The following is a 286,636-nucleotide window of genomic DNA, read 5'->3' on the forward strand; positions in this document are numbered from 1 at the left end:
CAATAGGGTACGAGCTCCTGGAAACCCCATAAAGGAAGGGGGAGCAGTTTTTCTTATAATAGGTGGTAGCTGCGGCGGCTGTGAAGGAGCATTCTATTGCCTCCATGGCTGCTGTTGCTGGCCTGCTCCCTTGGACAGCTTGCTGCACCTGTTGAAGAACAGGAGAGGAGGAGGAAAGGCTGCTGGCGCCCAGCCTCGCAAGACGTGCTGGCTCTGAAAGACAGTAATATCCAAGGCAACCCAATGACCAAGTACAGCGGTTGTTATGTACAGAAGTTCTCACCCTGGGCCAGCAGGGGGATACTGTAGATAGTTTTCACTCAGGTCCACATATGCAAATAGGGGATTGAAAGTGACGTTCAGTGATTGGATAGTTACAAAAAGTGGTTACAGTTGCATTGTAGTGGAGCTCTATATAAGCAGGCTGGCTGAACCCTTCAGTTCAGTTCTGTTCTGGCCTGTGAATAAACAAGAGCTGTTTGAAGAATCGCTATGATATATTCACCCACAACTTAACAGTGGTACCTCGGGTTAAGTACTTAATTCGTTCCGGAGGTCTGTTCTTAACCTGAAACTGTTCTTAACGTGAAGCACCACTTTAGCTAATGGGGCCTCCTGCTGCCGCCACACCGCCGCAGCACTATTTCTGTTCTCATCCTGAAGCAAAGTTCTTAACCTGAGGTACTATTTCTGGGTTAGCGGAGTATGTAACCTGAAGCGTCTGTAACCTGAAGTGTTTGTTACCTGAGGTACCACTGTACAACAATGCAATATCAATATAAACTCTTTATATAATCTATACAGAACATTGAACAATTTGAAATATACGAAATATGCACTCTCTGCAAAACCTAATAAACAGAGATCTGATAAATCTCTGAAAGTCACAAAATGTGCACTCTTGATGGATTCTCTTGAAAACATAGAACCAAACATACATAAATCTTATAAGTCTCCGATAGTCTTTGTGGACTTTGCAAGTCTCTGAAAGAAGCAATGAGTCAGATTATTATCTGGTGAAAACAAGCCATAAAGTTTTGTTTTATGACGTCCAACACTGCCGAAGTGGTCTGCAAACAGAAGTATGTTTCTCTTTTTGCAAATCTACCAAAGATAAAATAAAATTGGGATTAAGGAGTTTTCTAAGGATGGCAGTGTGTGTGTGTATATATGTGCTGTGTCCTGTGGATATAGTGGTGGAGGATGCGGGTGGCGCTGTGGTCTAAACCACTGAGCCTCTTGGGCTTGCCGATCAGAAGGTCGCCGGTTCGAATCCCCATGGCGGAGTGTGCTCCCGTTGCCCTGTTCCAGTTCCTGCCAACCTAGCAGTTCAAAAGCATGCCAGTGCAAGTAGATAAATAGCTACTGCTATGGCGGGAAGGTAAACAGAGTTTCCGTGTGCTCTGGTTTCCATCACGGTGTCCTGCTGCACCAGAAGTGGTTTAGTCATGCTGGCCACATGACCCGGAAAGCTGTCTGTGGACAAACGCCGGCTCCCTCGGCCTGAAAGTGAGATGAGCACCACAACCCCATTGTCACCTTTGACTAGACTTAACCATCTAGAGGTCCTTGACCTTTACATTTTAGTGGTGGAGGAAAAAATTGGGGGTCAAAGAAGGTCAATTGGGGTAGTGAGAAATGTCCTTCTTTTCACCCGAGGAATTTTGGAGGGTATGAGTTCATGGATGACACAAAATAATTCAGCCGGGTGAAAACCCACGTGGAACTGTGAAGAATTCAAAAAGAACATTTCCAAACAGGGTGAGTGGCGGGTATGCAAATTAGGTTCCATGTTACTGTAAAGTGAGACATGTGGAAGGAAAAAAATAAATCCTAACTTTCACCGCACAGACGCTAACAGTGACTAACCAGGAAAGGGTGGATTACTCGATAAAAATGTCACCTCAAGTGTGGTGCATCAGTGAAGAAGGAAAATTCCATGCTGAGGATTTTGAGGGAAGAGGCTGGCAATAAATCAGTCAGTATAATAATGCACTCCTATAAATTCATGGCACGTCAACATCTGGAGTGGTGTTTACTTCCAGATGAGCTGTTTAGTGAGGATTCATCCTGATTTGTTTGCAAGGAGAGTGAGGCCGTGTTGCATCAATGCAAGTGCTACCCCATACAGTAGTACCTTGGTTGTCAAACGCCTTGGGACTCATCCGTTTTGGCTCCCGAACGCCGCAAACCCCGGAAGTGAGTGTTCCGGTTTGCAAACTTTCTTTGGAACATGAACGTCCAATGCAGCTTCCGTGGCTTCCAATTGAGTGCAGGAAGCTCCTGCAGCCAATCAGAAGCTGCGCCTTGGTTTTGGATGTTTTTGGAAGTTGAACGGACTTATACAGTACCTTGCCAAGTGCCTAGGGACATTACGCCTCTGAATCTAGAACCTGTCATCCATAAGAATGGGTGTGCTTACTCAATGTGCATTTGAAAAACCTCCCCTTGATATCCATGCCTCCGCTCGCCTGCCCAAGCCCCTGATGAATGAAGGAGGAAGAAGAAGTGGATATTGCAATCTTGGTGTATATCCACTCAGAACATCATTGGGCAGCTGAGGATACCGTCTACATCCGATTTCAAGTGGACACACTATGAGATACAGTGGTGCCCCACAAGACGAATGCCTTGCAAGACGAAAAACTCGCTAGACGAAAGGGTTTTGCGGTTTTTGAGCTGCTTCGCAAGACGAATTTCCCTATGGGCTTGCTTCACAAGACGAAAACATCTTGCGTTTTTTGCAAGTTTGTTTCCTTTTTCTTAACACCGTTAATACAGTTGCGACTTGACTTCGAGGAGCAATGCAGTGTGGTAGCCTTTTTTGAGGTTTTTGGTGATTTTGGAAGCTTTTCCAAAACTTCCGACACCGTGCTTTGCAAGACGAAAAATTCGCTAGACGAAAAAACTCTCGGAACGAATTAATTTCGTCTTGCGAGGCACCACTGTATTGCAGAATCAATCTGCAGGGAACTTCTAGTTCAATTTCTCATCAAGCACTTTTAAGGGGCCAAAATAGTAATAACAATGCAACAGATCTAGATCGTGTGGGGACTACGCAGAAAGCAACAACAGCAAGTTGAGCATATACAACCATGGCCTCCCGCAAAGAATCCTGGGAACTGAAGTTTGTTAAGGCTGATGTGCGCTACTAGGGGACCCTTCCAGAGCTACAGTTCTCAGCACCCTTAACAAACCATACTTCTCAGGATTATTTGCGGAAAGCTATGCCGCAACCCCAGTGTCGGCCACGACTGGACCTAATGGTCAGGGGTCCCTTTACCTTTACCTATGACTGGACATGGGTGGCACTGTGGGTTAAACCACAGAGCCTAGGACTTGCCGATCAGAAGGTCGGTGGTTCAAATCCCTGCGACGGGGTGAGCTCCCGTTGTTGGGTCCCTGCTCCTCAAAAGCACATCAAAGTGCAAGTAGATAAATAGGTACCACTACGGCAGGAAGGTAAACGGCGTTTCCGTGCACTGCTCTGATTCGCCAGAACCAGCTTAGTCATGCTGGCCACACGACCCGGAAGCTTTATGCCGGCTCCCTCGGCCAATAAAGTGAGATGAGCGCCGCAACCCCAGAGTCAGCCACAACTGGACCTAATGGTCCGGGGTCCCTTTATCTTTACCTATGGCTGTTTACCTGGCGCAAGAGTGCTTGAAACAGACAGTGTAGGTGTGATAACTTCAAAAAATTGTGGTAAGCTAGAGCTGCTGCATCAAGCAGTCCTCCTGCTCAGTGGATTCCTGATCCACTGATCCAGCAGTGTGTATATTAGTCCAGATGACATACACAATATGAATATCAGGATATATTACCACTAAAACACTGATGATTTCCCTGAGGACTTTTTTTAATGTGGGAAGAAGAACTGAAAGAAACTGAACTCAAACCATCCATCCATCCTGAGGGATCATTGCTAAAGTTAACACATTTGTGTTGGGGAACAAAATTTAGAGAAGTGCACTTTTCAAAGGACAGCTATGTACAGGTTGGTGAAATGTGAATTAGGTCATTTCGCACTGAAATGTGAAATGAATGACTTCCAACACCCCATCCAAAATTTCTTGTTCTTCCGGCAAGCTTTTATCTTGCAGGGCAAATATGGTTTTAGACACTGAACCCTGTTCTAGGTTCATTTGTCTGTTGAGGATCCAGCAGTGGATTTTTGCTGAGTAGATTCCTGGACTACCCTGATGGTGCTAAGAAACATCTTTTTTTCCTATCAGGAGGTTGATGGAGCCAAGAGGCAGGTACTGAAGCTTAAAGTTCAGCCAGATACCATAAGCACACTGATCAGTCAATGTCCTATTATAAATATTTTATTTTTAAAAAATTAAGGCCAAAGTAGTTTGTGCATCTCTGGGTTCCACTTTGCAAGACAGGCCCAGAACCATTTGTCTTATAATAATAAACCTCCTACAAAACATGCCTTAAATTGGTCAAACTGCAGGGTGGGGGGGAAATAACTTTCCCAGCCCACACACTGTGGCCTGGAAGGACGATGGCAGCTCCTGAACGGCTCCATCTGGGACCAATGAAATTAATTTGTTGTGGCTTCACTTATCACTTTGCAAAAAAAAAAAAAACCAAGGCGGCTCTGAGCACGATACGGTCATGATTTCCTGTTGCTATTTCGGCTTGGCTCCATCCGAACAGGACAAATGACTGCGGCAAAAACAACAACAACAACACAACAACTGGGTGGGGGGGGGGAGAGAGAGAGGAGAGGCATGATAATCGTAGCTCAGGACCACTTCAATCATTGGACTGAGACAGGTTGAGGGCTGCAGAGGAGATTTGCAGGCAAGGCCAGTGCTGAGAGCACCAGTGGCTTTTTCCTGGCTGCGCATCATGTGTGCACCTGTGGCAAAACAGGTGTGTGCACAAAGATCTGTGCATGCTTTCCTCTAAAGAGATGGACTACCCAGGTGAGGGGTGAGGGAATTGCATCTAAATAAATTGTGAGCTGTCTGGCACTGCCCTTCCTTCACTCCCCCCCCCCTTCCTTTTTTCCACTCCAGGTGCACAGCAGGTGAGGTCGGCAGGTGAACTAAATCATACTCTGCTGTGTCGATTGCAGTAAGGGCCAGATGTATTCTAGTTTTCTGGATGAGGAGCTGAACTTGGGAGAACAGAGAGTTCTTGGCCAAGGAGACCACCCAGGGAGCCTGCTATGGCAGAGGTGCCAATTTTGCTTTTAGGCACGGCACAAAATATTTAGAGGTGGCGGCTGTTTAGTTTCTTCAAAAGAGAGCTCAAAAAGCCCTAAATAGCACGCTGACCTGAGTGCTGCTGCCACAATTTCCTAGTGGAGTTGCCAACATTTTTACCAGCCCCTGCTCCTCCGCTGTCAGCAACCAGCGTGTTCTGCAGCTATTTACAATACTTTATATGCTTGGGAAGCGGGTGGCGCTGTGGGGGACGCGGGTGGCGCTGTGGGTAAAACCTCAGTGCCTAGGACTTGCCGATCGCATGGTCGGCGGTTCGAATCCCCGAGGTGGGGTGAGCTCCCATCGTTCGGTCCCAGCTCCTGCTCACCTAGCAGTTCGAAAGCACCCCTAAAACTGCAAGTACAGTGGTACCTCGCAAGACGAATGCCTCGCAAGACAAAAAATGCACAAGACGAAAGAGTTTTCTATTTTTTGAGTCGTTCCGCAAGACGAATTTCCCTATGGGCTTGCTTCGCAAGACGAAACGTCTTGCGAGTTCTTGCGAGTTTGTTTCCTTTTTCTTAAAGCCGCTAAGCCATTAATAGCCGCTAAGCCGCTAATAGCCGTGCTTCGCAAGATGAAAAAACCGCAAGACGAAGAGACTCGCGGAACGGATTAATTTTGTCTTGCGAGGCACCACTGTAGATAAATAGGTGCCGCTTTATAGCGGGAAGGTAAACGGCGTTTCCGTGCGCTGCGCTGGTGCTGGCTCGCCAGGGCAGCTTCGTCACGCTGGCCACGTGACCCGGAAGTGTCTTTGGACAGCGCTGGCTCCTGGCCTCTTAAGTGAGATGAGCGCACAACCCTAGAGTCGGACACGACTGGCCCGTACGGGCAGGGGTACCTTTACCTTTATATGCTTGTTCTGCAGATATTTGCATAGATTATCTCTGTGCTCCCCAAGAAGCATCACTGGCAGAATGTTTTTCTCCCTCTCCATTTTGAGCAGTTGCATACCCTCCAACATTTCTCTGATGAAAATAGGGACGTCCTATTCCACAATAATAATAATTTTATTATTTATATTCTACCCATCTGACTGGGCTGCCCCAGCCACTCTGGCCAGCTTCCAGCACCTATAAAAACATATTAAAACATTAAACATTTAAAAACTTCCCTATACAGGGCTGCCTTCAGATAACTTCTAAAGGTTACAATCTTTACTTATCACCTTGGCTTGGGGGGGGGGGCGGGTCGCATAACTCCATACCCTCCAACATTTCTCTGATGAAAATAGGAACGTCCTACGGAAAAGCCGGACATTCTGGGATCAAATCAGAAACTGGGATGGCTTCTGTAAATCCGGGACTGTCTGTGGAAAATCGGATGGCCTGCAGTTGCTAAAAGCACAGGAGCACAACTGCGCAGGTTCTCGCGGTCATTTGGCAACCCTAGTACAGCCCAAAGCACCTCACAGGTTTGTTGTGGGGATAAAACAAGAAGAGGGAGACCCATGCAATGCCATGTGGAGCTCCATGGAAAACAGGTGGGTATAAATGTAATAAATGCAACAACATCTACATGCATATATCCCATTTTGCCCTGCTTACTTTTTAAACGGTCTTCGTTGTTTTTAAATGTCTTTCCAAAAAATAATAATTCATTGTATTGTTTATACTAGTTTGGTGTTTACTACCCTTTGGGAGGAAGGATGGCGGGATAGAAGCTTGATAAGATAATACATTGGTACCTCGGGTTAAGTACTTAATTCATTCCGGAAGTCCGGTCTTAACCTGAAACTGTTCTTAACCTTACATCTGGTTAAGAGAGGCTTCTGCCTCCTCTTGCTCTCTGACACCCCTTCACCACACTTTTGTCATGCGATGGGCTGAAAACAGCAGAACTGGAACTCCCAGGACGCCTGTCGAGAGACCCACCTTGTCTTCCACCGTCTTAACCTTCCTTCCCCGTGAATCTGCATGCTCCGTAAAGACCCCAGACCATTCCCCACATCCTGCGTCGAAGGGGCTTTCAGGAAGACTCCCTTGCCAATGCTCTCGGCCAATGCTACCTCATCCACTCCATGTTATGCTTGGCTTGAGAGGCGCTGCTTCCATGACTGGTTCCTCGCGAGGCCTGCGTGTGAGGTCTTCCCCCCTCGCCTTCCCCTCTCCCCAAAAGGCAACTCTAAATGTGTTTTCAGTAGAATCCCTCTTGCCACCCACTGCCTCCCCAATTTTCTCTTCCAATGTACTGACTCTTGACCCGGCTTCATCTCTCCCGTATGTCCCCCCCACACTTGGGATGGGGGCCGCATTCAAAATCTGCAAACAATTTAGACACAGCATCAACATCTCCTCGTCTTCCAGAAAGTGACACAGATGAGTTATTACGAACGGGCAACTCTCCCTTGCTCGCCGTGTTCTTTCTTCCCCACAAAATGCTAGTGCGGTTCATCACCCGTTAACAAAAAGGCTAGGGATGTGGGTGGTGCTGTGGGTTAAACCACAGAGCCTAGGACTTGCCGATCAGAAGGTCGGCGGTTTGAATCCCTGCGATGGGGTGAGGTCCCGTTGCTCAGTCCCTGCTCCTGCCCACCTAGCGGTTCGAAAGCACATCAAAGTGCAAGTAGATAAATAGGTACCACTCCGGCGGGAAGGTAAACGGCGTTTCCGTGCGCTGCTCTGGTTCGCCAGAAGCGGCTTAGTCATGCTGGCCACGTGACCCAGAAGCTGTACGCCGGCTCCTTCGGCCAGTAAAGCGAGATGAGTGCCACAACCCCAGAGTCAGTCACAACTGGACCTAATGGTCAGGGGTCCCTTTACCTTTACTAACAATAAGGCTACATAGAAAAACCATGCATTTAAAGCACATGGCTCCCCCTCACAATGGATTCTGGGAACTGTAGTTCGACCCTCACCGAGCTACAGTTCCCAGCACCCTTAACCAGCTACAATTTGCAGGATTTTCTGGGATGGGAGTGTGCTTTAAATGCAGTGGGGGAGACCCACCTGCTGCAGTTCACTTGCTGAACCTCAAAGACTAAAATACTGGAGGGAATCGGGAGTAAAAGGAAAGAAGATTTATAGGAGTAAAGAGATAGAGAACCAATTAATTGCTAATCATGGAAAGCAATGCAATTAGTCTGGGGGCAGAAGAGGGGAAGGTGGGGTGATGCATTTCTGGAGCATAAAGTAATATTAATCATGGAAGGCAGTGAAAGTAATTTGAGGAGTTAAGGTGGATGTGACTTCTTGATAGATCAGAAAAGAATAAAGTCGCTGCTCTTAATTACAGGGTAAACGTAGATTTATTTTTTTGGCAATGCCTGCTTCCATGCTTCAGCCATGCTCGCTTGGCATGCAGTCTCTGGAAAGTTGGCCAGGGTTAGTGTGGCCTTCCATTAGCCTTGCATCCACAAGGTCGCAGGTTCAAAACCCAGCTTCTCCAGGAAGGACTGGGAGAAAATCCTGCCTGAAACTCTGTTGAGCCAGAGTGTAGCCACCATCTCCAAATCCTCGAAAGACTCCATCAACAGCGTCTCCAAAAAAATTTACACATCACTTGGGAAGACACTAATGCCAGTGTACTGGAAGAAGTAAAGATCACCAGTGTCAAAGCAATGATTCTTCAACATCAACTTCATTGGACTGGTCATGTTGTGTGGGTGCCAGATTATCGTCTTCCAAAGCAACTACAGTGGTACCTCGGGTTACATACACTTCAGGTTACATACGTTTCAGGTTACAGACTCCGCTAACCCAGAAATATTACCTCGGGTTAAGAACTTTGCTTCAGGATGAGAAGAGAACTCGTGCTCTAGCGGTGTGGCAGCAGCAGGAGGCCCCATTAGCTAAAGTGGTGCTTCAGGTTAAGAACAGTTTCAGGTTAGGAACAGACCTCCAGTACGAATTAAGTTCTTAACCCGAGGTACCACTGTACTCTATTCTGAACTTAAATATGGAAAGCGTAATGCTGGTGGTCAACAAAAGAGGTTCAAATACTTCCTCAAGGCAAATCTTTAAAAATGTAGTATAAACGTCAACAACTGGAAAACACTGGCCTGCGAGCGCTCCAATTGGAGAACAGCCTTTACCAAAGGTGTCACGGGCTTTGAAGATGCTCAGACTCAGGAAGAAACGTGCTAAGAGGAAGGCACGCTTGGCAAACCCTCACAGTGATTAACTCCCACCTGGAAACCAATGTCCCCACTGTGGAAGGACGTGTGGATCCAGAATTGGCCTCCACGGTCACTTATGGACCCACTGTTAAAACCGTGTTTATGGAAGACACTCTTACTCGGCTACGAGTGATCGCCAAAGAAGAAGTCAGTACTGATCAAAAAGCATCAATAGCCTGATTCAGATATTGCTGCTTTTTATGTTCCTTGGCTCAACGAGGATTGGTGACTGGGAACGGCCGCCAGGACCATATAACACCAGTCCTTAAAGGATCTGGATTAGCTCGCAGTACGTTTCTGAGCACAATTCAAAGTGCTGGTGCTGGCCTTTAAAGCCCTAAATTGCCTCGGTCCAGTATACCTGAATATCAGGGACTAGGCAGATGAGGAGGAGTGGTGGAGACCACCACCCCAAGAAGCTTCCAGGGACGGGGCAGATGAAGAGAGTATGGAGACCCAGATTCGTGGTGGTGGGAAAACACATAATAATAATAATAATAATAATAATAATAATAATAATAATAATTTATTATTTATACCCCGCCCATCTGGCTGGGTTTCCCCAGCCACTCTGGGTGGCTTCCAACAGAATATTAAAATACAATAACCTATTAAACATTAAAAGCTTCCGTAAACAGGGCTGCCTTTAGATTTCTTCTAAAAGTAGTTGTTTTTCTCTTTGACGTCTGATGGGAGGGCGTTCCACAGGGCGGGCACCACTACCGAGAAGGCCCGCTGCCTGGTTCCCTGTAACTTGGCTTCTCGCAGCGAGGGAACCGCCTTAAGGCCCTCGGCACTGGACCTCAGTGTCCGGGCAGAACGATGGGGGTGGAGACGCTCCTTCAGGTATAGAAGAAAAGAGCTGGGAAATATTGGAGGGTGAGGAACAGGGGCAAGCTAACAGATGCACCAGCCCTGAGCAGAGGCAGGAGTAGAGACAGTACCTCAGCCAGTTGATACTATGTTCCTTGAGAGCCTGATAGATCCCTGCTCCTCCCCATAAAACCAGGAGTTTCATCCCCATCACAGAGCAGAAAACCAAACAGAAGCAGAACGGGTCCCTTGGCAGCCATCGTTGGCAGCAGGAGGGGTGAGATACATAGGAAGTAAACTGCTGTGAGAAGGAGCAGGCATTCTGGGCAGCAGCCCAAGCCTCCAGGAAGTACACTTTATGGATCTCCTTGTATTTCTGTTTAATACTAATAAATGAACTATCAAAGAATCTCACTGCATGCCTGGTTTCTCTCGGCTGTTCGCCAGTGTGCCGCCTGACAGCTCCCTCATGAAACTGAAGGAGCGTCTCCCAGGAGCGGAGGAAAGGGGGGCAGTGGGGGCGGGCCACTCCGGGTGTCACCACTGAGGGGGGTGACAAAATGCCAGGCTGCGCCTGCAGTGTGCCTAAGCCACGCGTCTCTCCTGGGAGTGATGCGGTGGCTTGGGAGCTCACAGGCTCCGCCCTGCCCCAAACGGTGCGCCCGCCGCCTCCCCCTCAGCTGTAGGGCGGCTGAGTGGGAGGAGGCAGGCAGATTCCTTGGAGGCCCCGCGGAGCGTCCTGCCCCAGCTGGCCCCGCCTCTGGCTGCAGGGCACATGCGCCGCCCCAGGAGCCCAATCAGCTTTCTCCGCCGCTGGCGTCTCCACTACCATTGTCCAGCCCGGACACTGAGGTCCAGCTCCGAGGGCCTTCTGGCAGTTCCTTCACTGTGAGAAGTGAAGTTACTGGGAACCAGGCAGAGGGCCTTCTTGGTAGTGGCACCTGCCCTGTGGAATGCCCTCCCACCAGATGTCAAAGAAATAAACAACTATCTTGACTTTTAGAAGACAACAGAGGGTAGCCCTGTATAGGGACGTTTTTAATGTTTGAAGTTATGCTGTTTTATATTCTGTTTTATGCTGTTTTATATTTGTTGGAAGCCACCCAGAGTGGCTGGGGCTGGGGCAAACTAAGGGCCGGGGGCCGGATACGGCCCAATTGCCTTCTCAATCCGGCCCACGGACGGTCTGGGAATCAGTAGAATGTGTGTTTTTATTTAAAATGCATCTCTGGGTTATTTGTGGGGTCTGCCTGGTGTTTTTACATGAGTAGAATGTGTGTTTTTATTTAAAATGCACCTCTGGGTTATTTGTGGGGCATAGGAATTTGTTCATTTCCCCCCCCCAAAAAAAAAATATATAGTCCGGCCCACCACATGGTCTGAGGGAAGGTAGACTGGCCCCCAGCTGAAAAAGGTTGCTGACCCCTGGGCTGGGGCAACCCAGCCAGATGGGTAGGGTATAATAATAATTATTGTTGTTATTATTGTTATTATTATTATTAATCCAGCACAACAGGACTCCCCCACCTGTCAAACCGAAACGTTCGTGCTGATGGAATGACTGCCCTAGTTTGATGCTGAATTCCGCTCTTTGTGAACAACCAAGCACAAATAGCCACCAGAAACTGCTCAAAACCAGTTGCATGTGTCCCTGACGCACTCTGAGGGGGCTGCCACCAAGCAATGCCCTGGCCCCTTCTTGAAAAGTGCTTTTCATCACGTCCTCTCCACCCCCACCACCACCACCCCAATGACAAGCCTGTCATGCAGCAGTCATTAAGCGGGAAATTCCAGTCCTTGTTCTCGTAATGTTTGGAGAAGTGAGCTGTGGTTGCAGCCAGATTGGTTTCCCCTGTCGTGCAGTGGTGCTGGTGCTGTCGAGCCCCTTCATGTGAAGGAGAAATTTGGAGACCCATCACAGAACTACAGTTCCAAGCACTCTTAACAAACTACAGTTCCCATGATTCTTTTTTTTTGGGGGGGGAGCCATAAGTGGTATATGAAGACTTTAAAAACATACTGTGCAGATGTGACCCAGGTCTGCACAGGTGGATCTGCGGTACTGGCCACTGTTTCTACTTTGAGACTACAGATGGTTCTAAGAAACAAAACGAAAAACCCTTTCTGCGTTAAAGATCTGGGCAAATTTCCCATTCCAGCCTCCAGTTTGAAAAGCGAGGAGGAGCTGTCCCTCGTCTAAAATGGAGCGCCATGTATAGCTTGCAGAAATCCTCCGCGTTAGCTAGCCGATAATTTAGAACGAATGTGTTTCCTGTGTGGTATATAGATGCCTGCCGGACCACAGGAGTTGAGGTTGTGTGCTTGTGTGGTCGGCAGGGCTTAATTTGTGCAAGGGCCTAGTAGCTACGAAACCTGATTTCAATGTGCGATGTGTCAGCTGTAGACCGGACCATAATTTATTTATATATATATATTGATGCACACATACCACAAGGAACAGGACCTTTGAATATGTGCAGAGAATTCATCACATGCAGTCACAATTAGACTTCAGGGGCATGAGGCTCCGAACTGGTTTTCAGTGCTCAGAGAATCAGTGCATCCCTGAGAAAGTGGAATGATAACCTCGGAGCATGAACAAAGTATATTCCACTTAAAGGTGTCTCGGCCAGACCAGACCATGCCCCACATCTCAGCTTGTGAAGAAGGAATTCTTCAGTGCACAGGTGCACACCATATGACCATTTGAGGGAAGGAATTTTTGCTTAAGAGGAGCAAAACTTCTCTTACGAAGCTCTTTGATGCTGAATTCCACCATTACCTCCCCAAGCGAATGTTCCCAGGCTGTAGAACGATGATACTTGCCTTTAAGGATGGACATTATCTCTCATTTTTGTTCCTCTCCATTTCTCACCTGCCTCCAATTGCGTTCCCCACATTTCTGCAGAAAGTTGCAAAAAAACAGAATTGTTTTAAAACTGCCATGGAAATTTCTACTGCAAATTTATCCCATTGAATAAATCTTGGTGTGCAGTTTTGACTAATACCCACATTTTCGCAAGCATTTTCCTCTGATATAAGTGCATTTTGTATGTTATATGCACATTTCTCGTACCCATGGGTACGTTGAAGAACTACACTGCAAAACATGGAGAAATGCAAATGTCAAAGAATAGTTGTGCCTATTGATGATTACTGTATTTTTCGCTCCATAAGACACACTTTTTTCCTCCTAAAAAGTAAGGGGAAATGTCTGTGTGTCTTATGGAGCGAACGTGTGATCAGTCGCTGGCTCCCTTTCTGGCCCCGCCCCCTTGCCCAGGCCTCCATTGTTGAATGTTCTGCAGATGGAGGCTGTTTGTTTCCCCAGAGACAAGTGACTGGCTGATTAGATTATCTGTCTGGAAACGGTAGAAATGGCTCCCTTTCCTTTCCTAAAGAAGCTGCAGAACTGTGAGCTGAACCCCATAAAAACAGGATTTCCCCCCCCCCTTTGCAAAGTAAGCTCAACAACATTGAGCTGATCCTCAAAAAAGGGGCTTTTCCCCTTTGCAAAAGAAGCTGCTCAACTGTGAGCTGATCGCCCAAAAAACAGGGCTTTCCCCCTTTCCTCCTCTAAAAACTAGGTGCATCTTATGTCAGGTGCGTCTTATGGAGCGAAAAATATGTTATGTATCATTCTGAGAAGTGCAATTGAGGTAGCGTCTCCTTAAACAGTGGACAAAATCCAATTCGTCCCCGCACCCTTTTTGCACTTAAGGCAAGCGTGTAGACTTAATCCAAACAGGGTGGAGTGGAGGACACTTTTTCAGGATGGAAGGGCAGAAGGAAGATCAAGGTTTGTTTGTTTGTTTGTTTGTTTGTTTGTTTGTTTGTTTGTTTGTTTGTTTACTTCTTTCTTAAGTCTTCTCAACAGGTCTGGGCACATTTAATTAACAGACGCCTGCATCTCATCATGCTGATGGGAGCTGATGGGAGTCGCAGGCCATAACATCTGAAGGATACGGCTTAGTGAAGGCTTCTTTATGGCAATGCTCGACCAGAGTCTTGGACTCTGCAAAGGACTACAGTGGCATAGTGTGGTTTGTTAGCACCTAGGACCACGCAGAGGGGGTGGGGTGGGAGGAAAACGGAGTAGGCATGCGCATTCAACTGCCTAATGACATCTGCGTCACCCAGGAGATCTCCGCTGCAGAGATAAGAAAAGACGAGTCATTCCGTGTTCTGGAGAGGTCACTTCCTGGTTCACATGGATAAGCTGTTTTCAGCTGAGACCAGCAACGGAAATGAGCAGCTGTACAGTGGTACCTCAGGTTAAGTACTTAATTCGTTCTGGAGGTCCGTTCTTAACCTGAAACTGTTCTTAACCTGAAGCACCACTTCAGCTAATGGGGCCTCCTGCTGCTGCTGCTGTGCGCCACCAGAGCACGATTTCTGTTTTCATCCTGAAGCAAAGTTCTTAACCTGAGGTACTATTTCTGGGTTAGCGGAGTCTGTAACCTGAAGCGCATGTAACCCGAGGTACCACTGTACTGAGACAGCACCAGGTGTTTACATTTCTCCCTGTTGAACCTGTTGAAGACTCTATCAACTATCTATCTATCGATCTATCTATCTATCTATCATCTCTCATATATTATCTATCCTATTTTTCTTCTCTCTTGGAACTCCAAGCAGTTTATGTGGAGTTCCCAGGCTGTCTCCCATCCAAGTCCGGATGCGAACCAGACCTGCTTAGCGTAGCTTCAATGAGGTGGCTGTATCATGTGCCTGCAGACCAAGGGCTTGGGTTTTGCACCCGGAACCCGAAGCATTATTTCCCATCATTCTTAAGCCTGGCTCGCACACCAACATGAAATCCACGGACTTGGCTGGCTGCTGTGTATTGTTATTGCCTAGAGATTATTACTCAAGACAGCATCTCCTGTCCTCAGCAACACTTCCCATTTGCGTACCAGAAAACAATTTGTCGACCACAGCCCGGCATCTTCTCTACTTGTTAAGCCACAGGAAGGAATTTATAGCGACTTCTCGTGCCTGCGGTTGGAATTACAGAGGATGTGGGCAGGTTAGGCTGTGTATCAACAACGGGGAAAGAGTTTTAGTTCTGTTGTCTTCTTGCAGAAATCTGTTTGAACTCGCTGGCTTGGTTCACACACACACACACAATTATTTTCCAGTGTTTCGGCCATGTGGTTTGGAGATGTCTCGGTCTGTAGCTTTCCAGGGAGAACCTAAGGAGTTCTTCTCTGGGGATCACGAGGCTCTTCTGCGGCCAGTGCACGTCAGCAGCACCAGAGCATGAAAAGCAAAAGGGCGCTATGCTTGGACGAGAGATCCGGGCATGGGGTCAAACCACACTTGATGGCAAGTAGGTCTCAGCATCAAGGGTGCGAGGGTTTTTAAAAATGCAAACTGCATCTGCTGATGAAGAGGGCTGACAATTACCGTATTTTTCGCTCTATAACACGCACCCGACCATAACACGCACATAGTTTTTAGAGGAGGAAAACAAGAAAAAAATATTCTAAACAAAACAGTGGATGTATGTTCTTTGTGGTTCATGCTGTGGTCACAGACATGTGATCTGACGGTGAGTTTGGGGTAGCTCAATGCAAAAATCCTGAGGATCCATGTGGATCCATGCTTTGTAACCACGTTTTTGCACCACTGCGGCCCCAGGCAACAGTGGGTGCGTTATTTTTTTGGTGCAAGCTGTAGCCATGGATATGCTATGTGATCTGATGGTGAATTTGGGGTGACCCAGTGCAAAAATCGTGAGGATCCATGTGGATCCGTGCTTTGTAACCATGTTTTAAGTGGGGAGGGAAGGAAAAGCACTCAAGGGATAAGGAACACGCGTGGGGTGGGTGGAGAAGGATGCTGTTAATAATGCAGAAGAGGGGTATAAGAGGAGAAGGCTCCTCTCCTCTCTCGCTTTGCTCCTTTAAAGGCTCTGCTTCTCTCCCTCCTCCCCGGCTTGCTGGGAAAAAAACAGCTCCGGACTCGTGTAAGCGGCTCCTCTCCTCTCCGGCTTTGCTCCTTTAAAGAAGCAGGCTCTCTGTCCCTCTCTCCTCCCCACTCCGCGGCTCTTCTCCCGCTTTGCTGTTTCAAAGCAAGCCACGGAGGAGGGAAGGAAGGGGAACCATGGATCCTCTGCTCACGACTGCATTCGCTCCATAACACGCACAGACATTTCCCCTTACTTTCTCGGAGGAAAAAAGTGAGTGTTATGGTGCAAAAAAAACGGTAATTCTGCATACACAACAGACAATTAAAGTTCACCCTTCCCCACCGCCAAAGAATCCTGGGAACTGTAGTTTGCCCCCTCACAGCGCTACAGTTCCCAGCATCCTTAACAAACGACACTTCCCAAGATTCTTGCAAAGGCGTGTATGCATTAAATATATGGTGGATGTTTTGGATCAGTTAGCCATATTGATTTGTATGCTGTTGGTGGTTTATTGTCATTGTCTTGTTGGGCTGTGTATGCGATAAAGGGGAGCCATACCAGGGTGAAGGCGTCTTCTTCTGTTTGTCCCCGTGTCAGTTAACCCACCCCACTCACACATGAAAACAAAGATCACCACAGCCAATCACAAACAAACAATCACACCCTAGGCCAACCCCAACCTCTCTCACCACCAAAGGAACACAAGTGAACAGCAGAGAACCGGCACAAGTAACGCTGACACCAAACCCTACATACATTAAGCAAAATAGAAACACCGCTACCCGAGGCCACTGGACCGAGGCCATTTAGGGCTTTAAAGGTCAGCACCAATATTTTGAATTGTGCTCAGAGACATACTGGGAGCCAAAGTAGGTCTTTCAAGACCGGTGTTATGTGGTCTCGGCGGCCGCTCCCAATCACCAGTCTAGATCCCATAGAAATCCTGCAAGGCAACCCTTTGCCCTTCTACTGTGGTCCTGAGGAAAACCCCTCTTCTGAAGATGCTATTTGCTGGCCGGGGATTCACCTATTGGCCTCTCGGACCATTGATTACATTCCTCCTCCACGTTTACTCTGATCCCAAAAATTATCAGTCCTCCCAACACACAAGCTGATAAAATGTGCATTTTAAAAATCCTGCATGTGAGATACTATGATGCATTTAACATCAATTATAAATAAAAAGGATAAAAAGAAGCTTGCCTCCGGGCTGCCAGCATTTTGCAGGAGAGATTCAAGGGCATCCTAGAAATTTAGGTTTGCGAGTTTAGAAGGGATTGAAGATGTAGGGGCAATTAGAGTTGTGAAGGCCTGGAAAAAAATAGGGTGGGGTGGGAAAAACTACCTTTTCCCATTCCCTCCCCCCCCCAAAAAAAAACCACCAAGGGGGAGTAGGGCATTTTCTCTGGGGGTTTTCCTGGACCTTCACATCTCTAAGTGCAACAAATACACTTTTTAAAAAAGCAGCCTTGGGTGTTTGGGAGAGGAATAAGGAAATGCATTGAAAAGTGTGGAATGAACAAATGATTAATGGGGAGATGTATGAACACCTTGCAAGTGAATCAGAAAGGATAATCACTGTAATATAACCACCCTATAAACATACAGTGGACACTCAGGTTGTGATCGTGATCCGTGCTGGAAGCACATTCGCAACCCGTAGCATTTGCAACCCGCAGCGCCACTTCTGCGCATGTGCGGGTTGCGATTCGGCGCTTCTGCGCATGCGCAAAACATGATTTAGTGCTTCTGTGCATGCACATGCACCGACACCTGGAAGTAACCCGTTCTAGTACAGTGGTACCTCGGGTTAAGTACTTAATTCGTTCCAGAGGTCCGTTCTTAACCTGAAGCACTACTTTAGCTAATGGGGCCTCCTGCTGCCACCGCCCCGCCGGAGCATGATTTCTGTTCTCAACCTGAAGCAAAGTTCTTAACCCGAGGTACTATTTCTAGGTTAGCGGAGTCTGTAACCTGAAGCGTATGTAACCTGAAGTGTATATAACTCGAGGTACCACTGTACTTCCAGTTTCGGCGCAGTTTGCAACCCGAAATTGCACAACCCGAAGCATCTGTAACCCGAGGTATGACTGTATCAGAATAAATGTGGTACAAAGCCCGAGCATAGTCTAACCTTAGCATAAGCTGTGTGCCAGCAAATCAGGATGAGTGCTGAATAAACAGATCATTTGGAGAAGCCCTGAATAAATACTTTATGCCAACCAGGAAGGCTAGAAACACAGGGCTGTTTCCATACCATCCAAAGGCACCAATTAGCTTGGCACACCCTGAGTTCTCATGCCACGTCTAGTGATGGGCTGTGAAGTCTCAATGCAGGCTGTAAGGTCACTAATTCACACCATGCATTTGAAGCCCTCTTCTGGCTTTCCCTGAAGAATCCCAGGAACTGTAGTTTCTTAAAGGTGCTGGGAATTGCAGCTCAGCGAAGGGGCTCTCCTAGGAAATCTGAGCACATTTCACAAGAATACTTTGGGGGAAGTTATGACTGTTATAGTGGCATTTCAATGCTGGAACGGAATATAAAATATTCACCCATCTAGAGGATTTTCAGGAAATACAGTGGTACCTCGGGTTACATACGCGTCAGGTTACATACGCTTCAGGTTACAGACTCCGCTAACCCAGAAATAGTGCTTCAGGTTAAGAACTTTGCTTCAGGATGAGAACAGAAATCGTGCTCCGGCGGCACGGGAGCAGCAGGAGGCCCCATTAGCTAAAGTGGTGCTTCAGGTTAAGAACAGTTTCAGGTTAAGAACAGACCTCCGGAATGAATTAAGTACTTAACCCGAGGTACCACTGTACACACCATGGGAGAGTTTTGAGGAATTTTAGAGGGTGAGAGAAAGTATATGTCATTCCCATTCACAGAATTCCTGACTCCTTCCAGACCTTTAAATGACTCCCATTTTGATTGGCCAGGAGCTCCAGTGGGGAAGTGGATTGGGCCAAAGAGCCAGACTACGGGTGACTTCCCTACCCACCTGTCAGTCACCTGAAATCACAATGAGCATCAGCTGATTGCCGGAACTTGTGAAGCTCCATGCACAGTTTTTCACAAGCGCAGATCATAGGCTTGTCATGTCCTGGTTTTCGGGTGTAAAAATGGTGTCAGGCGGAATTTTGCCAAATTGGTATGGTATGGACCAGGGGTAGACAAACTAAGGCCCGGGGGCCGGATCCGGCCCAATCGCCTTCTCAATCCAGCCCATGGACGGTCCAGGAATCAGAGTGTTTTTACATGAGTAGAATGTGTGCTTTTATTTAAAATGCATCTCTGGGTTATTTGTGGGGCATAGGAATTTGTTCATATTTTTTCCCCAAAAATGTAGTCTGGCCCCCACAAGGTCTGAGGGACAGTGGACCGGCCCTCTGCTGAAAAAGTTTGCTGACCCCTGGTATGGATGTACGGTAATGCGATGGAAAAGCTTAAAATCACCATTTTATTTGGAGGTTTCCCAAAAAAAGCGTAACAATTTAGGGGTCTGCCTTAAAAAAAAAAGCCCAACAACTTTGCAGGTGTCAGGAATATGGCAACCCTAGCAGACAGGGCCATCTTACCCATAGACGCTAGGGGTGCTGGGCGCTGGGCTCTCAGGGGCGCCAGGCCGAAAGGCTGGGGAAGAGCGCGCCCGTCGGTCGGTGCACCATAGCGGGATCTTCTGCTGCTGGCAGCTCTGTGCTGCAAGTTCAGGGGCATCCGAGCCAGCGAGACACTGAGGCGGGCAGGCGGGCGGCTCTGCCCTCCTGCGTACCTGGGACTGGGCAACCGGAGGGGAGCCCTGGACGGATCTTTGCCCCCAGCGCCGCATATGCTTTTGTCAGCCCTGCTAGCAGATCAGCTGATTTTAGTTCGCTGCGCACCTTTCTAAACATTCCTATCTCACTCGAAACACACCCTCCAAGGAAGAACGGTTGATGGAAATCTTGGAACAGGCAGAGATGGCAAAACTGACAGCCCTGATAGAAGATACAAATTTAGAATCTTTTAAAAAAGACTGGAAAGCTGTTCTAGCCTATATAAAAAGATATTATCCATATGGACACCTTGCAAGCGAATCAGAAAGGATTATCCATATGCAAAGTCCACAGCAGAGTTTGACGTGTAGGAAAACAGCAGAATATGTTAAGAAACACGTTAGAGAGGATGAAATCATGTAAGATGGAACCTTAAAACGCAATTGCATGTAATTTGAGTTATAAACTTTGCTGGTGGGTAAGCGGGAATTCACTTGTCGAATTGGAATATAATTGTTGAGTAACAAATGTGGTTTTCTATATGGGAAAAAAGAATAAAATATTATTACAAAAAGGGAAAGAAGTGCACATTTCATCTTTAAAAGAATGTTTTCCTGAGCCCAAAACTGCATTGTTAAGAGAGCTGTAAATGATATTTACACTATTCCTCTCCACGCATTTGTTTAAGAAGTGTCGGTCAGGCCGATTCGTATCACAGTTGGTACAGACTGAATTCCTCAAGCATCCTTACCTGCCACTCCACCTCCTCCCAGTCCTAGGAGCATGGGAGCTGCTTTCATCCATTCGACAATGAAGGGAGGAATTCTGTACATGCTCATGGAGCGTTGCTTTACAGCAGAGCATTTCATGTTGGCGACCCACTTTTTAGACATTTCGCGACACAGTAATTCCGTTTTACGAGCAAAACCGGAGGTTAAACTAATCTCTTTCCAGCCCCAGGAGGAGCACCTGGGAGCATTTGCACAACACAACTACACACTGCAGCCCGCACACTGGCGTATCACGACACACAGTTAGGAAGCTCTGCTTTGTAGAATCCAGGGTGCAGCTGAAAGATGTCACAGGGGCCAAAATGGAGCTGGAACTGTCCGCACTGCACTTTTCCAGGCACATGCCCCAACTCACCCCCCTCCCCAAAAGCAGGTCCCTGTGTTTCTGCCTCCAATCAACCCCACAGACATATGGCTGGTTTATTTCACAGCTGTTTACAGGAGAGCAGAGACTGCGCGGTTGCCAAGGTTGATTGAGAAAATGGGTCCCGGCAGCAGAGGATAATGGCTGAAAAGCTAAGCAAGGGGAGAAACCAAAAACAAAGCAGTGCACGCTTCTATTTGGTCTCTATCAAGGAGGAAGCCAGGAGGCCACATCTTGTTCCAGAGAAGGAATGAAATGTACAAACGGCCTTCGAGGAATGGAGAGTTCCCCTGTGAGCAAGCATCCATAGCAAACTCGCTACCCTCTGCTAAGCAACTGTCTGGCCTCATCCAAGCTTGTCCGTTTCATTATCCCTGACGCAGGAGCATCGTTACTGACTATCAACTGTTAATAATAATAATAATAATAATAATAATAATAATAATAATAATAATTTATTTAAACCCCACCCATCTGGCTGGGTTTCCCCAGCTACTCTGGGCAGCTTCCAACAAAATATTAGAATACAATAGTCTGTTAAACATTAAAAGCTTCCCTAAACAGGGCTGCCTTCAGATGTCTTCTAAAAGTCTGGTAGTTGTTGTTCTCTTTGACATCTGATGGGAGGGCGTTCCACAGGGCGGGCGCCACTACCGAGAAGGCCCTCTGCCTGGTTCCCTGTAACTTGGTTTCTTGCAGCGAGGGAACCACCAGAAGGCCCTCGGCGCTGGACCTCAGTCTCATCCAGCATCTCAAAAACTGCCAGAAGGGGCATAGGTCAGTGACGGAGTACCAGAAATGCCACGGGTTCCATCCCTGGCATCTCCAGGTAGAATTGGGAAAGACCCCTTCCCGAAATCCTGTAGAGTTGCCTCTGCTTCTGCCACTGATTCTGGACTTCTGTCTGCTACAGACTCTCCCTGCTCACGAAGCCCTGTTACCTCTTCGGCTTCCAACACCTCCTCTTCCGAGTCTTCTCCTCCTTCTTCCTCTGACCACACATGGTCATCTTACCACCTATCCCCAGGCTCTAAACCTTCTTCCCTTAGGGGGGTTCCCTAGCTGGTGCCTCCCATTACTGCTTGCTAACTTCCCATAAGAATGTGGTTGAGCGCTGTTGGAACAGGATCCTAGACAAGACTGGCTTAATCCAGCAGGTTCATCTCATGTTATCATCATCTTCATCTTCATCATCATTTACAGATAGGTAGCCGTGTTGGTCTGCCATAGTCAAAATAAAAAAATTCCTTCCAGTAGCACCTTAAAGACCAACTAAGTTAGTTCTTGGTATGAGCTTTCGTGTGCATGTGTGTATCTGAAGAAGTGTGCATGCACACGAAAGCTCATACCAAGAACTAACTTAGTTGGTCTTTAAGGTGCTACTGGAAGGAATTTTTTTATTTTCATCATCATTGTTCCTTCCCCATCACTAGTGGGAGGAATTCTAGTGCTCTCAGGTCATGCTGGCTAGCTTTCCGTAAGCATCTATTTGACCACCGTGAGAATAAGCTAGACTAGATGGCCTTTGGTCTATTCCAGCAGGACTCTACTTCTCCTTCTGCAATGTAAGTGTTCTTCTTGCGTTCTTCTGCTCACTTTCCTGGCCCCCAATTCCTCGCGTTCATCCCCCCCCCCCACCGCCTCCCACCACTTGCCAGAGCAGAAGTAAAGAGGAAACAGACCTTAAGTCCCTACAAATAGCTCTCACCCCTCAAAATGAGGGTGTAATTATGTCAAATTGGAGACTTATTTCAGGCTTAAGGAGGTTGGGGGGGGGAATAAACCACGAAAGCCTGGGCTCTTTTTTTTTCCCCTCCCTGAAAGCTGGATTTATTACACACGAGCGTGAAATGGGCTGTGTTTTATAGCAGAGGGGAGGAAGGAAGCAGAGAAAAGGAAGGAAGGGAAAGGAGGAAGAAAAAAAGATCAGATACAAATAGTCTCTCAGGAGCCAGGCTGTCCCAAGGCCGTTCCCGCAGGGGGTGTTCTGCACAGAAAGAATCCGAATGAAGGATGAGCTCATTGTGTGTGTTTGTCTGGCCAGGCGTGAGCTGTTTTCTTAAGTCATGGAAATAACCTCACGCCACAAGCACTACAGAAATTGGCAAAGCGATAAAGGCGCGCACTGTTTCGCCTGGGGGCCCGATAACCCGCCATGTAAACAAAACTGGCCGGCCCCTGCTTGGCGGGAGGAGGTCGGAAAGGACAGAGAGGATGGACAGAAGGACTGATTTAGCTGAAAAATACCTCGAGAGAAAGAGAGAGAGAGAGAAGGCTGGTTAGGCCAAAACTTGTAAAGGACAGCGCAGAGGGGAGAGGGGTGTCCTGCCTGTGTTTTCTCCCCACAATAACACAAAACAAAAAGCCTTGTTTGGCCTAACCCAGCAATACCAGGCCAGTGTGGAGTAGTGGTTAGAGCGTGAGACTAGGACCTGGGAGCCCAGGGTTCAAATCTCCCCTTGGCCATGAAAATCACTGGGCGGCCTTGGGCCAGTCACTGCCTCTCAGCCTGAGCCACCTGTTGTTGTGGGGATTAACCAAGGAAGGAAAGGAACCATGTATGCCACCTCAGGTCCTTGGGGCATCAAAACAATGCAATGCAACCAATAAAAGGTCCAATAAGACAGAGAGCCTTGTGGCCTTGCTTTCGTGGGAGATTAGCGGCCAAACCTAACATATGCATATTCTTCTGTTGTAAACAAAACCTGCCCTTTTCCCCTTATGGGGTATCCAAGAGCCCATATAGAGTCCTTACATAGGTTCCCTATTGGTAGGAGAAAATAACAGAGGCCAACCAGAGAATATTGAGAAGCAAAGTAGCAAGTAAGTCTGATCTTTATTGATCTGTTGCTACGGGGTGCTCCCCTCACACGCAGGAAAGGAGGAGGAACCCATATGACACGCAAGGTCTTATATAGACAATTTAAATTCCCTGCCCTGGAGCTCAAGACCACCCCTCCATACATCATACATACATCACAGAAGGGGTGTAACCTAAGAACACCCCCCAGATACATCATACCTACATCACAGAAAAGGTGGTCTAAAACAGAAATCTGAGTGACTTGTTTATCTCGTCTGACAGGTTACCTGTTTAATGGTCACTTGATTGGATTGCCTTCTTACTTGATTGGATACGCTGGGGAGCCTGGCCAGTCTTTTGTAATGATAAATACTTAGTAATGATAAATACTTAGTTCCTGAGTCAGGTCACAGGCTCACCCTATTCAAACAGAGACATACCCTTAAGACAGGATTTGTGAAGGAAAAGACAATGGGGAGGCTTTTCCATTTTCCTTTGACCTTGCAGAGAAAACATTTGCTCAGTTTGGGAATCAAAATGGTTTCAGGTCGGTCTTCCTGTGCGTGCTTCTATGTACGTGCTTGGTTGGTACACTTAAGAACACTTAACATATATCTAAGACCTCAAAATTCCTATCACACTTGTTAGTTGGCATGAGAAGGGGTTAACACCACAGAGCTGTACAGGCAGATACTCAGACCATAGAAATGTGATTGGTAGAGAGGGTTCTATGCCGTGTCATTTCCCCTCCTCTCCTGTTTCTCCCTCTCCCTTCCTGTTTCTCCCTCTCTTCCTTGGACTGGCATGGGCTGCAGACATGCCTCCACTTGCTAAGCTGGTCATACTGTAAATATAAGCATGGCTCCCCCCCCCCAGCCGGAGCTCACTGAAGCTCATCTCCAGCACCTCTCAGGTGGGTGCCATTGCCATTCTGAGAGAACAAGGGAGATGTTTGTGGTGAGCTCCAGCACGTATTTTTCTAGAAAAATAGCGCTGAATATAAGTATTTTGCCTGCATAGCTTTTACTGCTACTGTTGCTGACAACCAATGCATGGTTATAAAGTAAGTAAATCTTGTCTTTAAACTTACTTTGCAAGTTCCTGCCTGGTTCTTTGTTAAGTATGAGGAGGAAAGCCAGCTTATTTCATTGCTCAAAAGGAGGCTTTGCAACCTAATTCCTATGCTTTTGGTTTTGCTGCTGCCAAGGATGGGCTTTGTGAAACTCTATTCAGCTCATACCTATGGGCACTTGGAGGGATAAACTGCAATTAATAAATCCACGCCTAACTGTTAAAACCTTTGACTGCCAGGGAGGGTTTCCTGCGCACCTTTGCAGTGAGGTAGCAGCTGACTCAGAGTACTGCATGTCAGCAGGGCTAAGCATGAGTCTGTGGACTATCACTTCCGGCCATGTGCTGAGGTCGCCACAGCTCAGTTGGTTAGAGCATGGTGCTGATAACGCCAAGGTTGCAGGTTCGATCCCCATATGGAACAGCTGCATATCCCTGCATTGCAGGGGGGTGGAGCCTTTTCAGTCTTCCCTTCATATGCACAAGGATGTCACAAACTAACACGAACCCCAACTTTCTCTGGCCAAATTCAGACCATACATTTAAAGCACTGTAATACACCTTGCCAACAAAGGTCCATATAGTTAAAGCTACGGTTTTCCCTGTAGTGATGTATGGAAATGAGAGCTGGACCATAAAGAAGGCTGATCACCAAAGAATTGATGCTTTTGAATTCTGGTGCTGGAGGAGACTCTTGAGAGTCGCATGGACTGCAAGAAGATCAAACGTATCCATTCTGAAGGAAATCAGCCTTGAGTGCTCCCTGGAAGGACAGATCCTGAAGCTGAGGCTCCAATACTTTGGCCACCTCATGAGAAGAGAAGACTCCCTGGAAAAGACCCTGATGCTGGGAAAGATGGAGGGCACAAGGAGAAGGGGAGGACAGAGGACAAGATGGTTGGATAGTGATCTCGAAGCTACCAGCATGAGTTTGACCAAAATGCGGGAGGCAGTGGAAGACAGGAGTGCCTGGCATGCTCTGGTCCATGGGGTCACGAAGAGTCGGACACGACTAAATGACTAAACAACAACTGCAAATACACTTTGATGAAGCCCCCAGTGCTTTTTTCTTAAAAAATTATGTTTAAGGGTACTCTCATTTTCCTACTCCTATTGAAATACTGCCCCTCAATGAGGCCAAACTTAGATTCACAAAATGTTTAGGGGTATGCGTACCCCTGTGTCCCCCCAGAAAAAAGGACTGCTTCCCCCCAAAGAATTCTGCCAGGAAGTGAGATCATTTGTTAAAGCATTCTGAAATTGTAGCTCTATGAGAGGAATAGAGGTCTCCTAGCAACTCACAGCACCCTTTAGAAACTACACTTCCCAAGATCCTTTGAGGTAAAGGCTTTACACTCCCTCTGGAGGAGCAAGTACGTAGCTTCGGGGTGTTCCTGGATCTGCTGCTGTCTGTTGAGGTTCAGGTGGCCTCAGTGGCCCAGAGTGCCTTCCATCAGCTTCGGCTGCTGGCCCCACTACTCCCCTATCTGGACTGGGATAGCCTGACTACTGTTGTCTATGCTCTGGTAACCTCTAGGTTACATTACTGCAATGCAATATATGTAGGGCTGCCTCTGAATTCAGCAGCCAGGTTGCTCACTGGAACAAGACAGTTTGAGCATATTACCCCGATCCTGGTCCGACTGCACTGTCTGCCAATTCAAAATGCTGCTTTTGACCTAAATGCCTTAAACGGTTCAGGATACCTTAAGGATTGCCTCTCCCCATATAAATCTTCCCAGACTCTGTGTTCAGTATCTAAGGCCCTCCAGGTGAGGTCCAGAGGGTGGCAACACGAGAACGGGCCTTTTCTGTGGTGGCTCCCCATTTGTAGAATTCTTTCCCTAGGGAGGCTCGCCTGGGGCCTTCATTGTTTATTTGTAGGCACCAGGTGAAAACGTTTCTCTTCAACCAGGCCTTTGGCAGATTAATATCCTACGGCCTTTTAAATGTGTCTGTGGGAACGGGGGTGGGTTATTGTTTTGCTGATTTGCTTTACTTATTTACTTGTTCTTTTATCCTGTACATTACATTACATTATAGAGCTGAGTGGGGTGTGCTCGTGTAATCTCACTGTATACAAGTTGTACAAGTGACAATAAAGTATTTCAATTTCAATTTCAATTATTCTGTGAACTGTCTTATAGTGAAGGGTGGCATAAAGGTAAAGGTAAAGGTAAAGGTACCCCTGCCCGTATGGGCCTGTCTTGACAAACTCTAGGGTTGTGCGCTCATCTCACTCTATAGGCCAGGAGCCAGCGCTGTCCGCAGACACTTCCAGGTCACGTGGCCAGCGTGACAAGCTGCATCTGGCGAGCCAGCGCAGCACACGGAACGCCGTTTACCTTCCCACTGGTAAGCGGTCCCTATTTATCTACTTGCACCCAGGGGTGCTTTCGAACTGCTAGGTTGGCAGGCGCTGGGACCGAACGACGGGAGCGCACCCTGCCGTGGGGATTTGAACTGCTGACCATGCGATCGGCAAGTCCTAGGCGCTGAGGTTTTACCCGCAGCGCCACCCGCGTCCCGGAAGGGTGGCATACGAATCTAATAAATAAAATAAACATAATTAGGGTGTGGCTGTAGTCCCAGGAAATGCCCCTTCACAAACCTCCAGTCAGGAAGTGAGGTTTTGCTCTGTTTCGTCTTCCTTGGAAGTGAATTTACAGCTATAGTGGTGCCCTGCAAGACGAATGCCTCGCAAGACGAAAAACTCGCTAGACAAAAGGGTTTTGCGGTTTTTGAGCTGCTTCGCAAGACGAATTTCCCTATGGGCTTGCTTCGCAAGACGAAAATGTCTTGCGTTTTTTGCAAGTTTGTTTCCTTTTTCTTAACACCGTTAATACACTTGCGACTTGACTTCGAGGAGCAACTCATAGAACGTGGTGTGGTAGCCTTTTTTGAGGTTTTTGGTGATTTTTGAAGCTTTTCCAAAACTTTTCCGACACCGTGCTTCGCAAGACGAAAAATTCGCTAGACGAAAAAACTCGCGGAACGAATTAATTTCGTCTTGCAAGGCACCACTGTATAGGATGCTGCCTTACACTGAGTCAGACCTTTGGTTTGACTTTCTGTACTGACAGCTCTACAGGACGTGGGTGGTGCTGTGGTCTAAACCACTGAACCTCTTGGGCTTGCCGATCAGAAGGTCGGCGGTTTGAATCCCCTTGACGGAGTGAGCGCCCGTTGCTCTATCCCAGCTCCTGCCAACCTAGCAGTTCGAAGCACACCAGCGCAAGTAAATAGGAACCTCTGCAGTGGGAAGGTAAACGGCATTTATGTGCGCTCTGGCTTCCATCATGGTGTTATGTTGCGCCAGAAGCGGTTTAGTCCTGCTGGCCACATGCTCTGGAAAGCTGTCTGTGGACAAACACCGGCTCCCTCGGCCTGAAAGTGAGATGAGCGCCACACCTCATAGTCACCTTTGACTGGACTTAACCGTCCAGGGGTCCTTTACCTTTTTACCTTTTACCTTACTGTCTGTACTGACAGCTCTCCTGGATTTCAGACTGGTGTCTCTCCCAGCCCTACCTGGAGATGAATTTGTGGCCTTCTATGTGCAGGGCAAGGGATGCAGGTGGCTCTGTGAGTTAAACCACAAAGCCTAGGACTTGCCGATCTGAAGGTCGGTGGTTCGAATCCCCATGACAGGATGAGCTCCCATTGCTCGGTCCCTGCTCCTGCCAAGCTAGCAGTTCGAAAGCACATCAAAGTGCAAGTAGATAAATAGGTACCACTCCGGCGAGAAGGTAAACTGCATTTCCGTGCGCTGCTCTGGTTCGCCAGAAGCGGCTTAGTCATGCTGGCCACATGACCCGGAAGCTGTACGCCGGCTCCCTCAGCCAATAAAGTGAGATGAGCGCCGCAACCCCAGAGTCGGCCACGACTGGATGTAATGGTCTTGGGTCCCTTTACCTTTACCTTATGTGCAGGGCAGGTGCTGATATTTTGCTGCTATTTAATTTTACCATTTACTATTCTGTTGAATACTGGATTATTGAACACTGCTTTGTTTGATATAAGCTGACTGTTTTAAAGTTATTGTGACCTTTTTTTGTATTTTATCAGATTGTTATTACGCGTGTGAACTTCCCCGTCTATTTTGTTGCTTCTTCAACTTGTAAATCACTTTGTGTATAGTAAACAGAAAGGCAACATACAAATTCAAAGTGAAACAAAATGAAAATATGCCTGCTTAGGCAGCAGCTGGAGAGGTACTGATGGGACGGGGGCAACCGTCTGGCTTCCTCCAACTTTCCTGTCCTGCGAACAGTGGTGTAGCATGGATTGCCAGTGCCCAGGGTAGGTGGGAGGTAAATGGATGGAGTACACATGCACATTCAATTGCCTAACAATGTCTACATCACCCTGGAGATTGCAGCTGCAGAGATAAGAAAAGAAGAGTTGTTCCGTTGTCTGGAAAGGTCACCTCCTGGTTCGCACAGGAGAAGCCATTTTCAACGGAATTTTGTGCCAATTTTGAGCCCAGGGCAACTACCCCCACCGCCACCCCCACCCGCTACACAATGGCCTGCAATATTTGCATTACACCAACGAGGTGGGAGACCTCAGGCTCAGGTGTGAAATACAAGTCCAGTTTATCCAGCCCTCAGACTTCCCCCCAGGCCACACACTCTCCTGAGCCAAACACTCTCTTCCCAGGCTACACCCTTCAAAGCAAATCAGTCTCTTGAGCTTAAGCCAAGAAAGAGTATTCTCTATAAGACTGAATATCAAATATACGTATCAAGACTTTGAGATTAGACCACTGAAGAAGCCCAGAAAACTATCTTGGGAGTGTGCTACTTGCAAGCCCCAGTAAAAGGGCACCATCGGGGGCAAACAGCGGCCTCTTGATTACTTGGACTGCCAGGGCAAAACAGGTGCAAAAAGCCAGCACCCTGTCATCCAAAACTTCATTAACATCTATCTACAACTCCACTAGCATCTCTCGGTATTGTGAATAACACCAAACTTACCTTTTGTTGGTATATTAATGAACTTATCTGAGTTAAGCATTTGAAAAACCTATTGAAACCAGACATTATAAGTTCATCTTCGGTTGGGTAGTACACAAGTCTCTGTGGCTTTGTTTAATGATTTGTATTTTTCTCAGAAGGTTGATAAAGAATGGACAATTTATTATTCTGTGTATATTAATCGCCAACGTGTTGCATGAGTCACACTACACCCTTCAAAAGTTTTATTTCATAGGCTCCTTGTATGGGGGGGGGAATGTTTTGGTTTGGGGGGTTTTTTGCCTCAGGACGGTGTCCTTGTCAGAACTGGCAGGATTAGGAAGGGCGGTGGGAGTTGCCTGCCCAAGAGCCCCCAGGGAGGGCACAGAAGATGACGATTTAGATCCCGGATCCTGGTGGTGGAATACCAGCCAGAGCAGGGGACCCACTGGGAGAGACGAGTAGCAGGAAGTGTGAGAGATCACGGAGAGGCAGGTGGGCCGAGCACAGGACAGAGAGATGAGGTTTCCAGTTTGCATGCTGACTCCGACAGAGGGGAGCCAGACCCTGCAGCTTTTGAGAGAGGGATTTTTAACTGTGAGAGCAGCAGATGTTGTTTTATGCTGCTATGTGCCTCAGAATCAGTTCTGCAAATATTAGTCAGCCTCGTATATAAATTCATGTAAATATGTTCCAGTATACCAAGTAAAGCAATGTGTTATTTTAAACTTTTAAACCACGAGTTTTGCGCAGTCTTTTCTAGGAGGGGAAAAGGAGAACTGTTTAAAAAGGGCCAAACGACTCGGGGAAACTTCCGCATAATTAAAGCATAATTGCCACAGAGCTCTCCTGTGCCACCAACAGCACAGTATCTCCAGCCCCCTGACCCCCAGAATGCAAAGGATGTTGCTGAGGAACAGGCCAGACAGGCACAGAAAGTAGGTTTCTGCCATAGCGGAAGATTACAGCGGTGAAGACCTGACTCAGAGGGCTAGAGAGCAAAGGAGAGGCGTTTTCATCCCCCAAAAAGTTTTTGATTTGTGTTCCTACTGAAATGAGGCTGCATTTTAATGTTGTATTTTAATCTTGTTTTTAAGTTGTATTTCAATCAATTCTTTTTATATCTGGTGTTAGCCGCCCTGAGCTCGGTCTTGGCTGGGGAGGGCGGGGTATAAATAAAATTTATTATTACTATTATTATTACAGTGGTAATAATATTAATAATACAGTGGTACCTCAGGTTAAGTACTTAATTCATTCCGGAGCTCCGTACTTAACCTGAAACTGTTCTTAACCTGAAGCACCACTTTAGCTAATGGGGCCTCCTGCTGCTGCCGTGCCGCCGGAGCACGATTTCTATTCTCATCCTGAAGCAAGGTTCTTAACCTGAAGCACTATTTCTGGGTTAGCGGAGTCTGTAACCTGAAGCGTATGTAACCTGAAGCATATGTAACCTGAGGTACCACTGTATTATTATTATTAAAGAAGCTACGGTAATTGCATATTAGCCTCGTATCTCCCTCTTTGGCCTGTGAGTGACCTGCTTGCCCTGTCAGCCCCTTGACAGTCCTTGAGCTCCGATAATGCCTCTTCGTTGTCTGGGCAGAGGATAGAGAGGGTGTAAAATTCATGTCTGTGGCTCCACCCACTTTTGCCTCTGACCCCGTCCACCGCAGCTATGTAGCCCCAAGATGGCTGTCAAGAGGAGCCATATGGCCCTCAGGTTAACAACCCCTGCATTGCACATTTAAAAAAACAAAAAAAAAGCACCAGTCATCATTTTCCATGGACATGACTTTATTCATTTAATACTTTTTAGGAATATATCTGTATAACTCTGAAACGTCAAGCTAAATATCTCAGGAGCAGGGTTGCCCAGTTGCTACATGATGAAGAGCAGAGAAGAAAGAAAGTCGTCGCATAAATACTTTTTACAGGGAAATAATAAATATGCCATTTTAATCTTGGGAAATGCAGTTTTTCCGTTGCCAAGTCGACCAGTGGAAACAAATCCTAAAGGCCACACACACATCTTACAAGTTGATGAAGCAGGAACAACTGGGGGAAGGGATATACGCAGGTGCTGAATTTTGTCTTGTTTAAAGCAGGTTTGAAGTCCAGCAACATCTGGAAGGGCTGCCGATTCCGTATGGGCTGTCCAGATGTTGATGCCCGGAGGATGCTAAACGAATGGGAAGGGAGCACTAAACCAAGCGCAGCTGAGTTCATGCGCAGCACATGTTTCCCACTGCCGAATAACCGAGACGCGCACATCTGGATTTAGGGGGGAAGGTGTCCAAGTCGAGGGAATGAACTCCAAGGAGGCTTGAGGCCTGGGTGCTGCTCGTTTCAGAAATGGAAAATTACTTTAATTCCTGTTTCAGTGACGGCAGAATTGGCAGCACGTTCAAAGTTCTCTGGATCAGCCATGAGGCATCTAGAAATAGGTCTCCAGTGGACAGAATATCGGTCTTTGTTGGGCTTCAAATCCTAGTTTGGCCATAAGTCTATTGGGTGCCTTCTGGCAGGTCACAGTCTCTAAATATACCCACTTACTTAGAACTCAGGGGTCATCTTTTAACTTTCTCCCCTTCTCTTTCTAGGCACAGGTCTGTGGTTTAAACTCAGATCTGAACGTGTGTGTGTGTGTGTGTGTGTTTGCCCTGGTGCTTTCTTTGCAAAAACCCGCTTTTTGGTGCTCTGTCGGAGCAAATGTCAATTTGGGTTTTCTGCAGATTGCCATTTGCTCCGATTCAGCTTTAAAGAGCTGGTTTCCGTGGAAAATCTCTGGAGAGAAAGAAAAAAAAGGTGCTCAGACACAGAGCATTAAAGCATGGAGCATGCCTGGAAAGAGCAGAGGAAAGTTAATCATCCCTAAGCCTTGCTGAAATCAGTGGGAATTACTTCTGAGAAGGCATGGATAGGATTGTAATGGACGCAAAACTAACACATATGGAGGAAGCCCCTTTTGACTGCAGTGAGACTTGCACCCATAGGCTTGGACTGCAAAGCTCGCTGGAGCAAAATGGGAATATCTATGACTTCCTGCACAAAAGGTTTGTATCAGGATATCACTCACAGCACTATGAGTGCAATGGTAATTCTTTATCCTTGGTTATTATTGTTGCTGCTGCAGAGAAAAGGTATTCTTCTATGTTTTAAAAGAAGGTTTCTAGCCCTCATTGTTGCAGAGAACAGCTTTTAAGCATCAGCTGTGTGTTGGCATTGTAGAAACAACATTCTAGTTCTACTCCAGATCAAAGGCGGGGGGGGGGGAGTGGCAAATGCCTAAACCGACAAGCCACATTATACTGAGTTGGACCAGATCAACGGCAGCCTAAGAATCAGCGAATGGTCAAGACAAACAAGGGAACACCAGGATGGCTCCACGTGTGCCGAGGCTGAGGCACCTGTTGATGAACACATCACAAATGAAAGGAGTAACTCCATGGTGCAGACTTCTAACTTCTGCACAGCTAGCATATCTGGTCCATGTTTAGAAACCTATTTCCACAAACAGATTGAATTCACTTGACTGGAGAAAATGAATCTGGATCCCCTCTGAATTGCCCATGTGTTCCAAAAAAACACCCCCTGCCCAAAAAGAAATATTTTTTCTGCCACTTTGAGGACTAGAAACTTGTTTTGCCTTTCCCTTTTTTAAAAAAAATTGGGACTCCCAGAATACTAGTAAAAGGCTGCTGCATGGTATATACTTTCTGACCCTAAAATAGCAAGCCACATTCAGCCTTCAAGCACCCTATATTTATGTACAAGTCAGGCTCTGTACAATACTGCATGGTTTTAAAATCTGCCCCCCCCCCCCGGTTCTTTTGGGTTTCCTGGTCCAACTTGCCCCTGCAAAGTAAGCTGTCTGCAAAGACATGTGTGCATTTGGCACTGTACAATAAGGCGTGATTTCATTTTTAATTTTGTAAGTGTCCCATTTCTCCTGGTGAATGGAGGGGCAACCCAACAGATCACAGGACAGGAAGCAAATACGTCCCGCTGACCAAGACCTTAGCGCATAGTTCAGGCAATGCTGCGGCACAACAAGGAGCGACGCATTAATGTGCGACGTGTGAAGAAGCAAGGATAGCAGAGAAGGCGTGCAGGTGAGCACACACCTGGAGAGATGTCACCTGGTTCTAAACTGATGTTTGCTTTCGCAGAGAGGCGCCAGTCCTTTGTCAAACAGAGTCAGGGCAAGGAAAGGGAGGCAGCGGAACAAGTAGGCCCTGCTCACACACTTTGGCCTTTCGAATCACACCACCCCTTGCGGACCCTCTGAGTGACTCATCTCTCAGGCCTCCTCCAGCTCAGTTTCGCTCTGTCCATTCCCCCCACCCCACCCTTCACCTCTCTCGTCCGACCACCTTGAGGAGAGTCGGATAGCTTTTGGGCTGCATGAGCTCTGAACCTCCAACCGGGGCGGCGGCCATGGAGACCCCTCGACACCATCCCCCGCTCACTCCGTTCCATGTTTATCCATTCGCCATCAACAACAATGAAAAGAGAGGGTGGGCCATGCAGAAAACAAAAATCTGGGCTGGGCCTCGCCAACGGCCCCTCCGCTTAGTAGGAGTTCTCCAGCTCCGGCTGGTTGGCCTTACTGCCCCTGGCCCTGGAGAGACGTGGCTTTTTGTTCTTCTGTGGCCGGGCAGCCTCTTTGCTGAAATCCTTGAGCTGGGAACGGTTGTGGTAGCGGGTGTAGCGCTTGCACTTGCAAGCGGTGACTGCTCTGATCTTGATAGTCCGCAGCTCCTCGTCGGGGCAGGCCAGCTGGATGCGCTGGGAGCGGCTGTGCGCCGGGATGCAGCGGTAATCCAAGGCGTTCTGCCGCCACCATTTCCCCTTGCCAATGGAGTTGGGGAGCAGGTGGGAGGGGAGGCACTGGCCGGAACAGACCAGCTCCCTTAGCGGCTTGATGCTGCGGCACAGACCGTCGGTGATGTAGCGGGTCGAGTATGTTTCCCGGCAGCTGAACTCCAGGGGTTCTAAGACAGAAAGAAGGATGGGTTGTTTTTTGTGGAATAGCCAGCATGCTGAAGTCGAATTACTGCATGAAGGGGTTAATACCATAGAGTTAGCTGCCCTATCAGGCTCAGCTAGGTCGCTTCCCCTCACCTTGGGAGGAGGGTAATCAAACCTATTGTTTCCCCTGAGTAGCCCCACCAACTACTAGGATCTTTGGGCCTGCACACTTTTGGATTTTGTCCCACCTACCACCAGTATGCAACATCCACCACCTCCCCCGGAAGAAATGCAAGCTTCGATCCTGAAAATACTCCACATCCGTCCAGACGGCACTAGATGCTCTGAATGAGCACAAAACCAGCCATCAGTCTTCAGTGGATTCTATCTGATTTGCTATTTGGCAGGAGTCAAGTAGAGATTTCTACGCACTACTAAAATTCTGGCCAGTCAGTGAGCTCACCTGACAGGGCATTAGTTAGCCTGTTCCAAATTCAGAAAAACAACAGCTGTACCACTGGGATGTTCCACTTCAGACCAATGGAGGGCGCTCACACGGCTGAACACGCTTTCATTTAAAAAAGCCTTAATACATAAAAAATATGTGGAGTGGGGGGAGTAGTGAGAGTTTACCTGGAACACGCTACAGACTAACTGTAAACCACTGGAGGTTTCCCCCCCCCTCTTGCAATTAGCAATATATACATTTTATTAAACCCACCGGCAGGCTGAAGTGGTACAACCCAGAAACAGGTTTGCTACCTCCTTACCTGCTATGTCAGAACTAGGCCTTAGGCAGATTCTACAGGACCTTGGAGAGCTCCTGGGGGGGAGCAGGTGTGGCTCCTACAATGACCAGATGTCAACAGGGAAATTTAGTAGCAGAATAGTTTTGCTGGGTATCTGTCGGCTCCCGCTTCTTAGCGGGCACAAATTTAAAAGGACAGGGCCCTTCCTTGAAGCTGGCCACTTTGGCATGGTTAGATGTCTCCAAGACTTGCCTTCTTGATCAGGAGATTGCAGGGGAGTCACAGAGACCTTGGTGACTGTGAGTGAGGGTTGTGGATTCACATTCCTTGCTTCTGGAATATGAACCCCCGTTCTCCAGGGCAGAACAAAACATCAGAGTGAAACTTGGATGGCCGTAAATGGAGTTTAGACAAATCCCTGGAAGATAAGGCTATGAATGGCTACTAGCGATGATTTTCCAACATTATAAGTGGTGTGCTTCTGAATACTAGTTACTGGGGAGAGTGCTGTCACACACAGGACCTGCTTGTGGGTTTCCTATAGTTATTTGGCTGGCCCCTGTGAGAACAGGAAGCTGCCTAGGGAACCAGGCAGAGGGCCTTCTCGGTAGTGGCACTCTCCTACCAGATGTCAAAGAAATAAACAACTATCTGACTTTTAGAAGACATCTGAATGCAGCCCTGTTTAGGGAAGCTTTTAATATTTGATGAATTATTGTACTTTAATATTTTGCTGGAAGCCGCCCAGAGCGGTTGGGGAAACCCAGCTAGATAGGCGAGGCATCATCATCATCATCATCATCTTTAATAATAATAATAATTTATTATTTATACCCCGCCCATCTGGCTGAGTCTCCCCAGCCACTCTGGGCAGCTTCCAATAGAGTGTTAAAAACAATACAGCATTAAATATTAAAAACTTCCCTAAACAGGGCTGCCTTCAGATGTCTTTTAAAAAGATAGCTACTTATTTCCTTCACATCTGAAGGCAGGGCGTTCCACAGGGCGGGCGCCACTACCGAGAAGGCCCTCTGCCTGGTTCCCTGTAACCTCACTTCTTGCAGTGAGGGAACCACCAGAAGGCCCTCGGAGGTGGACCTCAGTGTCTGGGCTGAACGATGGGGGTGGAACCTTCTTTGGCCTGATCCAGTAGGGCTCTTCTTATGTTCTTAGATTCTCTTCGTCAAGAGGACCCCATAGATTGTTCTCCCTTAGACTGGCCCTCCAGGTAATTTGGAAAATGTGGGGTCTCAGGAGGCAGTCTCTGGCTTGCATTTTTGCAGGCCTCTGGGTAACAGGACAGCACAATGCCCATCCAGAAATTGGACTCAGCCAAAAACTTTGATGTAGCTTGCCAAAAAAAGAGGAAGGAGATCATTCAATGGGAATGTGAAGGCATTGGGGCTGTGAAAAATCCCAAAGCAACTCACAACCCCTTTAACAACCACAACAACAACAACAATCAGTAAGGAGTGATATGCAGATAGGCTACACAAAGGATTTGTTTCTAAAAGGGGAGGTGTTCTGATAATGGAGAGGAACAGGTATGGTTGTGACCCAGAGGAAGAACATTCTAGAATTGCTTGCTCAGCCTAATTTCAGGAAGGTGACTGTTTCCTAAGCAAAGTATGAGCTTCCCCCATGCGGACAGAAGCAGGAAGTGGGCTGATAATCCGAGACAGAACACGGGAAGGAGCTTGCGAGTGTGCCAACTTCTCATGCGGTTGTTGGTGACAAGATCCCACAGACACACATTGTCAGAAGGCTGTCACTTACGCCTCGAAACAGCCGCACGCTCCGGGCCAAGCGAGGAGTCACTTTCATTGCACGAATAGCAACGGCACTTGCTTGTTTTTTTATTTTATTTTTTAATTTAGCAATTGGCATTGTGGGGAGGGCAGGGTTTTCATCAGGACCACAGGGCGTGGGGATGAGGAGGTTTGAGCCTTCCCTCCCCAGCTGCAGTCCTGACAGGGACCTCCTCTGCACACACACAAGTGAAAAACAGAACAAGGCTTCTGCACCTCCATGAAGCTACAAGCTTGTCATGCAAAGCCTAACCAAGTATATGGTTCTGTTCTATGGTACAAGATAGCTCAGACCTTGATCCCCAGGGCTCCTTCCAATTCTGTGATTCCAACCCTTGTCCTCTTGTGATTGAGGGAAGGACAGGATCCTGTGGGTTGCTGCCAATACTGGTCCTACTCAGAGTAAGCCCATTAAAGGACATGGCTCACTTCGGTTCATTAATTGCAACGGGTTTGCTCCTAGTTGGATACAACCCTGTGCAGCAGAATTTTTGCAAGGATATTGAAGTTAGGGTTTACACACACACACACACACACACACACACACACACACATGTTTTTAGAAGGGGCTCGATCCCACCGCCCTGAGATTAAGAGTCTCATGGTCTACAGGCTGAGCTATTCCAGATCCAATCCCCATTTCTGGGTACATTTCTGGGTGCTTCAGTCCAGGTCGTGGAGAAAAGGGGAACTTTCATACATCAGCAACCTCAAAATGGAATGAGTTACATCTAGGGTGCACCCAAAAGGCTTTGTTTGCATCAGTTCTCCCTCTCATATTTTATAATGGGACCAAAATAAAGGGGAAACAAACAGTAGTTTTGTTTTCCCTATCTGCAAACTGTTGGAGTCAGAATTACTCTATGAGTAAGACCCCCTTCTCTCACCCTGTCATGGCAAGGCACATGCTGGGTGCTTATCCATACACAGATCTGTTTTTCAGGCAAAGTAGCTCAGTCAGTCAGTCCTTCCCTCCCAGCCTGCCATTTCTAGCAAGTTTGTGGGGAGCAGCCTTCTAGTTTGGCACGGGACATTGCAAAGAGCACCACGATGTAGTTCGTAAGGATTGGGAAATAGGCTGGTTTCAGTTTTTCCAATCTCCAGATCTCCACATCAGTTAGCAATTTTTTTCTCATGAAAATTCACCAGCATTTTTAGTGCAAATATCTTCTAATGCTTTTTTGTTGTTTTTGCAAAATCAGTTTTCCCTAATACAAAGCATTTTTGTATCTTATTTTCAGCAACATATGCCTTTCTATGCACATTTATTTTTTAAAAATTGTCATTTTTTCCACTTACAAAAATGGACATTTACCCTAGTATGTGCCCTTTTGCACACATTACTTAGTTGAAGAGCAGCACTGCAAAATTCAGAGCAGTGCAAATTTTTAAAACTTCCTATATTTTGCATATTGTTTCAGAGAATGTGAATTAAGTAGGTGTGCGTTTAAATGCAAATTGAAATCAATTTCTCCTCCACCCCAGAGGTGGAGAACATCATACTGTCTCATTGCAAAACCTGTAAATAGAACCCTAATAAAAGATATTATCCCACAATACTCCACAGTGTTCGTGGGTCATATTTCAGGACAAATTGCTACCTTCTTAAGAGCATTTTCACACAAGTCCTTTGGCGAGCGTTCCTGTTACGATCTAATCATTGCAGGACAGGAAGCAGAGGAGACATTCTTGCAATGCCAACAAACATTCTGGCCGAATAGGTTTTATGTTTAACAAAATCTGGTCGAAACAAAAGCCACTTTTAAGTCTCACCGATGAAAACGGCTACTGGGGGACCAAATGGCTGTAAAAAATTATTGGCCCATGAAGTGTGAAAGCTTTCATGATACACAGAGCTCCTTTGCCAGGGGACAGTTCTTGGCTGTGTGCAACAAGCAAGGCAGGTTACAAGAGGCAGAAGGTGTGGTCTTGAAGGCACGTTGTGTTGCAGGGACCTTCCTGAAACAAAGTGGGTCAGGATCTAGTCCTGGGAGAACACGTGGGGCTGTCCTAGTCCCAAAGAATGGTCTGAAGGCAGGTTGTGCTGCAGCCTTCATGAAGGCAAGCAGATAGCTCAATTAGTGGAGCATGAGACTCTTAATCTCAGGGCCCTAGGTTCGAGATGCATGCTGGGCAAAAGATTCTTGCATTACAGGGGGTTGGACTAGATGTACCTTCCAACTCTTCTATGATTCTGTACGGATCTGTGTCTGAGCAGTGCCTGGGCTGGAGACCACCTGCGAAGACTGCACAATGCTGCCCTTCGTAGGGTAAATCAATGTAATTCCTGAAAAGTCATTTCAGGAGCCTAATCACTAAATCTTTAGCACCTGTGGTGGGGTGAGACCATAGCTCAGGGGAGAAAGCACAGGCTCTTCATGCCAAGCACTCCAGGTTCAATTCCCAGCTCCTCCAGGGAAAGGATCTCAGGTTGCAGGGGAAAGGTCCGTTGCTTAGAAGCAGAGTAATTGCTTTCCTCCTGAGTGAGAGTCCCAGCATCCCTGGACAGCTGCTACTGGTCCATATGAACAATGCTGAGCCAATGGTCTGACTCCATAGAGGGCACCTTCTGCTGTTCCTCCTCTGATCCCAGCTAATGGGAAATTCCTCTGCCTTCACCTAGAGACCCTGGAGAGCTCCTGCGAGGCAAAGCTCACAGATAGCTCAGCTGGTAAGAGCATGAGACTCTTGATCTCAGGGTTGGGGGTTCGAACCCCACATTGGGCAAAAGTTTCCTGCATTGCATGGGGGGGTGGACTTAGATGACCTTGGGGTCCCTTCCAACTCAATGGTTCTATAAAAATGAAAACCAGGGATGGTGGCACCTGTCAGGTTCCAGATCTTGATGGACTCCAACTGCTATCATCCTGGACCACTGGGATTGATGTGAGTTGGAGTCTGTCCACATCTGTGTGACCATAGGTTTTCCCTTATCCGTGGAACAACATCAAATGTGTGCACTAACCTGCAGCAAACGGTACCTGCTTGCTCTGCTACAACAGCCAGCTAGAGATGCTCACACACCTGAGAATTAGAAGAGGTTGCTTTCTCTCCCTTTCTCTGTATATATATTGTTTTCCTTACCCGTCCTGCCCAGGGCAACTTGCAGGTGCCTCTCTCCTTGCTGCGCCCGGTTGTTCATGGTGTCGTTGTCACTCTGGACGTACGGTTGCTCGGCCGGCGGCTCGGTATTCTCCGGGAAGTCGGGCACGATCTCCGTGGCATCGTTTTTAAGGACTTGCCAGCCTCGCCCCGAAGGGAGGAAGACTTGGAAGAAGATGCAGAAAGAGCAGAGAGCCTGAGACGTCTGCATGTTCAGGCCAGGCAGCAGTGGGGAAGGCTATGGGAGAGATGCCTTTCGGTCTTCTTGTCCTCTTGGAGCCTAAGCGATGCAAAACCAAGGCCTCCTTTTTAAATTCCTTCTTAGAAACCGGCTGGCCAATGGCAAGGGAGTGGGAGGGGCCAGGGGTGTGTAGGGGTGTTGAGTGGGGTGTTTGAAGATTCATTCATGCCAATTTGTCTGTGCAGAGAGAGAGAGAAAGACAGAGAGGAATTTGAGGGAGGGGGAGTTGCGGTTGCAGCATCTACAAACTCTGTTTACCCTCACCCAAGCGTCTCTTGCTTGCTTCTTTCAAGGAAAGAAAAACTGGCAAGGCTCGGACTATGAGTGGGTTGTCATGGTCTGTAAAGATCTGCCAGACATTTCTCCCGCCACTTGGACAAAAAAAAAAAGTGAAATAAAACTTTTTTCTTCTTTTTTTGGCTGCCTGGACTCCAGCGAGTTTTCTGAACAGTTCAGAGCTTAGATTGCAGAGTCTCCCGATCATAATCCTAGAACTGAGAAGGATGAAGGGATGGGGAAACTGTGTTGGGAAAACTGCACACAAGCCCAGATTGGGAAACTGATACACCTACGATTTTCAAGCAGTTATCATGTGCTCGACATAGCTCTCTGGAGACAAAATGCAGCCCAAACTTAATCCTCTTGGGCCAATCTGACAGGCAATTCTCCTATTTAAACAAAAGTCTCCTTCTGACCCGAGGATCCTGATGGAAGATCATTTTTAGCAGAAATTCCACTTGATGTCAGAGGAGAGAAATTCCCAAGGGATTAAGAATATAAAACAATGGTAAGAATACTGGAAGGGACGCGGATGGCGCTGTGGGTTAAACCACAGAGCCTAGGGCTTGCCGATCAGAAGGTTGGCGGTTCGAATCCCCGCAACGGGGTGAGCTCCCGTTGCTCGGTCCCTGCTCCTGCCCACCTAGCAGTTCGAAAGCACATCAAAGTGCAAGTAGATAAATAGGTACTGCTCCGGCAGGAAGGTAAACGGCATTTTCGTGCACTGCTCTGGTTCGCCAGAAGCAGCTTAGTCATGCTGGTCACATGAAGTGGAAGCTGTCCGTTGGCTCCCTCGGCCAGTAAAGCGAGATGAGCGCCACAACCCCAGAGTTGGCTATGACTGGACCTAATGGTCAGGGGCCCCTTTACCTTTAACAATACTGGAAGCGGCCTTATATTCATAGAATCATAGAACTGCAGAGTTGGAAGGGACCCAGGGGTCATCTAGACCAACCCCATGCAATGGAAGAATCTCAGCTAAAGCATCCACAACAGATGGCCACCCAACCTCCGCTTAAAAAACCCTCCAAGGAAGGAGAGCCCACCACTTCTCTGTTCTACTCAGCTCTTACTGTCAGAAAGTTCTTCCCGGTGTTTAGTCAGAATCGACTTTCTTGTAATTTGAAGTGATGGGTTCGAGTCCTGTCCATATTGAGTCTATCTGTCTGCCCTGATCGGCAGCAGTTCTCCAGGGTTTCAGAAAAGGACTTTCCCCCGATCCTACTTAGAACCGCCAGGGAAGCAGATGTTCTACCGCTGAGCAACTTCTCCAAAGTTCTACTGGACCAGACACACGGTTTAGCTCCTTTAGCCTCCTATTTCTCACAATGACCAAGCGGATGTGCTTCTGGGAATCCTGCAAACTACATATATTCTCTCCTGCCCCCATATCGCCTCTGAACGTGGTAGCCCCAGAGCATCTCAGCCCCCAGGAGCTGGCGCCCCTGTTCTATCGTTTCCATATTGGCTGCCTTTTCTGTAAACTAATGTATGCAAAGATGAATCCAGGTCTCTGTCTGGGTACTGATTTCATTCATTTCCAGTGCATACGTTCTTCTTGTTCCTAAAGTGCTGAGCTTTGCAGAGTGTGTGTGTGCATCATTTTATATCAAAAAAGACATAATTTCAATTCAAATTCAAGTACCCCATTTTGTTTTTTTTTTTTTATAATAATTTTTATTACATTTTTTACAGAAATAACAAAGAGATCAAAAAGTAAGAAGAAAAAAAAAGACCAGAAAAAAAGGGAAAAGAAAAACACAACCATTTCGATAACTCATTTCAAATTTCCATTGGACTTCCCCCATCTCTCGCAGAATGCATTTCTTAACAATAAATTTATCAGCAAATTATATCCTTATTTCATATGTTTCTTTCTATTTTCAATTACAGTTTAAATTTAAATCTCTTGATCAATATATACTCTGAGCAATATACCATAATATCATTTTTACCCATTTAAACCTTAATTCTTTCATAAATCTTGTCAAATTTCATAAATAATTAAGTTTTGTTACTGGGGCTAGATTCCCAATCACACGACATCTTATGTTTCATATAACTTATAATACTTTTGCAAATAGTTTTTAAATTTTTTCCAGTCCTCCTCCATTGCTTCTTCTCCCAAGTCTCGAATCCTTGCAGTCATCTCGGCTAATTCCATGTAGTTCATCAGTTGCGTGTGCCAGTCCTCCAGTGTGGGCAAATCTTGGGTCTTCCAATGCTTAGCGATAAGAATTCTTGCTGCTGTTGTAGCGTACATAAAAAAAGTTCTATCCTTTTTAGACACCTTCTGGCCGACAATGCCCAGAAGGAAGGCCTCTGGTTTCTTGGGAAAGGTGTACTTAAACACCTTTTTTAACTCATTATAGATCATTTCCCAGAAGGCCTTCAGTCTTGGGCAGGTCCACCAGAGGTGAAAGAATGTTCCCTCAGCTTCCTTGCATTTCCAACATTTGTTATCGGACAAATGGTAAATCTTAGCTAACTTAACCGGGGTCATGTACCACCTGTATACCATTTTCATAATGTTTTCTTTCAAAGCATTACATGCAGTAAACTTCATACCGGTGGTCCATAACCTTTCCCAGTCATCAGACATAATATTATAACCAATGTCCTGAGCCCATTTTATCATTGCTGATTTAACTGTCTCATCTTGGGTGTTCCATTTAAGCAGCAAGTTATACATTCTCGATAATAACTTGGTCTTTGGTTCAAGCAACTCTGTCTCAAGTTTTGATTTTTCCACCTGGAAACCTGTTTTTTTGTCTAGCTTAAAAACCTCATTAATTTGGGCATAATGCAGCCAATTTTGCACCTTATCCTTTAGTTTTTCAAAGCTCTGCAATCTCCAGTTACCTTCAATATTTTCTATTATTTCCCAATATTTCGGCCAATAAGCCTCCATATTGGTTGTTTTCCGAGCTTTGGCCTCTATTGGTGAGATCCACCTCGGAGTTTTGCTTTCCAATAAGTCTTTGTATTTTTTCCAGACCATATATATTGCTTTTCTGACAATATGGTTTTTAAACATTCCATATGATTTACCCTTGTCATACCACAAATACGCATGCCAACCTAACGAATTGTTGAAGCCTTCCAGATCTAGGACATCAGTGTTTTCTAATAGAATCCAATCTTTCATCCAGCAGAAGGCTGCCGCTTCATAGTATAGCCTTAGGTCCGGCAGGGCAAACCCCCCTCTCTCTTTTGCATCAGTTAATATCTTAAACTTTATTCGGGGCTTTTTGCCCTGCCAGACAAACCTAGAAATGTCCTTCTGCCACTTTCCAAAGCATTCCACTCTGTCCACAATCTGCAAGGCTTGAAACAAAAACAACATCTTTGGCAAAACGTTCATCTTTATAGCTGCAATTCGGCCTAACAAGGATAATTTCAGTCTTGACCAAATTTCTAAATCTTTTTTAACTTCTAACCAACATTTCTCATAATTATCTTTAAATAGATTCAAATTCTTGGAAGACAGATTGACCCCCAGGTATTTCACTTTCTTAACAATATTTAGTTCTGTCTCTTTCTGAAACCCTTCTGTTTCCATGGCCGTCAAGTTTTTCCCTAAGACTTTAGTTTTTTGCTTGTTCAACTTAAAACCCGCCACCCGACCAAATTTCTGGATCAGTTCTAAAACTCTTTTTGTACTGGGTTCTGGCTCCTGTAGTGTTAAAACCAGGTCATCTGCAAATGCTTTCAGTTTATATTGTTTCGCTCCGACCCGTATTCCTTGTACCTGCCGATCCTCCCTTATCATGTTCAGCAAAACCTCCAGGACTGAAATAAACAATAAGGGGGATAGGGGGCACCCCTGTCGTGTTCCTTTTTCAATATGAAGTTCTTCTGTCACCACATTGTTCACTATCAACTTAGCTTTTTGTTCTGAATAGATTGCTTCTATTCCATTCTCAAACCCCCTTCCCACTCCCATCCCTTCCAAATTTTTCTTCATAAATTTCCAGGAAATGTTATCAAAGGCCTTCTCCGCATCAATAAAGATCAATACTGCTTTGGTGTTAATATTTGTTTGTAAAAGTTCCAAGATATCAATAATGTTCCTGGTATTGTCAAACAAATGTCTACCTGGGAGAAAGCCGGCCTGGTCTTTATGGATTATCTCATTTAATACTTTTTTAAATCTGTTGGCCAGAATATCCGCAAATATTTTATAATCCACATTTAGGAGTGAGATGGGACGGTAGTTCTTGAGTTGAGTCTTTTCAGTTTCCACTTTAGGTATCAATGTGATGAATGCTTCTTTCCACGTATCTGGTGCCTTCCCTCCCCCCATAATCTGGTTACAAACCTCCTCTAGTGGTTGTATCAAATAGTCTTTTAACGTCCTATAATACTTGGAGGTAAGTCCATCAGGTCCTGGAGATTTGCCCAGCTGCATATTCTGAATGGCATCCTCGATTTCTTGTTGTGTTATTTTACAATTCAAGGTTGATCTCTTCTCTTGAGATATTTCTGGAAGACCATTTTCTTTCAAAAATTGTTCTATCTCGGTTACATCCTCGGGTCCTTGTGTATACAGCTTTTTAAAGTATTTCTGGAAACACTTTCTAATTTCTCCCGGTTTCTGAATGTTCTTTCCTTCAACTTCTAGATTGGTAACATAGTTTAATTTTTGTCTCTTTTTCAACTGCCAAGCTAGCAGTTTCCCACATTTATTCGCCGATTCAAATGATCTTTGTTTCATTTGTTTAATTCTCCATTCCACTTCTTGGTTAATCAGTTGCGCATATTGTGACTGGTGGAATTTAATTTCTCTTAAGGTCTCTTTGGATTTTGGGTTTAATCTTAATTTTTTCTCGCCGTCTCTTATCTTCTCCAATATCTTGTCTTTTTTACCATTCCAGAGTTTTTTCTTAATCGTATTCTGTTGTATCAGAAACCCTCTCATAACAGCTTTGCTCGCGTCCCAGATTGTTCTTTTTTCCACCGAGGTGTTCAAGTTGATTTCAAAATAGTCCTTTAAAGCTTTTTGGGCCTTCTTTACAATCTCTTGATCTCTTAGCAGGTTGTCATTCATTTTCCATCTGAAGGAGTCGGCAGTAGTAAATCTCATTTCCATTTTCAGAGCGTTATGGTCGGAGCAAGTCTTTGGGCAGATTTCTATTTTTGTGGTCTTAGGTGCCAGCCCTCTAGTTGTCCAAATTTGGTCGATCCTTGTCCATGACAGGTGGGCCTCCGAAAAGAAAGTTCCTTCTTTACCTAGGGGGTTTCTCGTCCTCCATGAGTCAATTAAATCCATATTGTCAGTTAGTTCAAAGAAAGTTTTTGGTAGTCTTCCATCTTTAGTCAAATTCTGGTTCTGTGACTTATCCATAAAAGTAGAGACAACCCCATTCATGTCTCCCATCATAATGATGTTAGAATAGTCCAGATAGTCCAATAATGTCTCATGCAGCTTCTTATAAAATTCTGATTTCCCCTCGTTTGGTGCATAAATTCCTAATATCAAAATTTTCTCTCCTTGGGTCGAAATCTCAATAGCCAGGATTCTTCCTTGTTCATCTTTAAACAAAAGTTTCGGTGAAAGAGTCTCTTTGGCGTAAATCACCACGCCTCTCTTCTTGACTCTGTCTGATGAGATGAATTCTTGGCCTAATCTTTTATTTGTTAACACCTTCCTGTGTACCCTTGTCACATGGGTTTCTTGCAAACAAATTATATCCAAATTCTCTTTCTTTAGGATATGGAAGATCCGTTTGCGTTTTTCTGGGGAATTCGCGCCATTAATGTTCCAACTATACAGCTGCAGAGACATCTTGTATCAATCTGTTGTTACTCTTGTGGGGTGTCCTCTTTTTTGTCCGAGTCCGAAGGTGGTAACTCTTTCCCTAACTCTGGTGGTGGCCAAATAGCTGCTCCTTTCTGTAGGTCTTCTCCGTGATCGTGTAGGAACTTCTGGCAATCCTCTTTCGTTTTGATTTTTATCTTCTTTCCTTTGTATTTAAATAAGACACCTTGTGGGAACTCCCACCTGTAAGGTATTCCGTTACCTCTCAAAAGTCCAGTTAGGTCAGTGTAGTTGGCTCTTAGATCCAGTAATTGTTTAGGGATATCTTTGTAAATTTGTGCTCTTCTATCCTGGATCACAAGTGCTTTATTGAAGTGTAGATCAAGTAGCTTGTCTCTCTCCTGTTTAGTCCTTAAAATAATCAAACAGTCTCTAGGCCTGTCCTTCCCAACGACTCTTCCCAATCTAAATGCAGTCGTTATTTTGAAATCTGTGTCTTGGTTTATACCCCAGAATTTGGAAAATTCTGCCGTTAAAAAGCCGGTCAAATCCTCTTTCTCAATCTCTGGGATAGAGCGTAATCTCAGGTTATTTTCCCTGTTTCGCAGTTCCACCAAAGACAGGTAGGCCTGCTGGTCTGTAATATGTTTGTGGAGCGGTCTTACCTCTCCTTTCAGTTCCTCCACTCCTTTAGCTGCAGCCTCTGCTTTTCCAATCGCAGCCTCCGCCAATTTTCGATTTTCAGATGTTGCGTCGTTTAAGTTTCCAATATCTTGTGAATGCTTGGCCACCTGTTCCGAAAGTTTGGTAATTGAAGATGTGGCTAAGTCAATTTTTGCAGTTTGATCATCCACTTTTTTGTTCAAAATTGCGAATTGTTGTAACATTTCCTCTAAAAGAGTGTTAGATCCTCCAGATGCCATATCCTCACCTATTGGTTGTTCAGCTTCTTCAGCTGGTGTTGTTGGCGAGGGTGCAGTCTGTAAAACAGCAGGGACTGAAGATCTACGTCCCTGAGAAAACAGGGTTGTTTGTGTCAGTTTGCCTTTCCCTGCCTTCGACGCAGCTCTTGTTTTTACCCTGTCGCTCATTCCACACCTGTCTTTGGATTCAAGGTCAGACTGTCAAAAGTTTCATGAGAAAGGCAGGCACAAGCGTAAACAATCTAACCATTTGACCTCCCTCCGCTCCCCTTTCTGCAGTTGCTTATGTTCATAATGTCTTAGCTGCATCTACTAATTTAAGCCTAATTAATATCCCATACATTCAAGATTACTATATTCTCACTGTGTGTCTTTGTGTTAACCCTGCTAATGATTGTATCATTTTTAAATCATTTTTAAAATACCCAATAAACGATTTCCACTCTAAATTAAAAGTCTTGAATCTTCTTGACTTCTTAGCCTTCCAGCAAGTTTCGCCATTTCTGCATATTCCAATAGTTTTTGCTGCCATTCTTCTTTGGTCAAGACATTGTCTTCTTTACATTTTGGGAGGCAAATATCATGCGAGCTGCTGTGGTCGCACACGTAAATAAGTTTTTATAATTTTCAGATATCTCTAATCCCAATATCCCGAAAAGAAAAGCCTCTGGTTTCTTAGAAAAGGTTACGAGCTTTGAGGGATTTTGTGGATTTTGCCGCCGCCGCTGTTTCTCAGTAGACATGCAGCTTGCAAAATGGCATCAATGAGTAGATTGACACACGGGGGAGATCTTAAAATGATATTGTCACCGGAAGAAATTAGACAACTGGTGAATGTTCTGCCACAAATGCGAGAGCGGAGAAGGATTTGATCAGGATAATGGGGGGGGGGGGAGAGAGATCTCAGTCCAGAATTTCAGAGCAGCCTTCTGCCTCTTTAATGGAGGCCGAGCCTATTTGGGGAGGACGACCCCCCAAGTGGTGAACAATGGGCCAAACTAAATGTTATGTTAATTTTGTGGCTTGCCCTTTTTTCTTTCAAAGGCTGTGGGTGGAAGGCTAATCCAGATCTGGACTCTGGCGTAGGGCTCGGAGGAGGAGGGGGAGAGTGACTTTCTGAAATAATGTTTTGGAAGATAATTGGCCGGGGGCCCCAAACTATCCATGCTTTACATGTGAATTGGCTCTGTCGCGTCCTGGTCTTTTTTCATACTTTGAGAGCTACGCGACCGTTCAGGAGTCAGATTTTCTCCGTGACCACGCAGGGATATCTGTATTCTCTTTCCCCACAGTTTAGGTGAAATTTTTTTCCGTTTGCGCTGCGTGCGAATCATCAGGATCAAGCAAAGGAATGTGAAAGCTTTTCTAGTCACACAGAACGCTTCATCGGAAGACCCCACAGAAAGGCTATGTTGTTAGTGAAAGGAAACAGCAACCCCAGCTATGGATAGGCAGTTATGTTCCGATTTCATGCTCATCGTTGGGTAGCCTCAGGCAAGCCACTAATCTCTAAAGTTAAAACCATCCCATCTGTAATATGGGGGCAACATTACCCTACCTTATAGGTTTCTTGTAAGGCTTACTGAGATAAAGAGCTGTGGATGCTCAGGAACATACTACATTATTATAATTATTGTTTTCACTGCTAACGGGAGGAAAGGGAGCATAAGCCTCAGCGCCTAGGGCTTGCCGATCGAAAGGTCGGCGGTTCGAATCCCCGCGGCGGGGTGCGCTCCCGTTGCTCGGTCCCAGCGCCTGCCCACCTAGCAGTTCGAAAGCACCCCCGGGGGCAAGTAGATAAATAGGTACCGCTTACCAGCGGGAAGGTAAACGGCGTTCCGTGTGCGGCTCTGGCTCGCCAGAGCAGCGTTGTCACGCTGGCCACATGACCCGGAAGTGTCTTCGGACAGCGCTGGCCCCCGGCCAATAGATGTGAGATGGGCGCACAAACCCCAGAGTCTGTCAAGACTGGCCCGTTCGGGCAGGGGTACCTTTACCTTTACCTTTAAGCAGGGCTGGATTTAGGTTTGATGAGGCCCTAAGCTACTGAAGGTAATGGGGCCCTTTACATGTCCAGCTGTCCTTTGTCAACAACTAATTGTCGCTGTTTCTTGTCTTGAATATATGCTATATGGTAATTTATGGACCTAATAAGGTATCTAAAGCCATTTGCACATAACAAATAGGAGCCTACACAACACAAAACACTGTTGCTGTATGTAGGGTTTATTTTATTTGTTTTTTATCCTATATTTTGGAAATGTACATCCAGGTTTTTTTCCTTTAAATTTTTTTGGGGGCCCCAAGAGAGTGGGGCCCTAAGCTATAGCTTGTTTAGCTTATACATAAATCTGGCACTGGTTGGAAGGGATCACAGGTCATACCCACTTCAATGGGACCCTGACATTAAAAACCTGGATAGCTCAGTTGGCTAGAGTGTGGTGCTGATAATGCCAAAGTTGCGGGTTCGATTCCTGCATTGCAGGGGGTTGGACTAGATGATCCTCAGGGTCCCTTCCCGCTCTACAGTTCTATGCTTCTAAGAGGCTCATGCTCCACCAATGGAGCTCATCTAGGGTTTCAAAAACAAACTTGATTTCATTGTCCATTTGCAAAGTTGAAACCAGATTTGGATAATCTAGTGCACTTACTGGGGAAGATTCATGATGTGTCTAGTTACAGCACAAAACTCTTAAATGTGCAAAGAAAGAGTTAAAAATAACTTTTGTTTTTTAAAAAAACTAGAAGCTTTTCTTATGGGAATTATAGGGACAGAGCTACCTAAATTGTATAGAAATTTATTTATGTATGCTACTGCAGCAGCAAGAATGCTACTTGCCCAAAAGTGGAAAGAAGCAGAAGTCCCAGCAAAGGAAGAATGGATGCAAAAACTTACGGAATATGCAGAAATGGCGAAACTTCCCGGAAGAATCAGAAATCAAGATGTTATAAAAAGATAACAAACTTTTTACATAAAGGAATGGAAATGGTACATAAAGGAATGGAAATGGTTTGTTGAATATTTACAGATAAATTGCAAACAGATAAAAACATTGGCAGGATTATTGTAACAACCTGCAGTTTCGTAAAAGTATATATTTAAAGTGGATAATTCAATCAGCAAATTAAATGAATTTGGATATGCAGAAGATATTTTAAAAATACATTTAAAGTACCACAGAAAGAGGGGGAAGGAAGTCAAATTTTGAAATGTTAAATTGATTGTAAAACTAATGAAATGTATAAACTTGAAAAGTATAAATAAAAACATTAAAGAACAGGCTGTCATCTTCGAAACTCTCACAGCTACGGATTGTCAGAGCGCTGGCTTCAGCATGTGGACATGAGCTCTCCCTAGGCATTGGCTTAGCTGCTGATTGAGACGTCTTGGAATGTTTGCAAACATCTTGACTGGTCCGGGATTTAAAAGGCCAGCACAAAAGCCCCCGGGGGCAAATAGGATTGTGGAGAGATGGTAAAGGTAAAGGTAAAGGTACCCCTGCCCGAACGGGCCAGTCTTGACAGACTGTGGGGTTTGTGCGCCCATCTCACATTTATTGGCCGGGGGCCAGCGCTGTCCGGGGACACTTCCGGGTCACGTGGCCAGCGTGACATCGCTGCTCTGGCGAGCCAGAGCCGCACACGGAACGCCGTTTACCTTCCCGCTGGTAAGCGGTACCTATTTATCTACTTGCACCCGGGGGTGCTTTCGAACTGCTAGGTGGGCAGGCGCTGGGACCGAACAGCGGGAGCGCACCCCGCCGCGGGGATTCGAACTGCCGACCTTTCGATCGGCAAGCCCTAGGCGTTGAGGCTTTAGCCCACAGCGCCACCCGCGAGATGGTAGGAAAGGGTTAATCAGAGATGCGCAAGAGCACACCATGCGAATGACATGTGTGTTTGCATTAACATTGCATGTGACTGTCGGATGGCAGGGACACAGGAATGGGAGATATTACACTCAAAGCAATATTACTATAGACTCAATAATTCAGGTGGAGGTCAGGTGGAGGTCAGGTGGAGTGAAGATTTACTGTGCTCAGCAAAGGACTGGTGCGTATTTTATTTTTCCCTGATCAGAGCTTGAAAAGTCATTGAAAAACAAACTATGTTATACAGCTGTCCAGGATCACATCTACACCATACTTGTCAGGAGCGAGCCAGCAATAAATCACACCATGCAAATTGGAGTTGACCCTTTATTAACAGGAATACGATCCGCACTATAGACTTAGTGAGCACAGCAGCTCATCACCGGTGGTCTTCCTCCATGAAAATGCTCAGTTGGTACAGCATGAGACCTCGGGGTTGTGGGTTCAAGCCCAGGTGGGGGGTTAGACTTGATGACCCTCATGGTCCCTTCCAACTCTACAGTTCTATGATTCTGTGTGACTCGAGGGTGATGAGCACCTCTAAACATGTGCAGAGAGCTTTCATTGAATAAATTCGCCTCCACTCATTTTCCGATGGCTGATAGGTAGCTAAAACAACACCTCCAGAAACAAGAGCACGATATTGTTTAATCCACAAGTGTCCCATGGGGTCCCATCCAATTCTACTATTCACCTGGGGCTGAAAGAAGAGTTTCCCACTCAGGATATGGTTTTAAGTCTAGGGAACCAGTGGCCCTCCAGGTGGTGTTGGACTCCTGAACCCTCATCAGCCACAGCTAAGCTGGATAATGGTCAGGGATGGAAGCTAGTCCTAAAAGACTGGAAGGCCCATCGAATCATAGAATAGTAGAGTTTGAAGGGACCCAAGGGTCATCTAGTCCAACCCATTGCAATGTAGGAATGCATAGATCTCTAATAACAATAACAATAATAAATTTATACCTTGCCCATCTGGCTGGGTTTCCCCAGCCACTCTGGGTGGCTTCCAACAAATTATAAAACCACAACATAACTTCAAAAATTAAAAACGTCCCTATACAGGGCTACCCTCGGTTGTCTTCTAAAAGTCAAGATAGTGGTTTATTTCTTTGACATCTGATGGGAGGGCGTTCCACATGGCGGGTGCCACTACCGAGAAGGCCCTCTGCCTGGTTCCCTGTAACTTGGCTTCTCGCAGGGAGGGAACGGCCAGAAGGCCGTCAGAGCTGGACCTCAGTGTCCGGGCTGAACGATGGGGGTGGAGACTTTTCTTCAGGTATACTGGGTTGAGGCCGTTTAGGGCTTTAAAGGTCAGCAGCAACACTTTGAAGGGTGCTCGAAATTCCCTGCATTAGACCTAAAACCACATCTGGATAACTCAAAAGGCTTTTTTACCATCTCTTGTCCTTCTCTCAAGTGGTGTTATCAGGCCAGGAATTGCAGGGCAGAAATCCAGGTCACCATTCAGGGGTGGTCCTCAAGGTGGTCCTCAAACGCAACGAGGCCTGCTTACCATATTGTGGTGGCAAATAAAACAGTCTTCATTACCATCTAAAGCAGCGTTGGGGAACCAGTGGCCCTACAGAGGTTGTTGGACTCCCAAAACCTAGCATGGCCAATGGGCAGGAATAACAGAAATCATAATAATTCAGTGACACCTGGAAGCAGCGGCGTAGCGTGGGTTATCAGGACCCAGGGCAAGGCAAGTAATTTGCGCCCCCTAACCCGGGGCAAGGCAAGTAATTTGCGCCGCCTAACACCTAACCATGGTCATTAATACGCCAAGATGCGCGTCTTTGGGCGTCGCGGCGCAGCCTTCTCGGTCTCCCTCCCCGGCCCGGCTAGTCCCGACGCGGCTTCTTTCTGGCGCGGGGAGGGGGCGGCTCTGGGGCCAGTGCGTCGGCCGGCCTCCGGCGCGGGTGGGGGTGCCCCGTCGGGGCGGGTGGGCTGTCTTGGTGCGCAGGCACTAGAGCGCCGCCGATGGCGCGTTTGGTGGGCTGCGCGCGTCCAGACAGCGACCCGAGCCTGGGCGGCGTGGCGCTTGGTGCCGGAGCCTCCGCCCGCAGCGCCCCGTCAGGAGACCCGGCCGGAAGGAGCCTCGAGCCGGCTGTCGGACGCGGTTGAAGCAGCCAGGGCGGCATGGCAGGCGGCTCCTCGGTGACTCCACGCGGCCAGCCCAGCGCGCTGGCCGAGCCCCGCAGGCAAACGCTGCCCGTCGGTGAGGAGGGGCTGCCTGGCGCGCCCTCCGTGGCCCTGATGTGCGGGGACCGCGGCGAGCGCTGAGAGCCGCTGCCAGCTACAGCCTGCGCCCGAGGCTCTTCGGCGACTCCGGAGGCAGCGAGCGCGCCCCCCCAGAAGTTGCGCCCGGTGCGGCTGGCACCCCTGGCACCCCCCACGCTACGCCACTGCCTGGAAGACACCCCACTCCGTTTCAGTAGAGTGGTACCTCGGGTTACAGACGCTTCAGGTTACAGACTCCGCTAACCCAGAAATAGTACTTCGGGTTAAGAACTTTGCTTCAGGATGAGAACAGAAATCGCACGGCGGCAGCGGGAGGCCCCATTAGCTAAAGTGGTGCTTCAGGTTAAGAACAGTTTCAGGTTAAGAACGGACCTCCAGAACGAATTAAGTTCTTAACCAGAGGTACCACTGTAAACACATTTGTGTGCAATATATAGTCCTAGCTTAGCCCTCGGGAGCAGCTGCTTCGGACGTCCTCCTTTCAAAATATAGGCTGGCTCCCCCTCCTCCATCTTTGCTGGAACCTGTCCTGATGTTTTGCATTATAGCTGCACTATATTCCCAGCTGAGATCCTAAAAGCAGATGTTTAGTTTGTTCCGTTTCCCCCTCACTGTCTCCTCTGTCCACCTTGCCCCAGACAGCTTCCCCTAGCGTTTATTTATCTGGGATTGTTCTCTCTACCCTCCCCGTTCCCAACGCACGCCCCCCCACCCCCGTTTCCTGTTTTCTTCATGAATGGGGCTCCCTGTTTGTGCAACACTTCTCCGGAAACTGTCCCCTGATAGGACGCATTGTGGTGGCCAGCTTGGACATTTAAGCAAGCATTCCATCCCCATTGTTTCTTTTCCCCTATAAGACTCTGGTCTGCGAAGCTCTGACAATAAGAACATAATTGCAGAAATCTAGAGTGTCAGGGGTCCCTTTACCTTTAAGGGACGAGGTGGCACTGTGGTCTAAACCACAGAGCCTAGGGCTTGCAGATCGGAAGGTCGGCAGTTCAAATCCCCGCAACAGGGTGAGTTCCTGTTGCTCGGTCCCTGCTCCTGCCAACCTAGCAGTTCGAAAGCACATCAAAGTGCAAGTAGATAAATAGGTACCACTCCGGCGGGAAGGTAAACAGTGTTTCCATGCGCTGCTCTGGTTCGCCAGAAGCGGCTTAGTCATGCTGGCCACATGACCCGGAAGCTGTCTGCGGACAAACGCCGGCTCCCTTGGCCTGAAAGCGAGATGAGCGCTGCAACCCCAGAGTTGTCCGCAACTGGACTTAACAGTCAGGGGTCCCTTTACCTTTAGTGTGGGGGTCTGAGTCACCAAACAGAAGGTGTCTTATTTCGCACACACAACATGCAAACCCTTAAGGAAGTTTAACGTTCCCTATGATTCTTTTATTAACTGTGCCTCCTGAGGGGAGAGTACTTATAACACACACACACACCTCCAGAGATGGAGGCAGAGGCGCTTGGTTCTTGCCTTAATATTATTCCACATCTTCCAAGGCTGAGTATTAAAAGCAGGGGCCGAACCTCACCTTTAAAGATACAACCTGTTGCTTCACCCTGAGGCATGCCTAGGCAACTTTGCATCTCCTTGTAATTTAGCGTGGAGCCTGTTTTCCTTTCTCCAGGGCATTTGTGAGAGGAAAGTTAGCTACATTCCTAAATCCACCCGTGAAGCATTTTTTTTAAAAAAAAGAAATGGGAAAGTGCAGTGCAGCACCCTTGAGCGTCGTTCAATTAACTCTACTGCAGTGCGAAAGCATTTTAAATGGATGCCCATTTAAATGGAATTCCTGGGGCATCCCAGTAAATATGTGGGGTATTATTATTATTATTATTATTATTATTATTGACATCCCTATTTTCATCGGAGAAATGTTCAACAGTATGAAATACAGTAGTACATAAAAATATATAATATAATAAATGTAATTGTGCAACAGCCTGGAATCTCCCCCAGAAACCTGATCCCATGAAGGTGTGAGCAGGGGCTCAACAGCCTAGGTAGTGACAGGTAATCTGAAGGCCTGTTTGCACCCATGAGCACTGTCCCTAGATCGGCATCACGGGCGAGGAGGGCTAGCTCTCTGGTCCTTTGAGAAGGTCCCTGGAACCTGCCAGCCTTCTAGATAGCGGCTCCGCAGTTTTGAAATTTCCTCCTGAAATCTCAGGCAGGCCTCTTGAGCCCCTTCTCTCAGCCACTCCAAAGTGTACGGTACCTATTTGACCGAAGCCACCTCAGTTTCTGATTTGATCCCAGAATGCCCCGCTTTTCCTTAGGATGTTCCTAATTTGATCCAAGACACGTTGGAGGGTATAGAGTTATCCGGCCCCCGAGTCATTTGAAGCCAGCCATGTATAGGGATGTTCTTAAAATGTTTAATGTTTTATTGTGGTTTAATATATGTTGGAAGCTGCCTAGAGTGGCTAAGGAAAGCCAGTCAAATGGGTGGGGTATAAATAGTCAAAATTGTTGTTGTTGTTGAATAGGATGTCCCAATTTTAATCAGAGGAATGTTGCACTGTATGTTCTCTGCCTCCTCTTCTTCTGTCAGAAACTTTTGTATTCTACAACGCTTTTTACAACTGATTCTGTGCTGGCTCTTAAGTGCACTGCAAAAATACCCGTTGGGTTGTGTTTTTCCTATCTTCCATCCAATTTTAAAATGTGAGCCATATTCACCTTTGCAGTTCGGCTGTGGTCTGTGCATTGGAGGCAGCCCTTTGCACATGCACAGGGGACAGCCCATGTGCAGACGACGGCCTCATGAATAGGAGTGGGAGGGGGGGTATATTAGTTATTCAATTTCTACCCCAGCTTCACTCCACGGGGCTCGAGGCGGCAGCATATGTGGTTGTCTCCCTCTTCCCATTTTAACCTCACAAAAAGCCTGTGAGGTAAAGGTAAAAGGTAAAGGACCTGTGAACAGTTAAATCCAGTCAAAGGTGACTATGGGGTTGCGGCGCTCATCTTGCTTTCAGGCCGAGGGAGCAGGTTTGTCCACAGACAAACTTTGCTTTCTGGGACATGTGGCCATCAGGACTAAACCGCTTCTGGTGCAATGGAACACCGTGACAGAAACCAGAGCGCACGGAAACGCCGTTTACCTTCCCACCTGAGCCGTACCTATTTATCTACTTGCACTGGTGTGCTTTCAAACTGCTAGGTTGGCAGGAGCTGGGACAGAGCAATGGGAGCTCACTCTGTCACGAAGATTCGAACTGCTGACCTTCCGATCGGCAAGCCCAAGAGGCTCAGTGGTTTAGACCATAGCACCACCCGCGTCCCTTCTGAGGTAGGTTAGGCAGTGTAGCACATCAGTAGTTTTCTACAGAGGCAGATCAGTGGCACAACTAGGGGCTGATCCACACACCTCTCCTTGTCCTGCCACCTTCCCCCAGGGAAAATGCACTTTCTACCGCCGAATCGGAGCAAACACCAACCAGGTGTTCTGCAAATTGACGTTTGCTCTGATGCAACTGTAAAGAGCAGGTTTTCCCAGGGGAATCAGCAGGCCCACGGGAAATTGCTTTAGCCATGCCTAGAAATCAGGGGACAAACGGAAAATTGCATGCAGTTGTTTTTTCTAGCCACATGTACTGACCAGCATCAGTCAGCCCTAGAAAGCAAAGGATTGTAGCAAAGACGCTGAACGCATGGCCATGCACACACCCAACAGGGAATGAAACCGCTATGCCTGATTGGCTTTGTGGGCCCAACACACCTTTGATGCTGAGAGCAGCACGCTCCATCCCTGTAAGATGGGAAGGGAGCACAGGAATGCCATCGAGCGGCACAGCTGAAGGTGGAAGTTGCAGCACCTCCTGCCCAGAACGAAGGCGTCAGGGCACCACCTGGCGTCAACGAATGGTAAGTGCGAAAGAGAGCACACATTCCATCCAACAAGCTTTGATGAACTGCTACCCTGTTTTTCCACAGGGTAAATGGAACCCGCCCTCAAAAGCCCTTTAGATGACAGTAAGAGCTGTTGAACAGTGGAAGGGGCTCCCTTGGGAGGTGGTGGACTCTCCCTCCTTGGAGGCTTTTAAGCAGAGGTTGGATGGCCATCTGTCATGGATGCTTTAGCTGAGATCCCTGCTGTGCTCGGCCTGGGGGTAACCTGAGTAACACGGTCCAGGTCTGGTCCCAAATCCAAGGGTTCCACGAGGAGCCAGTCCGACAGGGCCAAGGCAGGACACGAGGCAGCAAACCAGGCAAGGTCAGGCACAGGATCTCAGGCAGCTTATGGCAAACAGCAATGTTGCTCCCACAACCTGGGGCGGGGTCCGACAGCCTTTTATCTCTGACAGGGTAACGGCCGGTCCTGATCCCCCGGTGACTCACCTCCCTGTCTCGCCCGAAGGCGAGCACTCCTCCTGCGAGTACTCAGGTCTCTCATTCTCTCAGACCTTAGTCTCTGCAGCTTGGGAGACGTCGGTGGGTTACTAGACCCAGGGGCCGCCTCAGCCTCCCCTGACCAAACCGGTAGTGGAGCAGCTGTAAGCGATGGCCCAGCTGAAGGCAACGAGGTCATCCCCGCATCTGGAGCCAGGGCAGGCTCAGGCCCCTGACTTGGCCCAGCTGGAGTTTGTTGCAGGGGAACCTGTGCAGACTGGGACTCTTCAGGATCAGGCCCCAGACTTGGTTCAGATGCCACCTGAGGCAAAGTGCAGACTGAGACTCCTCTGGTTCCGAGTCCGAGCCCAAGTCCCAGGCCATCACACCTACATTGGACTAGAAGACCCTTGGCGTTTCTTTCAACCCTACAATTTTATGATTCTATGAAGCAGGGTCAACCAGCCTTGCCATGCATTCAGGCAGAGAGCGATCCTGCCATTTTCATCTCTCCATCTCTGAAGGAAGAGTGGGCTACAATCTGTAGACAACGCTAATCGTCGTCTGCCGGGTCTGGACGGTGCCCATAGCATTCGCTGTGGCCTCATAGACCAAAAATCCCTGGACATTTGAGAAATAAGGAGTGTTTGGAACTGGCCTCAGAGGCTAAAGTTATTACAGCATCCTTCCTGGAGTCGACGGATAAAGAGAAACCGTCCCAGTGTCCTGATTTACCAGGGACAGTCCCAGAATTACAGAAGCTGTCCCTGTTTCTGATTTGATCCCAGATTTGTCCCACTTGCCCTTTCTGAAGGATGTCCTTATTTACAGCTGAGAAATATGTGGTGGGATTTTCCGTTAGTTAATGAATTTTGGAAACAGTTTAGTATAGAAATATCAGAAATTGTGGCTAGGAAGGTGGAAATATCTAAATTAATGGTTCTTATTAGCCTGAGTAGCACCGAGTTAAAAACAAAAGAGGAATGTAAATGGGTAAAATTGATGGTAACTGCAGCCAGACAGGTTATAGCGAGTAATTGAAAAAATGCAGAAGTGCTGGGGTGAACCAATGGAGGAAAAAATTGAATATTATAATTTTAGAATATATAACTGTGAAGATACACAGAATGAAAGGGTTTAAGGTCAGTGAGAAGAGGAGGATTGGTTTGAGAAGATATTGAATTATTTGGGTAGATTTGAACAATTTGGGGCAATTAAAATGTTGAAAGTTAAATAAACCTTGTGGAGAGAGGAGTGTTAATGTATATGGAACTGTACATATGGTCGATTTGAATATGTTATTATTGATTAGGTATACTCAATGTATCAGCTGCCTGGGGGGTTTCACTGTTGGGTTTTGGTTGTTGGTAAAAAATAATATATATAAAAAAATTACAGCTGAGAAATGTTGGAGGGGATGCAATAAGGTGTCCCTCTTTTCATCCCCCCTTTTGGGGGGAGAGAGGGTCCCGGGCAAACCCCACATTCCCCCTACACACCCACAAAAGACACACATCAGTGGAGTGTAATGCCACACAAATACTTTATTGGACACTGGTGGGTCATCTCTCCTCCCACAAGAGACAACAATCAAACTTATAAAAGATGGCAACACACATCATTCTGGTAACTTATTTCCCCCCCCCCAATTCCATCACCCGAGGTGGGCACTACCCAATGGCTGCTCAGCCCCTTCCACTTTTTCTCACTGAAGTAGCCCCTTCCCCAAATACATTAATTCTGAATCGCTCATTCCCGGCGAACGCTACACCCTCCAACATCCAGGCACTTGGAGCTTCGGCAGACAGGAGTCAACACAGTCTGCAGGGAAGCCATCGCCAAGCCCCAAGGTGCAGCGTGCTGACAGAACCGGGCTTGCTCAGAGCATGTCCCGTGGATTTAAAAAAGGGACTTGCTTGCACATAAAGGGGCCTCAGCTGCACAACCCTCTCCTGATGCGCGTTTGCTCAGATTTCACTTGGTTCAGGCAACCGGGCTGACTCCTGAATAAACTGCATACCGTATTTTTCACTCTATAAGACGCACCAGACCACAAGACGCACCTAGTTTTTGGAGGAGGAAAACAAGAAAAAAAAATATTCTGAATCTCAGAAGCCAGAACAGCAAGAGGGAACGCTGTGCAGTGAAAGCAGCAATTCCTCTTGCTGTTCTGGTTTTGGGATAGCTGCACAGCCTGCATTCGCTCCATAAGACGCACACACATTTCCCCTTACTTTTTAGGAGGGAAAAAGTGAGTCTTATAGAGCAAAAAATACGGTATATACTGTAGAATGGCGGCCCTCCATCCAAACTCGGCGTAGGCAAGTTTGCAAGCGATCCAGAGACAGCACTCCACCCTGACAAGCGCTTGAAAACTACCTTACACCAAACTGAAGATCCACCTTGCCCAGTGCTGTCTGTTCTGACTGGCAACAGCTCTCCGCAGACAGAGACTTTTAAGTGGAGATGCTTGGGGGGGGGGGCGTGTTGAACCTGAGACTTTCAGCATGCAAAGCATGTGCTTTGTCACCAACCCAAAGCTCCTCTTCCTCCTCCCAGGTTGAAAAAGGAAAGACTTGACTCCTCGCTAAAAAGGCTGGCAAGAAACAAGGCCATGAGAGTTGGCAGTGGGGCGTTTTTTGTCATTGTTTAAGTGTGCAGGGCTCCAGACTACGGGGAAGATGCGCTTTCGAACCTAGTAGCTCCGACTTCTAACAAATCCCATGGACCCCAAGGTCAGGTGTTCATAAACGCACTCTGCACGTGCTTCTGAGGGCCTTCCCACATTCCAGGCCTCCGAGTGAAATCTTGAAGGCAAGGGTGTCACAACAGGATTTTTTTGGGGGGGGGCAGTGCACTGTATATAGATGGGGCTGGCTGCCCCACTTGCAGCGAAAATAAATAATTAAATAAAGCAAGACCACACGTTCTCATAAAAGTTGCACGGAATCTAACCTGAGTTCAAAAGAGAGCGTGAACCTCTCTCTTTGCCCACAAACTATTGCTTTTGAGCGGGTGCGCCACTACAGCCCAGTTGCAGCTACAAGGGCAAAACAAAAAACAAAAAAACACCTGGGTTACTCAGGTATCTATCCAGAGTAATGAATCACTTCTCTACCAAGAAGGGTAAGAAGTCCCTTCGCCCCTAAGTCTGAACCCTGAGAGAAAATCTAAAGAAGCACACATACCGAGTGAAAGTCCAAAACCAGCTTAAAAATGAACCAGCGAGTACCTTCTCCATTGACTTCCTGTGCCAGCTTGAAGCTGGTTTTGGCCTCCCTTTAGTCTCGTGCAACTTGAAAACTTACCCCTGGCACTCATAACAGCTAGGACTTGTTGGCCATAAACACACGCCGAAAGGTACTGTTTTGAAATTGGCTGTTTTTAGAACATTCCTCCCGAGACCCAGACAACCAGATTTATTTCCTACTTCAGCCTAAAGCTGCACTGGGCCCTAAAGCAGCCTTCCTTGAGCTTGGGTCCCCAGATGTTGTTGGACTACAACTCCCATCATCGCTAGCTAACAGGACAAGTGGTCAGGGATGATGGGAGTTGTAGTCCAACAACATCTGGGGGCCCAAGCTCGAGAAAGGCTGCCATAAGGGGAAGAACAGGTACTATAAATATTTATGAGTGCAAAGGATGCTCTGGGGAAGCCACACAGGAGAAAAGGGTATTTTGTTAGATTGAGCTTTTTGGAGGAAATAAGGAATAGCAAAGCAGGCACTCCCATCTTTTTTTAACCGTTACAATATCCAGATTGAGCAACAGCGACTTTGCTTCAGTGGGGGTGGTGAACGGCGGTTTGCGCCTGGGTCTCCCCAGTCCAAATTTCCAGGGCTCTGGACCTCGGGGGGTAAACACGAGGCCACATTGGCTCGACAGAAGCTAAGGGATGCCTTCAAAATGAAGCAATCCCTGCGGTTCAAATCACCCCCAGCCAGCATGGTCAGTGGTCAGGGATGATGGGAATTATAGTACAATAACAGGACTCCCAGCCTCGGTCGTGTAGCTGATAGCAGCCTGGTAACCCACACAAGGCAAAGAGTGGCGAGATCAAGGATTTGAAGTCATGCTTCCCATTCCCAAACAGACTTGCTGTCTTGTTCGCTGATCTAACCTACTGACCCCTGGAAAGACTTAGGTCTGGACCTCCTACAACGCTGGGCCCTAAAGCGAGATCTCTTTTTCTTAGCCTCTGCTGCCCCTTGCCCTGCTTCCTGCTCTTTAAGGTGGTCTTCAGATGACAACAGGGGAGTCCGGCTATGGTCATTTCACTGCAAAGCTATCTGAGTCTCATTTCCCCCCCCCCCAAAAAAAAACCCCAAATATGCAGCAGCTATCCTTCAAAAAATCCGCACCTCTCTGGTTTTCTGCAGTGCTGTTTTCTGGCTGAAAAATGCATACAGGAATATATGCCCTGCAGGTTAAAATAACACCCAAACAAACGTATATTATATTAGTGTTGGGGTGGGGCGGGAAAATGCACACCAAAATACTGGTGAATTTTGGCGAGGGCTTTCGGTGTGATGAATTGAGGATTGGGAAAATGAGAAACTGAAATGCACGAATTCATCCACCCTTGCTACAGCGAGAGGTCGAAGCCTTTGACCTCCCTCTACCCTGTTCCGAGACCCAAACGGAAGAGAAATGAACTGGGGAAAGCGATCCCAATAGAGCTGGTTAGGAACACTGGAAGCCATCTTAAAAATGGTTAAACCTCTGGCCCACTCAGCTCAGTACTGGCTGGCAGCAGCTCTTTCTAAAGGGGAGGTCCTTTTCAGCTCTACCTAGAGACACCGAGGACTGATATGGGGGCCTTTTTAGACACAGGTCACGTGCTCTGCTGTTGAAGGGGCTCCAACCCCGTTCCCAACACCCCAAGCACAGTTGCTGTCTGCCTTTCTGCATCCTGCACAATGTCTCCGACCTAGTGGTGATCTGGGGTATTGCAGTTGTAGGATACCTACAAAAGGAAGCACCCTCTGTTTCTATGGCAGAGGAGAAGAAAAAGAGCTCAGAAAAACCCATCCAGCGAAATATCAGCTCAGCTCTACCACATGGAGCAAACACCATGTATTTCCCGTGTGTAAGAAGACTGTTTTTCCAAACCCAAAATTAATAAATCAATATTTTTGGGTTGCCAAAGCTCTTGAGCTTTTGTGGGGCAATCGCCCTCCAAGTTGTTGATCTCCATGCTGAAAACTGTGCACAAGACAGCCCCCCCATGTAAAAGAAGGCCCCGCCCCCCATTTTTTACTCAAAAAAGTTAAGAAAAGAAAACATTGTCTTCCACATGGGAAAATACGGTGCGTAGCCAAAATCAAACAGAATCAAGGAAAATTCCTAAACTCAAAACAAGGTTGTGCGTACTTGAGGCCAAGGGAGAGAGCACATCTTTACAGATCAGCTTATTTGAGCTCATTCGTTTCACTTCCACAATGGAAGATTTCAAAATTGCCATCACTAGAGGAGACCAGGCAAAAAAAAAGCCGATTGCCAATAACCCCGATTGCAGGGATGACCCTCTGGATGCTGTCGGGACTACAATTCCCATCATCCCTTCTCACTGGCCCTGCTGGATCACATGATTCCCCATCACTGCCTTATCGGACCAGCAGACGCCATCTTTTGAATATAGCTAAGCACTGACACACACACCCCTTCACGCCAAACACATTTAGGCAGAGGCAACAACCTGGTGACTTTGTCCTACGACTCCCCAAGACGTCAGTGGCCACATGCGGCTGGTGCGCCACCCGACACATTCCTGGGCATAGGATCCCAAACCGCTACCGCATTGGCCTTCAAATAACAAGCATAGTAAATCTGCTTTGGACACACAAAAAACGTGAGTACAGCTATTATCAATGACCTATATACAAAAGGCTACTTGCCTCGATAGCGTGTTCTCAAATGGCTTTTCTTCATTGCTTGTGTGCATATTTTATATATATTATATCAGTGTATTATGTGTGTGTGTGTGTGTGTGTGTGTGTATATATATATATATATATATGCAGGTTTTGGTGTCTTCGGGTGTCTTCCCGTGTAAGAGTCGGGGTGTCTGTGCGACGTTTCGACGAGGTCTCACTCGTCATCTTCAGGCTGGTGCTTTCGGCTTCTTGTTACTGGAACAGAGCAGAGTCTGGTGTTTGAGTTCCTATAAATACTGTTGAGGGGTGTGGTGTATAGCCTCCAACGTTCTGGGCAGAGAGGAAGTTCCTAGATTAGTGTGCCTTTTCTTCTTTGTTCCTTAATTACTTGAGGGATATCTTGGGTGATTTCATGAGTGATATTCTGAATATCACTGGGTGGGTCATTAATTACTTGAGGGATATCTTGGGTGATTTCATGAGTGATATTCTGAATATCACTGGGTGGGTCATTAAGTGTAGATTAGAGAGCTTTAGCAACTAAAGGGTGGGTGGGTCATTAAGTGTAGATTAGAGAGCTTTAGCAACTAATCTACACTTAATGACCCACCCAGTGATATTCAGAATATCACTCATGAAATCACCCAAGATATCCCTCAAGTAATTAATGACCCACCCAGTGATATTCAGAATATCACTCATGAAATCACCCAAGATATCCCTCAAGTAATTAAGGAACAAAGAAGAAAAGGCACACTAATCTAGGAACTTCCTCTCTGCCCAGAACGTTGGAGGCTATACACCACACCCCTCAACAGTATTTATAGGAACTCAAACACCAGACTCTGCTCTGTTCCAGTAACAAGAAGCCGAAAGCACCAGCCTGAAGATGACGAGTGAGACCTCGTCGAAACGTCGCACAGACACCCCGACTCTTACACGGGAAGACACCCGAAGACACCAAAACCTGCATATATATATATATATATATATATATATATATATATATATATATCCAGATACTCATATGAAACACAGCGAATATACAAAAAGATTACATGGTTAGCGGAGAGTGTGTTTCTATCTATTTACAGTAATGCGACTTCCCCATCTCGTAATGCTCCGAGAGGTCAGACCAAGCGTGAGTGGGGGAGATATGGGGCAGCCGGTGCTTCTCTAAAAGAAAAAGGTGGGGAAAGTGGGGGGGGGAGGCAACTGGCTCTGCGCTCCTGCCTGCTCCCCATCTGCTCCGGGTTTGCTCCCATTAGGAGCCTATTTCTCTGCTTCCTGCAGCCTCATTTGGATGAGAAAAACACAACCCAAGAGTGAGGGTGCATAGAATCACAGCTAAGCAGTGGAACATGGGTAGAAGCCGAGTGGAGGTGAAATGGCAAGCTGGGCTCAACCAGGTGGGACTCCTGGCTCCGAAAAACCTCGCAAGGTCCAAGCGTTCGAGCCAGGAGCCCAACATCTAACCAGCTTGCTTGCCCAAGGTCAGGAGCCCAGGTGGACCCTGCACAGAGACCATATGGACTAGGAACCTGACTCTGTTAAGTTACCACCCTTTGGCACATGCTGTTAGCAAGGGATGAAAGTGGTAGGTTTGGACCAGGGGGTGGGATAGCCCTTGGCCCCTTGACATGTAAATGAAAAAAGGCCCTCCAGATTTAACCCCCAGAGGAGGAGGGAGGGCGGGCACTGGGTCTGCAAGGTGGCACAGCGCAAGAGAGGGTGGCAAGCGAGGACCAACTGCGCTCGCAGTGATCTGGCAACGTGAACACTCGACTTTATCAAAGGCCTTCACAGCTGTGGTGAAAAAAAGGGACTCCGAACAAAATCACACACACAAAAATCACACGCGTTATATCGGGCAGATTCCAAACTTAAAAAAAAGAAAAGACACAAGAGACAAGCTGGCGCCTGGGCGCTGGGCGTTTCAATATTGCAGCAGCGCCCTCCGGCGCCACCCAGGGCAGCAGGAGAAACCAGAAGGGGACCCCTGCCTCCCTCGCGCGGCCTGGCAGTTGGAGCTGGCAACCGAAAGCAACGAACGGGAGTTCCGGCAAGAGAGGGCAAGCGGCGGCGGCCGTTACGGCTTCTTCAGCTTGCCTTCCTTCACCAATCGGTCGTTGAGCTGGCACAGCTGCCGGAGGAAGCCATCGTTGGGGCCGATCTCCCGCTTCTGCCGGACAATGCTGACGGCACTCTTGACATCCATGTTCTGCCGTAGCATGAGGTAAGCGATGACCAGCGTCGGCGAGCGGCTGTAGCCTTCGCGGCAGTGGACAAACACCCGGCCTAAGAGGGGAAGAAGAAGAGTTTGGATTTGATACCCCGCTTTATCACTACCCGAAGGAGTCTCAAAGCGGCTAACATTCTCCTTTCCCTTCCTCCCCCACAACAAACACTCTGTGAGGTGAGTGAGGCTGAGAGACTTCAGAGAAGTGTGACTGGCCCAAGGTCACCCAGCAGCTGAATGTAGAGGAGCGGAGACGCGAACCCAGTTCACCAGATTACAAATCTGCAGTGGTACCTCAGGTTAAGTACTTAATTCGTTCCAGAGGTCCGTTCTTAACCTGAAACTGTTCTTAACCTGAAGCACCACTTTAGCTATTGGGGCCTCCTGCTGCTGCCGTGTCGCCGGAGCCCGATTTCTGTTCTTATCCTGAAGCAAAGTTCTTAACCTGAAGCACTATTTCTGGGTTAGAGGAGTCTGTAACCTGAAGCATATGTAACCTGAGGTACCACTGTATTGCTCTTAACCACTACATCACACTGGCAGGGAAGAAGAGAAAAGCCTGTGTAGTCGCGATATGTGACAACTGGGGGCTCATGGAAGCTATATGCAAGTTTGTGTGTGTGTGTGTGTGTGTGTGTGTGTGTGAGAGAGAGAGAGAGAGAGAGAGAGTATGTAAGTATGTGTAAAATGGAGTCCTTCCTAAGATTAGCAGGCTGCAAAAGAAAATGGGGTCAGAAGAGACAGAAGAGAGATTCTGAAGGGAGAAGGTGACAATCTGCCACCCACCATTTTGATAGGGTATCAGAGGAAGCTGTCTTACTCCAAGTCCTACCATTGGTCCATAGAGTGCAGTATTGTCTATCTCCATTGGCTGCTGTGGGCAGGTTGGACACAGAGGAAACACCTGAGAAACCCCCAAGGGAAGAAGGCTCAGAGCCCGGGGTGTGGTGGTGGGATGACCATGAGTGGTCAGAGGGAGCAGGCTGGGAGGAGGAGGTGTCAGAAGCTGGAGAGGAAACAGGGCTTAGGGAGAAGGGAGAGTTTGTGGCAGAGAGAAGCCCAGAAGCAGAAGGAGAGTGGGATGAGGGAGGCCAAGAGGCAGAGATGAGTCAGGCTGGTGGAGAGTCATGGGGGTCTCAACCCCTCACTTTTCATTAATTCAGACAGGATTTAGGACGTCTTAAACAGGGACATTCATAAATGATGTGTAACCTCCAGGACAGGAATAAAGGTGAAGGGACCCCTGACCGTTAGGTCCAGTCGTGGCCGACTCTGGGGTTGCGGCGCTCATCTCACTTTATTGGCTGAGGGAGCCGGTGTACAGCTTCCGGGTCATGTGGCCAGCATGACTAAGCCGCTTCTGGCGAACCAGAGTAGCCCACGGAAACGCCGTTTACCTTCCCGCCAGAGCGGTACCTATTTATCTACTTGCACATTGACGTGCTCTTGAACTGCTAGGTTGGCAGGAGCAGGGACCGAGCAACGGGAGCTCACCCCGTTGCGGGGATTCGAACCGCCAACCTTCTGATTGGCAAGTCCTAGGCTCTGTGGTTTAACCCACAGCGCCACCCGCGTCCCTTTCAGGACAGGAATACATCCCTATAAAACCCGATGATGAACTGAGACTGGGATAGGTTTTCCTCATTACAAGAAGGTGTTAGGACTGTTTGGCTTTGGGGGAAGAAAGAAAAAAAAGCAGCCGCGCTTGGCCAGGTTCGTGCATTTACATATTAACTTTTCTATTTATACTTTTTCTTTTCTTTTTTGCAAGCTGCTCTGGGTTCTCGCTGCGGATGAGCAGAATAGCAACGCTTAAATAGCAAGAACAAATGACAAGAATTCCAACACTCCAGGGAACTCTCACTCGCCCACAGAGTCCAACTGGCTTTCTTTGTTCGGGAAACAAAATCTCCTTCGAGGTGCGGGAAAAGGACAAACTGTCCAGGCTGTCGCTATTTTCGGGTGGGATCCAGTTACGAAATTGCCCGAAGAGGAGGGCTTGAGAAGCTTTGCCTCCGGGGGAACGAGAGCAAACCACATGTGGGCCGCACAGGAACACGTTAAGTCACAAAAAGGGGGTTGGACTAGATGACCGTCGGGTTCCCTTCCAACTCTACAATTATGAGATTCTATGAGTCTTGTGTCTCCTTGAAGACTACGATGGCATAAATCTTTCCTGGAAACTAGCTCACAAAAGCTTATGCCACAAGCCAGCCCCCCCCCCCCCAATTCTGGTTCCCTCCAGATTCTCACATTGTTTCAGAAGGCAAAAAGGTTGTTAGATTCGCTTTAAAATGTGAACACAATCAAATTTCTAACCCAGGGGCCAGCAAACGTTTTCAGCAGGGGGCCGGTTCACTGTCCTTCAGACCTTGCGGGGGGCGGGACTATATTTTGGGGGGGGAAATGAACGAATTCCTATGCCCCACAAATAACCCAGTGATGCATTTTAAATAAAAGGACACATTCTGATCATGTAAAAACACCAGGCAGGTCCCACAAATAATCCAGAGATGCATTTAAAATAAAAGGGCATATTCTACTCATGTAAAAACACGCTGATTCCCGGACCATCCGTAGGCCGGATTTAGAAGGCAATTTGGCCGGATTCGGCCCCCAGGCCTTAGTTTGCCTACCCCTGTTCTAACCCAAACCTAACAGGGAGAAAGGAATGCTGAAGGTTAGCAGATGCCAGTGCCAGTTTGGAAGAACTCTGTACGTAGAGGAGGTACCCACTGAGCTGCCCGGGGACTTGAAAACAGCTGCGCCGCGGATTCAAAATATGAATGAATCAGCAACAGCAGATTTAAACAGGCTGTCAAACTGCAAGCAGTTGAAAGCCAAGACCCGACTCTTCACTTCGTAAGAACCTAAGTGGGCCTTCTTGGTGGTGGCACCCGCCCTGTGGAACACCCTCCCATCAGATGTCAAAGAAATAAACAACTACCTGACTTATAGAAGACATCTGAAGGCAGCTCTGTTTAGGGAAGTTTTTAATGTTTGATGTTTTAAATATTCTGTTAGGACCTGGCTAGAGTGGCTGGGGAAACCCAGCCAGATGCGCAGGATATAAATAATAAATTATTAATTGATGATGAAGATGATGATGATCAAGCAGCCAATGGCCCATTGAGTCCAGCGTACTGGTATAAGCCAGATACTTATATGGGAAGCCTTGAAGCAGGATTTGAGCAGAAGAGTTGTCTCCCCTCCTGTGGTTTCCAGCGATTGTCATTCAGAAGCAGCGTTGCTGCTCCCGCCTGCACAACCCAGCTCAAATATATAAAAGCACAGAATCCACCATCAATCTGAAAGCGATCCTCAGCCAGCAGACAAAAGCTGTACTCTCGGTGAGAATAATGGGGTATACTTTACATGTTTCTCCTGCTAATCCTCCCACGCTACCGCTGATTCCCTTCAATTCATGTCCCTTAAATTCCGCACAAATACACACATACCGTATTTTGTGCTCTATAAGACTCACTTTTTCCCTCCTAAAAAGTAAGAGGAAATGTGTGTGCGTCTTATGGAGCGAATGCAGGCTGCATAGCTATCCCAGAAGCCAGAACAGCAAGAGGGATTGCTGCACAGCGATCCCTCTTGCTGTTCTGGCTTCTGAGATTCAGAATATTTTTTTTCTTGTTTTCCTCCTCCAAAAACTAGGTGCGTCTTATGGTCTGGTGCACCTTATGGAGCGAAAAATACGGTACATCCTGGAGATGAGAATGATCACAAAAATCCAAATTGACAAGGGACTAAGAGGCCACTGATCCGGACCAGCCATTCGCAAACTGGTGTCCTCCTGTTTTTAGACTTACAACTCCCTGATGCAGCAAGCAGGACACCGGATTGGTTCAGACTCTCCAGCCTGCCCTCCTTTGCGCTCAAGGCTACCATGCAACGCAAAGAGCAACCAAACGCATCTGTAAGCAGGGGACAGGGAAATAGCAAGGGAGGGCCATGGTGTAGCTTGGCCCGCAGAACGCAGCAGAATGCAGTTCAGCAGGACAAGCAGTCCATTCCCATAGCGGAGGAACAGGTTCTTGCAGCTGCGACAGGTGACACTCTCACCATCTTTCTGTGCCAACGCCTTCTCGATGAAATCGGCAGCTTCCTCAAAGTAGCGGCTGAGGTTGAACTCCTGGGTGTCGTTGGCCTTGATGCCGTGATAAGTGATGCCTGTGCCTTCGTAGAACTCGGCATTGGTGTTCACGTGCATGAAAGACTTGCCTTCCGCCGCGTTCAGGATGTGGGTGATGCCCAGGCGTTGCAGGCGCATAACATTCTTGGCTATGAACCTGTAATGGGAAGATTGAGTCATGTCATGTGTGTGTGTGATTTTTATTACATTTTCTGTTTTACATTTTAGAACATTCACTTAAAGAACCTTAAAATATCAATGACTTCCCTTCCTCTCTTTCCACAGTTCATTTTGCACAACATAAATACCTGCATATTTTATACAAGCTAACCAGTCAGTATTCCATTATTACACCCATCAAAACTTATTGACACTGTTGAATTTATCTTAATGCTGCCAGTGTTTTCAAACAAACAAAATTGTCCTTCATATATTCAAATAAACATTTCCCAATCTTCTGTAAACGTATGCTCTTCTTGTTCTTTTATCTATATATGTTAGGCCCGCAAGCTGCATATGTTCCATCAGTTTAAGTTGCCAATACTCTTTAGTCGGGACTTCTCTCGTTTTTCATTTTTGGGCTAACGAAACATGAGCTGCAGTAGTGGCATACATAAATAACCTTTTCTGACACCTGGGAATTTCCATCTGAGTTACCCCCAACAAAAAGGACTCTGGGGTTTTCGGGAGGTTGTTTTTTTTTAAAAAAAGTATTTTTTATAAAGTATGCAGGGATTTATGATATGTAAAGGGATACGGGTGGCACTGTGCGTTAAACCACAGAGCCTAGGACTTGCCGATCAGAAGGTCGGCGGTTCGAATCCCCGCGACGGGGTGAGCTCCCGGTGCTCGGTCCCTGCTCCTGCCAACCTAGCAGTTCGAAAGCACATCAAAGCGCAAGTAGATAAATAGGTACCACTCCAGAGGGAAGGTAAACAGCGTTTCGTGTGCTACTCTGGTTCGCCAGAAGCGGCTTAGTCATGCTGGCCACATGACCCGGAAGCTGTACGCCGGCTCCCTCGGCCAATATAGCAAGATGAGCACCGCAACCCCAGAGTCGGCCACGACTGGACCTAATGGTCAGGGGTCCCTTTACCGTTACCAACCGTTTGAACTGAGCCATTGGCCTAAAAGGTCTTAATCCACAAACCCCATAGAGGACAACACACAATTTTTGTGCTGAAAGCAACAGTTCTGGAGGGCAGCCGGGGGGAGGGGAGAGAGAAGAGACTTTCTTGCCCATCCCCAGAGAGGGCCATAAACTCCTGCCTGCTTTAAATCTGGAGCTCATCCTAGCAAGTCTTGTAACATTACTCCAGCCGCCGGATCAACATTACCCTCTGCAGAATATTGCACTAGCAGAGAGAGAGAGAGACTGCTTGTTACCAGTGAGAGAAATGTCAGAAACCTCTTGGTGTAAAAGACTGGCTTAAGGGACAGAAGATTTGCCAGAGTGTAGAAAATTCAGATCTGTGGCTGAGGAGAATAGGTTCCTCAACCAATACATTGTGAATACACACAAAAAGCCAAGGTAGCCCATGAATTATAGAAATCTATTACACAAACAAAACTTTGAAACGTTTTTTTAAAAAAATTGATCAGAGCCCAGTGGCCAATAGATTCATCTTCATATGCAAAGGCCCTGAACAAAGTGGATATAAAAATCAATTAAAATAAAATAACATGTGCAGTTGCATGAAACAAATATTTCCCCAAAGCCAATTATCTGCAGCCAGATGAGTTTCGACTAATCCATCTTCTTTAGTGGCAGATAAAGAATGCCAAACACCAGCAAGAGGAGGAACCCAGAAGGTATAATCATATTTAGGATAGGCCACGATTGCAACAGCAAAAATCCAAAGCATTAGATGTAATAATAATAATAATAATAATAATAATAATAATAATAATTTGTTATTTGTACCCCGCCCATCTGGCTGGGTTTCCCCAGCCACTCTGGGCGGCTTCCACAGAGACCAAAAATACACTAAAATGTCACACATTAAAAACTTCCCTGAACAGGGCTGCCTTCAGATGTCTTCTGAATGTCAGGTAGTTGTTTATCGCTTTGACATCTGATGGGAGGGCGTTCCACAGGGCGGGTGCCACTACCGAGAAGGCCCTCTGCCTGGTTCCCTGTAGCCTCACTTCTCGCAATGAGGGAACTGCCAGAAGGCCCTCGGCGCTGGACCTCAGTGTATCCGGGCAGAACGATGGGGGTGGAGACGCTCCTTCAGGTATACTGGGCCGAGGCCGTTTTGGGCTTTAAAGGTCAGCACCAACACTTTGAATTGTGCTCGGAAACATACTGGGAGCCGATGTAGGTCTTTCAAGACCGGTGTTATATGGTCTCGGTGGCCGCCCCCAGTCACCAGTCTAGCTGCCACATTCTGGATTAGTTGTAGTTTCCTGGTCACCTTCAAAGGTAGCCCGACGTAGAGCGCATTGCAGTAGTCCAAGCGGGAGATAACCAGAGCATGCCCCACTCTGGCAAGACAGTCCGCGGGCAGGTAGGGTCTCAGCCTGCGTAGACGTTGTAGTCTTCAAAAAGAAGCATTGGTCCACCCCCAGAATCCCAAAAGCTTGTTTTCACACAGAATCATATAATTTGGAAGGGAACACGAGGGTTGTGTAGTCCACTCCCCCTGCAATGCAGGGATCTTTCACCCAACATGGGGTTTGAACCCACAACCCTGAGATTAAGAGCCTCAAGCTCTACTGACTGTGCTATCTCCCAGGTGTAAAACATCATTGTGTGGTTTACAGCAGCCCTGAGATGTAGCGTGGTATTAAACCTCTACTGCAGGACTCAGTTACGTTAGTATTTTTTAATGCATTATAACACTGTGACATCAGACGGGGCTGTAGAGTTTGATCCTTCGGCAACATGAATTCCTGTTATAAGCTTTACAACGCCTTTCCCTGAAATGTTTTTTTTTTATGTGTCTAGATCCAGCCACAGGCTCAGCTGAAGCTGAGAGAATGAAGTAACACTGCAATGTTGTCCCTTGAGCTTATCTCTCAACATTGTAGGTTGGGCTGAGAGTCTACAGTGGTACCTCAGGTTAAGAACTTAATTCGTTCCGGAGGTCTGTTCTTAACCTGAAACTGTTCTTAACCTGAAGCACCACTTTAGCTAATGGGGCCTCCTGCTGCTGCGCCGCCGGAGCATGATTTCTGTTCTCATCCTGAAGCAAAGTTCTCAACCCGAGGTAATATTTCTGGGTTAGCGGAGTCTGTAACCTGAAGCGTATGTAACCTGAAGCGTATGTAACCCGAGGTACCAGTGTAACAATTGTAATTTCTGACTTATTTATAGCATTTTTGTTTCCTTTGTGTAGATTCAACCATAGTTTGTACATCATTATTATTTTAGCAAAGGGACAGATGAGGTTCATCAACCTGGGAAGGTAGCCCATCTAGGAGGAGGAAAACTCTGATCCTAAACCTCTGCTGCTTTGTGGGATGTTTTCAGGAACAGAAAAGGATAAGGTGTAAACCCTACACAAATCTGGAGAAGAAGAAGAGGAAGAAGAGGAAGAAGAGGAGGAGGAGGAGGAAGAAGAAGAAGAAGAAGAAGAAGAAGAAGAAGAAGAAGAAGAAGAGGAGGAGGAGGAGGAGGAGTAGTAGTAGTAGTTTGGATTTGATATCCCGCCTTATCACTACCCTAAGGAGTCTCAAAACGGCTAATATTCTCCTTTCCCTTCCTTCCCCACAACAAACACTCTGTGAGGTGAGTGGGGCTGAGAGACTTCAGTGAAGTATGACTAGCCCAAGGTCACCCAGCAGCTGCATGTGGAGGAGCGGAGACGCGAACCCGGTTCCCCAGATTACGAGACTACCGCTCTTAACCATTACACCACACTGGCTCTTTAGAGTCTTTAAGATGGTTGGATGGCGCCTTGTACGCCTCATTCCAGCAACTCCTGCAGGCAAACATATTGCTCTGCTTTCCTTTGGACCACATCAGCGAGGCTGATAGGGGGGTGTCTTATCATCTGGGCAGGCCAGGCTTGTGCCCCAGAGGCACACTCCATGGTCTCTCGAGACAGACGGATGCCAACAATTTTAAGGGGGAGTTCCACAACAGAGGTGGGGAGCCTGAAGTTTTCGGAAGATGCTCCCCACTCCAATCTACGGAGGGGGGAACTGCTGGAGGATGTGGCCCTCTTTACAAACAGGATTTGCAAATGTTCCCCTGAACGAGTTAATAATTTTCAATAGTTCACGACATGGCGTGGGGGGGGGGGAGACGAAGAGGAGGGGTTGTGTTGCCCAAGATTAATGACATCTCAGGTCCTCGATATCCTCACCCCACCCCACACGTAGCAATGGGTCAGCAGCAGGAGAAGGAAACAGCATTCTCCAAGCATGCTGGGAAATTGCAATATCCCTGCAAAAGAAAAGAACTTGCATATTGCAGGAACAAGGATCAGAACCAAAAGAATTCTTATTTGCATCAGCCACTGGCCATAGCAATAAAGGAAAAGAAAATGTACTGAAGATAGAGGTAAAAACTTAACTATACAAAATACATTTGGGAGGTTTACGTCAATAATCAAGTAACAATGCACGAACAAGTGTGTGGCAGCAGTGCATCTACTGCACAAAAACAAAAGGGCCTGAGAAGAAATATACATTTTTTAAAAAAACCAGAAGCATTTTTACTTGGTATTATAGGTCAGGACATTAATAGGCAAGATGTTAAATTGTTTTTATATGCAACAACTGCGGCAAGGGTATTGTTAGCCCAGAAATGGAAACAAGAAGAAATTCTGACGAAAGAAGAATGGCAGACGAAATTAATGGACTATGCAGAATTGGGCAAAATGACAGGAAAGATTCGAAACCTGCAGGACCAGAGATTCACAGAAGATTGGAAGAATTATTTGAAGAGCAACTGTAATCAACAAATTACGCTAGTAAGACTACAATAAGTTTTGTAAGGAGAAATATACGAAGTGTTACAAAGTAGAAAAAAATAGAGATATTGGTTATGAGATTGAAATGTAATAGGGAAGATAAGAAATGCATACTGAGAGATTAGATTGGAAAATTTTCAGACAGGATTGATGGAAGTAAAAAATTTGAATAAGATGTAAAAGTACAGTGGTGCCTCGCAAGACGAAATTAATTCGTTCCGCAAGTTTTTTCTTCTTACGAGTTTTTCGTCTTGCGAAGCACGGTTTCCCATAGGAATGCATTGAAAATCAATCAATGCGTTCCTATGGAGACCGTCCAGGGACAGAGGGGAAGCGCCGCGTGCCTTCCCCTCTGTCCCCGGACCTGTTTAAAGCAAGGGGCAGCGGGGAGAAGATCGCTTCTCCCCGTTGCCGCCCCTTGGTTCAAAAGGGGTCCGGGGAGAGAGGGGAAGGCGCGTGCACCTTCCCCTCTGTCCCCGGAGATTGCGGGGCTGGCAACAGGGAGAAGCGATCTTCTCCCCGCCGCCCCTTGCTTCAAAAGAGGTCCGGGGACAGCGGGGAAGACGCGCTGCGCTTCCCCGCTATTTCCGGAGCTTGCGGGGCAAGCTTCGTTTTGCGAAGCAAGCCCATAGGGAAATGCATCTTGCGAAGCGGCTAAGAAAACGAAAAACTCCTTCATCTAGCGAGTTTTTCGTCTTCCGAGGCGTTCGTCTTGCGGGGCACCACTGTATGTTTAATTACTGTTGAAAATTATATGTTAAAAAAAACTAATAACAATTATATTAAAAAAAAAGAGAAGACCCTTTGGGTTGTTCCTTAGGACCATACATAGGAACAAAAGTTTTGAGGCATCCTCAATTACACCTTCATCTAACCTTCAGATTTTAATTAACACTCCTTGCTCCCGTCTTCCCTGGACCGTTTACCTATTTTTTCTTTCCTTTTTCTTTTTGCAGACGCTGCAATTCTGCATCCTGAATTTCTAGTTCAGAGCAGCCTGACCTTTTACTTCGACTTGTATTAAAATGCACAGAGTTCATTGGTGCCCTGCTTAGTTAGCACTCCTGTATCAATGACCTTGTCAGCATTTGTACCAATCAATGTCTTCTCCAAACATCTTCTTCAATGACTTAAAAAACAACAACAAACATTTCTTCCGGATTTAAAATATATAAAGATAGAGGAAACTGGATCTGCACTACCAAGAATCGCCAATGTATTTCATCAAATTCTCTCTTCTCTTAACTGAGAGAAAGTGGTCCACCACTGTGCTGAAAGGCCTGGGTTCAAGTTCCCTCCTCTGCCAAATACTCACTGTGTGAGCTTAGGAAAATCAACATGGTCACCTCAAATGTGAATCTAACTCACAGACATCATGCCAAAGAATAGTTAACCATGGTTTGGAGCAATGTTTGACTTGACAAACCACGGTTTTCAACCTACCAGCAAACCACAATCAGAAACCATGGTCTGGAGTGAGTTTGCAAACCACTGCATTGTGTTGTTGTTGTTATCATCATTATTTTTATTAATAAAATTTCTATACAGTGGTACCTTGGAAGTCGAACGGAATCCGTTCCGGAAGTCCGTTCGACTTCCAAAATGTTCAGGAACCAAGGCACGGCTTCCAATTGGCTGTAGGAAGCTCCTGCAGCCAATCGGAAGCCGCAGAAGTTGCGTTGGATGTTCAGGTTCCAAAGAACGTTCAGAAACCGGAACAATCACTTCCGGTTTTCAATCGTTCGGGAGCCGAAACACACACATACCAAGGCGTACGAGTTCTGAGGTATGACTGTACTGCCCTTCATCTAAGGATCGCATAGCAGTTTACAATATAAAAACACAAAAATGCATACCACCATAACAAACAAAACCACCTCCCTCCAGTTTAAAATGCCATAGATTGCTTAATTAGCCAAAGGCCTGGAAAATGAGGAACAAAGATGCCAATCGTGTTTTGCATGTTGTCAGACTCAACAAACCAAAGGGCCGTTGATCTGCCTTGAGGCTGATGCAACAAGAAACTGGAATACTGATCAAGATGATCACGGAAAACAGGCAAGTAGTCTAAAAATGGTCTGCCTGTACATTTCCATGCTCAAACCAGGGTTTGGGCTATTACGGTAACTACAGTTAGCGGTATGCAAACCACGGTCGGGCATGGTGTCGGGTTATTGTTAGAAAGACACAGAACATTTTGAAGTGCTTTGGAAATTAAAAGAGCAATGTAAAATCCTAAGTGGCAACTATGTCTTGAGGGTACCAGGATTTAAGAGCACGTGAACGTAAAAGCATCTGCCTACCCACGGCTTCCAACACTGCGCACATAAGACCAGACCTTGTGCAGCGATTATGACCTCTGGGTCTTTGATGGGGTGGGGAGCCTGTGACCCCAAAATATTGTTTGACTCCAGCTGGACCCCATCTGGAGGGCCTCTCACCCTATGTGCTCACAGACAAGGATTAATATCCCCATTCGCATAAAGGTACACAGCGCCAGCAGAGGAAGACTTTCCTTCTTTTCCAGCCACAACCGCCAACGCCTCAAGGTAATTACAGGATCTTAAGGGATAATCAATCCCTATTCAAGTAGAAGCTTGGCAAGTAGAAGCCTGAAGGGGGCCAGCTGGTGCCAAGGGCAATTTCCCAAATCGGGCACCTAGTGACGTTAATCATTCCCCCTTGGACACTGCATGGGCTGGCGCTGCCAGAGTTAAGTGGACGAAGGCCCATTGACATCGATGGGCTTAGAAATGCTGACTCTGCAAAGGAGAGGTATGCTGTCTCACAATAGGGACAGGTCTTCCTTCTGGTCAGTTACAGTTATGCTTCCTACAGCTGGCATAAATGGCAATGGCCGGAGTGTTAGAAACTCATATATAAGCTTGCAAAAACGGAACTCCACAGCGTCACCTGGTGTCACAGTGTTATAATGCATATATACGACGCACATAAAGTGCTTTTTCTTTGCTGATGTAAGCTGAGTCCCATGTCTGAAATAACGATGGAGCTGTGTAGAGGCATTGGCTGGCTTCACAGTTTTTCCCACATTGTGATTTTTACATAGCACACACACACACACACACACACACACACACACACACACACACCATGATTTGCGATATATTGCCAGGTCAAAAATTATGAAACCCGTATCGCAATATGGACTTCAAACCGGTTTTGCACAATATATTGATATATCTCCCAACCTGAAACGTATAAATCCATATGTACAAATCCTGTCTTCATATAAATATTGCCTGACATTTCTGGATGACAAATCTAGGGCTAGGTTAGAGTTGATCTGTGGCTAAACCTGTGGCCTACGAGCTTCAGCAGCTCAGTCCAAAAGGTCTGCTTAATGTTTGGTGGTTCTTTATTTGAAATTCCTGCATTGCAGGGAATTGGGTGACCCTCAGGGTCCCTTCCAACGCCACAAATCTACGATTCTATGACATTTGCCTCTGGTTGAACTGGTTGAACTGGTTGAACTGGAATAGGGCTACACATGGCCTTTTCACAAAGGTGATCAGGCGCCATTCACAGGGCACCCCAGCAAGTACCATAAATGGAGGGCTAAACTGAGGCCTGCGCCTGCAGCGGAAACGAGGCGGGAAAGCTCTGAGGTGATGGAATGAGCAGGGGGGCTAGCCATTTTGAAATGCAACCCCCTGCAATGCAAAACGCTCCCTGACAGCAGAAGGATGGACGAGCAGAGCAAAGTTCTAGTCAGCCCCTTATCTGCTCTGCTGATTTTCTTCTTGTAATAAGTTTTTGTTTGGTTTAAAATAAAATAAAAATGTACGCGAGCATTCATATCCCTTTGCAATCTGAAGAATTACATTCCATCTTGTCACTTCAGGATTTTTCATCCCGCTGTATGGATAGATCCAGGCCTCAACTCATACCCTCCAACATTTCTCCAATGGAAATAGGGACGTCCAATAATAATAATATCAATAATGATGATGATTTATAGCCCACCCATCTGACTGGGTTGCCCCAGCCACTCTGGGTGGCTTCCAACCTAAATTAAAATGAAATTTAAAAAGCGAAACATAAAAAAAACCCCAACCTTATAAAGGTTGTATCCACTTGGCTGGGGGGGGGGTCGCATAACTCCATACCCTCCAACATTTCTCCGATAGAAATAGGGACGTCCTAAGGAAAATCGGGACATTCCAGGGTCAAATCAGAAACTGGGGTGGCTTTTGTAAATCTGGGGCTGTCCCTGGAAAATAGGGACACCTGGAAGGTCTGCTAAACTTACAAGGGAGACCATGAGTCGTTTTCAGACTCTGGATTGCAAATATATAAAACCTGCCTTCTTACTACAGTAAGCCAGCTGGCCTAGAAAATGCCACGGTGCTGTTTTGGTATTTACAGGTGACTTTATGGGGAAAGGCCAAAGCTCAGCACTTAGAGCGCACAAATGCAGCAGGTTCCAAAGACCAGCCCAAATTTTAAAAATCCCAAGAAGGAAGAATGAACAGCGAGTGGCTTCTCTTCCTGTAGCCACTGCCAGAGCACTTTCAGAACATCACTGTTTTTGAGCGGGATTCAATCAGATGCCAGCAAATTTGGGCTGTGCAATTATGGTGGATCGGGAGGCCCTTGCACAGCAAACCCGCTTTCCCAAAGGATTGGACCTTTTGCAAATAATGAGAGGGGAAACGTACTTGTTTGACGCAACGCCAGCTAACCTTCCCACAAATAAATCAGAGGTCATTTGGAAGTGGCCCCAGTCAGTGAGAGAGAAAATACTGAGCTGCGCAGCCTAATTTTATGGCTGTGCCTTGCATATAAGCTCATGCGTTTCCAAATACGTAAGGCGGTGACACACCCAAACCTACTTGCTTTCCGGAAAAATCCAGGCCGCAAGGAAGGAAGATGGTGCTGGCAGAGGGTGAAAAGGGGGCTTATTTTAGGGCAGAAACGAGAAACCAACTCCCATCAGCCCCAGCCATCATTGCCAATGGTTAGGGATAATGTAAATTGAAGTCCAATTACAGCTGAGTTATTGACTTGACTTGAAAGGTTGGGAGGCAGCATAGCTGAGTTGGTTACAGCATGGTGCTGATAACACCAAGGTTGTAGGTTCGATTCCTGTATGGGACAGCTGCGTTTTCCTACATTGCAGGGGGTTGAACTAAATGATCCTCAGGGTCCCTCTCAACTCTACAATTCTGTGATAGTTACATCTTACCAGTTTCTGCAGCCACAGCAGGTGCTGTGATTTTCCAGCAGTTTGGTTTCTCCCCCCGAAAGGCATACTTCATTGTCTCTCGAAACAGACAGATGCCCTAAAGTTTCCTCTCCAGATACGTGCACAGAAAGACTGGGGCCAATTCCTACCCTATTAAAAGTGTTTAATGGGACCTGCAAATCTTTACCATCTTCCAAAAGTTAAGAGCAAAGAGCAGGTTGCAAAGCCCTGACGGAAGCCAAGGTACACGCCAGCCAACAAAGCTTTCTCATACAATTTACAGATACGAGGAAGGCAGAAGTCAGGGTTTTTGAAACATCACTTGTAGAAACATCCCAGTGCTTAGTCCTAAGGAGATGCGGAGGCAGCCGCTAGTGCAACAAACAGAGTTTAACTTCCTGGAACAAGATGTCAAAATGGTTTACCAGCCACCAAGACTATCACTGAAGTTTGGTTACTTGCACTCGACCTGTTCCAAAGATCTCTCCCTCCCTCTTCTCTCACGAAATGGAAGTATACCTGTTTTTATTTGGCAGATTGTGGACTTGATTTTACCCACCAGTTAAAGTACAGGGCTTCCCCCAAAGAATACTGGGAATTATTGTTTCTTAAGGATACTGGGAATTATGGCTCTGTGAGGGAGGAGCTACAGTTACCAGGATTCTTGGCAGGGGTGTTTTAAATGTGTGGTGTGTACACAGCCACAGAATACATTTCTCTCAACATGACATGATCAAATCTCAGGGTTGAGCACATTGGCGCAACCAGGATTTATGTCAGGGGTTCAGGATTTATGTTGGGGGGGGGGGGCAGACGGGCCAGAGCCAAGCTATCTGTGACGTGATGGGTCAGTTAGTTCAGTATTTTTATTTATTTATTTGATGGCAGGGGGGAGCTGCCCCCTTGCGTTGAATGGAAGGTCCCATCTTCGATTCCTGGCATTTTGAGTATCTGAAGGATTGCGGGAGATGGAAAAGGCTGAACCTGAAACCCTGGAGAGCTGCTGCTAGTCCGAGTAGACAATATGGGTGCAGGTAAGACCAAGTGCATATCAAATCAGCTTCATATATTTGTACATAGCAAATTTAGCGTCCCAGAGTCTCTCGCCTCTCCTTTGCCCTCCATCGGTTTGGCAGGGGGCCTGGGTTCCAATCACCTGCAGGCATTTGGACAAGCGTCAATCAATTGCCTTCCGTCCCCCAAACTTTAACATGGGAGCAGCAGCAGCCCTCCAACCCGGAGGGCAATGAACACTTAGCTGCCCCACAGCCCTAAGAGGAGGTTCAACTATACGCACGATGACGGCAACCAAACCTGTCAACTGTAATAAACACCACGCAGGGGGGGTGGGGGGGTGGAGGTCCCTAGCCCTGTCACTGGAATTAGGGACCTTCCCCTCCCCGCGGTGGTAGAAGGACTCATTCTCTGCCCCCCACCCCTTGCATCCCACCCCCACCAGCAACGTCCTCCCCGTTTTCCAGCCCACCCCGCCGTCCTCAACCTGACCCCCCCCCCTCGCCCCAGTTTTCATCTGTCGCTCTTTCCCAGGCCTACAGACAGCCTCATGGATTGGGGTAGGGTGTTCTTGCTCCCCACCCCCCCACCCCACAACCGAGGAGGGGAGAGCGGTGGGGGTGGGGGGTTGAGGTTTGGGGGAGAAACTCACGCGTTGCCCACGTGGATCCGGGGCGCCACCTCGTTGCTGTGCGCGCTGGGGAGGCTGTAGCAGCCGCTGCCGTTGGCCAGCAGGTCGTTGAGCTCTTCCACCGAAATCTGGAACTCTGACATGGCTCGCTCGCCCCGCCGCTATGGGCAGGGCTGCCTCCCCGCTCCTTTCCCCGGGCCCGGCCTGATAGGAGGGGCCGCGATCAGCTGGTGCGCGCCGGGCAACTCCCAGCGCCAGGCCGGGAGGAAGCGGACGAGTCCGTGCGCCCTGGGCGCACCGCCAGCAAAGCGCGGCCGCCCCCAGGACCCGTTTCCACCCGCCACCTCCCTCCCTTAGGCCATCGAGAGCGCGCCCAGTTGCTCCATTCGGGAGTCACCGATTTGCACCGGCAATCACACACACGGGCCAAAATAGCTTTCCTCCCGTTTTTGTTTTTTTACTCCGGATCCGTTAAATCTTGGTGTTTATAGTTTAAAGCTACAGGTGCCCTCCTGAATTCGAGGTTTGCGGGAGAGGGATGGGTTCTCTCTCTCTCGGCGGGAGCGAAAAAACCCCAACTCTTCCGCCTTGAGACAGCTTCTCATGCTCCGGAGGCGACTTGGGCCTCCTGCTGGCCCGGCTCCGAATCAAAGCTTAGCTATATGACGACCTTCCCCTGCTCCGGATCTCTTTGGTGCGGGTAAGGTGGGGGAAATCCCGCTTTTGAGCCCCTTCTCTGCGCCAACGCGTGGCTGTTAGTCCCAAGAGAATCCTTGCCTTCTCGATTTCTACAGGAGCAATCAGTACGAAATTCAGTCTGGGTTTTTAGCCGCCGTGGAAGCCAGGCAATGGATCTCAGTGGTTTAAAATACGTTTAGGATCTCAGCCTGAAGATGGGATCCTGTGCACTCATACTTGGGTGCAAATCCTGTAGGAATCAGTGCTATTTCTGCGAAAACTCCATCTGGTGCATAAAAAAAAATCAGACACAGCACTTCTTAGATCCCCTATAGAGGAGCCGGGGAACCTGTGGCCTTACCGATGCTGTTGGACTCCAACTCCCATCAGCCTTCGCCAGCAACGTGGCCAATTGTCAGGGGATGATGGGAGTTGCAGTCCCGCAATATCTAGAGGTCCCCGGGTCTGGGCACACTGCGCTATACGTCGCAGGGCAGACAGACTTCACAGATATATTTGAAGGTTAAACCGTGATGCTGAACGTGGGCTTGGGAACTGAGTCTAGTATCTACCTTCAAGCAGAAGAAGGAGAACATTGCCAAATTGCTGTTCCACCGTTTTGCAAGCGCAGGTTTGCTGAGGCTCGTAGAATTGTAGAGTTGGAAGGGATCCTGTGGATCTTCTAGTCTAGTGTAACCCCATGTAATACAGGAATATGCAGGTGTTCCTTATGGGGATTGAACCTGCAACTTTGGCATTATCAGCACCACGCTCTAACCCAGTGGTCAGCAACCTTTTTCAGCAAGGGGCCGGTCCACTGCCCCTCAGACCTTGTGGGGGGCCAGACTATATTTTTTTGGGGAAACGAATGAATTCCTATGCCCCACAAATAACCCAGAGATGCATTTTAAATAAAAGTCCACATTCTACTCATGTAAAAACATGCTGATTCCCGGACCATCTGCGGACCAGATTCAGAAGGCGATTGGGCCAGATCTGGCCCCCGGGCCTTACTTTGCCTACCCATGCTCTAACCAACTGAGCTACCCTGTCTGGGAAGCCTGAGTGTTGTGCCCTTTTCCCCCTTACCACTGATCAAGCAGAGCGCAGTTTTCAGATATGGAGGCAAGACTTGAGACCCCTATTTTTAGAAACTAGTCGCTGCCACAAACTAACCTCATGCAGCTCTCTAGTGCATAATGTGCACCTTGCCTAAGGAAGGGGTGGTGGTGGCGACCTATATTTATTCTGACTCCTCCTCCTCTCTCCTTCCAGTGTTTCTGGCTCAGATGTTGGGCGGGCCGCCCTTGTTTTGCTCCTGCCAAATTCCTTGCTCCGTCTGGCAACAGAGCTGGCCATGGCGCGAGAAGACGCTGGGTCACTGCCCATCCTGAAGCTACTCTTGGTCGGAGACTGCGGAGTAGGAAAATCCAGGTGCATGGGAAGTGGGGGAGGGGAGGCACACTGAGGGGGCTGGGGAGAAACTGCTCCAGCTGGAGAGAGAGAGAGAGAGAGAGAGAGAGAGAGAAGCAAGTCCCAGATTGTCTCTGCAACTCACCTCTTTCTCCTTGTCTCCACCCACAGCCTTCTGCTGAGATTCACTGAGGATCAGTTTGAGCCCTACTTGAACCCAACCATTGGTGAGCATCACCTGGCTGCCCCTGTTCTCTGGAAAGAGAGGGGGGTGGAACTTGCCCTCTGTTGTGGGCATTTGGGTTCCCCTCCATTCCTCCTTGGAAGCCCGGGATTCAAATGTCACCATCTCTTAACACAGGTCCTGTCCGCAGTTCCTGGCTTCCCTGCCCCCAAAGAACCCTGGGAACTATAGTTGCAATTCTCAGCACCCTTCACAAACTAGCATTCCCAGGATATTATTTTTTTCCAGAGGAAGACAGACGTGGGGTGCGGCTGTGCTTGACAGTCTCAATGCACTGGCTCCCGGTGGAGTACAGGATCAGGTTTAAGCTTCTGGCTTTAACCTTTAAAGCCCTATACGGCCTAGGACCCTCGTACCTATGGGACCGCCTCTCCTGGCATGTCCCAAAGAGGAACTTACAGTCTTCAAACAAAAACATCTTGGAGGTCCCAGGCCACAGAGAGGTTAGGCTGGCCTCAACTGGAGCCAGGGCTTTTTCGGCTGTGGCTCCAATCTGGTGGAACGCTCTGCCACAAGAGACTAGGGCGCTGCGGGACTTGACATCTTTCCGCAGGGCCTGCAAGACAGAGCTGTTCCACCAGGCCTTTGGCCAGGGCGCAGCCTGACTCCCTCCTTTGGCAATCTTCACAGAACTCTAGCCCAATGGTTGCCATCAAGTCGATTTGAATTAATTTTATAATGAAATAATTTTAGAATGTTGTATTATTTTATTGTTGTTAGCCGCCCTGAGCCCGGCTTCGGCTGGGGAGGGCGGGATATAAATAAAAAAATATTATTATTATTTATTAATGAGTGGCCTTAGCCAAGCTGCTGTGAGCTCAGCTCCAGCCTTCTATCTTCTGTACAGAATCATAGTGTTGGAAGGGGCACCCAGGGTCATCTAGTCCAACCCCCGCAATGCAGGAATCCTGCCCCTAGCTGTCCCTGGGTGCAGGTGTAAAAATAGTGTCCTGCTTTAACAGAGATGTTGCGGGTTATTCATTCATTCATGCATAATGTTTATTTATTCATAATATTTATAATTTTTCAAAGGGTTGTGGCTCAGTTGCCAGAGCATCTGTGTGCAGAAAGGTCCCCGGATTCAATTTTTGGTACCTCTTGGTAGGGCGGGAAAAAACTCCTGCCTGAAATCCTGGAGAGCTGCTGCCAATCTGTGTAGACATTACTGCGCTAGACTGACCAAGTCTGTGACTCGATATAAGGCAGCTTCCTAGAGCCAGCGTGGTGTAGTGGTTAAGAGCGGTGGACTCGTAATCTGGTGAACCAGGTTCGATTCCCCGCTCCTCCACATGCAGCTGCTGGGTGACCTTGGGCCAGTCACACTTCTCTGAAGTCTCTCAGCCTCACTCACCTCACCTTGTTGTGGGGAGGGAAGGGAAAGGAGAATGTTAGCCGCTTTGAGACTCTTTAGGGTAGTGATAAAGCGGGATATCAAATCCAAACTCCTCCTCCTCCTACTTCTATGTTTAAGTGTATATTTATTATGTTTCTGTTCTGCCCTTTCTCCAAGGAGTTCAAGCGGCCTACGTGGAGCTCCCCCCACACAAAGCACACCTCCTTTCATCCTCACAACAACCCTGCGAGGTGGAGAGGAAGTGGCCCAGAGGCACCCGGCAACAGCTTCCAGGGGCTGGGAGGGGATTTGAACCCTGGGTTCCCCAAACCACATCCCGCAACTTGAGTTGCTGCAACATGCTGGCAAATGTAGGAAGGCCAGGTGAAAATCAAGTGCGAGCTTCTAGCCTATGCATGCTGCAACACTAAATGTACAGTGGTACCTTGGGTTAAGTACTTAATTCGTTCCGGAGGTCCGTTCTTAACCTGAAACTGTTCTTAACTTGAGGTACCACTTTAGCTAATGGGGCCTCCTGCTGCCGCCATGCGATTTCTGTTCTCATCCTGAGATAAAGTTCTTAACCTGAGGTACTATTTCTGGGTTAGCGGAGTCTGTAACCTGACGCGTATGTAACCCGAGGTACCACTGTAAAGGCAAACTGTTTAGAAACAGAGATATTGGAACAACCACTGTTTTGGAAGCTCCTCTTTCTTTCATTTTTTATAATAATATTTTATTATTTTTCTCCAAATAAAAAGTTACATTTTCTACTCAACAAATAACTTTTTATACAGACTAGAAATGGTTTCCAGCCTCCTTTAAAAGATTCTGAATTTGTGTCTTATCAGTGCTGTCTATTCTGCCATCTCTGCAGTCACCATATTCCAACTGTTCTTCCTTGAAGGGTGTTCTCTCCTCCTTCCATTTCTGCGCATAGAGAACCACATATTACATAAATACCGTTGAGGCATCTCTTTCTGAAAGTGAAGCCTCGTTTACTAATCTGGCGTGCACAGAGTTTGAATGCGGTCGTGCGGCGCTGGGGACAATTTGTGCGTGTTCAGAGACACTTTTCCGATCGGCTGCTGCATACAGTGGTACCTTCAGGTTACAGACTCCGCTAACCCAGAAATAGTGCTTCAGGATAAGAACAGAAATTGTGCTACGGCGGCAGCGGGAGGCCCCTTTAGCTAAAGTGCTGCTTCAGGTTAAGAACAGTTTCAGGTTAAGAACGGACCTCCGGAACGAATTAAATACTTAACCTGAGGTACCACTGTACTTCGTTCCAGTCCTGGCCCTGGATCAGCGCGATCCATTTTGCCACTCATTTTGCTCCTCAGCGATGGCAAAGGGCACTCTGGGATTGTACGCTGCCTTACTGGCGCCCGAAATGCTCTCCTGCCCCAGGCCACCACCTGACTTGCAAGTCCAGGCAGGGAGACTCAAATAGAGCTATGCCTACCAGCATTAACCAGCCTCTCTGTGTGGATCATGCAAGGACAGGGAATCTCCTCCTCTGGGCCTCTTTCCTTCATAGGCCATCTTCCAGGGGCCGCATATCAGTGGAGCAGGGGCAGGGGGGTTGGAAAAGTAGGTCTGAAGAGAAACACACCACTTCTCCATCCAAACAAGCAAGAGGCCCCCTCACATTTTATTTCGATTTCCTCCTGTTGGAATTGCTATGCCTGCCACGCAGCATTCGATAAGCCCTCTCCAAAAACAGGTGGGTCTGCTCTGACGCCTCTCTTTCTCTCCTCTGTCTCTCCCCAGGTGTTGATTTCAAAGCGAAGAAGATGGTGCTTGGTGACTTTCCCGTGCAACTCGCAATATGGGTAAATAGCGCCTTTTCTCTCCGTTGGAAACCAGGCTGCTGGTACTTTTTTTCTCTTCCCATCTGGTGCTGAAGTGACTTCAAAGCAGTCCATTACAATCTAGTGCAGCCTCGTGCGATGGCCCCTCTGGAATTCGTCACACGCACAGACATACACAAGAATTTGTAAGTCTGTCTGTGCTTGGCTACCCAGAGCTCAAATACATGGCCTTTTGCACACCCTTTCAAACACGTGCTTGGGAGAGGATCCCTAACTTGGCAGAGAGAGAGAGACAGACAGATACACACAGAGAGAGGGGGGGGGGGGCCTGAAATATAGGACAAGCTTTAACAATACAGGACATGGCAGCCATTTTATTTTCTGCACACATGGGGCATGTTGTTTTTTTCCTAGTGAAAAATAAAGAAAGGCTTGGGTTTGTTTGTTTGTTTGTTTGTTTGTTTGATTGATTGATTGTTTGATTTAAAAATGGCTTTGAGAAAAAGTGAGGTGTTGTTTTGTGAGTGTAGTTCTACCTTCTAAGAAAGCAGAGCAGCAGCCATATTCAGACTAGGGTGCTAAAACTATTCGTGCCTGTACAAATAGCTCAATATAAAACTGCTGGGTCTGCTCTCCAGCAGAGCGTTTGTGTTTCAGATCTATGAGGGGAGACACTTGTGACACTTCACTAGCCTGACTCATCTCTGCTTCTTGGCCTCCCTCCTCTCCTGTAGATTCAGACTCTCTGCCAGAGACTTGCCCTGCTCACCAAACCCTGTTACCTCTTCAGCTTCCTCCTCTTCCCAGCCTTCTCCCTCCTTGTCATCCCACCACCACTCCTCGGGCTCTAAGCCCTCTTGGGGGTTCCCCAGCTAGTTCCTCCCACCATTCCGCTGCTTCCAACCAGTCTCATGACATCTCCCCAGGCCCTGTTTCCCTGGGATGTCCCTATGGAAGGCAATTGGGTCCTGGGGCTGGCAATGGCGGGGGTGTGTGTGGAGCTATTAGTTTACGTTGGTGCTAGGTAAAAGTAAAGGGACCCGTGACCGTTAGGTCCAGTCGTGGCCGACTCTGGGGTTGCGGCGCTCATCTCGCTTTATTGGCTGAGGGAGCCGGCGTACAGCTTCTGGGTCATGTGGCCAGCATGACTAAGCCGCTTCTGGGGAAACGCCGTTTACCTTCCTGCTGGAGCGGTACCTATTTATCTACTTGCACAGGCATGCTTTCGAACTGCTAGGTTGGCAGGAGCAGGGACCAAGCAACAGGAGCTCTGTTGCTGGGATTCGAACAGCCGACCTTCTGATCAGCAAGTCCTAGGCTGTGTGGTTTAACCCACAGCGCCACCCGCGTCCCTTACGTTGGGGCTACAGAGCTTTAAATGGTCTCTTTGCTCTAAACACCTTTGTTTCCCTTTCCGTAGGACACGGCAGGGCAGGAGCGATTCCGGACTTTAACTCCTAGCTATTACCGAGGTGCTCAAGGTATAATTTTAGGTACGTGGCAGGCATAGCGGGTTTGTAATTAGCAGAATTCTGAAGTGAAATGCATTGAGACAGAGGTAGATGGAAGTACACACTTTTCTCTATGGTTCGAGCTGGCACTGGCAGATGTCGAACAGCAATTAATGCTGCCTCGCGTCCATGCCTCTAAGCCAAGGGTTGGCAATGGTTGTTCTCTTGGCAGAGAGCCTCTACTTCTTGAAAAAAAATTCAGACATAAAGGCTGAAGGCGTTTCAGCTTGGCTTCCGAGACATTTCCATTTGACATTGGTTTTAGGCCATAGAGTAAATAGCCTTTCCGAGTACAGAGACCCCTCCACCCAGTTGCATTTTCACCTTGCTGAAATATTCTCACAGGTTCCTTTTAAAGTGTATGTCGGGGGGAGTTTAAAAGTTCCAAAAGCGATTCAGTCATGCAAGGTTAAACTGCAGCAATAGGTGTGCCCGTGACTTTCACAAAACCGCACTCCTTACAGTTTTGTTTATTTAAAGCATTTTTGATCTTCCTTTCACCCCAAAATACTCCCCAGAGTGGCTTGCAGATCAATAATTAAAAAAAAAAAAAACCAAGACAGTCCATGCCCTTGGGCTTACAATCTAAAGGGCATGGCACAAAAGGAAAAAGGGATGTGGAGGGTGGAAGAGGACCGTAAGCTAACTCAGAGAAGTCACATATGTCACAAAGAAGTGAACGGGAACAGGAGAGGCAAAGGTTTTCAAGCGGGCAAAGGTTGTTAAGATTGGTACAGTGGTACCTCAGGTGACATACGCTTCAGGTTACATACGCTTCAGGTTACAGACTCCGCTAACGCAGAAATAGTGCTTTAGGTTAAGAACTTTGCTTCAGGATGAGAACAGAAATCGTGCTCCGACGGCACGGCGCCAGCAGGAGGCCCCACTAGCTAAAGTGGTGCTTCAGGTTAAGTACAGTTTCAGGTTAAGAACGGACCTCCGGAACGAATTAAGTACTTAACCCGAGGTACCACTGTACTCAGAAAGCACACATTCACACCATTCACTATGGTACCACTCTGAGCAGTCATGGCTTCCTCCAAAGAATTCTGGGAGCTGTAGTTTGATAAGGGCACTGAGAGGTGTTAGGAAGGCCCCCTGTTCCCCTCGCAGAGCTGTTATTCCTAGAGTGGTTTAACAGCCAATCCCTTTTCACAGGGAACTTTGAGAACTGTAGCTCTGCAGAGCAGAATCCTTCAAGCTGATGTCACCAGCTGTCGGAATGACGTCAGCTGACTGACAGGCGAGCGTAATTTGCAGGGTGGACAGCCTCACAGAACCCCCTGACAGGCCAAGACTGGGGGGAACAGCAGCTGCTTCTCCTTCCTGTTTTGCTCTTTTCATGTGAACACAAAATGCATCTGAGTGAGGAAAGACCTGTTTGTTTTTGTCCCTCCTGACCAGTTTACGACGTCACTAAGAGGGAAACTTTTGCGGGACTGGAATGCTGGCTGCAAGAGCTGGATGTTTTCACGAAGAAAAGCGTCGTGAAGATGTTGGTGGGCAACAAAATCGACGAGGTCAGTTGGGAGCTGGGAGCCTGCTCGTTTTATTTATTTGAAAGCATTTATCTTTTTTTTAAAAAAAATAATCCCTAAGCAGTGTACAGCCTGAAAGACAAGCAAGATATCATTAGGACATTAAAACTATCTGCCACAGGGGTAAGTGCAAAGCCATGGGGGATTTGTGTATGGCATTTGTTTCTTAGAATGGTGGTGTTGCTGTTCTGGCCAGCCCCCTGTGATGAGGCATTGCAAAAAAAGATCACATTCACCTTTATTTATTATTATTCCCACACGGTCCGGCCACAACATCCTAAGCCAGGGATGAGGAACATGTAGCCTTGCAGATGTTGCTGAACTTGATCTTGCAGTTCCTGTTTTATTAGTGACACGAATGCTGAAATATACTCGGTGTTGAGAGTGGATTTCATGCTCTTTATTCAGCTCATAGTGGTGAAGAGGAAAAGGGAAGTTCCCCCAGAATGTCTGCTTTATATACATTATTTACAGAATGGGCCCCACGTGATTGGCTAATTCCAGGGTTCTCCTGTAGGCCAATCAGGCTGCGAATTCACTTCCACCTGGAGCTGGATTGGGTGGCTCCTGTGGACCAATCAGACTGCTGCATTCTGGGTCCTATTGTTCTAGGACCAATCAGACTGCTGCATTCTGAATCCTATTGTTTTAGGACCAATCAGACTGCTGCATTTTGGATCCTTTTCAACTTAGTACATAACAAATGCTAAAGAAGATGGTGGGCCTAAAGAGCAAGTGTTGCTTCTCCTGGGGCTCTAGATTACAATTGCTCATCATTGAATATTGAATTGTCGAGTTGGGTGGGACTCCAAGGGCCATCTAGTCCACCCCCCTGAAATGCAGGAATCTCAACCAGATCATACATGGCAGGTTGCCACACAACCTCTGCTTTAAAATCTCCCAAGGAAAGAGAGTCCACCACCTCCTGAGGGAGACCATTCCACTGTCGAACAGCTCTTGCCACCAGAAATTTCTTCCTGATGTTTAGTCACAATCTCCTCTCTTGTGACTTGAAGCCCTTGGTTTGGGTCCTGCTCTCTGGAACAGGAGAAAACAAGTTTTCCGCATCCTCCATGAAGATGGCTATCATATCTCTTCTCAGTCTCTTCTCCAGGCTAAACATGCCCAGCTCCTTCGACCATTCTTCATAAGGCTTGGTTTCCAGACCCTTGATCGTCTTGGTCGCCCTCCTCTCTGCACGTCCCAGCGTGTCAATATCCTCCTTAAATTGTGGTGCCCAGAGCGTATGAAAGCAGGGCTGTGTGCGCAGCAGCTAACAAATACTGGAAGAGCTGGAATACAAGAACCCACTGGGGACGTTTGGCACGCCGCTGCTTCTCGTTTGCTCATCTAGTCGTTGCTGACCAAGAATGCCTGTCCTAGGACTGCAGCCTGATGGGGCTTTTCTGCTTCCGGGTCCACAAGAGGGTCAGGGGAGAAAATATCAACAGATGCAGATGTTTCATTGGAGAGAAGGTGGAGAGCAGGTGCAGAGAGACCTGTGGTGGTGCAAGGAGGAAAAATATGGGGTTATTTGAGAAATGGGGATGCAGGAAGGAAGAAACAGGAGGAAGTGCCTGAGAGTCGGAGGTGCACAGAGGACTGTGGTTGTGCAGAGAGGATGATGTCCAGTGGAAAAAAGAGGGATGGTTTTGAGGGGGAGCATTTGCTCTGGGCTGCAGAGAGAACACAAGGAGGCTGTTGGAGAATGGATAGGTTCGAACGGAGAGCCGGCACTGTTGCCAAACGCTTCCCCATGGGAAATTGTTGAGTTGTGCGCCTCTAATTTAAAAGAAAGGGACACAGGTGGCACTGTGGGTTAAACCACAGAGCCTAGGACTTGCGAATCAGAAGGTTGGCGGTTCGAATCCCTGTGACGGGGTGAGCTCCCGTTGCTCGGTCCCTGCTCCTGCCAACCTAGCAGTTCGAAAGCACATCAAAGTGCAAGTAGATAAATAGGTACCGCTTCAGTGGGAAGGTAAATGGCGTTTCAGTGCACTGCTCTGGTTCGCCAGAAGCATCTTAGTCATGCTGGCCACATGACCTGGAAGCTGTACGCCGGCTCCCTTGGCCAATAAAGCGAGATGAGTGCCGCAACCCCAGAGTCGGTCACGACTGGACCTAATGGTCAGGGGTCCCTTTTCCCCTTTACCTAATTTAAAAGAGGCCATGTGCATTTCACGTCTGCTGATGGTTAATGCGGGCTGCCTGCAGGCCCTGGTATAGCTGACGTGCAGGCCCCGTTAATGGCTAGAGCAAAAGGATTCATGAGGCTGACAGCAATGGCTTCCAGCCTCTCTGCATCCTTCCAGAGCCTTGTCCCAGCCTGCAGGAGTCGGTCTCTTCGCTCCTGTTGTTGTTGCCTGCTTGTGCCTCCTACGCTTTGCCAGAGGCAGCAGCTGACTCCATACCTCATCTTCCTGGGAGAGACCTCTCCCTCTTGCTCTGCCTTAATGGGCAATCTGTTTAGTCTTTTGAGAGCCCCTTGTGTTTCGTTGCTGCTTTTCATATGTGTGTGTGTATGTGTGTAAATCACTGGATTTTTCTGTGGCTTCGGGGCTCCCACCCCCACAACAAGAAAAAACAGCTCACAGAGCAAAGAGACAGCCACGTCACGGCTCTTGCTGATACTGCCTGTCTTTTTCTGGCTTTTTCTTCCCTCTTGCTTCGTTGTGCATCTCTGAAGCGAATTGTTCCGTGAACAAAATATGGGCACTAAAAAACAACAACAACCGTGATTGATTCGTGGTGTGCGGCGCCTCGTCTCCCAAAGTTGTTATAAAGGCAGAGGGAAGCAAACACACAAGCAAAAGCCCCTGGGGTTGTTCGACATCCATCAGATCTTTGCTATAGCTGCGCAGGAGGCATACGTAATTTGCAGCAGGATCAAATGCAAAGGGGAAGCAGCTCTTCTGCTTGGCAGCAGAAGCTGAATTTGCACGGCACTGATTGGCACAAGGACCAGCCAGTCAAGAAGCACTTCTCCTCGTCTGGCAACGCTGATTGGCTAGCCCTCGTGTTAATCACAAAGCCAGCTGGCCATTCCCCAAGCAGTTCCACAAGTGTAAAGGGGGCGGAGAGGGGCCTTTAACAAATTACTCTGCCTAAAATTCCTTCTTGACCTCACACAATGCAGTTGGCTAGACATTCCGTGCAAAACAAATTTCACCCCAAACATTCATTAAACACATGTCAATTCCGGAGGTTATCAGTGCAGAAAGCGAGAGGTACTTGTGATATGTCCAGAATTGGCTTCAGAGGGCAGTAAGCAGGGAAGGGAATACAAGCTGTCTTCTGTCTCTCTGGATTTGAGTCCTTAATTGATGCAATTAAGACCCAGAGCAATCTCTGGGTAGCTTTGTGCATGCAAAAAAGGGAATCCCAGGCTGGCGTTTGGCTAGGTCGCAGATCGTTGTGTTTTCTGAGGCATCAGCCTCAGAAATAACAGCCCTGCTATTGTTTTATCCAGGGATGGGGGAAAGGCAATTCAAGAACCCTTGTTCTCCTCTCCCTTTCAATCACCGACAAATGAGAGGCAGAACTGCATTCATGAGCATCAGTCATCCTAATCAAGATACAGCTTATTAAATGCAATGTTTGTATCATTTGGAGAACCTTAGGAAAGATGCCCTGGGGTTTGGGCAACATAATTACTGTTGTCAATTCTGTTGCCCTGTCCCTCTTGTTCCAGCATTTGACAGTTTGGAATTTAGCAGCTAAAAACTTCAAATGCTGTCAAAACTGAGGGATGGTAGCTGAGCTGCTAAGATAATCTAGCTGGACATTTACTGATTCAGTAGGAATGCAACATCCTGATTTGGTGTGTGTGTGTGTGTGTGTGTTTATACAATCCACCACTTGGGTCCAGTGTCTGATAACATTCTCTCCCTATCTATAGACGGATCGTGAGGTAGAAAGAAAGGAAGGCTTGCAATTTGCTCAGAAACACTCCATGCTCTTCGTAGGTATGTGAAGAGAACCCGCAGAAGGGGCTGGCTGGTATACCAAGGTTGAAACGGGAATAATAATAATAATAATAATAATAATAATAATAATAATAATAATTTTATGTATACCCCAGCCACTCTGGGCAGCTTCCAGCAAAATATACAAACATACCGTATTTTTCGCCCTATAGGACACACTTTTCCCCCTCCAAAAATGAAGGGAAAATGTGTGTGCATCCTGTGGAGCGAATGCAGGCTCCTTGGCTTCAGTGATAGCAACGCGAAGCCTCTGAAGCGCAGAGGGAGCACTCCCTCCACGCTCTGGAGGCTTTGCGTTGCTTTCGCTGAAGCCTGGGTGCGAGAGGCGTCGGTGCACATTGACCCCTCTCGCTCTCCAGGCTTCAGGAAGCTATCCCCAAGCCTCGTGCGCCCGGCGGGAGGTACCGCCGGGCTCGCAAGGCTTGCGGGCAGCAGCCTGTCCTGGGGGCTGGGGTCGGGGGAAGCTCGGGCTTCCCCCGCCCCAGCCCTGAGCCTGGGGGGGGGAAATAAAATTTTTTTTCTTTATTTCCCCTCCAAAAAAACTAGGTGCGTCCAATGGGGCGGTGCATCCTATGGGGCGAAAAATACGGTAATGTCAAGCATAAAAAAACTTTCAATACGGGCTGCCTTCAGAACATATTGGAGCAGTCACCTTTCTGTTGGGCCCATCCATGTGTCTTAAAGAACAATATTGCATGCAGAAAATGAGCAGGTAAATCCATGTTGCTCTCCAAGCAAGGAAAGGGTTCACCTGCTACGTGTCTGCCTGCAAGACTGCTGTTCAAGACACAGAGATGGCAGCAGTAAAAGGAAGGAAGATCCAGCAGTGGTTCTCAACCTGTTGGTCCCCAGATGTTGTTGGACTACAACTCCCATCATCCCTGAGCTCTGGCCTTGCTAGCTAGGGGTGATGGGAGTTGTAGTTCATCAACATCTGGGGACCCACAGTTGAGAAAGGCTGCTAGAGTGAGTCAGACTCATTGCTCCATCTAGCTCAATATTGTCTACACTGAGTGGAATTGGCTGTTTGGGGATTCAGGCCAGGAACATTCCCAGTTCTTCTTGTAGGTGCAGGGTATCCTAGTTGGGGACATCTGGATTCAAAGCAGCTGCACAGCTCTTCTATTTTGTGTGTCTGTTTAGGCGATCCTATTGGCCGTGGCAACAGATTTCTCAAAATTAGCAGAACCCACAAACAAACTTCCATCAGCTCCTCCCATAAACCCCCTTGGTAAACGGCACTGTAGATGCAATTCCCTTTCACAACATTTCGACTGCGCAGAAATAAATCAAAGCATCGATTTGCCTTGTACAAAGAGAGGCCTGCTCTTTCAGGGAAATCTCTCTGCTGTTTAGTAGTTAATATTTCTTTGTACAAACATTGGCGCATTCATTCAACAAAGAAGAACCACAACAGATCTTTAACAGATCCATGATTGCTCCTTGCTTTTGCCACATTAGGCATAACTAACTAACTAACTGCACAACAGCTACTAATAGAAACCCCTTTAGGGACGTGGTCTAAACCACTGAGTCTCTTGGGCTTGCTGATTAGAAGGTCAGCAATTTGAATCCCCACAACAGGGTGAGCTCCCATTGCTCTGTCCCAGCTCCTGCCTAGCAGTTCGAAAGCACGCCAGTGCAAATAGATAAATAGGTACCGCTGTGGCGGGAAGGTAAACAGCGTTTCCGTGTGCTCTGGTATCCGTCACGGTGTCCCATTGTGCCAGAAGCGGTTTAGTCCTGCTGGCCACATGAGCCGGAAAGCTGTCTGCGGACAAACACCGGCTCCCTCAACCTGAAAGTGAAACGAGCGCCGCCACCCCATAGTCGCCTTTGACTGGACCTCACCGTCCAGGGGTCCTTTGCCTTTTTACCTTTTTAGAAACCCCTTTAGAAAATGAATGTTAAAAAAGTCTTTTCCCCTTCTTCAACTGTCCAGACTTTCCTTCCCTGCTATTTCTATACGCTGTTTCAGAATAAATTCATACATAAAAGATCAAATGAATACAAAGCCTGATTTAATTTACAAATTTACAGTAAGGCAATTGATTGGGATGCGGGTGGCGTTGTGGGTTAAACCACAGAGCCTAGGGCTTGCTGATCAGAAGGTTGCCGGTTTGAATCCCCACAATGGGGTGAGCTCCCGTTGCTCGGTCCCTGCTCCTGCCAACCTAGCAGTTCGAAAGCACATCAAAGTGCAAGTAGATAAATAGATGCCTGCTCCGGCGGGCAGGTAAACAGTGTTTCCATGCGCTGCTCTGGTTCACCAGAAGCGGCTTAGTCATGCTGGCCACATGACCCGGAAGCTGTATGCCGGCTCCCTCAGCCAATAAAGCGAGATGAGTGCCACAACCCCAGAGTCGGCCACGACTGGATCTAATAGTCAGGGGTCCCTTTACCTTTAAGGCAATCGATGGGCCCTGCATTCCTATGGCTCCTGGGAGGCTTCCCCAGGTGGGAGTCATAGGAGCCCCAGATAACTGTTCTTCATAACTTCTGTGCTGATTTGCTGTCTGATTTCCGCCTACTGCATCCCCAGTTAAGTTTAAATACAGAAGTGGGAGCAATGAGTTAAGAGGGGATCTTCCCCTTGCATTGGGGACTGCTGAAGTTTAACAGCTTGTATTTAGTATTTTTGGTGCCTAGTACTAACGCCACTCTGAATGCAAACTGAAACTCTGCAATGCCTAGGTCTTCACATTTCAAGCAGTGCCTTGCTGTTTGTTTTTGCCTAGAGACCAGTGCTAAAATGAAGGATGGCGTGGAAACTGCCTTTGAGGAAGTCGTGATAAAGATCCTGCAAACACCAGAACTTTGGAACATCAGAAACAAAGGCGTTGTGCTGGCGCCTGAGAGCAGAGCCGCTAATACAGCCGACGCCTGCAGTGGGCATTGTTCTGTTGCTTAAAACCCGCCGGCTTCAAATAAAATAGCTCAGGTCCAACATACTTAAGAAATGGACTCCTACCTGCTATCACAAGAAAATGGGCCATAAGGAGATAAGGATATAAGGAGAAAAGCTGGGGCCACCACAGCTGTGTTGGGTTTTCTTTTGATGAGAGTGTGTCGGAGGCTTACGGTGGATATGCAATATCTGGGGATTTACAAATAATACTGGTAAAGGAATTGGGGAACAGGTACCTCAAGCAAGCAGCGCAGCAGCTAATGCAAAGGGGACCCCACGTGCAAAGACACTTTCACCTGTTTGTGTCTCTTGCAAGCACAGAACACCTCTGCTCCTGCTTCTTGCCAGCTCTAAAATGGGCTCCGCCTTTTCCAATGATGGAAACCTCCTTCAAAATGACAGAGAGATTCAAAGCTAACAGAGAAACCCCCCACCTACCCAGTGACCATCTCCTAACCTCATTAGCGCATTATGATGCACTTGAAGAAGCGTCTCCACCCCCATCATGCAGCCCAGATACTTGAGGTCCAGCTCCAAGTTCCCTCACTGTGAGAAGTGAGGTTGCAGGGAACCAGGCAGAGGGCCTTCTCGGTGGTGGCGCCCACCTTGTGGAACGCCCTCCCATCAGATGTCAAGGAAATAAACAACTGCCTGACTTTTAAAAGACATCTGAGAGCAGCCCTGTATAGGGAAGTTTTAATGTTTGATGCTTTATCGTAAAAGTTTTTAATATTCTATTGGGAGCCGCCCAGAGTGGCTGGAGAAACCTAGCCAGATGGGCGAGGTATAAATAATAAATTGTTGTTGTTGTTGTTGTTAATCAACAGCAATTCTGGGCTTTTAGCAGACAGTCTGGGGACAAAGGAAAATGCCTAAATTGCTCGATTTAGGGCAGTGCAGGTGGTTCCATTGCAAAGGGCATCGAGCTGAGGGGGTGCAGAATAATATTAAATAGGAAAGGAATTGTTGGAGAAATAAGAAATAATGGGGGGGGGGGTAGGGTGCCAAATTTTGTCCTCGCTAAGGCACCATATTACCAGAGTCCGTCCCTGATTACACGGAGTGAGATCCTTGGTCTACCTCATGGGTAGGCAAACTAAGGTCCGGGGGCCAGATCCCGCCCAATCGCCTTCTCAATCCAGTCTGGGAATCAGCGTGTTTTTACATGAGTAGAATGTGTCCTTTTATTGAAAATGCATCTCTGGGTTATTTGTGGGGCCTTCCTGGTGTTTTTACATGAGTAGAATGTGTGCTTTTATTTAAAATGCATCTCTGGGTTATTTGTGGGGCATAGGAATTCATTCATTCCCCCCCCCCCAAAAAATAAAGTCTGCCCCCCCAAGGTCTGAGGGACAGTGGACCAGCCCCCTGCTGAAAAGGTTTGCTGACCCCTGGTCTACCTCATTCAGTGGTGTCTGCATTGAGAGGTTGTAGGCTATCCAGGGTTTCCAATATCAAGGATTGAACCCGGAACATTCTGCATGCAATGTGTGTGCTCCAGCGATGATGTATGGCCTGCCAAAATCTTGCTAAGAAAAAAAATGCTCACTCGGAAGTAACAATGCAATCATTGTTCCAGGTTTGCAAAATGGAGGCATACAGATAGAGAGCTCTGGGCTCAAAGCCTGGGGTGTTTACCACCCATTCAGGAGATACTGTAAAAACCTTTTTGCTCCAAAGGTTGGTGGGTTAGAGGGCTAGTTGTTCTGTTTATTACTGGTTTCCCCCCGGTTTTTTCCATGATTTTGGGTTGATTTTATTGTATCTGATCATTTTATGTATTTTTTAATCCCTCTTTCCCCCCCCCTTCCATTGTTATCCCCCTTGGATGTTCTGTTTTGAACAGGAAATGGGGGTATAAGGTATTAATAAAAAAAATAAGCAAACAAAAGTCATTTATTGCTAAGATTCATATGCCATGCTTCAGAGTCAATTGGCATTTCCAGGCTGGCTAGCAAAAGAATGAAACTCAAAGCAGCATCAAACTCCAATCAAGGAGAAGAATAGAATCATAGAATCGTAAGGTTGGAAGGGGTCACGAGAGTCGTCGAAACCAACCCCCTGCAAAGCAAGAATCTTTTCGTCCAACGTGGGGCTCAAACTCACAACCCTGAGATTAAGAATCTCATGCTCTACCGATTGAGCTATCCAGGTGTTATTATATCCAGTGCTATTTTTCTATTACTATTATTATTATTATTATTATTATTATTATTATTATTATTATTACCCAGCCCTTCCCAGCCAAGACCGGGCTCACCACCGGGCTAACACCAAATATCAAAACGATTGAAATACAGCTAAAAAAACAAGATTAAAATATAACATTAAAAAATTAAAATGCAGCTTCATTACAGTGGAAACTTAATCAAAAACTTTTTGGGGGATAAAAACGTCAAGTCTTCACCAAGGCTAACTATCCAGACTGGTCCTACATGGGCCACAAAAAAGCCAGGGAAGTCCCTAGATAGGAGTTCCAAAACAGAAGGAGAAAGGAAAAAAGAAAGGGGTAGGGGATCCAGTTGATTCCAAGCCAAAGGCCAGGCGGAAAGAAATCAGATTCCTCAGGGCCCTGGTCTCATGAGACAGAGTGTTCCACCAGGCCGGAGCCAATGTTGAAAAGGCCCTGGCTCTGGTTGAGGCTAATCTAACTTCCTTAGGGCCCAGGACCTCTAAGGTGTTGTTATTTATGGACCTTAAGGTGCCGGAACTCACCACGAGTGCCTCCCTTGTTCTCATATAATGGCAATGGTACCCACCTGAGAGGTGCTGGAACTGAGTTCTGACGAGTTCTGGCTTGTGGGGGGGGGGAGCCCTGATTATAGGTTATGTTGTTGGTGTTGTTTAGTTGTTTAGTCGTGTCCGACTCTTTGTGACCCCATGGACCAGAGCACTCCAGGCACTCCTATCTTCCACTGCCTCCCGCAGTTTGGTCAAACTCATGCAGGTCGCTTTGAGAACACTGTCCAACCATCTCATCCTCTGTCGTCCCCTTCTCCTTGTGCCCTCCATCTTTCCCAACATCAGGATCTTTTCCAGGGAGTCTTCTCTTCTCATGAGGTGGCCAAAGTATTGGAGCCTCAGCTTCATGATCTGTCCTTCCAGTGAGCACTCAGGGCTGATTTCCTTAAGAATGGATAGGTTTGATCTTCTTGCAGTCCATGGGACTCTCAAGAGTCTCCTCCAACACCATAATTCAAAAGCATCAATTCTTCAGTGATCAGCCTTCTTTATGGTCCAGCTCTCACTTCCATACATCACTACTGGGAAAACCATAGCTTTAACTATACGGACCTTTGTTGGCAAGGTGATGAATACCTCAGAGAAGCTATAAGCTATGTCGTGCAGGGCCACCCAAGATGGACAGGTCATAGTGGAGAGTTTTGACCAAACGTGTTCCACCTGGAGCAGGAACCGGCAAGCCACTCCAGTATCCCTGCCAAGAAAACTCCATGGACAAAGACAACAGGCATTATAGCTTATAATATCCCGTTACTGGTTATATCTCAATATTCCTATTCTCCAGTAGGAAAGGACATATCCCTGGCAGAAGATAAAATGGGGGCACGAACCTTTCAACTGCTGGGACTCAGAGCTGGGGGTAGAGGGAAAACAGTCTTTGACATATTTCCTCTTCGGAGTTTGCTCCAGGGCTGTGGAGCCACTGTGCCTCAGATGGTTGAATGAGAGCTGAGCTCGGATGAAGCATGTCTTTTTTACGCCACTGAACTCCAGGAAGAGGCACGGCAGCTGGTTCTGCTAAAAACACGCACATTCACCTTTTATCTCTGTTAGTTGCTGGTGCAAGAGCTCTGAGTCAGCGCCTCGCCAAGCTTTGCTAAGCTAGCTCTGGATTTTGTTGGACAGTTCCTCCTCTGGTCCAGGCCTCCTGGCAAAGATTGCCACCACCTGGTAGTTCTGCTGGACAGCTCCCAGTCCTACTCCAGCCACCAGTGTCGAAGCAATGATTCTTCAACATCAACTTTGTTGGACTGGTCATGTTGTGCGGATGCCTGATTATCGTCTTCCAAAGCAACTACAGTGGTACCTCGGTTTACATACCCTTCAGGTTACATACGCTTCAGGTTACAGACTTCACTAACCCAGAAATAGTGCTTCAGGTTAAGAACTTTGCTTCAGGATGAGAACAGAAATCGTGCAGCGGCAGCACAGCAGCAGCAGGAGGCCCCATTAGCTAAAGTGGTGCTTCAGGTTAAGAACAGTTTCAGGTTCAGAACGGACCTCCGGACCGAATTAAGTACTTAACCCAAGGTACCACTGTACTCTATTCCAGACTTAAAAATGGAAAGCATAATGCGGGTGGTCAACAAAAGAGGTTTAAAGACAAGGCAAATCTTAAAATATGTAGTATAAACACAAATGGAAACACTGGTCTGCGAGTGCTCCAACTGGAGAACAGCCTTTACCAAAGGTGTCATGGGCTTTGAAGACACGCGAACTCAGGACAAAAGGGAGAAATATGCTAAGAGGAAGGCTGTGGTCTAAACCACTGAGCCTCTTAGCCTTGCCAATCAGAAGGTCAGTGGTTCGAATCCCCATGACGGGGTGAGCTCCCATTGCTCTGTCCTAGCTCCTGCCAACCTAGCAGTTCGAAAGCATGCCAGTGCAAGTAGATAAACAGGTACCACTGGGGGGGGAGATAAACAGTGTTCCATTGCGCCAGAAGTGGTTTAGTCATGCTGGCCACATGACCCGGAAAACTTTCTGTGGACAAACACCAGCTCCCTTGGCCTGAAAGCGAGATGAGCGCTGCAACCCCATAGTCTCCTTTGACTGGACTTAACCGTCCAGGGGTCCTTTACATTTTACCTTTACCTTACATGCAAATATGTGTAACTGAGCCCCAGTGCCATATTTTATATGAAAAGCAGCTACAGAAAATCATAAATAAAATCATGCTTGGAGCAAATAGTTGACTTTCTTTTGTTACTGCTCATTTCAACGTGTTTTTAGTGAACACTGCCTGTTGACTGTTCTGACACTTGATTGATTTTTATCTGCTCTTTTTCTCTTGCTGTTATTTATTTACTTTTTTAAAAAGCCGGGGGTGTGTGTTGCACAGTCAAAAGTTCTCTTCCTCCAAATTTGCTTTCTCCAATTTTGCAACAATACATCTTTATTATTATTGTTGTTGATCGCTTCAAGTGTTATATGCAGAAAAATGGGCTATAACTTGGAAAAAAATAAAACAAACGAACCAAGTGAGGAGAAAAAAACATAATTCAGTTGTCCCTAAAGCTGTCTGAAGGCAAAATAAATTATTTTCTTAGCACAGAAATTAATGTGGGGAACACAAGACCGTGCAATACTGTGACAGGCAGTATTATAACCAGCTCCAGAACGTGTTCAGAGATAATTGTATTTCTAATCTAAACACATTCCCCCAGTGTATGTTGATTATTTAGTTTTTCTGCCAAAACAACCCATTTCTAATATATATACATAAAATGTAGGCAAAAGACCTCCAACTCTATGGTAGTTAGTAAATGCTACCGGATGCTAGCCAGATGCTCTCCAGATAAAACTCGAATCAGCAGGAGGAGTCTGGGTTCAATATTGGTGTTCAGATGTTTCTCCCACAAGCTGCTATGATTTATGGAGTCGAAAGCGGCAAATAAATCAATAAATGCAGCAGAGACAACTTGTTCTTCTTGTTGCCGGTATACTTCCTGCTAATACGATTTGGTCCCTTGTTCTCCACGCAGAATTTTGTTTGCATGTAGCCAGTCTGTTAGTTTTCCTAATAAATGCTAGGCATATAGCTCTGTTTTGTGTTCTGCTTTTCGATTTGTCACGGCCTTTGGCTAGCACAACAATAAAGCTCTTTGTTACCAAATATAAAACAACACAAGGGGGCAAACGGATGCTTGGTTTTTATTTATTTATTTTGAAATTTATCCTCGGGTGTTTGGAGCACTGCTTTAAATCCAGGCTATTGTTCTTTTCCAATTCCGTTCATGACGGACAAGTTATCCCCCTTTGTCTGTTCTCTGTCCTTTAAAGCCTTTTCCTTCCATGGGCAGAATGCAGAGCAAGGTGGACCCATGTCAGGCTCCAGGAAATCACCTTCCTCCCCTGACCCCGCCATGGCAGTAGATAAGCAGAACAAAGGAAAATGACTCTTCTTACCAGTTAGAAACTTTAATAATCACAGCGAGAGAACAAAGAACCCATCTCTTAGAAATGGCGGTGCTCCCAATTAAGGATTCCACCCTCTTCCATCCCTATTAATCCACATCACTCCTACATCTTGCAGTCTGAGCTTGTACCCTCTGTGCTTCCTGTTCTGCCCCTTTCTGATCTCTTCTTGACCTTGGGGAGAGCGGAGGAATGCTTTCCAGAGACAGTGAATCTGTTAACCCCATCTCTCCCAGTGTTTCTTCTGCTAGATGTTCCCCATCCAGTATTTCCCAGCTTCTGCCTTCTGATCTATGCCCCTCTGCAAACCACTGTTCCAAATCTATGTTGTCCTCCTGCTCCTGGGAAGATTCAGGATCCGGATCAGGAGGAGGGGGAGGCTTCCCACCATTCCTCCTGAGTGTAGCCCTCCTCAACACGGTCCCTGACAACCCATTTCTTTGACCCAGCATTGCACTTCTCATGCGCCAGCCTTCCCCGGGTATCTCACCTGGGCGGCGCAGTCTCACCTGGCAGCATCTAAAGGCTCTTGGGAGTTTGTGTTGCCATCCTTCCCGCTTATGGCATTTCACAGCCGATGATGTCACAGCTGTGGCATCTATGACAACAAGTGGGAGGTGGTCTTCAGAAGCTAATCCCCCCAGCTTTGCCTTTTTGACTTGGGACCTGGCAGTGGTGGGCTTGTGCCAAGATGAGCAGCTTTGATGTCTTGACATTCCCTGTGGTGGTTGCCAATTCTAGGCAAAGAATCGCCTGTACAAGGAATCAGTCCCGTACTGGTGAATATGTGTTTCGTGGCAAAAAAGAACTGGGTAGGCTTAACTTCTTGCAATCCTAAACCTGCTGAGTACAATAACTGTGCTGGGTGATCCTATGAATGCTTGCTTAGAAGTTGTAAGCCCCTGTGCGGGTCCCGAGGGTTAACCGTGCAGCAAGGTCCAAGTCCAGTCCGAGGTCAAGGGTGCAGTATGGACTGTCCATCAAAGCTGAAGCGGGGTCCAAGGCAGGGGGTCAGGTGAGGTCAGGAACTCTGGCAGAAGAGAAGGACAGGGTGCAGGCAGGAACAGGCTACCAACAAAGTTGCTCCTGCAACCTGGGACTGGGGCTGGCTGGCTTTTATCTGCCCCGAGGCATAGGGCGGCCCCGGTCCACAGGTGACTCACCTCTCCTGGCCTGGAGGCGAGCACTCCTCCTGCGGGAACTTAGTTCCTTCCGCCTCTCTGCCCTGAGCCTCTGCAACTCAGGAGAGGCTGGAGGGTTACCAGACCCAGAGGCAACCTCAGCTTCCTCTGACGGGGCTGAGAGTGGAGCACCTGCAGGCAATGGGTCCTCCATCACCCCAGGAGCCAGAGCAGACTCAGCTGGTGCTTGCACCTAAGGATCCAGCACAGGTGAGGACCCTTCAGGCTGAGGCCCCAGCCCCGGCTCAGCTGGTTCTGGAGGCGGGGACTCCTGTGCAGGCTGGGATTCCTCAGGTTCAGCCTCTGAGTCCGAATCCCAGGCCATCACACCCCCACTCTGTTCAATCGAGGGTTCTCCAGCATGCATAGAAATGTAGATTTAAAAGTTGGAAGAGATGCAAGATTCAAAAGATCCGCCCACCGGCTGAAAGCCAGGAGCATCGATATAAAGCCAGCCCTTGACAGCTCGGCGGGCGCTATCCAGACACCATAGTGTTGCAAGCATGTGCTTGCCAGAAAAGAGCCTACTGGCTGGAGCCTGCTGAAGATTTACATCTCACAGAGCTGTGATAGAAGTTTGATTTATTGCGGTGGTTTGGTTTTCCAGATTGCTTTGTTTCATTCTGTGTTATATGAATCGTAGAGTTGGAAGGGGCCACGAGAGTCATCTAGTCCAACTCCCTGGAAGGCAGGAATTTTTTGCCCAGCGTTGGGCTCGAACCCACCAACCTGAGATTAACTGACTCATGCTATATATAATTTAGAGCATTTGCACCCTGCTCTTCATACAATTGGAACCAGACAGTCGCTCCCTGCAGGCTTACAATCTAAACAAAGAAAAAGACACACAAGGTAAAAGGGAAAGGGAGGGCAGAGAAAAATAAAAAGGCACACCAGTTTTCTGAACAGTTGTTCCTATAATGACCTGACTGCACAGTTCAGGGGCAGTAGGTGCTTGATGGAGCCAGGCCTCCAACAAAGTGATTGAAATGAACCCTGCTTCCTATATCTCCAACTGAGGCAGTCTGATTGAATAGCTGCCTCAGAGAGAAAGAGGGAGAGAGTTGTATCTTACACTGCAATTGATAACAAAAGAGCTCCAGATGACTCGAGTAATAATAATAATAATAATAATAATAATAATAATTTATTATTTGTACACCGCCCAACTGGCTGGGTTTCCCCAGCCACTCTGGGCGGCTTCCAAAAAAGATGAAAAATACATTAAAATGTCACACATTAAAAGCTTCCCTGAACAGGGCTGTCTTCAGAAGTCTTCTAAATGTTAGGCAGTTGTTTATCTCTTTGACATCTGATGGAAGGGTGTTCCACAGGGTCGGCGCCACTACCGAGAAGGCCCTCTGCCTGGTTCCCTGTATTTTGCTTCTTGCAATGAGGGAACCGCCAGAAGGCCCTCGGCGTTGGACCTCAGCGTCTGGGCAGAATGATGGGAGTGGAGAGTAAGCGAGCCAGGCCACTTGTAGATAAATTTATTAATTTAAAACCATCTGTATGCTTCCCCTTGCTTTCCTAAAGATTCCAGGGCAGCTCACAGCAAGTGTAAACACCCCGTCAAACACAAACTCAAAAAGCTCAGTTGAAAACACTTAAAGCAGAATAGAGTAATAGAAACAAATGACACCAGTAGGTGACATAGCTAAGCCTGGCAGGACAACTCACCCTGTGGTATTAACCCCTTCATGCATTAATTAGAATTAAGCATGTTGGCCTTATGAGGCTGGTTATCCAACAATCTGCATGTTTAGTTCTCATTTTTGACCTCTCACAAGTTATTGAAACGCAGATCACCCATAATATCCTATTATGACATGAACTGAATTACTGCAACAGCACCATGTGTTATTTAGATGGTTGGATATATTGTTACACACTCCCAAATTCCTCAAGCGATGAGAATGCCCACACGTTTCAGAAGGATATTGTAGAAGTGAAGAATTAGTTAGATTCAAAAGATGCCTTTTACACCTCTTAACAGTTACTCCTCCTGGGATGCGTCCTTAAGAAATACATATACTTAATGGCAAATCTGTTGAACAGATTTTAATTGCCAAATACCGGAAACGAAATCCATATTCTTGAGAAATGGTCGCCTAAAGCTTGGCATGCCATGCTTATGAGCAAATTAACAACATGGAGGAAGCCTGTGGAAGGAGAACCTCAGTGCAGTTTGTCAGCTTCAGAAACAATGTTCAATATTTATTTAGCCCCGGAATAAAAGGAAGCCCAATTAAAATATTGGGGCTGGAGTTTTAGAGCTGGTGTAATTCAATTTTCTGTTCTGTTCTTTACTTTTCATTATACTTACTGATGGCGAATGGGTTGTCATTTTGTCTGCTTTGCCCCATATTTATGGGTTTTACAGATAAGTTAGTTAGGGCGCCTAGGTTTGCTTCCATTTGAATGAGAGGGAGACTGAAGGCAAAGGCTGCTGCAGTTCCGAGGAAGAAGAGCAAAATCCAAAGGCTGTTGAATTGCCTTATCAAAAGCCCTATCAGACTCTAACCATCAAGGCAGAAGTGAAGGTTGAGGAGCAACAAGGGTGGTTGCCCAGGAAGGTACAAAGACAAGGAAACGTTTCTTGACGTTCTTTTTTATTTCAATCTTTACAGAGAGAGGCTATAGAACCCAGCCTCTTGGATAATTGCCTCTGGTCTATTTTGGGGGGAATCATGCAACGTGTTTATGTTTTTTCACTATGGTAACTATACGTTGGAATAATAAAATAAATAATACAATTTTATTTATATCCTGCCCTCCCCAGCCAGAGCCGGGCTCAGAGCAGCTAACAACAGTAAAATAATACAGCATTCTAAAATCAGTTCATTATAAAATCAGTTCAAATCAAATTAATGGCAACCATTGGGCTAGAGTTCTGTGAGGATTGCCAAAGGAGGGGGTCAGACTGTGCCCTGGCCAAAGGCCCGGTGGAACAGCTCTGTCTTGCAGGCCCTGCGGAAAGATGTCAAGTCCCGCAGGGTCCTAGTCTCTTGTGACAGAGCGTTCCACCAGATCGGAGCCACAGCTGAAAAAGCCCTGGCTCTAGTTGAGGCCAGCCAAACCTCCCTGTGGCCTGGGACCTCCAAGATGTTTTTGTTTGAAGACCGTAAGCTCCTCCGTGGGACATACCAGGGGAGGCGGAATCCAGAATCTGTTCTGGATCGAGTAGAATTTCAGTGGCAATTACTTCCTGACTCCAAACACAGTGATCGATCAGCTCCTGTACACGTACAAAAAGCTTTCCTGCAACCCCCTCAAAAGACAAACTTATGTGGGGCACCTCAGACAACACCAGTAGTTGTCCTCGATGCTGCAGAAGAGAACAAAACATCCAGGAGGAGTTGCAAGAAGGATGAAATCCTTCATACATTTATATTGAGCTCCATGAGGCTCTTAGCTCCAACAACTGTTCACTATTCAAGATTTACAGCTGTCATTAGCAATATTCTGTTTTCCTACTTGGTTTTGCTAACAGCCAGTGGGCGTTTATGTGCAGGGCGAAAGTCAGCGAGAGAGTGTATAGAAAAAAGCAGGATAATTGAAATAATTGAAATAATTTTTTATTTGATTTTCAAGACTATAAACTGAATCTCCTGGCTTTCTCCCCCATCCTTTCCATAGGCCCTATTAATCCTATTTTCAACTGCATATCATTACTTCTCCAAATTTTTTGATCTTTCTAAGTTATCCATACATACTGTTACATTACAATGGTATTTAAAATCCTGCCAGTGTTTTAACCTGCTTACAATAATCTCGTACAGTGGTACCTCTGGTTACGTACTTAATACGTTCTGGAGGTCTGTTCTTAACCTGAAACTGTTCTTAACCTGAAGCACTACTTTAGCTAATGGGGACTCCTGCTGCCGCTGCACTGCCGCCGCACAATTTCTGCTCTCACCCTGAATGTACTTATTCTGGATCTATAACCTGAAGTGTATGTAACCTGAAGCCCGAGGTACCACTGTATATGCATTATAAACTTTTCCCATTCTTTTCTAAAGAACTTGTCTTCTTTGTTCCTGAGCTTCCCAGTTAATTTTGACATTTGGGCATAGTCCATCAACTTGGTTTGCCATCCGTCTCAGGGTTATCTCTTCTTTTCACCTCTGGGCTAATAACATCCGTGCAGCTGTTGTCGCGTACATAAACAGTTTCTTTTCTGGTCTTTTGGAATCTCGGTGCCCGGAAAAGCCTTGTAGACTAGATCAGGATATTTGAAGGCAATATGCGTGGGAGCAGAGATCCATTTCTACCCTTTTGAAAACACTCGTTTTCTCCTCTCCCGGCAGCTAGAAGTCACGTGGATAGTAGACCTCCGGAGGCCAAGACTCACCTCTACTTCAAGGTTTCCAAGATACAGGTACATGAGCTTTCCCTTTGCAATTGGTGCTGATGTTGGGCATAAAGTTAGACCATTTAAAGGTAAAGGTAAAGGGACCCCTGACCATTAGGTCCAGTCGTGGCCGACTCTGGGGTTGTGGCGCTCATCTTGCTTTACTGGCCGAAGGAGCCAGCGTACAGCTTCCAGGTCATGTGGCCAGCATGACTAAGCCGCTTCTGGTGAACCAGAGCAGTGCACAGAAATGCCATTAACCTTCCCGCCAGAGTGGTACCTATTTATCTACTTGCACTTTGACGTGTTTTCGAACTGCTAGGTTGGCAGGAGCAGGGGCTGAGCAACGGGAGCTCACCCCGTCGTGGGGATTCGAACCGCCGACCTTCTGATCAGCAAGTCCTAGGCTCTGTGGTTTAACCCACAGTGCCACCCGTGTCCCTCTTACCGTTTAGGTGTAAGCAAATGCAACTAAAAAACCCGATCCTTTCAAAAGGCAGGGCACAAAGCTTGCGCTTTGCTCATCACTTTTCTGCTTCTGATCAAACCCTACGCAGCTTTTCATGCCATCTGGTTCCAAACATCCCTTTGGCCTTGAACTGGTCTTTGACTGCAATAAATTATTATTATTATTATTATTATTATTATTATTATTATTATTATTATTATCTCTTTGGCCTCCCAAAGCACATGTCTAAAACCCTGCAGGAAGGAAAACAGGTGGAATCTGGAGTGGGGAATCAGCAGGTTGGGAAAGGTTAACTTCTGTTCTCCATGCTTCCCCCCCTCCCCCCCAAGCCTTTTTTTAACTGAAAAATGAGGTGGAACATTTAGGGAGAATGGGATGTGCTTATTTTTATTTTAAAAATATATTCAGGGCCCCTCCAGCTTTTTATCTGGGAACAATCTATGGAGTTAGGCTGTTTTGCGGTTGCATATGTAATAAAACTACACCAAGTTTATGGGTGTTTTTGAAAGTATGGGCAGAATTGTTTCATTGCGTATTTAAATCATGTGTAATTAGTTTTTATATGTACTGTATTTTTCTGCATATAAGACGATTTTTTATTATTAAAAATGTTAAAAATTGGTGGTTGTGTTATACATGGATAGTGCAATGGGGGGTGGCCGATTGGTGGCATCATGAGCAGGAGATTGTCTGTGGTGATTGGGCAGGTGATTGGTGGCTGCGACAAGGCCTTCTGACGATTGGCTGCTGCTGCGGCAATTGGGCGGGTGGTTGGTGGTTGTGCCAAGGCCTGCTGGCGATTGGCTGCTGCTGCGGCAATTGGACAGGCGATTGGCAGCTTCTGGCGACGATTGGTGGCTTCGGCGAGGCATGCGATTGGCAGTGGCGGTTAGGCGTATGAGCGATTGGTGGCAATCCCCCCCCCCAGAAAAGTTCAACAATTGTGGGCAATCTCTCCCCATTTCCTTAATTTGGGGTCCCAAAAATAGGGGTCATTTTATACAAATGGGGGGGTGTTATACACGGAAAAATACAGTAATTGGTTTTACATTTGTAAACACTTAGAAGCTCATTTTGGCAAGGAAGCGGTATATAAATCAATAACACATAACATAATACATGTGACTAAGCAGAGAAGAAAAAGAACCGGGTTAATAAACAAGAAATCCAAAGGGTGGAATAGAGACACAAATGATCTGGTTTCCCTCAACACCAGGAAAAACGTGAGTTCTAAAGGGAACATCTGAAATGCATTGCATTCCTTTGAAATAAAGGAGACAAGTAGGTGAGGTGTTTTAGCATACCATCTGAATGGTTTTGCGGTTTGTTTTTGCTTTTTAAAAGTACAGTGGCACCTTGGTTCTCAAACGCCTTGGTACTCAAACAGCTTGGAACCCAAACACTGCAAAGTGTTCCAGTTTGCAAACTGTTTTTGGAAGCCAAACATGCTCTGTTTTGAGTGTTACGCTTCCGATTTGAGTGCCACGCTTCTGTTTTGAGTATTATGCTGAGCTCTGTCTGTTTTTGCTATTTATTTTGTGTTTTTGTTTTCGCGGCTCTTTTTTGTGTGTTACTGTGTGGAACCCGGTTCAGCTACTGATTGATTGACTGTGTGACTGCGGCACATTGTTTATTGCTTTCATGTTATGGCTCTCGTTAGATAGTAAAATCCATGTTAAATTGCTGTTTTAGGGGTTGTTTTTGAAATCTGGAATGGATTAATCCATTTTGCTTTCTATGGGAAAGCGCACCTTGGTTTTGGAATGCTTTGGACTTCCGGAATGGGTTAAGTTTGAGAGCCAAGGTACCACTGTATTGTACCGTGGCTTCAAAAGAGTTAACAAAGAAGCTGTAGAACGTATTAGTTAGACCTTTCTTCTACTACCAAATCTAATCAAGTCTCCATACTCTCTTTTCTTCAGAAGCTAACACTCCCCAAGATTGTGGAGCCAGATAATACGGAGACGCAAAATGCACCTGTGGCAGTAGAAGTGAGGGTAAATGTCACCATATCTTGAAGGGCACCCCCTTAGTTCAGACCCAAGCAGGAGGTAGGGCTAAAAGCAAGACAGTAGCTGCAGGAGAAAATCATGTGCTATGCTCAGCTCTTGCATAAAACTATTTGTTGTTCAGCTCCTTGGAGCTGCTCATCATTGAACGAGAGAACATTTCGTGGTACCAGGAGTAAGGTCAGCGAGAAAAGTAAGGGGCAGAAAAACTGAAAATTCAAGGATGGAATGAAGAAGAGAAGAAGAGTTCGGATTTGATATCCCACTTTATCACTACCTGAAGGAGTCTCAAAGCGGCTAACAATCTCCTTTCCCTTCCTCCCCCACAACAAACACTCTGTGAGGTGAGTGGGGCTGAGAGACTTCAGAGAAGTGTGACTGGCCCAAGGTCACCCAGCAGCTGCATGCGGAGGAGCGGAGACGCGAACCCGGTTCACCAGATTACGAGTCTACCACTCTTAACCACTACACCACACTGAATCTCACACTGGAATGAGAGAAAAAATGGAATGGTCCAAGGCTCCCGAGGGAGTTGAAACTTAGTGGCCATGCAGCGAACTCCTGGAAAAGGTTTAAACGTGACTTCACCGTTGACATGCAAGCTACAGGAATGGATGAAAAGAAGATCCTCACAAAGTAACCATGTTTTTGCCTGTAGCAGGGCATGAGGCAGTAGACATTTTCTGGCTGTGCAATCAAGGCAGAAGGAAGAGGAAATTTTTATCAGGAGGTGTGCAGAAATTGGATGAGTATTGCATGCCCAAGAGAGCAATGAGATTTATGAAAGATTTAAGTTTTCCTTCAGAGGAAGGGGAATCGATACGGACTTTAATAGATGATTCAGAAATGCAACTGTGGGACCCTAACGGCATCATTAATTAGAGATCAGATAGTGTTGAGGGTTGGAGACTGTGAACTTTTTGTTTAAAAAGTCCTGCAAGTCTGTGATCTGACTCATGAAAGGTCAGTCCAGGCTGCGAGGCAAGAATGAAAGTAGTAAAGGAAAACCTTTTTAAGTCTTTGCGTTGGCTTATTCTAGGGAAGAAATGATGCACAGAGGGGTCTGTGAATTGCAGAACAGGTTCCAAGTTTGAATGGAGATCTTCTAGTTCAATAGTGTGTGGGAACACAGAACCTTTCCTAGGACAAAAAACTTGTCATATTCTGGTTAAAAGACTGCACATCATAAGGCAAACCAAAGATATTCACATTGTATCCCAATGTCTTTGAAGGAACAGGCAAGGTGGAAAGTGTATACAGTGGTATCTCGGTTTTCAAACATAATCCGTTCCAGAAGACCGTTCGAGTTCCGAAATGTTCGAAAACCGAAAATTCAATAAGGAAAACTCAATATGGAAGCCGCGTGACATGTTTGACTTCTGAAAAGTGTTCAAAAACTGAAGCATTTACTTCTGGGTTTACAGCATTCAAGTTCAGAAACATTCATCTACAGAGACGTTCAAAAACCAAGGTACCACTGTATAAAATCCAATTAACAGAGCCAAAGAAACTAGTGATAAATGCACCTTGCAGAAGTTCCTTCGGCCCTCACAAAAAGTCTAGGAGAACTCAAACTTCTGGAGATCATTGAAAATGCCGACGAGCCCATGGAACAGGTCCATTTTTCAATAATAAAGAAGAAACTTACAGGACGTCGCTCAGATTATACCTGGATCCATTGAAAGAAGTTCAGTTTTAGGATCATGACAAGGGCAAAATATTTTTCAAATTTAGATGCCTCTCCAGGATTCTGGCAAATACCATTAGACTAGAGGGGCTCATGAATTTTCAGTACACTTATTATTGCTTCCACAGATAGCCATTTGATTTTAAATCTGCCTCCCATCAAAAGCACAGTGGAAATTGTGAAGCGTTTGCTGAAAAAGGCCTCCGATACAAAAACAGATTCTTACTTGGCATAGCTGGATTACAGGGGTGGAAATGGGAAAATTCCCTGCTGAGCTCTTGTTTATTAGAACACTCAGGACCAAACTGCTATGGCTGGAACACCATAACTCTAACTCAGCTTGAAGTGTTCAGTAAAAAAAGCAATATTATGGCACAAATTCCTGAGCACCGAGATCCCTCTACAACCCAAAAATGAAGTTCAAGTGCGGGATGGTACCCCATGAACCCAGAGGGTTGTTGTCAAACGAAGAAGTAGCCCCCAGATCATGCAACATGTAGACTTCCGTTGGAGAAATATTGCGACGTAACCAATGGCATCTCCTCCAGATACCAGAAAGAGAGGAAGGAGAGAAGAAAGGAGGAGTAACACAGCAGGGGAAGGAAGCAGGAGGAAAGCACTGGAGTCATACCTGAGGAGGGTGGGAAAATGAAGCATCTTCAGAAATAAGTCTGGGAAGGTACACTCAAAACCAGAAGGCCTCAGAAAGACTTATTTAAAAAACAAACAAACACAGACACATTGTTTTAAAAAGGGGAGATGTAGGGATAAACGGGGTACCTCCCATATCTAGTTTAGGAGGTTAGGTTGGAGGCAGGGTGAGAAGCCAAGGGAAAGAATGGCTAAAGGAGAGAAGACCTTTTTACGTAGTTCTTTAATTAAACTACCACTACTTCTTCTTCAAAGGAATGCGGGTGGCGCTGTGGGTTAAACCACAGAGCCTAGGACTTGTTGATCAGAAGGGCGGTTCGAATCCCCACGATGGGGTGAGCTCCCGTTGCTCGGTCCCTGCTCCTGTCAACCTAGCAGTTCAAAAGCACGTCAGAGTCTAAGTAGATAAGTAGGTGTCGCTCTGGCAGGAAGGTAAACGGCGTTTCCGTGCACTGCTCTGGTTCGCCAGAAGCGGCTTAGTCATGCTGGCCACATGACCCGGAAGCTGTACGCCGGCTCCCTCGGCCAGTAAAGCGAGATGAGCGCCGCAACCCCAGAGTCGGCCACGACTGGACCTAATGGTCAGGGGTCTCTTTACCTTTACTTCTTCTTCAAGCCCTCTAACCTGCTCCTCATTAAACAGAGAACATTGCAGCAGAAATTGTAATAAAAAATGTGAAATTAGAAAGGAATAAACTTTAGATGTTTTCCCTTTTCAGTTTTACAAAGTGTTTCCTCTAACGTTAATTCAACCACTAACCAAAGTTACCAGGGAGAGGAAATTTCTCATTCTTAGGGGCAACCAAACGTCATCATTCTCCCCAATCTAGAAAAGGAAACATTCCTAACACTTCTTATCAGCCAGTTTTTGTTTTCTTAGACAAGATATTTCTGGCAGTGCTGGCCAAAATACCAGATGTCATTGTGCAACGTAAGATTTGGATTTGTCAGTAGACCCCCAAATATTTTTAATATATCTACAGTTGTACCTTGGTTTTAGAACAGCTTAGTTCTCGAACGTTTTGGCTCCCAAACGCCGCAAAACTGGAAGTGAGTGTTCCAGTTTGCGAACTGTTTTTGAAACATGAACGTCCAATGAGGCTTCCGCAGCTTCCGATTGGCTGCAGGATTTTAACAGTGGCTGTAAGTGGCTGTGGAGGCCAGTTCTGGATCCACACATCCTTCCACAGTGGGAACATAGGTTTCCGGGTGGGAGTTGATCACGGTGTGGATTTGCCAAGTGTGCCTTCCTCTTAGCACGTTTCTCCCTTGTGTCCTGAGTTCGAGTGTCTTCAAAGCCCATGACACCTTTGGTAAAGGCTGTTCTCCAACTGGAGCGCTCACAGGCCAGTGTTTCCCAGTTGTCGGTGTTTATACTACATTTTTAAAGATTTGCCTTGAGAGAATCTTTAAACCTCTTTTGTTGACCACCAGCATTATGATTTCAATTTTTAAGTCTGGAATAGAGTAGTTGCTTTAGAAGACGATAATCAGGCATCCATACCACCTGAGGGCCTAAGTTCATCTTGTCCATTCATTTCAGTAGGTCCACTCGCTGAGTTAGTTAGTTAGTTAGTTAGTTAGTTAGATACAACCCCCTAACTTTTAATAAAAGGTTGTCAAGTCTCCAAAATAAGGGAATGTTTCTCATTTATAAATTATCATTGCAGCATCACCACCCACCCGAATATATCATTTACCAAATTCAACAGCAACAAATATTTATGGGCACAGCTAATATTCTCTTTTTAAGAAAAAGAAGCAATGTCAATGTCGCCGCATCAATATTTAGTCTGGTACATACATATTTTCAGATTAAAAGTTGCTGGGGAAATGAGATCAAAACCATGACGCCATGAAGGAGGAATGGCAGACAAAATGGATGGAATATGCAGAAATGTCAAGTTTAACCAGTAGAATAAGAGATCAGGAAGAAGAGTGGGAAATATTTGGAAAATATCTGAAGATTCATTGCAAGCAAATTAAAACGCTAGCAGGATTAGAGTGAATTCAGCACTGCATAATTTAGCTGGGAGAAAAAACTAATATGGAGTAATTAGAATATGCAGCAGCAGAGGATAATTAGAATGAACCATGGAAGAAGGGGAGGGAAGTTGATGAATAAATATATTGTCTGTTCTTTTTGATGAATGTAAATGTGGAAATTTGTAGAAGTGACATTATATTAAAACAACAACAACAACATTACACTACAGATCGTTTTCTTTTTTTCCAATTAAAATTGCCTTCCATGAAACTGCCATTTCCCCCACAGTAGGAATATGCAGGCACCCTGAGACCCCGTATATATTTTCTTCCTGCAGTGCGCACCACAGTCCCAGCAGGAGAGAAAATAACTGGCAAAAATTCCGCAATTCACCATTTTATAAAACAGTCACACTCTGCTTTACTTTTTTGTCACGCACATAGGAATGGAAAAAGGGGCCGGGGAGGTGGGTTGTGGGTTTTTTTTGCTTTTTTTGCCAAATGTAAAATAAAAAACAATTTACATCCTTGGGGACGGGGGACATAAGTATGTGTAAAAATGTTATTTTAAAAAAATGTGGGAGGGGGGATTGGGGAGGAGGTTGAGAGCTCCTGTTTATTATAGGATAAACAAAACATTTTTTTAAAAAACAAGAAACTCACAGTTTCTGTCTCTCGCTGTCTCTTTCTATAGGACGCCCAAAAGAAAATTGGGCTGATTGAACGGGAAAACAAGACCCTGTCGACACGCCTAGCTCATATATATCGCGGCACAGGCTTGGTAGACTGCTGGAACCCGTACCAAAAAAAGAGGTGGGCAGTTGTGAGTCTTTAATGCCTCTACGCTATTCTTCCGGGCGGGCCAGCTTGGCCCCACAGCCGTGGTTACTCGGGGCTGTGGGTGCCATGCAGCGTGCATGGCCCTGGGGCTGAAATTTGTGGGTGCCCGGCCCCTTCATGGAATAAAGGCAAAGGTAAAGGGACCCCTGACCATTAGGTCCAGTCGTGGCCGACTCTGGGGTTGTGGCGCTCATCTCGCTTTACTGGCCGAGGGAGCCGGCGTACAGCTTCCTGGTCATGTGGCCAGCATGACTAAGCCGCTTCTGGTAAACCAGAGCAGCACATGGAAACGCCGTTTACCTTCCCGCCGGAGCGGTACCTATTTATCTACTTGCACTTTGACGTGCTTTTGAACTACTAGGTGGGCAGGAGCAGGGACCGAGCAACGGGAGCTCATCCCGTCACGGGGATTCAAACCGCCAACCTTCTGATCAGCAAGTCTTGGCTCTGTGGTTTAACCCACAGCGCCACCCATGTCCCTATCTTCATGGAATAGGATGTCCCTATTTTCCCCAGAGAAATGTTGAAGGGTCTGTCATACTGGCCAGGAGGGCAGAGGCTGTCAGCTGACTGAATTCCAGCAAGAGCTTTGGCCTATAGAGCACACAGAGCCTGACTTTCCTGATGTGTTGAGGGACCAGGACCCTCCATAGGAGGTGAATCACCGAAGGCCACCTGCTGGAGACCCTGGTTGGAGTCCTCCCTGCATCACAGGCTGCCTTCTCATTGTTATCTATTTAATACATGAGTCGTAAAAGGGGTGTCTCAGAACCAGCTGCTTTTCATGACAGTAAGCTGTTCATTCATACGGTATAGAATACGAAAGCTTAATCTCTAGTGAGTCGCCTGTCTCTCCCCACTGGCTCCATTTTGAGACTGATGAAATAAAAAGGGGGATAAAGTTTGCATTGTAATTTTTATCAGGGGAAAAGAAATAATAACTATAAAAATAACAGGACAAACAACAATCAGCTGCGAGCTGACGCAAAGAAAGATTTCTTTTTTAAAAATGAGAGGGTTTTTGTATTAAAACATTTTCTTGTGTTATAAAACAAACAAATAAACGGGGGGAAGTATTTAGGGCTTTAACACCAAGCTAGGTACGTCTTCCCTTTTGCTTAAAACTTAAATCTTCTTACCTCGGAAGCTTGCTCACAATTCTGTGACATTTTAATTGCCCTGCTATGGATTTTGGATCCCTCCTCCTAATTTATTCCCAGGGTGGGGAGGGCAAAGGAAAACGTCTAAGAATAAACTTTCTACTTTCATTCCATTTTTATAGCAATAACGTGACAAGAGCTCTTTGACTGGCTCATGACCAGTCAAGAGGAGTGATGTTCTCAACAGATGCTCATCCGCTTCGCATCTTCCTGCTATCTTTTCCATTTAATGAAAGACACACATTTTTGGGTGGGGACAGTCGCATCCTAATGAGGTGGATTTTAATATGAGCTGGCTGAAGAAAGATGCTCTCCATAGTGGGACAGCTGTCCCAGGATTCCCCACATGGTCACAAGGGATCTAGAGATACACCTCTGGGTCATTTCTGTTTCCAGCAGGAGGGGCAGTACCCAATAAAAGGGACGCGGGTGGTGCTGTGGTCTAAACCACTGAGCCTCTTGGGCTTGCTGATCAGAAGGTCGGTGGTTCGAATCCCCGCGATGGAGTGAGCTCCCGTTGCTCTGTCCCAGCTCCTGCCAACCTGGCAGTTTGAAAGCACACCAGTGCAAGTAGATAAATAGGTACCACTGCAGCAGTAAGGTAAATGGTGTTTATATGCGCTCTGTTATCCGTAACGGTGTCCCGTTGCGCCAGAAGCAGTTTAGTCATGCTGGCAACATGACCTGGAAAGCTGTCTGTGGACAAACGCCATCTCATCTTGGCCTGAAAGCGAGATGAGCGCCACAATCCCAAAGTCGCCTTTGACTGGACTTAACCGTCCAGGGGTCCTTTACCCAATAAAATAGTATTTGCAGGGAGTCAAAGATGCTGCAGAGTAAATTTTGAGGCAGGAACTCTCCAGCGAGAAACCAGCAACTCCATGAGCTACTTGTCTTAGATTCTTAGAATCATAGAGTTGGAAGGGACCTTAAACGTGATGGGCTCTTTCCAATGTTCCACCAGCAGAACTCTACTCACACAGTGAGACCCTTCCTCTCCTTCTCCATTCACCCTCAGATCTGCTCTGGAAGGTCTCTCGAACCCTTCAGAACTGATTTGGAGGGTGCAGATTGAGGACGCTGTAGGGGATTGGAGGGGAATATTTTATTCTTTGTGCAGAAGTCTCGTGCTAGCAGAATAGGAACATCTGGTGCCACCAATAATAATCCTCAGCCAACAGTATGTCACCTACACTCTAATAATAATAATAATAATAATAATAATAATAATAATAATAATAATATATTTATACCAGTCCATCTGGCTGGGCTTCCCCAGCCACTTTGGGCAGCTCCCAACAGAGTATTAAAAACACGATAAAACATCAAACATTAAGAACTTCCCTAAACAGGGCTGCCTTCAGATAGTAGTTTACTTCCTTGACATCTGATGGGAGGTGTTCCACAGGGCGGGTGCCTCTACTGCGAAGGCCCTCTGCCTGGCTTCCTGTAACCTCACTTCTTGCAGGGAGGGAACCACCAGAAGGCCCTCAGAGCTGGACCTCAGTGTCCGGGCTGAACGATGGAGGTGGAGACACTCCTTCAGATATTCTGGGCCAAGGCCATCTAGGGCTTTAAAGGCCAGAAATTATACTTTGGTGCTGAAACCAACCTCCTTTCCCCACTTTTCTGGGGCATCCCCTGGGAATGTGGAGTGTTTCTCCACACCCTAGCCTTAACCTGTTTGGGTTTTGCAGTTCACAGCGGCAGAAGCAGAACATAGAACTTGTGAGGATTACCGTGGAGAATCAGGGAATCCTTAAGAGGATCCGAGAGAGAAAGCCAACCTATGACCGGAAGCAGTCAGAGATTGACTGGGAGGTAAGTGCACCCTTCCCCATGTTTATCAAAAATACAACCAACCTTCATTTACTTAGTTGTAAACATTCAAGCCTTTAAGGTTCAGCTGATATGAGGCCAACCTGGACGTACTTGGAAGAGGTGGGCAAGGTATAATAGTTGTGAACAAGACAAGTGCAGCTCCATGTGAAAAAGTCAGATGTGAGCTTGTGTCCAGCACCAGGACACAGAGAGTAGAAAAATGTGTGTGGATTGTAATGAAATATACCATGTTAAGGCAGCAGTCCTATGCAGATGGACTTGAAAGTAAGTCCTACTGAAATCAGGAGGCTGTGTGCACATGGCTGTCTCCCACAGTTGTTTTGCAAAGCTGGGGACACACAGCATTCACCAAAATCCCTATCTATCCTGTAGTTTCTTGAGAAATGCTGCGTTTTGATGCCTTTCTCCCCAAACCAACTTCAATCCAATCCAATTTCAAGATGTTAAGCTGTATCAAAACAACCCTGTTCCCTCTCTGCCCACTGGTTTAGACAGTGGGTGACCAATTGTGTTTTTTGGAATGGAGGCGGGGGCCTGTTTTAAAGGATTGGGCCTGTGGGTGAGGCCTGTAGCATATTAGTGAGATTCTTCCTTTTGTAAGCTAAAAATAGCATATCTCCTGAGTTTACGCCAGTAAAACTCAGAGACGCGAGGAGTTAGGAGTCCAACGTTGCTTATTGCAAAGCAATAGGTTACAGTCGGATCGTAGTGTTTCTCAACCTTGAGCCTCCAGCTGTTTTTGGGGACTACAACTCCCATCATCCCTGATCACCGGCCCTGCTAGCTATGGATGATGGAAGTTGTAGTCCAAAAACAGCTGGAGGCCCAAGGTTGAGAAACGCTGGCCTCGAGGGCGAGCCTAGAACTTTGATGCGTTCCCTGCTTTTATCAGTGGCTGCTTAATATCTACATTTTCAAGAAAATGTAGCCACTCAATCAATTTTGCAACTCTCCCCGCCAGCAGTTGTAGAATATGATAACCGATTATGATCATCTTGGAGCTGGGGAACAGGGTGGGAGCAGCGAGGCGCATTTCCCGAAGCTCATGCGTGGGAAACGACTGTTCCAACCTTGTTATTAGCAAGAAGGGAGAGGGTGCAGAGTTTGTGTCGCTCGCCGTCACGTTTTCGCGTTCTCCCCCTCCTCCCTGGTCTCATTATTCTGCAAAGCCGCCTTCCCCGATATCTTTTGTCGGTGGAATTAAAATCTCTCCCGAAAAGTCGAGCGGCGTCTCCTCGATGTCAACAAGCCTCCCACAGGCAGTGGAGAAGGCAGATGGCACAGCTGCAACCTTTTGTCTTAGCACAAGTTTCTGCCCCTTTGTTCCTCTTCTGAAACTGGGGACTAGGCGATGATGCTTTACCGTCACAGATCAAGAGAAGGGAGTTTTGCTCTCATTCGCCTGTACCCTAAACACTTTCCTTTGTTGCTTTCCTTCATTGCACACACCCCAACCCCCCCCCCCATTGTGCACTCATGATGGCATGTGGTGTGCATGTTACAGGTGGCCAGTGCTGCTTTCCATACTGTTTGTGCCTGGGGATGTTTCAGGGCAGGCATACACATTCGTTTCCAATCAGCGCATGACCCGCAACTTCCTGACGAAATCCACATCATAGCTGTCAACTTTTCCCTTTTCTTACGAGGAATCCTATTCGGAATAAGGGAATGTTGACAGCTGTCATAGAGGCATCGTGCCTCTGTGTCAGGCGGCAGTGGATCCAACCCCCAGGGGCAGGCCGCCAGGAACAGCTAAGACAAGGAAAAGTTCTTACCAACTGCTTTTTATTCAATATTCACAGAGAGAGGCTTGGAAATGCCACCTCTTGGAATAAGAGTGTTGCTCTGAGTGAGTCTCCACCCCTTCCCTCTCGTGCATCATCTCTCACCCCCCTCTCATTTGAGCTCTCTGCTCTCCTACTTTCAATGCTCGCCAGGTTCTGGGAGAGAGGGGCTCTGGGATGCTTTCTAAAGACAGTGTGTCCATCAGCTGTCCACCCCTCTGGTGCTTCTTCTTCCTCCTTCCTCCTCTCCCATTATTTCCAGGCTTTCCCCCTTATATGCCTCTGAGCTGTGATCTCCCTCAAACCCCTGTTGTTATTCTGAACTGTCTTTTTCTTCTCTGGAAGGGTCAGGCTGGGTAGGTGGTCTCCGCCATTCCTCCTCTGGCACTCTGCTCTGAAAATCGGTTGCAGGGAATCGCAGGTGGACTCATGCAGGCTTCCTCACCAACATCTGGTCAGCCACTGGAAGAACAGGATCCTGGATTAGAAGTGCCACTGGCCTGATCCAGCCCCAGGGCTCTTAGGTTCTTAAGACCACAAACGCTCTGCTTTATTTTTTCATCTTGCTTTTGTTGAGCTGTAGTGTGAGAGCACTGCTCCAGGCAGCATCACAAAACAATAATATGTAGACGGACCAGTATGAATCCTGCACCAATGACATGTCACAGAATACATCCACCAAATAACAACTCCAAAAAACCCATTCCAGAGGAGCCCCTTTTGTTTTTGTTTTTTCCCTTGCCGCTTCCAGAAAACTCAGGCCAGATTATAATACAAAGGCAATGAAAACCAGTGAATTGACTATACTACAACATAAAGGAAAGGCAATCTATAAATATATGCTAGAGAAACAGTATTCAGCCCATCCAAAAGGATAGCTCACTGAGCTCAATAAGACTTGGCTTCATTTGAGAAAAGAAGTCTACTGTTACAGGAAAGCCACTTGAAAAACGGTTACTGTATTTTTCTGTGTATAAGACGCCCCCATGTATTTGGGGGGGGACTAAATTTAAAGAAAATTAGGGGAGATGGCCCAAAGTTGTTGAGCTTTATTAAGGGGGAATTGACTGCGCGCCATCACCCCAGCATGCACCTCCCACAGCAGCATGGGGGGGGGGAGTTGCACACCCACCAACCAGCGGGCTGGCAGTGCACAGCTACTATCCCTGTATAGGACGAGCCCAGTTTTTTGACATGATTTTTGAGTCAAAAAACCTTGTCTGAATCAGTGGCTCATGTCCTTCTGGCTTGCAGTCTTTATAAAGATATGAGGAGTGAGGTTATCATACTGTCCATTCTGGGACGCCCAACTACTGTCACAGTGTCCATTCCCTTGGCAGATCAAGATGAAGAGTGACAGCAAAGGTTGTAAGGTTTTTAGCCAGGGCAATTAGAAGAAGATCCACTATTTGACTATTGATCCAAATCCCCAAAATGTCTTTTATATAATTGGCTTTTTACCTTTATCTTCTGCATACCGCATTTTGTTTGTGTTATTGCTATGGCTGGTGGCCGATGCAAATAAAGACTCATTCATTCATTCATTCATGTAAGCCACTAAGAATCTGACTCTACCTTAGGGGGCAGTTTTGCTCAGTCAAATGCAGCGGGTCACGGAGAAGGAAAGGGTCATGTTTATATAATGTAGTTCTGGTTCTTCTGCACCTACACTAGGAAATTAACTGCATTTTGTACCAGCTACTGGTTTGGGATCATTGTCAGCAGCCCAGCCCTGCGTAGAATGCACTACAGCAATTTAGCCTCAAGGTCAGGAAGATACAACAGCATTGGTTAAATAGCATCACCATGAAATAATACGCAGTTGAAAATGTTGACAATAGAACCGGGGGGGGGGGAGTCACAAGATTCAGAGAAATCTCTTTATATGGATACGTATTTGGTATTGTTATGAATTTATAATTGTTAAATCAAATCAAAACAATCTCAAACAAACAAAATAGCATCACTGACTAGTTTGTGACCTTGGTTGTCTTCACCCTTGCAGAATTCAAGGAAATATCTGAGGACCAGCACTCGCTTTCTAATCTCAAACCACGAGTAAGTATGAAGCACAGTCCGGACCATGTTATTGGTGGGGTGGGTGGGTGGGTGTACGCACGCACGCACGCACACGCACACACACACACACACACAGAGAGAGAGCGCTACAGCAGAATAAATCTACCACAAATGCACTGCTGTGTTAACATGTTGCAGAATGAATCAGACACCAAGAAAAAGAAGAGGAGGAGTTTGGATTTGATATCCCGCCTTTCACTCCCTTTAAGGAGTCTCAAAGTGGCTAACATTCTCCTTTCCCTTCCTCCCCCACAACAAACACTCTCTGAGGTGAGTGGGGCTGAGAGACTTCAGAGAAGTATGACTAGTCCAAGGTCACCCAGCAGCTGCATGTGGAGGAGCGGAGACGCGAACCCAGTTCACCAGATTACGAGACTACCGCTCTTAACCACTACACCACACTGGCTCTCCAGTCTGCAGGGGAGACTTGTTCCAGGGTTAAACCCTGGACAACAGCTTAGAGTATGACTGAAGGCTATGGTCCCTTTAAATCTCCACCCTCTGGAGGCTATTTCATGTATTACTAGACTAGCCTCTGAGTCAGCATTGTACTAAGAGCTCAGTGCCCATGCAGATCAAAACCTGGCCCAATAATGAGCATGAACTTGACATTTATATAAGTGTAACACTGTCATATTTACGTTGTTTTTGAATTATCTTTCATGGCTTTTTGTACGTACAATGCAATGACAGCATGACATGTGTCATTTAGCAATATATCTCAACTGCCCTGAAGAAGACATACAAAATGAAGACCATACCTGGGCGTCTCATCGACAGGAGTCCTTCGTGTACACAGTCTTTATCTGGAAGATTTACTCCATAGTTGAACTATTGAACTCTTGTTCTCAGTTATACTGAATAGCAATTTGCAAGACTATATATATATATATATATTCAAGATCTTTGTGCCAACATAAATACCTTGTGTGGATATTATTTTGAGTCATAATACCAATTGCATTGGGACATTCAGTGCATATTATACTTTCATTGTATACAGAGTTGTGTTCATTTTGTTTTGATTAGATTCTATTCTCTCTATTCCTTCGTTGTTGGATCCAGGGCTATTCTTTGGCACAAGAAATAGGCTCTGGAGCTGAGCCCTGGCAGAGGGACTTGTGGCCCCGCGTAAGCCCAACAAAGCATTAAAGGGCCCACCTTTCTCTGATGCAACAGCTATGCTTCCCTGTCTAATATTTTCCCCTTCTGATTTGTTGCAGGAAGCTAGGCGCTGTGAGGAATAGCAAACCGTTTGGGCCTGTTCGAAGTTCAACAGCGAGTTGATGGCACCGCCAACAACTGGCTGATTTCTTTGTTAGGGTTTCAGAATTAAACATGATGCGCGGAAAGAACGTCTCTTCCTTGCTTCCCTTATGCCGAGTTTGCAAGCGCCAAGGCACACACCTTCTCAGGATTCTGTTCAAAATTCATGAAAAAGAATATTGGAGGCACGTCAGTATTTGCTGTGAAGGCAAATCCTAGCAGCCAGTCAGTCAACAAAATACTTGCAGCTGAAGATATTGCCCATATGTTGTGGTTTGGAGATACCATACTTCCTTCTTTGCTTTTGAATTGAAGTTTAGTAGCAGATAAGCACAGCAACGGGGTGAGCTCCTGTTGCTCAGTCCCTGCTCCTGCCAACCTAGCAGTTCAAAAGCACGTCAAAGTGCAAGTAAATAAATAGGTACCGCTCCGACAGGAAGGTAAACAGCGTTTCCATGCGCTGCTCTGGTTTGCCAGAAGCGGCTTAGTCATGCTGGCCACATAACCCAGAAGCTGTACGCCGGCTCCCTCGGCCAATAAAGCGAGATGAGCGCCGCGACCCCAGAGTCGGTCACGACTGGACCTAATGGTCAAGGGTCCCTTTACCTTTAAGCACTGTGTACTCGGCTCTCCCTTACCCCCCCCCCACACCAGCCAGAGCTGACAATACTTCTTCCCTTCACTGCATCCGATCATGTGGAAATGGGCAAGTCCAGCCCCTGTAATATGCAGAATAATGCACTCCCATGATAAATATATTTATTAAATTAAGAACATCAGGGCACCAGTGCTCATTTGAAAGTATTTCTTTGCTGAATATTAATTCAAATACTGAGTATCACAAAACTTATTGAAATAATGAAACAAGAGTAGAGATGGGATTGCGTCCCACTGTACAGATTGGGGGCAGGCGAAGACATTAAGGTGAGGCAAGCAGGGATGGCTCAATGCCAACATGGCTGATTGTGCTTATTTCAGAGAAGTAGCACACATGAAAAGAAAACATCCAAACCTTGCCAGCAGCCAGCAAAACTGCCCACGGCCACAATCCTAAGCACACTTACCTGGGAGTAAGCCAAACTTAACAGACGTACTTCCGAATAGAAAAAAAATATATGCATATGGCTGAATGTCACATATTAAAGCTGTTCGCAAATGGATAAGTAAAGTTTGTTCCTAGGTGTCCACAGGCTGCCTTAGGTCAGAATGAACTGAGGCAAAGTGTTATTCCCCGTTCTACCGATAGCTCTGAGAGAAAATGTACCAAATCTTTCTCCTTTCCACCCCATTGCACCATGGATAAGAACTGAAAGCACGGAGCGTTTGCCGATATTACTTGATCATCTGTCACCAGGTAGCTGTAGTAATCATTTGTATTTAAGCACGCAAGGCTGAAAATGCCTCATGCCACACACAGGAGCAGCCCTTTCTCATCAAGCGGTTCCTGACATGCAGTTTTTGTTCTCTGGCGGTTGCTTCCTTGCGCAAGACATGCACAGCCCGGTCTCACAGAATAAGCCGCAGTGGGGGGGAAATATACGATGGCTTTCGCGGAATGCAGCCAAGATGCACGAGGAAGTTGATAAGGCGACATCCGCTACGTAGCAGCATCTACCTAGTGGTGGAATAGGAGCATTTACATCAAATGCCAATCAAAGGAAGAAGAAGGGGTGGGGGAAAGAATATACTTCAAACATTCTTCAGACTAGAAACAGGGATTGAAATTGGGAGCAAACAATTGGGAAGTACATCCGAGAGTACAGCACAAGTAAACAAAACTCCACAGCTCTCATCCAGACAGTGAGTCAGAAAAATAATGACATCTACCGAGTGTGCCAACTCAAGCTGAGATGATGGATTGTTCCACTTTTAACATCACAAAGCGGATTATTTATACAGGAGGAATCAAACCAGTGTGATTTTTCCAGCTCTCTACCTTCAAGGAACCCTTTTCAGCATCGTTTTGTCCGCTGAGGGTCACCTGAGCATCTGCCATGGAACCCCCGCATGCTTCCTTCCTTGGGCTATGTTCCAAGGTTGACACTCTGTTTATGCAAGTCAGGGTCTTTAAACCATCTGCTCACATCAACTGAGATGGGTACCTTACAGCACACCACGATATCCCCTGCTGAAGGGTGGCAATGGTGGATAAAGTCTCTTTCAAGGACACAATGGTGGATAAAGTCTCTTTCAAGGACTACAGTTAACTGGTTCGTTGAAGAAAGAACCACTTGTAAGTTTCAAAAAAACCACACACCTCCAAATGCAATTTTGAAACAGATGGGCTAAATCATTGGCCTTCAACTTGTGGGCCAGAAGCCACTACGGTGGTACCTTGGAAGTCGAACGGAATCCGTTCCAGAAGTCCATTCGACTTCTAAAATGTTCGGAAACCAAGGCACGGCTTCTGATTCACTGCAGGAAGCTCCTCCAGCCAATCGGAAGCCACAGAAGCCGCATCGGACATTCGGGTTCCAAAGAACGTTCACAAACCGGAACACGCACTTCCAGGTTTGCAGCATTCAGGAGCCAAAATGTTCGACTCGCAAGGCGTTCGGGATCCAAGGTACGACTGTACTAGATCACAGATTGATCTAATGTGGGTCGTGGCAGCAGGACTACCACCATAAAAAAATGGTTAAAAATAATAATAAAGAAATAGCCGCCCCCCCAATGCATCTGGTGGGCCTTGGGTCTGAAAACGTTGGAAGACCACTGATCTAAATCATAAGTATACTGAGAACTTGAGTTTTAAATGGAAAGTTCACGATAAAGGTTTTGGTTGACACACATTAACAGCCCCAGGAAGATCTACTGGAAAGTCTTCCTCTATGGGAATTATTATTACAAATAAATACACATGGAAATATTATTACACTGGGCTATAAAATCTGCATGGATTTTTTGAAGTGCGGGGGGTGGGGGTCAGGGAAGAAACTGAAACAAGCAAGAAACATACTGGGCAGTCTCTTGACTCCTCACACTTATAAGCGACTCCCACAACTCTCTCTTCCAACAAACAATGCCAGCAAACACATACAATCCACAAAGCTGCCATGAAAACCCATATTCTGGGGACATCCCTGCATATATACCTCCCTAGCCGTTTGTTTATTCGGGATTTTATTTCCAAATAGTTGGTTTTTCCGGTTAGAAAGATGGAAGGTTTCCCGTGCTTCAAACACAATTCTTAGTCCATTATTTAGGGCAACTTGCAAATACAATAGGAGGGACAGAAACAATCCCCGATGGTCTTTGACTGTTCAAAATATAGTTAGCTATAGTTGGGGCTATATTTAGGTTACATAACACGGTTCATTTTTCAGGCAGAAAGTTAAGAGACTTGCTGATTTGCCCTGGGAGATTTCGCCTCTCACAAAAACGCACTAACTTTTACCATCTGAATAAGAGCTCTCCCAGTTCTAGCCTGGTTAAGAAGTAAATAAACGAACGAATAAAAGTACCTTATTTCGTCACATGAACTTAACTCTTTCACTGAATTTATCTTTCCAAGATTGCAGTGATCAACAGAAAAACCGAGCTTGTGTGTTCTTCCTAACGTATTTGCAGTCTTTGCCTGGAACCACCACATACGGAGCCTTTTTTTTTACACTGCATTTATGCTTCTTTGTTCATCCTGTTATTGTTATTTTTGTCGTGAGCAGCCCTAAGATCTTCGTTACAGCACAACCTAGAAATACTGCAAACAAACAAACAAACACAATTGCAAGTTTCCCAAAAGCTAACGGCTTCTGTCCAGACACCTGGAATCTGACATGACTATTGTCCAGTGGCATTCAAAAGAAAAAATCTCTGGATTGTATCCTGCGGCGCTTTTCCATTCCATTGCAACGTGTGTTTTTTCCGATTGCATTAGAATCTGCTCCCACACAGAGGAAGGTTTCTCTTTGTTTTCATCCCAAGCAAACTGGCTGCTCCAGCAGAGTTCCATTTTCCCCTACTCCTTTTGATCATCCCCATTATTTACAGCGCATTATCAAACAGGTATATCTCGTTCTCTTTCGTTTGTTCGTTCTTTCTTTGGCACAGCATAGCAGACTACAACCTGACCCAAGAGACTGGCACCCAGAAAGAGTCTGTGTTCAGTTTCTCCAGGATGGTTTTCAGCTGGCTGCAGGCACTCTGCAGATCTTCCTTCACCAGGACAGTGTCAATCAGGTGGCCGTACTGCTCTTCGATGAAGGCAGCTGAGCTGAGCATTTCTTGCTGCTCCTCATCCTGCAAATCAAAAACAGAAAGGGCAACATGAGATGACGTAGCAACCCCCACCAGCTCCTCCATCCCCCCAGTGCCCCAAATGACCAGAAGCCACAAGCTCCCCTGCCACCCAGAATCCCAACCCCCAACTCAAAGCAGCCACTGTGCTGCACTACAGACTGTTGTAGCACCCTAAAGACCCCTGTGGCACACTATGCCCCACCCAGTGCGAAATGCCCCTCTCCCCCACCCCCAGCTAGCTACACTACTGGGGGTGCAGTACCATTTGGGCATTAGCCAAGAAAGAAAACCCTCAGGTTGAGACATGTTGCCGCAGAAAGCAGGTTTTGTTACTTGCAGATAAGCCCGTGAGGGGGAAAGAGACTATGGCCCTTTTTGCACCAAAGAATTCAAAGCACTGTTCTATTACTTAATCAGTCATGGTTTCACACAGACCCCCAAAGAATCATGGGAAATGTAGTTTGTTATGGGTGCTGAGAGTAGTTAGGAGACTCCCTATTCCCCTCACAGAACTACAATGTCCAGAATGGTTTAACACTCAACTATCCATCTTCACAGGGAATTCTGGGAGCTGTAGTTCTGTGAGGGGAATGAAGGTCTCCTAGCAACTATCAGCACCAATAATAGACCACAGCTCCCAGGATTCTTTGGGGAAGCCATGACTGCGGCCTTGTGCTTGCCACCAGGAGATAGCTGTTTCCACCTGTCTCATTCCATCCTGTGCTTAAAGCTGTATGTGCCTTTACAAGTCAAAGCCAGCCCTCTGAATTGGGCCCAGAAACAAACTGGTAGCCAACACAGTTAAGCCACAACTCGTGCTACATGCTCACATCTTCAGGTTCCATTTAACAATCCAGCCACCACATCCTACATGAGCTGCAGCTTCTAAACAATCTTCAAGGGGAGCCCAACGTACAACACATTGCAGTAGTCTTTCCTATACTATACCAGTCAATATTCCATTATTACTTCCATCAAAACTTATTTACGCTATTGAATTTATCTGAATGCTGCCAATGTTTTCAAGTGTACACAATTTCCCCCCATGTATTCAATAAACGTTTTCCAATCTTCTCTAAACATATGTTCTTCTTGTTCTCTTATTCTATGTGTTAAGTCTGCAAGCTGCGCATATTCCATCAGTTTAAGTTGCCGTTCTTCTTTAGTTGTGACCTCATTCATTTTCTATTTTGGGGCTAACAAAACATGTGCCGCAGTGGTGGCATACATAAATAAACTTTTTTGACACTTGGGAATTTCCGTCTGAATCATTCCCAACAAAAAGGACTCTGGTTTTTTTGGGAAAGTACTTTTGAACATTTCTTTTCAATTCATTATGGATGATTTCCCATTACCCTTTTACGAGTCCACCACATGTGAAAGAACGTTCCCTCAACCTCATTGCATCTCCAGCACTTATCTGATTCAGTCTTACACATCTTAGCTAAGGTGTCTCAGTCTTATCTGGATTGAGCTTCAGTTTGTTGGCTCTCATCCCGTCCATTCCCAAGGGCAGGCCCCAATCCAGCACACAAACACTGCCATACCTGCTTGAGCTGCAAAGGAAAAGGCAGCGCTGTGTGTCATCAGCATACTGATGATAGGTAAAGGTAAAGGTACCCCTGACCGTTAGGTCCAGTCGCGGACGACTCTGAGGTTGCGGCGCTCATCTTGCTTTATTGGCCGAGGGAGCCGGCGTTTGTCCTCAGACAGCTTCCAGGTCATGTGGCCAGCATGACTCAGCCGCTTCTAGTGAACCAGAGCAGCGCATGGAAACGCCGTTTACCTTCCCGCCGGAGCGGTACTTATTTATCTATTTGCACTCTGACGTGCTTTTGAGTTGCTAGGTTGGCAAGATCAGGGACCGAGCAACAGGAGCTCACCCTGTCATGGGGATTCGAACCACCGACAAGCCCTAGTCTCAGTGATTTAGACCACAGTGCCACCCATGTCCACCACATCACATATTGATGATACTGTGCTCCAAAACTCAGGATGGCCACACTCAGCGGCTTCACGGAAATGTTAAACCACATGGGCCCTAAATTCAATCCCTGCTGTAATGCACATTGGCAAATCCATGGCCCCAAACAAATCGCCATCCAAGCAGCAGCATAGTTGCTGCAAAAGAGTACAGCCTCCCCGGAAGGATGCCCCTGTCAAGGGTGTCGAAAGCGCTGAGATGTAAAGGAAAATCAGCAGGGACACACTTCCCCTGCCCCCTCTCCTGACATAAGCCATCACATGGAGCAAGCAAATTCATCTCAAGTGCGCAAGCCAGGTCTGAACCCCCAACTGAAATGGAAATGAAGCATGTAGTTCAGGGGTCAGCAAACTTTTTCAGCAAGGGGCCGGTCCACTAACAGTCAGACCTTGTGGGGGGCCGGACTATATTTTGAAAATAAATAAAAAATTGAACAAATTCCTATGCCCCACAAATAACCCAGAGATTCATTTTAAATAAAAGCACACATTCCACACATGTAAAAACACCAGGCAGGCCCCACAAATAACCCAGAGATGCATTTTACCGTATTTTTCGCTCTATGGGACGCACTTTTCCCCCTCCAAAAATGAAGGGGAAATGTGTGTGCGTCCTATGGAGCGAGTGCAGGCTTTCACTGAAGCCTGGAGAGCAAGAGGGGTTGGTGCGCACCGACCCCTCTGGCTCTCCAGGCTTCAGGAAGCTATCCGCAAGCCTTCAGAGCCCGGCGGGAGTGCCCAAGGCTTGCGGATAGCAGCCTGCAGCCCAAAGCCCGGGGTGCGCTCCACAGCACACCCCGGGCTTCAGGCAGATGTCTGCAAGCCTTGGGAGGTGGGCGGGAGTTCCCGCCGGGCTCCCAAGGCTTGCGGATAGCAGCCTCCAAACCCGACCTGGTTTGGAGGCTGGCGGTGGGGGAAAGCAGCGCTTCTCCCCATCGCCAGCCCCACAAACTGGGGGGACAGCGGGGAGGTGGAGCGCGCCTTCCTGTTGCTCCCTGACCTGCTCTTTGGGCTGGCGGTGGGGGAAAGCAGTGTTTCCCCCCCCACCAGCCCCAAAGAGCAGGTCGAAAGGAACCCAAAGCCTCCGGAGCCCAGCAGGAACTCCCACTGGGCTCCGGAGGCTTCGGGTGAACGCACCTTGAACGCACAGAACACACCTTGTTTTAGAGGGGGAGAACAAGAAAAAAAATTTTTTCCTGTTCTCCCCCTCCTATGGTCCGGTGCGTCCAATAGAGCGAAAAATACGGTAAATAAAATGACACGTTCTACTCATGTAAAAACACACGGATTGCTGGACCATTTGTGAGCCAGATTTAGAAGGTGATTGGGCCGGATCCGGCCGCTGGGCCTTAGTTTACCTTCTCATGGTGTAGTTCAGGGGTGGCCAGCTCCCAAGAGACTGCAATCTACTCACAGAGTTAAAAACTGGCAGTGATCTACCCCCTTTTCAGGGGTTCGGGTCAAAGTTGTTGAGTTTTTTCAGGGAAGAGAGAAAATGTTGAGCTTTTTTTAGGGGAGCCACAGTTGTTCAGCTTCTTTGTTCAGGGGAGCCAGTGATCTACCGCAGATGTCCAGTGATCTACCAGTAGATCACAATCTAACTGTTGGACATGCCTGGTGTAGTTGATCTCTTACATGGTCTTGCAAAAGGAATCCCTGCTGGTAACAGATTGCAAAGTACCACACTTGGGGCGGGTGGGCATAGAGTCTGCTTTGCGATCATTTTCAGTGGGATGGACCTGGAGTCGCCTTGATGTTGCGGCTCATTTCTGCAAACTAGCTTTTCAAGCAAAATACTTACGAGTGGGACGAAGATTTCATCTGTCAGGAGAGATGCTGGGGCGTTCTTTTTCTTTTCTGAGATGAGAGGCTTCACAAACACCACATACGGCCTGAACTCCGCCGTCCTCAAGTGCGTCACAGCCTAGGCAGGCGGGAATACAAAGGGAGAATCCCGTTCACCAATCTGTAAATGCTGCACAGTAACTTAAAGCGAGAAATCAAAACTAGAGCTGGTATTTCCCACTCCACACACACACACACACACACACACACAGACAGCTTTCCGGGTCATGTGGCCAGCAGGACTAAACCGCTTCTGGTGCAACAAGACACTGTGACAGAAACCAGAGCGCAAGGAAACACAGTTTACCTTCCTGCTGAAGCGGTACCTATTTATCTACTTGCACTGGTGTGCTTTCGAACTGCTAGGTTGACAGGAGCTGGGACAGAGCAATGGGAGCTCACCCCATCATGCAGATTCAAACCGGCGACCTTCTGATCGGCAAGCCCAAGAGGCTTAGTGGTTTAGACCACAGTGCCAGCCACGTCCCTATGCTTAAGGAGGGAGCTTGCAATGGCCCTGGAAGCCTTATCCTTTTCACTGTGCAGTTAAACACTCTTTTGAAGCCACTGGCTCTGTCAGGAGTTTTAGGGGTTTATCTGCCCCTGGAAAGACAGTATGATCCTATCTGGGACAGACAAATCCACTGTTTCCCTCCTCTACCGACAGCTCTGTCTTGTCTGCAATAAATCAATTTGTCTGCTCTCATCCCAAGGAGAGCAGCTTACAGCAGGGTTAGCCAACAAGGGACCCTCCCAATGTTAGGGAATACAACTCCCATCAGCCCTAGCCAGTGTGGCCAATGGACAAGGATGATGGAAGCTGTAGTCCAAAACATCTGAACAGCACCAGAATGGCTCACCCTGGGTTACAGACTCTCTTAAATGTCAATGTGCAAGTAGATAAGTAGGTACCGCTGCAGCGGGAAGGTAAACGGTGTTTCCATGTGCTGTTCTGGTTCGCCAGAAGCAGCTTAGTCATGCTGGCCACATGACCCGGAAGCCGGCTCCCTCGGCCAGTAAAGCGAGATGAGTGCCGCAACCCCATAGTCAGTCACGACTGGACCTAATGGTCAGGGGTCCCTTTACCTTTACATTATGGCAACAGCTAGAGGGCTTGATTTGGCCAAACATATTTTGCTAGCCAGGGACGCGGGTGGCGCTGTGGGTTAAACCACTGAGCCTAGGGCTTGCCAATCAGAAGGTCGGTGGTTTGAATCCCTGCAACGGGGGATCCATTGCTCGGTCCCTGCTCCTGCCAACCTAGCAGTTCAAAAGCACGTCAAAGTGCAAGTAGATAAATAGGTACCACACTGGCGGGAAGGTAAACGGTGTTTCCGTGCGCTGCTCTGGTTCGCCAGAAGCGGCTTAGTCATGCTGGCCACATGACCCGGAAGCTGTACGCCGGCTCCCTCGGCCAATAAAGCGAGATGAGTGCCGCAACCCCAGAGTCAGCCACGACTGGACCTGATGGTCAGCGGTCTCTTTACCTTTATTTTGCTAGCCAATAAGGGAAACAGTCCACCAAGTGGGTATCTTTTTCATATAATGGGGTGACTATAACCGAAACTGATCCATCGAAACCCAAGCAATGAACGAAAAGCTAGTGTAAAACCCATGTTCCTATAGGTAAGGTGGAACTGAAACACAATTCTGGAAGATAAGATTTTTATTTTAAAAAATAAGATTTTTCTAAAAAAAACAAAAAAACACAATAATCGTGACAGTTTACCTCAGGCACGACATCCACAAGGCAAATTTTATTTCTGGACATGACCGATTGAATTGCCTCCAGGCTTGTCCCGTAGAGATTCTCTTTATACTCCCCATGTTCTACAAACCTGAAAACATTTAGGGAATTAAGTTGTGGAGCAGAATTCAAAGTATTCAGCTCAGATTTCAAAGTAGCAGAACTGTGTCATATGCTTATTACAGTACAACACTGTTTCCTCCAATAAAAAATAAGAAATGTTGGCTGCAGACAACGTGATTAAAAGGGATTACTGCTTTTGATGATTCTGGTGTCACCACCAGGAGAATAAAAGGCTAGAAATTTGAATCCATTCCAGAGAGAAATGCAGCCAACCAGCTTCACAAAACGGGGATAATCCTATCTAGACACTTATTTCTGGGGCGGGCAAGTCTTCAGAGTTGTGGCTATCAGCATGAAAAAAGAAATCCTACCATGTCAAAGAGGAAGTTTAATATTTAGTATTTTATTTGACATGGGAAGGAAGGATCAATCTTTTGTGTTGTTATGGGAATTCTATGGTCTCAAATATATAAATTAAATGTTCATAAATGTACAAGGCAAACACATGCAGCGGGGGGGGGGGGTATTTGATCCCCTGCTAAATTTGCCCGTTTGCCCTCTGTCGAAGAAATGTTGTGTTGTTTAGTCGTTTAGTCATGTCCGACTCTTCGTGACCCCATGGACCAGAGCACACCAGGCACTCCTGTCTTCCACTGCTTCCCGCAGTTTGGTCAAATTCATGCTGGTAGCTTTGCGAACACTATCCAACCATCTTGTCCTCTGTTGTCCCCTTCTCCATGTGCCCTCAATCTTTCCAAACTTCAGGGTCTTTTCCAGGGAGTCTTCTCTTCTCATGAGGTGGCCAAAGTATTGGAGCCTCAGCTTCAGGATCTGTCCTTCCAGTGAGCATTCAGGGCTGATTTCCTTAAGAATGGATAGGTTTGATCTTCTTGCAGTCCATGGGACTCTCAAGAGCCTCCTCCAGCACCATAATTCAAAAGCATCAGTTCTTCGGCGATCAGCCTTCTTTATGGTCCAGCTTTCACTTCCATACATTACTACTGGGAAACCATAGCTTTTACTATACGGACCTTTGTTGGCAAGGTGATGTCTCTACTTTTTAAGATGCTGTCTAGGTTTGTCATTGCTTTTCTCCCAAGAAGCAGGTGTCTTTTAATTTCGTGGCTGCTGTCACCATCTGCAGTGATCATGGAGCCCAAAAAAGTAAAATCTCTCACTGCCTCCATTTCTTTCCCTTCTATTTGCCAGGAGGTGATGGGACCAGTGGCCATGATCTTCGACGAAGAAATGACCAGTCCATAATTTTAATGGTAGGTTTATTGTAGCTATGAGAGACAGAATAACAACAGGAAAACCCCCAGAAACCCAGAAGACAAAAGTCAGAGATTTCTTATTCTTCCGGTAAGTTTCACCATTTCTGCATATTCCATAAGTTTTTGTATCCATTCTTTCTTTGTTGGGACTTCTGATTCTTTCCATTTTGGGGCAAGTAACATTCTTGCCGCTGTAGTAGCATACATAAATAAATAAATTTCTATACGTTTTAGGTAGTTCTGTCCCTATAATTCCCAAAAGAAAAGCTTCTGGGTTTTTTTTTACAAAGGTTATTTCAAACATCTTTTTCATTTCATTATATATCATTTCCCAGATTTGTTCATGCTGACGGGCCTATGCAGTTGTTTCAAATGTGCCTTGAAGAGCCAGTGATTTTAATGATTGCTTCATATTGCTTTTAAATGTTTTCATGTGGTTGTATGCTGCCCTCACGCTCTACAAGAGGGTGGCATGTAAATACTGTACTTTTACAGAAAAATTACATGGATAACCTGACTGTTCTCAAATACCAGCTGATGATCTTTTGTAGGGTTAGATTTAATTGTTTTCTTTCTGCTGTACTAGATGGCTGTTTTGGGGGTACTCCATATAATAAAACGGCTCTGCCCCTGTGGGGGTGGAGCAACAGAAGCATGAAGATCTGCTCTTTTTGCATGCAACTTTTGCAGAGATGAGTAAAATAGGTTACGTACTCTCCTACTACTAAAATAGTCAGGAAGGACTTTTGAATGGTATATGGCCTACTTACTGCTTGACTTGAACAAAATAATAGTGGAAAGAGTTGCTAGGTTTCTCCTTTCAAAGAGCCATGAAGGGGCTTTATTAATTTAACTGTATTTTTGGCTTGCTTCTGGGCTATAGTTTATATAAGCACCATATAGTTTAACTCTGTGTAAAGTTAGAAATTGTATGATTTTGTTCTGTTTTTGCTGGGTCTGTGACCATATAATAATTAAAAAAACCCACTGTTGTAGTTTTCTCATTCACTACAGTCCCATATTAAGAAAATGTGTGCAGCTCAACAACAAAAATTCCCTGACCAGTTTTTTTTTAAGAGCCCAGAAGCTTCTACCTCAGGTTAAGTACTTAATTCGTTCCAGAGGTCCATTCTTAACCTGAAACTGATCTTAACCTGAAGCACCACTTTAGCTAATGGGGCCTCTCGCTGCTGCCGCGCCACCGGAACACGATTTCTGTTCTCATCCTGAAGCAAAGTTCTTAACCTGAAGCACTATTTCTGGGTTAGCGGAGTCTGTAACCTGAAGCGTATGTAACCTGAAGCATATGTAACCTGAGGTACCACTGTATTAGCAAAGAGGATGGTAGCCTCTCTGAATATAGATCGGATTCTGGAGTCTTCCCCGGAAGAGACTTCATTTTCCTCCCAACAAAAACACAAGACATCAAGGCCTACTTGTTATGCTGCACATCTGTCTCAAACGACTGCTTGGAAACAAAATTGTACTCCACGCCTTCCTTTTCGTGGCTCTTCTTCAACCTTGTGGTATCTGGGGGAGAGAGAGGGAGAGAGAGAGAGAGAGAGAGAGAGAGAGAGAGAGAGAGAGAGGAAGCCAAGAATCAGACCATATCAACATGACCAATGTGGCACTGCTATTTGCAAAGGAGAATTTGTTCTGGGCAGGGGCGTAGCAAAGGGGGGTGTGGCAGGTGTGGTCCGCCCTGGGTGCCCCCACTGACAAAATGGCGGGCAGCACTCACCGCTGGGCCTGCAACGTGCCCGAGCCACGCGTCTCAGGCACCCGCAGGCACCACCCTGTCCGCCCGCTGCCTCCCCCCCCCCAGCTGCTGGCCAGCTGAGGCCCCATAGTGTGCCCCTTCCCAGCCCCTATGGTGTGCCGCCTCAAGTGCCCAAGAAGCTTCCTCCGCTGCTGCTTCTGGGTGGCAAACCAATCCTCAAGGCTTAATTATTGAAATACTTTATTGTCACTTGTACAACTTGTATACAGTGAGATTACACGAGCACCCCCTCACTCAGCTCTCTTAGTCTTAATTCCCCTCATTTACTGACACACACACACCAAACCCAAAAGTCAGTTGCCCTGTTGTTATCTTTTCATTCAGCAGCCTAACAGCCCACGGATAGAAGCTGTTCTTTACCCTGTTTGTGCGACTAATCATGCTTCTATATCTTCTGCCTGATGGCAGGAGATCGAGAAAGTGCCGGCCAGGGTGTGAATCATCCCTGAGAATTTTCCTCACTCTCCCGAGGCAATGTTCTTCCGCTATTTCATCCAGAGGATTCAGGGGACTGCCCATAATATCTTGTGCTGTATTCACCACCCTCTGTAGGCACTTCCTATCAGATGATGTCAAACCAGCGTACCACACCGTGATGCAGTATGAAAGGACACTTTCTATTGTGGACCGGTAGAAGGAGATCATCAAATGTTGATTGACATCGTTCTTCCGCAATACTCTGAGGAGATGGAGTCTCTGTTGTGCTTTCTTAACCACCTGGGTTGTATTTATTTTCCAAGTAAGGTCTTCACTGAGATAAACTCCTGGGAATTTAAAGGAAGAGACTCTCCACATAGCCCTCTCCGATGTACAGCGGGGCTAGTTCTCCTCTCTTCCTCCGAAAGTCCAACACAATTGCATAATGATGTAGAACATAAGGACAGCCTGCCTGGATCAAGCCAATAGCCTATCCCAGCCATAGGCAAACTCGGCCCTCCAGATGTTTTGGGACTACAATTCCCATCAGCCCTAGCGAACAGGACCAGTGGTCAGGGATGATGGGAGTTGTAGTCCCAAAACATCTGGAGGGCCGAGTTTGCCTATCCCTGGCCTATCCAGTCCAGAGCTTCCTGTTCCTGCAGCGGCCAACCAGTTGCTTGTGGAAAGCCTGCGAGCAGGACCCAGGCACAAGAGCTCTGTTTCCTTCTGTGGGTTTCCAGCAACTGGTATTCAGAAGCATGACTGGGGAGCCAGAGCAGAGCCCTCATGGCTAGTAGCCATCAGTAGCTGTCTCCTCCAGGAATTTCTTCTTTTAAAGCCATCCAAGCTGGTGGCCATCACTGCCTCCTGAGCAAATTCCACAGTTTAACTTCGCGCTGCATGAAGCTGTACTTTTTATCTTTCGTCTGTCCTTGGCTGTCCAACGTTCAGCTTGCTAAAGTGCCGCTGAAAGAGACAAAACTTTGCCCCCGAACAAGGATATATAGCCTGAGTGCCTCGTTTCTAGTTCTATAGAACATTTAATGCAGGGGCCAGCAAACTTTTTCAGCAGGGAGTTGGTCCACTGTCCCTCAGATCTTGTGGGGGGCCGGACTATATTTTGAAGGGGGGAAATGAACGAATTCTTATGCCCAACAAATAACCCAGAGATGCAATTTAAATAAAAGCACACATTCTACTCATATTAAAACACCAGGCAGGCCCCACGAATAACCCAGAGATGCATTTTAAATAAAAGGACACATTCTACTCATGTAAAACCACACTGATTCCCGGACCATCCACGAGCCGGATTTAGAAGGCGATTGGGCCGGATCTGGCCCCCAGGCCTTAGTTTGCCTACTCATGATTTAATGTGTCAATGTGAATCAAAGTTATGAATATTGCAGTTGTTGTATAAGGGATTATTATTTTGACTGGAATGTAATTGAAATTAATAAGATTTTGGAACGCAGAAATAAAGAAAACCACCAAAGCATCGATTCTAGCACATGGGGAGTCATCTAAATGATATAATTCGGTATTTGAATGATCAGTATTAGTAATTGTATTATAATTTGGTATTGTTATAGTGAGGCTATTATTGGATTGTCATTGAAAATTAATATAATAATAATAATAATAATAATAATAATAATAATAATAATAATAAAACAACAACAACAACTTTGGCCCCGAGAGACTCATGACAAAGGAGTGGTGGGGCCTCCATAGACCCGATCTCTGAGAAACCTTTGTTCTACTTGTCTGTTTTTATCCTCAATGGGTAGGTGTGTGGTCCATTTATGGCAGTAGCAGCCAACGTGGTGCCTACCACAGGTTCTGGTCTACAGCTTCTATCAAAACTGGCCACCTAGGCAATGGAGGCCACAGCAGGCAACATCCTTCCACCCAAAACTGAAGCCCTCAACCCAGCTCCCACCCACCCTAAAGGTAAAGGTAAAGGGACCCCTGACCATTAGGTCCAGTCGTGGCTGACTCTGGGGTTGCGGCGCTCATCTTGCTTTATTGGCCGAGGGAGCCGGCGTACAGCTTCCAGGTCATGTGGCCAGCATGACTAAGCCGCTTCTGGTGAACCAGAGCAGCGCACAGAAATGCCGTTTACCTTCCCGCTGGAACAGTACCTATTTATCTACTTGCACTTCATGCTTTCGAACTGCTAGGTTGGCAGGAGCAGGGACCAAGCAGCGGGAGCTCACCCTGTAGTGGGGATTCGAACCACCGACCTTCTAATCGGCAAGTCCTAGGCTCAGTGGTTTAACCCACAGCGCCACCCTAAAAACAAGCACTACTGGACCATACCCAGAGTTGACATGCAGTGTTCTGAATTCAGGCGCCAGGTCCCCCACCCCTGGTTTAAAGCACCATTTGTGCAATCGTGCATTTGAAATCATTGAGACTTGCCACCCCCACCCACCGCCTGCCCGCTGATAATTGCTATTTTAAAAACTCAGTCATTTTGTTTTTAACAAACAAACAAAAAAAATGCTCAGGAGAAAAAGGGAGGGTGTTTGTGCCTTGAATAGCTCCTTCTGCTCCAAACTAGTAGAATTTGTTCCTTCCTGATCTTCATCCCCTAGAGATGAATACATACCGTATTTTTCCATGTATAAGTCTAGGTTTTTTTCCTTTAAAAATGTTGTTGATAGGCTGGCGCTGCAGTGAGCGGTCAGTCGAATGGCGGTTGCTATAGGCTAGGCATAGGCAAACTCGGCCCTCCAGATGTTTTGGGACTACAACTCCCATCATCCCTAGCTAACAGGACCAGTGGTCAGGGCTGATGGGAATTGCAGTCTCAAAACATCTGGAGGGGCAAGTTTGCCTGTGCCTGCTGTAGGCGATCGGACAACCGAATGGTGGTTGGTGGCGGTGAGCAGTCTGTTGAGTGGTGGTTGGTGGAAGTGATTGGGCATTTTTTTGACAACCCCCCCCCCCAAAAAAAAGCTCAAAATTGGGCAATCCCCTCCAAAAAAAGCTCAACAACTCTGAGCCATCTCCCTCCATTTTCTTAAATCTGAGTCCCCCAAAACAGTCTTATACATGGGGGAGTGTTATAGACAGGAAAATATGGTATGTGACAACAGCATAGGAAGTGTGCTTCCCACAGGGTAGGGTCCCTGGTAGTGAAAGAGAGGAGAGGTGCATCTCTCTCTCTCTCTCTGTGTGTGTGTGTGTGTGTGTGTGTGTATACATTTCCCCCAGGCATTTTTCTTTTAGTTTAATTGGGTTTTTTGGGGGGGAGTGGGGTTTAGGGCCGAGAAGCAACATAGAAAGAAAAAACCCCGAAGCCTTCCTTTTAGGAATTCTAAGTGCTGAAATCCCAAAGGAGCAGAAAATACTATTTATATATGCAACCACGGCTGCACAGATGTTATTCGCCCAGGGATGGAAAGAAGATAAAGTTCCAACCAGAGAAGAATGGCAGATTAAGTTGATGGATTATGCCAAAATGGCAAAAACGACCGGAAGAATCAGAAATCAGGAAGACCAAATTTTTAATAAAGAATGGGGGGGGGATATAATTTATCTTAAAAATCGTTGTAAACAGTTAAAACCATTAGTAGGATTGGAATATCACTTGTAGTTTAATGGTGAATTGTGGACATAATGGAGATGTAAAAGATTTGGATTATTATAAAAGATGCGGGAGGAAATGATTAACAACAGGACCCACAAAGGGGAGGAAGGAAGTTCAGGAAATTCTTTGGACTCTTCTTTTTATATTGTATGTTGGATATATGATTGTAAAACTTTAATTTGAAAAACCAAATAAATATATATATATATTTAAAGAAAAGCAGCATGGAAATGCCAAAATGAAGACATTTTGTAATAAAATGGCAGCGCTAGTAAATTTCATACTTTAACAAATGTTATGTTCATCCCAGAACCTGTTACTGCTGCAGCGAAGTCTTTGGGTGTTCACCCTGGATTTTCCTGCTGTTTTTACTGTTATATCATGTGCAATATTATTCATCCTCAACTGCAGCTACCTTCTTGAGCTACGTTGTGAACCGCCCTATGATCTTTGGTCTGTTTTTGAGTTCCTAACCTTTAGGGCCTAGGGACACGGGTGGCGCTGTGAGTTAAACCACAGACCCTAGGGCTTGCCGATCAGAAGGTTGGTGGTTTGAATCCCCGCAACGGGGTGAGCTCCCGTTGCTCGGTCCCAGCTCCTGCCAACCTAGCAGTTTGAAAGCACATCAAAGTGCAAGTAGATAAATAGGTACCACTCCGGCGGGAAGGTAAACGGCGTTTCTGTGCGCTGCTCTGGTTCACCAGAAGCAGCTTAGTCATGCTAGCCACATGACCCGGAAGCTGTACACCGGCTCCCTCGGCCAATAAAGCGAGATGAGCACCGCAACCCCAGAGTCAGCCATGACTGGACCTAATGGTCAGGGGTCCCTTTACCTTTAACCTTTAGGGCCTTAGGCTTTTATCTAAAGTGATTCTCCCACCCTCCGTGGTATATCTGCAAACACAACCTCATTTTGCACGAACGGTGTTGTTCTGGCTACATAAAAATTTGGCACTTGAGAATGAGTTTGCTGTTTGCAAAGTACACTGGGGTTTGGGGTGGTTGTTTAAAAAGGCTTGTTTCCATCCACATGCAACGTCTGAAGGGTTTCAATCACTCAAGGGGGGGGGGGGGAAGCAAACGCATGCCCTTCACTAACTCTGCATCCTCTGGGCAGGGCTCCAGCCGAAGTCACGTAGATGCCAACTCTCTTACGGGTGGGCAGGAGACAGGCAGTTTTTCAAGCTAATGTTGCTCCCTCCCTCCCCCTTCGGAAATTGATTTCCTAACTTGGGCTGCATTCTGCGGCTTTCACCTTGGTCGCGCTTTCCTAAACCGTGTTCTTGTCAGTTAACTGAACTGCCCCAGAAATTTGGTTGAGCTTGCTGGATGGAAGCGAAACCGCTTGACGGCCAACCCAACCCCCCCCCCTTCATTTGCAAGTTAATGAAGACAACACTAACTAAAATTGAGCTTACAATGCAGCTTTGGAACTTGGCAAGAGACAGTATCTGAAAAGGTTTTTTCTTTCTTTTTGCAACGCCATCCTCCCCTCCGCCCACTACATTTAAGAGTGTACAGTGGTACCTCGGGTTACTTACGCTTCAGGTTACAGACGCTTCAGGTTACAGACTCCGCTAACCCAGAAATAGTACCTTGGGTTAAGAACTTTGCTTCAGGATGAGAACAGAAATCGCACAGCAGCGGCGCGGCGGCAGCGGGAGGCTCCATTAGCTAAAGTGGTGCTTCAGGTTAAGAACAGTTTCAGGTTAAGAATGGACCTCCAGAATGAGTTAAGTACTTAACCCGAGGTACCACTGTACTCTGAATTGATGGAAAGCTTTCATTATGTCTGCTTGGTCTTCTTTCTGCTTTTATTATTAAGTGGGACGGCAGGGACGGCCCACACATGAAGCAAGGTGAGGCAACTGCCTCAGGGAAAATTTTGGACTCACAGCTGCCCATGGAGTCACAGGTCAAGTCTGTGTACAGTTTCCCTTGATTTGCCTGGTAACAAAGAGACTGAGAAGAGAGATGATAGCCATCTTCAATTATCTCAAGGGCTGTCACATAGAAGATGGAGCAAGCTCGTTCTCTCCTGCTCCGGAGGGCAGCACTCGAACCACTGGATTCAAGTAACAAGAAAGGAGATTCCAACTAAACATGAGGAAGATCTTACTGATTATAAGAGCTGTTTGGCAGTGGAACGGTCTCCCTCGGGAGGTGGTGGACTCTCCTTCCTGGGAGATGTTCAAGCAGAGGTTGGGTGGTCATCTGTCATGGATGCCTTACTTGAGAGTCCCACATTGCAGGGGTTTGGATTAGATGACGCTCGGGGTCCCTGCCACCTCTATAATTCTATGGTTCTATGCAGTGCTATTTTTCTAGAAAAAGAGATGCCGGAACTCACCATGAACGCCTCCCTTGTTCTCTTACGACGGTAATGGCGCCCACCTAAGAGGTGCTGGAACTGAGTTCCGGCTGGAAAAAAGTCCTGGCCTGGGTGGAATGTTGCAGAATCTAACTCTGTGGTCCCCAACATGGGGCACATGCCCCACAAGGGGGAAATGTGATTTTTAAGGGGGGGCAATTTGGAAGCTTGTTTAGACCAAGTTAATGGCCTTTCAGGCTTGCTCCACGTGAATAGTTCACTTTTGAATACAGTCATACCTCATGTTGCATCCGCTTCAGGTTGAGTTTTTTCAGGTTGCGGATGGCCAAAACTCGGAAGTACCAGAACGGGTTACTTCCGGGTTTCGGCAGTCGTGCATGCGCAGAAGCGCTAAATTGCACTTTGTGCATGCACAGAAGTGCCGATTCGCAACCCACGCATGCACAGATGCAGGTTGCGAACGTGCATCCCTCACAGATCACGTTTGCAACCCGAGCGTCTGCTGTAATAAGAATTATATGTCACGGCGGGGGAGAGAGATCAGGATTTCAGAGATGCTTAGGTGGGGCATGGCCAAAAAAAGGTTGGGAACCACTGATCTAGCTCCTCTTGGTGGATAAATTTTATTTTTTCATAGCACAGAACACACCGCACCTCGGGAACGGGAAGCGTTTTTTCAGTTGGCAGTCATGTTGTATCAAAAGTAATCCATCAGGGTCTGATTGGCACCCTTTCTCCTCCTTCATACACCCCCATAAATTAGGCCAAAAGAATAAATAAGGCTGGGGGGTTGCAGGTTACCACCTCCCCACTCCCCCCTGGTTATATTCCAGCCTAGTACTCAGCAGCCATGAGCTATTTCTCCATGGACTTTACTGATGCCAGAAATGATATTCTGCATCTGGCCTCACACCGTGGACATTTATATAATCTCCTTGTTGGCTCCCAAAACGGTTTTCACATTTTATAGCCGAGTTCGGTGCCTTACAAATGTTTCAATTATTCAACACCTCCATCAGCGGCGGCAAATTTCTCCCAACGTTGCTGCTCTGATTTAATTCCAGCAGCTTCAGAATCGTATCAGGAAGTTCCCACTGCCGCCGCCGCCACCATCGCCTTGTTCTTCGGCAGCGGTTGAAAGCCAGATTATTGGACCACCCTCAAACCCCAACCCATCCTAATGCATTTAGGACCAAAGCAAGCAATCTGCCTCCCTGCTCACTATAGAATTTTGTGTTGAATAAAACAGCAGCAGCAGCCCTCTGCCAAGAGTTTGGGTGTAATCTTCGACACCTCCCTTTCCATGGAGGCACAGATTTCAGCTATAACAAAGGCAGCATTTTTCCATCTCTGCCAGGCTAAGCAGTTGGCTTCCTACCTCTCTCGCCCTGACCTAGCCACTGTGATCCACGCGACGGTCGCCTCCAGACTGGATTATTGTAACTCGCTCTACGTGGGGCTGCCCTTGAGACTGACCCAGAAACTCCAGCGGTTGCAGAATGCTGCAGCGAGACTCCTTACGAGGTCTTCGCTGCGAGATCACATTCACCCGGTGCTATACCAGCTGCACGGGCTCCCGGTGGAGTACAAGATCAGGTTTAAGGTGCTGGTTTTAACCTTTAAACCCTATACGGCCTAGGACCCTCGTACCTACGGGACCGCCTCTCCTGGTATGCTCCACAGAGAAACTTACGGTCTTCAAATAAAAACATCTTGAAGGTCCCAGGCCACAGAGAAGTTAGGCTGGCCTCAACTAGAGCCAGGGCTTTTTCGGCTGTGGCTCCGATCTGGTGGAACACTCTGTCACAAGAGACTAGGGCCCTGCGGGACTTGACATCTTTCCGCAGGGCTTGCAAGACAGAGCTGTTCCACCAGGCCTCTGGCCAGGGCACAGCCTGACTCCCTCCCTCGGCAATCTTCGCGGAGCTCTGGCCCAATGGTTGCCAGTGGCTTGATTTGAATTAATTTTATAATGTATGATTTTAGAGTGTTGTTTGTGCTGTACTTTTGTACTGTTTTATTGTTGTTAGCCACCCTGAGCCCGGCTTCGGCTGGGGAGGGTGGGATAGAAATAAAAAACATTATTATTATTATTATTATTATTATTATTATTATTATTATTATTATTATTATCGATGTTTTGAAAAGCACAAAATGCTGATTGCAAAAAAGAGGAAGGCTTCAAAATCAAAAGCAGGTGATAAGAAGGGGAGCGGCTCATTTTAAGGGGCAAAAAAAAGAAAGGAAAGTTGGAAAGAGAAGCCCCTGTACTTATATCCAAACCCTTTTATAGGCTGAGCATGTGATGTTAAGTAAGTGGATGCATCTAATGTTCTTTTTTTAAAAAAACAACAACATATTTTTAAAATTATAGGCAGGAGTGATGGAATTAGGATCAGGGAACTGCAGCTTGTTGGGCATGGGGTTTTGTTTTGTTTTGTTTACAATCCTTGCAAACAAAAAACAAAAAAACCCACTGCTTGAGTTTTGCAAGAGGTGGCTTTGCATAGTTTAACCCAGCGATGTGGAACTTCCAAATGGTGTTGGATTCCATCAGATCAAGCCATTCAGACTTATTCTGCCCTCTGCATCGTTCCTGCCCCACAGCAACGTGGGCTCTGCAGGTCCGAATTCTCCAACCTTTTGTCTGCTGATATTCATAGAATCGTAGAATTGTAGAGTTGGAAGGGACCACAAGGGTCATCTATTCCAACCCCCCAGCAATGCAGGCATCTCAGCTAACGCATCCATGGCAGATGGCCACCCAACCTCTGCTTAAAAACCTCCACGGAAGGAGAGTCCACCACCTCCCTGGGAGTCCGTTCCACTGTCAAGCAGCTCTTACTGTCAGAAGTCCTCCGCTCCAGAGCAGGAGAAAACAAGCTTGTTCCTCTTCCATGTGACAGCCTTTGAGATATTTGAAGATGGATAATGTATCTCCTCTCAGTCTCCTCATTTCCAGGCTAAACGTACCCAGCTCCTTCAACCGTTCCTCATAAGGCTTTGTTTCCAGACCCTTGCCAATCCTGATCACCCTCCTCTGCGCACGTTCCAGCTCATCCTTCTTAAATTGAGGCGCCCAAAATTGGATTATAACCCCTATCATCCCGAACCAGCTTTGCCAAAGGTGAGGGATGATGGGAGCTGTAGTCCAAGGACACCGTTGACAACGGTGTCTCCGAAAATTTTTACACATCACTTGGAAGACAGGTGAACTAATGCCAATGTACTGGAAGAAGCAAAGATCACCAATGTCGAAGCAATGATTCTTCAACATCACCTTCGTTGTACTGGTCATGTTGTGCAGATGCCTGATTATCATCCTCCAAAGCTACTACTCTATTCCGAACTTAAAAATGGAAAGCGTAATGCTGGCGGTCAGCAAAAGACTCTCTCAAGGCAAATCTTTAAAAATGTAGTATAAACACCGAGAATTGGGAAACACTGGTCTGCGAGTGCTCCAACTGGAGAACAGCCTTTACCAAAGGTGTCATGGGCTTTGAAGACGCTCAAACTCAGGACAAAAGGGAGAAACGTGCAAAGAGGAAGGCACGCTTGGCAAACCCTCACCGTGATCAACTCCCGCCTGGAAACCTATGTCCCCACTGTGGAAGAACGTGTGGATCCAGAATTGGCCTCCACAGTCACTTACGGACCCACTTTTAAAACCGTGTTTATAGAAGACAATCTCACTCGGCTACGAGTGATCGCCAAAGAAGAAGAAGTCGTCCAATGATATCTGGGGACCCAAGGTTGAAGAACACAGGCGTGGACATGGGTCTGTGAGGTGCTTGTGGGGAGAGGCGTGGTGACCCTCTGCTCCCCTTCCCCTCTTACAATCCCCATGGGAGCAGCGAGGCCAACCGAGACAGATGCTTGGCAGCTGAAATACCACCTCCACGCCAACTCTGTTTAAAAAAACCTCTCGGGACCAGGCACACTCTGATGAGCGCAGCGAAAATCGCAGCAAACAAGCCAAGGAGAATCTCTGGGGGCAAGAAGTGCCCCACGTGCGTGCACACAAAACATACACACGCTTGGCACGAACGGTGTCTCTGCTCAGGTGTGCCTACAAGCTCTTCTAAGGTAGAAGGCAGTTTCTGCATTTGGGATCCCAAGAGACGAAGGACCCATCTGTGCACAGCTTTCAAATCATCCGCAGTGGCCGGGGGTGGGGGTTTGCTGAGTTATGAGGCATGCGTGCATACGCAGCACTTATTTAAGACATTCTGGGATAATTATTTCTGTCATCTGCCACGGATGGATGGCTTAATAGCAAGTCATCCATCATCCCAATTCAGCGGCCCTTTGGAGCAGTTTCACACTCTCGCCGCCACTCGCTTCCAGTGTGACAAGTTGCGTGCGAACATAATTCACGGGGAAACAGAGGCTTCAAAATATTAAGGTTTGCATTTGAGCAGTGGTGCAGCTAGCCACTCGGGTGCCTGGTGCAGGGGCGTGTCCTGCAGCCGGGGGCGGGGCGATATGCCCTTGTGGGCGGGGCAAGCCTCTCCTGCACTTGGAGCCTCTCTGCCACCTCCCCCTCAGCTGTAGGGTGGCTGAGGGAGAGGCAGTAGGCAGGCGCAAGTCCCACGCTACCATTTCCATGTCACTCCTAAAAAGTTTTGTGAGCCCAATTTTTATTTATTTTTCAAACTCATTTTATCACACACACCCCTCAGTGATGACACCTGGGGTGGACCGCACCCCCTTCCTCCACCAGTGCATTTGAGAATCATTCACTTATTTGTTTTCCGGACCTTTAAATGGAGCAATTTTAATACATCTCTCATTAAAAGGTAAAGGACCCCTGGACGGTTAAGTCCAGTCAAAGGCGACTATGGGGTTGCAGCGCTCATCTCGCTTTTAGGCCGAGGGAGCCAGTGTTTGCCCACAGACAGCTTTCCGGGTCATGTGGCCAGCATGACTAAGCCGCTTCTGGGGAAACGCCGTTTACCTTCCTGCTGCAGCGGTACCTATTTATCTACCTGCACTGGCGTGCTTTCGAACTGCTAGGTATGCAGGAGGCGGGCCAGAGCAATGGGAGCTCATTCCGTTGCGGGAATTCGAACCACCGACCTTCCAATCGGAAAGCCCAAGAGGCTCAGTTGTTTAGACAACAGCGCCACCCTTAATGACTGGGTGGGTGGGAGGTGCCTTTGATTCTCTCTCTCTCTCTCCCTCTTTCTTTCTTTCTTTCTTTCTTCTCTTTCTCTCTCTCTCTTTGTCTTTTCCCTCCCTTTTTCTTTCTCTCTTTCTCTTACTTTCTTTTCCCTCCCTCCCTCTTTCTTTCTCTCTCCCTCCCTCTTTCTCTCTCATTCTCCCTCCCTCCCTCCCTTTCTTTCTTTCCTTCCTTCCTTCCTTCCTTCCCTCTCTCTATCCCCTTTCTTTTTCTCTCATTCCCCCTTCTTTCTCACTCTTTCTTTCTTTTCCCTCCCTCTTTTTTATCTCTCATTCTCTCTCCCTCTCTCTCCCTCTCTCCTTCTCCCTCTTTCTCTCATTCCCTTTCTTTCTTTCTTTCCCCTCTTTTCTCTCACTCATTCTCTCTCTCTCTATCTCTCTCTCTCTCTCTCTCTCTCTCTCTCTCTCTTTCTCTCTCTCCCTCTCCCTCTCGCTTTCCCTCTCCCTCTTTCTCTCTCTCAACCCCCCCCCCCCACTCATTCCAGTTTCTTCCTCACTGCTCCCGGCTCTTTCTACAGCTATAGATTGCAATGGAAGCCTTCCCTCTCAGGTCTGCCAAATGCACATTTCACCTGACAAGACTGTAATAAATGGCTTGGCATAAACGGTGGAGGTGCTGGGGCGAGGCGGGAGGTGCATTTTGCCATGGAAAAGAAAAGAAAAGTGAGGTTTACTCACGTGGCACGGCAACGCCATACTCCTGCGGGTTCTCTGCCACCACCTTCTGCTTGAGCTCATTCAAACGGGACCCCAAAGAACCTGAGAGGTCAGAGAGAGAAGGTGTATCACTGCGACTGAACAAAAAGCACAGGGGTACCTTACAGAAGACGGAGCCAAAAGGAACAGGTCAGGAACAGGTCCGCACCCAGGACCCTCATAATACAGTGGTGCCTCGCAAGACGAAAAGAATCCGTTCCGCGAGTCTCTTCGTCTTGCGGTTTTTTCATCTTGCGAAGCAAGCCCATTAGCGGATTAGTGCTATTAGCGGCTTAGCGGGCTTAGCGGATCAGCTGATAAGCGGTTTAGCAGCTTAGCGGATCAGCTGATAAGTGGCTTAGCGGATCAGCTGTTAAGCGGCTTAGCGGATCAGCTGATAAGCGGCTTAGCGGATCAGCTGATAAGCGGCTTAGCGGATCAGCTGTTAAGCGGCTTAGTGGATCAGCTGATAAGCGGCTTAGCGGATCAGCTGATAAGCGGCTTAGCGGATCAGCTGATAAGCAGCTTAGTGGCTTAGGATCAGCTGATAAGCGGCTTAGCAGCTTGGGGAAAAGGGGGGGAGGAGAAAAAACCCGCAGGAACTCGCAAGACATTTTCGTCTTGCGAAGCAAGCCCATAGGAAATTCGTTTTGCGAAGCACCTCCAAAACGGAAAACCCTTTCGTCTAGCAGGTTTTCCGTCTTGCGAGGCATTCGTCTTGTGGGGCACCACTGTAATCATAATCATAATAGTTTTTAAAAAAATATTTATATCCCGCTCTCCCCAGCCAAGACCAGGCTCAGGGTGGCTAACAACCAATATAAAAACAAATTGATTGAAATAGAACTTAAAAACAAGATGTATTTTAAACATTAAAATGCAGCCTCATTTCAATGGAAACTCAAATCAAAAACTTTTTGGGGGATGAAAACATCAGGTCTTCACCAAGGCTAGCTATCCAGACTGGTCCTACATGGGTCAGAAAAAAGCCAGGGAAGTCCCCAAATAGGAGTTCCATCACAGGAGGAGAAAGGAAAAAAGAAAGAGGGGGAGACTAAAGGAATTCTAGTCTCCATCAGTGGCTAAGACAAAGTTCTGGACATCGTCGGGCTTCCACATTTTCGCTCGCCATCCGCAACAACCCTTCCTCCTGAGCTTGCAGAAAGGGGCATCCTAGAAGCTGCAGATTCCCTGCACTCATTCAGCTCCAAGTCTGGCAGGACCGGCCCTACCGTTAGGCTGAGTGAGATAACCGCCTCAGGCAGCAGATATTGAAGGGTGGCAGTGAGGAACTAAGTGGACAGGCCTGCATGTGAACACACCACACACAGCCTGCCGTGTCGGGGCGTGTTGAATTTTTCAACTTTCCTATTCCCAAAATGAGGGGTGCTAAAAAAACGTGCCTTGGGAATAAAAAAAAAATATTTGGGTTCAATTCAGGGCTTTTTTCCCCAGGAGAAACTCACCAGAACTCAGGCACCTCTCATGTGGGTGCCATTGCCATGATAAAAGAACAAGGTGAGTTCATGGTGAGTTCTGGCACCTCTTTTTCTAGAAAAATAGCACTGGTTAAATTAATCTAACTTAGTTTTGCTTGGTAAGTAAAATGTGTGTAAAATTGCATAGAAAGCATTAAAAATGATTGCTAAGTACCTGCCATTATATAGTATTATTACTATTATCATTAGCTATTATTTAGCATTACTTGATGTTTTCAGAAGGTGATTTTTTAAAAAATGGTTTTCCAAGAACAATTTATGTGCTCTTTAATCAATCATAGATTTACCAAGCTAAATGTTGTCCTGTCACAAAAATGCTAGCGGATTTGAATTCCTCACACCCAAAACCCGTATTTTAAAGACCCATCACTGAAGAAATCTGCAAAAAAGTTAATCTGCCAGCCTTGACAACCCTGGAGGCTGCTTGGCAACTGTAGGCCCAACATGCCTGGGGTGCCTCAGGGACTGATGGGAATTATAGTCCAAAACTCCCAGTTAGCAAAGCCCGATGTAAAAGCACTGCTTCTTTGAGACTACCTGGGCTCCAGTTAAGGTCAATCCAAATTCCAGTCCTCTTTGAATAGTGAAACAAGGCTTTTTTTGAGTGAATCTCTCTATATACAAGTGGAACCTCTCGGCTGCCGAACGTTTCAGAAGCCGAACACCGAAAACCCGGAAGTAAATGCTTCCATTTTTTAACGTGCCTCAGAAGTCGAACGGCTTCCGAGGCGCGTTTCTCATTTTTCTCAATTGATTTTGCCGACCGCTCATTGCGCCTCGGTTGTCGAACGTCTTGGAAGACGAACAGTCTTCCGGAATGGATTACGTTCGACAACCGAGGTTCCACTGTATATGGATACAGATATATATACACACACACACCACCTCAGGCACAACGCCCCCCCCCCCCCAAGATTTATTCTCCACTTCTCAGAGGTTTGGGAAAGGCTGGTCTTGGACTCCAGAATCTCTTTATTTCAGAAATAAAGCCACTGGGCAAGGCAGCTGTTAAGTTGTGGGTGAACATATCAGACGACACAGTGATTCTTCAAACAGCTCTTGTTTATTCACAGGCCAGAACAGAACAGAACTGAAGGGTTCAGCCAGCCTGCTTATATAGAGCTCCACTAGAACGCAACAGTAACCATTTTCTGTAACTATCCAATCACTGAACGTCACTTTAAATCCCTTATTTGCATATGTGGACCTGAGTGAAAACTATCCACAGTATCCCCCTGCTGGCCCAGGGTGAGAACTTCAGTACATAACACCAGCGATAGCCTTTTCCTCACAGAATAACTCACCAATCAAAACCACCAGCCTCTTTCTTTCTCCTGGCTGCTGCTGGTATTTGACCACTTCCTCGTAGGTGAGGAGCTCTGAGGGGTGAGGCTGTTCAACCTGCTTGGCTTCACTTTGGCCATTTTGCTTCTCCTTTCGACTCAGCCGGAAACTCCGTCTCAAGCCAGCTGCAAAGCCAAAAATAACATCATTGTCACCAAGTTTGATCCGATGGGTTGGGGACCCCCAACAGGCTCAAGGTTCTGAACTACAAAAAAAAAAAAATAACCCCAATTCTTAAGGAAGGGGAAAGCCCCAAAACCAGCCCAAATAGCTACTCCCAGTGGCCACAGAATGCTGGCTGAATGTTGCTGGGGGAGCGGGTGAAAGGGAAATGGGATGGCATATCCTGGGAGAAAATGTGACTGACTAAGCCGGAATCCTGTCCAGAAGCACTTCAATGCTGCAACGTTTTGTGGCTTGCCTCATTTGTAAAATGCATTAACGCAAATACAATAAATTGCAATAAAAAAGCAAGCATGTAAAACAAAAGCAACTTGTAATCATAACAATAACAACAACAACAACAACAATAACTATTTATTTATACCCCGCCCATCTGGCTGGGTTTCCCCAGCCACTCTGAGCAGCTCCCAACAGAATATTAAAAACATGATAAAACATCAAACGTTAAAAACTTCCCTTCAGATGTCTTCTAAAAAGTCAGATAGTTGTTTATTTCCTTGACATCCGATGGGAGGGCGTCCCACAGGGCGGGTGCCACTACCGAGAAGGCCCTTTGCCTAGTTCCCTGTAACCTCACCTCGCAGGGAGGGAACCACCAGAAGGCCCTCAGCGCTGGACCTCAGTGTCCAGGCTGAACAATGTGGGTGGAGACGCTCCTTCAGGTATACTGGGCCAAGGCTCAGTATACCTGAAGCTTTTATTGGGAAGCTTTTAGCACCTGATGTTTTGCTGTGTTTGTATATTATCCTGGAAGCTACCAAGAGTGGCTGGGGCAACCCAGTCAGATAGGAGGGGTATAAGGAATAAATTGTTTTTATTATGTAAGTAGCAAATGTACATATGATACCCACAACCAAGGTCAGAGTGGGCTGAAGACCACCAGCTCCTCACCTATATATTGCCCATTGAAGTATCCTTCGCAATCACAGTCTTCTGCTTAGAAAGAAAAAGAGAAGAGAGGCAGATGAACGAAGACGACAGTGCGATATACCAAAAGACGATTCATTTTGTATCTTTGGTGTTTTTGCATGAAACCCGGGGGACAGGGGAGGGGAGGGGTACGGAACTGCTGTACTGCATGTGGGTCCCATGCTTTGCCTGAGCTAAAAGGTAAAGGTAAAAGGACCCCTGACCATTAGGTCCAGTCGTGCCCGACTCTGGGGTTGCGGCGCTCATCTCGCTTTATTGGCCGAGGGAGCCGGCGTACAGCTTCCGGGTCATGTGGCCAGCATGACTAAGCCACTTCTGGCGAACCAGAGCAGCGCACAGAAACGCTATTTACCTTCCTGCCAGAGCGGTACCTATTTATCTACTTGCACTTGACGTGCTTTCGAACTGCTAGGTTGGCAAGAGAAGGGACCAAGCAATGGGAGCTCACTCCGTTGCGGGGATTCGAACCACCGACCTTCTGATCAGTAAGTCCTAGGCTCTGTGGTTTAACCCACAGCGCCACCCGCATCCCTTTGCCTGAGCTATCCTGCATCATATCATTTGCAGCCCCAATCAAAACTATTTCCTCCTCCTCTTTTCCCAACTGGATTTCTGACTTTTGTCACTTAAGGAACAACCATGCCAGGGTCCACAGAGAGACTGAAAGCAAACGGCACCAGGAGCTGAAACGCTGGAATGAACAGCTAGCCCCCGAGCCTTTTTAAAAATAACATTTATTTATAAATCGCCTGGAACACTAGATGCTGCGCAGCCATTAAGTCAGAAAAGAACCAACACCCTGCCCGGCAGGCTTAAAACCTTCAGGAGTTGCTCTTTTCTTGGAGGGAGCAAGTCCAAAAAAGTCAGAAAGGGGGAGAGGGAAAGGGAGAAAGCAGCACTCCCTCCTTCAGCAGGAAATTACCTACTGCGTTAACAAAAGCACCGAGGAGAAACACAATCACTTTTCAGAAACGGCAGGGGCTTAATCCATGTGATTAGCACAAAAATTACACAGTTAAAAAAAAAACGCTCAGCAAATAATAGCTAAGGAAAATTAAACAAGATTGACATTAGAGTCCCCGGGGGCATATTAAGAGGAAACGCAGGGCTTCTCCCCTCTCTGCTTTGTCACGCTAAAGGTCTCTTTGTGCAGCAAACCCTGTTCAAATCCACTAATTAACAAGCTGGACAGGGATACAAACGGACCTGGACCTGGGCTGGCGTGGGAAGCGGGGGAAATTTGATTCAGGAGCAAATCAACTGGCCCTTTTCGCACTGCAATGGCATCACGCCCCAGAGCCTTTCTGAATCAAGCCCACCACCCGCCTTAGACAGGGCTGTGGGCGAGACCAGCATTCGCAGGTTTGCTCTCTTGTGCAGAGATTGCCTCTTTGCCAGCCTCCCAAAGGACATAAGAAGAGTCTGGCAGGATCAGGCCAATCTAGTCCAGCATCCTGTTCTCACAGTGGCCGACCAGACAAAGGCCGAAAGTGTGTCATGGGTCAGGAGTCAGCTTCGCCTGCTGAACAGCAGCCTGAAGGTGGAGACTGACTGAACTACGGGGTGCGTGTGAAGGCCCCTGCCCTGCTTCTCTCCACCTGGCTTAGGGGCCTGACAGACTCTATAAAGGAGTGCTACTGCTGCTGCTTGTGGGATATGAAACACAAGAGCAGTCAAGTACAACATTGCTAGACAGCACATGTTTACACATGGGGAGGAATGTTTGTCCAGCCAGCAGGTAAACTTCCTGTTTCCTTCTGGGCTAGGACAGACTTCCTCTGCATGTGACTAGAGGTGGGTGTGGCCTCACCTGTGCAGGTAACGACAAAAACACAGGGCAGGGCAGCCATCCCTCTCTCTGTCACTACTTTCATCGAAGAAGCAACATCTGCTTAGCCAAAGATGCTCTCTTGGCCTCCAGCCAAGAGAGGACAAAGGGGCTGTCTCCATATGAGATAGTTTCCAGGTGTGTGTTACTTTTCTAAGCTAAGTCTGCCCTTCTGGGATCCTATTGTGAAAAGAATGATGTGTGAGTAAACCTTTTTATACTTATATAGAAGACTGTGTCGTGTCTTATCTTTTATGAGGGAATAAGGGGAAAATACCAGAACAGTTATTATAGAGGCTTTAGCGAGTCTGAGCAAACGCATCCGCTGCAACTTTAAAAAGGGGAATGTTACTCTGCTAAATTGTGAACTTGTTAACACAAGTTGGAAAGGCTATTATCAGACAATATATCCTTCCTGCATCCCTGAACATTCCCACACTGCTGGGCAGAGAGGACCCTGTTTTTTGTTGTTTTTTAATTCCTTTTATTTTTTATCTATCTCATTTTAAATTGTGATTGATATCAATGCTATATTCTTAGTTTTAGATTTTATTATTTATGTGAAAATTGTTTTCCATTTGGCTGTGTACTTTTATGTGTTTTATTTATTGTTTATGATTTTTGTTATGTTGGTAATTGTGTAAATCTTGTCATGCTGCAAGCCGCCTTGAGCACTTTTAACTACGGAAAGGCAGTGTGTAAATAAAATGATGAATGAATCAATGAATGAGAAGGCGGAATGACTCCACCTGCAGCTGACCAGGACACAGAAAAGGCACTGATGATAACCAGCGGGCTCCGGGCTTCTTAAACAGAGCTCTCAGCAGCAGTCAGTTGTTGCTGGAAACAACGCCTGTGGTTCTGGGTCCTTCCTTGTTGCTTCCTGCTATCCAACTGGACCTTTGGTTTTGTGATCATCTGGATTCCCTGACCTCTGGACTGCCTGACTCTGTATGTGGATTCTGCTCTCGTTCAAGTGTTCCTCCCAGCCCCTGCTAGCTCAGCAACGGGACTCGGACTGGGGCTACGACAGAGCCGGACCCACGCCCTCTCCCCCCTCTTTAGACTCACAGAAAGTAGCAGTCAGCACTGTTAGAATTCCTGCTCCATGATTACAGTCATGGGATTTTTGTCTATCACATGACGGTTTATGTTTTGACTTCACAGAGTGGGAAGTGACAGAGACAGGATGTTTGTGTTATTGTGTTCCGTGAAGTGGGACTATTGTCCTTTGTACTTTTTCTCTTTGCTGTCTGATGCTAGAGAGAGAGGGAGCCATGTTGCAGTGCTCCGTGTGTGTTTATATGTAAATAAAGTAGATGAGCCAAAATGCTGAGGTCTGTTACACAACTGCGCAAACGCTGCGGTATCAGTTGGCATCGGTCGCTGTGATGTTCGGGATGAAGAAAGCTTTTGAAGCTCCCGAACGAAAGACCAGGAGGGAGAGAACATGCCAGTTGGGCATGTGTCTCTGCCAGGGTGCTACTCGAGTGTAGGCTGAACTCCTGACATACACATCCACGTTCCTGTCCACTGTGTAATGTGGCAGCACTTCGATAAAGGTGACAAATAAGCCCTTCTTCACACTGTGCACAGTTACACCAGGGAACTCACTCCCACCAACTTGGGTGGCTTTAAAAAAGGACGGGGCAAATTCGTGAAAGAGAAAGCTATGAGTGCATAGTTGGCAGGATGGTCACGCTCTGCTTCCACGGCTGGAGGCAGCGCCACCTCTGAATGCCAGTTTCTGGAAAACGCAGGAGGGGAGAGGACCCGCTCGCAGGTTTCCTACAGGCATCTGGTTCATAGCTGTCAACTTTTCCCTTTTCTTGCGAGGAATCCTATTGGGAATAAGGGAATTTCCCTTTTAAAAAGGGAAACGTTGACAGCTATGATCTGGTTGGCCACTGTGAGAACAGGATGCTGGGACCACTCGCCGGATCCAGCAGGCTGCTAATGTTCTTGCATTTAAATATTTTGCAGAATCTCAAGGTTATTCGCATACATTCTTTCTCTGACATGGGAGGGTACAATCCTAAGCCCAGCGGACAAGCAGAGCTTATCGCTGACCGAGCTTGTGTGGGATGAGGCAATACTGCACCATAGGAAGCAAAGTCATGTGTGAAGCACCCTCCTCCAGTTTTCTTTTCATTAAAAAAAATCATGTTCCTAGTCCCTATGCTTGCACAGGAAATTCTGAAAACCTCCCCATGCCCACCCTTTCAAAACTACGCTATCACCTTCTTTGTTGCAATGTGTCCAGTTGATGTATTTTTTTTGAGGGGGGAGGAATTGGAAGCAAAACCAATGACAGAAAACGCTACCGGCAAATGTACATATGGCACACAAACTATTCTCAGCTTCCTGTAATCTGGATCTGCTTCATGGTTGGCTTTGGTCGAATAAAGCTGTTTTATTCTACAAGCTCTTTACGTGCAGGGAAAGTCACAGCTGGCTCGCTCCAGGAACAGGCAGTGAACCTACCTTTCTCAGAAGATTGATCGTCTGAGGTCAGCGTGAAAAGACAAGAGGCAGCAGAGTTAAAAGGAGGCCGGAGGGGGGAGAGTATTCCAAAGCATTAGGGGCACATGCTCAAATTCTGGCTCTCAGTGGGGAAGAGCCATGGTTTTGCAGTAAGACAAAAACTGCTCTGCGTGTAAAAGGTCCCAGGCTGAATCGCCAGCATCTCCGAGGTCAGTGTAGACAAAGCTGCGCTAGATGGACCAATAATTTGACTCGCTATAAGGCAGGTTCCTATGTTCCTAGTGTGCAAGGAAGACCTCTCAAACATGTGGACAGTTGCATGGGGAGATACCAGCAGCTTCTCGATTATTGTAAGTGTAACAGAGGAGGCTGTGTGTCCACATGGAACCACCAATGCTGGAGATTTCTGGGGTAACCTTTTCATTCATTGCAAGTTCTTTGGCCTGCTTAACAATCCTCCTTCCTTCGTTGGACAACAGATGCTGTCAGCTGAGAGGCTCACGGATGGTTAACACTTTGTGGCCAATTTGCACCATTATTTGGACATGCTATTCACATAGCCAGAACACCCTGAGTTCCCTATTCTCACCCGCATCCTGCAAATGCTTCAATTCAGGATGAATTGCACACAGCAATGCAGGTTTTGGAAACGAGTATTTTCAGTTGCCCTAAATCAACTGAGATCAGAGATTAACGTGCCCGTTTGGCTTGAAGTTGGGAAGCAAAACTAGAAATGGTTTTTACACGGTGCATGCATCTCCCTGAGGCTTTTGCAACAGCCAATATTATTTTAACTGCAATATCTGATGGATTGGGGTGCATCAACAACAAACTCCAATGCTGCAAATCTTATAAAAACAAAAGTGTTAGTAGATAGGAATACAGTCGTACCTTGCTTCTCAAATGCCCTGGAACTCGTATGTTTCGGCTCCTGAATGATCGAAAACCAGAAGTGAGCGTTCCGGTTTTTGAACGTTCTTTTGGAAGCCGAACGTCTGATGGGACTTTACATGGCTTCAGATTGGCTGCAGGAAGCTGCACTTTGAAAGTTGAATGTTTCGGAAAGCCCAGGAGGACTCCCGGGCTGAACGCCTGAGGGCCCCTGTCCTGACACTCACCACATAACCTAGGGCGGGGCATGACAGGCCTCATAAGGACTGCTGCTGTGGCTGCTGCCCATCAAGGACAGGGGTAGTTTGGGGAAAGTTTTGTTGGGAGTTGTTGCTGATATTAATTTTTTGTATCTTTATTTTTATGTGGAAATTGTTCAGTTTGGCTATGTAGTTTTGAATGTGTTTTATTTATTTTTATGACTATTTTGCTATATTTGTAATGTAAATCTTTTCATATTGTAAGCCACCTTGAGCATTGTTTTAACTGTGGAAAGGCGACATACAAATAAAATAAAATAAAATAAAATAAAATACCATATTTTTGCCCTATAGGATGCACCTTCTTCCCCTCCAAAAATGAAGGGGAAATGTGTGTGCGTCCTATGGAGCACCGACCCCTCTTGCTCTCTAGGCTTCAGGAAGCTATCCTCAAGCCTGTGGAGACCGGCGCGACTTCCCGCCGGGCTCCCTAGGCTTGCGGATAGCAGCCTGTTCTGGGGGGGGGATAAAAAAAATTCTTTATTTCCCCCCAAAAAAACTAGGTGCGCCCTATGGGCCGGTGCGCCCTATGGGGTGAAAAATTTGGTAAGTCAAATGGACTTCTTGAACGGATTCCATTTGACTTCCGAGGTACGACTGTATAACCTCTGAGTAGACACACCTAGGACTGCACTGTTTAAGTGCAATTCAAGTGAATTCTTTTCTTTTTTTTTAATAAATCATTTTTATAATTTTTTGCATATATTTTCCAAACAAAACTTCATATCATCCTCATTTTGGCTATTATAGTCTGAGACTTCCATCAGTCCTGTCTAGTGATTTTCAAATTTGCTATCTAATCTTGCATTTTATTATTATAATTAAGCTTTTAAACTTCATTTCCTAATTATCTCCTTCCTAAATCATTTTACAATAATTTATATAGTCCCCCTTACAAAACTTCTCGTAAACCAACTAGCGATGTTACATTAATGCAATTGTCTTTCAAATAAGTCAAGTGAATTCTAGATGTTTTTGTTCAGATGATCATATCATGGCTTAAGAAGGCAATATATGAACTAAGTCTTTTCTGCATGCATGCAACCCTATGAGCCACAACCGGGCCACCGTTTTCCAGAAAACTGGGGAACTATTGTTACCCTGCTTCAAAACAATTTAGGATGTTAAACCAACTTCAAAGCACGACTTAAGATCCCGGCTTCTTCCAAAGTTGGTAACCAACTTTGGTTTCCTCGGCTTATTATACAAAGAAAGGATTGTCAAAACACATTCAACAGCAAACGCTTCCCTCCCATTATGGGGATTTTAAAGTGAGGAGGGCATAAAGGTACCGAAAGCTGTTAACATACTTACATTGGCATGGCTGAAGAGCTTTTGTGTGCATAAATATATGTACTTATTATAGCCGCATGAAAAAAGTTGATTATAATTATAATTGGTGTTATATCCATTCAAGTCGCTCAGTCTGCCTTGCGTTATATTCACCATGTAAAAAATTAATTGTATGAAACAATGCATTTCAAAATGTGGGAAATTTTTCTGCTAAAAAGATTCCATTTCCAGGGGTTGTGCAATGCTTCATTTTTAAACGCAAAGAAGTGCTGGGACTCAGGGCTGCCTGAAATCCAGATGTGCAGGGGGTAAGTGGAGATGGTCAAGGAAAGACCAGCTGCCCGTGTCTGTTGCATGCTAGCTGCAGGGCTGAGAACACAGGGCTACATCTGGGCATAAAGCAAACTCTGGGCTCAGGACTGTCCCATCTCAGCCCACGCTCCAAAAGTTCTCCAGAAGCTTGTGAGTCCCACATGGGCTCACAAAGCATTCATGAAACCAGTCATCATACCACACAGGACCAAAAACACTGCTCCTACTTAATTCAGAGCCATTTCACCAAATCACTATTGAGACACAGTACAGTGTGGCTAGCTTAATCCAAAGGATCAGGCAGGATTATAGCAGCAGATGCTCTAAACCTCTGAGGACCCTAGGTGTAGGGGCAGCTTCCCCTACAAAATATTTTTTAATCGTCCAGAGTCTCACACATATAACTTGCATGCACACACAACTGGCATGTGCAGAGGCGGCAACTTCGCCAAAGATTGAGGTGGCCCACCATCACATGTGTGACGTCACACACACAACATTGCATCGTCGGGAGGAGGCCAAGCGAGGTAGAGCTTCAATACCAGCAGGTCCCCTTCCTCTCTCACGATCGGCCTCCTTCCACGGCAGGAAAAGGAAGAGCCACTCACTGAAGCCGTGCCATGTTTGGCTCCGCGCTCGACCTTCTCCACCCCCTCAACATTTGGAGGGGCCAGCCCCCCTCCCCAAGGATATGAGGGGGGCATTAAAAGCTTGACCCCCTTGAGCTGGCGCCACTGGGCAACTGTGTCTAAACCTCCTTAGTCATTGGCTGAGCTGCTGTGATATCACAGCATGTCAGTGTAAACATTCTAACTGCTGAAAGGGAAGGACCAGCTGTAGAATGTGGGCAATCGTTGCCGCTCCTGCAAGGGAAGAAGGTTGCTTGGAAAAGGAGAAACACCTCACATGCAGCGTCATGACCATGGGTCAGCAAACTAAGGCCTGCGGGCCAAATCAGGCCCAATTGCCTTCTAGATCTGCCCCGTGGATGGTCCGGGAATCACCACGCGGATCGCCAGTGCACATGTTCTTTCCCTCTCCCTAACATGGTGGCACTTTCCTCCTCAGGTAAGGAGCGATCTTGTCCCACGCCGGGCGCCGTGAGTCGACTCGCCCGCCTGCCTGCCTGCCTCAGCAGGGCAGCGCTGTGAGGGGGGCGTATGATGCTGGCTGACGGCTGCTGCGTTTTCCTCTTGCTCATCCTCCCTTAGTCCGCCCTTCCTTCCTTCTCCACGCCCCTTCTCCACGCTGCTTCCTCATGCGCTTCCTTCATCGCCGCCTGCCTCCCTCCCTCCATTTCTCCCATGGCGTTCAGGCAGGTTGTTGCAGTGACTGCGGTCACCGCTTGTGGGTTGGCAGGCGGCTCTGTCTTCTTCTTTGCCTCTCGGGAAGCAGCAGCAGCAGAAGGGTGGGTAAAAGCTCCAGCGATGCCCCAGTTCCCCTACCTCCATCCGCAGCTCCTTTGCCAGGGCTGCTGCTTCTGCCTTCGCCAGCCAACGCAGCCTCCTACCCCGCCACAGTGCCTGGCTGGCTGGAGAAGCCCAACTGCAGCTACTGGGATGACAACTGGCACAGGTAAAGCGAAGCATCTTCAGGCCTCTTTGTGGGTGGGTGAAAATCGTTCATTCCCCCCCCCAAAAAAAATATATATATAGTCCACCCACCCCCCCACAAGGTCTGAGGGACAGTGGACCTGTCCCCTGCTGAAAAAGTTTGCTGACCCCTGGTCTTGACACTGAGCAAGGCACCAAGTGCACAACAGAGGCTTTCTCACAGCCCACCAAATCTCCAGAAGAAGGAGAAGAAGAGTTTGGATTTTATATCCCGCTTTATCACTACCCGAAGGAGTCTCAAAGCGGCTAACATTCTCCTTTCCCTTCCTCCCCCACAACAAACACTCTGTGAGGTGAGTGGGGCTGAGAGACTTCAGAGAAAGGTGACTGGCCCAAGGTCACCCAGCAGCTGCATGTGGAGGAGCGGGGACGCGAACCCGGTTCCCCAGATTACAAGACTAACGCTCTTAACCACTACACCACACTGGCTCTCAAGACAGATAGTGCCTTGGTCTTCTGACATCATTGAGCTGCCCTGCAAAACTTACCAGGACTGCATGGGCCCTGACAGTTGCCATTAACTCACAGAAGTGTGTGAAGGCCACAGCACAATAGGCTCTCTTTCGCAAAGAGCTACCTTCCCCATATTCCCTCTTACCTCCCCCACAGCGCTACACTGCGGCTGTTGTACCTGAATGGCAAGACACAGCCGTTCTTCAGGCTCCTGGTGTCTCTGCACCTTTCAAGGGACGGCACTGCAAAGCCTCACAAAAGAAGCCCAGTTTGGGAAAGAGAAAGGAAAAGCCAGGTGTAGCAGAAACACACAAGCCACACTAAACAAACAATGGAAAGGTTTCGCGGTGACTCACAGAGCGGTTTTGTGACGCTTCTGGCGTTGTGCAGCGCTCCAATGGTCCTTCTGTACATCAGCCGCCTACATGGAAAAAGAAAAACACAAGAGTTTATCGTTTCGATTCAGAAAGGGGGCGGAGAAGAATTCAAGGAGAAAGCCTCAAACCAGAGAGCCGGAATGCGCTCTTTGCGCTCAGTTCCCGCTGAAATCAAACGAGATCAAGGGCCAAATCACACGTTACTTTGTTCAGACTTTAACAATCATAATAAACACCGCCATTCGAAACTCTCAAAGGAGAGGGAAGCAGCTGTGGGGGGTCCTGATCCAGAACAGATTCCTGATCCATACCGGTTTCCCAAATTAAGACACGCATTGTGCATTTCCCTTGCTCCCCAAAAAGGGGTCTCTGAGTTTTCTACTGAGAAGCAGTTTTGAGTGACCAGAAACTGCCAGGTTCTCCCTCATCTATTTCATGGCTTCTGCTGCAGTGGGGAAAAGTAGAGATTCAAAGCTGCATCTGGGTGCTGGTGTTGCCACCAGCCAGTCCTAGTTTTTAGATATAGCAGTCCTAGGCTGGCTCTCTAACTTCAGCATTGCACTGGCTTCCAATGCAATGTACAGGAACCTCAGGCGGCCAAATGCAGATCTCCAAGCACCTCTGTCTGGCCCTTGGAACTGCCTCCGGGCTCCCCCTTTCCCAGGCTGCAACCCTCTCTAGCCTTGCTCCAACATTCCAAGAAGAGGAGGAGGAGGAGGAGGAGGAGGAGGAGGAGGAGGAGGAGGAGTTTGGATTTGATATCCCGCTTTATCTACCCGAAGGAGTCTCAAAGCGGCTTACATTCTCCTTCCCTTCCTCCCCCACAACAAACACTCTGTGAGGTGAATGGGGCTGAGAGACTTCAGAGAAAGGTGACTAGCCCAAGGTCACCCAGCAGCTGCATGTGGAGGAGCGGAGACGCGAACCCGGTTCACCAGATTACGAGTCCACTGCTCTTAACCACTACATCACACTGGCTCCCAAGTACTCAACTAAATCTGTGTTTCCCAAACTTGGGTCCCCAGCTGTTTTTGGACTACCGTTCCCATCATCCCTGGCCACTGGTCCTGCTAGCTAGGGATAATGGGAGTTGTACTCCAAAAACAGCTGGGAAGCCAAGTGTGGGAAACACTGAACTAAATCCTGGCATGAGTGCAAGGATTAGCATGAGAGGAAAGGGGTTTCCTCCGCTCCTTGCCCTAGTGTGCGACCCACACCGTTCCCAAATCTGTTTTGGAAGGTTGGGGAAAACTGCAGAGCAGATTTAGAGGGCATGCAGGAGGAGAAGAATGTTCTGTTGTGCAAGGAGAAAGCCTTGCAGTGAGAGAAGATTCACATTAGCCCTGCACCGAATGCAACCCCAACTACTTTCTCCAGGCTCATGTGACCTTGAACTCTGATAATGTATCTTGCTTGCCTGGACAGAGGATAGTGTTTGTGTGCATGTGTGCTTGTAGGCAGACAGATCTAGCTTATGGCACAAGGGTTAAAATATATATATACATTTGTTGCTCCACCTGCTTTTGCCTGTGGCTCTGCCCACCACTCGCAGGTGGCCCTCAGAAGGTTACCCAGGTGGGAAATGTGGCCCTTGAGCTGAAAAAAGGTTCCCCACCATGGTGTAATAAATAATTCTGCTGCCTGTTCACAGAACCATTCCTCCAGGATACTCCCTTTCTCAACTGTAATGTACCCTTCAACACATCTCTCACTTTCCTCTTAAAAAAAGAGAAAAAGCAGGTACAGAAATCTTGAATCTTCTGGTTGTTCCTTTCCATGGTGTGCCTTCGCAAGAGATGGGTCACGTAGGAAACGGAATACGCTGGGCGCATAATCAATGGCTTTATATCTTGTTCCAATAAAATTATCTTGATAAGATGAGATGAGGTCTTAATCCTGCCTCCCACCCCTCATTCGGACAGTCACTCCAGAAGGCTACCCCGGTCGATGGTATCGAAAGCTGCTGAGAGGTTGAGAAGAATTAGCAGGGACATTTTTTTCTTTGTTTCTCTCTCGACAGAGGTCATCGTACAGGACGACCAAAGCAGTTTCTGGGCCAAAACCCCAGCATCAGTAGTGTGCATGGGTTTTTACAAGGCACGTCCCTGCCCCCAAGGTCCTTGCTGTCTAAAAGAGGTGTGCATCAGGGATGCAAAGCAAGGAAGGATGCTGATTCCGGATGGAGTCTCTTGAGTTTGGGGCTCCAGGTGCAAGCGTGACTCATTGTTTCAGGGACCATTCCAAGCTTACAACAAGCTCTGTCCAAGCTTACAACAGCTCTACTCCCACTACTGCACACAATCCAGTCCGGCACCACTGTGCCCTACCTCCATCATCTCCTTGATGCTTCTCAAAACCCCTCATTCCTTGACACACACACCCCCATTGATTCCATATCCCACATCACTAGTACATCAAAACAGCCTCTCTTCAGGAACAAACATGGGGAGCTTTCCTTGAGAGGGACATGGGTTGCCAATAGCTGGAGTTGGATGCAGATCCCATTCCTGGATCTGTTCTGTAAGTTATTATGATGTAGGAGCTGGGAAACCCCAATCAGAACGGTCTGAGGATAAGGAAGAAGAAGAGCACAAGGTGCAGAAATTATCCCCAGAAGATGCTGCTCTGCCATGAAAGGGGGACACCATCTACAGCAAGGATCAGCAACCTTTTTCAGCCGTGAGTCAGTCCACCATCCCTCAGACCATGTGGGGGGCCAGACTATATTGGGGGGTGGGAATGAATGAATTCCTATGCCACACAAATAACCCAGAGGTGCATTTTAAATAAAAGGACACATTCTACTCATGTAAAAACACGCTGATTCCTGAACCGTCCACGGGCCAGATTGAGAAGGCGATTGGGCCGCATCTGGCCTCCAGGACTTAGGTTGCCTACCCCGATCTACAGCACCTGAAAAAGTCACTCTGTCTTTCTTTTCGGACTCGTATTTCTTCACTCTCTGTGGAGCAGGAAACCCCCTAGCTCTGCCAGAGTCGGTGTCTAAGAGCCGAGCGCAGCTCCTTTAAAGTCTCGGCCCAGTATACCTGAAGAAGCATCTCCACCCCCATCGTTCAGCCCGGACACTGAGGTCTGACTCTGAGGGCCTTCTGGAGGTTCCCTCACTGCAGGGAACCAGGCACAGGGCCTTCTTGGTAGTGGTGTCCACCCTGTGGAACACCCTCCCATCAGATGTCAAGGAAATAAACGACTATCTGACTTTTAGAAGACATCTGAAGGCAGCCCTGTTGTTCAGGGAAGTTTTTAATGTTTGATGTTTTATTGTGTTTTTAATATTCTGTTGGGAGCTGCCCAGAGTGGCTGGGGAGGCCCAGCCAAAATTATTATTTATTATTATTATTATTATTAGCACAGTGGGACACAGCTAGAAAGCCCGAGCTGCGTGAAGGCCATGTCAACCAGGGATGGAGAACCCTTAGAGGTTGTTGAACTCCAACTTCCATCAGCCTACGCCAGCATGGCCAATGCTCAGAGTTGATGGGAACTGCAGCCCAGAGACGAACCATAGCCCCAAGAGTTAGTTAATTTAACCCCCCTGTGGGTTACAACTGCAGCTAGGATTCTCTGCGCACAAAAATGGAAAGAAACAGAAATACCCACCCAAGAAGAATGGACAAGCAAGCTGACGCAGAATTGCAAAGTTAACAGCTAAAATATGAGAACTTAATGATGAAGGTTTTGTGGAAGAATGTAAGCCCCTTTCAGTTTATTTAAAGAATGATTATTACATGACAAACACGCAAGCAGAATCTGAAATATGAGCAACAGAAGGGTTTAAAGATGACAGAAGTTTGGTTAAGGTTTAAGAGATAGAAGACAGCGTGCAACAGAGGGAGAGAAACAGAAACACATGGAAAATGGGGTGGGAAGTCGAAAAAAAGAGAAAAAAAGTTTGGATTGTGAATTGAAATATATGTGTGAAATTTGGGAAAACTTAATTTTTAAAAACGGAGGGGAGGGACACACCCAGAGGGCTCTCCTGACATGCTGAAGCAACATACTAGCCAGCTGCATGTAGCTGTTGTTGTTGTTTAGTTGTTTAGTCGTGTCCGACTCTTCGTGACCCCATGGACCAGAGCACGCCAGGGACTCCTGTCTTCCACTGCCTCCCGCAGTTTGATCAAACTCATGTTGGTAGCTTCGAGAACACTGTCCAACCATCTCGTCCTCTGTTGTCCCCTTCTCCTTGTGCCCTCCATCTTTCCTAACATCAGGGTCTTTTCTCTTCTCATGAGGTGGCTAAAGTATTGGAGCCTCAGCTGCACAATCTGTCCTTCCAGTGCATAGCTTGGAGCTGTCCGTGGTCCTGCTTTTGTGCCTATGCTCTAGACAGGTGCAGGAATTCAGCCCCAAGACTCAAATCTGGCTTGGTATGAGTCACGTGCAAAGCCTGTGCATCGGCAGGTTTGTTCAAGGGGCAAGAGTCCAAGATAAGCCAACAAGCAGCTGGCTTCTTATTTGGATTCAGAAGGCAGATGGGAAGGTCCAGAAACTCCCAGGGGGTATGTGGAGCCAGGGGCAGGTGTGAGGCTGGAGCCCTGCCACAATGCAAGGAACCACGTGAGTATACGCTGTGAGCCATGTGGCAGGGCCATGGCAAGGATCTGCAGAATCCACAGCAGTGATGTGGGGAGGAGAGCTTGCTTTGCGGAGGCCAGGACTATAATGCCCCAGTTCCACCCCACCCTGTGCCAGGACAGCTCTGGGAATAGGCTGCATTGGTCCTCTTCCTTGGTTTTCATTGTCTGCAGCCACTGCAACTCTCTTTGCTCCTGAGCCTTGCGAGTTAGTTCTGACTGCTGCAGGCCGAGGGAAGGAAGAGCTGTGCAAGGAATTAGCACGCAAAAGGAAACGGTGTGATTTAAGGCAGAAGGCAGCTGCTCTGCCGCACGCAGAACGTTTGTTTCTATTACCATCGATTTGTTGTTCCCTCCTTTGCACTAAAAATCAATTTTTAAGAAGAGAAAAATTCATAGTGGCAAGTCGCATCTTGCCTTTCAGAGGAGATGGATCCTTTTTCCGTTCTAAGCCCCTCGCAGCTGCTGCAGCTGCTGAGAGGCTTAAGAGAGAAGAGAAATTTGGTGCTGGCGATAACAGCGTTAAGCTTTGCACAGGTAGCTGAGAGGATCAAGCTCATCTGAAGTGGCTGAACACGTCGCTCCTAAACCTATTTGCTCATACAGGGCCTCTGAGACTCAGGTGCAGAATTTGCTGCCTTGCAAAGAACGGGTGGGGAAATTGTGGCCCTCCTGATGTCGTTGGACTCCAACTCCCATCAGCCCCAGCCAACATAGCCAATGGTCAGGAATGATGGGAGTTGTAGTTCAGCAACATCCGCAGAGCCACAGGTCCCTGATCACTGTTGCATAGGACATAGCACTGTGTGTGTTACCTCTCTTACAAACAGCTAAGATTATGCTAAACAAATATTTTAAAAGAATATTAAGCCACCACAATATCAAAAGGAGTAATTCATAAAACAATCAGTGGAATTGAAACAAGCATGAAGCAGCATAAAAGCGAAGTAGGGCGGACTTTCAAAGCCCAAGAAATTAAAAAGCTCTTTAGTAAAGGTAAAGGGACCCCTGACCATTAGGTCCAGTCGTGGCCGACTCTGGGGTTGTGGCGCTCATCTCGCTTTATTGGCCGAGGGAGCCGGCGTACAGCTTCTGGGTCATGTGGCCAGCATGACTAAGCCACTTCTGGGGAAACGCCGTTTACCTTCCCGCCGGAGTGGTACCTATTTATCTACTTGCACTGGTGCACTTTCAAACTGCTAGGTTGGCAGGAGCAGGGACCGAGCAACGGGAGCTCACCCCGTCACGGGGATTCGAACCGCCAACCTTCTGATCGGCAAGTCCTAGGCTCTGTGGTTTAAAGCACAGCGCCACCCGCGTCCCTTAAAAAGCTCTTTACTTGGTACCAAAGCAACATAAAGGCAAGTCTCCCTAGGGAGACACTACTAAGAACATTTTTTTCCCTGGACTGAAGTTGATGGGGACACCTAAAGAAAACCCCCTGGTTAAAAGATCTTGGAACAAACTTCGCCAACCCGATCCCCTTCAGACAGTTTGTGGTTTTGCCCCAGTGTGGCAAAGCGTGGTTGGTCCTCAAACCAGCAAGCCTCAACCACCATTTAATATTGCCTTGAAGAGAAACAATGGTTTGTACAAACCATAGTTTGTCATATTTTGATGAAATGGCCAATTATAGTTTGCCACAGGCCAGAAGCAGTAGCTCCTCACCACCACTTCCCCTCCCACTCAAAGGAAGGGGAGGAAGAAACATGAGAGCTTGAGGTTCATCACAGATTTGTTCTCATAACAGGTCACTATGGTTTGTCATCACACCTGCACAAAGTCCATGGTTTTGCGCATGCTTTCTGTTACTAGCCCAGGCCCACAGCCACACAGAACTGACCAACCTTTCTTGGAACTGCTTTGAGGGGATCAGCCCTGCCCGGAGATTCGTGTCGCCCACACGTTTGGCCTGCCACCACGTTGGGTCGTCCTGGCTCACCACCTCCAAGATGTGCCTTTTCTGAAATGGCAGCCCGGCCTCCTGGCATGGGATTGCTTTATCCTCTTTTGGGTTATAGGAGAAGAGGGCTCTCATGAACACCTAGGAAGGAAGGAACATTACATCTAGCGCTACATGAGAAAGGCTGCAAATTTTTGTATCGTCCACAGGATTTGGCACTCTCCAATTATTAACAAAACTAAATAAACATCATTGGTTCTCAAAATGGCTGGCAACATAGGGAGAACATATATTAGCTGCCCCCCCAAAAAAGAAAAAATCACAACAGCCATTCACATGTGAATTTGTGGGGCCATTTCAGTTATTAAAAATATTTTACATGAATAATGTTGCTTTTGGGATGGGCCTAAAGCAGTTAAAGTGGTTTTAGACAAGAGGAAACACTTACCACAGGGGAGGGATGGTGACTTCTATTATTATAATAATCATCATTATCATTATCATTTATTTATACCTTGCCCATCTGGCTGGGCCTCCCCAGCCACTCTGGGCGGCTCCCAACAAAATATTAAAAACAAGATAAAACATCAAACATTAAAAACTTCCCTAAACAGAGCTGCCTTCAGATGACTCCTAAAAGTCAGATAGTTGTTTATTTCCTTGACATCTGATGGGAGGGCGTTCCACAGGGCAGGCGCCACCACCGAGAAGGCCTTCTGCCTGGTTCCCTGTAACCTCACTTCTCACAGTGAGGGAACCACCAGAAGGCGCTCAGAGCTGGACCTCAGTGTCCGGGCTGAACGATGGGGGTGGAGACGCTCCTTTACTTTCATTCCCTACCTCTCTTCCCCATCAAGAATGGTAGGTGTATAGGCCTCACCATGCTGAACTACAATTCCCAGCATCCCCTGACCTTTGGCCATGCTGGCTGGGGGCTGATGGGACCTGGAGTCCACCAGCGCCAGGAAGGCTCCATATTCCTGTGTGACATTTTTTGAGGAAAAAATGTGTTTGTTATGGTGGCGGCAGTTTTTCTTACATTGTTTTTCAAAAAAAACACCCCCACCTTGCAATCTAGAAAAACGAGACAATTTAATGCTAGTGCCGTTCTAGGAATATTCTGGGGGTGGACATTGGGTGGACAGGGAGCTGTTAAGAAGAAGTTGAAGTAATATTTTTAAAACAGTTCAAGGAAAAAAAGGAATCTGCTACTGCTAGGGGGCAGGCTCACACAAGCCACAGCAACACCGCTGTCCCCCAACCCTTATGTTCAGAAGAATGTCTGAAGAGGCCCAGAGTGTCCCCATATGTTGGCAAACTCCCTTACCTTGCTTTCCTTCAGGCGATCTTCTTCTTTGACAGCCGGGATTATTTTCAGCGTTATCGACCCCTGGGACTGCGCCTACGAGAAAATAAGCCTGCCTTGTCATTTCTGTGGAAAATTAGACAACGTCTGCAAACACTGCTTGGGTCACTTTGACGCTCGATACTCAGGGACATTGAAAATTGGCATACGCAGAGGCGGGTTGTTGTCCCACCTTGTAAAGTCTTAGCGACACGGACCAGTATCGTCTCTCAAAGGTTTCAGCCACGAACCATTCCCAATTCTTCCCGGAGACATCAGTGGCTGAACCTGAGACCTTCAACCTGCAAAATGTGCGTTCCGCTGTTGCATGACAGCCTTTCCCTGAAAGCAATGCATTCCTGTGTTTCTAGATTTCTAGATCTCGGTAGATGAGTCAAGGGCATATATGACTCATCAGCAAAAGGAAAAAGATTTGTGCAAGAGCTGAATGCTGAGGTGTCAAAGCATAGTTTTGTCCCCAGCGCGGGTCCTATTCAGAGAAGACCTACTGCAGTTAGTGGATCCAAGTCACCCACGCCAATTTACTGCATTGGGTCTACTCTGAGTAAGTCGACCACTGGATGCAACCCACGGCCATCATTTTTAACGGAGGGAGAAAGAGGGAAATTAGAAGTCAGTGTGGCATACTGGGTAAGGTGGTGAACTGTATCAGGGAGTCTTGGGTTCGAATTCCCTACTTTGCCAGGACGTTTTCTCTGGAAGCCTTGGGCTAGTGACTCTTAACCCAGCTAGCCAACCTCTCAGGGGTTGAAGAACAAAATGGGATGTGCCCTTGGGTGACATCCTGGATTTCTTGGAGGAAAAGTAATGTGATAGACAGGTTAGATGGCATTTTCCCTATCATTTCACAGCTTGGAGTGACAATACTTTGGATTAAAAGCCACGCCAGCAAGTCTTTGACCACTCTCCGATTTTATTTCAATGGATTCTCTCCCTGGCCTGCTTTCAAAGCAGATCTCCACATTTGTTAATATGGTGTTTATGATTACATTTGGTTGGGGCTGCTTTGGCTGCCGTCAGCCTACTGTGAGACTCAAATACTGACCTGTGTGTAACCTGCAATTTGGTTCTGTGATTTGCATCCTAACTTTTTTCCCTTTGGGGGGAAAAGGCTGCAGCTAATGATTGATTGATTGATTGATTGACTGGCAGACTGATTGATTGATTGATTGATACATACCCCGCCCATCTGGCTGGGTTTCCCCAGCCACTTTTGGTGGCTCCCAACAGAATATTAAAAACACGATAAAACATCAAACATTAAAAACTTCCCTAAACAGAGCTGCCTTCAGATGTCTTCTAAAAGTCAGATAGATGTTTATTTCCTTGACATCTGATGGGAGGGTGTTCCACAGGGTGGGCGCCACTACCGAGAAGGCCCTCTGCCTGGTTCCCTGTAACCTCACTTCTTGCAGGGAGGGAACCGCCAGAAGGCCCTTGGAGCTGGACCTCAGTGTCTGGGCTGAACGATGGGGGTGGAGACGCTTCTTCAGGTATACTGGGCGCAGGATATGCTTTTGCTTGCAAAAGGTTCCATGGTTCAGTCCTCAACATCTCTAGGTAAGGCTAGAAAAGACTCCCACCTGAAACCTTGGAAGAGGTACAGTGGTACCTCGGGTTAAGAACTTAATTCATTCTGGAGGTCTGTTCTTAACCTGAAACTGCTCTTAACCTGAGGTACCACTTTAGCTAATGGGGCCTCCCGCTGCCGCCGAAGCACAATTTCTGTTCTCATCCTTAAGTAGAGTTCTTAACCCTAGGTACTATTTCTGGGTTAGCGGAGTCTGTAACCTGAAGCATCTGTAACCTGAGGTACCACTGTACTGCCAGTTAAATGGGAACAGTACTGAGCTAGATAGACCAATGATATTAACAGCTTCTTAATTCTGCACAAGCTCAGAATTTAGTACCAGCTGCAGGAAACAGCACCTTGACAATCTCAATTCTTTCTTTCTTTCTTTCTTTCTTTCTTTCTTTCTTTCTTTCTGGTTTTTGTTTGGCACTTCAAGCTATTTTCAAGAAGCCTAAATTGCAATGAAGACCGAGAAGAGGGGGACAGAGACCAGACAAATTTTTTTGTATGATCGTGGTCAGCTCATTATGGAGGATAGAGCTATCAGTGACTACTACCAGAGTCGGACCAAGATGTTTAGGAACCTGAAGCAGACCTCAAAATGGTGCCCGTCTCTCTGCCAGGGAAAATCTACATCAGGAACAAGAAAGAAAGACACTGGGATTTGCTGCCCCTGTTGATCCTGCCACCTGAGGCAATCGCCTCAACTTGCCTAACGGGTGGACCGGCCCTATCTACTACCCACAATAACAATGTTCTCCTTCCACCGTCAGAGGCATATGGTCAGTTGCCAGGAATCACAAGAGGGGACTCTGCATGGGGCTTTGGCTTGATCCAGAAGGGGCTTTTCTTATGTACTTATGACCCTTCGCAACTAGCAAACGCAGCGGGGGAAACCAATGCACTGAACAATCCAATGTATGTTCAATTGCACCATTTCCACAGGTTACAAAAACCAGCTCACCTCGACAGAGAACGTGGCGTTTTTAGAACAGATGTCACATCCCTTTGTCAAACGGTGTTGGGAGTTTTCAGGTTCTGCTGTTACATTCTGAACGGCAACAGGTATTTTTCCTGGGTTCTTTTTGTCCCGGGGTTGGGGTGGAGGAGACGGACAGGTTTTTTTTTGTTTTTATGTGTGGGGTTTTGGTATTAAAATCGCATCTTGCATGCACCATATTCCCAGAGCCTGCTAAAAGCTGACAACTGCCGCGAAGCCTTGAAAAGAGAGAAAGCCGCAGGAAGGCCACTTTGTAACCTGAAGCTCTTCAGCAGAGCTTAAACAATTCTTAAGTGCTTGAATGAGGTTCCTGAAAGTTACAGGTTCCCTTTGTTGCGGAACCTAAGGCAGGAAGAGAAAAAGGCATTTTCCCCTCTTGGACTGAAAGAGAGTTCTGAACGGTTTGGCTCCCTTTCCTCGCAAGACTCTGAGAACATTAATTGACCCATTCAAAGGTATCATTCCACTTTGCTGTCTTGTTTCCATGCTAGGTGGTAAAAGATGAAAGGATGTTCCGCTTCCCGTTGTGGCACTTAGCTCATTTCCCAGCTCCTTCAAGTAGCAAGTGTTCAGACAACCTCTTTATGTCACACTGCAAAGCATCGCCTAGATTATTAACAGCACACATTTTTAGGCCATGCCACATCGCAGAATGTGAGGTGGGGAACTAACCGCATCATTGTCAATGCAGAAGTAAATTTTATTGAGCATAGGATTGCAGCTTTGATGGGCCATCAATCGCTTAGACTAATCAATTTTGGGGGGCAGAGAGAAATCAATTGAATGATTAAAGTTAACAAATTGAAATTAATTTGGCAGCATAGTTTTCTTTAAAAACAATGATACAGTCATACCTCATGTTACATTTGCTTCATGTTACGTTTCGCCACTCGTGCATGCACAGAAGTGCAAAATGATGTCATGCGCATGCGCAGAAGCGCCAAATTGCAACCCACACATGTGCAGATGTGCCGCTGCAGGTTGCGCTCTTTTCATGTTGCGATCAGGCCTCCAGAATGGATCCCGTTCGCAACCAGAGGTACCAATGTAATTATAATGCAGCGGTACCTCGGTTGTCAAACAATCTGTTCCGGAAGACTGTTCGACTTCCGAAACATTCGACAACCGAGGCGCAATGAATGGTCGGCAAATTCATTTGAGAAAATTGACCATTGAGCCTCGGAAGCCGTCCAACTTCTGAGGCACGTTCAAAAACAGAAGCTTTTACTTCCGGGATTTCAGCGTTCGAAAACCGAAATGTTCAACCAAGGTACCACTGTATTTTTACAAAACCCTGGAGATGGCAAGCCCTTTCTTCAGGAGAAGGATGATTTTTCTGCTCTACCTGCTGCGATTTCACCACTGCCGATTGATTTAAAATATACCTTGCTTGCTTATTGTTCTACAATATCATAGAATCGTAGAATTGCAGAGTTGGAAGGGACCCCGAGGGTCATCTAGTCCAACTCCCTGCCATGCTGGGATTTCAGTTAAAGCATCCATGACAGATGGCTGTCCAACCTCTGCTTAGAAACCTCCAAGGAAGGAGAGTTCACAACCTCCCGAGGGAGACAGTTCCACTGTCAAACAGCTCTTACTGCCAGAAAGTTTTTTTTCCTGATGTTCTCATAATCTACTGGATAGTTTTGTTGTTTTAATACGCTCTTCAACACTGGGGTGGCATCTCTGAGCCAAGGAGAAGTAGATAAATAGATTGTAATAAAAGGAGAGGTAGAACAGGATTTTTACATGCACCATAGCAAATGGTTTAAGTCCTTTGCTCCCATCAGAAAGTGATGTTAGGAACAAGTTGTACATCAAGACCCCTCTAACCCCTGTATCCAGCAAGCGTTACAATACAGTGTTACCTCAGGTTACAGACACTTAAGGTTACAGACGCTTCAGGTTACAAACTCCGCTAACCCAGAAGTAGTACCTCGGGTTAAGAACTTTACCTCAGGATGAGAACAGAAATCATGCAGTGGCGGCGTGGTGACAGCGGGAGGCCCCATTAGCTAAAGTGGTGCTTCAGGTTAAGAACAGTTTCAGGACAAGAACGGACCTCCAGAATGAATTAAGTTCTTAACCTGAGTTACCACTGTATAAGGCAGGCTAAGTTCCTGGTGAGGTGATCGCCTGGGTGAAGGAACGATTAAGAGGAACGAAGGACAGTGGCTCTGTGTGATACAGCGAATGGGTGGGGCTGGGTGGGGCCCCTCCTTAAACTCACAGGGAGCCTCTCATTCCAAACTACAGATGGGCAATCCCTCCCCCATCTACCTCAAGTTGATCTAGAAATGAATCAAAGAATTCCTGGAGGAGCAGGGAGGGATGCGTAAAGAATTCTGATTACCGTATTTTTTGCACCATAACACTCACTTTTTTCCTCCTAAAAAGTAAGGGGAAATGTCTGTGCGTGTTATGGAGGGAATGCCTACGGGTGGCATGCCTACGGATTTTCCTCCTCTAAAAACTACGTGCGTGTTATGGTCAGGTGCGTGTTATAGAGCGAAAAATACGGTATTTTCCAAGCCTGTCTGAGACAGAAAAAATTCTAAACTGAGGTGGAGAAGAATTTATTGGGTGGCTCTAAAACAGGCATGAGGGACGCGGGTGGTGCTGTGGTCTAAACCACAGAGCCTAGGACTTGCCGATCAGAAGGTTGGCGGTTCGAATCCCTAGGACGGGGTGAGCTCCCGTTGCTCGGTCCCTGCTCTTGCCAACCTAGCAGTTCGAAAGCATGTCAAAGTGCAAGTAGATAAATAGGTACCGCTCCGGCGGGAAGGTAAACAGCATTTCCATGCACTGCTCTGGTTTCGCCAGAAGCGGCTTAGTCATGCTGGCCACATGACCCAGAAGCCAGTAAAGCGAGATGAGCGCCGCAACCCTAGAGTCGTCTGCGACTGGACCTAATGGTCAGGGGTACCTTTATCTTTAAAACAGGCATAGGCAAACTCGGCCCTCCAGAGGTTTTTGGGACTACAATTTCCATCATCCCTGACCACTGGTCCTGTTAGCTGGGGATGATGGGAGTTGTAGTCCCAAAACATCTGGAGGGCCGAGTTTGCCTATGCCTGCTATAAAAGCTTTGAGGTGGGCTTTTCCAAGCCTGTCGTGGAATAACTTTGATCGCATCCTGGATAGTTCAGCTGGTTAGAATGTGGCACTGATAATACCAAGGCTGCAGGTTCATTCCCTGTATCTGTCAGCTGTGTATTCCTGCATTTGGGGGGGGGGGCTGGACTAGATGATACTCAGGGTCCCTTCCAACTCTACAGTGCTACAGTGCTGACATGGGGGGATCCCAGGGTTTCTCTTCCCTGGTCTGCTCTGAATAGAAGCAGAAGATCTCTCGCACATAGCACTCCTTTCCAGCCCTGTTATGGGAGGTTTCAAGTCATCATAGCCAGAGATGCTTAACCTCAAACACTTCTGCCTGCAAATCATGACCCATCTGAATGTCCTCCCTTATTTTTCACAAATTGCACAATACTTCCCTGACCCCAATTTGAAGGGAGCGGACGACTTACAAAAGAAATCAAACACCCTTACGATGTTCTCCAGAACATCTCACTTTTCCTCCCCTTTGTAAAGAGTACTTCCTGCTCCCCCCCCCCTAGTTCTCTTATTTAAAGAAGAGGGAGAAAAAGACAACATTGATGATTCAGGTGTCCTTGGCTACTCCACCATCTCCCAAGGCCAACTTTTGTAGTTCTTGCTTGGTTTCAGAAAGAGGCATTTGTGATTTCGGTGGTAATTACAGCAGAAGCATCAAGGATCGCATTCGGGTTGCTTTTTCGGTTCCCCTGCGTAGGAGTCGCCGGAAACGTCATCTCCTCCTTGGCACAGAAGAAGCGTGCCTTGTGACGGCATAATTAATGCTGTGCCAACGCTGGCAAATTAAGTGGCTCTGTGCACCGCCAGAATGACAGGAGAGTCACGTTCCCGATTAACACACTCCTCTTCTGGAGAGGAGAGTGGAGTGTGCCAAGCTCCAGCGAATGAAACACTGGGAGCCCTCTTTAAGTTTGCCATTGCCACTTTGAAGCCGTGCCTGCCCAACACCTGATGCCACGTACAATGTCAGATGTAGGGCAAGGGGGTGTGGCTTTCCCCCAAAAATCTTGAAAGCCATTTGGCCCACAGGTTCCCCAACCCGGCCTATGAGAGAGAGAGATGGCAGGGGGAGAAAACAACTCTTTTAATATGGGTCTTGCCCCATGCATTTTTAGCAAGTTCTTGTATTGCTCATAATTAGATGATCAAGTATTTTTAATAATTAAATCATAATTGATTCATCATGTAAATACATATATATATGTACATATGTGCATATACATATCTATATCTATATATATATATATAGATATAGAAGAAAAAGAAGAAAAAACTTCCTCTCTTTTCCAACACATGAAAGAAACAGGACATGAAATTAATTTTGCAGATTCCAAATTGCTCTTTAACATGGAACATCACCACAAGAGAATAATCATGGAAGCCATCGAGATAGAGAAACACCCTCACAACATGAACAAGCGTGACGACACGTCCCGCCTGCCAGACATCTGGAAATTAGCCCTCCCCACAAAAACCGACACCAGAACCAGAGACACACAGAACGCCGTCACCAATCAACCACACCAGACCCAAACCCAGACCCTCTCCACAGACATATTACAGACTCCATCCAGTAGCCAAACTATAGTGGCACCTCCGGATGCTGCACCCCCCTGCAATCCCTACACAGATCTGGCTGGCACAAGGCACAAAACCATAGCTCGCCCCTATACACGAAGCCAAGCCAGAGCACAACTAAATGCAGCACAGCCATCTTCTCAGAAAAACTCTTCACAAGCTCAAGAGGTCAAGACACGAAAGCTTTAGCAACTAATCTACACTTAATGACCCACCCAGTGATATTCTGAATATCACTCATGAAATCACCCAAGATATCCCTCAAGTAATTAAGGAACAAAAGAAGAAAAGGCACACTAATCTAGGAACTTCCTCTTTGCCCAGAACGTTGGAGGCTATACACCACACCCCTCAACAGTATTTATAGGAACTCAAACACCAGACTCTGCTCTGTTCCAGTAACAAGAAGCCGAAAGCACCAGCCTGAAGATGACGAATGAGACCTCGTCGAAACGTCGCACAGACACCCCTACTCTTACACGGGAAGACACCCGAAGACACCAAAACCTGCATTCCTGTACCCGTGAAAATCTACGAAAGCATATATATCTATATATATACACACATACATACACACACATATACATATACACATACACACACACAGTGAGCGGTACCTCGGGTTAAGTACTTAATTCATTCTGGAGGTCCGTTCTTAACATGAAATTGTTCTTAACCTGAAGCACCACTTTAGCTAATGGGGCCTCCCACTGCTGCCGCGCAATTTCTGTTCTCATCCTGAAGCAAAGTTCTTAACCCGAGGTACTATTTCTGGGTTAGCGGAGTCTGTAACCTGAAGCGTCTGTAACCCGAGGTACCACTGTATATATACATACGTGTGTGTGTGCGTGTGTGCATATATATATAGAGAGAGAGAGCCCTAAAATTAAATCATTCTGTTTGATTAGCAACTATTGTTATCTTTGTAAAAATTCCACAGCCCCAAATATCAGTACAGTTGCGTCTGCGCATGCGCGGGTTGTGATTTGGTGCTTCTGCGCATGCGCAAAGTGTGATTTAGTGCTTCTGTGCATGCGTGAGCACCGAAACCTGGAAGTAACCTGTTCCGGTACTTCCAGGTTCGGCGTGGTGTGCAACCCGAAAACGCGCAACCCGAAGTGTCTGTAACCCGAGGTAGAGCTACCTTTCAAAGTCAGTTAAACCAATTCAGTGATTAATTGCACAGTCCAATTTGTGTCTATTCAGAATCATGTCCCACTGAGGACCTACAGTACAGGCCAAACCGTATCTACACAGAAGAGCACCCTACTGAATTGAACAGGGCTTACTCCCAGGTAAATGTGGGGTGTGATTGCAGCCTTCCTCCCTTAGGCTGCTGTCCTGTATGTGTACACACACACTTACCCAGGAGTAAGCTGCATTGAACTATGTGGGACTTGCATGCATAAAATTGAGATGTAAACACTGGAACCCTGATAAAATAGAAAATTAAGCATGGAAAACAAACCAAAATCTGACTAATTTCTTCCGGTCGTTTGTGAAGCACAGCAACCCCGTTGACTTCCCGCAGCTCATCTCCAACATGAACAAGACCTAAAAGGCAGAGGAGGAGAAATATTAAAAAGAGCTTCCTTTCCAGGATAGAAAAAATCCCATTCATTCCTTGCAATAATATCCAACAGCTCACACAGAGGACAAAGCCTGCTTATTTCCAAAGCCTGTGCACAGAATGAGTGGAACAGAAAAACAAAACCTTCCATGTTCCATTAAATTCAATTAAAAGCACAACTTTATGTGTTTCCTGCTCAGCTATGAAACTCAATTGGTGACTTCAGGCCAAACCCTAGACCAGATTGGACAATAAACCATGGTTTATGAAGCCAGGAATGAGCAGCAGGGCAGAGTACTCCTCTCTGCCCTGCCCCATCTCCTGGCTTCTTTTTCTGCTTTGTTAACCTTCCCCAGCTCAGACGTAATGGAGAACCTCTGATTTAATACCTGCCAGGCACTTCAGATTGTGACGCGATGTTGGGCTTCAGCCTCCATCACTCCCATTGGCCACGCTGGCTGGGGCTGATGGGAGATGGAGTCCAACAAGCTTTCGAAGGCGCTACAAATCTGGAGGGCTTGCTGTATAGGCTTGATACAGTCTTCCAGCCCAGATGGTTGCAGGGAGGGAAATGTAAGTAAACCACTGTCCCAATGAAACAAAGCAAAAAAGCATAATGTGAGCATTATGGCATCATATCGTGACCTTTCCGAACAAATATGCAAGCCAACAATTTCCACCAGGCAAGGAGAAGACTGTGCAAAGCAATGGGGCTGCCCTTTGGAGAATAACATCTCCCATAATCCACTGCAACCCATCACACCGTTAGCCAAAAGTGCAGATGACAGCAAAGGTTGCAAGGTTTTTAGCTGGGGCAATCAGAGTAAGGTCCACTCTTTGACTGCTGATTCAGGACCCTAAACTGTGGTTTATATAATCAGCTTTTTATTTTGTTCTGTGTATATCACAATGAGCAGTACATGTGAAAAGGATCTAGGAGTCTTGGTTGACCACAAACTTGACATGAGCCAACAGTGTGACGCGGCAGCTAAAAAAGCCAATGCAATTCTGGGCTGCATCAATAGGAGTATAGCATCTAGATCAAGGGAAGTAATAGTGCCACTGTATTCTGCTCTGGTCAGACCTCACCTGGAGTACTGTGTCCAGTTCTGGGCACCACAATTCAAGAAGGACACTGACAAACTGGAACGTGTCCAGAGGAGGGCAAGCAAAATGGTCAAAGGCCTGGAATCAATGCCTTATGAGGAACGGCTAAGGGAGCTGGGCATGTTTAGCCTGGAGAAGAGGAGGTTAAGGGGTGATATGATAGCCATGTTCAAATATATAAAAGGATGTCACATAGAGGAGGGAGAAAGGTTGTTTTCTGCTGCTCCAGAGAAGTGGACACGGAGCAATGGATCCAAACTACAAGAAAGAAGATTCCACCTAAACATTAGGAAGAACTTCCTGACAGTAAGAGCTGTTCAACAGTGGAATTTGCTGCCAAGGAGTGTGGTGGAGTCTCCTTCTTTGGAGGTCTTTAAGCAGAGGCTTGACAACCATATGTCAGGAGTGCTCTGATGGTGTTTCCTGCTTGGCAGGGGGTTGGACTCGATGGCCTTTGTGGTCTCTTCCAACTCTATGATTCTATGATTCTTTTGTTGCTATCGCCGATGGCTGACGCAAATAAAGTTTCATTCAAATTCAATTCACAACGTTAGCAAGCTCCAGTGAAGAGCATATTTGGGGGCTGTGGGGGGAGAGGGTAACTTTCCAAGCTTGCTTTTTCTTAACCTTGGGTCTCTAGATACTGTTGGACTACAACTCTCATCAATCCTAGCCAGAATGGCCAGTGGTGAGGGATGATGGGAGTTGTAGTTCAAGAACATCTGGTGCCCCAAGGTTGAGAAAGGCTGTTCGAAGCTTCCAGATTGGCTGAATGGCTGTGGGTGGGGTGGAACCCTGAGCCAATCAGAGCACAGTTTGCACTCTCTAACTTCAACACAGGGAAACGGAAATCTAGCTGCTGAAGAGACCTACCGCTACGATCAGCAGCCCCTCCCCTCATGATCCGCGCCACAATCACAGCTCCAGTGTGCTCATCCCGCCTGATCGTCGCACCCTAGAATGCAAAGAGACAGACTAATAAAATCACGGAATTAGCAGAACTGGAAGAGACCACAGGGTCATCTAGCCCAACCCCCACATTGCAAGAATATTTTGCCCGATGTGGGGCTCGAACCCACAACCTTGAGATTCAGAGTCTCATGCTCGACCATCTGAGCTCTCTCAGCTGTCAACCATTGACACACAGCTCTTGGCTGGCCCACGAGAGCAGCACTGCAGGATACTCTCAGTGTTCCTTAATGCTTGGCTTTGAAGGATATAGTGGCAAAAAAAGCTCCCTATTTTATGCTGGTTAGATGGTTCTAGGATGCTGGGCACAGGCAGCCCTGCAGAGACTGTAGAGACCCTGCTGCAAAAATAAGAACGGGCCTTTGACTCTGGAACACTACACTACTGGCCTCTGAAATTTCCATTTACCTGTCCTTTTTAAAAAAAAAATTACTTTCCAAATATATACATTTCACTGATTTTACAATCATTTTGACATGTTAAAACTTGACTTCCTTCCCCTCTTTCTGTGGTTCCTTACATTTATTTTTAATATCTTCTGCATATCCAAATTAAATTAACTTACTCATTTATTTATCTTCTTTAAAAATATACTCTTACGTAGCTGCAGGTTATTACAATAATCCTGCCAGTGTTTTTATCTGTTTACAAGTTATCTGAAAAAATTCAATAAACCATTTCCATTCTTTTATAAAAAGTTTATCTTGATTTCTCATTCTTTCAATAAGTTTTGCCATTTCTGCATATTCCATAAGTTTTTGTATCCATTCTTTCTTTGCTGGGACTTCTGCTTCTATCCATTATGGGGGAAGTAACATTCTTGCCGCTGTAGTTGCATACATGAATAAATTTCTATACAGTCATACCTTGGTTTTCGAACAGCTTACCGTAGTTCTCAAACGTTTTGGCTCCCAAACACCGCAAACCTGGAAGTGACTCTTCTGGTTTGCGAACTATTTTTAGAAGCTGAACGTCCGACGGGGCTTCCGATTGGTTGCAGGAGCTTCCTGCAGCCAATCAGAAGCAGCGATTTGGTTTCCGAAGGTTTTGGAAGTCGAACGGACTTCCGGAACGGATTCCGTTCGACTTCCAAGGTACGACTGTACAATTTAGGTAGCTCTATCCCTATAGCTCCCAAGAGAATTATAAGGATTTTCCTGTCCTAGCTAAATGCACTCAATGTGGCAATGCCAGCCAATTGCAAAGGCTTTAAAATGAGATTGTGCAGAGGCTCAACTCATCTTAGAGTGAAATGGAACCTCGCTCTCCAGAAGCAATATCCATGCCCCCATACCCTGCTAGTGGAGCTTCCTGGAAATATCTGATTGGCCGCTGTGGGAAGCTAGATGCTGGCCTGTTCAATTCAGCAAGCTTTTTCTCCTGTTCTTGCAAGCCCTTTCGCTGCCTGGGGCACAGGCCGTGAGAATACATACGCACCAAAGGCTCTTTATTCTTCACCAGGCGAACTATTTTCACAGACTCCTCATCGAAATCTTCATCAATGTTGTCCGGCAAAGGAGGGAGGACAGGGTCAAAATTCTTCTGGGCAACCGTGTCGTGGACAGCAAGCATGGCCTTGGGGTTGCAAGGGAATGGGGAAGAGAGAGGAAAGAGGCAGCAGGGTGTAAGGAGACGGAAACGGATTCTTGCAGATTTCTAAGCAGGACCCATAAATCAACTAAAGCAGGTGTCAGGGAACTGCCATCGGCTCGGGGCGAGAGGGGGAAAGCCGGATGGATTACACAGAGCCCCCAAAGCAGCACCTCCTCAGCGGAGGAGAGTAACCACGCCTCCAGTGGAGAGGAGCGAGGCGGTGCCAGGACACTGCCTGGGCAAAGCGGGGAGGAGAGAGGTCTCCCATTACCCACGCCTTCCTTGCGCTGTAGGCTTCCGCGCCGAGAGGGGAGGCGCAGATTGGGTGTCAAGAAACTACTCTGCTGGGGAAGGTTTAAGGACCACCCACTCACAGATTCTGCCAGTGAATGAGCCAGCCACGGGAGAGTGGCGCTCTGCACAGAGAAAGTTTATTTTGGCATCAAAAGCACGGCTTCACAGCCGAGCAGGGAGGCATTTGCCTACTTGCTCTCGGGCAACCCCTTGGTACCCTAACAGCAGGCATAGGCAAACTCTGCCCTCCAGATGTTTTGGGACTACAACTCCCATCATCCTTAGCTAACAGGACCAGTGACACAATTTAGAACAGGTCAGCCACATCACTCAGCCACAAAAATACCAGCAGCACATTCCCAAACTATCTCAAGCACCCAAGCAGCAACACCAAAGTCAAAACAATTCAAAGGAGCTTGTCAGCCAATCATCCCTGCCTGGATTCCTTTTTAATCTTCTTTATTTGCGAAGCCTAAAAGATAAATCGTTTCTAAGAAAGAAAAAAAGAGAGCAATCTTTAAAAGACATTGGGGGGGGGGAGAATACATGAGGTTGGGCCTTATTGTGTAACTTATCATTCCAGAAAGGGAGTCCAATTTTTGACAAACTGTCATTTAAAAATCTTCAGAAGTTTAAAACTAATTGGAAATTGGAGCTACAGAAGATAACCTCCAAAATGCAGCTGCAGAACATTTTTTTCTGCTGTAAGGATATTAACAATTAGTTCTAAGTAAACTGTTTCAATACATTCATTCAAGGAGCGTAACAGGACAGCAAATGAAGACCTACTCAGAGTAGACCCACTTAAATCAATAGACAGTTACTTAAGTCCATTGATTTTAATGGATCTACTATAGAGTATGACTAACACTGTTGATCACCCGTTTTCGATTCTGTTTTCGCACATTTAAGTTCAAGATGTTAGTCTAATACCTTTGTTTTACTGTTCACGTTCAGAATACATGTCGACAAACAGCTTTTACAGCAGATCATCTTCTGCAAACATCAATCTGCGTATCTTTTTGTAACAGATACAAAAATACCTATGTGGAATTTGATACCATTAGCACATGACTTTGAAAAAGCTCCCTCGCTGGTCAGATATAATCAAAGGGAAACAAATATTGTTGCCAGCTTTCTAATAACTATGAGCAAGAGCGCCGCCCTAGTGGGGCATCCTCAGTAGTGTAGGTCGTAGAGGGGGAGACACAACTGGAAAGTCCCTGTTCCTTGTTCTCACCAGCCTTTGAAGTCTGGGGTACCTGAGCTAAAGGAGAATCTGCACCCTGGGGTATCCTGCTATACACTACTCGGGCTTTGAAGTTTAATATTAGCACTTTGAACTGGGCCCAGAAATCAAATGCAGCCAGTATCAGCTTCCCAATGAGGAAACCTGCAATATATACACACCTAAGAAATGTAACGTTTGAAGAGCAAGCCACTCTCAGTCCTGAGCCCTTATCAATAACAGGAGTAGCAGAAAGCTACCCACAGACCCAGTTCAGACATAATGCAAAACCATAGATTGTGCTTAAAAAAAAAGCTAAGAATCTACACCAAGCCATAGTTCAGAGACAGAAGTCTGCTTTCCTCCCCTGCCCCATCTACTCAGTATTCAGCTTTGCAAGCTCATCAGTTCATGCCTGTCCTCAGTGCTTTTTTTCCTTTAAAAAAATGTTTAGGGTTACTCTCATTTTTACTCAAGAAAACCACCATTTAATAGTTCAAATCGGAGGAAATAAATACAGTAAATCAGGCATAAGCAAACTCGGCCCTCCAGGTGTTTTGGGACTACAACTCCCATCATCCCTAGCTAACAGGACCAGTGGTCAGGGATGATGGGACTACTGGTCTGTAACCTAAAGCGTCTGTAACCTGAGGTACCACTGTAATTTTATTATGTGTACAATGTCCATCAGACTTGGTTGCCCCAGCCACTCTGGGTGGCTTCCAACATATATAAAAACATAATAAAATTCGAAACATTTAAAACTTCCCTATACAGGGCTGCCTTCAGATGCCTTCTAAAGGCTGTTCAGTCGTACCTTGGTTGCATTTGCCTTAGCAATCAAATGTTCTGGAAGCTGCTGGAGCCAATCAAAAGCCGCACCTTGGAAGTCGAACGTTTTGGAAGTCGAACGGACTTCCAGAACGGATTCTATTTGGCTTCCAAGGTACCATTGTATTGTTATTTTATCTCCTTGGCTCAGGGGGTCGCACAACTCCATACCCTCCAACATTTCTCCAATGAAAATAGGAAAGGGACGCGGGTGGCGCTGTGATCTAAACTACAGAGCCTAAGACTTGCCAATCAGAAGGTCAGCAGTTCGAATCCCCGCAACGGGGTGAGCTCCCGTTGCTCGGTCCCTGCTCCTGCCAACCTAGCAGTTCGAAAGCACGTCAAAGTGCAAGTAGATAAATAGGTACCACTCCAGCGGGAAGGTAAACAGCGTTTCTGTACACTGCTCTGGTTTGCCAGAAGCGGCTTAGTCATGCTGGCCACATGACCCGGAAGCTGTACGCCGGCTCCCTTGGCTAATAAAGCGAGATGAGCGCCGCAACCCCAGAGTCGGCCACAACTGGACCTAATGGTCAGGGGTCCCTTTACCTTTAACTCAGAAACCGGGACGGCTTCTGTAAATCCGGGACCGTCCCTTGAAAATAGAGACACTTGGAGGGTCTGTTAGTGCAGCACACCCACACAAGGACACCTGTTTCCAAATTGGGATTGCTGAACCCCAGGCCATCTTTAGTTCAGTCTCACTACCGCGCCCCCACCCCTGTAAGCATCCGCAACAGTATACTGTTGATGGTATATGAGCAATTGCATTTGCACAGCACCCTTGGAGAGATAATCTTCCTGGCGCATAAGATCCATGCGTGCGAGCGAGTGTGAAAAAGAACACCCTGCTTCCTTGGCTTTCTCTCTTCATTTCCCCTTTAAATTATCTTCCCCCAGCTTTTCCCGCATGTTTTATTAGATCGGCGATAAATCTAAAGAGAACATAATTTCTGTGCTTGCCTGGTATCATTAAATATTTCATACAGTGGATCTGAACTGGCAGCCAGCCATAAAGCTGCAGCAGAGACTTATGGAAGAAGTATTTTTCCACGGGATAAGTTGGCTTCCGAACAACTAAATGCATACCGATGATGGGGAAGGAGGGAACAACCAACTAGGCGGCAGCAATACACAGAGTTATTAGGAACCCTGAATGGTGGTGTTAGAACGCAATAAGGCTGCTTACACACCATACATTTAAAGTACACATAAAGCACACATCCCCAAAGAACTGGAGTTTACCCCTCATAGAGTTACAGTTCCCAGCACCCTTAAACTACAGTTCCCAGGTTTCTTTGCAAGGGCAAGCAATATTCATTAAATATATGGTGCGTACACGGCCTAAGAAACTGAATTTGAAAACTGAAACCCCATCTGCACTATAAATTTCAAGTAGTCTCTCACCGCTTTAAAGCAGTCATGGCTTCCCCACAAAGAATTCTGGGAAGTATAGTTTGTCACGGGTGCTGAGGCTTGTTAGGAGACCCCATTCCTCTCCCAGAGCTACCATTTTTCAAGGTGGTTTAACCAGCAGCCCTTCTGAGGGAACTCTTGGAATTGTAGCTGTGTGAGGGGAATAGAGGTGTCCTAATAAAGGTAAAAGGTGAAGGTAAAGGACCCCTGGACCGTTAAGTCCAGTTAAAGGTGACTATGGAGTTGTGTCACTCATCTTGCTTTCAGGCCGAGGAAGCCAGCGTTTGTCCACAGACAGCTTTCCGGGTCATGTGGCCAGCAGGACTAAACAGCTTCTGGCGCAACGGGACACCGTGACGGAAACCAGAGCGCATGGAAATGCCATTTACCTAATGCTGTTTTCCTTCCTGTCATAGCAGTACCTATTTATCTACTTGCACTGGCATGCTTTCGAACGGCTAGGTTGGCAGGAGCTAGGACAGAACAATGGGAGCTCATTCCGTTGCAGGGATTCAAACCGCCACCCGCTCCTCATAAATCCTAGCAGCCGCAGCAACTTGTACAGTGGTACCTCGGGTTAAGAACTTAATTTGTTCTAGAGGTCCGTTCTTAACCTGAAAGTGTTCTTAACCTGAAGCACCACTTTAGCTAATGGGGCCTCCCACTGCTGCCACGCCGCCGCTGCACGATTTCTGTTCTCATCCTGAAGCAAAGTTCTTAACCCGAGGTACTATTTCTGGGTTAGCAAAGTCTGTAACCTGAAGCGTCTGTAACCTGAGGTACCACTGTAGTTCCCAGAAGTCAAGGTTCCCCCCAAGTCTGCTACATGACCACCCTCTTGTATGGCGTTGGTGCCATCTTAGCGACATAAGCCCCAGCTCTCACCATCCAAATGCAAGATACAAGGAGAATTGATGCAGTAGAATATTGCAGATGCAGAGATCCTTTGGCCCTCTGGATATGGCAGAGCTACAACTCCCATCATCCTTGACCACTGGCCTGTGTGCTAGGGCCAATGGGAGTTGTAGTCCAGCATCATCAGAAGGCCCAAAGGATGCCCACACTTTAGACACACTCACACACCATCCCTCCCACTCCTCACCAACTGGGGAAGACCTTGTTGATTTTACTGGGTATAATCTATCCGGATTTCTATTTCTTTTACAGGTGATTTTATGGGGGGAGGGGGTGACGTGGAGGGGAAAACCAGTGCATAAAAGCAATCTTATTTCTCTGCACTGCCTCTCTCATTGCTAAATCCATTACAGACGGCTGCAACTGGAAATCATTTGAAAACGATTTTTCTTCATACCTTATAGCACCCTGGCGAACATGATTAAAACCCTGCTCTAAAAACCCTCCTCGTTATAGAGCCGTTTTTAATACCTAAAGGGCAAGGAGAGCAAAAGACCTTCCTCCTGCTGGGGGAGAATAAAGATCTCGCGCTGACAAGCAGGAAGTGGCCATTGATATTATGCATTCGGTGCTGTGGGGCAAGGAGCAGCAGGTTGCAGTGGGTGGGCAGGTTTGGTTAAACATCGGGGTGGGATAAGAAAGTACGGCTCAGCAGCACGGGACTAAACCGAGGCGTGGCAGTTTCTTGGTGCCACAAACGCCACTTGGTAATTATGCACAGGGCACATCATCTGAACATGTGCAGAGCGCCCTTCCATGTTCTCCGAGCAGCTGCAGCCACTCTCTCCTCTCTCTCCGCTGCACAAAATTAAGGATAAATTTTTCAACACATTTCTATCACCCAGGGTAGGTAACAGACCAAACGAACAGTAAAACGTGTCGTTGCATACATTGTAGCACTGGCAATAAACAATCAAGCATTAAAAGCAAACCGAAAAGATAAACAAACAGGAACAAGCAAAATGGTATTAAAACTATGCGTAAATCAACTGTATATGCAGCAGTGGAAGCGAGAAGCAGGCAGCAAAATTACCATCTTCCCAAATGCTTTTGGGTACTAGTCTGAGGATTCCCTCCCGATATCCTTTTTGTTGTGCATTTGTGATGATTTGTGTTCATGATGGTATGGGGAGGTTATGTGCGGGTCCATATTGTTTGCACCTACAACAGCCTCCGAGCAGGGAGACGGCTTTCTTTCCAATCTGTCCATCGCTGCTAAAATCCTGCAACATTTCATAGCAAAACTGCTCCAGGGAGTCAGGGGGGGTGTGAGTGCAAGATCGCTCCTCTGGATAACAACCAAGTGGTAAAACTGGGGAAGCACGGCAGAACAACTGATAAATCAGAATGATGTGCAAACTCACGCACCGTGAAATGTTGCGAAAAAACAAACAAACCACTAGTCTCACAGAACTACAATTCTCAATAATGGTTTGACAGTCATCCTTCCCAGGGAGCTCTGGGAAGTGTGGTTCTGAGATTATTATTATTTATATAAATTATTGTTGTTGTTATTATTATTGTTATTGTTATTAATACCGTGCCCATCTGGCTGGCTTTCCCCAGCCACTTTGGGCAGCTCCCAACAGAATATTAAAAACACGGTAAAATATCAAACATTAAAAACTTCCCTAAACAGGGCTGAGAGGGGAAAAGGAGTCACCTAACAACTTTCAGTACCCTTAATGAACTACAGTTCCCAGAATCCTTTGAGGGAAGCTGTGACTGTTTGAAGTGGTATCATAGTGCTGCAAATGGATGGTATGAAAATGATCTCAGAGAGGCTTTCTTTGGTCATCTTTCTACTGCTGAGTTCACACCCACACCCTACGTTCAAAACACTCTCTTTGACAATTGTGGCTTCCTATCAAGTTACAAGACCTGTGCACTGTAGCTTTGTGTCCCAATGACTCTCAGCAGCCTTAACAGACTACAGTTCCCAATATTGGGGGGGGGGCACAAGGATGCTTTCAATGTAGGGTACGGATGTGACCTTACACATTCACTCTGAGCAGCCGCCCACAGCAAAATCTCAGCAAACACCAACAGGAAATGATCTCCTTATAATGTTAGCCTTTTACATGTAAATTAAGCAGCGGCAAATGACTAGAATTGACAAGGAAATGGCCAAAAGCACAGTTGCTCCCCCTGCAACACCACCCCTTTCTCAAGCTACAGAACCGTTTTTTACCCTGAGATGAGGAGTGGAAAGCAACTGCAGCAGCTCTTTTTCGTCATTATTCATTGGCGTAGTCTGCAATTCCTCTATAACCTTAAAGAGAAAGAAAGAGAGATAGATCATCCATGCACAAGGCAGCATCTTAGTTTTCCCTTGCATTTTCAGGTCAATGTTTTGCTAATCTCAGTGCAAGCACATGTCAACGTCCACCTCTGCGGCATATATAAAACTCCCTGCAAAGGTACACAAGGCTGGGACGTAATCCAGCAGCACAGAAAGCTCTGATGTTCCATCAACCTCAATAACTCATATACACTAGGGATGGGGAACCTGCGGTTCTCCGGATTAGGTGGGACTCCAACTCCCATCACTGCTACCCAGCACAGCAAATGGTCAGGGGTTATGGGAGGTGTAGTTCAGGAACCTCTGGAGGGCAAAGGATTAGCCATCCCTCATCTCCCCTGACTGTCCATGCCTTTCCACAGTTTTAGGCATGAGTCTTTTTTTTAGCCCTACCTGGAGATAACAACATATGCAGCCTGCCAAATCAGACCAAGAGGAGCAAAGTGGCTGCAAAGGCCCCTCTGGGAATTTGCACGCTTGCATAGTCCCACTAAGCAATTGTTTGGTTTAGCGTGATGTGTCCACCTGGCCCATGTGTGCTACTAAATGAGAACAGAGACTAAGGTTGTGTACACACCATATATTCAAAACATACACACCCACACACCCACCAAATGATACTAGGAGCTGTAGTTTGTTCCCAGGATTACACAGGGGAAGAAGGAAATGTATGGTGTGTAATAATAATAATAATAATAATAATAATAATAATAATAATAATTTATTATTTATACCCTGCCCATCTGGATGGGTTTCCCCAGCCACTCTGGGCAGCTCCCAACAGAATTAATGACAATAATAATAAAAAATGATAAAACATCAGACATTAAAAACTTCCCTAAACAGGGCTGCCTTCAGGTATCCTCTAAAAGTCAGGTGGTTGTTTATTTCCTTGACATCTGGTGGGAGGGCATTCCACAGGGCGGGCGCCACTACCAAGAAGGCCCTCTGCCTGGTTCCCTGTAACCACACTTCGTGCAGTGAGGGAACCGCCAGAAGGCCCTCAGAGCTGGACCTCTGTGTCTGGGCTTAATGATGGGGGTGGAGACTGTGTGTGTGCTGTGGGGAAATGATGCTCCAGTCAAAAGATAAAATCCCATCTTTGCTAGGTGAGCAAAGGGTTAGGCACTCTGTGAGGTCATGTCCTCTGCTTGCCCAGGCAGGAAGGGTAACAATAGGAAGCTAATCCTTATCACTTCCTCCCACCTGAGGAACACTTCCTTTCTCACCATGCAGATGTATAGGCTCCATCTTTGGTCTCAACCAGGGTTTCCTAAACTTGGGTCTCCAGGTGTTTTTGGACTACAATTCCCACCATCCATAGCTAGCAGGACCATGGGTCAGGGGTGACGGGAATTGTAGTCCAAAAACAGCTGAAGACCCAAGTTTGGGAAACCCTGGTCTAAACCATTTATTTTGTAATCCAAAAAGATATTCTACCTGACTTATTTCACTGCTATTTTCTGTCTGCAACTTTATGTAAGTAAACAATATTTTTATATTTTTACATTGCAGACTTCTGTGTTGTTATTTCATTTGGAGGGATAAATAAAGGGGAAGATCCCGTCTGCCGAAAGGCATCCTGGATAATTACAGAATGCTACACAGCTTCGCCTGGCTTTCCATATTGATGCTATAAAGCACAGTACAGTCATACCTCGGAAGTCGAACGGAATCCATTCCGGAAGTCCATTTGACTTCCAAAATGTTCAGAAACCAAGGCACGGCTTCTGATTGGCTGCAGGAAGCTCCTGCAGCCAATTGGAAGCTGCGGAAGCCACGTCAGAAGTTCGGGTTCCAAAGAACATTCGCAAACTGGTACACTCACTTCCGGGTTTGCGGCGTTCGGGAGCCAAAACGTTCAAGTCTCAAGGCGTTCGTCAACCAAGGTACGACTGTATATTTTTGACTCTGCTAAACTAGATGCTAAGTGGAAAGATAACAAATAAGTAATATATCCTATCCTACCTTCCAAATCCATCCCAACATATGCAGCATAAGAGGGCATATTAGAAGCTGGGTAGAACAACTATAATACATGAGATTCAGTTACTCCTGGATATAAGACTATAGAAAGAAAAAAGCTTAGGCCTGTCTGGAGGCGGTGTTGCTCGCTTATGGCAAAGGCACCAGAGAGTCTAATAAATTATAAATTGTGCAACATTTTGCAGAGAGAGAGAGAGAGAGATCTCAGATGGAAAAGTTACTCTCTGCAGCACCATCAAATCACTAGGAAAAAAATGGTGGCAGGGATAAGTTAACACAGGGGTTGGAAAGCTTTTCTGCCAGCGGGCTGCATCGCCCGCACACAGGAGCGCATGCACCTGTGCGCATGCACACACGACCAACACTCTTTCCCCGCTGACTTTTGGAGCCATTGCAGCGGAGCAGGCGGCGTCTGAGATTTCCTATTGGCTGCAGAAGCTTCCTGCAGCCATTAGGAAGCCGTTGCTGCATCCTGGAAGTCAGTCCCTGCACAGAGCTAAACAGGCATACCGCACCGGTTTACCTCCACGCGGGAGGACCATAGTATGCCTACCGCTGAGTTAACACCACAATGCCAAATAAAAGTTGCAGCTTGTGCGTAGCAACAGATTCCAGTTGAGTCAGGAGGGAGCTGGATGTGCTTTATCATCACAAGTAGGACTGGGCGATAACTGGTTTTTACTACAGTGGTACCTCGGGTTACATACGCTTCAGGTTACAGACTCCACCTAACCCAGAAATAGTACCTTGGGTTAAGAACTTTGCTTCAGGATGAGAACAGAAATCATGCTCCAGTGGCGTGGCAGCAGGAGGAGGCCCCATTGGCTAAAGTGGTGATTCAGGTTAAGAACAATTTCAGGTTAAGAACGGACCTCCAGAACGAATTAAGTACTTAACCCGAGGTACCACTGTATTGTGCTATATCACCAGCTAAACATCACAACATATTGATATGTCAAAAAAATTGAAATAAGGAAGGAACTACGCAGAGGCGAACAGGACAATGTCCTGGCAACTGCTACTACTTGTCTAAAATGGATAAATGATACTATCAATCACCTCGTAGTTATTTTCAGCAGCAGGCAAGTCAAAATGCATCCCAGCAGGACTTTTGGTTTGGGGCTTGGCTACCAAATGGTGGTATTCAGGACAATCTACAGAGGCAGAATCAACAATGGCGGGAGAGGGGGGGTATTAGAAGCAGCAGCAGCCTGTGAAGCCTCACCACGGCAGTCAGAGGCAGTGGCAGTAGCGGCGGCCTGCGAGGACTTGTGGTGGCAGCAAGAGACGGTGGCAGATGCAGAGGTGGCCTCTAAGGCCTCACTGAGGCAGGTTGCCACAGCTCCTGCCACTACCTCCCACTACCACCAAGAGGACTTGCAGGCCGCCGCCACTTCTTGCAAACCACGGCCGAGGCCTCGCAAACCCCTTATAGACTTTTCATGTGGGGTGGGAGGATAACTTCTGACATCTGGGCTTGAAGCGAGACTTTATCAGCCACGACCCAGCCATTCTTGTGGCTCCTCTGCCCTGACAGAGTTTCTGGCTACCACAAAAGTCTTCAGGGTTCGGTAAATGGGGTGAGGGCCTTGGCAGGTGCGCAGTGGCGCCAAACTCCGACGCCAGCCCTGAACACACATGCTCAGAAGGAGGCAACGCTTGCATTTTCAACTAGACACTTACGTCTTCAGCTAGAGCCGAGGCGCTGTGCAGTACTGGGACCGGGCTCTGCCTTTCATAATGGCACAACTTTTCGTGAATCTGAAACAGAAGGCAGACACAAACACATACAAAATATCATGTTCAAGCGGTGGTCATTTAAATGGGGCAGGGGCAGATGTGCAAAGCACTGTAGGCCAAAACACAAGCGCCAAAGACATTTGGAGACAGGCACTTTTCTCACAGAATCGTAGAGGTGGAAGGGACCACAAGGGTCATCTAGTCTGACCCCCTGCAACGCAGGAATCTTTTGCCCAATGTGGGGCTCGAACCCACAACCCTGATTCTCGTGCTCTACCGACTGAGGTACCATATTGATACCTGTTGATATGCTAAAGCCACAAGCCTCTGAGCCAAAACAGGCAAGCGGAAGCACTTGGTCTTAGAGAAAATATAGATATAGTGGCCATAGAAGAAACCTGGTGGAACTGGGAGAACTGGGAGATCCAAAGCGGAAAGGCCTTCTTCCCTGTAGCCACCTGCCACATCTCAGATGGCGGAAAAACCTGGAGGAGTGTTGGAAGAGCAATAGCAGGGATGATTCAGTATGTAACTTAAGGGTTAATTCTATTAGCATTAAGGTAGGCTGGCTAATAATAATAATAATATTTTTTTAAAAAAAATATTATTTATACCCCGCCCATTTGACTGGGTTTCCCTAGCCACTATGGGCTGCATTAAAACATTAAACATTAAAAGCTTCCCTAAACAGGGCTGCCTTCAGATGTCTTCTAAAAGTCTGGTAGTTGTTTTTCTCCTTGACATCTGGTGGGAGGGTGTTTCACAGGGTGGGCGCCACTACCAAGAAGGCCCTCCGCCTGGTTCCCTGTAACTTGGCTTCTCGCAGTGAGGGAACCGCCAGAAGGCCCTCCTTGGAGCTGGACCTCAGTGTCCGGGTAGAACGATGGGGGTGGAGACGCTCCTTCAGGTATACTGGACCGAGGCCATTTAGGGCTTTAAAGGTCAGCACCAACACTTTGAATTGTGCTCGGAAACGTACTGGGAGCCAATGTAGGTCTTTCAAGACCGGTGTTATGTGGTCTCTGCGGCCGCTCCCAGTCACCAGTCTAGCTGCCGCATTCTGGATTAGTTATAGTTTCCAGCAAAGAGGGTGGGGACAGCAGGCGGGGTTGCTTAGCAACCAGGCAGAGTGGCGTGATCTCTAGTGAGGCAGCATGTGCTTTGATTGGCTGTGAAGTTCTGAGGGAGTTTTCCTCTGAATGTTTAGTGGAATGTCTCCCTGCTATGCAGGGCAGGCCTATGTGGGGACATATATGTGGAGAAAGCATAGGCCAGAGCTATGTCAGGGCAGAGGAGCCACAAGAATGGCCGGGTAGCGGCTGATGTAGTCTCGCCTCAGCAGCTAAAAAGGCCTGGCCAGGCTAGGAAGTCCACTAATGCCTGGGACTGAGCATGGAAAGCTCTTGGAAATGCTCAGAAAATAATAATAATAATAATAATAATAATAATAATAATAATAATAATAATAATTTATTATTTGTACCCTGCCCATCTGGCTGGGTTTCCCCAGCCACTCTGGGCGGCTTCCATAGAAACCAAAAATACACTAAAATATCACAGATTAAAAACTTCCCTGAACAGGGCTGCCTTAAGATATCTTCTGAATGTCATGTAGTTATTTATCGCTTTGACATCTGAGGGGAGTGTGTCCCAGAGGGCGGGCGCCACTACCGAGAAGGCCCTCTTCCTGGTTCCCTGTCACCTCACTTCTCGCAGTGAGGGAACCGCCAGAAGGCCCTCGGCACTGGACCTTGGTGTCTGGGCTGAACAATGGGGGTGGAGACGCTCCTTCAGGTATACTGGGCCAAGGCCGTTTAGGGCTTTAAAGGTCAGCACCAACACTTTGAATTGTTCTCGGAAACGTACTGTGTGCGTAATCTGTGCATCAGACTGGGCGGCATCCAACAAATGAGAACACAACACAGTATCAAACATTAAAAACTTCCCTATACAGGGCTGCCTTCAGATGTCTTCTAAAAGTCAGATAGTTATTTATTTCCTTGGCACTGGTGTGAGGGCATCCAATAACCACTCTCTTGGTTACATCACAATGTCCAGCTTTTTGAGTTCAGGGGTTCGAAAAGCAGCTCCCTTGGCTGAATGAAAGGCCAATTGGGAACTGGGCAGCTCAGAGTATTCACCTTCATTAAATAGCTGAGGCTTCTCTCGCTGAAGATGTCTCTCAGGAACACCATTTCCTCCTTGTGGTTGGAATCCGGTCTCAGCTGAGACGTCAGGAGGGCGAGGGTCTCGTGCAAACCTGTCAGAGAAACGTAGAAGGAAATCACTGGGGGTACCAGTTCTCCAGGGCTTTGGAAAAGCACAGCCAGAGCTGTAGGCCAAATCCCAGTGGCAGCTTCTGCCACAGGTAAAGCAGAAAATGAGAAACCAGGGTTGGGGTGGGGAGCAGGGGACCCTGGTCTATTAGAGTAAATGGGGCTCTGCCCCACCAACCACAGCCAGCCCTCACTTGCCGATGGGTCCAGAGGATGGATCTGTCAATAATAATAATAATAATTTGTTCATTTATACCCCACCCATTTGGATGTGTTTCCCCAGCCACTCTGCACTCCTAGGGCAGATCGATGCCATACACCTAAAGCACAAGACTCCCAAAGAATCCTGGGAACTGTAGTTCCGTCCTCATAGAGCTACAACTGCTAGCACCCTTATCTTACTACAGTTCCCAGGATTCTTTGGGGGAAGGCATATGCTTTAAATGTGCACTGGATGTGGTAGAAATTTATGATGCGAATCTCAGTGTTGCCCTTACAGAACTCCTTTGGTTGTTGTTGTTTTCTGTTCCACTAGCCACTGAATCCTGGTTTTATAGTTTTAGCTCAGTCTTATTTTCATCGTTATTCTGAGAAGACTGCAATTAAGCAGCATATGAATTGTCAAAATAAGAATCATAATAACAACAATAATGGCAATACCTGAACCCCCCTCCTGATGTAAAAACTGAGCTAAAAATGTGGGGAACCGATTGGAAAAAATGAGAAAGTGTGAAAAACTGAAATTGACAGATTGAAATTGAAATGGACAGCTCTTTCACCAGCCTCACAAACCTTCTGTGGGGAAACTATATGTTAAAACAATGTTTTAAGAGCATGTAAAATGATGCTATAAACTCAATGCTATGTTCTTTTCTCCGTAGAGATTGTATTGTATAATAAAAAAATAGAAAAGAAAAGAAATTGCCAGATTCACTCATAGCTACCTGTAAACCACTGTAGGGATTTCTACTAGAGCACAGCAAAAAAGAACCAGTGTTGTGTGATGGTTAGGACCTGGGAGGTTAAGGGTTCAAATCCCCACTCAACCATAAAGCTAGCTGGGTGAACTTGGGCCAGTCCTTGCCTCTCAGCCTAACCTACCTCACAGGGTTGTTGTGAGGATAAAATGCAGGGGAAGAACTATGTACACCACCTTGAGCTCCTTGAGGAATGGAGAGGCACAAAAGCAATAAATATATAAGAATATTTCAAATATATTAATGGTATGTTACTGTTAATCTGTTAAGCCTTTACGGTGCTCTGAGCCAGGTTTTCAATCAAACATGGCTCTAATATAGCCCCCTATTAAAACAGTTTGAGAATGTACTAAAACAGCAGAAGGTTCCTTACCTGAATCTTCTGACAGGACAGGCATGGCTTATTCCTCACTCAGCTACTTAGAGTGGATGATGAATTTTCAGCCCGAATGACGGACTCACCCTCAGGGGTTATGGGCCCAGAATGTCTAGAGTCACAGAAACAAACAGATACGAATTGCTTTTGTATATTTTACCAGGAAATGCTGGAAAGGTCGTTATTATTATTAGTACAGTGCTACCTCGAGCTAAGTACTTAATTCGTTCCGGAGATCCATTCTTAACCTGAAACTGTACTTAACCTGCAGCACCACTTTAGCTAAAGGGGCCTCCTGCTGCCGCCGAGCCGCTGCAGCCCAATTTCTGTTCTCATCCTGAAGCAACGTTCTTAACCCGAGGTAATATTTCTGGGTTAGCGGAGTCTGTAACCTGAAGCGTCTGTAACCTGAAGCGTATGTAACCCGAGGTACCACTGTATTATTATTCAGCAAGAGGTGGAGTTGTGCCTTATTCCAGGGCTGGAAAGACTTTGACCCTCCCAGTGTTGCTAGACTCCAATCAGCACCAGCCAGCATGGCCCATGGGAGTTGTAGTTCATCAACATCTAGAGCAGCCTTTCTCAACCTCTGGGTCCCCAGATGTTGTTGAACTACAACTCCCATCACCCCTAGCTAGCAAGGCCAGAGCTCAGGGATGATGGGAGTTGTAGTTCAACAACATCTGGGGACCCACAGGTTGAGAACCGCTGCTCTAGAGGATCACAGGTTTCCCCCATCCCTGCCTTATTCAGATATTGCTGGCCATCTTTGTTTCCTCAGAATTCCTACCATGCTACAGTCAAATCTCAGCTGTCAAACTTAAACCATTCCAGAAGCCCGTTCGGCTTCCGAAATACAGTGGTACCTCGGGTTAAGTACTTAATTCGTTCCGGAGGTCTGTTCTTCACCTGAAACTGTTCTTGACCTGAAGCACCACTTTAGCTAATGGGGCCTCCTGCTGCCGCCGCGCCACCGGAGCACAATTTCTGTTCTCATCCTGAAGTAAAGTTCTTAACCTGAAGCACTATTTCTGGGTTAGCGGAGTCCGTAACCTGAAGTGTATGTAACCAAAGGTACCACTGTATTCGACAACTGAGCCACAGTTCCGATTGGCTGAGGAGTTTCCTGCACTCAAGCGGAAGCCGTGTCGGACGTTTGGCTTCCGAAAAACGTTCCAAAACCAGAACAGTTACTTCCGGGTTTTCGGCGTTCGGGAGCCGAGGTCTGACTGTATTTGGAAAGAGACAATTGCTCGGGGAGCAGTCAGTCAGGCTGGCCTCACAGCCCAACCAACACATTCTGAGAGACCAGAAACCTAAAGACGTGGACACAAAGCCACAAAGCAGAAGGAACTGATAGATGGGGCTGCAGCCTTATAACGCAAGCCTGTGCGTGCCTACTGCGTGCCAAGTAAATATGCATTGGACTGCATCCTTAACGTCATTTCCCACTCGACTTTGTGCCTTAGCTCTCTAGTCTGCAGCACACCAGCAAAAACTTTTCTGCAGTCTTTTTCATTTTTACTGGAGGGAAAAGCTAATAAATCCCAGCAAAGCTTTCCCCCTCCCCTTCCTGCTTACTGAGCCTTTTTCTCTCATTTCAAAAAAATTGTTTCTAGGCTATGTACTCCCTTGCTCTGGCGTTGGGTTACACAATTCTTCTCTTCTTCTTCTTCCTCCTCTTCTTTTTTTAAAAAAAGGTAAAATAGCTGCAGACAGGAGTTACAACTTATAGCCAGTGGCGTAGCGTGGGGGGTGCAGGGGGGGCCGGCCGCACCGGGCGCAACATCTGGGGGTTAGGGGGCGCAAATCCACGGGTTAGGGGGTGCAAATTACTTGCCTTGCCCCGGGTGCTGACAACCCACACTACGCCACTGCTTATAGCCCAACAAATTCATCCTGCAGCAAGGTTCATCCAGGAACCATTTTCTACAGCAGTAGCTTTCAGCAAAAAAGAGCTTCAGTAAAAGGTTAAAAAAAAAGCTAAATGACCCCTGGACGGTTAAGTCCAGTCAAAGGTGACTATGGGGTTGCGGTGCTCATCTTGCTTTCAAGGCCAAGGGAGCCGGCGTTTGTCCACAGACAGCTTTCTGGGTCATGTGGCCAGCAGGACTAAACCGCTTCTGGTGCAACGGAACACCGTGACGGAAATCAAAGCGCACGGAAACGCCGTTTACCTTCCCGCCACAATGGTACCTTTTTATCTACTTGCACTGGCATGCTTTGTTAGGTTGGCAGGAGCTGGGAGAGAGCAACGGGAGCTCAGTCTGCCACAGGGATTTGAACCCCCGACCTTCCAATTGGCAAGCCCGAGAGGCTCAGTGGTTTAGACCACAGCGCCACCCGCGTCTCTTTTTCTCAGTACAGTGGTGCCTCAGGTTACAGACGCTTCAGGTTACAGACGCTTCAGGTTACAGACTCCGCTAACCCAGAAATAGTACCTCGGGTTAAGAACTTTGCTTCAGGATAAGAACAGAAATTGTGCAGCGGCGGCGCAAAACCCCATTAGCTAAAGTGGTACCTCAGATTAAGAACATTTTCAGGTCAAGAATGGACCTCCTGAACGAATTAAGTTCTTAACCAAGGTACCACTGTAAAACTTTGTACTAGGTCTACCAGACTTGCGTGTTGAGCACACTGCTTTACGGAAGTGAGTCGTGGGCAATTTACACCTGTTAGGAGCAATGCCTCAATACCTTCCTCACGCGATGTGTCAGGAAATTTTGGGGCATCACGTGGCAGGACAGAGTCTCAAGCAAAGATGTGCTCTCCCCAAGGCATCGTTCCCAGCATGTTCGCACTCCTGCCTCAGCGATGTCTACGCTGGCTTGGTCATGTTCACAGAATGGAAGAAGGCAGGATCGTAAGAAGGCTGAACGGAAGAAGGCAGAATTGAAGAAGGCTGGAGCTGGCACCAGGCACCAGGCCCACTAGCAGACCAATTCTGTGCTACAAAGATGTCTGCACTCATAATATGAAGACTGGCAACATTAACATTGTGGGAATCCCTTGCGCTTGTAGACAGACAGTCAGGTCACATATCCACAGCAGTGACCAGAGGAGGAATGACCACTGGGAGGATCGCAGAGAGAAGAAACGCCATCAGACGTCTGCAGCAGTAAAACCAGATGCCTTTGTCTGCCCCAGCTGCAACAAAACATGACTATTGGTCTCTACAGCCACAGCAGGCACCGTAACTCTCCAACAATTTGACTTCACCCCTGAAAGCACACTCTTTCATTGTCTCTCAAGACAGATGGATGCCATAGAGGGGTAGGAGAGCCAGGGGAAAATTCACATCAGGCAACCAATGCGCCCCTCAAATAGTACATTAATTGACAAGTCTAAGAGGCCCGGGACAAAAAAATTCACAGTAACAGTGGCTCATTTACCAGAAGTAACGTATTTAGCATTAACGCTGGAAATGTATGCTCAATTCTGACCAAACTAAGCTTCCTGGTGTATATTTTGCTCTAGGAGGCTTAGTTTGGTATACACATTATTTCCAGCTGTCCTCACCCCCACTACCAGCCCAAACTTCATTTTAACCAAACCTGGAAATGGTTCGTCACCTGGGAATGTCTTCCTAACAGCATCGCTACCCGACATCAGAAGCTCCTGAGTTCTCATGAGCAGCTTCACCAACCGCTAAGGAAAACTCAAGTGATGACAGATCAACAAAGCCTGCCGTAATATGTAAGATTTCTAACACACCGTGCTCAGGAAGAGCAAATTGTTAAGCACCAAGGTAATGACAGACTACAGCTTTGAGGGAGAGCACCTGCTTAGAAAGGGACGCGGGTGGCGCGGTGGGTTAAACCACAGAGCCTAAGGCTTGCCAATCAGAAGGTGGGCGGTTCGAATCCCCACAACAGGGTGAGCTCCTGTTGCTCGGTCCCTGCTCCTGCCAACCTAGCAGTTCGAGAGCACGTCAAAGTGAAAGTAGATAAATAGGTACCACTCTGGCGGGAAGATAAACGGCGTTTCCGTGCGCTGCTCTGCTTCACCAGAAGCGGCTTAGTCATGCTGGCCACATGACCCAGAAGCTGTACACCGGCTCCCTCAGCCAATAAAGCGAGATGAGCGCCGCAACCCCAGAGTCGTCCGCAACTGGACCTAATGGTCAGCGGTCCCTTTACCTTTACCTGCTTAGCAAACTGAAGCTCTGAGGTTCATTCTCCAAATAAGACCTCAAAACTCCGCTACCTGAAACCTTGGGAGAACTGCTACCATTTACCTGAGCTAGTGGTTGGAGCTGCTAGCATGAGCCAGCTCCCTAAGCTCTGAATCTTGTGGCAAACGTAGCCATTCACCCAGGAATTTCCTCGCCTCATCCTCCCCTGCCATGATGGAAAGTCTTAATTTTAAAAGGCCTTGAGCCTGCCGCTGTTACATAATCCTGTCCACTTCCATTTCCTCGCTTTGTTACGGATGTCAGGCAGCCCTGGGCATCAGGCCCATGTTAGATGACGCTTACATATGTTCACAAGCAGCAAGGACTGCCGGGGAGAGACCTCGGCTCAACCGCTGCGCACATGATGCGCATGCAGAGCATCGCCACTTTCAGCGCGGGTGCCTTGCCTCTTAAGACAACAGATAGCAGGGTGACAGCAAAAGAGCCTTCTCTTCCTGAAGCCTCTGAGAGCTACTGCTGGTCAGAGCAGACAGTACAATCATAAACTTGGTTGTAGAACGGAATCCGTTCCGGAAGTCCGTTCGACTTCCAAAACATTCGGAAACCAAAGCGCAGCTTCTGATTGGCTGCAGGAAGCCAATCAGAAGCCACGGAAGCCCCATCGGACGTTCAGCTTCCAAAAATGGTTCGCAAACCGGAACAGTCACTTCCAGGTTTGCGGCGTTCGGGAGCCAAAACCTTCGGGAACTAAGCTGTTCGACTTGCAAGGTATGACTGTACTGGGACAGATTGATAAATAAGCAATGGATACTAAGATACACGGGTGGGTATGGGGGATTCCCTGGTCCTGAATGGGGTAACTGTGCCCCTGAAGGACCAGGTGTGCAGCCTGGGGGTCATTTTGGACTCACAGTTGTCCATGGAGGCGCAGGTTAATTCTATGTCCAGGGTGGCTGTCTACCAGCTCCACCTGGTACGCAGGCTAAGACCCTACCTGTCCGCAGACTTTCTCGCCAGAGTGGTGCGTGCTCTGGTTATCTCCTGCTTGGACTACTGCAATGCGCTCTACGTGGGGCTACCTTTGAAGGTGACCCGGAAATTACAATTAATCCAGAATGCGGCAGCTAGACTGGTGACTGGGAGCGGCCGCCGAGACCATATAACACTGGTCTTGAAATACCTACATTGGCTCCCAGTACGTTTCCGAGAACAATTCAAAGTGTTGGTGCTGACCTTTATAGCCCTAAATGGCCTCGGTCCTGTATACCTGAAGGAGCGTCTCCACCCCCATCGTTCAGCCCAGACACTGAGATCCAGCGCCGAGGCCCTTCTGGCGGTTCCCTCACTGCGAGAAGTGAGGTGACAGGGAACCAGGAAGAGGGCCTTCTCGGTAGTGGCGCCTACCCTGAACATCCTCCCTTCAGATGTGAAGGAAATAAGCAGCTATCCTATCTTTAAAAGACATCTGAAGGCAGCCCTGTTCAGGGAAGTTTTTAATATTTAATGCTGTACTGTTTTTAACACTTGATTGGGAGCCGCCCAGAGTGGCTGGGGAAACTTAGTCAGATGGGCGGGATATAATAAATAAATAAATAAATAAATAAATAAATAAATAAATAAATAAATGGCAGTATGTCTCTATCAGTTGCTGGAAACCACAGAAGGGAACTGCAGTGTTAGAAACTCAGGTACAGTATGTAAGCTGGGTGCCAAATGGCTCCCGAACCAAGGTTGTAGCTGCCAAAACGGAAGGTCTGGTTGCCATTTGGGGCAAGACAGCTCTAAAGTCTTATTTTTCAAATGATGAGCTGGCTGGCTGATTCCTAGTTAAACATCCAGTGACAGCCTTGAGCTAGGTTTGAGAACTTAAAGAACAAAAAGTCACTTAATCCAGAGACAGTCCACATATCTTTCAGCCTTTTCGGACCTGTTTAGCAGATCAAGCCTAATCAGAGTAATTCTACGCTCTGACTATCCAACTATCTGACTTTTAGAAGACATAGGAAGGCAGCCCTGTTTAGGGAAGATTTTAATGTTTGATTTTTTATCGTGTTTTTAATATTTTGTTGGGAGCCGCCCAGAGTGGCTGGGGAAACCCAGCCAGATGGGCGGGGTATATATTTAATATTATTATTTAATTAATTAATTGTGTGATGCTGTATTATGTTTTTAATATACGGTTGGGAACCGCCCAGAGTGGCTGGGTATAAAAAATTAATTATTATTATTATTACTACTACTACTACTACTACTACTACTACTACTGCAGTGGTACCTTGCTTTTCGAACAGAGTGCATTCCAGGAGTTCGTCCAACTCCCGGAACTGTTCAAAAACCAAAGCGCAACATCCTGCAGCCAATCAGAAGCCGTGAAAGCTGCGTTGGACATTCGGCTCCCAAAAATCGTTTGAAAAACAGAAAACACACACTCAGGTTTTGATCGTTCAGGAGCCGATTAATTCAGGCGCCAAGGCATTCGGCTTCCAATGTATGGCTGTACTACGCACCTTTGCTCAGAAACAGGTCCCCACAATCCTAAATATTGTTTACCTGCCCGCAGACTGCCTCGCCAGAGTGGTGCATGCTCTGGTTATCTCCCGCTTGGACTACTGCAATGTGCTCTACGTGGGGCTACCTTTGAAGGTGACCCGGAAACTACAACTAATCCAGAATGCGGCAGCTAGACTGGTGACTGGGGGCGGCCGCCGAGACCACATAACACCAGTCCTGAAAGATCTACATTGGCTCCCAGTACGTTTCCGAGCACAATTCAAAGTGTTGGTGCTGACCTTTAAAGCCCTAAACGGCTTCGGCCCAGTATACCTGAAGGAGCGTCTCCACCCCCATCGTTCTGCCCGGACGCTGAGGTCCAGCGCCGAGGGCCTTCTGGCGGTTCCCTCATTGCGAGAAGCAAAGCTACAGGGAACCAGGCAGAGGGCCTTTTCGGTAGTGGCACCCGCCCTGTGGAACGCCCTCCCATCAGATGTCAAAGCGATAAACAACTACCTGACATTCAGAAGACATCTGAAGGCAGCCCTGTTCAGGGAAGTTTTTAATGTGTGACATTTTAGTGTATTTTTTATCTCTGTGGAAGCCACCCAGAGTGGCTGGGGAAACCCAGCCAGATGGGCGGGGTACAAATAATAAATTATTATTATTATTATTACCCAAGTCCAGCTGGATTCAGCAGGGCTTATTATCTAGCAGGTGATCTTTCCATTGGAGTTTTCACGTTCAGTCTTAAACCTGCTTGCCTGAGAGGACGCTCCATTCAACTCAGTGGGACTTTCTTCTGAGTAGACATTGCCTTTCAGGCAGCTCAGCACTTTTTTGTCTTCCTACCTTCAGGCAGCAGAAGGTAGGAAGTGATGTGATCCATCGCATTAAGGCCAGTACGGTTATACGCCAAGCCCACTAACCACTAGCCAAGACTTCCCTAACCTGGTACCTTCTAAGTGTTTTGGACCGCAAACCTCACAATCCCCTGTCATTGGCCATGGTGACTAGGGCTGATGAAAGTTGGAATCCAAAAACGCTGGAGGCGACCAGCAGGGATGCTTTAGCTGAGATTACTGCATTGCATGGGACTGGACTAGGTGCCGCTTGGGTTCCCTTCCAGCTCTACAATTCTATGATTCCAGGACCAAGTTGGGAAAGACTGCCTAGACCTTTTGCCCATCTGCTCTGGTCCTAATACCTTCCCACGCACAAGTACGAAATGTTCTGCCATCCACACTGCAGAAGCTTACAGGCACTCTGTGCAAGACGTCTCTTGCTGAACTTTGCAAAGCTGTTGACAAGCAAAGCACAATACACAGGGCAGCCCTTTGAGATTTGGGGCTTGGATTCTCCACTGTGGGACCATCCTTGCATCAGGCACCTTCCACCCTAGGGGACCTTCCTTTGCTTCCAGACTCGACACAATCAAAAGCCAGAACCTTTTCTTCTCTGAAAAGGTGCAGAAGACACAGAAGCTTGGACCTCCACTGGCACACAGGCTGGGTACACATTGCAACCTTTCTTTCCCTCAATGAATTCTGGGCACTGCAGTTTCCACCTCACAATCACAATTCCCAACAACTCTTAGCAAACTGCAATACCCAGAATTCTTGGGGGGGGGAGTGGTATGGTTTCAAATTGGATGAGAGACTGCATTGCAGTCTATGATTCTAGGCATGAAAGGGTTAAGACCATGCAGGGTTAAGTCCTGCCACCTAAGCAGGGACTAGGTAATCAAGCTCAATGCGTGAAGAGGTCTAAGATGGTTGCTCCAAGCTCAGACCACATGGTTCTCACAAGCCATTCTTGAGTTTCTTTACCAACAGTTTAGGAACTTCACCACTTTGCAACTAAGCCAAGTTTTACTGCCTATGCAACTTTTCTGACTGATGTATGGAAAAGCACATGAACCTGACCTTTGAAGAGGTTGTAAGTATTTTTAATTTTTTAGCCTACCAAACGTGTGGTCTTTTCCTAAGCTGGGGGGAGAGGAAAATTGTGGAACTCACAAGGACATACATTAGTAATCTAACAGCCTATATTTCCACTTGTTGCTGCATATTTTGTGATTTTAAATCTCTACTGGGGTTCTTTCACCCAAGAGTACTTGTCCCAAACCTGGATCTTGGCACCCGAGAATTCTCCTTTCATTTATATATACAGTGCATTTTTTTCTGGGGGTACACAGGGGTACGCAGACCCCTAAACATTTTGTGAATCTTTGTACTTTTGTCCATTTACTGTATTTATTTTTCTATAAAATTTGAACTATAAAATGGTGATTTTCTTGAGTCAAAATGAGAGTACCCCTAAACATTTTTTTTAGAAAAAAAGCACTATACACACACACATCCTTGAACCAACACTTTGAAGGTACAGTGATACCTTGGTTCTCAAACAGCTTAGTTGATGAACAAATCAGCTCCCGAACACCGAAACCCTGGAAGTAAGTGTTCCAGTTTTCAAATGTTTTTCAGAAGCCGAACATCCGACATGGCTTCTGCTTGAGTGCAGGAAGCTCCTGCAGCCAATCGGAAGTCGCGCCTTGGTTGTCGAACAGTTTGGGAGTCAAAAGGACTTCTGGAACGTGTCTGCGGGTCGCGATTCACCGCTTCTGTGCATGTCATTTTGTGTGTCTGCGCACATGCGAGTGGCGAAACCCGGTAGTAACCCATTCCGTTACTTCCGGGTCGCCGCAGGACGCAACCTGAAAGTGCTCAACCTGAAGCAAACGTAGCATGAGGTATGACTGTATAGTGTTTATGCAGCCTTGGTTACAGTCTAGCAAGAAGTAGTTTCTAATGCAGTTATTTTATTGTATTGCACTTTGAAAATTGCCCTTCATCAACAGATATCCCAGGGCAGTTCCGAAACATTTACAACAGGCCAGCTAAACACACATAGTATTAGGGAACCTAATTTTAAAAAGTGTCTTTTTTAATCATAATAATAATAAGATCCAATTACAAGCAAAGCATATGCCACCGTTTTCAGGCCTCAATGCTGACAACCCAGTCTCCCTGTATGTAGCAAGAAATCCATTTGCCGGGGTAATATGCCATCAAACTGAACAAACATCATCAGCTCCCAAGTTTACTTAGAAGTCTGCACAGCCAGCTTCTGCCATCACAAGCATTTGGCTGGCCTTAAGCGTTTGTCCTATGGCTTAAGGCTTGGCCCTCGGCCCACACTGTGCTTTGCATAGGCAGCTTCTCTTTGATGGACTCAGAATCGTGGGCTTTGCTTTGGGCCAGTCTCTGCCCCTCAACAGATTCTAAAGCCTCTCCTGCCTCCTGGGTGAATCTCATAGGTCAAGACATCAGAATGGCAGGTCACCCGGCCAATCCACAGCAGTAGCCACTTCCTTAGCAAGAGGGCTGTGGTGGTGCTCAGGTCCCACTTGTCAGCATCCCAGAGGCAACTGGTTGGCCACAGTGAGGAACAGGATGTTAATCTAGGGCTGCATTTGTACCACAGATTTAAGGCATTTTGATACTGCTTTAAACAGCCATGGCTCCCCACAAAGAATTCTGGGAGCTGTAGTTTGTTGAAGGTGCAGAGAGTTCTTAGGAGACTCCTATTACCCTCACGGAGCTACAATTTCCAGAGTTCCCTGGAAAGAGGCATTGATTGTTAAAACACTTTGGGTACATCAGTTTGAAGCAGTATACAGTGGTACCTCAGGTTAAGAACTTAATTCGTTCTGGAGGTCCGTTCTTAACCTGAAACTGTTCTTAACCTGAGGTACCACTTTAGCTAATGGGGCCTCCCGCTGCTGCCACGCCGCAGCCACACGATTTCTGTTCTCATCCTGAAGCAAAGTTCTTAACCTGAGGTACTATTTCTGGGTTAGCGGAGTCTGTAACCTGAAGCGTCTGTAACCTGAAGTGTCTGCAACCCGAGGTAAAGGTAAAGGGATCCCTGACCATTAGGTCCAGTCGTAGCTGACTCTGGGGTTGCGGCGCTCATCTCACTTTATTGGCTGAGGGAGCCGGCGTACAGCTGCTGGGTCATGTGGCCAGCATGACTAAGTCGCTTCTGGCAAATCAGAGTAGCGCACGGAAACGCCGTTTACCTTCCCGCCAGAGCGGTACCTATTTATCTACTTGCACTTTGACATACAGTGGTGCCTCGCAAGACGAAAATAATCAGTTCCGCGAGTCTTTTCGTCTAGCGGTTTTTTCGTCTTGCGAAGCAACCCTATTAGTGGCTTAGCGGATTAGCGCTATTAGCGGTTTAGCGGCTATTAAAGGCTTAGCGGCTATTAAAGGCTTAGTGGATTAGCGGCTAAAAGGCTATTAGCGGCTTAGCGGCTTAGAAAAAGAGGGGAAAACGGGGGGGGGGGAATCGGAACACTCGCAAGACGTTTTCGTCTTGCAAAGCAAGCCCATAGGGAAAATCGTCTTGCAAAGCAGCTCAAAAACGGAAAACCCTTTCGTCTAGCGGGTTTTCCGTCTTGCGAGGCATTCGTCTTGCGGGGCACCACTGTACTTTCGAACTGCTAGGTTGGCAGGAGCAGGGACCAAGCAACGGGAGCTCACCCCGTCGCGGGGATTCGAACCGCCGACCTTCTGATCGGCAAGTCCTAGGCTCTGTGGTTTAACCCACAGCGCCACCCGCGTCCCTTGTAACCTGAGGTACCACTGTATTAATGGTATGGGGAATCTCTGCCCGCCTCCAATGTTGCTGAACTACAACTCCCAACAGTCCCAGCAAGCAAACCAGGGAAGATGGGAGTTATAGTTCAGCAACATCTGGAGGGCCACAGGTCCCCAAAACCTGCACCAGCCCATCAGCACATATGTGTGTGAAAGGAGCACAGCGGCAGGGAATAGCAAGGAAAACCGCATCTCATTTTGCTCTCTGACTCACCAACCTCTCCCCTAGGTTGTGAGAAATCACAAGAACACCTGAGCACGTGCAGAGGGCCTTTCCCTCAAGGGTGAGTAAGCACAACCAATCCCCCACACAGAGAGAACACATCCCGCAGGCAGGCCTGTGAGCTGCCTGCCTGCTCAGGCGGTAGAGCATGAACCTCTTAAGGTTGCGGGTTCGAGCCCCACGTTGGGCAAAAGATTATTGCACTGAAACGGGTGCGACTAGATAACCCTCTACAATTCTACGCTTCTAGGAAATCATTGCTCTCTCCTCGCCGGAGTAACTCCCAGAGTGAGGCCTCCAGACGAGACGTTCCCCTGAACGAAGGCTAGCCAACGTCCAGCGCCCCGGACGTGCGGTTAAAGTGGCAGCGAGGCTCACCCTCGGCAGGACCGCGTCATGCCAGGGCATCATGAGAAAGCATCTCTGAGCAGGGCGTCACGGCTCTCCCGCCACAAGGAAGCCCTCCAGATCAGGAGGGAGGGCAGGGGATTTCCCCAGGTCAACAGCGAACTGCAGAGATGCTATGGGGGACACCCAGGTAACCCACCACCTTTCCAAATTAAACATTGCCTGGGGGCGGGGAAGAGACAGAAACAGACTATCCTTTGGAGGGACGGGGAGGAGGCCGGATAGGGGAAAGGAACCCATGGGGGGAGAGGGGGAAAGAGGGGGAAAGAGAGAAAGGAGAAGAGTCCAGAGGGAGGGCCAGGTGTGCGCGCGCGCAGCTCTCCAGGCTTCGCTCGGCTCGGCCCAGCCCGGCCTTTCCTCCCCCGCTCCTCCCAACGCCGCTGCCGCCTGGATCGCCCGCCTGCCTACCTACCTGCCCGCCCGGATCCCCGCTGCAACGTTACCCGCAAGAGGAGCGGCGATCCGCGCTTCGCCGGCCGCCCTGGCTGGTGCCTTCCTTCGGCGGCGTCCACCGGCTGCGCGCGCGCGCTGCGCTCTGCTCTGCTCTGCTCCCCGGCAGGGCGCGCCTCGCTCATGCGCTTCGCGGCGAGGATGGGACTCGTGGGGAAGGAAGGAGGGAGGGAGGGGAGGAGAGACAACAACACCCCCCCCCTTCGCCTTTGCACATGCCCTCCTCCCCCTTTTGTTCGGCGCCGGGAACAGAAAGCCCGCCAGGCGCTTCTCTCCTCCGGCCTCCTTCCTCTCTCTTGCGCCCCGGGAGTTGCGCCTCCGAGCGGCGGAGAGAGGGAGACCCCCCTCCCCAGACGCAGGCGCGCCTGCTTCTCGCCGGCCAAGGGTCCTGATTCCGCCGTGGGGAGGGGGAAAGGGGGACTGCTCTGCTTTCTCCTGCGCACGCTTACTCGCGAGTCAGTCTCCCCGGACCCGGCGGGATTTGCTCCCGAGGAAACGTGGCCCCGCCGCGGTTTGGTGGCGGGTTAATAACTTTTGCACTGCGGCGCCTTTCCTCTGGCTCCGTGCCCTGTCTCGCCCGGGACAGGGAATCGGGGTGGGGTGGCGTATCGGGGGTGCCTGGTGCGCCCGAGGAGAAGAGGCCCTCTCACTACCATCAAGGCCGGGAGGAATCCTTTGCTCAGTTGGGGGATTCCCTCGCCGCGGTTCCTGGAGCGCCGGAGATGGAACAGGGAGGGGGGTCGGTTCCACCCATCGCTCCACCCTCCTTGGCTGGAAGCCCAGGGAAATACATAGGGAGGCGACTCAGTGGCTTTGCATACAGAAAGTCTTAGGTTCGAGGTCCAGCCGTCTCTAAGTAGGGCTGAAAATGTCCCTTCTGTGAAACCCTAAAAAGGTGCTGGCAGTGTTGACTGGGGTTTTTGTGCATCATATGTAGCCCTTTCCGCCTAGTCCCTGAGACTCATCCCAGGCCTTCCTTCACATCCTGGGTGTTTTTGCCCTGCTGGAATACAGTGGTACCTCGGGTTACATACGCTTCATGTTACAGACTCTGCTAACCCAGAAATATTACCTCGGGTTAAGAGCTTCAGGATGAGAACAGAAATCGTGCTCCGGCGGCGCAGCAGCAGCAGGAGGCCCCATTAGCTAAAGTGGTGCTTCAGGTTAAGAACGGTTTCAGGTTAAGAACGGACCTCTGGAACAAATTAAGTACTTAGCCTAAGGTACCACTGTATGTGCTTGAGATCTAATAATCCCTCTTGTTTTTCTGAATGGAGGCTAGAGAAAGGTGTGTGCAAAACAAGCCAGACTGTAATATTTACATACAGTGCTCCGCCCACTTTTGCTTCTGGCCCCGCCTTCCGCTTGCCTGTGGCCCTCGGATGGTTACCCACAAGAGAATGCGGCCCTCAAACTGAAAAGCATTCCCCGCTCCTCAAGGAAACCAATACTGACCTAAATGAACCAAGAACCAGATATGCTACCCAGCAGCCCCCAACATTCCTAAATTACTGAGTTTCTTCTTTTACCGTTTCTGTGTTTTTATTATGTTGGTTTTAATTTTGATGTTTGGTTGGAGTTGTGCTTCCCTACAGCCTTTTGTCTCTGCTGCTTCGTTTGTTTTGCCCTCCAGCACTTTTCTCTTCCGCTGTTTACTGTGGAGTGACCCTTTCCCCCCCTTTTCCCCCCTCCTTTCTTCCACAAATATTAGTAGTCGAGATCCACAGAGAGCCTGCAGGCTCTCAAAAGCTGTGTTGGTAACCACATCAGAAAAAGCAGCATCAAACGGCACTCTGAGTAGCTGCTGGGAGAGGGGCTGCTCTCAGAATTCCCAAGCAGACACAAACCGGCACCTGAATGAAGCAGGAAAGGTGCCACATCCCCTCTGCATTCTGTTCTGTCTGTATTGTATTGCACCTGTGGCAGTGAAGCCTCTGGCACCAATCAGCTGAGCTGGTTGCGATTCCACAGAATGCTCCCAACCAAGCTGTCAGAATGCTTGAAATCCAAATTCTTTGAGGAAAGGGAAGCACGTCAGCTTGACTCGGGTGGAAGCCTAATGAAAGTTGCACAAAGAGGGAGTCCTGCCGGGTGCAGTTTCTCTTCTTGCTGCAGCACTGTCACTTGGGAAAGTCTTAAGGAAGGCAATGTTGGTTAAGAAGCAGGGAGGCTTCTTATAAAATAAATTTTGCACACTGGCGATGTACGTTAGTTCTTCGAATGCGGAATTCTACTTGTTGTTTTTAATCTTGCCTTTCGGCCCACAAGGACTCCCAGCAGGTGTATGAAATAGGCCCTAAAAGCCACATTTTGACATTCCCAAAATGCCCCGATACACCAAAATTCCTGGAAATGTCAGCTTCTACCAGGTGGTACATTCAAGCCAACTATGAGGACTCTGACTCATTGCTGCCCATCTTACCTCACTGGGTTGTTGTGATGGTAAAAGGGTAAGCTGATTAGAGCTCTCAGGAGAAAGGTCAGTTTGGTTTTTTTAATGTTTAAAGCTATGGTTTTTCCAGTAGTGATGTATGGAAGTGAGAGCTAGACCATAAAGAAGGCTGATCACCGAAGAATTGATGCTTTTGAATTATGGTGCTGGAGGAGACTCTTGAGAGTCCCATGGAGTGCAAGAAGATCAAACCTATCCATTCTGAAGGAAATCAGCCCTGAGTGCTCACTGGAAGGACAGATCCTGAAGCTGAGGCTCCAATACTTTGGCCACCTCATGAGAAGAGAAGACTCCCTGGAAAAGACCCTGATGCTGGGAAAGATGGAGGGCACTAGGAGAAAGGGACAACAGAGGACGAGATGGTTGGACAGTGTTCTCGAAGCTACCAGCATGAGTTTGACCAAGCTGTGGGAGGCAGTGGAAGACAGAAGTGCCTGGTGTGCTCTGGTCCATGGGGTCACAAAGAGTCGGACACGACTAAACCATAATAGCTGTTAATAATTTTTGAATTTCTGACTGCGTTTTCAGGATAAAGAATGCTTTACGTATATTACCACTGTCCTCCTGCTCCCTCTCTGCAGCTCTTCATCAGCTGGCCAATGCGCTAAAAATGGCCATAGCCGCGTCTTGAGCCTGCCCAGCAGCAAATGCCCTGTATACTTTGTGCAATGCTGCTTCTTCCATGCATAAAACTTTCCCTGCTGGTTACATAACCAGCGCTTGCATCTCTCCCCCCCCCCCCACTCCCTTTCAATGCTAATGAAGTCACATTAAGGAAAGTGGGGTTTTCAATGTGATCTTCCTCCTTCAGATTAGATGGGAGAACAAAGGTTTCTTTCTCTCTTTCTTTGCCATAACGATGTTTATTCTTTGCAAAGGGGGTAGATCGACAGGGTACACACCAACCCAAATTATAACGTGCATTGTCTATAACGTGCAACTTCATTCTGCTTCCAAGTTGGCAGCTTTTCGTGTTGCCGTTGCTTTTAGTATTATTTTTAAAAATGTGGAATTAGCCAGAGCATCTTGCTGGTACACTGGACAGTGTACATTGCATGAGTGAATAACATCTTAGTGTGGTTTAGTTGCCTTCGGAGAATCTTGATTTGTGGCTGCATGGTTAATTTCTCAGAGATCGCGGAGCACCCATGAAGAAATGGAGACATTAAATTACAATATTAACAGCATGCTTTGCTCTCACTTTTTTTTTTTTTTTTGCAAAGAATGCATCATGCCCGTGATTCAGGGATGCTTTCCATGTGGGAGATCCCTTGCTGTTTCAAGACGGGGGTGAGATTCCCTGCCTCCTTTCTATGCATTATACAGGCTATAATTTACAGTTCTAGGGAGCTGCAGCTAACGGTTTTGGCTAGCAAGGATCAAATCAAAGCCCTCTCCGCAAAAGCTAGCAGGATCCAGCCACTTACCTGCCCCCTATTTCTAGAAAGGGAAAATAATAGCCTTGTGCTTTCATCAGTCAACAACTTTCTCCCCTATGCCAGGTTGCTCTAACTGCTGCAGTTGTTAATGCCAAAGTACCCTATTCATGTAAACGACAGGTAAGCGGCTCTCTCGAGAACAAACATGCAGCCTGAGCTTTTAGCTCTCTCTACCAGGTAATAAAATCTGGCTTATTATTCAGGCACAGGAGCAAACTCAGATGAATTTCCTGGCTCTCGCTGAGTCCATAGCTCAGAAATTTCTTTTCCCTTGCCCTCAGCACGCATACTTTTTGCGTCTCTTTCCATTTGGAAAGACTTTCTTTAAGCAAATGCCCCTGTTGTCTTTTTGATTGAATTTCACATCATTTACAGTAGTACAGTAGCTGTCTGATACGGTGGGCCAATGATTCCCATCCCTTCCAGTGTGCCAGGAATCGCTATCATACTTGGTCCCTGAAGTATCCCACACAACCTGGGCTATGGTGGAGTCAGCCAGTAGTGGCAACTGATGGCTCACAGTCTAGCACTGCTCCACAGGCCACCAGTTTGATTAAGGTAAAAGGTAAAGGATCCCTGGATGGTAAAGTCCAGTCAAAGGCGACTATGGGGTTGTGGCATTCATCTCACTTTCGGGCCGAGATGAGTCAGCATTTGTCTACAGACAGCTTTCCAGGCCATGTGGCCAGCATGACGAAGCTGCTTCTGGTACAACGGAACACCGTGACGGAAACCAGAGTGCATGGAAATGCCATTTACCTTCCCACCACAGCGGTACCTATTTATCTACTTGCACTTTGACTTGCTTTCAAACTGCTAGGTTGGCAGGAGCTGGGACAGAGCAACAGGAGCTCACCCCGTTGCGGGGATTCGAACCAGCGACCTTCTGATTGGCAAGCCCAAGAGGCTCAGTAGTTTAGACCACAGGGCAACCAATGTAGCACTGCTCTACGGCCACTTCCAAAAGCCTGAGCTTAGCTCCTCCACTGCAGAGGAGTACTGGGAGGGGGCAGTTTGCAGAGGAGAATGGGAAGAGGGGTCTTCAACCCTTCCCTTGCTTGTCACTTTCTTCCTGCAGTGTCCCATCCCCACCCAGCCAGTGTCCTAGACCCACACTTGTGATGTGCCATTAAGTTCCATACTGCCACTACACAAACCTATAAGTTCATTGCAACCATGGGCATATGCATTTAAATCATATTTGAAGGCCACTCAAGAATCATGGGAACTATAGTTTTCCTCCTCACAGAACTACAATTCCCAACACCCCGTACAAACTACAGTACCCAGGATTCACTGGGGGAAGCCACATTAAATGAATGTTGCTTTAAATGTATGGTGTCGCTGTGCCTTGAGAACCACTGCTCTTCACAGTGTGATTTAACTGCGAGCATTAATAGTGATACCTGCCAGGAATGACGCCCCCTCGGAGCAGTGGCAGAGGAGCCAGCTGGGTCAGGAAGACCAGCGGCGTAAGCCGCAGAGGTGCTGAGTCCAGACACAAGGCTGACATAGAGTTGGAGCCACTCAACTCCCTGAGACCTCCAAACTGGGATCCCTGGAGGCAGGTCCCATTGAAGCCAGATTCTGCAGAGAAATTGGTTCCCTTTGCACCAAGCGCATGACATCTGACCAAGGACATTTCGGAAGACCCATAGTTCAGCAATGGAGCATCTGCTTTGCATCCAGAAGGCTCCAGATTCAATCTCCGGCATCTCCAGGTCAGGCTAGCAGAGAACCCTGCCTAAAATGCTCGGAAGCCCCTCTCCAGCCAGTGTAGACAATAGTGAGCTAAGTGGATCAATGCGCTGACTTTGTATAAGGCTGCTTACTGTGTTTCACATTTCTTGGTACCTGCTGACCAGAACAGGCAATTAATTGTACCAGGCAGGAGATGACTGAGAGAAGGTGCAGTTTTAGGCTTCATAGGAGAGGCTCGGAAGGGGTCGCCTGGCTCTTGAGCAGCTTTTTAAAAGGAAAACAAAAAAGCACCAAACTTGTGGAAGCAAAAGTCTGATTAGAGATCCTGGTGATCCTGCAAGGAGCTGTCCGTGGTTCTGCGACACCCAGAGTGGGAAGAGAACAGAGCAGCCTGAAAGGAGTGATTCGCCAGAACCCTGGACAGGAACACTTCACCCAGACACAGATTTCTTTGTAGGCCCCATTCGTAAATACAGTGGTACCTCGGGTTACAGACGCTTCAGGTTAGAGACTCCGCTAACCCAGAAATAGTACCTCGGGTTAAGAACTTTGCTTCAGGATGAGAACAGAAATCGCGTGGCGGCGGCGCAGCAGGAGGCCTCATTAGCTAAAGTGGTATCTCAGGTTAAGAACAGTTTCAGGTTAAGAACGGACCTCCAGAATGAATTAAGTTCTTAACCCAAGGTACCACTGTACTACTGCCCTGGCTATTCTCACGTATGGTAATACAGCGGTACCTCTAGTTACAAACTTAATTCGTTCCAGAGGTCCGTTCTTAACCTGAAACGGTTCTTAACCTGAGGTGTGCTTTCGCTAATGGGGCCTCTTGCTGCCGCTGCGCCACCAACACACGATTTTTGTTCTCATCCTGGGGCAAAGTTCTCAACTCAAGGTAACTCTTCCAGGTTAGCAGAGTTTGTAATGTGAAGTGTTTGTAACCTGAGGCGTTTGTAACTCGAGGTACCACTGTAGTGCCTTCCATAGGGCTGCCCTTGGAAACCATCCAGAAACTTCAAATAGGCACAGCATGCCATTGCCTCCTTCTGAACAGGGCTAAGCTGGCAAGGATGTATTGCGCCAGTGCTGAAATGTCTGTGTCGGTTACCAGTTGGTTTCCAAAGTGCTGATTTGGGAATATAAGGCCCCAACGTGTCCTGGGCCCTGCCAATCTCAAGAAATGCCTTCTGCTAGAAAAGCCCTCTTGCATTGACTAACAATGTTCTGCTCCAGGCCCTGTTGTTCTGGGAACTGCTGCAATGATCTCCGATCTACAGTAGGGGCTTCTTGGTTGTGGCTCCACAGCTGCAGAATTACACTCTCCTGAGGGGTGCATCTCTGTTCTTGGTTTGGATCCTGAGACAAGTGAAAACCTTGTTTTTATTTCACCAGACATTTGGCATATAATTGGACGTATGTATTTTGCTTTATATGTATGTAGAATGTTTTTATATGTATCGAATTATTATTTGCTCTATTTTGCATAAGCTGCATAGCAATTTGTGTAAACATGTGAAACTGAAATGTGGTCAATACCTAACTGTGCGTTGTTGTTTCTTACGTGAGATGATCTCAGGGACTGGACTGAGGGGTACGAGACTGAGAAGGAATGGTGATGGTGGAGACCGTCCCCCCTCCAGCTGAACCTTCCAGAGAAGAGGAAGGCAGTATTGAATTACAGCAGTGGTTTGAGGAAGGTCATAGCTCAGAGACAGGCGAACAGAAGAGTTTGGAGGTGTTGGGAGAAGAGAAGGGGGAGACAGAGACTGAGCAGCCAGCTGACACATTATCACTGGAGAGCATTTCTGACCCCCCTTCTCCCAGAACCCGCTGTGCATTGAAAGTGGAAGAGCGAAGGACTCAGAGACAATTAGCCCCTGGCGGACACCGTAAGGGGAAGAGCTGTTGCTAGGAAGGGAGGGGAAAGGAGCTCAGTTGGAACAATGCCGGGAAGGCAGTGTACAGAGGCCTCTTGCTGTGAATATTGAATAAAGACGGTAAGAGCTTCCTTGGCTGTCTGCCGTGAGAGCAGGGAGGATCAGAATTCACTGAAACCTGACAGATGATGTCTTCCCTGATTGGAGGAGGAAAAAGTGTGTCCAGCCAATGGGGACTGCAGAAACAGCGTGCCCGGCCAATAGGTCTCCTGAACCAGAATCCTTGTTGGGTTCAGTATCACTACAGAATGAAGGCTGAAAGAGGCTGCCTTTCTAAAGAACCCAGGAGCTTCCGTTTAAATGGAGGAAGAGCAGAATTTTCTTGCTGCGGTGAGCAGGCCTAAAACCAGTGGCTTTAGGGAAGCAGGTTTTGGCAACGCATCAGGAGAAACTTCCTTGTTCGGAGAGCTGTTAAACTCATTCAGAGGGTTTCCCAAAAAACCTTTGGCAATTTTGAAGTGGTCCCCATGCGGGTGAGGGACATGCGGGTCCCCATGCTGGACTAAGATGGGTCCTTGATCCCCTCCAACTCAACTCTGCTAACCCTCTTGAGATCAGAGGTGATCATTGCTCTCCATTTGTCTTCCACTCCTTTTCCCAGTACCCCTGCTTCTCTCCCCCCCTCCAATTGTCATGGTTCTTATTTAGATGGACAGCACGCTCACCAGGAAAGAGGGGAGACATTTCTTTTTATTCGTCAGCTCGGTGCTTGACAAATGACAATTCCAAGAGAAAGGGAGCAGAGCTCTGCCAAATCCCAGCCGCGAGGTTCCCTTGCCGCATGTTAATAGCTGGTTCCTGAACCAAAGCCTTGCTTCTCTGCCCAGGGTTCGCTTACACAATGAAAAGGATGCTGGCTTAGTTGTCATCCTGATGCTTAACTTGCATGCCAGAGATAACAGCCAAGCGACCGATGGCAGAAAAGGAGGCAGAACAGTTCTGGAGCCAAGCGGAGGATTAAAAAGCTGGATTTCCCCCACTGGGAAAGACAGCCATGTGGGTGCAGCTTAGAGAGGGAAGGCTGATCCCAGAAGGATGGGGAATCACCCCTGCTCAGCGGAGTCTACTTGCAGCCTTGCACTTTGGGCTCGCTTCTTCTCTCCAAACACAAAACAGATCGAAAGCAGCCAAATTGTGCCAAAGCCTGTGCATATGAGACACATCACCAGAGCCAGCTTCAGTGTGTAAAGAGGACCAGCTGCTCCTGCCTTCTGACGGTGGCAACAAGAGGTGGCAAACGGCAATGAAAGGTGGCAGACAGCAATAGCGCTTTGGTGAAGGGATGGTCCATTGCTCAGTATCTTTGTGCCCAAGAGCAGTAAAGGTAAAGGGACCCCTGACCATTAGGTCCAGTCATCACCGACTCTGGGGTAGCGGTGCTCATCTCGCTTTACTGGCCGAGGGAGCCGGCGTACAGCTTCCAGGTCATGTGGCCAGCATGACTAAGCCGCTCCTGGCGAACCAGAGCAGCACACAGAAACGCCATTTACCTTCCCGCCAGAGTGGTACCTATTTATCTACTTGCACTTTGACGTGCTCTCGAACTGCTAGGTTGACTGGAGCTGGGACCGAGCAACAGGAGCTCACCCCGTCGCGGGGATTCGAACCGCCGACCTTCCTATCGGCAAGTCCTAGGCTCTGTGGTTTAACCCACAGTGCCACCCGCGTCCCTGCCCAAGAGCAAGCCAGCAGTAAATCACACTGCTCAAAGTTGGAGTTAACTCTTTATGAGCAAAACCACAATCAACTGAGTGTGAGGCCTAACGAGGACAGCACCTCCTCTCCAGTAGGTCTTACCCCATGCATCAGTTGCCAAGACTGAAATCCTCCCAGCCATCGAAGTCCCTTCCAACTCTACAGTTCTATGATTCTATGATTCCCCTCCTCTCCAGGCCTTTTCCCCAGTAACCGGAGACTGTGTCTGCAAGCAGTCAACCTCTCCGCCACCCTTTTCATACTGCTGTTTCTTCTGGGAGACAACGCAGGGAAGGGAGATTTCAGTTATTGCTTCTGGTCCCTTGCTGGGGGCTACCATTTTATTTTCCCACAATGCCTCAGTGGAACAAGGCCGGGAACCAGCATTTTCTGATTTTATAGTTTAAAGCAACTATTATTTGCATTGCACTGTGTTTCTTGTACACTGCTTAGAGAAGATTGTAATTTATCAGTATATAAATTGTCTAAATAATAAATACCGTATTTTTCTGTGTATAAGATGAGCCCTTTTTTTTGTAACCCAAAATTAAGAAATTAAGTTGTTTAGCTTTTTGGGGGGGGCTGGGGAGGTCACTTCTGCCAATTGTTCACCCGCCTGCCCGCCACTGCCAATTGCTTGCCACAGCCACTGCCGATTGCATACCTCACCACAGCCACCAATTGTCTGCCTGCTCACCGCCACCAACATCCCACCGCCCACTTGCCACAGCTGCCAATCACCTGCCCAATTGCTGCAGCCACAGCCAATCGCCAGCAGGCCTTGCCGCAGCCACCAATCAACCGCCCAATCGCCGCTGCCAATCTCCTGCTTGCTGCTGTCACTAATTGCACGACCTCCCCCCTGCATTCACTATCTGTGTATAAGATGACCCCCAATTTTTGCCTAATTTTTTAAAGCAAAAAGCATTGTCTTATACACGGAAAAATGTGGTAGCTATTCTGCTCTGCTTCCCACCGCATTTCCACTGTCAATCCTTGCCGCTGGTTTTAACCTTCAAAGCCCTATGTGGCTTGGAGGCTGCAAAGCTATCAAGAAAGAGAAGCAGGAAGAGATGGTTTTTTAAAGCCTGTTTCAAAAAAAAAACCAGATCAAAGAGGCCAATCAAACTGCAGTAGTTTAATTTCATAGAGGTGGAAGCACTGCTGAAAAGCCACTCCTCCTCTCATGCCCACAAGCCTAATCGACCTTACGGGTGAGAATAAGAGGGACTTCAAAGCTGATCTCAACACACAGGCTAATTGCTGTTCCACTTATATTGCCTCTCTGTTTATATCCTGTTTGGGTTTCTTCATTATTATCCATGTCTTCTAAACATTTATTACCCTTACAATCAAATTACACCAAGTTCGAAAACCAACAACAGGGACACAATTGACACAATAAACAAGTAAACCGGGGGGGGGGGACCTCTCCAACAAAGAATAGATTATGGACAAAGATTGTCTTGAGATTTACCGTTTCAAAACACTGCAAATAAGAGCCATCTTTCAAGAAACCTGCTTGTCTGTATGACTCTTCTAGAATAATAGGTTAATTTTGATTGTGCAATGGAACGCGGGTGGCACTGTGGTCTAAACCACTGAGCCTCTTGGGCTGTCCAATCAGAAGGTTGGCAGTTCGAATCCCCACGACAGGGTGAGCTCCCGTTGCTCAGTCCCAACTCCTGCCAACCGAGCAGTTCAAAAGCACACCAGTGCAAGTAGATAAATAGGCACCACTGCAGCGGGAAGGTAAACGGCGTTTCCATGCACTCTGGTTTCCGTCACGGTGTTCCGTTGCGCCAGAAGCGGTTTAGTTATGCTGGCCACATGACCCGGAAAACTGTCTGTGGACAAACGCTGGCTCCCTTGGCCTGGAAACGAGATGAGCGCCGCAACCCCATAGTCGCCTTTGACTGGACTTAACCATCCAGGGGTCTTTTGTCTTTTACCTGTGACTGGCAGAGTAAATGAATGAATAAACAGCAGTCAGAAAGACCACAGTACAGCTCACTCTTCCTTGCTCATTTTTAAGGATAATTACTGGTTTACCTGACACAGATGTTTTTAAGGGGTTGCTCTTGCTCCTTTGAGCTGTGAGCTCCCTAATATCCACAAGAGCCAGGGTCACTTTGAACAGCATGGTTCCCTGCACAACAAATATGGGGTAATATGTTTGCCACTGTGCAATGCGGGTTTTCCTGCATGTAGATGCCCATAGGAAATTATCTTGTCTGAAGGTGGTCCGAAGCCTCAAGCAAATCCAGCAACACCAGGAACTGGGAAACATGAAGAACTAACAGTGCAACAGCCTAACCAAGCCTACTCAGAAGTAAGTCCTACAGAATTCAGGAAGGGCTAGGACTGTGGCCCAGGTTCTAACCAATCATGTCCTTAAACAATAAGCATTGGTATTTGTGGGAAATTTAAGTATTCCAGTTTTTAGATTACCAATATATACGAAATCAGTTTTCATGGTTGATGTCAGCATATTTCATTCTCCTGTTGCTGGATGTGTGGTTGTTACATCACATGTCTGTGTTTACATTCCATGCTTGGAAAGTGTGATAACGGAGGCCAGTTCTATCTCTTCCACTGTATTGTACTTTTGTATTTTCTCTCTCTCTTGGAGAAGATGTGAGAGGACGCCATGATCGCTTTGTCCTGTATACATTGCTTAATAAATTACTTTGAATGCCACACCTCAGAGCCACAGAGTTCCTGCTTTACTCTGCTGCTTGATTGTGCATATATCTTTGGATTTATGAACGTCCTGTGCTATGCTCCACAGGGAAGATACCCGGAGAGGTTTGTCTCAGTCTGCGTGTTCCAACAGTTCTTTCTTTTTATTTAACAAAATTTACATGCCACTCGATCGTAGTCAAACCTCAGTCTAAGCAGTTTAAAGTTGTCGTGAAGACTTGGATGGTATTTTGGGTGGGAATTTTAAATGGACAGTTTGCCATTTATTTCTGGTTTGGGGGCCCACGTGAGCAGGTACCAGGAAACCTCTGTGCAAGGAAATTTGGCCGCTTGGTGCCATCAGGCTGACTTGTATTAACTGTGATGCATTTGAAGTATCTGCTAGGCGTATTCAGGAAACACAAGGATGAGTTAAAAGAGCTTGAGTTTCAGACCAGATATTATTATTATTGCAATCGTCCCCAAACAAAGTGGTTTTCATTATTATGTCCGGACAGACTTGCACTATAATAAAATGCAAAAATAAAATATTAACACTGGAGGAAGGGGGGAAAAACAACCACCAGAATGAAAACCATAACCTTGTACCATTTTGAAGGAACTACTCTCTTGAGGGACCACTGATGAAAAAAACCTAAGAATGATGCCCTGTACATATCTGCAGCTGTTCAGCATTTGATTTCTGCCATTTATAATTTCAGGACATGATGTTCAGCTCTATACGATGTGCTCTCGGTTTATTTCTTTCCAATTCTCATCATCAGAGAATTGATCTAGGCTAGGAAGCCTTAATTTCCCTTCTTCCTTCCTCTTTAAGCAGGTACATTGGCATCCCGCTGAATTGCATTGAACAGTGACTCACAATTTAAACCATGTTCCTTTCCAACACAGAGAAAGTCAAGTCTTAATTTAATGGGTCCACCCCTCCAATCAAGTAAATTAATAAAAATACTTAACTATTTAATGTGTCAACATGAATAGAAGTTATTAATATTGTAGTTCTTGTATAAGGGATTATTATTATGACCGGAATGTAATTGAAATTAATAAGATTTTGGAAGGCAGAAATAAAGAAAACTGTCAAACCATCAATTCTAGCACATGGGGGGCACTTTATCTAAATTATATAATTCAGTATTTGAACGATTGGTATTAATAATTGTATTATAAATTGGTATTGTTATAAAGAGGCTTTTATTGGATTATAACTGAAAACTAATAAAGATTATTATAAAATATATATACAGTGGCACCTTGGTTTTCAAACTTAATCTGTTCCGGAAGTCCGTTCCAAAACCAAAGCGTTCCAAAACCAAGGCACACTTTCCCATAGAAAGTAATGCAAAACGGATTAATCTATTCCAGACTTTTAAAAACAACCCCTAAAACAGCCATTTAACATGAAATTTACTATCTAACGAGACCATTGATCCATCAAATGAAAGCAATAATCAATAAAATAAATGAGACATTATTGTAGATGATAATAACTAAAAGTATTTTTTTCCTTACCTGCACTGATGATAGACATTGTTTGGATGGGGGGCTTTTATCCATTTCCACAATCACACAATTAATCAATCAGTATTTGAACCGGGTTCCGAAATGTTTGAAAACCAAGACACGGCTTCTGATTGGTGCAGACACCCTGGAAACAATAGCCGACAGCCACATTGGACGTTCGGCTTCCGAAAAACATTTGAAAACCAGAACACTTACTTCCGGGTTTTTGGCGTTTGGGAACCAAGGCGTTTGAGTACCAAGGTGTTTGAGAACGAAGGTACCGCTGTACTTAACTGAGGTTCTGCCCCCTCTAACATAAAGGCTGCCAAAACCAACATGATTCCTGGCAAGCTTGAGGCCCCTCGCTTTTGCTTTCTTCGATTTCAATCCAGAAAACTCTCGTGCAAATCAGGGCGAGATGCTCAAAGGGGCAGATAAGAACAGGTGTTGACAGGAAGCAAAAACCACTCCCCACGAGCTAAAATGGAAAGGTGGCAGAGGGCAGATGAAGAGCGGAGGCAGGAACGAGCTTTGCAGCCTTGTCACCTGTCTCCAAGCTGTTCTTCTGATTAGGAAATTGACAGATGTTGGCGCCAAGTCATTGAGCGCGTGGAAGAGCACAAAGGATAACCGTAGGTGGAAGCCACAGTGCAACTCAGCTCTAATGAGATGTGCATCTCCTTTGTCTAACTTCTGCCCCACACTTCTGGCTCCAGAAAGTGCTCTGGTTTGAATTGAGCACTCCACAAAAAGGGACGTGAGTCCCCAAATGGCAAGGCACTTTTCAGAGAGCTTGACAGCAAGAAAGCCTCCGGTTCTCAACATGTTCGGTTCCTTACAATTCATCTGATCCTTTGCCGTTACGGCGTTCCCTCTAGAGAGGCACCAGCTTGATTTGCAAAGAAATTAGATTGAAAACAGTCGCTGGGAATCCTAGCCGATTCCACACTCCAGGGACCTCTCTGGCTGGCAATCAGGAACAGTATTTTTGGGGAGGTGAGTGTGGGGTTTAATGGGGGGGGGGGAGTATTGAATATTAATTAAGATCTGATTTTACAGTTTTAGGCTGAGGAAAAATGAGGGGCTGTGTTTCCTGCTCTCCCAATATATGGCAAGAGAAATAATGAAAGTCACAGCAAAAGACAGTGTCAGAATAATAACTCAATTCTGAGCAAGGTTGTTTTATGGGCTTGGTGGCTGTAAGCTCTCTTTCGACCCCAAAAGTGCATGTGTTTGTGTGTGTGTAGCTTGCACACTTATGTCACGGAGGCATGAAAATGGGACAGTATGCCCAGACAGACACAGCAGGGTGCACCTATTATTCAGGTAGCCATAACATTGATGAGCCACTCTTCTGTTTACAACACTCAAAGCAATTTACATCCACTGAATCACAGCGAATGAGGGGAAGCAGAGCAGGTACCTAACATTTGTCTCCCGCAGTAATTTGTGCTACCAGTTCCCTCTCTTACCTCCTTGATCAAGTCCAGACTTTTCCATTTTGGCCTATTGCATGTGTTGGGGGGAACAGCAACCAGCTACCAGGAAAATGTGGGGTCACCAACTTGCAGAATCAAGACAGAATCAGACAGAAAGAAGACGCTTAACCCCTCCCTGCCCCTGCTGATTCTCCCATGCAAATGCTTAACCCCTCCCACCCACGCCGATCCTCCGCCCTGCAAATGCCCTTTCGATTTCTTCCTTCGAGATAGGTTACTAAACTGGCTGGAGACTGGGAATGACATTGGGAGAGGTATTTGCAAAAGAGAACTGGAGAGCCTGGGTGCTAACCACACCTGCTCACCTCAGCAAATGGCCTTTCCATGTTCAGCTTATCTGTGTGAGTTTGGAAACATGGATTTGCAGATAGAATAGGCCCTTATGGCATGAGGCCAGGTTATGCCTGCATTGCATACAACACCTAAGCTCACTCTTATGAGCCAAAATGGAAGAGCTACAGAATCCAGTGCATTTATTTGTTAAAACAGAACAGTGCAGCAAAGATACTAACAATTAACTTATAAAAATAGCACTCTGGAGCCATCTCTAAGAGCTGGAAAAGGGAGGTGTAAACTTGCAATAAACACTGTAATGGACTTGCACCATTTCCCTGCCCCCCCCAGCAAGATCAGCTGGTTAATGCTCTATGTTGGCATGCTTTAAAGTAAGCAAGTGAACTATCAATATGATAAATTATCCCCCCCCCCTCTTTATAGAAAGATGTACCAGAGTTCAAAGCCTCTTTGAAAACCCTGCTTTCATGTGTTTGATTTACAAAAGAAAGCACTTCTTCACCAGTGTTAACTTGTGGAATTCATTGCCTTGGGATTTGACGACAGCCAGCAGCTTAAGAGTGGTTTCAAAGGGGATTCGAGGAACTGGTGGAAGAGAAGTCTATTCCCCAGCCACTTCCGGGCATGCTGGCTAAATAGAACCTGCATGTTCAGAAGCAGTATGCTGGAGAATACTGGGGAACAAATGGTGAGAGAGAGAGAAAAAGAGAGCTGCCATTCCCCCCCCCCCCAATGTTTGTAGGCTTCCAGAACACTTTTGGGAACAGAACGCCAGGTTTCCTTGTGTATTTTTTTTTAAGAGTACTGTATATCCAGCCCTGAGTCTTCCAACTCAAAGTGACGCACATTCCTAATGGTAAGAGCAGTTTGACAGCGGAACTGCCTGCCACAGGAGGTGGGAGGTTCTCCTTTGCTGTTTTAAGCAGAGTTGAGACGGGTGTCTGTCAAGGACCAGTTGCAGACCCTGCAATGAGCAACGGGGCGGCCGAGGAGACCTGCAAAGTCCCGTTCCAGCTCTACATACCTGTACATGAGACTCCCAGCCAGGTGGCCCTTGCTCCCCTTACGAGGCAGACCCTGACTCGCTTTGCTTCAACAAAGCGGTTATCCCGGATGCCCTCGGGCAAGAGCCCTTCCACTCGATCCAGAATCCCTTAGAGGTGCTTAGCGATGAGGGAAGTCACTCTGCTCATGCTCAGAGGCCCTTGGGTCTCCCATTCAGCCTGGACCTCTTTATCCTCCGGCACGACCCCCACCTCCCATCAATCTTTCCTTCTTTTGGGGGAAGCCCCTTGGGGGGGGATCTGGGGGAAATGGGAGGAGCCACGGGTCCCGCCCCCTCTCACCTCACCAGCCCAGGCGTCAGTCTCCACTGCTCTGCGTCTGCGGGGAGAGAGAGAGAGAGACCTCAATCCGAATTAATTCCAACTCCTCTCGACCCCTTTCTTACGCGGGACTTGAGCCACTCCCCGCTGCAAGCGCCCGCCTCCCGCGCTCAGTCGGCGGCTCCTTGCAGCTGCAGCTGCCGGCACCGTCCGGAGGGGCTCCTTTCCCCGGCTCGGGGGTCGCGGGGAGCCGCCGCAAAGACCAGGACGCGGGCAGACGCGAGAGATGCTAGTTGCGCGCAGGAGCCTCGGGGAGAGGCGCGCAGAGAGGAATGTCGTAGGGGCTCCGGCGGCCGCCAGGCGGCGTCGCGGCGACACCCTCTCCGCCAGCTCCGCTTTCCTGCACGTTTAGCAAAAAGCTGGGACTTCTCCGAGCAGCCGCCTCCGAGCTGCTAGCCCGCCTGCTCGCCCTCGCCGCCGCAGCAGCAGCAACAGCAGACCGGTTTCTGGGTGCGCTGGAGAATTAAGGACCTCCGCAGAGGTTTAAGTTTCCTGATCCCAGCGCGCTGGGGGAAGGAGCTTGGAGAGAAGAAAGGGAAAAGGTGGGGGTGGCAGAAAAAGAGAGAGAGAGAGAGAGAGAGAGAGGACTCTGCAAAGCCTCTTCTCCTTCTTCCCTTTCCTCCATCCCTCCGGATCGCCGCTGCCCAGGCAGCTCAAGCCCGCGGGATCGAAGAAGGCAGCCCGCTGCGCTCGCCCACCCGCTCCTGCAAAAGCAGACGCCGCTCCCAACGCGCCGGGGAGGCTCCGTCCTTTGCCAAGAGAGTGGCGAGTTCCCTCCGAGGTAGGTGGCGGGACGACGGGGCAGGTTCCCGGAGCGGGGCTCAGGCCCCCGGGGGCAGGGACCCGCTTCCAGGGGGGGCGGGGCTGCTTTTCCCGGTTGAAACAAAAGGATCCAGCTCCGGATCCCTCGAGGGCAGCCCGTGTGGACCACACATCCCAACCCAAGGCAGTGAAGCCACGTGTGCGTGTGGCCAGTTCTCATCACCCCCCCCCAAGAGAGACCCGGAGGATCCTCGCCAGCAGCGGCAGAAAGGTCTGCTGAAGTCGGAATCGGTTCCTGCGGGCAGAATCGGTGCCCATCCAAACCCCCGGGGTGACCATCAGTAGTGCCCTGCCAGCCCGGACCTTGGTGCTGCCACCCGCAGCCAGCGAGGAAACACACACACACCCAGCGTGCAAACGGGCCATCCAAACTCAGCCAGCATCCTGGCATCAGCCATGACCAGCATATAAAAGTGACCACCTAAGCAGCCAACCCAACTCGGGCTCTCTTGTCTGGCCATTGGGGTCCAGCTGCTGCTACCCAGCACGGCTTACAGGTCCAGAACCAGCTCACGGAAAGTACGTTCCCTGCCGACACCAGCCCAGAGATCTGCCAACCTCGCCCGCCACCGGCGCTCAGCCCAGACCATGCACTGAGCAAGCTGGCTCCCAGCAAACCGAGAAGATAATCCAGAATTCAGGAGACAAGCCTAAGTCCTGGGTGTGCAGCGGAGACGGCCGTCTAGTCTGATTCTTGCAGGCAAGGAGGACGTGCCAAGCCCACAGGGCAAGCTCTCCTCACCACCAGTATGTCAGTGGTGCGCAGGAAGTTCGGAGATGAATACCAGGCTGTGGTGGGCACGTCGGCACGGCGGAAGCGCCAGCGCTTTGTGGACAAGAACGGCCGCTGCAACGTCCAGCACGGGAACCTGGGCAGCGAGAACAGCCGCTACTTGACGGACCTCTTCACCACTCTAGTGGACCTCAAGTGGCGATGGAACCTGCTCATCTTCCTGTTGACCTACACGGTGGCCTGGCTGGTCATGGCCTCCATGTGGTGGGGGATCGCCTACTTGCGAGGAGACCTGGACATGCACCACGGGCACAGCCCCGGGCACAACCCCTGTGTGGCCAACGTCTACAACTTCCCCTCGGCCTTCCTCTTCTTCATTGAGACGGAAGCGACCATCGGCTACGGGCACCGCTACATCACCGAGCGCTGCCCTGAGGGCATCGTGCTCTTCCTCTTCCAGTCGCTACTGGGCTCTGTGGTGGACGCCTTCCTCATTGGCTGCATGTTCATCAAGATGTCCCAGCCCAAGAAAAGGGCCGAGACTCTCATGTTCAGCCGTGCCGCGGTCATCTCCAAGCGAGACGGGAAGCTGTGCCTCATGTTCCGCGTGGGGAACCTGCGCAACAGCCACATGGTCTCGGCCCAGATCCGCTGCAAACTTATCAAGGTGAGTCGTTTCCTCGATGGGATCCCAGCTGCACAGGGAAGAGGGTGGGGTGACATTCACGTCCCGGAAAGCTAGAGAGCTGGATTTCAATGTGGGAGAGGCCTAGATTCAAATCTCGCCTCTGGGCTCCTGGGCCCATGCCTTCTGGGCTCGTAGAAGCCCCTCGGTCTCAGTTCCGTCATCTGTGAAATGGGAACATTAAGAATCGTGTGGTGAGCTTACTGTGAGCACAATACAAAGGCCTTTGAGGATGAAAGTTGCCTTGTAAAAGATGCATATTAGCAGGCACTGAACAGAGAGGGGGGAAAGAGGTTCCAAGGAGGGTGGGCAGGTAGGATTGGGATTTGTGGCAAAGGCTCCAAAGAGGATGCCAAAATGGCTGATCCCATGTCATGTGCTAGAGATTTTGCACAATTCTTTTCAGATTAAGGAGACATTTTCTTCCCAATGTCTCAACAAATGAAACTGACTTGTAAAAATGTTACATGGGGAAAAAATATATACGAGAGAGAGACATTGCACACACTTTTATAAATCAAGAAAATCTTTACTAAACAAAAAACAAAACCTGAAGGTTTGGAGTAAGCCCCCTTGCGTTCAGTGGGATTTTTCTCCCAGGTAGGCAAGCCTAGGGTCAGATTACAAACAGTTTCTTAAATTCAGTATCTTCACATCTTCCTCTCCCCCCCACACCCCTTAAAAACAATAATCTCAAAATCAATCTCGTGTAAGGAAGTGGGTGTGGGTGGCGAATGAAATGAGAAGATAAACAGTTTGGAATTTTGGAAGCATGTTTGCGTTAGAGGCCCAGATAATTTAGCACCCGAGTGGGCATATCAATTTTGTTAGCAAATAAACAAATAAAAGAAAAACCAGGAGGATTTGCTGGTGAATTTCCCCTCCCCTCCCCCACCGCCGCAATTGTGCATGGCTCCATCTGTGGGAGGGCTCAGCCCAGGAGCCTATTTTCAATGCCCATCCTGAAACATGAGATATCAAGGTAAATGCAAAAGTGTATTGTAAGCCTATGCAAACAACCTTAGCTTTCTACTTAGCTGGGATAGCTCAGTCTATAGAGCATGAGACTCTGAATCTCAGGGCTGTGGGTTCGAGCCCCAGGTTGGGCAAAAGATTCCTGCCTTGCAGGGGGTTGGACTAGATGACCCTCGTGGTCCCTTCCAACTCTGCAATTCTATGATTCTACCAAGCCACCTTGGCCGGCACCTGCACCTGCCTAGTGCGCTGCTGAGTAAATGGCCAACCACTGACCTCACCAATCCATCACGCGGTTGGAGAAAATAAGTTGATTCCAGATGCCATCAAGGTCCATCTGTTTATGCAGGAAAGATCACCACTTTGTACCCAGAGACGCCATGATGCAATGGTCAAGACAGCAGCAAGCCAGAGGTGGAGGGAATCATATGAAAAGCAGATGTGTTGGCCCATTTAAAAAAAAAACTGAGCTGAAACTGCTTTGGGGAGGGGAATTGCCAGAGAAGTCCTTTCTCAGGATTCCAAGCCAGCGGGAAAAGGTCACAGTTGCTTTGCAATGAAGGCTCAGAAGAAGGATGGTTCGTTCATCATATGGGTCAGGTTGAGAGCCTGGCAAAGGACCAGCAGGGCTGAATGCTGGAGAGGAGGCTGAGAGGTCTCATAGCAGAGTGTTTGGAAAGCAGAGAGAGAGAGCAGCAAGGGGTGTCGGGGAAGATAAGGCAAGGCAAGCGACAGGAACACAGGGAGGAGGTTGGGAAGGGAGACCCTGAGCTGCTCGGTTACTCCCTGCCATGCGACGCAGAACAAACACAGAAGCTCACGCTCATGGAAAGCTGCGATAGTCAATAGCACGGGCAGAAATCGAGATAAATGCAGGAAATTAGCAAGGGAAGCCTTGGCATTCACTCCCAGAGACCAGCCAGAGGAAAAGGATAGGTGGTGGCTGTCTCCATTTTGCCCTGCTTGTAAGCTACCAGAGGGCATGTGCCTAGCCTCTGTATCAGAGACAGTGCGCAGGGTTGGATGGAGATTAGATAGATAGATAGATAGATAGATAGATAGATAGATAGATAGATAGATGACAAATAGATAGAGTGCTTTTTTCTTTTAAAAAAATGTTTGGGGGTACTCTCATTTTCCCACTCATATTGAAATACAGTGGTACCTCGGGTTGAGAACTTGATTCGTTCCAGAGGTCTGTTCTTAACCTGAAGCACCACTTTAGCTAATGGGGCCTCCCGCTGCCCCGCAATTTCTGTTCCCATCCTGAGGTAAAGTTCTTAACCTGAGGTACTATTTCTGGGTTAGCAGAGTCTGTAACCTGAAGCATCTGTAACCTGAAGCGTCTGTAACCTGAGCTACCACTGTACTGCCCCTCAATGAGGCCAAACTCAGATTCACAAAATGTTTAGGAGTATGCGTACCCCTGTGTACCCCCAGGAAAAAAAGCACTGGATAGATAGATGATAGATAGATGATAGATAGATAGATAGATAGATAGATAGATAGATAGATAGATGATAGATAGATTAAGGTTATCAGACATCCCCGTTTCCCAGGGACTGTCCCCTGACAAAATCCACTGAAGTTGAAAAGTGTCCCCAGATATTCATTGGAAAAAATCTGGTAACTTTAAGAAAGATAGATAGATAGATTTCACCCTGAATAAGAATTCATATGTTCTTACATTTCGTCTCTCTTCCAACTTTTAGAAAACAAAAGGGTGGTCCTTTTCGAGAACCACTTTAAGCAGTGTACAATATATTATTTCAATGTAGGCAAATGCTTCCATGCAAAAATAAACTACATACTGTATGGCATGTCTGTTACTGTTATTGCCTTGTTTTGTTCTTACTGTAATCCAAACATTCACTCTTCCTAAATCTACACTGTATCACTGAAAGCCAAAACCTGTCAGGGATAGGTTCTCCTTTCAGAAGACAATGAAACAGATGCCGTTTTAAACAAAAGCATCGGTAAAAACTCCAGCTTCTCTCAATTTAACATGCCTTCTTAGCAGCTCTAATATCCCAAATTCTCAACAACTTAATTTCCACCTCGGGGATTTTAACATCTTTCCAGAGAGTCTTGTCAATCATATTTTAGCCGCAACCAGGAAATATTGAATAATGCCTTGAAAGTCCCTCCTTTACATAATCTTGAAAAACTCCCCCAACAACAGGGCCTCTGAAGTACCTAGGAGATTATAACCTATCACGAAATGAATAATCCATAAAATTTCTGCATGGACGTATCCACCACATATGGAAAACAATCTTCCTTTTTCTTCCACAATGTTTTTTGTCAATATTCTCTTCTCAATCCTATAACCTTCTTTAATTTCTTAGGGGTGTAGGGGGGTGTATAATGCCACTTAGAAATCACTATTATTCCAAATATAATGCTAGGCATTCTCATTAATACAAACCAAGTTCCTTTCCTTGTCATTCTATACAGCAGGCATAGGCAAACTCAGCCCTCCAGATGTTTTGGGACTACAACTCCCATCATCCCTGACCACTGGTCCTGTTAGCTAGGGATGATGGGAGTTGTAGTCCCAAAACATCTGGAGGGCTGAGTTTGCCTCTGCCTGCTATACAGCTTTTTAGGATTTGTATTAACCACACATGCTTACAGTATTTGATGTTTTCTTTCAACACGTTTCTTAAGAAGCTGTTGTTGACCTCAAAATCACTGTTGCATATTTTTTCGGAAACATAATGGATACAGTGGCGTAGCGTGGGGGGTGCCAGGGGTGCCAGCCGCACCGGGCGCAACATTTGGGGGGGCGCGTTTGGCCGGCCCTCCTCGAGGAAGCAGGAACCCCACTGTCCTCAGACCTTCTCCCCGCACCAGCCTTCGGATGGCTGTCCTGAAGACTTGTGGTGGGAGCAGTGGCGTAGCATGGGGGTGCAGGGGGGGCCTGCCGCACTTGGCGCAACATCTGGGGGGGCGCGGAAGAGACTCGAGTGCTAAAATCCACGGGTTAGGGGGCGCAAATTACTTGCCTTGCCCCGGGTGCTGAGAACCCACGCTACGCCACTGAATGGATATGATCCAGAACTAGGCTGCAATCCTACGCACGCTTACCTGGGAGTAAATCTCAATGAACTAAGTGGGGATTGCTTCCGGGTAGACAAACGCAGAGAGTGCACTCTGAGTTTAGCTGTACTTAGGTCCCCCTGAAATCAATGGAAACACCCCTTAAGTCCCATTGGTTTGAATAGCTCAGTTGGTAAGAGCGTGGTGCTGATAATGCCAAGGTTGCAGGTTCTATCCCTGTATGGGGCAGCTGCATATTCCTGCATTGCAATGGGGTTGGATTAGATGATCCTCAGGGTCCCTTCCAACTCGATAATTCTATTATTTTTTAAAATATTGATCGGTAATGTCTATTATTTCAGTGGGAACCATGTGCAACTGGCTTAGGCTGCAGCCCCAACCCTACTTACCAGGGAGTAACACTCATTTAATTCAAGAGAACTTACTTCTGAGTAGACAGTTAGGATTACAGTGAGTCGGAATCCCACGCCTTGCCTTAATTTTTAAGAGCCAATCAGTGACGTAGCGTGGGGGTGCGGGCGGGGCGGCCGCACCGGGCACAACATCTGGGGGGGCGCTCGCACTCGCAGCTCTCTGCCCCTACCTGGCTCACTCACTCTCTCTCACTGCAGTGCTGGCTGTGCGAATCCGATCCGAGCCGCTGGGTTGCCGCCCACTGTGGAGGGGGTGGGTGCCAGGGGTGCGGTGTGGAGAGAGAGCGAGGGACTATCTGGGGGAGGGACAGTGCAGCGGCCGCCCAGCGCAGCGCTGAGCGCGGGAGAGAAACACACCAGACCAGACCAGGCAGCAGCAAGAAGAAGCTGGCAGCGGTGGCAGGTTAGGGGTCAGGGGGCGCAAATTACTTGCCTTGCCCTGGGTGCTGACAACCCACGCTACGCCACTGGAGCCAATACAATTAGCAGTCCAGCCTCACTTTCTGATTGAATCCTTTCATTTTATAGCAGGGGTCAGCGACCTTTTTCAGCGGGGGGCCAGTCCACCATCCCTCACACCTTGTGGGGGGCCGGACTATATGGGGGAGGGGGAGAAATGAACAAATTCCTATGCCCCACAAATAACCCAGAGATGTGTTTTAAATAAAAGGACACATTCTACTCATGTGAAAACACGCTGATTCCCGGACCGTACGCGGGCCGGATTGAGAAGGCGATTGGGCCAGATTGAGAAGGCGGGCGATTGGGCCGGATCCAGCCCCCGGGCCTTAGTTTGCCTACCCCTGTTTTATAGGCAACACTCTTCTTCTTTTTCATTTGGTAAAGTAAGAGATGTATACACCACAGTATGGTAAACCAGTACAAAAAGAAAGGAGAAGAAAAGGGTGCAGAAAAGATTAAAATTTGCTCCAAGTTCCTAAAGGGTTTCACTAAGAATATAGTGTGTGATACAGACTGAGCTATCGTCTTCTTTCAGATGATTATTGAAGGTTCTCAAGGGGAGGCTGGGATGTTAATTCTTTTTGCCCCTGTTCCCCTTTCCTAACAAACCCACTAAGCAATCAGACCCTCCAGATGTCCCAATTTTCCAGGAACAGTCCCGGATTTACAGAAGCTACCTCGGTTTCTGATTTGATTCACATAAGCCACCCTGGTTTCTCAGTTGATCCTGGAATGTCCCGCTTTTCCTTAGGACGGCCCTATTTTTACCAGAGAAATGTTGTTGGAGGGTATGGAGTCATACGACCCCCGAGCCAAGGAGATAAGTAACTAAACCTATACAACCTTTAGATGACATCTGTAGGCAGGCAGCCCTCTATAAGGAAGGTTTTTTTAAAAAATTGTTTAAGGTTTTATTGGGTTTTTATATATGTTGGAAGCCGCCCAAGGTGGCTGGGGCAACCCAGTCAGATGGGTGGAGCATAAATATTATTATTATGGAATAAAGGTAAAGGGACCCCTGACCATTAGGACCAGTCGTGGCTGACTCTGGGGTTGCGGCGCTCATCTCACTTTATTGGCTGAGGGAGCCGGCGTACAGCTTCCGGGTCATGTGGCCAGCATGACTAAGCCGCTTCTGGTGAACCAGAGCAGTGCACGGAAACGCCATTTACCTTCCCAACAGGGCGGTACCTATTTATCTACTTGCGCTGGCGTGCTTTCAAACTGCTAGGTGGGCAGGATCAGGGACCGAGCAATGGGAGCTCACCCTGTCGCAGGGATTCGAACCGCCGACCTTCTGATCAGCAAGTCCTAGGCTCTGTGGTTTAACCCACAGCGCCACCCGCGTCCCGGATTATTATGGAATAGGACAGCCCTATTTTCATTGGAGAAATGTTGGAGGGTATGCTAACTGCAACTGGCAAGCATTGTAACATACAGTGGTACCTGGAACTTAATTCATTCTGGAGGTTCATTCTTAACCTGAAACTGTTCTTAACCTGAAACACCACTTTAGCTAATGGGGCCTCCCGCTGCCGCCGCGCCGCTGCTGTGCGATTTCTGTTCTCATCCTGAAGCAAAGTTCTTAACCCGAGGTACTATTTCTGGGTTAGCAAAGTCTGTAACCTGAAGCGTATGTAACCTGAAGTGTATGTAACCCGAGGTACCACTGTACTAGGTAAGCCCAGATCTGCCTTACTTATGGCTTCACCAGCAAGAACCTAGCTATTCTTCTACGATGCCGATCCAGCCGCACAAAATCCCAAACTAGCTCTGGGGTTCGTTCTTGCACCGGTGGCTGGCATTTAGGGGAAATCTGCAGCTAGCCAGCCCTTGTTCCTCTTGGCAAGAGCTCTGCCTGCTGCTGGAGCCGCAGCCGCAGGAGTAGGAAGTGCTTCAAGCTGTCGCCCCGCATTCCTCTGCTGTCTTCGCAAGTTCCTGCATCCGCGGAACAAGCCGTTCTCTGACATGGCCCAAGTCCAAAACCCAGGCACTTTGACTATCAAAGGCAGTCGCTGCTGGACCGCTGAGCGATGGGAGACTTTCGACAGATCATACCACCAGAAGGGCACGTGGGGGTCATCCTGGCAGCCAGCACCTAAAAGCTGGCACCTTGGCACTTCTGCCAGCCTTGATTCTGAAGGTCATATAAGCGGCAGCATCCATTACTTTCTAAAGAGCTGCTGCTGCTGCTGTCTTCTCACAACACTTGAGCCCCCTGGAAAATGTCTGCTTTGATTTCATTTTAAAAAGTCAAGTCTCTAGTCTCCACAGTATAACAGAACTTGTGCCTTTGTATAAAATAAAAATAATTTTTTTTATTTATACCCCGCCCATCTGGCTGACTTTCCACAGCCACTCTGGCGTTCCCAATCGAGTGTTTAAAACAATACAGCATTAAATATTAAAAACTTCCCTAAACAGCCTTCAGGTGTCTTTTAAAAATAGGATAGCTGCTTATTTCCTTGCCATCTGATGGGAGGGTGTTCCACAGGGTGGGTGCCACCACCGAGAAGTCCCTCTGTCTGGTTCCCTGTAACCTCACTTCTCACAATGAGGGAACCGCCAGAAGGCCCTCAGCGCTGGACCTCAGCGTCCGGGCAGAACGATGTGGGTGGAGACGCTCCTTCAGGTATACCGGGCTGAGGCCGTTTATAGGGCTTTAAAGGTCAGCACCAACACTTTGAATTGTGCTCGGAAACGTACTGGGAGCCAATGTAGATCTCTCAAGACCTGTGTTATGTGGTTGCAGCGACCACTCCCAGTCACCAGTCTAGCTGCTGCATTCTGTAATAATTGCAGTTTCCGGGTCACCTTCAAAGGTAGCCCCACGTAGAGTGCGTTGCTGTAGTCCGAGCGGGAGATAACCAGAGCATGCACCACTCTGGCGAGACAGTCCGCCGGCAGGAAGGGTCTCAGCCTGCGTACCAGATGGAGCTGGTAGACAGCTGCCCTGGACACAGAATTAACCTGCACCTCCATGGACAGCTGTGAGCCCAAAATGACTCCCAGGCTGCGCATCTGGTCTCTGAAGAGTTCCAGGAGGACTCTGGAAGCCCTGGGACTTAATATAAAATGGGGCTCAGCCTCAGGGTTTGCTAAGGCTTAGTTGTGGGTTATGTGAAGAGTGTTTCTGAGCACGTGTATGTTGCCATTCTGTCACCTCTGTGTTACCATAGCTAGCCCCCAGACATCTGGGATGATCAAGCAAGCAGGTTTAATTTCTATTAACAATTTTTAAAAACAGAGGTACTCAGGATACAACCTCTGCCTTCAAACCACTGTCTCTAATTCTAAACATGTGATACTGCCGTTAAGGGAGGATTTTATTTTGTGCATGCTCAGAGGGAGAAATGGATATTCCCCCGCACCCTTCCTTGTTCATAATCCGAGAACTAGCGAACACCCAATGAAATAAATGGACGTTGAGTTCAGACATAACCGTAGGAATCACTTCAGGACTGGCAAAACTGGTGGGAATCTGCTGCTGCAAGAGGTGGCTTGGATGACTCAAAAAGAGATTCAATACATTCATGGAGGCTGCAAGTCTATCAGCAGTTGGAGTTAGCCATAGTTCAATGGAAACTCCAGCTCCAGAAGCTGTCTACCTTTGAAGCTACCTGCTGATGGAGAGCAAGGCAGGAGAGATTTGTGTGGGAAACAGGAGGTGGTAGGACCTTCTCCATGTTCTTCAGAGAGGATGGGGTTGCAAGCCCCAAGCTGGTAGTGAAGTGAGGTGATTTAGACTCTGGTGCTGGTGTCCTTTCCAGATTATTAATATTATTCCAAGCATTTATTGCTATTCATTATTATTATTTAAGATGGTAATGCATAGTGTTATGCAAGCCAGACAGACCCTCTTCCATAGGGCTTTCTCCTTCCAAGTCTTCTCAGCATTGCAGCCAACTTCTAAAGGCCTTATTTGGCCCCCCTCAATAAAATATTTGAGGGGGACTGGGCCCCCCAAAGGTGATGGACATTCATTGCCATTAAAATGGTGCCTGTGTGCTGCATCATGTTATTATGTTGGGGCCCCCATTATTTTATTCAAGTTGGCACCCCTACTTCCACGGCTATAGCCACGATTTATTGGGGGGGTAGGACTCTCACCTGTCACCATCCTCTGTCTCTTGTCTCGCAGATTCATGGGCATAGCCAGGATTTTTGTTAGGGAGGTGGCAGCCAAAGTTGTTGAGCTTTTCCTAGATCACCTCCTAAAGTAGTTGTTGAACTTTTTTGGGAAATCACAGGTATAAAATACCCCCACTGCAGAAAGCAAGTTTTCATAAGGGGGAGGAGGGCAGAACTTCAATTAATTGAGTACTTTCAATGCTTTTCAATAATTTTTGTGCTCTTGGCCCATGAGCAGTTTTGGGCTGAAATGTCTCAACAGTTGTTTTATCTTCCTTTTGTGCTCATGAAAACTATCTTTCTACAATTGCTACTTTTAGTTTTAAGTATTGTTATTTATTGACTTTATTTATTGATTAATACGCCCATGCCTACTTCTCAGTGGTGCCCTGGCCTATTCTGCGCCCCCCCCCACCTTCTGCCCAGCCTCCAACAACCCCGACGGGTCCTACTAGCCTCGACGTGCCCAACTCAGCCCCGGGCTAGAGCGGCGCGCTACCGGGCTCCCTCCTTCCCGGGCCACGTGTGGCTGAGCGCAGGCGGCGGCGCCTCTCCGCTCCTCCCGCACCTGATTAGAGAAGCAGCTCCGTCCGCCGACTGAGCGAGCCCGGCCGGGAGATAAGGCTTATCGCGCCGTCCGCCTTCGGGCTTCTCGCCATCCCCATCTCCGATAAGGAAGGCTGGCTGGTCCACGTGCGCCTGCTTCCTCCGGAGCGAAGCGGGGAGAAGCGGAGACCTTGGCGCGTTAGGAAGCAACCCCGCCAGAACGCCGCTGCGCGCAAAAGGAGCCTGGCGCGTAAAAACGCGCACCGACGGGACCTCCGCGCAACGTGCTGCGCCGGGAGCAAAGAACAGGGGGGAGAGGGGTTTCTAGAGAACGGGCAGCTCTAGGGCTTGAGTCCTTTGCAAGCATCTGGGGCTGGAGGCGGGCAATTGGGGGGGGGGGGGAGAGAAATGAAGAAAGCACTCGCTTCTCAAAATTAAAACGAGACCCATGTAGGGGATGCCGACTTGAATAAAATATTGCGAGGGGGCGGGGTAAGCCCCATCCCGCATAATCGCTCACAAGACACACACCATTTGAATGGCAATGCTCATCAACTTTGGGGGCGCCCTCAAGTATTTTATTGAGGGGCTGCCAAAGGGACTTCAGCCCCTAGGAGTTGGCTCCTATGGTTGCGGCCAACTAAATTATACTCTTTGAGCAGACCCGTTTGACTTAATGGACCTAAGTAAGCCATGCCTCTTAATCGCAGTGGGTCTGCTCTGAGTATGACTAAATGGATACCACTGTTAATCTCAGCGTGGATGGTACTGTTTCTTGACAAAAGCAGGATTGGCACTCATGCCCAAATCACTAATGTGGAAATTATTGAATCAGTGTCACTGGAGAGTATGCCCTGTCTGCTGCAGACCCTCCAAGTGGAATGCTCTCCCCAGGGAAGTTTGCCTGGCACCTTCATTATACACCTTTAGGCGCCAGGCAAAAACATTGCTTTTTAACCAGGCCTTTGGCTGATCCAGTTTATATCCTATGCCCTTTTAAAAAGTGTTTTTTTCTGGGGAGAGGGGTATTGGGTTGCTGTTTTTATTTTTATGAGGTATTTTGTGGTTTTATATCTTGATTTTATTCTGTGAACCACCCTGAAACCCCCAGGTATAGGACGGTACAGTGGTACCTCAGGTTAGGTACTTAATTCGTTCCGGAGGTCCGTTCTTAACCTGAAACTGTTCTTAACCTGAAGCACCACTTTAGCTAATGGGGCCTCCTGCTGCCGCCGCGCCACCGGAGCACGATTTCTGTTCTCATCCTGAAGCAAAGTTCTTAACCTGAAGCACTATTTCTGGGTTAGCGGAGTCTGTAACCTGAAGCGTATGTAACTGAAGCGTATGTAACCTGAAGCGTATGTAACCTGAGGTACCACTGTATATAAATTCAAACAACAACAACCTAATTTTCATCAGAGGAATGTTGGAGGGTATGTGACCAGGGCCGTCTTATGCATATCCGGCACCATGGTGCAAAGCTCCCTATGGCACACACACACACACACCCCATTCCCCAGAGTTTTTTAGGGAGGACGGCACTGCCTCAGGGCTTGAGGAGGTGGGCAGTGGCTTGAGGGTGGCTCCTTCGGCAGGGGAAGAAGCTGGACGTGGCGGCTCCCATCTCAGCTGGCCACTTCATGCCACGGTGGCCATGGCAGACAGAGGCTCCGGGCACGGCACTGCTTCAGCACGGCATGGTAGAAGCGGGCGAGGGCGGCAAGCTGATGCTGGGAGGCGCCACCTCCAGCCTCCACCTCTTTCCTGGCACCCTCCAGAACTTGGCGCCCTGGCGCCCCACACTACTAGCCTCTATGGGTAAGACGCCCCTGTGTGTGACCCTCTCTCAGATCCAAGAGGCCTTCCCTTTTGAAAATCTAGATCACTGAAATTGTATTTAATTACGGGAAATAATCAGAAGCTCTGGCAACAACACCTCAGCCAGAATGAGGTTTCACCTCCTCCTAGAGATGTCAAGGCCTTATCTCACTTGCTTGTCAGAACACACAGGCAGGCAGACACACACACACACAAAGTCGCCCTTGTCTGCTGGCTGGGTCTGACGGGCATTGTAGTCCAAAACATGCAAAGGACACTAGCTTTCATACCACATTCTCACTCCTTTTGTTCTCCTCAGGCCATGCCTTACTCATTGCTCTGTTCCTTCAGGGTCAAACTGCCCGTGATGCTGAGTCATGCAGAGTTTTCTTCTGTTCAATGTTTCCAATTTCCCCCTTTTACAAAAGGCACTTCTTGGAGGCTGCAGTTTCCCACAGAAGATTTGAAGAGAAAGGTCGGGCCCCTTTACTCCTCAGGTTCCCCAGCCGCACCATGCAGAAAATGGCCTCCTCTAACCTGATTTTCCTCCTCCGGGCGAACAGATGCAGGTATCCCTGCAGCTGAATTTTGTTAACATGGGGAAGGAAATATAAGGCTTACTCACCCACTGTGAGCCTCAAAGCATTTCCTGAACTATCCTAGCATTGCTTTATCCATGTCTAGGCTGCCCTCTGCTTCTCCTCCACGGGACTTGTTTCGCCAAAATATTCCCAAGTCATGTTACAGCTTCTTAATGCCCCTCATTTGGGGAATTTGAAAGTTGGAAAAATTCAGTGCGCCCTAATCTAGCCAGGCTGGTGAGAGGGATGTTTTCTGGAGAGAGTCTCAAGGGCCAGACTGAGCTCTGGAGGGCTGTGCTAAAAAGCTGAATAATAATAATAATAATAATAATAATAATAATAATAATAATAATAATAATAATAATAATTTATTTATACCCCGCCCATCTGTCTGGGCTTTCCCAGCCACTCTGGGCGGCTTCCAACAAAATTTTAAAATGCAAGTAATGCATCAAACATTAAAAGCTTCCCTAAACAAGGCTGCCTTCAGATGTCTTCTAAAAGTCTGGTAGTTGTCGTTCTCTTTGACATCTGGTGGGAGGGCGTTGCACAGGGCGGGTGCCACTACCAAGAAGGCCCTCTGCCTGGTTCCCTGTAACTTGGCTTCTCGCAGTGAGGGAACCACCAGAAGGCCCTCGGCGCTGGACCTCAGTGTCCGGGCAGAACGATGGGGGTGGAGATGCTCCTTCAGATATACTGGACTGAGGCCATTTAGGGCTTTAGGTCAGCACCAACACTTTGAATTGTGCTCGGAAATGTACTGGGAGCCAAGGTAGGTCTTTCAGGACCGGCGTTATAAGGTCCTGGCGGCCGCTCCCAGTCACCAGCCTAGCTGCCACATTCTGGATTAGTTGTAGTTTCTGGGTCACCTTCAAAGGTAGCCCCACATAGAGCACATTGCAGTAGTCCAAGCAGGAGATAACCAGAGCATGCACCACTCTAGCGAGACAGTCCATGGGCAGGTAGGGTCTCAGCCTGAGTAACCACCCTCTGATTATTCACATTGCTCAGAAAGGGGGTTTCCTTCCTTCCTTCCTTCCTTTCTCTCTCTCTCTCTCTTTTTTCAACGTTGCATTATTTAGACCCGACCCTATAAAGCCATTCACACAAAATGACTTTTAATAATTTCCTTTCCTCCATTTCCAATTCTCATTTCGGGGGGGGGGGTCAGGCCAATGCCCCATCTCGGCCAGCAGCCTGTTCTCACAGTGACCCGCCAGATGGCTGTAGGAAACCCACAAGCAAGAGCCCTCTCTCTCTCCTGCAGTTTCAGAAGCACTGCTGCCAGAGAGCATTGCCATCACGTAGGCCTTCTGCAGCTTGAACGTCTCTGCTCCTGTCTATCGTCTGTCTCAAATGAACCATGCTTTCTGGGAACCTTTCAAAAAGCCCTTTGACCTCAGTTCTTGCCTGCTCTCATCGTCCACTGGGAAACCGGTTCCCTTGGCAGGGCAGGGTGTGCATGCGCAATGTGGGTCAGGAATAATAATATTAAAGGAGCCTTGGCCGTTCGGGCACAGAACATCACATTGGGTTAGCAGGCGAATTGCACCGTGGTTTTGAGCAGGAGCGAGGATTGACATGTTGGTTCATAAAGATGACAGTGAGCAAATCAGGGGACACATGTCTGGCTAATTCAGGTCGGCAAGGCATGCTGGTCCTTCTGTGGCAAAGGGAAGGAGAATGGAGAGGCGTTTGGGGAGCAGATTGCAGTGTTTGGGTGCGTCCAGAACAGCACTTTAAGGTACACAAGATGCTTTTCTGTTTACAGTCATACCTCAGGTTACAGATGCTTCGGGTTGTGCGATTTCGGGTTGCGCATTGCGCCGAACCCGGATGTACTGGAGCAGGTTACTTCCAGGTTTCTGCGCATGCGCAGAAGCACTAAATCACTCTTTGCACATGCGCAGAAGCACCGAATCATGACCTGCACATGCGCAGATGCGACGCTGCAGGTTGCGGACGCTGCAGGTTGTGAACGTGCTTCCCGCACGGATCATGTTCACAACCTGAGTGTCCACTGTATTGGATCAAATGTCTTGCAAGCAGGCGCGGTTTCCATTCCCAAACTCACCAGAACTCAGTTCCGGCGCCTCTCAGGTGGGCGCCATTATAAGAGAGCAAGGGAGGCGTTCAGGGTGAAGTTCCAGCACCCTGAAAAACAGCACCGCTTGCAAGGAATCTCGTATATCACAGCTGCCGTTCTACACATTCATTTCCATTTGATTTCCCTCTTCCCCTTTTAAGATGATTCAGCCCCTATCTGCTGTCAACACCTTGCTAATTCCCCATCCCTCCGCTAATTACCAGAAATGCACCAGACAGCCGCAATGTCTGCCTTTCCCCCCAGTAGCCATCACAGTCCAGAAAATTGCTTCTAACCACGCACACACGTGTGTTGTAATTCCTTCCCGGGGGGTGGGGTTGGGAGTGGGGAAGGGGCAGGGCAGGCATGCAATCAGGTTCTTCCAGGCAGCCTTGTTCATGATAACATCATGATGGTTATAAGTGATGCCCCTTCAATACAGTTTGCGCCTGTGAAAGTTTCGGAGCAGACATAACTGCCCTGAGAATTCATGCCAAAATCCCATAACGTTTTAATGCCGCAAATGTTGTAGGGTTGTTGTGTATTTTTTGCAAAGGGTTAGGATTAGGTCTTTTCTTTTTTGCCCTGCTTTTGTTTGTTGCCCTACAGCTCAAGAAGACCCCTTCCTGTGGCAATAATGTGGTATTGTGTGAGAAGCATTGCAGGGCAACTGATGAAGTGGAGTGATGTGTGGACATAGAATTATAGAATAGGAAGGGACCCCGTGGGACATCTAGTCCACCCCACCCCCCGGGAATACGGGAATCTTTTGGCCCAACGTGGGGCTCGAACCCACAGCCCTGAGATTACGAGCCTCATCTTCTACGGACTGAGCTATCTGCTACAGGCCAGTGTAAATCCACCACTATTCCTCTATGAATGTGTCCATGACGTGCAAAAACAAGAGAGAGAGCAGAATCGCCCATCCAGAAATAACAATTCCCAGAACTGTAGCTTTTCCTAGTGATGGAAAACAAACATTGCAACACTTAATCCAGGCATAGGCAAACCTCCAGATGTTTTGAGACTACAATTCCCATCATCCCTGACCACTGGTCCTGTTAGCTAGGGGTGATGGGAGTTGTAGTCCCAGAACATCTGGAGTGTCGAGTTTGCCTGTGCCTGACTTACTCAGCACAGCTGGGTGTCCTTCCCGACTTTATTTAACCCCATTCTTCAGTCACAGAGAAGCTGACAGGTGATGGTGTGGTGGGAGACGAAGGCAGCCCTGCCCTCAGACCTGCAATCTAACACGGCACAAAAGGAAAATGGATTGGAAGGGAGAAGGAAATCAAGCAGAGATTTTAGAAATGCGGTTTGGTAGATTGTGGTGCCCAGGATTAAGTTTGTAAATTGTATGGATGTTCTTCAGCTAACAGTAAGGTCCTGTGCTGGCAGGCAACGGCCTTGGGTGACCAGGAATGAGAGCTGACCACAATATATACCGTATTTTTCGCCCCATAGGACGCACTTTTTCCCCTCCAAAAATGAAGGGGAAATGTGTGTGCGTCCTATGGCGCGAATGCAGGCTTTCGCTGAAGCCTGGAGAGGGAGAGGCATCGGTGCGCACCAACCCCTCTCGCTCTCCAGGCTTCAGGAAGCTATCCGCAAGCCTTGCAAGCCCGGCGGGAGTTCCCGCGGGCTCACAAGGCTTGCGGGCAGAAGCCTGCAGCCCCCGCGAGTGTCTGCAAGCCTCGCGCGCCTGGCAGGAGGTCCCACCGGGTGCGCGAGGCTTGGGGCGGCAGCCTGTCGCCCGAAGCAGGGGGAGCCCTCCGGAGGGCTTCCCCTGCTTCGGGCAGGTGAGCGCAAGGCTTGGGGCGGCAGCCAGGGCTGGGGGGGGGAATAATTCATTTCCCCCCCCAAAAAATGAGGTGTGTCCTATGGGCCAGTGCGCCTTATAGGACGAAAAATACGGTATTTCCCACAATGCCTCCCCTTGTAGCTTTGTGACTGCAGGCAGTTGTGGAATGTTAAAAAGGCAGTTCCGAGGCTCACCACTGGAGAAGGCACTGAAGAGGCAGGCATAATGGCAACACTCTGCTCAATCCAGGAGTGAAAGGTGCTGAACAGGGCAGCCTTGCCCATCCTGGCAGTTATTTTGGACTATGCCTCCTACTAGCCTTGCTGATGGGAGTCATAATAATAATAATAATTATCATCATCATTTTCATCATCATCATCATCATCATTATCTGACTGGGTTGCCCCTACAATCCTGGATGGCTCCCAACAAAATATTAAAATAATAAAACACTAAACATTAAAACAATTCCCTATACAGGGCTGCCTTCAAATGTCTTCTAAAAGTCAAATAGTTGTTTATTTCCTTGACATCTGATTGGAGGGCGTTCCACAGGGAGGGCGCCACCACCAAGAAGGCCCTCTGCCTGGTTCCCTGTCACCTCACTTCTCGCAGTGAGGGAACCGCCAGAAGGCCCTCGGCACTGGACCTTGGTGTCTGGGCTGAACGATGGGTGTGGAGATGCTCCTTCAGGTATACTGGGCCGAGGCCATTTAGGGCTTTAAAGGTCAGCACCAACACTTTGAATTGTGCTCAGAAACATACTGAGAGCCAATGTAGGTTTCTCAGGACCGGTGTTATGTGGTCTCGGCGGCCACTCCCAGTCACCCGTCTATCTGCCGCATTCTGGATTAGTTGTAGTTTCCGGGTCACCTTCAAAGGTAGCCCCACGTAGAGCGCATTGCAGTAGTCCAAGGGGGAGATAACCAGAGCATGCACCACTCTGGGAAGACAGTCCGTGTGCAGGTAGGGTCTCGGTCTGTGTCCCAGATGGAGCTGGTAGACAGCTGCCCTGGACACAGAATTGACCTGCGCCTCTGTTCCCACCCGCCACTGGCACACAGCTCATTATGATTCCCCCTCACCCCTTTTGGAGGGAGAAACCCAGACCCGTCCTCTGGCTGATGGGGGAGGTTGCTCTTCCGCCATGAAGGCATGGGTGCATGCATGAAATGGGTGGGGCCAAGATATTACCATTGATTTGCCTGAGAGAGTCTTGCACCCAGATCCGACCCAGACCCAGGTTCAGATCACCCCACTCAAAATCCTCTCCCTCTGTCTCAGCTATAATTCCAGTGGAGTGTCTGCAGCTCGAAAGGTACACCATATAGACACCTCGAGAAAGTTCCTCTCATTTTGCTGCTGTGAGATTTGCTCTTGACTCAGTGGGACTTCTCTCTCTCTCTCTCTCTCTCTCTCTCTCTCTCTCTCTTTTTAGTCACGACAGACGCCAGAAGGTGAATTCCTGCCACTAGACCAATGCGAGCTCGACGTTGGATTCGGAACTGGGGCCGACCAACTGTTCCTCGTTTCTCCTCTCACCATCTGCCATGAAATCAACGAAAAGAGCCCCTTTTTTGCCCTCTCGCAGAGATCGCTACGGAGCGAGCAGTTCGAGATTGTGGTTATCCTGGAAGGCATCGTCGAAACTACAGGTACAGTGCTGACTAATAATAATAATAATAATAATAATAATAATTTGCATAGTGCAAAGATGGGGGCACCTGTGGGATTTCAGGTGCTGCCAGAATACATCTCCCATGGTTAGCCCCGCCAGTAGAGCATGAGACTCTTAATCTCAGGCTTGTGAATTTGAACCCCATTCTGTGATTCTTTTTATATATACATTTTTATTAGTTTTTTTAACATATCATTTCCAACAATCATATAACATAACTTCTTATCTTATACAATATTTTAGACTTTCCATCAACACCTCTGGTGATTTTCCGTTCTTTATCACTTATTCTGCATTTCTTAATTTCTCTATTACTCTTAATTATCATTAACTAATAGTTCTCCTCATAGTCCTTCTTGCAATATTTCAGATAGTCATCCTTACAAAACGTCTTGCAATGCTACTAGCGTAATCTGTTCATTACAGTTACTTTTCAAATAGTTCATATATTTACTCCAGTCTTCTATGAATCTCTGGTCCCGCGGGTTTCGAATCCTTTCTGTTAATTGATCCAATGCTGCATAGCCTGTCAATTTCATCCGCCATTCTTCTTTCATCGGTGAATCTTCTTGCTTCCATTTTTGTGCCAACACAATTCTGTGATTCTGTCCCAGACCACTGGCCATGCTGACTGGGGCTGATGGGAGCTGGAGCCAACCACATCTGGAGGGCCACAGTTGCCCCATCCCACTGTTCCCTGGGAAGAGGTGTTGGCTGTTAATTTTTTTTTTTTAAGAAATTTTTATTAGTTTTACAAAAGTTTTTATAACAAACAAACATAAAAGAAAGACAAACAAACAAACAAATATAATTTCAAAATGTCCTTTCATTGACTTATTTCCTCGGACTTCCCCATACCTCCCCTTTCTGCATCCTCATGTCCAAATTTTTATAGCAACTTATAAATGTTTTTTCCCATCCTAATTCATCATAGTCCTTTCTTAATCTGATCTTATATTACTGCAACCCTTTCTCTCTGTAAAATCTCGACATTCTAAACTTCATCAAGTTTATAATAGTTCTTAAGATAAATCTTAAATTTCTTCCAATCTTCTTCCGCAGTCTCCTTTCCCTGGTCACGAATTCTGCTTGTCATTTCCGCCAATGTCATATAGTCAATCACTTTCATCTGCCATTCTTCCAAGGTGGGTAAATCTTGTGTCTTCCAATACTTTGCGATCAGTATTCTTGCTGCTGTTGTTGCATACATGAAAAAGGTTCTATCCTTTTTTGGCACCAATTGGCCGACAATGCCCAAGAGAAAGGCCTCTGGTTTCTTAAGGAAGGTATATTTAAATACCTTTTTCATTTCATTATATATCAACTCCCAGAAGGCCTTAATCTTCGGGCATGTCCACCAAAGATGATAAAAAGTACCTTCAGTTTCCTTACATTTCCAACATTTGTTATCAGGCAAATGGTAAATTTTTGCTAGCTTAACTGGGGTCATGTACCACCTATAAACCATTTTCATCACATTTTCCTTTAAAGCACTACATGCCGTAAATTTAATACCAGTGTTCCACAACCTTTCCCAGTCAGCAGACATAATATTATGACCAATGTCCTGTGCCCACTTAATCATAACTGATTTAACTGTTTCGTCTTGTGTATTCCATTTCAACAGCAAGTTATACATTCTTGACAAATTCTTAGTATTGGGTTCTAACAATTCTGTCTCAAGTTTTGATTTTTCCATCTGGAAGCCAATTTTCCTGTCTTGTTTGAAAACCTCCATTATTTGATAATAGTGGAGCCAATCTTGTACTTTGGGTTTTAGTTTTTCATGGCTCTTTAATTTCAGTTTCTCTCCATCCTGTTTTAAGATCTCGCTATACTTTGGCCATCCGACCTCCATATTAACTTTCTTGTGGGCCTTAGCCTCTAAGGGTGACAACCATCTAGGGGTTTTGTTTTCCAACAGATCTTTATATCTCATCCAAACATTAAGCAACGCTTTCCTTACAATATGGTTTTTAAAGGCACTATGCACTTTGATTTTGTCATACCATAAATATGCATGCCAGCCAAATGCATTATTGAAACCTTCTAAGTCCAAGATATCTGTATTCTCGAGGAGCATCCACTCTTTCAGCCAGCAGAATGCTGCTGCTTCATAGTACAATTTTAAGTCCGGCAGGGCAAATCCCCCTCTTTCTTTTGCATCTGTTAATATTTTATATTTTATTCTGGGCTTTTTGCCCTGCCAGACAAATTTCGCAATGTCTTTCTGCCACCTCTTGAAACAGTCCATCTTGTCAATAATCTGCAAAGTTTGAAATAAAAATAACATTCTAGGCAATACATTCATCTTAATCACTGCAATTCGGCCTAACATTGACAATCTCAAATTTGACCATATTTCTAGATCTTTTTTAATTTCTGACCAACATTTTTCATAATTGTCCTTATACAGATTCAAGTTTTTAGATGTTAAATTAACCCCTAGATATTTCACCTTCTTGACCACCGTCAGACCTGTCTCTTCTTGAAACTTATTCTTTTCCATATCTGTTAGGTTTTTCCCTAAGACTTTAGTTTTTTGTTTATTCAATTTAAATCCGGCTACCTGCCCAAATTGTTGGATTATTTCCAACACTCTTTTTGTACTAGTGTTTGGCTCCTGCAAGGTCAATACAAGGTCATCTGCGAACGCTCTTAACTTATAGTGTTTGGTTCCGACCTTTACACCTTTAACTTGCTGGTCATCTCTAATCATGTTCAGCAACACCTCCAGGACCGAAATAAAAAGCAATGGGGAAATTGGGCACCCCTGTCGTGTTCCTTTTTCTATCTTAAGTTCCTCAGTTATTACATTGTTTACAATCAACTTAGCTTTTTGTTCGGAATATATTGCACCCATACCATTCTCAAATCCTTGTCCTACCCCCATCCCATGAAGATTCTTTTTCATAAAACTCCACGAAATATTGTCAAAGGCTTTCTCCGCATCCACAAATATCAAAACTGCTTTAGTATTTATGTTCACCTTTAACTTTTCCAGAATGTCTATTATGTTCCTAACATTGTCTGAGAGGTGTCTTTTTGGGAGAAAGCCTGCTTGGTCTCTGTGAATCTTCTCCATCAGTACTCTTTTAAATCTTTTTGCTAAAATGTCTGCAAAAATTTTGTAATCCACATTCAATAACGAAATTGGGCGGTAGTTCTTCAGTTGAGTCTTTTCAGTCTCTGTCTTTGGTATGAGTGAGATATATGCTTCTTTCCACGATTCGGGTGCCTTTTTTCCCTCTAAAATCTCGTTACAAACTTCCTTTAACGGTTGTATCAGCCATTCCTTTAAAGATTTGTAATATCTGGAAGTCAGTCCGTCTGGCCCTGGAGATTTGCCCAATTGCATGTCCTGAATGGCACCCTCTATCTCTTGTTCTGTTATTCTCTGATTTAACTCCACCTTGCTGTGCTGAGAGATTTTTTGTAATCCATATTTATTAAGGAATTTATCTATGTCCTCTTCATTTTGTAATCCTTGGGAATAAAGTTTTTTAAAATAACTCACAAAACAATTTCTTATCTCGTTAGGTTTAGATATATTTTTTCCATCCACTTCTAGACTTGTGACTGTATTTAATTTCTGTCTTTTCTTAAGTTGCCATGCCAGAAGTTTACCACATTTGTCTGCCGACTCAAATGTCTTTTGTTTCATTTGCTTTATTTTCCATTCTATCTCTTGGTTCATCAATTCCATATATTGTGTTTGATACAACTTAATCTCCCTCAAAATCTCCTGGGACTTTGGTTTTGATCTTAATTTTTTCTCTCCTTCTTTTATCTTTTCCAAAATTTTTTCCTTTTTCTCATTCTGTTTTCTCTTCTTTATTGAATTTTGTTGAATCAAAAATCCTCGCATCACAGCTTTACTTGCGTCCCAGATCACTCTTCTTTCCACATCGCCCTTTAGATTGATTTCAAAATAGTCCTTTAGAGTTTTTTGGGCCTTCATGTGGATCTCTCTATCTCGAAATAGGGTGTCATTCATTCTCCATCTAAACTGACCAGTTGTTGTAAATTCCCTCTGGGAATTGTAGCTCTGTGAGGGGAATGGGGTCTCCTAAGAGCTCTCAGCACCCTTAAGAAATGACGGTTGTTTTGTCTTTGTGTGGCTGTTCAGAGTGGTATTAAAGGTAAAGGTAAAGGGACCACTGACCATTAGGACCAGTCGTGGCCGACTCTGGGGTTGTGGCGCTCATCTCGCTTTATTGGCCGAGGGAGCCAGCGTACAGCTTCCGGGTCATGTGGCCAGCATGACGAAGCCGCTTCTGGCGAACCAGAGCAGCACATGGAAACGCTGTTTACCTTCCCAACAGGACCTATTTATCTACTTGCACTTTGACGTGCTTTCGAACTGCTAGGTTGGCAGGAGCAGGGACCGAGCAACAGGAGCTCACCCCATCATGGGGATTCGAACCACCGACCTTCTGATTGGCAAGCCCTAGGCTCAGTGGTTTAACCCACAGCGCCACCCACGTCCCTAAAGTGGTATTATACTGCTTTAAAAGGGTGGTGTGTTTGTGGCCCTAGAAGTTCGTCAGAAAACAAACATCCATTCTCCACTTCCTCTTAACCTGCCAAAAAACGTGGCCAGCTTCTGCCAGCTCTCCAAGAAAAGTCCTTTCCTGGTTCTGCCCATTGAATCAGGCGTTTTCATCATCACAAGCTGGCTGGCTGGCTGCCACTCTCCTCCTGCCCTGCTGCTCTCAAGGAAAGAGAAAGAAAGGGAGACATGGTCTCTGTTAGAAAAGTAGGACACCCTAGTTGTTGGAGGCTCCCCATTCCTCTGTGTGTTTAGCCTGGAGGCCTATCTGCTTCAGAGCGAAGAGTCTAGCAAATGTGACGGTTACAGAGAGATTAATGATGTGACTTCCCCCTCTGGCGCTATAGTAATGAGCCTTGATTCTGTAGTGTATAGCACAACGCAGGAGATAAGTGGATTTTTCTCTCTCTCTCTTTCAAAGAGCTCTCATTTACAGTTCTTGAAAGAGGAGAGGTCCTGTTCTATTGGGATAGGGAAGCAAAAGAGCAGCCTCATGTTATTCCAGGGCTTAATTTGGGCCAGCCCACCTCAGGTGTCAATTGGAGAATCTGCCAGCTCAGCCCCAGGACCAGCTTTCAAGTTTGGCAGCAGTCTCCCCGCTGCACTTTGAAAACTGTTCTGTGTGAAGTTGCAGCAGCTCTAAAGCCAGCTAGGCAGGCAAAATGTGTGGGATGGTTTATCAATGGGCAGGGGAGGCTATATTAGTCGCAATTCATCCCTCCAATCTCCCATGGGTGTGGGGGTTGAGTGGAGTATTAAAACCTGGTGCTTGGCAGCAGAATATAGAAGACTGAAACTACGCTGAGAAGCCTTTCATTTTATGAGGCAATCCCAGCTAACGAAATAGGTTGGCTTCCCCTTTGTTTCCCTCTTAATAAAAGAATTAGGCAACAATTTGCATGTTCAGACCCAGAAACCTCCCCTCTAAATAAATTCACACTTGACTCAAGTTTTGGTTTTGATTTTTGGCAGAATTTAGGCCACAACTTTACAGAAAGTGATTGGTTGCATAGGATCTGGTTCGACTAGCTCCCTGCCTTGCAGGTAGCACTGACCCAGGGTTCCAGCATAGGTCAGCCAAGGGTGAACACCTGGATAAGCGGAAAGCCGGGAACAGGCTATCTCCGCCACCCAAATGTCCCCCTGGACTCAGGCACGGGCACAATCCCCTCTCAGGGCTTGACCAAACCATCGAGTCACCGGATTCCTTTAACGGAATACCCTTCACATAGGGATGGCAAGAATGTTCTGCCATCCCTATCACCTGAACCAGAGCCTATCTGCAACCTTACAAGTTATGACGATCTGCTACGCGGCAGGCGAAACCCAAATGGCAACAGCCAATCAGCCAAGTGGGGGAAATTCCTGCCGTGCCCCTGTCCCAACGACAGATGACACACAACGGCATAGCAAGGTCAAGTGCAAAGCCCTAAAAATAGGGAGAGGTGGTTGGGTGTTCCGAATGCACGCGCCGAAAGAGGAAGCTCTGGGTCACGTGCGTGGGCATAAATAGGTCCCTCAAACCGTTTGGACTACGTCCCATTGGCCAGATTGCACCCAGCTACAAGGAACCTAGCAATCGGGTGTTGTGGCTGACCAATCATACTCACCCACAACACAGGGTGCCGGTTTCCAGGTCTCACCGCAATGCATGCCCTTTTTAAGGGAGGACCCGATTTATAAGGTAAGCTTAAAATATATTGTTTACTTACTTGACAGTCTTGCACGGGTAAAGGCAGCAGCAAAATTGTGCAGGTAAAATACTTCTTGGTTTCAACAGCCATAGTTAAATACAGAAATGGAGTCTCCGCTCGGGGAGAGTACAGATAGATATCTGTCTGCATCAAAGATATTGTGAGAAAGAGAGAGAGAGAGACAGAGAAAGACAGGCAGACAGAGGATGAGAAGGTTTTATATCTCCCGTTTCTTCCCGCCACTGGAAGCAGGGGGAATGACATTACACAGAGCCCTCTCTCCACCAGTTACATTTCTATGGTCTAAGTCTCCCTATCTAGAAATTTGCAGCTCTGTGGTCATTAGCCACTAGACTTTCCAATCGTTAGATTTCGACTGCTAATCTACAAAATGCTCTTCCGCTGACATGTCCCTCGTGGTGTTGTTGTTTTAAATTTGGTCTTTGAAATTTAAACAGCACTGACTTTAATATAAGTTGTCTGACTTGCGCAGTCATTACTTATTTATTGCTTCACCAGGGGCTGCCATTGCTCCTCACTCTGCTCACCAACCCTGCCTACCCACCAAGACCCACGTTGGCCAAACCTTCCTTACCTTTATACCCCACCCATCCCATTGCCTCTCCCCACAACCATTCATTGGAGGTGCTTCCCCCTCCAATGAATACAGCTGCAGCCTAGGCCACCTGACATCCTGTGGTCATGTTGGAGTTGATGTGGCCACCTGTTGGTGGCCACGTGAACTGCAACATGACAACAGCCTTCCATTTTTATGTATATAGGAAGATAGAACAACAATCCCATTTGGCCTTTGAACAGCTTTTCTTAGCAGGTGATGGCTGTGCCCTGGTGGTGCTTTAACTCTTTGGCTCTCCTGCATCGAGCGAGGGAATAGACTAGATGGCTGATAAGGCTCCCTCCTCCAGTTCTTAGACACCATCCTCTGACATTTATGATCCTATGATATTAGTGAGCACACAGGGAAATGAGCCCTTGATAATATGGGTAATATTGTTAGGCCCCATCAACTTTAAACAGAGTTAACAGAGCAGATGAAGGGGAAGAGTGGTGTACGTATTTATTATATTTTTGTCCCACTTTTTTCCAGCAATCTCAGAGTAAGGCACATTTTTCCTCCCCGCCCTCACCACCCATTTTAGCTTCACAACAACAACCCTGAAAAGTAGGGCTCACAGCCCAAGACCACCCACGGCTGAGTAGGGTTTTGCACCTATACCCAAGTACAGCACATTAGCCGCTATGCCACTTTGGCTCTCCGAGAGTGTAAGAAGAATACAGCACAAATCCAAGCAAAGGGGAGATTTGCTTGGCAAAGGATTCTCCTGGCGTTTTCGTCCAAGTCCTGAAAAACACAGTTCAGTAGCTGAATGTCAAAGCCACGAGAAGCACAATTAATTTTGTGGATGCGTTCCAGCCCAACCATCCTTGCTGCGTAAATGTCATTTGACATTTTAAATAGGAAATTATACGTTAATCAAATGTAACGTCAAGCGTAATTTACACTTCTTAAATCAGGTGCAGGGAGCCTCCAGCCCCCAGGCAGAGTGCAGCCCTATAGGGAAGCTCTGGGACATCCCTCTCTTCCCTAGACACCTCCCTGGCCTGCTCTGCACACTCCTTCAAGCACTTTTCCCTGGCCAGACTGTATTTTTGATCTGTGATAATGCGTCTTCCTTGCCTGGATGGAAGATGAAAATATTGGCAAGGCAGGAGGGTAGGGGCTGTAGAAACATCTGGCTTCCGTAAGGCTGGAATGTAGCTTCCTGTACAGAGGTAAGAGTCACACCTCTTGCTCCACCCCCTTTTCCCCTGGCCCCGCCCACCAGTGACACCCCACACTTGCTCAAAGATTGTTCATGAGATGATGTGGTCCAAAGGTCCACCTGGAGGGGAAGCAGGGTCAGCTGTTCATGTGGTGCAGATGCCTGATTATCGTCTTCCAAAGCAACTACTCTGTTCTGAACATAAAAATGGAAAGCGTAATGCTGGTGGTCAGCAAAAGAGGTTTAAAGACTCTCTCAAGGCAAATCTTAAGAAAATGTAGTATAAACACTGACAACTGGGGAACACCGGCCTGTGAGCGCTCCAGTTGGAGAACAGCCTTTACCAAAGGTGTCATGGGCTTCGAAGATGCTTGAACTCAGGACAAAAGGAAGAAATGTGCCAAGAGGAAGGCACATTTGGCAAACCCTCACTGTGATCAGCTCCCTCCTGGAAACCTATATCCCAACTGTGGAAGGGCGTGCTTTTTTTCCTATTAAAAATGTTTAGGGGTACTCTCATTTTCCCACTCATATTGAAATACTGCTCTTCAATGAGGTCAAACTTAGATTCACAATATGTTTAGGAGTATGTGTACCCCTGTGTACCCCCAGAAAAAAACCACTGCATATAGTTCATTTCCTTGACATCTGATGGGAGGGCGTTCCATAGGGCAGGCGCCACTACCAAGAAGGCCCTCTACCTGGTTCCTTGTAACCTCACTTCTCGCAGGGAGGGAAGTGCCAGAAGGCCTTCGGAGCTGGACCTCCATGTCTGGGCTGAATGATGGGGGTGGAGAAGCTCCTTCAGGTATACTGGGCCTTTGAGGCCGTTTAGGGCTTTAAAGGTCAGCACCAACACTTTGAATTGTGCTTGGAAACATACTGGGAGCCAATATAGGTCTTTCAGTGTTATATGGTCTCGGTGGCCATTCCCAGTCAATATATCCTAAAGACACCACAATCTATGCTGACCTCTGTTCCATGGAAACCAAACCATGGGTAAGCCACTGGAACCCCAAGAGCTTCTCACTGCTTGGAGATTTGGACGGCATGACCATAGCCCTTGTCTTCTAAATCCTAGAAGAATTGTGGGGCTGTGCAGCAGGAAGAAGACCGGGCTGTGATTCCTCTCTGAGACCTCTGTGTTCAGAGGTTCCCCATGTTGTCCAGAGGGTAATCTCTACTATTCAGAACCAGCTCTTGGGCTTGAACAAAACCCCTGAGCATGCACGGAAATGGAGAAAGGCTTTCCCGACGTTTTATCTTAATGTGCATTCCGCGTCCGCTCGCGAGAGCATCCTTCTCCATTATGCATCTTGCAACCTCCAGAACCGCCCGGCTGAATGTGGCAGTTAAAAGGGGGTTAATGGAAAGCACATAAGCAAATCTAGCTAAGTCAATAAAGGCCGCCCGGAGACTGACTGTCACCAGATGGAACAGCAGGTGATTTGTTACCTCCATAGGAAACAGAACTGATGGATGAACTGTGCAAACTTAGCTCTGATTCGCTCACTCTCTCGTCCCCCTTTGTAAAGCCATATGCTGCCCTTCCTGTCTCGTGAAGGCAGAGATGTTAGCTAGTCCCACTGAAATTGGTGCCATGACTAACTTGTCCCATGGATTTCAGTGGGGCTACCTCAGGGACGCGGGTGGCGCTGTGGGTAAAACCTCAGTGCCTAGGACTTGCCGATCGTATGGTCGGCGGTTCAAATCCCCGCGGCGGGGTGAGCTCCCATCTTTCGGTCCCAGCTCCTGCCAACCTAGCAGTTCGAAAGCACCCCTAAGTGCAAGTAGATAAATAGGTACCGCTTTATAGCGGGAAGGTAAACGGCGTTTCCGTGTGCTGCTCTGGTTCGCCAGAAGCGGCTTAGTCATGCTGGCCACATGACCCGGAAGTGTCTCCGGACAGCGCTGGCCTCTTAAGTGAGATGGGCGCACAACCCTAGAGTCAGACACGACTGGCCCGTACGGGCAGGGGTACCTTTACCTTTAAGATACTGAAGGTAATGGGGCCCTTTATATGTTCAGCTATACTTTGCCAACAACAAATCATCACTGTTTTTGTGTTGAATATATGCTATATGGTAATTTTTGGACCTAATAGGTATCTAAAGCCATTTGCACATGCAGAATGTAGGCACCCTATATATAGAAATGAGCAAACCAGTGATATTTTAGGGAGCAGGTTAGCAGGCGGGGCCCATGATTTACATCATAGGAGCCTACACAACCCCAAACAAAACACTGTTGCTGTATGTAGGTTTTATTTAATTCATTGTTTTGTCTTATATTTTGGAAATGTACATCCTTTTTTTTCTTTTAATTTTTTTGGGGGGCCTCCAAGAGAGTGGGGCCCTAAGCTACAGCTTGTTTAGCTTATAAGTAAATCTAGCACTGGGCTACCTTTGAGTCCAGCCCAGTAGTTCCAACCATAGCTGCTTAAGGCAGCTTTTAGAAGGAAGCTTTTTCTGCTAACGCTACAGTGGGACTTAAGACAGACTGTGAACATTGCAGTTCCGCACAGAGCATGGTTTGGGGCTCAGAATTTCACTACCTGAGAATCACAGTTTTGTTTCTTTTCTTTTTTCTTTTAAAGCAAATTTCGAACACTCAGGGTATGAAGGCACACCTGAAAGCATGTAGGCAATGCCTTACTGGAATCAGAAGCCAGGGCGGTGGCTAAACAAGATCCATAGCTACTCGTCCTCCTTATCCACAATTCAGTATAATGGTGCAATCCTGTGCACTCAGAAATAAGTCCCATGGAGTTCAATAAGGCTTACTCCCAAGTGAGTATGTAAAGCAGGTGTGGGGAACCTCCAGTCCTCTGACTGTTGCTGAACTACAACTCCCATCAGCCCCCACAAGCATGGCCAATGGCCAGGGGTGATGGGAATTGTAGTTCAGCAACATCTGGGGGGCTAGAGGTTCCTCACACCTGGCGTACAAGATTGCAGTCTAAATTATGGAAGATGGCTTTTCAAAACAAAACTGTGCACTGTGCAAAATAAAACAACACACCATCTAAAATAAAACTGCTATGTTATGCTGTTTCTTTTGTATTTTTGACATCTGTTAAATGCTTTCCTTTTTCAAGAAGCATTCCAAGCAGATATTTTTATAACAGTCGGAATCTGTATTGAAGTTGTGTGGTATTGTTTCCCCCCCTAAATATGCAATGCGATTGTTTTATGTATGTTTTAATTGTATCATGAATTCAAGATGCTTCGTAGGAAGCGGCCTATACACAAAACAGATAAGCGTACAATATAAGAGCAGGCATTAAGCAAAGTAAGAGGAGATACTAAAATAGGTTTGATTTGCATGATTTATACAGATCACCCCACAGAGCTTTTCTCGTCACGGGATTAGGGTTGCCTGGGTGCGGAATTTATTAATGTTGTTAATGTTGTAGTTATAATTATTTTTCATCTCGGTGTACGCACAGCTCAGAAGGGACTTTGTCTTTTTCAGGCAGAAAGGGCCTTTGGGCAATTGCTCAGGCAAAGCTAAGCATGGCTTTATAACGCCAATCCTGAGAATCACAGAAGAGACAGACGGCTGCTTTGCACACTGTTGTACCAATGGATAACACCAGCAGCACAAACTGGTGCATAGTTTTCTATGCTGGGATCAGAATGGGGAACTACATACATTGATGCAATTATTTCCAAGTTGCTGGATGCAATTTTGCACACACACACACACACACACACACACAACAAGCTGATGCACACCCAGTGTGGTAGATCCACATATGCAAACTCCATTCTCCGTATCAGGGCATTTGTCCCTAATATGTATATTTATTCTTTAATAATACGGTGAATGTTTAATATAGGGTGTGACACACTAATAGCCACATTTTTACTGCCAGTGCTAATCTCAAATGACAGGAGAGACACGTCTTTTCCCTTCCCCAAGAATTCCTGCAGTCCTAGATCATCAATCACTCACTGTCATTTGTTGCCATCTGATATTAGAGCAGACTATCCTTCCGGCTGTGTCTCCCCGAGTAGCTCAAATTAACCAGGTCTTCTCTAATAGCAGGGAAGATGAATGATGGAGCAGGTAGCTCATGGATTTGCGTAATATCATTGCAGAGAGACAGGAAATAGCCAACATGGGACAGGGTGGGGAAGAATAGGAAGGTGGGATGCTGCTGCTGCTGCTGCCCAAATGCCCCTTGTAAGAGTAGCATTTGCACATGGGTTTAGCTGACCCTAGGAAGGAAGGGGTGTGGGATGTGATACATAAGTAGCAGTCAAGTACAACATTCCTTGTTTTCCTAGAGTGGACATGCAGGGGAATGTTTGGCCCAGCCAGTCGAAAACTTCCTGTTTCCTCCTGGCTGGGAGATACTTCCTTTGCATGTGACTAGAGGTGGGCGTGACCTTACCTGCCCAGGTAACAAAGGACAACGTGCGAGAGTTTGCAGTTTGCTTGCCCCATCCCTTCTTGGTTGCGAGGGCAGACTCCATGCCCAAGACCCCCAAAATTGGAGGTTGGGGGGGTCAAGAAATTAATTGACGCCTCCCTTTCTATGGAGGCGCAGGCTGCAGCCACAGCAAAGGTGGCATTTTTTCATCTCTGCCATATTAAGCAGTTGGTCCCTTACCTTTCTCGCCCTGATCTGGCCACAGTGATCCATGTGACGGTCACCTCCAGGTTGATTATTGTAACTCGTTCTACGCGGGGCTGCCCTTGAAGCTGACCCACAAACTCCAGAAACACGGCGAGACTCCTTACGGGGTCCTTGCCGTGGGATCGCATTCATCCAGTGCTTTACCAACTGCACTGGCTCCCGGTGGAGTACAGGGTCAGGTTTAAGGTGCTGGTTTTGACCATCAAAGCCCTATGCAGCCTAGGACCCACGTACCTACGGGACCACCTCTCCTCTTATGCCCCGCGGAGGACCTTAAGGTCAACAAATAACAATACTTTGGAGGTCCTGAGCCTCAAGGAGGTTAGATTGGTTTCAACTAGGGCCAGGGCCTTTTCAGCACTGGCCTCGACGTGGTGGAACGCTCTGTCACAAGAGACTAGGGCCCTGCAGGACTTGACATCTTTCTGCAGGGCCTGAAAGACAGAGCTGTTCCACCTGGCCTTTGGTTTGGACTCTGTCTGACCGTTATGTTTCCCTCCCCTTATGGTCTTGATTTATCAGCTACTTTAAAATGAGGCTGCATTTTAAATTGCATTTTAACCTGAATTTTAAATTGGGTTCCCCCCTTCTTTTTCCCCTATTATGTTTTTACCGTGGTTTTATTGGTGTTAGCCGCCCTGAGCCCGGCTCTGGCCGGGGAGGATGGGGTATAAATAAAATTTATTCTTCTTATTATTATTATTATCTCTAGATGCTTTAGGTAGGAAGAATTAAAGGAGCTGTCCAGCACAGGGGTGGTCTGGGGATCTGGGGAAACTGCATTTTCCCATGGCACCATACTTTGAAAATGAAACCACACTGATCCTGTCCATGCATTGAGGTTGAATTCTGACAAGACAGAAGTACTGTTTTGGGGGGACAGGGGGCGGGAGGGTGTGGGGGATTCCCTGGTCCTGAATGGGGTAACTGTGCCCCTGAAGGACCAGGTGCACAGCCTGGGAGTCATTTTGGACTCACAGCTGTCCATGGAGGCGCAGGTCAATTCTGTGTCCAGGGCAGCTGTCTACCAGCTCCATCTGGTACGCAGGCTGAGACCCTACCTGCCTGCGGACTGCCTCGCCAGAGTGGTGCATGCTCTGGTTATCTCCCGCTTGGACTACTGCAATGCGCTCTACATGGGGCTACCTTTGAAGGTGAGCCGGAAACTGCAATTAATCCAGAACGCGGCAGCTAGACTGGTGACTGGGAGTGGCCGCCGAGACCACATAACACCGGTCCTGAGAGACCTACATTGGCTCCCAGTATGTTTCCGAGCACAATTCAAAGTGTTGGTGCTGACCTTTAAAGCCCTAAACAGCCTCGGTCCTGTATACCTGAAGGAGCGTCTCCACCCCTATCATTCAGCCCGGACACTGAAGTCCAGCGCTTAGGGCCTTCTGGCAGTTCCCTCATTGCAAGAAGTGAGGTTACAGAGAACCAGACAGAGGGCCTTCTCGGTAGTGGCACCCGCCCTGTGGAACACCCTCCCTTCAGATGTCCAGGAAATAAGCAGCTATCCTATCTTTAAAAGACATATGAAGGCAGCCGTATTCAGGGAAGTTTTTAATATTTAATGCTGTACTGTTTTTAACACTTGATTGGGAGCCGCCCAGAGTGGCTGGGGAAACTCAACCAGACGGGCGGAGTATAAATAATAAATTATTATTATTATTATTGTTGTTGTTGTTGTTATTATTATTATTATTATTATTATTCTTCTTTTGGTCTCTTAGGGATGACTTGCCAAGCCAGGACCTCCTACACAGAAGATGAAGTCCTCTGGGGCCACCGGTTCCTCCCTGTGATGTCGCTGGAAGATGGTTTCTTCCGCGTGGATTACTCTCAGTTCCACGGAACGTTTGAAGTCCCCACTCCCCCCTACAGCGTGAAGGAGCAGGAAGAAAACCTTTCTCTCCCTTCGCCTTTGAACACGCCGACAGGGAGCAACAGAAGCCGGAGGGAAAAGATGTCCTCCCTCGATTGCCTCGATTTTTTCGAAGAAAAAGGCAACAGGCTCCCCAGCAAATTCCAGAAAATCTGCTCCGGGAAACGGGAGCTCCACAGAGGGGTCCTCAGCCTCTGCTCCAGCAACGTGGAGAAAGCATGTAGCACGGGAGATCTGCTCAAAATCCAGCAGATCACCTCCGTCTGCGGCACAGAAGACGGGGGCGAGAAGCTGATGTCGGCAGCCTTCAAAACCAAATCGGAGCTGCTGGCTCGCTCCACCGGGAACCTCGAACTCCAGCAAAGGCCTCAAACCTTGCTCACCTTGGGAGCGGCGTTAGATCATGAGAATTTGCCTGCCAAGCTGCGGAAAATGAACTCGGGACACCTGTCCTAAACAGGAGCGGAAGCCTAAATGAGCTGCAGTTTTCATTTAAAACTCCTGGATTTCTCGGGTTACTACTGTGAAGACCCCCTGAGCTATGCCCATGCGCTAGCAATGGCCGTCCAATTTAAACGAGAATTTTTTAATATAAAAAAACACACAGAGAGAGCTTCAACCCACAACCCATTGTAGTTATGTAACAGGGGGTTGTCGGTTGCTTAAGTGGCAGTGTAAGTAAGAAGAAAAAATCTCTTGAAGATACTGTTGGGTCTTCTGTTTTCTTTTCCTTTCTAAAGCATGCCTATTTAGTACCATTTCCTCTGACTTGCCCCTTTAAAGAAGCAATTGTTCTATAACAAGAGTACCTCTGAGTATGTACAGAGGTCTGCTCTCTCAAGCAACTGCAGCGTGTCCTTGAACACCTATGAAGCTACACAAAAGGGCCTGCTTTGTGGGCTTTTTAAAGAAGCTACGCACCAGCCACATCCCTCGGGAGCCTCTCAGGAACCCACAGAGAACTGCTGCTGTGCTGCATGAGGCACCACCACCGATAAGGCCCTGCCTCTGACAGACACACGTCTCGCTTTAGCTGATACGTGCAGCCATTGTACACACAGGGATTAAATGAACATGATCCACAGGTGTTTGTCGAAAAGCACAGAACAATCTAAAGGGGGGGGGAGAATTACTACAGACCAACATGGCTTCCTTTGTTTTTTATGTGCCTTGAAGATTATTGAATCTAGCTGTTCAGAAACAAGAGCTACAGTCGAATGAAGATGGTTTTTCTACCACCTCAAGGGGGACTTGTGGAGGACCACGTGCCCTCCAGCCACTTGGTAACGCTACCAAATTTAGCTTCACTCGACTTTATCGCCTGAAATAAATCTCCGGCTTTGATCATAGGAAGACTGCCATGCTCCTCTCCACCTACTCAATTCTCTGCCTTAGACAGAGACAGTGTGTTTCGCTTTTAAGGCCGGAGACAGGGTAACGGCTGGTTTTAGAATTAACAGAAACTGGGTGGTTCTCCCATTGCCTCTTTGTCTCTTGCAACACCTAGAAAAGGTTAATCCAACCAAGTTTGCCATCTTAAGACTGAATCTAAGTGCAGAAAACTTGGGGCTAAGCCAATAATATGTCTCCTCTTCTTCTGTCTCCCCGCCCCTTTGACTGCTTTGCGTAGCATCTCTCCCAATGAAGGGTTTCTGGAGAACTTGAAAGCTCGCTCCCTATTTTGTGGTTGGTCCGCCTAAATAAAGGTCTTCTTGCCCGACTGTGAATTTTGGGGGTGGAACTGAAAAGGGAGAAAGGGGGGGCAACGAAAATGAGTGGTTGACGTGAGGGCGAGAGGCGACTGCGCACTTTGCAAAGCGAAAGCATGTCCTTTTCTAAAATATTGTTACAAAAGTTGAGTGCCTCCCCCTCTCTCTGCTGGCGGTGGCAAGAGTCCAGGGGCTTCCAGGCACTCACCTGGAGTCTGTGTTCATTTGGAGAACTGAGACACGGCAGAGACTGTCGTAGCTTTAAGAAATATTATTTATTTATTTACACCTTCAGTCTGAGTGAAGGGAGTCCAGGTCTTACAACATGGTTGTTTCAAGAGGGGCTTGTGCCCCACAGCAGTGCAGCCATGGGGTCCCAGGTATCTCTCCCAGCCAGTCTGCAGAAGATGGATCCTAGCCTCTCTTCTTCCCAGAATGCCCTGCTAAAATACTCCCTTTTCTTGCCACCCAGTTACGCTGTCAAGCCTTCCAAACTCCCTGTCTCTGTTCACACCCCAGGGCAAGAGGGGAGGACAGTTCTCCTGTACAGTGGTACCTCGAGTTACATACGCTTCAGGTTACAGACTCTGCTAACCCAGAAATAGTGCTTCAGGTTAAGAACTTTACCTCGGGATGAGAACAGAAATCGTGTGGCGGCAGCGGGAGGCCCCATTAGCTAAAGTGGTGCTTCAGGTTAAGAACAGTTTCAGGTTAAGAACGGACCTCCGGAACGAATTAAGTACTTAACCCAAGGTACCACTGTATTGCCAGTAGCCCTCTGTTGTTTCTTAATCAACCCCCCCCCCTGAAAAATATATAACAATATCATCCACATCATCATTAAATTGATTAGCTGCCCTTTCTCAGGAGGGAAATTCCGTACTGCTTTTCGGAAATTCCACCAGGATGCTATTTCCAACGGATGAACCCCAGATTTTTCTTGTTTTACCTTTACCTTTAGGTGAAATCTCTAAAGGTAAAGATGCCCCCTTTTTCTTTTCTTTTTTTCTTAGTTTCCTGTTCTTCATTTATTGAATTTATTGAATTTATATACCGCCCTGTACCTGGAGGCCTCAGGGCGGTTCACAGAAAAGATTTCAATATGTAAAATCAAAATAAAAACAATAATCAAATAACACACACCCCCAAGAAAGAGCCACATTTTAAAGGGTATGTGGTGTCGATCAGGTCAACTGAAGGCCTGGTTAAAAAGGAACATTTTTGCCTGGCGCCTAAAGGTGTATAATGAAGGTGCCAGGCAAACTTCCCTGAGGAGAGCATTCCACAGATGGGGAGCCACTGCAGAGAAGGCCCTGTTCTTGTGTTGCCACCCTCCGGACCTCTTGAGGAGGAGCACATGAAGGAGGGCCTCAGCAGATGATCTCAGAGTCCGGGTCGGTTCATATGGAAAGAGGCGGCCCTTGAGGTATTGAATATACTATAAATCAAAATAAATACAAACCCTTTGGCTAGCAGTGTTGCTCAATTAGACCTGCTTAGGCATGGGAATTTTAATCTGAGGTAGCCATCCTGGAAACAGAAGCAAGATAATCTTTGCATAGCTAATCCAGGACACTTGTGTCTGGGACACACACAGACACACACACACAATTCCCCCTGCAAGGGAATGCAGTCTTTGATGGGGAAAGGATGCTTGCCCCTGTATTACAACATGGAATGAAGCATCCCTGCACTTGATGCAAAGAATATAGCGATATTTTTCCATCCAGACCTCAGCAGCTGCTAATACAACCAGCTGCCAGGACGATATTTCCCACCTGCTCTCCGTCGTCCATTGTGACAATTTCCAGAGGGCTAGCTGCGTTAGTCTGCAGCAAAAAGCACACACTATAAACCAAGCCTTGCGGCATCATAAAGAGTAACAGATTTATTGTGGCTTATGCCGTAAAGGATTATCTCATAATAAATCTGTTCGTTGGTAAGGTACCACACAAGGTTTTTTTCATCTAAGGACGTCACTTCTTTATTTTAAAGAGAGGGGGAGAGGTGAGGGTTTTTTTTTTTCAAACCACAAAGACTGAATACACACCATATGTTTAAAGCGTATTCCCTTTCCACCAAGGAGCCCCGGGAACGCTAGTTTACCCATCACAGAGGCCTTAAGTAAGACAATGCCAGAACCCTTAACAAACTACAGTTCCCAGAATCCTTGGGGGGATGCTTTAATTGTCTGCCATGTGAGCAGCCAATGCTTACGGCCACAAGATACATTTAAAGCCCATGGTTGTTCCCCAAAATCCTGGGAGCTGTGGTTTGTTAAGCATGCTGGGAATTGCTGCTCTGTGGGGGTAAACTACAGCTCACAGGATTATTTGGCGGGGGAAGCCATGTGACTTAAAGGTTTGGCATGTGCGCAGCCAAAATTGGAGACTTGTGGCTCTTCATACTTTGTTGGACTCCAACCAGGGCATTTAATATATATATATTTCAAAACCCTATAAAAGATTGAGAAAATTCCACACAACACTGAACTCAAACTTCCTCACCAGTAAGGTGCCCTTTCAGTTTAGTTAGGGGACTGTTTTACAGAAGGTATTCAAGCCATTCTGGGCAGCTTCCAACACATATGAAAACATAATAAAACATTAAACATTAAAAAACTTCCCTATGCAGAGCTGCCTTCAGACATCTTCTCAAGGTTGTATAGTTACTTATCTCCTTGGCTGAAGGATTGCATAACTCCGTACCCACCAACATTTCTCTGATGAAAATAGGGGCATCCTAAGGAAAAGCGGGACATTCTGGGATCAAATCAGAAACTGGGATTGCTTCTGTAAATCCGGGACTGTCCCTGGAAAATAGGGGCACTTGGAGGGTCTGCTATATATATGCCACCTTGAAGTCCCTGAAGGAAAGATGGGATATACCGTATTTTTTGCTCTATAAGACACACTTTTTCCCTCCTAAAAAGTAAGGGGAAATGTGTGTGCGTCTTATGGAGTGAATGCAGGCTGCGCAGCTATCCCAGAAGCCAGAACAGCAAGAGGGATCGCTGCTTTCGTTGCGCAGTGATCCCTCTTGCTGTTCTGGCTTCTGAGATTCAGAATATTTTTTTTCTTGTTTTCCTCCTCCAAAAACTAGGTGCCTCTTATGCTCTGGTGCGTCTTATAGAGCGAAAAATACGGTAGGTGTGATGAATCAACTAAAATAAATACAATCAGAAGTGGACAGAAAACAATCACACCCAGCCTATTGAACTAGTTCTGGTGCCAGAGGGGGGGGGCGAGAAGAGAAACTGAATCTCACGCTGGCTGTGTACACATTCCCGTTTAATCTGCATCCGGTGCTCTTCTGCAACTGGTTTCATAAGTGGTGCACATAAGATACTCACCACAATCCAGATCTATCCTGTATCCAGCCTGTTGCTTCATATGACGCACTGCCTTTTGACGGTTCCTCCCCCCCCCTCCCCAAAACCAGTTTCCATCTGATTGAGAAAAAGAATAACCGAGCTGTTTTAAGATAGACATTGCGTACGCAGTCCCTGCCTTGCTAAATACATAATAAATAAGAGTGTGCTTTGAACTCCTGGAGAAGATGAGGAGAGAGATTGCTTTCATGTACTTTGGGAGTTCTTCTATAGTGCCTGCATTAATTTTTTTCTGAATCCATTCCCAACCCCACTTTCCCCCAAAGCTACAGATGATGGTGCAGTCTGCTAAGTATGTAATCTCCTGCCCTTCCACAGACAAAAAGTCTTGCCCCCATCTTAATAAACAGGCAGCCCTAAAAGCCAACAGGGAGATCTTACCAAAAGGCAAGAGCCAATCCGAGCACCTCCATGGCCTCAAGAGACCGGAAGGCCTAGCTTTGAAGGTGAGATGTTGAGAGGTTAAAGTCCGCAGCCAAGCAGCCTGAGAAAATCGGGCCCGCATGACGTCAACTGTGGCGGGGAGGAAAGCATGCAGAAATCCAACAGGCCTTTGCAAAACGTCTCTGGTCAACAAGTTCCTTCTGCAAAGCATTCCTCGGCTGCTGCCATCACTACCACCATTTGGTCAGGGAAAGCTGTTTGGGAATTGAAAGAGAGGTGGGGAGGGGGGACACACCACTTCTCAAGGCAGAAAAGAGCTTATTTTTTAAAAAATGAGGACAGATCACTCTGCCCCCCCCAACCAACAAAAATTAGAATCACAGAATCAGAAGGAAAATTTTAAAAGTTACAAAAATTGGGTGCCTCCCCCTCTCTCCACCGAGCAGTGGAAAGAGCCCAGGGGGTTCCAGGGTCTGTGTGCCTCTGGAGAATTCAACAACAACAACAACAACAACAACAACAACAACAACAACAACAACAACAATTTATTTATACCCCGCCCATCTGGCTGGGCTTCCCCAGCAACTCTGGGTGGCTTTCAACAAAATATTAAAATACAGTAATGCATCAAACATTAAAAGCTTCCCTAAATTCAAGACACGGTGGAGATTCTCATAGCTGTAAGAAATAGGGTTCATTCACCTATTTACACCTTCAGTCTGCATGGAGGGAGTCCAGATCTTACAGCATTGACCGCCACACATAGCTGTCAACGTTTCCCTACACAGGTGTAATTGTATAGATGCTCCCATTAGCTGCGTTCCCAATCACCACGAAAAGAAAGGACAGAGAAGGAATCGTTAGTAAAGTGCACCCTCTGGTGACAGTGAACCACAACTGCAGAAGATAAATACTGCACTTCAGGCAATGAAAATGTAAGCTGAAAAGCTGTCAGAAGAACCGACACATCCGCTAACACAATATTTGCCTTTGAGGTACAGCTTCCCTGAGCATTTAAAAAAAGAAAAAGAAACAAAACTGGAATTGGATTTTTATTTTATTTTTATGCAATATCCACCCATTAAGGCAGTTGCTCTGGCAAATATCGTCTGGCCACATTTAGTACAGTACAGAATGCGCTATGGAAATATCTAGGGAGGCATTAGGAAGCAAAGGAGAGGGAGCTATTGAGCGAAGGGGCCGTGGAATGACGAGCAAGAAGCTAGAGAACCGCTCCACCCTCCCAGCAAAGCCAGGCCAGGGATGATCTCTCTGGGTTGATAAGGTTCATCATCATCATCATCATCATACTGGTGTTGTAGACAAGGCTAAGGGATAAAAAAAGTGAGAGATGCTGGCCATCTTCGAGGCCCGGGCAGCAATCTACTGCGCTATCATTGCTTGTTGTGAAGGGAAAAGCCAAGCTGAACTGAGAGGCAAGCAAGGGAGACAGAGTTCCTTTATGTAGCAGAGTGACATTCCCCTTTTTTACATGCACAGCAGATAGCTGGTTGCAGGCTCGTGTGAGCCTCTCACTGTTATACAATTCAATCTGTCTCAGATTGAATTTTGCGTTCCTGGTAAGTTCCCTTGAATCCCTCTTAAAAGAATAAAGACGCCACAATCTTATTGGAAGTCAATAAAAGAAGTTTACTCACATCAGTTCCCAGTTGGATTCCGGAAGGCAGACTTAGTTTCAAATATGTACATGTGGATCTACCCCATATGGGGGAACAATCTCAGAGGAGTCCTAGCTAAAAGCTGGTCAAACGAAGAAGGAAGTCAAAAAAAGAAGGGAGAAGTGCTGTGTGACTCGTCCTTTTGTTACCTGGACAGGTAAGGCCACACCCACCTTCTACCACATGCAAAAGGAAGGATGCTCCAGCCAGGAGGAACAGGAAGTTTTGACTGGCTGGACCAAACATTCCCTCGCATGTCTTCTCTAGCATTACAAGGAATGTTGCACTTGACTGCTTCTCATGGATCACATCCTACAAAAAACACAATCTGCACAGGAAGGTGAAGCCTAATGAGCACAGCAACTCATCTCTGGCAGGTCTTACTCCATGAAAATCAGCTGCCAAGACAAAAAGGATCACTGGATCACATTCATCCAGTGCTTTCCCAACTGCACTGGCTCCCGGTGGAGTACAGGGTCAGGTTTAAGGTGCTGGTTTTGACCTTTAAAGCCCTATGCAGCCTAGGACCCATGTACCTACAGGACCGCCTCTCCTGGTATGCCCCGCGGAGGACCTTAAGGTCCACAAATAACAACACTTTGGAGGTCCCGAGCCTCAAGGAGGTTAAATTGGTTTCAACTAGGGCCAGGGCCTTTTCAGCGCTGGCCCCGACGTGGTGGAACGCTCTGTCACAGGAGACTAGGGCCCTGTGGGACTTGACATCTTTGCACAGGGCCTGCAAGACAGAGCTGTTCCACCTGGCCTTTGGTTTGGACTAGGTCTGACCTTTATTTTTCCCTCCCCTTATGGTCTTGATTTATCAGCTATTTTAAAATGAGGCTGCATTTTAAATTGCATTTTAGCCTGTACTTTAAATTGTGGGGTTTTTTCCCCCTTCTCTTTTTCCCCTATTATGTTTTTAGTGCGATTTTATTGGTGTTAGCCACCCTGAGCCCGGCTCTGGCCGGGGAGGGTGGGGTATAAATAAAAATTATTATTATTATTATTATTATTATTATTATTATTATTATTATTATTAAAGTCCCTGCCTCCCCACAGCCATCTAAGTCCCCTCTTCGCCAAGGCTTTTTCCAAGCAATCTGAGATTAGGTCTGCATGCAGCCAACCTATCCTCCACCCTTTTCATGCCTTTTCTGGTTCTGGGAGACCAGGGGAGAGGAGAGTTTGTCGCAGCAGGAGAGGGAGACACTTGTGACCCTTCACCAGAGGCTAGCAGGTCCCTATCCCTGGCTTACTCCACAATAGATCTGTTAGCCTTTTAGGTGTCATTTCTCCTTTGTATGTTTGCAAGCATGAACAGAGCTTCAGAAAACAGACAGGGCCTGCTGGCAACTCCAGTTGCCTTTCCGTAACCTCACTTCACATTTCCAATCAGAAGGCAGAAGATTGAATGGGGGCATTTGAGCTCTTTCGGCGGATAATTGCAGCTTGGCTAGAGGAAGCCGCCTAATGTACAAAAAAAAAAAGGGCAATTGCCTGGGTCTCTCAAATTAATCGCAGAATGTATTTTGAATTGTGCTGACTTGAAGATGCACTTCAGAGTCTCCGGGCTATGAAAACGAGCACTTGACTGGAATAACGACATTGGCTTGGGGCATGAGATAGTCCTTACATTATTTTCATTTTTAAAAAATCAGATCTCCAGCAGTACATTTGATGTTCATTTTCCAAATTGGGAACGTGGGCAAAATAGATCCAGGAAATTGTAGCAGCAGTTGTGTTCCCACTGCAGTCCCTGCAGAGAAACAGCATCTGGTGTGAAACTGTGGGCTTATGGACACATGAACGGGATAAGATGAGGAATTGTGCCTGCTTTTTAGTGGGTGCCTCTATTGCAGAGGAGACCTCGGTCTGCTTCGTGTTTTCCTAGCACCCTGGACAGAATCAGATGCAAAAGACATTCGCTGTTTCAGACACTATGCATGATCACAGTCCCAAAACATGCAGAGAACCTCCAAAAGATGCAAAAGTTTCTCGCTGATACGGTTCCAAAAGAAAGAGGATCAATACGTTTGGCTCCAGCTTGGCTGCAGGAGATGCTGGAAGCAGGTGTGTAAGATGCCATTCAACTGTCTTAGGGACCCTACTCTGAATTTAGGGACACGGGTGGCACTGTGGGTTAAACCACAGAGCCCAGGACTTGCCGATCAGAAGGTTGGCGGTTCGAATCCCTGCAATGGGGTGAGCTCCTGTTGCTCGGTCCCTGCTCCTGCCAACCTAGCAGTTTGAAAGCACCTCAAAGTGCAAGGCGATAAATAGGTACTGCTCTGTTGGGAAGGTAAATGGTGTTTCCATGCGCTGCTCTGGTTCGCCAGAAGTGGCTTAGTCCTGCTGGTCACATGACCCGGAAGCTGTACGCCGGCCAATAAAGCGAGATGAGCGCCCCAACCCCAGGCCACGACTGGACCTAATGGTCAGGGGTCCCTTTACCTTTACCTTTACTCTGAATTTACTCCATAGCCTTTACATCTCTCCAAGATCTCCCACAAGGTAGCTGAGGTTTAGGAACAATGTTTTAACAATTCAGAGTCAAAAATCCCTGTGCGTGTATTCCAAATCACTCAGATCTACTAGCAGATTCCCACCTGTCTTCTGCCCATCCCCAATCTAGATCGCATCAAGTGCTTGAATAATGGGAGGAGCTGTCCCCACCTATGATCTTTTGTGAAGGTCTCTGCTTAGCATCTGTTTTAGGAGGCTAAAGGCAGCTCCCAATGGGATCAGGGAGAGGCAAGGAATAAGTACAGTGGTACCTTGGTTCACAAACGCCTTGGTTCACAAACTCTGAAAACCCAGAAGTGTTCCGGTTTTCAAACATTTTTCAGAAGCCGAACATCCAATGCGGTTGTCGGCTATTGTTTCCAGGGCACCTGCACCAATCAGAAGCTTCGCCTTGGTTTTTGAACATTTCGGAAGTCAAATGGACTTCCGGAATGGATTCAGGTTGGCATTTTTGTTTTTGCTATTTATTTTGCATTTTTGTTTCCGAGGCTTTTCCGGTTAATTTGTTTTTGTGACTGTGTGGAACCCAATTCAGCTACTGATTGATTGGTGGTGTAACTGCAGAAATCGATAAAAGCCCCCCCCCCCATCCAAACAATGACTATCATCAGTGTGGGTAAGGGGGGGGGGAATTAAATTTTTATCATCTACAATACTGTCTTATTTGTTTTATAGTACAGTACATTGATTATTGCTTTCATTTTATGGATCAATGTCCTCGTTACATGGTAAAATTCATGTTGAATTGCTGTTTTAGGGGTTGTTTTTAAAAGTCTGGAACGGATTAATCTGTTTTGCCTTACTTTCTATCAGGGCTGTCTTACCCATAGGTGCTAGGGGTGCGGGGCACCCGGGCACTGGGTCCGGGGCCTGAGAGTTGAGTCCGGGGAAGAGCCTGCCCTTTGGTCGGAGTGCTTTGGTCGGAGCACTGTGGCGGGCTCTTCTGCTGTGGGCGGCTCTACGCCGCAAGTTCGGGGGCAACTGAGCCAGCGAGCCAGCGAGCCAACTGAGCCAGCGAGACGCTGAGGCGGGCGGCCGACTCTGCCCTCCTGCGCGCCTGGGACTGGGCAACAGAGGGGGGGCGCTGGACAGATATTTGCACTCCAGCGCCGCACATGCTTAAGACAGCCCTGCTTTCTATGGGAAAGCATGCCACAGAAATGTTGGCCCTCAACTCCAGAGGGAGGCCAGACGAGAAGGTTCATCTGAGGTATGCATTTCCTATAGTCACCTTCTCAATGAGAAGAAGGGAGTGTCATGGGGCAGTGATTCCACACAAGGCCAGCCTCATCCTGACATTTGTTTACAGGGCTTGAAATAGGGTGGGGCTATGACTGCAAGGAACGAGGGGGTGGGGGATGGGAATGGGAGAAGCAGGCTAGCACTCCAACCTCATAGCAAATAGGAGGGCCTAGAGTTATGGGTGAGAGTAAGACAGAGCTTGAAGAACACCAGAAGGCCAACTTCTATTACTTAGTGGTCCCTCCCTCCCCAACAACCCCATCTCATTTCTCTGAGTCAAAGGGACCTTCGGGTTCATTCCAGTTCTTGCCCTGGTTCTTCTTCCTGTTCCTCTCTGCCATGACAATAGCAGCGATCACCGTCACCAAGACAGTGACAGTGATAACCAGGACAGTGGCGGTCTCTGCCACGCACAGCTGGCTGTCCACAGACGTGAGGGGTGACCCCGCCAGCTGCCAGGGGCTGGCGCAGGTGATGTTCTCGTAGTCATCCACGTGAAGGTGCCGGACACTCATGATCTTGCCGAAAACGCGCTGGAGGTCGCAGTCGCAAATCCACGGGTTGCCTGCAAATTGGATATGGGTACTAATGGTCTGGATGTTCAGGAACGTCTTGAATTTGAGATGGATGAGCTGGTTGCCCGTCAGGGACAGAAGCTTCATGTTGTGCAAGGAGATGAAAGCCTCCAGCTCAATGGCGCTGATGTTGTTGTTGCTCAGAAGGAGGACCTCAAGGTTCTGGAGCATGAAGGAGAAGCCGTTGTAGAGCACCGTAAGCCTGTTAGACTGAAGGTAGAGGTGTCTGAGCCCGGAGAGGCCCCGGAAAGTTCCCCTCTCAATCGAAGTCACCCGGTTGTGACTCAGGTCCAGCTTCTCCAAGTTCTCCAGGTACTGCAAGCTGTTGAACCGCAAGGCTCCCAGGTGGTTGTAGGACACCTTGAGTTCCTTCAGAGAAGTCAAGTCGTCTGAGAAGTAGTGCGGCAGGTGGACCAGGAGGTTGTGGCTGAGGTCCATCTTCTCCAGAAAGCCCAGGGTCCTGAAAGCGTTGGGCCATATCCTCACAATGGGATTGTGGGACAAGAGGAGAATTCTCAATGACCACAGGGCATCAAAGCCGCCTCCCTCTAGCCCACTCAAGTTGTTGTGCCTCAAGTCCAGCATCCATGTGTCGTGAGGGACGCCTGGGGGGACTTGGGCCAAGTGGCGGCTGTGGCAGTCCACGAAACTGGAGGACTCGTAGCAGGTGCACGGGTGGGGGCAAGCCTGGGAGGCCTGGGCCACCAGGGCGCACGACAGCAGGATGGCTACGGAGAAGGGAGACATCTCCAGAGGGCCTGGTGGAGGTCCGGCTTTTGCTGTGCGCTTGCAAAGCCCTCAGCTGAAGTGGTAAGGAATGGAGATCACAGCACCAAGCGCTCCTCATTCGATCCAGAGAGTCATATTTCTTCAGAGGAATCCATAACAAAGAGCTCTTTGTCGAGTGATTAGCTAAGAGCTTCCTTGGACTTTCGCCTTGGAGGACAACAGGCAACTTGAGCAAACCAGAGAGGAAGAAACGGATCAGAGAGGCCTGTAACTGGAGCAGCAGCACTTTCTGCAAGATGTGTCAATCATACCTTATCTCGTTGGTCTCTTTCTCTCTATTTCCAGTTCCAGCGGCTTGGATCCTTGAAAGCCTAACAGGGCGGCAGGGGACCAGAGCAGGCTTTTTCAGTTCGATCTTCCAGAGAGAGGCACTAAATGAAAGAGAGGGAAGAGGCAGCAATGACTGGAATATGAACAAGGGAAGGCTTTAGCCTGTAATCACTTTAGGGCATGGGTAGGCAAACTAAGGCCCGGGGGCCGGATCTGGCCCTATCTCCTTCTAAATGCGGACGGTCCGGGAATCAGTGTGTTTTTACATGAGTGGAATGTGCCCTATTATTTAAAATGCATCTCTGGGTTATTTGTAGGGCATAGGAATATGTTCATTTTTATTTATTTTTTTCAAAATATAGTCCGGCCCCCCACAAGGTCTGAGGGACAGTGGACCGGCCCCCTGCTGAAAAAGTTTGCTGACCCCTGCTTTAGGGGTCTAGGTAGACAGACCCCTAACCATTTTCTCTGTTTTACCCTCCTTTGGTTGCCAGACCTTGAAATCAAAGCACTCCATACAGCAAGCAATAGCTTTACCTGTGAACAGTTAAAATGCCCTCAAAGTGTCCTTCCGTGCCCTTTAAAGTTGTAAATGAACTTTAATGCACCACAGGAAGCAACAGAGGGTGCTTGTTTATTCTGGGAGGGGTGCCCCCCTCCAATAGCACCCACATGAAGCCATTGGCATCAAAATGCCAGCCTATATTGTTTTACCCATGTAATCAAGAACGGCCAGCGCCCTCCTCCTCCCACCCAGCGCTGCCACTCACTTAGAGAAGGCAAGAAAGCGTTATAAGAATTTTAAGGTCTCAAATATAGAATAAAGATTCATAAATGCACACGTATCTAAATATATGAACCACGTGTCTGAAACAGTATGGGAGAGCAATCCTGAAGCCATTTTGACTCTCAAATATTCCTCTGCAGTAAGGGAGGCAAATGGGGAAATCCTTCCCATTGTCTTTTTGCTTGCAAATCCTGTCTTAAGGGCGTACAGTGGTGCCCCGCAAGACGAATGCCTCGCAAGACGGAAAACTCGCTAGACGAAAGGGTTTTGCGGTTTTTGAGCTGCTTCGCAAGACGAATTTCCCTATGGGCTTGCTTTGCAAGACGAAAACGTCTTGCAAGTTTGTTTCCTTTTTCTTAACACCGTTAATACAGTTGCGACTTGACTTCGAGGAGCAACTCATAGAACGCAGTGTACATGGTAGCCTTTTTTGAGGTTTTTAAAGACTTTGGTGATTTTTGAAGCTTTTCCAAAACTTCTTTTGCAGCCATTTGGTAAGTTAAGCTTTTAAAACTTTTTGGGGGGGTTTTGGATTTTGGGTTGGGGTGTTTGGAATTCAAGGACTTGGTGTTGGGAAGGGGTTTGCAAGAATCTGGAAGCTTGTGGGTTTTTTTCTGCATTTTTATGATTTTCTGTGACCATTGGGCCACTCTGCTGTTTTTTTAAAAAAAATCTGGATTTGAATTTCTGTGTGCTGGGTGGCTGGGGGAACAGTTGGGGAGGGGTTTGCAAGAATCTGGAAGTTTGTGGTTTTTTTCTGCATTTTTTATGATTTTCTGTGACCATTGGGCCACTCTGCTGTTTTTTAAAAAAAATTCTGGGTTTGAATTTTGAAATGCTCTTTACAGTATGTGTGACTTTAAAGAGCACTTAATAAACTCTTGTTGTACCAAATTTGGCTTTGTTTGGACTTTTTTTGACCATAGGAACGCATTAATTGATTTTCAATGCGTTCCTATGGGAAACCGTGCGTCGCAAGACGAAAAATTCGCTAGATGAAAAAATTCACGGAACGAATTAATTTCGTCTTGCGAGGCACCACTGTATTTGTGTATGAACAGGGTGAGCCTGTGCCCTGGACTCAGGAACTAAAGCATTAACCATCACAAAAGAATGGCCAGGCTGCCCAGGTAATGCCATCAGTGACCATTATCAGGTATCCTGGCAGACAGGATTTCTGCTGTAGTCCGCCTCCTTCTGTGATGTATGTATGATGTTTTACAGAGGTGGTCTTGGGCTACAGGGTGGGCAATTTCAAAAGTCTATATAAGGGCTTGCACACCATTGTATTGGGTTCCTCCTCCCTCCTGCGTGTGGTGAGTGGGGACTCTGTTGCAAGAGTTCCTTGAATAAAGATCAGGCTTACTAGCCGCTTTGCTTCTCAGTATACGCTGGTGGGCCTCTGTTTTCTCCTGCTGATAGGGAACCCACTTAAGGACTCTATACGGGCTCTGGAATACCCCATAAGGGAAAGGGAGCAGTTTATCTTATAACAAAAGCAAGCAGCAACGCAACTTGACATTTTCATCCCCCAAAAAGTTTTTGATTTGAGTTCCTACTGAAACGAGGCTGCATTTTAATGTATTTTAATCTTGTTTTTAAGTTGTATTTCAATCAATTGTTTTTATACCAATGTTAGCTGCCCTGAGTCTGGTCTTGGCTGGGAAGGGCGGGGTATAAATAAAATTTAATAATAATAATAATAATAATAATAATAATAATAATAATAATAATAACAACAACAACAACAACAACAACAACAACAACAACAATGAGGAGGAGGAACAGCAGGTCAAGGGTTGGCTGAGGGTCCCCTGACGAAGTGTCATGTTCCCTATAGCCTGTGAGGTCTTCATAAGGCATGCTGAGGCAACTGCCAGGGCCCCAGCCCCACTGCTGTGCCCACCAATCAACACCGAGGAAATGAGGCACCATTTTGGTTTCCCAGAATGCTCCCCTCATGTAACATGGTACCAAGGCATTGTGGGAAATTTAAGCGCCAGCTCACTACCGAATACGGATCGGGGTACTCCTGCTGCTGCCCACCACTGCTAGGAAACCCCACTGGACCCATCAGCTCCAAAGGAAGGAACCCATCGGAGGACATGCTGCCAATGGCTCCCTCGGTCCTAGAGCTGAGGACAGACTGTCACAGAAAGGGGCTGAGTTCAGCCTATGCATATCAAGATGGAGGCTGGAGGAGAATGAGGCTGACCTTCATGCAGATTTTTCAGCAGCTGCTCCAGAATGTGCACATATGCAGGGATTACGGCTAGCAGAGGCCAAAGCTGATCAGCTGCAAATTTAAACCTTCAAGCCCCAGCTTGTTCACACATCTGGGATGTTGTTAATCCCCAAGAGGAGGGTACTGAGTAGGGACAATGAGGGACCCAAGCGATGCATTTGGCCTTCAGCATACAAGACACCAATGAGGTCAATATTGTGCAATTGAAATTACATACCCTCCAACCTTTCTACAGTGAAAATAAGGATGTCCTATTCCATAATAATAGAGACGCGGGTGGCGCTGTGGGTTAAACCACAGAGCCTAGGACTTGCCTACCAGAAGGTCGGCGGTTCGAATCCCCGCGACGGGGTGAGCTCCCGTTGCTCGGTCCCTGCTCCTGCCAACCTAGCAGTTCGAAAGCACGTCAAAGTGCAAGTAGATAAATAGGTACCACTCCAGCTGGAAGGTAAACGACATTTCCATGCGCTGCTCTGGTTCACCAGAAGCGGCTTAGTCATGCTGGCCACATGACCTGGAAGCTGTACGCCGGCTCCCTTGGCCAATAAAGCAAGATGAGTGTCGCAACCCCAGAGTCGGCCACGACTGGACTTAATGGTCAGGGGTCCCTTTACCTTTACCTTTATTCCATAATAATAATAAGAATAACAATAACAATAATGTTATTATTCATACCCCGCCCATTTGAGTGGGTTGCCCCAGCCACTCTGGGCAGCTGCCAACATATATAAAAACATAATAAAACGTTTGAACATTTTAAAACTTCGCCATAAAGGGCTGCCTTCATATGTTTTCTAAAGACAGTTGTGTTTCTCCTTGGCTCGGAGGTCACGTAACTCCATACCCTCCAACATTTCTCCGATGAAAACAGCGGCATCCTAAGGAAAAGTGGGACGTTCCGGGATTAAATCAGAAACTGGGACGGCTTCTGTAAATCCAGAACTGCCCCTGGAAAATAGGGACACGTGGAGGGTCTGCTTCCAATTCTATAATTCTATGAGTAGGAGGTCTAATTTGACCTAATCTTAGAGGGCTGTTCTTATGTTCAAACCCAATCGAATGGTTCCACTTGAAGAAATTCGTGGTTTTGCGTTTGGCTGGGTCATTGGGGCAAGTACCTCATAAACTCTGCATTTCTCCCCCTTTTACAGCAATTGCTAGGTTCCCCCTGAGCTGATTCAGACCCTCTCTTAGCTTCTTCCTTTCCCCCTTTGAGGAGTACAAGGTGTTCTCGTTGTTCACCAGAAGCACAAAGTGCCTCATTCAGCCACACATCTGAAAGGGCCATGATGATGCACAGAACAGGTGGGTGGCTTTGAGGCAGCCCATTCTCCATCGCTGAGGGTGGTGAGTGGTGACAGGGGACCAGGAGAACAGAGCCTCTGTGAATCACTCACACTCAGAAACCCTTTTTTTAAAAAAAAAAATGTGTTCTTAAGCTAGCCTTCCTTTATTTTGAAAGAAAAGCTGTTTGTGGGTTCCAAATAATAGTATGCTTTTTCTCCAGTATGCAAGGCTGGGTTGACCATTAAGCAAAATAAGTATGTGCTTAGGGCAGGGGTCAGCAAACGTTTTCAGCCGTGGGCCGGTCTACTGTCCCTCAGACCTTGTGAGGGGGCCAGACTATATTTGGGGGGGGGGGGTGAACAAATTCCTATGCCCCACAAATGACCCAGAGATGCATTTTAAATAAAAGGACACATTCTACTCATGTAAAAACATGCTGATTCCCGGACCGTCCGAGGCCCGGATTTAGAAGGCGATTGGGCTGGATCTGGCCCCTGGGCCTTAGTTTGCTTACCCATGGCTTAGGGCATCAAAGGAAGGGGGGCACCGCAGAAATCTTCCATTGCCGGATTTGTAACATTAATGGTCACAAATAGCTCAGCTGAGCGTTCATTTTCTCAGTTGAAGTATATTTTTAAAACCCCAGCAATACAACTATGCAACATAGGGAGGCTGGGTGTCTTATCTCAACTGACTATAGACACAGAAGTGTTACGCAAGATTGGTTTTGAGGATCTGACTTTGCAATTAGAAAAAGGAGAATTTTTTTCAAATATAAATATACCAAAATAAACATTATTTTTCCACCTTACTGTAGGTTTCATTTCATTTCCATATATATATATATATTCCAAATTTTACAATTTATTATTATTTATTTACAGGATTTTTTAAAAATACTAGTTTTATTTACTTTTTTATTATTTTACTTTTAAGTGTTCATCTAGAAATGAACATGTACAAATCTGTCGCTTTTTAAAAGAGAGAGTCGTACATTGTCATTCTATTAAAAATAGCTTATAGCTTAAGAACATGGGTTAGCCAAAAGAAAAAAAACATGGTTCATAGGATAGACAGGTCGAAGCAAGAAACAAACCAGAACTCTTCCTTCCCCCAAAGCTATTCTATAAACACTGCATCACAAAGTTGAAAAAGTGGTCTAAACCACTTTGTCTCTCTTCATTTTATGCCCGGAAGTACTCCGTTCTCCTCATATGCAACCATATTAGTTCAACAGCTGGTCGTTGGGATTAATTCGAAACTAACAAACAAGCAACCAAACAAATCCGAGTCACAGAGGCAGCTAAAGCCACTTGTTCGTTTCATCTATATTTAGGTCATTTAACAGTTTTAATTCTAAAAATTGGTCTTCCAGCTTTGCAGCCAGAGATGAACTATGTAGTTCTTTGGGTTCCTATCCCACCCACTCCTACAGGCTTAGGGAGAGTGACTCCATGTGGTCAAAATAAAATGCACAGATAGGACATAACGGAGCAAGGGGCACACAGCAAGCAAAGTCAATTGATTTCAATGGGCATTGCTTCCTTGGCACAGGATTGCAGACTTAAGCAGGAATTTAAGGCTGTGATCCTGGACGCCGTTACCTGGGAGCAGGCTCCACTGAAAACTATGAGACTTTCTCCTGAGCAGGAATGCATGTAGGCTTGTAGGCTCATTTCAATTCATGGGATTTGAAAGTTTTAACTGCAGGTGGATCATGTCCACGGATCTTAAATTGAGAGTCAATATGATGTAGCTGACAAGCATGTTGGCTTGAACATGGAAAGATGTGGTTCGTGTTTATGGGGCTCGTGCACCTTTAATAGTAGAGAGGATTTCAGCACTTATTGCTTGCCCTGCTTCTGCTGAAATTCTGCTGGGCTGTTAATTAAAGGTGCAGGAGACTTCTTCATCTTTGCATCTGGTTCATGCCTAACCTACAATCTCAGATTAATTATGAAACAAGGGACACGGGTGGCTCTGTGGTCTAAACTACAGAGCCTCTTGGGCTTGCCGATCAGAAGGTCGGCGGTACGAATCCCCGCAACAGGGTGAGCTCCCGTTGCTCAGTCCCAGCTCCTGCCAACCTAGCAGTTCGAAAGCATGTCAAGGTGCAAGTAGATAAATAGGTACCGCTCCGGCGGGAAGGTAAATGGTGTTTCTGTGCTGCTCTGGTTCGCCAGAAGTGGCTTAGTCATGCTGGCCACACGACCCGGAAAAACTGTCTGCGGACAAACGTCAGCTCCCTCGGCCAGTAAAGCAAGATGAGCGCCACAACCCCAGAGTCGTTCGCAACTGGACTTAATGGTCAGCGGTCCCTTTACCCTTTACCTTTTAATTATGAAACTCCCTGCATCTCAGGACCTGATAAGACACTGCAAGCAGGGCTTTCCGGCCCCCTCCCCAGCCAGAACATGCCAGAATTCAGTTCTGGCACCTCACAGGTGGGCGCCATTGCCGTTATTGTTCATGGTGAGTTTTCTAGAAAAATAGCACTGGTTGCAAGGAACAAACCATGAGCACATTTTACAAAAAAAAACACCCATATTACAGTGGTACCTTGGGTTACATACGCTTCAGGTTACATACGCTTCAGGTTACAGACTCCACTAACCCAGAAATAGTACCTCAGGTTAAGAACTTTGCTTCAGGATGAGAACAGAAATCGCGCATTTTGTGAATCTAGGTTTGGCCTCTTTGAGGGGCAGTATTTCAATATGTGTAGAAAAATGAGAGTACCCCTAAACGAGTACCCCTAAACATTTTTTTAAGAAAAAAAAGCACTGCTCACATATACATCATTTTGTATCTCCATGGGGAAGGGAGAAATTTGCAACAGAAAAGTGGAAGAGAATGAGAAAAACAAAGTTAAGGAATGCCTTCTTCCTGGCGGTTTCACTACTCTAAAATCACTTGTGTACCAAAGTGCCTTTTTGAGGAAGAGCCTTTCAGCTGTACATAGGAGGTAAAAAGGTAAAGGGACCCCTGACCATTAGGTCCAGTCGTGACCGACTCTGGGGTTGTGGCGCTCATCTCGCTTTATTGACCGAGGGAGCTGGCGTACAGCTTCCGGGTCATGTGGCCAGCATGACTAAGCGGCTTCAAACCGCCGACCTTCTGATCGGCAAGTCCTAGGCTCTGTGGTTTAACCCACAGCACCACAGTACGTCTCAGCAAAACCTTGATTCAGGCTTGATTCAGGGCTAAAGATCCCCCAAAGGGGCTAAAGGGCTTGATTCAGGGCTAAAGATCCCCCAAAAGCCTGGAGAGAACAAGAGTTTGGAAGAGAGATCATTCCTTGAAGTGTGCACACTTATCTCAAGGGTGTTTTTTTTTTGGGGGGGGGACAGGATTTAGAAACCTGCAGAACCTATTTGACCAGAGGCTTCACTAAAGCAGAATAAATATATCTATACATAAGGGATGCAGAAACTGTGGTAATGGAAAGGGGCACCCAAAAAAAGCTCAAGGTGGACCAGATATTCTCAGTGTCCGCAAAATGCTGTCTGAGTGGGGCGAGAGATAGAAGAACATAGGTAAAAGAGGATGGGGTGGAGTGTCCTGGAAAGGGAACTGGCTGGCTAGAACACCGATCAGGGTAACTCGACGCTGCAGCGTTTTATTGCAGTTCCCTTTTGCCAATAATAATTAAGGAAATGACGGTAGTCATGTTCATTAAACAACAGACAGCGCCTGTTTAGGGACCAGGGAGTTTGGATCAAAGATGACGACTTCAATTAGGCCTATGCCCCACTTCCAAGAATAAAGGGAGCCTTGCAATTAGAGCACAGATATTAATTAGAAAGCCACAGACTTAAAGGATGTGAGAGCGTAGATGAGGAACATTTTACACAGAGCAAGTGATTCACTGTGTTCTTATCACTCTTTATGACACACACAGAGAGAGCATGATTTCTCTATTACGTCTTCTCCTGTAAATTTGGTTGCCCCGGTTCAGAGCAGCAAGAGAATGAATGCAAGCAGCCATGTCTACATACCCTCCAATATTTCTCCAATGAAAATAGGGACATCCTAAATTAATAATAATAATAATAATAATAATAATAATAATAATAATAATAATAATATCCCACCCACCTGACTGGTTGTCCTAGCCACTCTGGGCAGCTTCTAATATATATTAAAACCTAATAAAACATGAAACATTTAAAAAACTTCCCCATAAAGGGCTGTCTTCAGACGTCTTCTAAAGGCTGTACAGTTAGATCCATCTCCTTGGCTCGGAGATCGCATAACTCCCTCCAACATTTCTCTGATGAAACTAGGGACGTCCTAAGGAAAAGTGGGACATTCTGGGATCAAATCAGAAACTGGAGCAGCTTCTATAAATCCATGACTGTCCTTGGAAAATAGGGACACTTGGAGGGTCTCTGTCTGAAACAAGTCTCCAAGGGTGAAACAATACATTGTGACAGAAAACGCTTTTTTAAAAGCCTGCTTAAATCGACCAATTTAATTTTGAAGAAAAAGGACCAATGTGGTTCCAATGTGGCACAGACTTCCGATCCAGATCGGAGCCTTGCACCGGTGGTTTTCTGCCACAAACCCCTCCCAGCTGCTCATTTGTTAAAACTCACTGCACCGTTATTTGCTTGGGGTATCTACCTTTCCAATGGACCTACGCAGGCTCTGCAATTCACCCAAATCTTCCTTCTTGCTTTGTATGCACCAAAGGACATTCACGGCTACCCCGTTCCCATTTCAGCTTCCAAACATACCTGGAACACCAAAAAGGCCTCTCTTTGCTTCACCCATTGCCCTGATGGGAAGACCTGGGCTTCTTCTCCTCCACCATTCCTGCAGCAAAGACAACTCTCCCCAACCGAAAAGCAAAGCAGACAGACTGGATTGCTTTCAGTGTCAAATAAACACAGCCGGGTTTCTAATCTCAGTTTGGGATTACAGCTGCCGGCTGGCCTGCTGCCACCCTAGTGAGCCAGTGAGCCGGCTTCAGAGAAACATCTTCCTCATCTTTCGTTATCACACCTGGGAGAGAGAGCCCAAGACAGGTGGCCACCGAAAACACAGAAAAGGAGTGAAAGCCTGGCTTTCATTAAGCCACACTTCATAAGCACCATACATTTAATGCATATCCCTTCTCCCCCCTCCCCCCCCCAAAAAACCTCTGGCAATTGTACTTTGGGAATAGCAGCTCTGTGGAGGACAAACTATAGTTCCCAGAAATCTTTCAGGGAAGCAATGTGCTTTAAAGGTATGATGTAGATGTTTCCATAGAGTAGGAATGTCCTCTAGCCCAATTCCCTGCCAGATGGCTGCTTAACCCCTACATAAAAACCTCCGTTGAAGAAGAGCCCATCACCTCCCTTGCCAAGCTGTTCCACCAACAGCTCTTGGTGGCAGGACGTTTCTCCTGATGCTCAGCCAAAAATCTGCTTCCCTGCCATTTCCGTCCCTTGGTTCTAGCCCTGCCTTGTCTCGAGCAACAACTGCTAACACAGTTCTGTTTCATCTCCTGTATGACAGCGCTTCAGATGTCTGAAGGCAGCTATGTCCCCTTAAACTTCTCTTCTCCAAGCTAAACGTATCAACCATTCCTCATGCAATCTGGTTTCCCATCCCCTCGCCATCTTAGTCACCCTTCTCCGAGCACAAATCGGCTTGTCAATATCTGTCCTTCTCAAAACGTGGTGCCCAGGACCGGACACAGCACTCCTGGCGCAACCTTGCCAATGCAAGAACAGAGCGGCCATTATTTCTAGTCTCTGAGGGTTGAAGAATGGTGATGATATGAAGTCCCCACGTTGTCTAAAGTCATAATGAGCTTTACATGAGGCTGGAAAGGGCTGATGGTTCGTTGCTACAACACACCAGAGATAGCTCCATTGTACAAGTAGCTGTTTAGTTCAGAGCCCTGTTGAATGAGGCCAAAGACACCCAGTGGTTACATAACTTCATGACCACTGTTCCATAGCAATTGTGTTATACAATTCCATTCACCATATAGATGGGTTTATGAAGCATTTCTGTATCCTTCTGCTGTGCTGAAGAAGAATTTCACGAAACAGTGGGTATATCCGGAATCACTGTTCACTACATCTGTTCGCGAACCACTTCGGCAGCATTGGACGTCATAACAAAGATTTATGGTTTGTTATCACCAGATAAGAATCTGACCCATTGCTTCTTTCAGAGACTTGCATAGTCTACAAAGACTTTCAGAGACTTATAAGACTTATGTTTATTTAGTTCTATGTTTTCAAGAGAATCCATCAAGAGTGCATATTTTGTGATTTTCAGAGATTTATAAGATTTCTGTTTATTTGGTTTTGCAGAGAGTACATATTCATATATTTCATACTGTTCAATGTTCTGTATAGATTATATAAAGAGTTTATATTGACATCGCATTGTTGTACTTGGTCATCGTGTTGCTTTCGATAAATCCAAGACTTTCGAGGGTCTGTGCTGTTTACTGTCCCGCCCCACAATGTAATATGTCCCCCCCCACCGTGCTCCAAGTAGCATTGGGTGCCATTTTAATTTCCCACAATGCCCTGGGACAATACTACATTGGAGACACTGTGAAAAACAAAGATGGTGGATTCTCATTAGCCACCTGGTGTTATAGAGAGCACCAATGCCCTCTTTCATGGTGAGCCCGCCAGAGCTCTCCAAAATAGGAGGGGGCCACCAGAAGTGGAACTTTGCCCATGGCCAGCCCCCTCAAACCTGGAGTTAAAGGGTCATCAGCATCATCGTGCCAAAAGGTCATCAGCTGCAACAGGAGCCACCAACCTTTTTTTGAGCCAAGCGGGCACATTTGGAACCTTGAGAAAGTGCTGCGAGTGCCAGTCGCAAAATGGCTGCCACACCCCAAAGAGCAGGAAAGGGTATGGGCATTGCCCCCACCCCACTACGTTAGCTGCCACCACCACACTTTCTTCCCAAGAGGAGCTCTTTGCACCCTTGCTCTGCTCAGAACAGAATGTGAGCATATTGGTGTAGTGAGAGGCCTGAGCAAGGAGAGCAAACAGTTTCTCGTGCATTGTGGATTTGCAAGGGGGATATTAAAACATATTTACTGAGAACTTTCATGGGTGTCATAGGAGATAATAGTAAAAAAAAAGTCAAAAAAACTAAAAATTGTCCAGTAGCACCTTAGAGACCAACTAAGTTTGTTCTGGGTATAAGCTTTCGTGTGCATGCACACTTCTTCAGATACACTGAAACAGAAGTCACCAGACCCTTATATATAATGGGAGGATGGGGTGGGGTTTTCCTCAGGAGGGTAGTAGGAGATGGGTGATTGACTCAATGGGTATGGTAAACCTGTTAACGACTGCAATTAGTCCTACAGGAAAAAGCAAGGGATAGTATGCAGATGACCAAAAACAGCTTTAGCATATGTAATGAGACAAGAATCCAATATCTCTATTCAGACCAGGTCTCTCCATAGTTTCCATAGAAGATAATAGTGGGTGCCACCCTGGCGACCCCTAAGCAGCAGGCACAAATGTCTCTGCGCTCCCTTCAGAAGAAAGAGAGATTCAGAAAGTATAAGCCTGCTGTAGAACTGGAGCTTAACAAAGACATAAATCGCCTTGTGTAGAACGGAGACCCTACTTTTACCTCACACAAAGGGCCCCGCAGTCAGCAGACTGCTACCCTTCCTTTATAATTCATGGCGCCACAGTTCACCATTAGACAGCATCGCATTTCAGTCACTCAACACCTGAGTCCCAATGCCAACCAGGTAAAACCATCCTCATGGCACCTCGTCTATTATTAACAGCCCCTTCCTGTGCCCAGCTAATCATGCCTTTGTTCAATTAAGCAAGTACAAAGGCAGGCATCCTTAACTGACAGATACCTTACATGCAGGGCAAGGGCCTGTGTAGGACTCCACACCTCCTCAGCTGAGGTAGAAATCAGCTGCTTTAGAACAGCAGCTTTATATATTTAAGAAAAATTCCTCAGGTGGTCCAGTTACTTGCACAACCTGAAGAATAGCTCCATAGCACCCCTCCCTGGAGTGCAAGCCTGGGCAGCGTGCATGGAGGTCCTGGGATGCCCAGAGAACAATACCCC

The 286,636-nt window shown here is 47.1% G+C and overlaps 6 protein-coding genes and 2 long non-coding RNA genes across 17 annotated transcripts; 3 read left to right on the forward strand and 5 right to left on the reverse strand.

The window, feature by feature from the left end:
- The first annotated feature begins 29,319 nt into the window (after window positions 1-29,319).
- On the forward strand, window positions 29,320-31,771 carry LOC309516091. Its single transcript, XR_014212764.1, has 2 exons — window positions 29,320-29,805; window positions 31,629-31,771. It is a non-coding gene; the product is annotated as an uncharacterized lncRNA (long non-coding RNA).
- SOST (sclerostin) lies at window positions 31,595-57,610 on the reverse strand. Its single transcript, XM_082194543.1, has 3 exons — window positions 57,482-57,610; window positions 40,425-40,860; window positions 31,595-34,806 (listed from the first exon to the last, which is right to left on the reverse strand). Exons 2-3 carry the CDS (start codon window positions 40,651-40,653, stop codon window positions 34,385-34,387), a joined length of 651 nt encoding a protein of 216 aa, XP_082050669.1. The 5' UTR covers window positions 40,654-40,860; window positions 57,482-57,610; the 3' UTR covers window positions 31,595-34,384.
- Window positions 57,611-59,616: 2,006 nt separating this feature from the next.
- LOC309516075 lies at window positions 59,617-64,089 on the reverse strand. Its single transcript, XR_014212746.1, has 2 exons — window positions 63,262-64,089; window positions 59,617-61,903 (listed from the first exon to the last, which is right to left on the reverse strand). It is a non-coding gene; the product is annotated as an uncharacterized lncRNA (long non-coding RNA).
- Window positions 64,090-65,817: 1,728 nt separating this feature from the next.
- Window positions 65,818-82,275, reverse strand: DUSP3 (dual specificity phosphatase 3). Its single transcript, XM_082194562.1, has 3 exons — window positions 82,143-82,275; window positions 70,279-70,505; window positions 65,818-66,266 (listed from the first exon to the last, which is right to left on the reverse strand). Exons 1-3 carry the CDS (start codon window positions 82,262-82,264, stop codon window positions 66,058-66,060), a joined length of 558 nt encoding a protein of 185 aa, XP_082050688.1. The 5' UTR covers window positions 82,265-82,275; the 3' UTR covers window positions 65,818-66,057.
- LOC309516017 (ras-related protein Rab-18-B-like) lies at window positions 82,034-125,102 on the forward strand. Of its 6 annotated transcripts, XM_082194472.1 has the most exons (14): window positions 82,034-82,050; window positions 82,620-82,821; window positions 84,075-84,233; window positions 84,384-84,439; window positions 87,563-87,624; window positions 89,024-89,096; window positions 90,519-90,634; window positions 94,551-94,617; window positions 109,197-109,267; window positions 111,632-111,706; window positions 116,737-116,855; window positions 119,740-119,863; window positions 123,674-123,726; window positions 124,971-125,102. In XM_082194472.1, exons 1-14 carry the CDS (start codon window positions 82,041-82,043, stop codon window positions 125,032-125,034), a joined length of 1,251 nt encoding a protein of 416 aa, XP_082050598.1. In that variant the 5' UTR covers window positions 82,034-82,040; the 3' UTR covers window positions 125,035-125,102. The 6 variants fall into 6 exon arrangements, with proteins under 6 accessions (XP_082050598.1, XP_082050601.1, XP_082050599.1 ...); XM_082194475.1 differs by lacking the exon at window positions 82,034-82,050 and having other exon boundaries at window positions 82,692-82,821; XM_082194473.1 differs by lacking the exons at window positions 82,034-82,050; window positions 124,971-125,102 and adding an exon at window positions 124,460-124,496 and having other exon boundaries at window positions 82,692-82,821.
- A 653-nt stretch (window positions 125,103-125,755) lies between these two features.
- On the reverse strand, window positions 125,756-211,072 carry MPP3 (MAGUK p55 scaffold protein 3). 5 transcript variants are annotated; one of them, XR_014212739.1, is made up of 20 exons: window positions 210,720-211,072; window positions 198,351-198,465; window positions 196,866-196,984; window positions 194,668-194,745; window positions 190,888-190,968; window positions 183,857-183,994; window positions 182,324-182,405; window positions 180,242-180,327; window positions 171,467-171,541; window positions 170,084-170,280; window positions 163,618-163,682; window positions 158,440-158,460; window positions 154,089-154,133; window positions 152,975-153,139; window positions 150,154-150,234; window positions 137,601-137,694; window positions 134,810-134,918; window positions 133,037-133,159; window positions 128,502-129,252; window positions 125,756-126,628 (listed from the first exon to the last, which is right to left on the reverse strand). XR_014212739.1 is itself a non-coding variant. In XM_082194391.1 (19 exons), the coding sequence occupies exons 2-19, from the start codon at window positions 198,373-198,375 to the stop codon at window positions 129,073-129,075; spliced, it is 1,761 nt and encodes a 586-aa protein (XP_082050517.1). In that variant the 5' UTR covers window positions 198,376-198,465; window positions 210,720-210,825; the 3' UTR covers window positions 128,492-129,072. The 5 variants fall into 5 exon arrangements, 3 of the variants coding, with proteins under 3 accessions (XP_082050517.1, XP_082050516.1, XP_082050518.1); XR_014212740.1 differs by having other exon boundaries at window positions 128,478-129,252; XM_082194391.1 differs by lacking the exon at window positions 125,756-126,628 and having other exon boundaries at window positions 128,492-129,252; window positions 154,089-154,130; window positions 210,720-210,825.
- A 16,248-nt stretch (window positions 211,073-227,320) lies between these two features.
- On the forward strand, window positions 227,321-263,412 carry LOC309516001 (G protein-activated inward rectifier potassium channel 1-like). The gene is made up of 3 exons (XM_082194419.1): window positions 227,321-229,553; window positions 246,886-247,102; window positions 261,534-263,412. The coding sequence occupies exons 1-3, from the start codon at window positions 228,903-228,905 to the stop codon at window positions 262,139-262,141; spliced, it is 1,476 nt and encodes a 491-aa protein (XP_082050545.1). The 5' UTR covers window positions 227,321-228,902; the 3' UTR covers window positions 262,142-263,412.
- Window positions 263,413-272,434: 9,022 nt separating this feature from the next.
- Window positions 272,435-275,212, reverse strand: LOC309516025 (uncharacterized protein). Its single transcript, XM_082194494.1, has 2 exons — window positions 274,229-275,212; window positions 272,435-274,143 (listed from the first exon to the last, which is right to left on the reverse strand). The coding sequence occupies exon 2, from the start codon at window positions 273,933-273,935 to the stop codon at window positions 272,877-272,879; it is 1,059 nt and encodes a 352-aa protein (XP_082050620.1). The 5' UTR covers window positions 273,936-274,143; window positions 274,229-275,212; the 3' UTR covers window positions 272,435-272,876.
- Window positions 275,213-286,636: the final 11,424 nt, after the last annotated feature.

Source organism: Podarcis vaucheri (assembly GCF_965113315.1).
Source record: "Podarcis vaucheri genome assembly, chromosome: 13".
Taxonomy (NCBI): Eukaryota; Metazoa; Chordata; class Lepidosauria; order Squamata; family Lacertidae; genus Podarcis; species Podarcis vaucheri.

Bases quoted from the DNA above. Each gene is read 5' to 3' on its own strand.
- SOST (XM_082194543.1), bottom strand. From the start codon at position 40,653: ATGCAGACGTCTCAGGCTCTCTGCTCTTTCTGCATCTTCTTCCAAGTC. The intron at 34,807-40,424 runs GTAAGGAAAACA...TTTCTGTCTTAG, and splicing joins AGTTGCCCTGGGCAGGACGG to AACCCCTGGAGTTCAGCTGC.
- LOC309516017 (XM_082194472.1), top strand. The intron at 89,097-90,518 runs GTACGTGGCAGG...CCTCCTGACCAG, and splicing joins TGCTCAAGGTATAATTTTAG to TTTACGACGTCACTAAGAGG. The intron at 109,268-111,631 runs GTACATGAGCTT...TCTTTTCTTCAG, and splicing joins TCAAGGTTTCCAAGATACAG to AAGCTAACACTCCCCAAGAT.
- DUSP3 (XM_082194562.1), bottom strand. From the start codon at position 82,264: ATGTCAGAGTTCCAGATTTCGGTGGAAGAGCTCAACGACCTGCTGGCC. The intron at 70,506-82,142 runs GTGAGTTTCTCC...TTCCCATTACAG, and splicing joins CGGATCCACGTGGGCAACGC to GTTCATAGCCAAGAATGTTA. The intron at 66,267-70,278 runs GTGAGAGTGTCA...TTCCCCTCTTAG, and splicing joins GGCGTTGGCACAGAAAGATG to GCCGGGTGTTTGTCCACTGC.
- MPP3 (XM_082194390.1), bottom strand. From the start codon at position 198,375: ATGCCTGTCCTGTCAGAAGATTCAG. The intron at 182,406-183,856 runs GTGCGTATGTAT...TTTGCATTCTAG, and splicing joins TGAAGAATAAAGAGCCTTTG to GGTGCGACGATCAGGCGGGA. The intron at 158,461-163,617 runs GTGAGTCACCGC...CGCTGACCTCAG, and splicing joins AAGCGTCACAAAACCGCTCT to ACGATCAATCTTCTGAGAAA.
- LOC309516001 (XM_082194419.1), top strand. From the start codon at position 228,903: ATGTCAGTGGTGCGCAGGAAGTTCGGAGATGAATACCAGGCTGTGGTG. The intron at 229,554-246,885 runs GTGAGTCGTTTC...CTCTCTTTTTAG, and splicing joins TCCGCTGCAAACTTATCAAG to TCACGACAGACGCCAGAAGG. The intron at 247,103-261,533 runs GTACAGTGCTGA...TTGGTCTCTTAG, and splicing joins AGGCATCGTCGAAACTACAG to GGATGACTTGCCAAGCCAGG.
- LOC309516025 (XM_082194494.1), bottom strand. From the start codon at position 273,935: ATGTCTCCCTTCTCCGTAGCCATCCTGCTGTCGTGCGCCCTGGTGGCC.